Below are 288,358 nucleotides of genomic sequence, written 5' to 3'. Positions count from 1 at the left end.
GGGCCCCTACCTGCCTCCTCGCTGTCCGATCGCCGAATGACTGCTCAGTGCCTGAGATCCAGGCATGAGCAGTCATGCGGCAGAATCGTCGATCACTGGTTTCTTATGAGAAACCAGTGATCAATGATGAAGATCAGTGTGTGCAGTGTTATAGGTCCCTATGGGAGCTATAACACTGCAAAAAAAAGTGAAAAAAAAAAGTGAATGAATATCATTTAACTCCTCCCCTATTAAAAGTTTGAATCACCCCCTTTTCCCATAAAAAAAAAACACAGTGTAAATAAAAATAAAAATAAACATATATGGTATCACCGCGTGCGGAAATGTCCGAATTATAAAAATATATCATTAATTAAACCGCACGGTCAATGGCGTACACGCAAAAAAGTAGTGCATTTTGCTCACTTTTTATATCATTTAAAAATGAAATAAAAAATCAATAAGCCCTATCAATGCTAAAATGGTACCGTTAAAAACTTCAGATCACGGCGCAAAAAATGAGCCCTTATACCGCCCCATACACGGAAAAATAAAAAAGTTATAGGGGTCAGAAGATGACAATTTTAAACGTATTAATTTTCCTGCATGTAGTTATGATTTTTTCCAGAAGTCCGACAAAATCAAACCTATATAAGTAGGGTATCATTTTAATTGTATGGACCTACAGAATAAAGATAAGGTGTCATTTTTACCGAAAAATGTACTACGTAGAAACGGAAGCCCCCAAAATTTACAAAACGGCGGGTTTTTTTTCAATTTTGTCGTCATTGCAAAGTAGAATTGGTGGCGCAAAAAATAAGCCATCATATGGATTTTTAAGTGTAAAATTTAAAGTGTTATGATTTTTTGAAGGCAAGGAGCAAAAAATGAAAATGCAAAAACGGAAAAAACCCCGGTCCTTAAGGGGTTAAACAAGGTTAGGACTGTATGATACATTTAATAATATTGTAAGTTCCGTAATCTTATTTTCTGTCCGCCAACACAAAATACTCTAATAGTGCCCCTCCCGAGACTCGACTCTGGATCCGCCCCTGATCTAAAGTAAAAAAAAAGCGTTCCCAGCAGCTCAGTCAGGCTGATCGGGACCACCGCTGTGAAACCGCGGTGTCCCGGTCAGCTGTACGGACATGGGGAGGGTCCCTACCTGCCTCCTTGTTGTCCAATCGCCGAATGACTGCTCCGTGCCTGAGATCCAGACAGGAGCAGTCGAGTGCCAAAAACACTGATCAATGCTATGCTATGGCATAGCATTGATCAGTGCTGGAAATCAGTGTAATGCATGTTATAGTCCCCTATAGGAACTATAACATTGCAAAAAAAGTGAAAAAAAAGTTAATAAAGATGATTTAACCCCTTCATAAAAATTTGAATACCCCCCCCCTTTTTTTCCATAAAAAAACTGTGCAAATAAAAATAAATATAAACATATGTGGTATGGCCGTGTGTGTAAATGTCCAAACTATAAAAATATATCATTAATTAAACCGCACGGTCAATGGTGTACACGTAAAAAAATTGTGTATTTTTGGTCACTTTTTATACCATACAAAAAATGAATAAAAAGTGATCAAAAAGTCTGATCAAAACAAAATAAAAACTTCAGATCATGGCGCAAAAAATGAGCCCTCATCCTGCCCAATATGTGGAAAAATAAAAAAGTTATAGGGGTCAGAAGAGGAAATTTTTAAACATATTCATTTTCATGCATATACTGTATATGCCGGGGCGTATAAGACGACTGGGCGTATAAGACAACCCCCAACTTTTACAGTTAAAATATAGAATTTTGGATATACTTGCCATATAAGACTACCCCTCCTACCTCAATGTACGGTACCCCCCACATTTGGTAGGCATCATGTTCCCCCACATTAGGTAGGCAGCATGTTCCCCCACATTAGGTAGGAAGTATAGTTCCCCCCACATTAGGTTGCCAGCTCCCCCACATTAGATTGCCAGCTCCCCCACATTAGGTCGGCAGCTCCCCCACATTAGGTCGGCAGCTCCCCCACATTACGTCGGCAGTTTCCCCCACAATAGTAGGCAGCTCCCCCACATTAGGTCGGGAGTTACCCCACATTAGGTCAGCAGTTCCCCCACATTAGGTCGGCAACTCCCCCACATTAGGTCGGCAGCTCCCCCACATTAGGTCGGCAGTTCCCCCACAATAGTAGGCAGCTCCCCCACATTAGGTCGGGAGTTACCCCACATTAGTAGGCAGCTTCCCCACATTAGTAGCAGTTCCCCCAAATTAGTAGGCAGCTCCCCCACATTAGTAGGCAATTCCCCCACATTAGGTCAGCATTTCCCCACATTAGGTCAGCATTTCCCCCACATTTGTAGGCAGCTCCCCCCACATTTGTAGGCAGCTCCCCCCACATTTGTAGGCAGCTCCCCCCACATTAGGTCAGCAGTTCCCCACAATAGTAGGCAGCTCCCTCACAATAGTAGGCAGCTCCCCCCACATTTGTAGGCAGTTCCCCCACATTAGATTGGCAGCTCCCCCCAACAGACATACAGCTTCCAGCCATATACAGTATATGGCTGGAGGCTGTGTGTCTGTACTGCCCCCATAGTGTTCCGATCACCGCTCCTCCGGTCCGGGTCACCATCTACTGCTATGGCCAATGGACCATAGCAGTAGGTGCCGGGACCGGGGAGCTGTGACCGGATCACTTAAGATAGCACGGCCGGTCACTCACCAGGCCCCGGCCGGCGTGTCCTCCTGCGGTCCTCCTGGTACTGCGCTCCTCTGCCTCTATGGTTGTAGGCACGTGACGTCACTAACGTCCCGTGCGTACAACCATAGAGAAGGAGGACCGGACCTCAGGAGGACCGAAGGAGGGTCGCAGGAGGACGCCGGGGAATGGTAAGTGACCGGCGGACATCCTTATGTTCCGAAAAGATTTTTCGGGACACAGGGATGTCCGGCATAGGAATACCTATGATTATGTGCCCAGGCCGGCTCCCGTCTGTGGCTACAGGTGGGGGCCAGCCAGAGCAGGTAAAAACTAATACTGTATACTGAAAACCAGGGTGCCTCCAGCTTTTGTGAAACTACAACTACCAGCATGCCCGGACAGCCTTTGCCATGCTGGGAGTTGTAGTTTCACAACAGCTGGAGGCCCCCTGGTTTTTAGTATACAGTATTAGTTTTTACTTGCTTTTGCTGGCCCCCGCCTGCAGCCACACACTGGAGCCGGCCTGGGCAGATAATCAGAAGTTTTCCTATCCCGGACCTCAATACCCGGCGTATAAGACGACCCCCGACTTTTCAGAAGAAAATTCGGGGTTAAAAAGTCTTCTTATGCGCCGGGATATACGGTAGTTATGATTTTTTCCAGAACTAAGACAAAATCAAAGCTATAAAAGTAGGGTATGATTTTAATCGTATAGATCTACAGAATAAAGAGGTGTAATTTTTACCGAAAATTGCACTGTGTAGAAATATAAGCCCACAAAATGATGTCATTACAAAGAATTGGTGGCACAAAAAAAAAAGCCGTCATATGAGTCTATAGGTGCAAAATTTAAAGCATTATGGTTTTTAGAAGGGGGGGTGAGGAAAAAACGAAAATGCCAAAACGGAAAAATGCTGCGTCCATAAGGGGTTAAAGGATTATTCCCAACTGCCTCTTTACATTGTCTGTCCTGTGGCAGGCTCTGTGCAGCTTCCTTGTTTGGTCGTCCAACAAAGTTCAGAGTTCACATACACCCACTCCAGACAGATACACATGCTTCCCTTCAATCACTTACTAGTTCTTATATTGCTCACACTGCTTACTCTGACTGCTCATGATGAGAGGTCCTGCTCTCACTGTGACTGAAGATGGAAGCTTAGATATATACAGAGACAGCTGTCACTAGTAATGTAAACAGATAAGGTGACCAGCCAGGGCTCTTTCAATTCTAGCTTGCCTGCAGTTTCCTACTTTGTGCAGAGAGAGAGTAATATCATCAGCCCTATCGGCCACTGTTCTAGAGCACAGAGGAGGCCTGTAACCTAGACAATGAGCTGTCAACAAGGAAAGGTTACAAAGCCACATATCTATGGAAGAATGCAAAAAGGTAAGGTTTTTTTTAATTACTTCTATTAAAAAATCTTAATCCTTCCAGTACTTATTAACTGCTGAAAACTACAGAGGAAATTCTTTTCTTTTTGGAACACAGTGCTTTTTGCTGACATCATGACCACAGTGCTCTCTGCTGACATCTCTGTCCATTTTAGGAACTGTCCAGAGCAGCATATGTTTTCTATGGGAATTTTCTCCTACTCTGGACAGCTCTTAAAATAGACAACAGAGAGCACTGTGGTCATGATGTCAGCAGAGAGCTCTGTGTTCCAAAAAGAAAATAATTTCTGTAGTATTCAGCAACTAATAAGTACTGGAAGGATTTAATTTTTTTAATAGAAGTAATATACAAATCTGTTTAACTTTCTGGCACCAGTTGATTAAAAATCAGTTCAAATGTTGAATCCAAATACAAGATGCTGTGCTAAAATAAAACAAATAGCTCTGTATGGACTAGTGAAGGTAAGTGTGCCTGATACCGGAACCCCCCCCCCCCTGAAAAAGGGGGGGGGGACTACTTTAACAGCATTTTAATTCTGGTCTCTGGAGATGTCAAGGTAAGTGGATTGTAACTGCTTATGATTGAGTAGTAGTGAGGCATTCACTAGGTCAATTATGGTGAAACCTTTCAGGGGTTAGATGGCGATTTTATCAGTGTTCTGGAAATGAGATGGCACGTCAGGTGAAATGTCTGTATAGTAGACTTCAAGGAATTGAATAAAAAGGAGCTCAGATTGATTGGAATGGATTTCTAGGCTATGCCTTATACACCATGGCTCAGTATTCAGCTGCTATAGAAGAAATGTATATTTGCACATTTAAATTGCAGATAGTGCTGCAGCTTCATGTTTCAGTTTTGCCAGAATGAATTAAAGTAAGAATATACAGAGAGACATCTTAAATGAAGCTGGAAGTTCTATCCCTATACACATACATACTAATTGGACTGCCTGACAGTTTGCCCATGCTAAGGAAACTCTTCTTAATGAGATTGGTGCCTTTTCTGATAGCCTGCAAAGTAATGCCGGTATTGATGTACTCACATAGATGTGATCTTATTAGTGACGGTAATATGGGAGAATGATCGGGCAGCCCTGACTGAGCTGTATGATTCCCTGGAAGCCAAGAAAATAAGAAAGTCATTAATTTCACTCCCTCCAATGTATTTAAGGGAATTTACCAGTTCATCATACATTATTAGGAAGACATTGGCAATTCAGTTGTGGCTGGTTTGGGCAGTGGTAGAAGCAAATATTATATTATTTACTTGAATTTAATCTTAATCTGCTATCTTTTTCTGTAATAGGTGAGGGCCAAGTTGAGCAGACATTTATCATTTATTCTATGGTTAGGTCATTTTTGTCTTTGTAGTAAAAGCCCTTAGAACTTGATAAACATATGATGGCAGTGTAGAATCTGCCTTAGTCTTCAAAATCTATTTCTCTCTTATCTGGATCTCTTGATCGCCCTGCACATGCAATAAAGTTATGTGTACATTTTATGCAACTCTGATTGAAGTCATGGACAGTTATACACATTGTGCAGCCAGCTCTGCTGTTTTGGGGTTTCTGCCCACCTTTGGCAGCTGCAAACAGGTCAGAGGGGGCCAGGGAGCCCTTTAAGGGGTATCCCGGCCCTAGACATCTTATTCCCTATCCAAAGGATAGGGGATAAGATGTCTAATTACGAAGGGCCCGCCGAATGTCATCTAGTGGTTAAAGGGGTATTCTGCCTCTAGACATCTTATCCCGGAACCCCTGCAATCTCGCCTGCAGCACCCTCTGTGCCTGATGACGGGCGATACAGGGGCCGGAGTATGGTGACGTCACGGCCCACTACCATAGACTTGTATTGAGGGGGTGGAGCGTGACATCACGATCCTCCAGCCCCTGTATTGCCCGTCATCAGGCACAGAGTAAAGTCAGTTCTGTGCAGCAGATGACACAGGGTGCTGCAGGAGAGATCGCAAGGGGTTCCCAGCAGCAGGACCCCCCCTCAGTCACACATCTTATTCCCTATCCTTTGTATAGGGGACTAGATGTCTAGGGGTGGAGTACCCCTTTAACCCCTAGACGACATTCAGCATATGTGTACGCTCTTAGCATCTGGGACTTCATGTATCAGGGCTTAAATGAATGCCCTGGAGCATTAAGTGACTATGAAGTGAGCCTAGGAACTGCACTCCCTTCATAGGCAGTAAGTAGCGCTAATGATAGGGAGCCGGATCGATGCTTCAATGATTCAGCCAGGCTATATCTGTGGAACTCAGATAACACTGTATAATGCTATACAAAAGACATACAGTAAATTGGTATTATTTAAATTGTTTTGACCTACAGAATAAAGAAAACATGTGATTTTTACCATTAAGTGAACTGTGTTAAAACAACCCCCCCAAAAGTTGCAAAATTAAGGTTTTCTTTTCAATCCTCCCCCACAATTTTTTTTTGTTTCACTGTACATTTCATGGTAAATTTAAAGGTGTCCTCACAAAGTACAATTAGTTGCACAAAGAACAAGCCCTTATATAGTAACATATTAACATAGTTCATAAGGTTGAAAAAAGACCAGAGTCCATAAAGTTCAACCTATAACCCTAATGAGTGCCTACTGAGTTGAGTTGATCCAGAGGAAGGCAAAAATCCCTTATACTAGAGGTAAAAATTCCTTCCCGACTCCAAATATGGCAGTCAGAATAAATCCCTGGATCAACGTTCTGTCCCTATAAATCTAGAATACATAACCAGTGATGTTATTACTCTCCAAAAAGGCATCCAGCCCCTTTTTGAACTCTATTACAGAGTTCCCCATGACCACCTCCTCAGGCAGAGAATTCCACAGTCTCACTGCTCTTACAGTAAAGAACCCCCGTCTGTGCTGGTCTAGAAACCTTCTTTCCTCTAGACGTAGAAGATTCCCCCTTGTTATTGATACAGTCCTGGGTATAAATAGATCATGGGAGAGATCACTGTACTGTCCCCTGATATATTTATACATAGTTATAAGGTCTCCCCTAAGCCTTCTTTTTTCTAAACGAAATAACCCTAATTCTGATAATCTTTCTGGATACTGTAATCCCCCCACCATTTCCCGTATTACCCTGGTTGTCTGTCTTTAAACCCTCTCCAGCTCCACTATATCTTTCTTGTACACTGGTGCCCAGTACTGTACACAGTATTCTATGTGTGGTCTGACTAGTTAGTCTGTATGGGTCTATAGAGGGAAAAATAAGGGTTAATGCTTTTAAAAGGCAAGAAAATAAAAACTAAAATAAAGATTGGCATGAGTCCCAAAAGTGTGGCTGCATCTAGGAGACATTTATAGCATATTCATAGCCTAGGGCCTGCCTTGACCTAATACAGTGCATATAGCAAAGCTACTGTGTTCCATGAAACATTGGGTGTCAAACATATTATTTCTTTCTTACAAAGTAGGCTCTCATTCAGCATGTGACGGAACAGGAAAAATTTCTTGTATGAAATTGGGGGGTACAAAGTAGTATCGCATGGTCCTTTAGAATACTTGTGGATTGGGCTTTAAGTGGATGAGAAAAAAGCATTAAGTGTGCAATTAAAGCCTGTACTTGATATGATTTTAGCTGTACAATGTTTGTCAGCAGCCAAAGTTGTTCTATACACCATAATGTAGTATTTATGAGACTCTACCTAACAACAATATAAGTCTGTCTTATAGGACTTTGTGATCTGGGTTACACAAGGGCTGGAGAAAACATAGCAAAAATAATAGCCCATAAAGAACGACACTCAAAAAGAAGCAGTTAAATATTATAATAAATGCATACCTCAATAACAGAAGAGCTATGCACAGAAAGTTGACTTACACTTTATAAGCCATAAAAATACCAGATGTCTTAAATAGGTGAATATAACTCATCATGATAAGACATCCTATGTATACAAATTGACAATCTAGTAGAAAATTGAACATATTTCACCTGTGAATACTCAAGAAGCTGAGCAATTTATAGTTGTATAAGAATAAAAGTCCATATTGTCAATTCGAAGAATATTACCAACAAATCAATAAGTAAATCAGCTTTTGATGACTGATACATAACAATGTTAAGCACTCGTCTTTTATCATTGTGAATACAATGAGCTTCTGTCGTCTACAGTACATCTTCTCATTTTCTCAAACACTGATTGTTGACAATGATAACATAACTAGAATATTCCCATTATGAGTATTCATACAAGTATCTGACAGGAATCTAAAATTGAAAATGAAAAAAAGAAATGTAATTTTGTGCCTCGCACCAACCTAATGCCAACACTTCCATTATTATATTGACAGCAAAGTAAGTAATCAGTGAACTTGAAGTTGATATGTTGGATGCAGAAAAATTGCCAAACAGAAGTATCCGAACAATTTGGTCAAGGGCTAGAATGTAGTGTCTAGGTGACAAGGCAGAATAACTGATAAACTGACCACAGGCTTATGGGAAAGGCTCGTTCATGCATGTACTCAAAAGAAAAAGCGTAGCAGGGTCAGCTCACCACATAGAAAATCCAGTAAAATCACATCGAGGGTGTAATTATTAGGGAGGCACTGTATAAAGCTGAGCCGGATCTCAGGCCAGGCGTTTCATTTAACTTTTACATGTTTTTAATGGATTAAATTAAAGTTTAGAGTTTTAGGGGAGCTGGAAAAATTCAGTTTTTCATTCATGCATGTGGAGCACAAAAGTTAGTCCATAACAACTACTGCAGCAAAAATTATGACTATGACAGAAAGATGTCAGAACACGCAATATATCATAACACGCTGCATATTGGTATATGTAGATGCAGACTGTTCAGAGTGCCTAATATGACCCCTGTTGATCACTAAAAGTGCCTACAATGCAGGGATGGCTCTTCCAATCGGCAAAATAGGCAGCCACCTAGTGTGCCCTCTTGATAGGGCAGCGCTCTGCCTGCTGCAATAAAGTTGCCAATGTCCGATGCACCCATCAAACAACCCCCCCACCCCTGGTACCATAATAATCTGCATTTTTTAGCCTACTGGAGTAGCACAGCGCCACCTCCGATTCAGACAGACGCGATCACTATGGTCAGGTGACATTTTGCGCGACTCCTTTCACCCGTGTTTTGTTACCCCAGTAGTAAGGTCGTTACATGAGGAGGTGGTTTGTTGCAGTGTGACACCCCAGTAGTAAGGTGGGTGTGTCAAAGGGCAGAGCCAATGGGCAAGGTCAAGGGGCTGCAAAATTTGCTTTTGCCTAGGGGGGCAAAATCCTTGCACCAGGCCTGCTACAATGGGCACATTAACATCAAAACTGGACCATGGAACAATGGAAGAAGGTGGCCTGGTCTGATTGTTTACTTGTTTGGGGAAGAGATGGTAGAAAGACCATGCACAATGGGAAGAAAGTGTGTTGGTGGAGGTGTGTCATTGGAGGTAGGCCCAATATCAGCAAAATTATGCACTCTGCCACAGAATTGTTTACAAATGGTTTGAGAAACATGACATAGAATTCAAGGTGTTGACTATTTATCCAATGAAGCATCTGTGAAATGTGCTGAAAAAAAAGTAATGGAGTAAGAGGAAAACATTTTGCTGTTAACTATGAATATGTAGAAAATAAACTCAGCACTTACCACTAGTAGATAGCTTCTATTTTACATTGTGCAAACACTTACCGGCAATGCGGGGATCAGGATGGACAACAGGGGCGGTATCTCTGCTCTTGGATTTGGTGCTGTGCTGCTTTCTGAGTTTCAAATTTTGGCTAATGAGCCTGTACCATACTCCTTAACTGATCAATGCCTTAACCCCTTCACAGCCCATGACATGTATGTACTTCATGGGGCCAGTAAAGTGGGCTTATATAGCCCTTACCAGTCAGGGTGCTTACCTAGTACACTGTGGCTGGTGATCCTCTTTTATTGATAGAGCCTGTTTGTGGCACAGACCTCAATGCAGTACAGATGTGCTGCATGGATCTCTATGAGCAATTGAACCATTGCTTATAATAGTCCTCTAGAGAGACTAATAAAGTGCAAAAAAAAAATTTAAATACTGTTAACCCCTATATAAATTTACTCATTCCATAATAAAAGTTCGAAACACCCCCCTGGTGTTAGTAATGGTAGTGGTGAAATTGGTTGGTCTGATAGGCTCAGGAGCAGGTGACAGCAACCCTGCTGCACCTGTAGGCTTGTTAAAAAAAAGCCTTTCCAGAGGAGGGGTACAGTCAGGTGATGGTGTACCTATCTATTTAAAGTTTCCTGTCATGTGGAAAGGATTTCGTACTGTACTGAAGTACAGTGCCCCCTCTGCAAAAAGTAACTAAGGCATAGCCAGAGTCTGAGTTTAGAAATGATGACTCTATTCAAGCACATGGAGTGGCATCAATAAGCCATGCTAGAAGTATCACTAGTCCATGACTGCCTGCTGTCCGCTGGCTACTGTTAGCACTAATTCACCACTGCCTGCTGTCCACTGGCTACTAGAACTAGTCCATCACTGCCCACTGTTCACTGGCTACTACAACTATCATCAGCCCACTACTGCTTGCTGTCCACTGGTTACTACTAGCACTAGTCTATCATTGCCTGCTGTTTACTGTCTACTACTACTATCCCCAGCCCACTACTGAATGCTATCCACTGGCTACTAAAACTTCCACCAATCCAACACTGCCTGCTTTCTCCTGGCTACTAAAACTGCATCCACCTTCCTTGCTGCTGCTACTAGCGGCCAGGCCTACACAGACACAAACCATGATCTCTAAAAAAGTGAACATTTTTGGGGATTTTACTTTTTTACTATTTCAGGACGTCAATCCTGTTGCAGCTCCCATAAAGGGATTATTTTTGGCAACAACTGGTCCCCAAAAAGGGATAGTTTTTAAATATATTTTGTAAACAATGTCTTTGTAAACAATGTAACAATGTTATTGTACACAATGAAATTGTTACGCCGAGCGCTCCGGGTCCCCGCTCCTCCCCGGAGCGCTCGCTACACTCTCCTCACTGCAGCGCTCCGGTCAGATCCACTGACCCGGGGCGCTGCGATACCGCCTCCAGCGGGGATGCGATTCGCGATGCGGGTAGCGCCCGCTCGCGATGCGCACCCCGGCTCCCATACCTGACTCGCTCTCCGTCGGTCCTGTCCCGGCGCGCGCGGCCCCGCTCCCTAGGGCGCGCCGGGTCTTTGCGATTTAAAGGGCCACTGCGCCGCTGATTGGCACAGTGGTTCCAATTAGTATGTTCACCTGTGCACTTCCCTATATCACCTCACTTCCCCTGCACTCCCTTGCCGGATCTTGTTGCCATCGTGCCAGTGAAAGCGTTTCCTTGTATGTTCCTAGCCTGTGTTCCAGACCTCCTGCCGTTGCCCCTGACTACGATCCTTGCTGCCTGCCCCGACCTTCTGCTACGTCCGACCTTGCTTCTGTCTACTCCCTTGTACCACGCCTATCTTCAGCAGCCAGAGAGGTTGAGCCGTTGCTAGTGGATACGACCTGGTCACTACCGCCGCAGCAAGACCATCCCGCTTTGCGGCGGGCTCTGGTGAAAACCAGTAGTGACTTAGAACCGATCCACTAGCACGGTCCACGCCAATCCCTCTCTGGCACAGAGGATCCACTACCTGCCAGCCGGCATCGTGACAGTAGATCCGGCCATGGATCCCGCTGAAGTTCCTCTGCCAGTTGTCGCTGACCTCACCACGGTGGTCGCCCAGCAGTCGCAACAGATAGCGCAACAAGGCCAACAGCTGTCTCAACTAACCGTTATGCTTCAACAGTTACTACCACAGCTTCAGCAATCATCTCCTCCGCCAGCTCCTGCACCTCCTCCGCAGCGAGTGGCCGCTTCTGGTCTACGACTATCCTTGCCGGATAAATTTGATGGGGACTCTAAGTTTTGCCGTGGCTTTCTTTCCCAATGTTCCCTGCACCTGGAGATGATGTCGGATCAGTTTCCCACTGAAAGGTCTAAGGTGGCTTTCGTAGTCAGCCTTCTGTCTGGAAAAGCCCTGTCATGGGCCACACCGCTCTGGGACCGCAATGACCCCGTCACTGCCTCTGTACACTCCTTCTTCTCGGAAATTCGAAGTGTCTTTGAGGAACCTGCCCGAGCCTCTTCTGCTGAGACTGCCCTGTTGAACCTGGTCCAGGGTAATTCTTCCGTTGGCGAGTATGCCATACAATTCCGTACTCTTGCTTCAGAATTATCCTGGAATAATGAGGCCCTCTGCGCGACCTTTAAAAAAGGCCTATCCAGCAACATTAAAGATGTTCTGGCCGCACGAGAAATCCCTGCTAATCTACATGAACTCATTCACCTAGCCACTCGCATTGACATACGTTTTTCCGAAAGGCGTCAGGAGCTCCGCCAGGATATGGACTCTGTTCGCACGAGGCGTTTCTTCTCCCCGGCTCCTCTCTCCTCTGGTCCCCTGCAATCTGTTCCTGTGCCTCCCGCCGTGGAGGCTATGCAGGTCGACCGGTCTCGCCTGACACCTCAAGAGAGGACACGACGCCGCATGGAGAATCTCTGCCTGTACTGTGCTAGTACCGAACACTTCCTGAAGGATTGTCCTATCCGTCCTCCCCGCCTGGAAAGACGTACGCTGACTCCGCACAAAGGTGAGACAGTCCTTGATGTCTACTCTGCTTCTCCACGTCTTACTGTGCCTGTGCGGATGTCTGCCTCTGCCTTCTCCTTCTCTGCTGTGGCCTTCTTGGACTCCGGATCTGCAGGAAATTTTATTTTGGCCTCTCTCGTCAGCAGGTTCAACATCCCGGTGACCAGTCTCGCCAGACCCCTCTACATCAATTGTGTAAACAATGAAAGATTGGACTGTACCATACGTTTTCGCACGGAGCCCCTTCTAATGTGCATCGGACCTCATCACGAGAGGATTGAACTTTTGGTCCTCCCCAATTGCACTTCTGAAATTCTCCTTGGACTTCCCTGGCTTCAACTTCATTCCCCAACCCTGGATTGGTCCACTGGGGAGATCAAGAGTTGGGGGCCCTCTTGTTCCAAGGACTGCCTAAAACCGGTTCCCAGTAACCCTTGCCGTGACTCTGTGGTTCCTCCTGTAACCGGTCTCCCTAAGGCCTATATGGACTTTGCGGATGTTTTTTGCAAAAAACAAGCTGAGACTCTACCTCCTCACAGGCCTTATGATTGTCCTATCGACCTCCTCCCGGGCACTACTCCACCCCGGGGCAGAATTTATCCTCTGTCCGCCCCAGAGACTCTTGCCATGTCTGAATACGTCCAGGAAAATTTAAAAAAGGGCTTTATCCGTAAATCTTCCTCTCCTGCCGGAGCCGGATTTTTCTTTGTGTCCAAAAAAGATGGCTCTCTACGTCCTTGCATTGACTACCGCGGTCTTAATAAAATCACGGTTAAGAACCGCTACCCCCTACCCCTCATCTCTGAACTCTTTGATCGCCTCCAAGGTGCCCACATCTTTACCAAACTGGACTTAAGAGGTGCTTATAATCTCATCCGCATCAGAGAGGGGGATGAATGGAAAACGGCATTTAACACCAGAGATGGACACTTTGAGTATCTGGTCATGCCCTTTGGCCTGTGCAACGCCCCTGCCGTCTTCCAAGACTTTGTTAATGAAATTTTTCGTGATCTCTTATACTCCTGTGTTGTTGTATATCTGGACGATATCCTGATTTTTTCTGCCAATCTAGAAGAACACCGCCAGCATGTCCGTATGGTTCTTCAGAGACTTCGTGATAATCAACTCTATGCCAAAATAGAGAAATGTCTGTTTGAATGCCAATCTCTTCCTTTCCTAGGATACTTGGTCTCTGGCCAGGGACTACAAATGGATCCAGACAAACTCTCTGCCGTTTTAGATTGGCCACGCCCCTCCGGACTCCGTGCTATCCAACGTTTTTTGGGGTTCGCCAATTATTACAGGCAATTTATTCCACATTTTTCTACCGTTGTGGCTCCTATCGTGGCTTTAACCAAAAAAAATGCCGATCCCAAGTCTTGGCCTCCTCAAGCGGAAGACGCCTTTAAACGGCTCAAGTCTGCCTTTTCTTCGGCTCCTGTGCTCTCCAGACCTGACCCATCTAAACCCTTCCTATTGGAGGTTGATGCCTCCTCAGTGGGAGCTGGAGCTGTCCTTCTACAAAAGAATTCTTCCGGGCATGCTGTTACTTGTGGTTTTTTTTCTAGGACCTTCTCTCCGGCGGAGAGGAACTACTCCATCGGGGATCGAGAGCTTCTAGCCATTAAATTAGCACTTGAGGAATGGAGGCATCTGCTGGAGGGATCAAGATTTCCAGTTATTATTTACACCGACCACAAGAACCTCTCCTACCTCCAGTCTGCCCAACGGCTGAATCCTCGCCAGGCCAGGTGGTCTCTGTTCTTTGCCCGATTTAATTTTGAAATTCACTTTCGGCCTGCCGATAAGAACATTAGGGCCGATGCTCTCTCTCGTTCCTCGGATGCTTCTGAAGTTGAACTCTCTCCGCAACACATCATTCCTCCTGACTGCCTGATTTCCACTTCTCCAGCCTCCATCAGGCAAACTCCTCCAGGAAAGACCTTCGTTTCTCCACGCCAACGCCTCGGAATCCTCAAATGGGGTCACTCCTCCCATCTCGCAGGTCATGCAGGCATCAAGAAATCTGTGCAACTCATCTCTCGCTTCTATTGGTGGCCGACTCTGGAGACGGATGTTGTGGACTTTGTGCGTGCCTGCACTATCTGTGCCCGGGATAAGACTCCTCGCCAGAAGCCCGCTGGTTTTCTTCATCCTCTGCCTGTCCCCGAACAGCCTTGGTCTCTGATTGGTATGGATTTTATTACTGACTTACCCCCATCCCGTGGCAACACTGTTATTTGGGTGGTCGTTGATCGATTCTCCAAAATGGCACATTTCATCCCTCTTCCTGGTCTTCCTTCAGCGCCTCAGTTGGCTAAACAATTTTTTGTACACATTTTTCGTCTTCACGGGTTGCCTACGCAGATCGTCTCGGATAGAGGCGTCCAATTCGTGTCTAAATTCTGGAGGGCTCTCTGTAAACAACTCAAGATTAAATTAAATTTTTCTTCTGCATATCATCCTCAATCCAATGGACAAGTAGAAAGAGTTAACCAGGTCTTGGGTGATTATTTACGACATTTTGTTTCCTCCCGCCAGGATGATTGGGCAGATCTTCTACCATGGGCCGAATTCTCGTATAACTTCAGAGTCTCTGAATCTTCCTCCAAATCCCCATTTTTCGTGGTGTACGGCCGTCACCCTCTTCCCCCCCTCCCTACCCCCTTGCCCTCTGGTCTGCCCGCTGTGGATGAAATTTCTCGTGATCTTTCCATCATATGGAGAGAGACCCAAAATTCTCTCTTACTGGCTTCATCACGCATGAAGAAGTTCGCGGATAAGAAAAGAAGAGCTCCTCCCATTTTTTCCCCTGGAGACAAGGTATGGCTCTCCGCTAAATATGTCCGCTTCCGTGTCCCTAGCTACAAGTTGGGACCACGCTATCTTGGTCCTTTCAAAATTTTGTGCCAGATTAATCCTGTCTCTTACAAACTTCTTCTTCCTCCTTCTCTTCGTATTCCTAATGCCTTTCACGTTTCTCTTCTTAAACCACTTATCATCAACCGTTTCTCTCCCAAATCTGTTCCCCCCACTCCTGTTTCCGGCTCCTCGGACATCTTCTCCGTCAAAGAGATTCTCGCATCAAAAAAGGTCAGAGGGAAAACCTTTTTTTTAGTTGATTGGGAGGGTTGTGGTCCAGAAGAGAGATCCTGGGAACCTGAGGACAATATCCTAGACAAAAGTCTGCTCCTCAGGTTCTCAGGCTCTAAGAAGAGGGGGAGACCCAAGGGGGGGGGTACTGTTACGCCGAGCGCTCCGGGTCCCCGCTCCTCCCCGGAGCGCTCGCTACACTCTCCTCACTGCAGCGCTCCGGTCAGATCCACTGACCCGGGGCGCTGCGATACCGCCTCCAGCCGGGATGCGATTCGCGATGCGGGTAGCGCCCGCTCGCGATGCGCACCCCGGCTCCCATACCTGACTCGCTCTCCGTCGGTCCTGTCCCGGCGCGCGCGGCCCCGCTCCCTAGGGCGCGCGCGCGCCGGGTCTTTGCGATTTAAAGGGCCACTGCGCCGCTGATTGGCGCAGTGGTTCCAATTAGTATGTTCACCTGTGCACTTCCCTATATCACCTCACTTCCCCTGCACTCCCTTGCCGGATCTTGTTGCCATCGTGCCAGTGAAAGCGTTTCCTTGTATGTTCCTAGCCTGTGTTCCAGACCTCCTGCCGTTGCCCCTGACTACGATCCTTGCTGCCTGCCCCGACCTTCTGCTACGTCCGACCTTGCTTCTGTCTACTCCCTTGTACCGCGCCTATCTTCAGCAGCCAGAGAGGTTGAGCCGTTGCTAGTGGATACGACCTGGTCACTACCGCCGCAGCAAGACCATCCCGCTTTGCGGCGGGCTCTGGTGAAAACCAGTAGTGACTTAGAACCGATCCACTAGCACGGTCCACGCCAATCCCTCTCTGGCACAGAGGATCCACTACCTGCCAGCCGGCATCGTGACAGAAATGTTGAAAACTTTTCACTGGCCACTCACAACACCTAGTAAAACTCCCAAAAAGGAAGAATTTTTCATTATTTCATTGTTTACAAAAGATATTTCTTCTTAACTATTTTAGAACAGCAATCATGTTGCAACTCCCATAAGGGTGCATTTTTTAATGTTTGGAAAAATCCTTTGTATCTTCCGATACCTCTGCCAACAACCAGAAATACTTTGTTCCCCTTTTTTTTTACGTTAAAAATCATACAAAATCTGCTAGTGCAGGGTGTTTTTAAATAAGCTGTTAGTTACTGCATGCTGTAGTATGTTTAAATTAACTTTGCCTTAAAACCACTTTAAAGGGGTACTCCGGCCCTAAGAATCTTATCCCCTATCCAAAGGAGGGGGATAAGATGTCGGATCGTGGGGGTCCCGCTGCGGGGAACCCCCGCAATCTCTCATGCAGACACCCACCTGTGGCCGCTGCACAGAGCGCTGTTCGCTCTGTGTCTGAAGGGTCACGACTACGGGGCCATCATGCCCCCTCCCATAGACTTGCATTGAAGTCACAAGGGGGCAGAGTCATGATGTCACAAAACTCCGGCACCGTAGTCATGACTCTTCAGACAGGGAGCGAACATCGCTCTGTGCAGCTGCCACAGATGGGTGTCTACATGAGAGATTGCAGGGTTCCCCACAATAGTCCCCATACAAAGTGACCCTTGCAGTGTAATACAGGGCCTTTGAGCTCTCACGCAGTGTTACACAGTGTTAAACATGGCGACTATAAGAGTGGAATACATTCACATGTAGAGAGAGAGAAAGCAGAGCACCAGCAGCAAACTCCAGACTTCAAGGCACACAGACCAAGATTTACTATAGTAAATCTGCCAGATTTTTGGTGCAATCTTGCCCTAAAAACTTTCTTAAAGTTGACCAATTCTCCATAGCAATCAATCAGAATGCTTCTTTAATTAGTTAAAAAAAAAAAGTCTCTGAAAAATAAAAGAAACAATCTGATTGGTTGCTATGGGCAACTGGTCAATCTGCACAAGGTTTAATAAATCTACTCCTAGAGTGGCAGAAAACCATGGGAATTTAATATTCCGTGTAACACTACACAAGATTTTATGCATGTGATCAGAACTACTTTGATAATTACTGCTATGTATCCCTTTGCTACTATTTACTAGAAAGTTGTCTCAGTTTTTAGTTCTTGCATAAACATATCACACTTCTATTACAATATTTGTGCCCTTGTAAGTGCAGTTTTGCTCCTTTGTTGATCACTGTGACAACCTACATAGGGTTACCTGTAAAAAAAAAAAAAGAGGACTTATCATTTTGGTATATATATGTGTGTAGATGTTTTAAATTATCTTAGATCCATTGCTGCAGAATGTTGAAATGTATTCTAAAAGTCACATAAAAAAGCCCACAGGGAGCATTCATTTTAGTTAACTATCAGACTTAATTAAGGCAGCGTGATATTTGCAGAAAAAAACTGATAACGCAAATTTTTTATGTTGAGCAGAATTGTCAAGTGCTTTTAAAAAAGCTCTGTATATTTGCAAATACAAATGAATGGAATATTAAAACATTTCACCAGCTGGATGAACTCACCATGAGCAATTTAACAAGTAATTCTCTATTAATAATATGTAAAATTGTACCTTTTACAAACAGTGGATATTAGATATAAAAAAAAAAAGCCTGCAGGGCTTTGGGAATATTCCAATACCTTGTCACTGTAGTAAAGGTGCTGTCACACCATTTACAGCAGCCTATTTGCAGGCTGTTATTACTGTACGTCAGCCACTGGAAACACTGCATTAATAGAATACAAGTTGTAATAAGCACAAACTGCAGGGTATAAGTTGTAAATCTGAAAATCTCTACATCCTCTGGGACACCAATGGGCAGGGGGATAACTATGTGCGATGGTACCTAGGCCAAGTTATGGACTTTCTCCCCCCCCCACAACAGACGGACAAATCAACTTCTTGTTCGTGAAATGTTTGGGTCACACTAAGTGACATTGCTACATTCTATAAAAAGAAAACAAGGCAATACATACTAAACATTATCATTTTACATGTAACAAATACAACAACAACAACAAAAATCACTTACTGAGCAAAACACACTATACTAAGCCAAATATTACTAATAAAACCTCTGTGCAATGGACACAATTTACCACTAAACAATCATTGGATATCACCATAGTGAGTTAAACAAAAAAATTATACTAAGACCAATATTACTCCACATAGTGACTATATAGTGGTAAAACATTGTTTACATGTTTTACTTTTAGGAACTCCACTTATGTTATAATGACAAGTTCTCCACATTGACAAGTTACAGGAAATGTGGTCAGTTTTATTTTTGTCACAGTGCACCAAAAAAACAATAAACATAACCCATGCACCAGAAATATAGTAAATACCATGATTTATTACCCCATAAAGGGCAAAGGGATTTTTTTTTGCGCTTACATTTTTTTCTTCCTTGCCTTTTAGGAGTCATAACGTTTTGATGGGAAGTTTTTTACGTTTAGGCTATTGACCATACAGTTTACTTAGCATTATATTGTAATAGGATCACTGGAGAGAAGACAGACCGGCACATCACGTATACTCCCAACAATAAACAGGAATCGCAGGTATATGAAGCAGGACAAAAGAAAATCACGCTGGTGGTGCTTAGCGTATGAAGACTGGCAGGTCTTGAACAGCAATTACAGTAGAAATGAGAGGGCTCTTTATTTATTACTTCAATGTACTACATGTACAAGTAAGGACGGCTGGACAGACCAGGGATGGCTACCGTTTCGTGTGAGTCAACACACTTTGTCAACCAGACGCTCAAGGTAGTATCGTGGGGGGGGGGGGGGATATAACAAAAACATACAGGTGCACTTAATTACAAAGAGCAATCGTGTCTTCACTACAAAACAACCTGTGTTGAACAAAGAAAGTAACAGCAAAGACAAACAGTAGCAATTACAAAAAGGAGCTGAGATCATTTCTGTCATTAAGCCCGGCAGGTCCCAAAGCACCTAGCTTAAGGATCTATCTAGCCTTGCATTGGAGGAGAATAGAATGCCTATCTCCACTGTTGCGAGGTGGATTAACTGAAGCAAGAGCAATCTCCATTGTGAGTTTCTCTGATGTGGGTGATAAGGCGAGGGGCACCCTGGCCCATCAGAACAGAGTAGAAATGTTCTCTGATTCGTGTGCACAGTCTGTGGATTATCTTGCCCACATAGAAAAAGCTGCAGGGGCAGAGAATAGTGTACACTAGATAAGATGTACGGCATGTTATCAATTGATTAACTGTGTGAGAATACCCGCCTAGTTTAACAGTGCAGCTTTTTATATTATTCTTACAGAAAGTGTAGTGCCCACAGGGAAAATTGCCTTTTTGGATTGATTTCTCTAACCAATTGCAATCTCTATTTTGAATGGGGGTGACAGTATTTCTGTTAATGAAATCACTTAGCATCATACTTCTTCTATGTGTAATTATAGGTTTTCTGAGAGCAACTTCACTCACCTGAATTCTGACATCTATGAATTCAAGGGTGTCATCACCAAACACCGAGGTGAAAAGTATATTAACATTATTGAAATTCAGGTGAACAACGAAATCACTGAACAGGGACTGGAACCCATCCCACACTACTAGTACTTCATCGACATAAAAAAAATAAAAAGTTTAATGTATTTAATGTATGGGTTAGTCTGGGAAAACACATAATTTCTCTTAAAATGTGACAAAAATAAGTTGGCATAAGTACAGGAGACCAGCGTTCCCATGGCCGTGCCGGTCTCCTGCCTATACCAAGTGTCACCAAACATAAATCCATTATGGGAGAGGATGAACCTAAGAGAGTCGCAAATAAAAGCAATGCATTGGGGAGATTTATCGGTTTTGCCGAGAAGTTCAGAGATAACCTGTACACCCGCATCCCAGGGGATGCGAGTGTACAGGCTCTCTATGTCAATAGATGCGAGATGAAAATTGTCGCACCAAACAAAATCTTGTAACTGACAAAGCAATTCACTGGTGTCTTCAACGTAAGTGTGCATGGATTTCAGAAGGGGATTAACGAGCCATTCTATATACTGTGACAAAGGTTCAGTTGCAGAGCCGATCTCCGCGACAATTGGACATCCTGGGGGTCGGTTCTGCGACTTATGAACCTTGGGAAGAAAATACCATTTTGGGTTACTAGGATGTTCTAAGAGTAGTTTCTATGCAGTTTTTTTTTATGAGATTACACCTTTTTCTACCTGTGAGCGGAGGAAAGAACGTAGCTGTTTTACTGTATTAAAGGTAGGGTTAACACTTAATGGAGAATATGCGACACGCATATTGAATTTTCTGCCAGTTTCAAAGTTGTAGTAGTCAGTGGTGAGCACCACTGTACTACCACCCTTGTCAGCACAACAGACTTTCAAACCAGGACGGGAAGTTAACCATTTGAGGGCTCTCTGTTTGCTGGATGTAAGATTCTTCTGTACATTAGAGTATAAAAAGCTTTCACATCCTTCACTACCGCTCTCTCAAAGAGGTCCAATGGACTTCCAGGAGTAAAGGGGGGGGGGGGGGATTTGGACATATTACCTCCAACAAAATTACTTGTCTTACCTACAGAATTGTCAGTGGGGGCGGTTCCCAGGCAGCTAAATCTGCCAACATCCTAACACATGTATCTTTCTTAGCAGTAAATGTATCCACTACAGTAAACCCAAATTGGCCGATTTTCAGTGGGTATCTCTCCTTCTTTTTCTGCTGGTGTAATATGCGATGACTTGGAAAAATATTTATGCAAATTTATTTACCTTAGAGACATGAACAAATCTACTTCAAATTGAATGGAATCAAAAAGAGTCTGAAGTTAAGTCCCTTGGACAAAAGTGAGATACAGTCCTCAGTAAGTGGCTCCTCTGGAAGATTAATGACATTGTTTAAGCAGATTGTTCTTTCCATGTCACACAGTTTTGGTTCCCTGACTTTCCTCTCCATTCCTTTCTGTCTCTTTCTCCTTCCCCTCCTCATGCGCTTCCTAAAGGGCGCTGACCAGAGAGACTGGTGTTTTCCAAAGACTGGCGTTCACTGTTGATGTCATCTGAACATCTAGTATTCGAATCGGTAGTCCAGAAATCAGAATAAGGGCGTTTTTGAGGGTTACTACGCCTCTCTGTAAACTTCTTATGTCTTTTTCCAATTTACTTTTGATTCCAGGTGAAGCTAGCCCCGTTTTCGTAGTCGAATTTATCCTGTAGGAATTTGTCGCATTTTACTTCTTTTATTTTTGCTTGGGTCACTGTCATCTTTTTCTCAAATTTTTTAAGGAATTCAGAGAATGCGGTTTCACTGACACAGGTTCTGTACTTATATAACTTGGTGATGATACGTTCATATTCTTTGTTATTCCTGGTGAGCACAATGTCCAATAATGTCTTGGAATGATTGATATGTGCTTTGTCCCAAACATTCATAAATTCATTATCATCAGCAAATTGGGACAGTATTTTGTAGACTCTTAAGTCCCCGGGGCACATGGCAGCTATCCTTGTAAGATTGTAGGGAGTTGATTGTCCAAAAATATCGCACCTCCTTGTCAGCTAGTGTGAAGATGCGTTGCTCTAAAGTCCTTGTGCTGAGGACTGACAGTTCGTCTTTGTCATTACATACGGTAAAAATCACCCAGCCATCCTGACGTTTTGTTTGAAGAATAGGGTCCAATTCACTTTCTGCAGTAGTGGAATCACCTGCGGCAACAGGACTGGTTTCCATATCCATGATCGGGTGGGTCAAGGGAGTGCTCAGGGCTGGATGAAGACAAGGCAGATCAAGTAGATCACTGGAGAGAAGAAAGCACGGGCACATCAGATATACTCCCAACAATAAACAGGAATCACAGGTATGTGAAGCAGGACAATAGAAAATCACGCTAGTCTTGAACCGCAATTACAGTAGAAATGAGAAGGCGGCACTCACCACTCGGGAGGACTCTTTCTTATTACTTCAATGTACTACATGTACAAGCAAGGATGGCTGGACAGACCGGGGGTGATAGCTGGGACAGCTACAGTTTCGTGTGAGTCAACACACTTTGTCAACCAGACGCTCAAGGAAGTAACGTTGGGGAAGGGGATATAACAACAACATAAGGTGCACTTAATTACAAAGAGTAATCGTTCTTTGCTTCAAAATAACCTGTGTTGAACAAAGAAAGTAACAGCACCTTGCAACGGTGGAGATAGACATTCTATTCTCCTCAAATGCGAGGCTAGATGGATCCTTAAGTTAGGTGCTTTGGGACCTGTTGGGCTTAAGGACAGAAACGATCTCAGCTCCTTTTTGTAATTTTTTTGCATTCTGACACTATTTTTGCTACTGTTTGTCTTTGCTGTTACTTTCTTTGCTCAACATAGGTTGTTTTGAAGTGAAGACACAATTGCTCTTTGTAATTAAGTGCACCTGTATGTTGTTGTTATATCCCCTCCCCCATGCTACTACCTTGGGCGTCTGGTTGACAGTTTATTGACTCACACGAAACGGTAGTCGTCCGTTCACGAGTAGTCAGTACTGCCTTCTCATTTCTACTGTGATTTATATTTTAATAGTTTTGACATTTATGGACATGGCGATACCACATATGTTTATAGGTTTTTTTGTTCACAAATTTCCATGCCATAGCACAGCATAGACCAGTGTTATCAGCACTCCATCACTGCAGCCTGTCATGGCTTCCTGCACAGATGGAGTGCCGATCTGACAGATGGAGCCATGTAGGGAGCCTTCCCCCTGTCCTAGAAGCTGATTCCGACATGGTTGTCCCGATCAGCAGGCTGCATTAGTCAGGAAGTAAATTACCATTTAGATGCTGTGATCAAGTGCTGCGTGAGCAAAGAAGAATACAGCAACAGAATCCCAACAAGAAAGGGGTTACATAAAGCAGCTCTTGTCTTAGCAGTAAACTGTAGTTGTTTCTTCTGCTGCTGGTGGCAAAGTAAGTGAGGACAGAGAATTACATTCAAGAGGCATCACTGTGTACATAGCAAAAGCACTATGTACACTAAGTATTTACATAAAGCACAGCTGCCTAGAACTTTTTGGGTAGTCAGAGGGAAGACTTGATTTAACTTTCAGGTACATCATGGACCCACTGAACGCTACTGACAGGTTAAGATGGCATGATCACACTTTCCATGTTCTTGTCTTCACATAGCAGAAGTTAAGCCCCACCCCTATTTTCTCTGTTCCATCTTGATCTCTTTGCTGCTTGGGACAGAGTTTCTCTAACAACAGACTGTGGATAGAAGTTTGCAGGAAAGTGAAACTTCTAGTTGTCAATTTTTTTTTATGGGGTAAGTGATAATTTTTTTCTGGGGTAAGAAATAATTTTTGGTAAAAAAACAAATTATTTACTCAAAAATTAGAAATCACATATAATATTAAATGGAAAAAAGTTTGATATGACTGCGACAATTTAAGTTTTTAAATATCACAGAATGTTGAGCCCAAATACAAAATGCTATTAAAGGGTTAACATTGACTTTAAGTTACTTTTCAAATATTTTTCCATATTTTGATCCTTCCTTATTGTGATCCAGATATTGAATTTTCTACAAAGTCTCCTCTTCTAATGTCTAATGCTAAATGAAGAAATCTTATGACTGATTGATAACACACTGTGAAATAACACTTGATTTTATGGCTTTTAGATTACATGACTTGCAGCCCAGGCCACCGCTTATGGCCCCATTATCTACAGTACCACCTTTCTATAAACAGAAGTGGGACCTATTATTTTTCAACAACCTTTTAAGTTCCAGTCTCAGGAGATGTCATAGTAAGTGGATTGTAACTGTTTATCATTAAGTATTAGTGAGCGCTTTACTAGGTCCATTATGGTGAAACTTTTCAGGGGTGAGATGCCGATTGAATCAGTGCTCTGGAAATGAGATGGCACGTCGGGTAAATTGTCTGTAGACTTAAAAGAGGATTTAATTGGAAACTGAGCTTTGTTTGGTCGGTATTGGTGTAAAGAATAAAAAAATATGCCTTTCAAAATTGTCCTTAGCCTTTAACTTCTAAGTATTGAAACTGAATAAAGGTGCTGGAACTTTCATACGATCAGCTAGAAAGACAGGGAACATTGTGTTTTTCCTGTCAATTGCATGAAAGAAATGTGTGCAGAACACTGGAAGCAATACAGGCATTCATAAAACCTATAAAGGCAAACTGGATGTACCGTAAAAGTATTGATGGCAAAGGAGAATTGATTACTGTAATGGATAGGTCACATGCCTTTATTACAATTATTACTATAGCATCTAGTCCACACACAATCTGACCTGGTTACGCTATGGCTAAATTTACTAAAACTGTCTAATTTTAGTGTAAAATTAGACAAACAGACTTCAAATTCACCAGACAGTTATTCAGGCTGATGGACCAAGCTCAGATGACTGATTACGGGAGAATACTTGGAATCTGTTGAGTCCTACAGACATGTCTTGGGAGAATGAGATCACACTGACTCACAATGGGGGACATTTATCAAAAACTGTCCAGAGGAAGAGTTGCCGAGTTGTCCATAGCAACCAATCAGATCACTTCTTTCATTTTGCACAGGCCTTTTCAAAAATGAAGGAAGTGATCGGATTGGTTGCTATGAGCAACTTTTCCCCTGGACAGATTTTGATAAATCTCCCCCCAATATGTGTATTAGCAGTTCCCCATTTATTGAATATAAGGATGCAGGTTTTATACATCAAGCTATAGAGAGATGATTGTACAACAACCAATCATCATGTCTGTATGTATACTATGGACACAAGTTTCAGAAATTGCACATGATTTATATAAAACAGTATGTATCTTTTTTTTTTTCAATGTACTTCTTTATTAAAGTTTACATAAAGAAAATAACAGTGCAAAAACTGCGACATGTCAGGAAGGCATAGGTAGCAAACAATAAGGTGTCACCCTTTGGGGGCCAGAAATACAAAACATCAGGTATAAATAATCCGGACATGCGTGTAGTCAAGCCCTAGAAACCTGGAAAATAAAACTACAATATAAAATCTTCCAAGGCCACACAGGCGTGTGCTGTCAAACAAAACAGAAAGGGAGCAGAGACACAATGTCTCTCCTCCCGCAGGGGCAGAGGAGACACGCATGGATAGGAAGGGGAGCAATACTAGGCCAAAGGGAGAGGGCTGCAAAGAACAGCACAAGCAAATGGTCTCGGGGACACATCAAACAGGCACCGGGAGCAGACAGGCCAACACGAGGTTGAACAGAGGACTGTCACGATTCGGCTTCCAGGTGGTGGATCCTCTGTGTCAGCGAGGGATTGGCGTGGACCGTGCTAGTGGACCGGTTCTAAGAGGCTACTGGTTTTCACCAGAGCCCGCCGCAAAGCGGGATGGTCTTGCTGCGGCAGTAGCAACCAGGTCGTATCCACTAGCAACGGCTCTACCTCGCTGACTGCTGAGAAGGCGTGGGACAGAAGGACTAGGCAGAGGCAAGGTCAGACGTAGCAGAAGGTCGGGGGCAGGCGGCAAGGTTCGTAGTCAGGATGGGTAGCAGAAGTTCAGGTACACAGGCTTTGGACACACTAAACGCTTTCACTGGCACAAGGCAACAAGATCCGGCAAGGGAGTGCATGGGAGGAGGTCAGATATAGTCAGGGACCAGGTGGAAGCCAATTAAGCTAATTGGGCCAGGCACCAATCATTGGTGCACTGGCCCTTTAAGTCTCAGAGAGCTGGCGCGCGCGCGCCCTAGAGAGCGGAGCCGCGCGCGCCAGCACATGACAGCAGGGGACCGGGACGGGTAAGTGACCTGGGATGCGATTCGCGAGCGGGCGCGTCCCGCTGTGCGAATCGCATCCCCAACGGCCATGACAGTGCAGCGCTCCCGGTCAGCGGGACTGACCGGGGCGCTGCAGGGAGAAAGACGCCGTGAGCGCTCCGGGGAGGAGCGGGGACCCGGAGCGCTAGGCGTAACAAGGACAAAGACAATAGTAGGGAGAAGGAAAAGGAAATAAGGAGAGAGAGAGGGGGAGAGAGAGAGAGAGAGAGAGAGCAAAAGAAAGGCAGGAAAGAGAGGGGGGGAGGGGAGAAGGTCTAAGAGATGGACATAGTATACCTCTCAACGTGGACGGACTCCGGGACATCTAGGGCATGAGCGCAGGATCTTTGGCAGGACTGAGCAATATTAGGCTCAACGGTAGGGTCTAATTACCCGAATTGAGGGTGTCATAATCAGAGGAGGACAGGAACTACGACCAGGGCCTCCAAACACTAAGGAACCTATGCAATTGATTCCGGGAGTCAGCCAAGAGCTCCTCCATACGGTGTAAGTGGGATGCCTCACAAAGCCAGGACAAAAGCGTGGGAGGGTTGATGATTTCCAGAGCCTGGGAATCACCGTTCCAGCGGCCAGTAGAAGAAAATAAAGAAGCCTCTATGAGGATGAAGGAGCAGACGTTTTAGATATGACCTGTACATCGTAACAAGAGAGGCCGCGATCGGGGGGGTGTCCAAGGACATCTTTCTAGCGAGGGTGTGTGTAGGTAGCCACAGTTATGATTTGATATCAGTCCCAAAGGCTTTATTCTCAAAAGTCACCCATTGCTTCACAGTCCTGTGGTGAAAGCTGTCGAGTATCCTAGTGAGAATTGTGGCTAGGTAGTGGGACGTGAAGTCAGGCAAGGCCTTCCCACCCTCCCGTTTGCGCCTTATGAGGACGTGTCTAGCTATGCGGGGATGACGCGGGCCCAGACAAACCCAGTCTGGAGCGCAGAGACCTCCTTGAAGAAGGAGCGTGGCAAGAACCCTGGGATGCCAGAGAAGAGGTAAAACAATCTGGGGAGTACATTCATTTTAAACACATTGACCCTGCCCAGCCACGAGAAGTCTCTGCGCTCCCACCTGGCCAAGTCTGAGCGCAGCGCCTGTAGGAGCGGCGGAAAGTTGAGGCCATAAGTGTCGCCAGGTCTGCGGGGACCTGGATGCCCAGGTATGTAAGTGAGCGGGTCTGCCATTTAAAAGGGTATGACGTTTTCAGGGCCGATAACAGATGAGGGGGTACAGTGATATTCAGGGCCTCACACTTAGAAGGGTTAAGTTTGTAGTTGCTAAAGCTAGAGAAAGTGTGTAGGGTGTCTAGGAGAGAGGGCAAGGACACCAAGGGGGAGGTCAGGAACAAGAGGAGATCGTCGGCGTATGCTGAGCATTTGTAATGGGACGGAGGCAGAGATATCCCATATATGTCTAGATTTTGTCGGATAGCCACCAGTAGATGTTCCATGCAGAGAACATATAAAAGAGGTGACAAGGGACATCCCTGCCTCGTTCCATTGCAAATGGGGAAGGGTTCCGAGAGCCGACCATTTACACATAGTTGCGCAGACGGGTCTGTATATAAGGCCAATATCCTGCTCAGCATCAGTCTACCCAGGCCCAATGGGAGAGCACTGCTTTCATAAAGTCCCAGTCCACCCGATCAAAGGCCTTCTCCGCGTCCAGGGATAAGAGGAGGAGGGGGATCTTACGGCGTTGAGTGTAGAATACGGAGGAAAAGACCCTCAGTGTGTTGTCCCGAGCCTCCCGGCCACGGAAAAAGCCTACTTGATCAGGGTGGACAAGGGAATTCAAGTGTACCGCCAATCTGTTTGCCAGCAGTTTCGCGTATAGTTTAGTGTCAACGTTGATCAGAGAAATTGGCCTGTAACTAGGGCAGAGGAGGGGGTCCTTGCCCTCTTTGGGTATAACTGTGATAAAGGCCATCATAAAGGAGGGTGGGAGTAGGGAACCTGGGGAGATACCGTTAAAAACCGTGAGGAGCGAAGACAGCAACTCCGCCCTAAGCGTCTTATAGAATTTCGAGGTATATCCATCCGGGCCTGGGCTTTTACCCGACGGGAGGGCAGAAATCTCTGATGCCAACTCCTCAGGGGTAAAGGGTGATTCTAGGGCCTGAACAGCATCATGGGAAAGGCATGGGAGCGCCATGGATTCCAAGTATTGCTGGAGGGAGGGAGGAAGGAGGAGATTCAGGTGTGGAGAACGCTGAAGGCTTGGGCAAGTTATAAAGGTCAGTGTAATATTTGTGGAATGCAGCTAGAATGTCAGGTGTGAGGTGGCGCCAGATGTCTTCCGGATAGTCGCTATAAAAGTAGAGGGTCGTTTACATTTAAGAGCGGAAGCTAAAAGGTGGCCCGACTTGTTGCTCCACTCGTAGTAGGTCTTGCCCGTAAGTTGCTTATAGTAATAGTATTGAGTGTTCAATAAGTCTAGGAGTTTGTGACGCACTCGAATCAGTTCTCTTTAAACCTTATCCTGTTGAGTACTTTTGTGTCTGCGTTAGAGACAAAAATTTGGCAGATGCCTCTTTTTTTCAGCCTAGCCCCGTGCTTCATCAGCACACCCCGCATAACACACTTCAGAGCATCCCACTTCATGGGAGAAGGTGTGGGGTCAGAGGCATGATCGCGCTCGAAGTGTGCTATGGAGTCTCTGACATCTTGCAGGCGCAATGCATCCAGGAGTAGAGACTCATTAACCTTCCATGAAGAGTGGGGCTTGGCGAAAGAAGGGATGTTGAAGCAACAGAACACTGGGGCATGGTCAGAGAGCGTCACAAGGCCAATAGAGGCAGAGGAGGCGGTTGGGAGGAGGTGGTGGGGCATGAAAATGTAGCCTATCCTACTGTATGTTTTTCTAGGGTGAAAGTAAAAAGTAAAGTCCTTATCCTGTGGGTGTAGTGAGCGCCATACGTCACTCAGTTGAAGGTGGTGTAATTTCCGTCTCAGGGCCCTCAGCTTGGCATATATATATAGTGGAACATCCCGATGATGTATCGCAGGAGGGGAAGAGAGGAACATTCAGGTCTCCACATATTATAATGGAACCTGTTACAAAGGTCTTTAGGGTGTCTAGAGTGCGGAGCAGGAACAGTATCTGGGATTGGTTAGAGGTGTATATGGAAGCCAGGGTGAAGCATTGTACGGCTATAACACAGTTTATAAAAACGTATCTGGCATTCGGGTCTAAGAGTGTGGAATCAATTAGGACAGGTAACGATCTATGGAAAGCGATGGAGACAACTTTCATCCTGGCTTCGGGGTTGGTGCTATGAAACCACTGCGAATAGTATCGTGGGTACAGTATGTATCTTTATGGTGATAGCCCCTCTGTAGACTGCCTATTCTAAGTTTGTATTGCCAATTTCCAGGTTACAACATTTTTTTTTGGTTGGCTTACTTCAGGCAAAGGTAATTATAGTGCATGACATGGTCTTTTAGGTTACGCCCCTTTCTGCATATACAATACCCCTTTGTCAAGAAAAGTGCATCTCCCTGTTCTTTTTGGTGGACAGAGTATAATAATGTGGCTCGTTTTGGTGCTGTGGAGCCCAAATCAGGCATAGTAAATATTGGCCTATGTCTCCATTCCCAATTCTTCTATGAGTTAGCGTTACCATTGGGACTTGAGGAGTGTTCACAATGGTAACAAAGTTACTATGTGTAAAATACACGATTGAAATTTCACATAATAAATAAAACCTTGAATCCGACATTATTGTAGTGCTTAACTTAACCCTGTAGAATAATCCTCCTCTAATGCAGGACAAGCCAAAGCTATGGCAAGCTTGCCAACATTATTTTGGTCTGGAATATTCTGCACATGCATTATAGAGGAGGCAAACATCTGCTACATTATTTAGCCATGGCAATAAACACCAAGCATTAAAGAGAAACACAATGAAGTCCATATATTTAATATATAATCACATGTGCACAACAATAACCATTGTTTTAATAAAGGACAGCATTGAGATATGTTCATTTCTCATTTACAAGGATCCCCAAATATGTTGATTACATCTTGGTGCAACAAATTATTATGTTAAAGTTATTCAATAAGATTGTAGCTAATAACATGGTACATTAAAAATAGAAACTCTATCAAAAAAGAAAATCTTGCCCAGTGGGGGGCCCATTTGTAATTCTAACAAGTGTGTTTAACTAAGAGCATCAGGCAGTTGACGGGATTTCTGTGGTGTCTCTTTATTTCTTCAATGTTTGAAATGTCAATGAGTCACTGCTGTGAGGTCGCACATTCATAAACCTCTCCAGCTGTTTCAGTCGCCTGTTTTGCTTTCATTCCAGTTATGGAAAGATCAGACATGATGGATCATTTTGGAATGCCAATCCTCCATTGTTCCGGCTGAGCAAGCACATTAATTGTTTGTAGTACTTGTTTCTGAGTGACAGCTATGAATATATTAACTAAAGAAAGAAATCTATAAAGGGTTATATATTCCCGAGAGTACAAAAGAATAAAAGGTTATAATTAGTAAGTACGACAGTTTTCGCTATAAGGTGATATTGTGAAGATCTCATTTTCCAACCCAATAGAAAAGTGTATTATGAAATTCTTGGGTTTGAAGCAGAGTATGTACAGTCTTTTAGAGGGAAGAACCCGACTCTAGTGCACACCGCGCACTAGAAGTGCACTTCCACCGTGCTGCTGTGCCTCTTATTTCTAAAAGCGTTGCTCCTCCTCTCAGGACCCTGTCTGATTTACTATAGCAGTGACGTCCACTTGCATCATCTGCAGGAGGCTCCTCTCCCCTCCAGTTTCAACAGGAGGAAAAGACTGACTGAATAAACCATCTATCCAGTGCCTACCTGATGTTCTATCTGCATATACACTGGCGATTCCAACACAACAACAGGTGTTACAGTGAGTTCCTTGTATCCCCTTTCCTATGGGTTTCCTGGATTAGCTATATTTGAAGACCAGTTAGTAGCCCAAAATGCTTAGATATTTTTTGCTGTGTCACTAAATTACCTTATAGCCCACAGTAGTATACACAACTGAAAAGTGCATTGCTGACATATAGTGGGCAAACAGGGACACTTTTCTACATTTTTAAGGTACTACAGATCACCTGGTCTTTCAAGCTGGATCGAGACTTCAAACTGGCAGCCATTCCGGTAAGCGGGCTGGTCCAGGTCCATATTTGTGATCAGCATACCATCAGCTCATGTTGGACTTTGTGTGGTGCGCTGTATACAAACACATGGATTCTACCTTAACCATAACTTTATGTTGCTCATAACAGACTGAGTACATGATTACATGAGTTGTGTTTTTCAGAACCCTCTACACTGGACTTCAACTGGAAGAGTAAATTTTGTGGTGTTCTATACCTTATAACCAGTTATCCACTGCGTGACATACATTACTCCTCAGTGACATGACCTCTCTAAAGCTTCCCCCTCTATTGATATGGACTCATACTGAAGAGATCATGGCTGACATTTATCATTGTAAGTCTTTTTTTTAGACTTTTTTTACCCTTTATTTTCCATGTGAAGTTTGACTTGCTTGCGCCTTATTTATCAAAAAGGCGCACGCTGTGTGGTGAATTTGGCACTTAGAACTTTATGAAGCCAAACTGGTTGTAGAACTTAAACTCACACCTCCCTGTACCTGGTGTACATTTTGCTTTAACCCCTTAAAGGGGTATTCCAGGCCAAAACTTTTTTATATATATACTGGCTCCTGAAAGTTAAACAGATTTGTAAACTACTTCTATTAAAAAATATTAATCCTTCCAATAGTTATTAGCTTCTGAAGTTGAGTTGTTTTTTTCTGTCCCGGAAGCTGTGCAGTTCCTATGGGGATATTCTCCCATCATGCACAGCTCCCGGGATGTGACATCATCATTGAGCAGTTAGACAGAAAACTTCAGAAGCTAATAACTATTGGAAGGATTAAGATTTTTTAATAGAAGTAATTTACAAATCTGTTTAACTTTCCGGAGCCAGTTGATGTATATGTATGAAAAAGGTTTTGCCTGGAATACTCCTTTAAGGACGCAGACAATTTTATTTTTATGCTTTCGTTTTTTCCTCCTTGCCTTCAAAAAATCATAGCTCTTTTATATATTCATCCACAGACTAGTATGAGGGCTTGTTTTTTGCGCGACCAGTTGTCCGTTGTAATGCCATCACTCACATTACCATAAAATGTATGGCACAATCAAAAAAATACTATTTGTGTGGTGAAATTAAAAAGAAAACTGCAATTTTGCTAATTTTGAAAGGTTTCGTTTTCACGCCATAAAAGTTACGGTACAAATGACATCTGTTCCTTATTCTTTGCGTCAATACGATTAAAATGATACCCATGATAACGTGCTTTTCTATTACTGTTGCGCTTCAAAAAAATCGCAAACTTTTAAACAAAATTGGTGTGTTTAAAATCCCCCTATTTTGAAGACCTATAACTTTTTAATTTTTCCATATTAGCCATGGTATGAGGGCTCATTTTTTGCGCCGTGATCTGTACTTTTTATTGATACCATATTTGCTTATATAAAACTTTTAATACATTTTCTATAAAAAAAAATTGGAATAAAATGTTTTAAAAAAGCAGCTATTTTGGACTTTTTTTTAACGTTCACGCTGTTCACTGTAAGGTATCATTAACATTTTATTTTAATAGTTCAGATATTTACGCATGCGGCGATACCAAATATGTATATAAAAAAAAAATTTAACACTTTTTGGGGGTGAAATGAGGAAAATGGGACAATTTACGTTTTTATTGGGGGAGGTTTTTTTTCACATTGATGCCACAACTGATGACAAGTTGTCATCGGTTGTATGGCATCCGGCGTGCATTCTTCTTCTTATTTTTTTTAACATTTTTTTACTTTTATTTTTACACTTTAATAGTCCCCATACTGTTGTGTCACTTGGGCGTGTCTCTCCCCCCGTATTGGTACTCTTTTCTGTGTTTTACAATGGTCCACTCCTCAGGTGACTCTCTCCCTCCCCAGACTCTTAATGCACACATTATTCTCTTACCCAAGGAAGGCAAGGATAGGAGACAGTGTGGTGATTCGACTATCCCCTCCCGAATTGCAAACTGCGTTAAACCTTTTCTCCCACATATAATTGCACCAGAAAAAATGTGTAAAGGAAGGGTGGTGCAGTTGCCCATAGCAACCAATCAGATTGCTTCTTTCATTTTTAAATGGATGCTGTGGGCAACTGCACCACTTTTCCTCTCCACAAGTTTTGATAGTTTTGATAAATCTCCCCTATGTCCTTTCTAGAGAGGCAAGCATAACACTATCAGATTCATCAATTTAATCCACTATGCCCACCTATATAGGATTCTTCTAAGGCTGGGTTGACATATATCCGGCATCCGGCATAGGTGAATTCAGCCTGTATCTCTACGCAACTGATGCCACAACTGATGACAAGTTGTCATCGGTTGTATGGCATCCGGCGTGCATTGTTTCTGGAAGGTGGACAGGGTAATGCAGCAAGCTGTCCGGTGCCTTTTGATCAATCTTTTTACCCCACTGTTTATAGCAGCTGCTTTCTCTCTTTAGTTGACTACTAGAGATGAGAGAATTTTTGAAAAATTAGATTTGTCCGATTTGCCGAATTTTCAGAAAAAAATTGGTTTGGTCTGAATTTAATTGCGGCAAATCTCTATTAAAAACAACTATTTCTGGACTACAGAGAGCCGCAATAGGGGTGTAGAACATTTTGCCTTGTTGTAACACGCATAGGAAGTCTGGTGTGTTAGTGAAAGAATACTGTTATTCAGTATTACATGCAGATTACAGGCATCACTATTAGAATCACTGACGCAGAGCGTCTCGATGTGGCAGCAGGGTTAGGAGACCATATGGCGTTACAATTGAAGAGATTAAAGGGGTATTCCAGGGAAAAAACTTTTTTTTTATATATCAACTGGCTCCAGAAAGTTAAACAGACTTGTAAATTACTTCTATTAAAAAATCTTAATCCTTTTAGTACTTATGAGCTTCTGAAGTTAAGGTTGTTCTTTTCTGTCTAAGTGCTCTCTGATGACACGTGTCTCGGGAAACGCCCAGTTTAGAAGAGGTTTGCTATGGGGATTTGCTTCTAAACTGGGCGGTTCCCGAGACAGGTGTCATCAGAGAGCACTTAAACAGAAAAGAACGACCTTACCTTCAGATGCTCATAAATACTGAAAGGATTAAGATTTTTTAATAGAAGTAATTTACAAATCTGTTTAACTTTCTGGAGCCAGTTGATATATATATATATATATAAAAAGTTTTTTTTTCCTGGATAACCCCTTTAAAGAGATATGTTTATGTAATTGGTATTTAATTTAATTTGAATTTATTAAAAAAAAAATGTAGTGAATAAAAAAAAAAAAAAATTTCATCCAATTTGATTCGCTCATCTCTATTGAGGGCTCATTGGAGGGCAAGTCTGGTGCCAGCAGCCGTGGTAATTCCAGCTCCAATAGTGTATAATTGCTGCAGTGTAAACTATGGAGAATCTCCTAGTTGTATCTTAAAATCGAGTTGGTGGTCTGCCGCGAGGCCAGTTGTCCACTTGGACAGGAGACATTCAGCTTCTGTGACGTTGGATAAGTGGGTGCATAAACCTAGAAGTGACTGCAATGTAAAAGCTCATACTTCTAACTGTTGCCCTGAAATACGACAGGGCTCCAAAGTGAGGGCTCCAAAGTTCGGCAACATCAGATCCTTCAGATATTGCCGAACTACAACTTCCAGCATGCCTGGATGCACACTAGTTGGGAAACATTGTCCGTTTCCTACCTCAGTGCCTCCAGCTGTTGCAATTGTTGCAAAACTATAACTCCCAGCATGCACTGACAGACTATGCATGCTGGGAGTTGTAGTTTTGCAACAGCTGGAGGCACACTGGTTTGGAAACACTAAGTTTGGTTGCAAAACACTTGAAAGTTTATTACTTAACTTAGTGTTTCCAAACCAGTGTGCCTCCAGCTGTTGCAAAACTATAACTCCCAGCATGCACGGACAGCCAAAGGACATGCTCGGAGTTTGCAACAGCTGGATGTTTGCCCCCTCCCCCCAATGTGAATGTACAGGGTACACTCACATGGGCGGAGGTTTACAGTGAGTGCTGCAAGTTTGAGATGGCGCAAATTTTGCGCTGCAGCTCAAACTCCCAGCGGCAAACTTGCTGTGAACCTCTGCCCATGTGACTGTACCCTAAAAACATTACACTACACTTACACTAACTTAAAATAAAAAGTAAAAAACACTACATATACACATACCCCTACACAGCCCCCCTCCCCCCCAAAAAATGAAAAACGTCTGGTACGCTACTATTTCCAAAATGGAGCCTCCAGCTGTTGCAAAACAACAACTCCCAGTATTGCCGGACAGCCATTGACTGTCCAGGCATGCTGGGAGTTTTGCAACAGCTGGAGGCACCCTGTTTGGGAATCATTGGCATAGAATACCCCTATGCAAATCCCTAATTTAGGTCTCAATGCGCATGGCGCTCTCTCACTTTGGAGCCCTGTTGTATTTCAGGGCAACAGTTTTGGGTCACTCCGTACTCGGGAGAAATTGCCTTACAAATTTTGGGGGGCTTTTTCTTCTTTAACCCCTTATGAAAAGGTGAAGTTGGGGTCTACACCAGCATGTTAGTGTATAAAAATGTAATTTTTTACACTAACATGCTGGTGTTGCCTGATACTTTTCATTTTCACAAGAGGTAAAAGGGAAGAAAGACCCTCAAACTTTGTAATGCAATTTCTCCCGACTACGGAGATACCCCATATGTGGGCGCAAAGTGCTCTGGGGGCGCACAACAAGGCTCAGAAGGGAGAGTGCACCATGTACATTTGAGGTGATTTGCACAGGGGTGGCTGATTGATTGTTACAGCGGTTCTGACATAAACGCAAAACAATAAATATCCATATGTGACCCCATTTTGGAAACTACACCCCTCATGGAATTTAATAAGGGGTGCAGTGAGCATTTACACCCCACTGGTGTATGATAGATTTTTGAAACAGTGGTCTGTGAAAATGAAAAATAAAATTTTTCATTTGCACAGTCCACTGTTTCAAATATCTGTCAAATGCCAGTGGGGTGTAAATGCTCACTGCACCCCTTATTAAATTCCATGAGGGGTGTATTTTCCAAAATGGGGTCACATGTGGGGGGGTCCACTATTCTGGTACCATAGGGGCTTCCTAAATGGGATATGCCCCCCAAAAGCCCTTTCAGAAAAACTCACTCTCCAAAATCCCATTGTCGCTCCTTCCCTTCTGAGCCCTCTACTGCGCCCGCCGAACACTTGACATACACATATGAGGTATTTCCTTACTCGAGAGAAATTGGGTTACAAATTTTAGGGTGATTTCTCTCCTTTTACCCCTTGTAAAAATGCAAAAATTGGGTCTACAAGAACATGCGAGTGTAAAAAATGAAGATTTAGAATTTTCTCCTTCACTTTGCTGCTATTCCTGTGAAACACCTAAAGGGTTAAAACACTGACTGAGTGTCATTTTGAATACTTTGGGGGGGGGGGGGGTGCAGTTTTTATAATGGGGTAATTTATAACGTATTTCTAACATGAAGACCCTTAAAATCCACTTCCAACCTGAACTGATCCCTGAAAAAGTACGATTTTGAAAATCTTGAGAAAAATTGGAAAATTGCTGCGGAACTTTGAAGCCCTCTGGTGTCTTCCAAAAGTAAAAACACGTCATTTTTATGATGCAAACATAAAGTAGACATATTGTATATGTGAATCAATATGTAATTTATTTAGAATATCCATTTTCCTTACAAGCAGAGACTTTCAAAGTTAGAAAAATGCTAAATTTTCTAAATTTTCATGAAATTTTTTGATTTTTTACCAAGAAAGGATGCAAATATCAGTGAAATTTTACCAATAACATAAAGTAGAATATGTCAGGAAAAAACAATCTCGGAATCAGAATGATAAGTTAAAGCATCCCAGAGTTATTAATGTTTAAAGTAACAGTGGTCAGATTTTCAAAAAATGCCCAGGTCCTGAAGGTGAAAATGGGCTGGGTCATGAAGGGGTTAACATAAAAAAAGTATGTAATGTGCCAGCAGCATGAGGAGACCCCATGGCGGCACAATGACACAGCCTGGAGGTGCCACCAGCATGAGGAGACCAAAATGTGGTAGAATAACCAAGCCTGGAGGAGGCAGCAGCAAGAGGAGACATTATGGTGACAGAATGACACAGCCTGGAGGTGGCGGAAGCCTGGCTAGACCAAAGGGCCTCACAATTGAAAAGATTAAAGATATTTTTTTAAATTTTATGTGGCCATGTTAACATCCTCCGGATACTTGATGAAAAACTGCCACACCGCAGAGTAGCTTATTTTCCCCCCAACAGTCTGCACTGACTGACTGCTAATGCCGCTGACTCCAGGGACCCCTGTTCCACTACCTCCCGGGCAGGTAGGCTGCCTACCTCCCGGGCAGGTGGTCTCCCCCAGGCACGTTCGGCTCCAGACTTCCCACTGCTGCCACCATGCTGACTCCAAACTATGCTACCACCTTGCTGGCTCAACTGCTGCCTCACGGACAACCTGCCACCCTCTTCTCCTGATGTCGATAAAGCCCCTTCTGCACCCCAGTCCCAAGTGCGATCGACATCATCATCGAGTTATGTCTGCATGTCACTGATGTCCTCCTCAGGTTCCTCAACAGTGTGTGCTTCAGTAGCCTGAATGCTCCCAACACCAACTACCACGCCATTCTCCTCATCACTTCTTGCCCACCTAGCAAAGGAAACGGTTGATGTCTTCTCCACTTCTTGTCTGGGCAGTAGCTGCTGACTGTCCTCTAGTAGATCGTCCTGACTAAAAAGTGGAGCTGAACCCACAGCATAGGAAACTTCTATGGGGGAGGGAACATCACGGGACAGAGGCAATTGGAGGACAGGGACTGCTCCCAGGGCATGCCAACTGATGGCTGTGTCTGAGGAACCCACTGAATGTTGACTGGGGGTGTCAGATGTCACTTGTGATGAAGTGGATGACTGAGTTAACCAGTCAATGACAGCAGATGGGTTGCTGGTTTAGACTCAACCATTAGCTGTTACCAGGAGCTCAGGCCTCTTACTACGACTCCTGCTGCCACTCGCCCTATCTGTGCTTCTAGGCTGGATTTGGGCTTGAGGTGAATCGCTGCTGTAATACACCCACAATTGCACTCTCTCTCTCTCTCTCAATCTCTCTCCCTTCCCTATCAGTGCTTCTAGGCTGGATTTAGGATTGAGGTGAATCGCTGCTGTAATACACCCACAATTGCACTTTCTAAATCTCTCTCCCTTCCCTATCTGTGCTTCTAGGCTGGATTTGGACTTGAGGAGAATCACTTCTGCAATACACCCACAATTGCACTTTCTCTCTCAATCTCTCTCCCTTCGCTATCAGTACTTCTAGGCTGGATTTGGGCTTGAGGTGAATTGCTGCTTTAAAAATGTTTTCCTGTGCAACACACACTGCTTTCTGTCCCTCTATCTCTGCAATAGAACGCTGATGTGACTGGCCGCAAGAAGGCTGCCGATTATCTAGGGCTGTGACATAACAGGGGTGGCTACCTGCTGATAGGCTGCATGCTACATGTGATTCAGAGTCATCCCGCCTACCTGCCTTGCCGCCTTCCGAGCATTCCTTGGCCCATGTCATCTTAGATGCCCTGGAGCCTGGACCGCACTAAACAAAGTTTAATGAAGCGATTCTTGTGATTGAATCACGGCGATATTCGCATTTGTTGCAAAGGAAATTTTTCCTGAAATTCGTAACAAATTCAAATTCGTCAGATTCAATTCACTCATCCCTATTGATTACCTTTGCCCTTAAATTATATGATTTGACATCAGCTACAGGATTTGACAATATTGCCTTCTATCCCCCACTCTCTTCATCCTTTCCATATACATTTTTATCATAGAAATTCTTAAAAATCCATCAGACCCCTGAAATTTAATTTTTTCTCATAAGACCGTGTTGTTCTCCATTGAATTTTGTTACTTACCACTACTCCTGATATCACCTTCCCACACTTCCTTAACATCTTGGACATTTTTGGTCATTTTCTCATTTTCACCCTTTCATAACGAGGACCATTTTGGCATTAAGGACCGGGACAATTTTCTTAATTTAATGTACATACCTGTTTTCTTTTTTTCATTCATATGGCCACATGAGCGCAATGGAGAGGTTAATGGTGGACATAGAATGACTGTTGATGTCCATGATTAGTGGTAAGTGCTGGCTGCCGACAGCAGTTGTTACTCACTATCTATAATGTGAGCGCAGCTTAAACACTTGATTCATAGACCTCCTGGCCACACCATGTGTGTGTTTGTGTATATATATATATATATATATATATATATATATGACAGTATCAATCACGTATCTTACTCCTTGCTTCTCGAGGAAACATCTTTTTTCTACTTTCCTATAGTCTAAAAAGAAACCAAGATTTCCCTACAGGCTACTGCTGAAGCCTGGCAATGTTGACATTGGCCTCCCAGACCCATCTCTGCATTATTCTACTGTCCTTCTTAGCAGATGGTTACAGATCAATAGACTCCATGACCCACCTTTATTTGCCAAAGTTAAAAAATACCCCCTTGTGGGGCTTGTGGGGAAATGTGGTCCATACACATATTTACCGGTCTCCTTGGATGCACAATGCTTACTTACTTGCCTAGAAATCTGAGCTTAAGTTCTCTCTGGGTGACACAACTGTTTTACGTAGCTCACACTGCTTCTCTGGCTGTATGTTCCCAAAATAACTTATTGATGTGGTTGCATAAACTAAAAGTTTAACAACCAGATCAAAAACAAATACCAAAAAAGTTAGAGGTCACATGATCCCATGGCACCCTCCTTAACTTCTGTTTTCCTAAACCTTTCATTCATCCTGGTCATGCTGACCTGTTTAAATGATCATAGTTACTAGGTTACTCATTCCTCTGTATTGGAGATCAAAGGATCCTTCCACACTGCAAAAATGGATAGGCAAAAGGGATGACCTGTATCGCCTATCGTCCTTCAGCTTCTAGATAATGGGTAGTTTTCTTGCTTCCCATCCCTCCTCTTCACCTTATTTTATACTCCATGCCTGCTGGTATGTCATGCGCTTACTGTTTGTTTGGAATAATAATGCATCTACTGTATATAATTAAGGCATGGCCATGTTTCTACCAGTATTGTTTGTTCTTGTATCCCTTGCACATCATTCCTGCTTATTACTCATTGGGGTGCCCGTGAGACACTAAGTTTTTATTTCCCTTAAAGGGGTACTCCAGTGGAAAGCTTTTTTTTTTTTTTATTAACTGGTGCCAGAAAGTTAAACAGATTTGTAAATTACTTCTATTAAAAAAATCTTACTCCTTCCAGTACTTATTAGCTGCTGAATACTACAGTGGAAATTATTTTCTTTTTTAAACACAGAGCTGTCTGCTGACATCATGAGCACAGTGCTCTCTGTTTACATCTCTCTCCATTTTAGGAACTGTCCAGAGCAGCATATGTTTGCTATGGGGATTATCTCCTACTCTGGACAGTTCCTAAAATGGACAGAGATGTCAGCAGAGAGCACTGTGGTCATGATGTCCGCAGACAGCTCTGTGTTTCAAACGGAAAATAATTTCCACTGTAGTATTCAGCAGCTAATAAGTACAGGAAGGATTAAGATTTTTTAATAGAAGTAATTTACAAATCTGTTTAACTTTCTGGCACCAGTTGATAAAAAAAAAAAAATTTCACTGGAATACCCCTTTAAATGAAGAATGTGCTTGTATTTGTTACGGAGCAGTTGAAACAACTAATAAGTAGTCTGAACTTAGTCTAAGTTTACACTATCTAAGAATTAGACACTTTCAAGGCGTTTGGAGATCTGGGCCAGAAACATAGATCTCTGACAGCTGTAAAGATATGTTATAAAATATTCAGCTTAGAATGTTGGACCTATAACATTGTGTTAAAAGGTGGCAACATTTGTGTTTTTACTGTTTTAATTGTATATCCTCTGTAGGGCTGATTTTAACAATTAAAATGAAGGCATTTTGTGGCATACCCGTCCACTTCTTATACCTGCAGCAGCTTGGCACCTTAGTTAAAGGTAAAATGTTATGTAAGCTGACAGTGTGACAGTTCATTTTTTTATTTAATTACATTTCTTTTTATGTTTTTTTTTTTTGTGATAATTAAAGAATTTACAGATATGCTAATTAGGTATCAACGATACTTTTGCATCTTTATATATATTTATTCTGTGATTGTCTTTGATCAGAAGTCATCTGATTTTCTGTTTGTTTTTCTCTTCTTCTGAAGTCAGTCTAGCTGATGTAAATGTGACGGGAATACCATATGCTGTCTTAAATCCAATACACATATTTAAAGTCACTATTATTTGCTCTCAGGAACATTTTGTTCTTTATTTCATTATATCACATTCTTATTGAATTGCACAATATATTCTAAAGCCAGTGAACATATTTCATATGGATATAGGCTTTGTAACAAATGAATGTATATAAAACTAACATCAATATATAAAATGCTCTTGCAAATAAAATGCATATAAAGCATAATAAAATTATAAAGTACACAATGCATTTGGTTCTGGTACATAATATGAAAAATGGTAAATTATAAAAGGACACAATAACTGTACACTTCTTCATAATACATAAAATCGAAGAATTCTATGCTACTGGATATTCATTAACAAATATTTGCCAGTCAGACAAATAGACAATAGACAAAAGTATAAATTCTCTAGCAAGCTTTTTTTTATTTATATATATATATATATATATATATATATATATATATATATATATATATCATGTCATAAAATATATACTGTAATATGTGCTGCAATTGTATTATTATTATTATTATTTTTTTTTTATGCAAGTGATTTATTAAAATGACCCGTGATAGCTATTTTAAAAATAGATTAACATATTGCAATTTCAACAGAATTTTTGTGGTCCGGTCTGTTTTAATAATACTGGGGGAATATTACATCTGACGTTTCTTATCTTTTTGTGCAGACTGCACCAGATTTGGTGAAAAAGGGGTAAAAGACACATTTTCTAAATAATTTTGCCTTGTTCGCACTATGTACAAAAAAATGTGTGTCCTCATAAAAGGGGCATAGTTTACATTTTTAAACACCTACCGCCAAAAAAAAGAGAACATCTTAAACTAAAACACATCAGAGATAGACTTGCACCAGATGTTTTAACAGACTGAGACACTTTAGAAAATCTCACCCAATCTTGTCTAGTCTTAGCAAAACTAAGTATAATTGTTTAATATGCCCCCCATTGTTTTTACCATATATACCCGAGTATAAGCCGACCCGAATATAAGCCGAGGCCCCTAATTTCACCCCAAAAACCCAGGAAAAGTTATTGACTCGACTATAAGCCTAGGGTGGGAAATAAATCAAATTATCCCCCCTGTCATCATGTCATCATCCAGACCCCCATCATTAACCCCCCCATCATCATCCAGACCCCCGTCATCATCCCCCCCTTCATGATCACCACCTGTCAATCCCTTCAATCTGTGGTCTTCAACCTGCGGACCTCCAGATGTTTCAAAACTACAACTCCCAGCATGCCCGGACAGCTGATGGCTGTCCGGGAATGCTGGGAGTTGTAGTTTTGAAACATCTGGAGGTCCGCCGGTTGAAGACCACTGCCGGGCCTTCGTCATCATCCAGACCCCCCCCCCCTTTAGTTTTTTCTACTCACCTCCCCTCGGTGGGAAGGAAGGGTGAGCTGTCCCAGGCCATCTATGCTGCAGGGACCGTCCGGTGGGGAGGGTTAGTCGTTCCGGGCTGTCCATCTTCACCGGGAGGCCCTCTTCTCCGGGACGGCCCTGGACTAGTGACGTGGTCTTGATGACGACGCACAGGGATGTTTATGCGTAGGGACGTCCCTGTGCATTGTCGTCAAGGCAACTTCACTAGTCCGGGGCCGGCCCGGAGCGGAGAAGAGGGCCTCCCGGTGAAGATGGACAGCCCGGAACGACTAACCCTCCCAACCGGACGGTCCCTGCAGCATAGATGGCCCGGAACAAGCTCACCCTTCCTTCCCACTGAGGGGAGGTGAGTAAAAAACTAAAGGGGGGGTCTGGATTAGGACGAAGGCCCGGAATTGGTCTTCAACCTGCGGACCTCCAGATGTTTCAAAACTACAACTCCCAGCATGTCCGGACAGCCGATGGCTGTCCGGGCATGCTGGGAGTAGTAGTTTTGCAACATCTGGAGGTCCGCAGGTTGAAGACCACTGAGAAGGGATTGACAGGCGGAGAGTTCACTCGAGTATAAGCCAAAAAACTCGGCTTATACTCGAGTATATACGGTAGTTAATATTCTAATTTTCTACAAATATATTTTATGTGGGGAATTCATGTTGCATCACAACATATTCCACAGAGCTCTGAATGAGCAAAATCCTTTCATTTTGTGCAATTTTGGCCTTAAAAAGAAAACATTTATATTAGGCATACTGTTTGCACTAAAGCTGTAAGGCAGTCAATGAAATCTGTCAACAATTGCAAACTAAATTGCTTTTAAAAATACCTTAATAGATGGAGCAAGGACTAGCATTCAGTTCATGTCAAATTACTCTGTGAGGAAAAAAGGAAGACATGCTAGGCTTACAAAAACAAAGAATCAGACCAATCTATGCTTAAATGGGCACTGTCACCAACTTTATTTTTTGATATGTTGTAGTACTTATGTACTACAACATATCTCTAATATACTTTTATTATTTTTTTTTTCATTAAAAAGGTTTAATTTACATTTAAAAACCGGCCACTGAAAAAGGACTGAGTGGCAATCAGTCCTTTTTCAGTTGGGCTGCACTCGCTCCCTGCTTGTCAATCAGACAGGCGGGAGCGAGCGCATTGGCTCCCCGGCCACTGGCTGGGAGGCAACTCCTCCCGCACATCGCCGCCGCCGCCTCTTTGCCGCCGCTGTCCCTGCACGCCCGCTGCCGGACTCTGCAGTAACTGCAAGTGTAATGAGGGAACGGGGTATGCGGGGCGGGGGGGGGGGGGGGTTGGTGTGGTCAGAGTGAACGGGCTAGTACCGTAGCGGGGGGGGGGAACGGGCTAGCAAAAAAAAAAAATAGGATAGTGGGAGCTACCCTTTAAAGGTGTACTCTGCTGGAAAACATTTGTTTTAAAATCAACTGATGCCAGAAAGTTAAACAGATTTGTAAATTACTTCTATTTAAAGATCTTAATCCTTTCAGTACTTATCAGCTGCTGTATTCTCCACAGGAAGTTCTTTTCTTTTTGAATTTCCTTTCTGTCTGACCACAGTGCTCTCTGCTGACACCTCTGTCCATGTCAGGAACTGTCCAAAGCAAGAGATGTTTGCTATGGGGGATTTGCTCCTACTCTGGAAAGTCCCTAAAATGCACAGAGGTGTCAGCAGAGAAAACTGTGGTCAGAAGTAATTTGCAAATCTGTTTAACATTCTGGCATCAGTTACTTTAAAAACAAATGTTTTCCAGCGGAGTACCCCTTTAATATTGGAATGCTTTGTATGCCCTGGATAATATTCTTCTGTTATATACTTCTTCTTCCATTCATGATAATCACATATTAGAAGAAAAAAGCTACTATATTTAGACATTTCAAAGGATAATATGAAATAAATAAATGCGTTCATTTGCAAATTCTAAGTGTGAAAACTCAATTTATTTTCGGACAATCAATTACAGTTAAAATTGCAATTTTATTTTTACCATAAAAATTTTATTTTTATAATTTTATTTTTACCAATTTTAATTTTACCATAACGATCTCCCGTATGGGCCCCAGATCGGCCCCGACTCTGCTCTGCCAGAACGAGTTTTGTACTAAACACGTCAGCTGGTTTAACCACGCCCCCTCCATTCATCTCTACGGTAGAGGCAGAACGCTGAGTCTCCGCCTCTCCAATACAGATGAATGGAGGGGGCGTGTTTTGACCATCTGACATGCCTGGTGCGAAACAAAGATACATTTCTTACCGCTGGTCATCTTCTTTCATTTATTTAATTTATGAATGTATGTATATATTCATTTAATTAATTGTATTTATTTAGTTATTTGTTTATTAATTATCTTCCAAACATCATGGTATTTGTGATAGCTTTGTTAATCAATTCAATAAACATTTTTTTATAAAAGTAATTTTTTTTAAAGTAAGGAATGCTGGAGCCTTCTTTAGTATAGATAATAAAAGATTCTGAATGAGAATTGTGCCTTATTATTTAATTAGATCATAGCAATATTTTCCAAAACATTGTGTCTCAGCTATTGCAAAACTACAACTCCCAGCATGCCAGCACAGTCTTTGGCTGTGCGGGCATGCTGGGAGTTGTAGTGGTGTGCTGTAAGGAAAACCCTGGTTTATGGGAACCTCCCATCTGCTCTTTTTATGATGGTCGTAACTTCTTATTTGGCAGAAAGGATTTATTGATATTGTGATCATTGAGAGAATGTAGCCTTTAGTTAGTATGGGATATCTCCTAGTTGTAAAGCACAATATGAATTCCCTCTATCACAACCTGTGCTGATTCCTCTAATGTTCATGGATCTTTTCTTCTGACAAATGAAAACAAATAGTAGGTATGTCAGGCAAGATAGATTCGCACCAGAACGGATCTTTCCAGGTCAATGAAGTTCAATTGAAACTGAGTTATAATATCAGACCTTGGAGCCCTGATGAAGGGGGCACTGTACTTCAAATTCCAGAGTGGGTAGCAGGTTGGTACATTAAATGTTGATGTCATATCACTAGGATATGCCATCATTTACACAGAATCACTTTAATAAAGACTTTAAGAAAGTCAGTAGTTGATAGTAAAAACCCTCAGACTATAATAAAATGTAATATGCCAAACTGCAAGTTGTTTGGAACAATGTATATATTGTATAAATGGGCATGAGAAGAAGAAAATAAGTCAAAACAAGTGAGATAACTTATAGTAAAAAACATCAATAAAGTGGTCCATCAAGTTACAATATTAATTGGTTCAAGGATGACCATTGTATGTTGAAACCTGGTAATTGGTTCTGAAGCCACCAAAATGTCATCCAAAAATAGGAAAAAGTGAGGATTAAAGAAAAATAAGTAGATAACTAATACAGAATCCTTATATACTGTATTAAAGTAAGAAAGATCTGCTGGGAGCTGTAATCACTGTCTATGTAGCGGACAGGAGCTTCTTCAGGGTCCTGTACAGTACACTCAGTGTCCAAAAAAACAGAGCTGCCCTCACCTTGTGCCCAAAGGAGCAGCTAACCCTGGTACAGGTAAAGAGTAGTACAGAAGATATAGTACAGAACATGTAGTTCCTCCCTGTACTGTGGGGGCCACTACCGGACAGCCAGTCAGTGCATACACTTCAGTAATACATGGGCTTTACCAGTAAAATGACCAATGTAATTGGTCAGTTCTTCCAGCCATTGACATGTTTCACAGATCTGGACTGTCTGTACATTGTATGTTGAGTCTGGTTTCAAGTTACAATGGTCCAGAAAAGACCAATGTATGTTGAAACTATTGTATGTTGAGGCCATTGTAAGTTGAGGGATCACTGTAATAGGTTGTTGTAAACAGAACTTGCAAGGTAGAGGCATTAAATCTGTTCTTCCCTACAGCTTTCAGGTTTATTTCTGAACTTGAAACAATTGAGTGTAATTGAGATACTAATATTAAATCATCGACTTGTCATAATGTATTTCTCTAATAATTTAATAAAAACTAATAAAAAAGAAGTGTATTTTGTGAGTAATATGGGATAAATAGCTAATTGTGGGGGGTCCGACTGATGGGGACAACTGATCCCCCCCCCCCCCCCCCCCCCCCGCGATCTCCGGGAACAGGACTCGGCTCTCAGTAAGGAGTGATATTCATTTCTAAGGCTATGCCTAAAAGAGCCAAGTACAGCACTCTGGCATCACCGATACTCCCATGGAAATTATGGAGCGCATGCTGTCTAGAGTCCCATTCTGGAGATCAAAGGGCGTCCGACTGCTGGTATAATGGATAAGGATAGGGGATAAATTAGTTTTGGCTAGAGTTCTCCTTTAAGCTGAGGATTAGAATTTTCTAAAAAGTGTGCCCTTATACTGTATTTTTCTGTTTACAAATATTATTCAAAAAATAAGTCACAAGGCATGCCATCAATTGCACTGGTAATGCACAAAACAGTACAAAATAGTAGACAAGCAAACACCATGCCTTTACATTCACCTACTGACAATTGATATGTTTAAAGAGTAAAAATAAGGAGTCATTTTCCATGTCTGGACACAAGGCTAAAATTCATGAAACGGACAAACCTCCCTGATGTTTAAAGCCAAACATTTCGCATTTAATAAGATGGCCATGATTTCTTGTCATGCCTATTTCATTACAAGTTAAAAATAGATTTATCGTTTCAGTATCTTTTTAATACTGCCTGATAAACAATTCATGAATAACAGTCTGCCGATGTACAGGGGGAACTAATGAAAATGGAATTTGTGGAGGCATCCGTTGAATTTTTTCGGGAACAACCGTTTAAAGTCGATTCGCTAGAAGTAACTCTTTTCTTGTGGCTGTGAATAGATTTGGAATTTTCGCCATCATTTGGATCGAATACAACAGTCATGCTGGATTCCATCCTGGATACCGTATATAGACTGCTCTGTCTTGTTGGGTGGAACCTGGTGGATTTGAGCTCCAATTCATCATAACTGGATACTTCAATAAATGGACACCATCTAAATGCTCTTTTGAAACCAGCACGAAATCTGTGAATACAGAAATAGGACATAAACAGGAAAGCAACATAAAAAAAGAGTGAACACTTGAATTCTTTAAGATACAGTATGCCGCAGAAAAAAGTGGCTACAATTAGTCTGCTTTAGTCTAGGTTTCAAGGTTTTTTCTGGAGTTTTTTGAAAAGCTGCCACTGCAGTTTTTGAGCCAAAGCCAGAAGTGTATTCAAAATGGGAAATATGAAGGAAGGACTTATGCTTCTCATTTTTGCTGGATCCACTTCTGAACTTGGCTCAAAAACTGCAGTGGCAGTTTTATTAAAAAATAAATAAATAAAACTCCCAAATAGTATAGCCAATCACATGATTCTGTCCCACAAATAATTATGTATTGAATCTGTTGTATGGATCCTTAACCCCTTTTAAGTAATTTTAAGTCATTTTACCCAAAAATCTATGGCGAAACGGGAAAAAAATAATTGTGTGACAAAATGGAAGAAAAAATGCCATTTTGTAACTTTTGGGGCTTCCGTTTCTACACAGTAATTTTTTTGGCAAAAATGACACCTTCACTATATTCTGTAGGTCCATACGATTAAAATGATACCCTACTTATGTAGGTTTGATTTTGTCGTACTTCAGAAAAAAATCATAACTACCGGTACATGCAGGAAAATTTATATGTTCAAAATTGTCAACTTCTGACCCCTATAACTTTTTTATTTTTTCGCGTATGGGGTGGTATGATGGCTCATTTCTTGCGCAGTGAAGTATTTTTGGTACCATTTTTGTATTGATATGACTTATTGATCGCTTTTTATTCATTTTTTTATGATATAAAAAGTGAACAAAAATACGCTATTTTGGACTTTGGATTTTTTTTGTGCGTACGCCATTAACTGTGCAGTTTAATTATTTATATATTTTTATAATTCGGACATTTCCGCACGTGGCACTACCACATATATTTATTTCTACTGTTCTTTTTTTTTTTTTTAAATGGGAAAAAGGAGGTGATCCAAACTTTGATTAGGGAAGGGGTTAAATGATCTTTATTAACTTTTTTTTCCACTTTTTTATTTTGCAATGTTATAGCACCTACAGGGGGCTATAACACTGCCCACACAGATCTTTTACATTGATCAATGGTTTCTCATAGGAAACCATTGATCGATGATTCTGCTGCTTGACTGCTCATGCCTGGATCTCAGGCACTGAGCAGTCATTCGAAAATTGAACACCAGGAGGCAGGTAGGGACCCTCCTCGTGTCCTACAGCTGTTCAGGACACCGCAATTTCACTGCGGCAGTCCCGAACAGCCCTCTGAGATAACCGGCATTAGTTTACTTTCACTTTAGACGCGGTGATCAACTTTGAACACCACGTCTGAAGGGTTAATAGCGCACGGCACCACAATCAGTGCCGCACTATTAGCCACGGTTCCCGATTGTTAGAGATTGGGCCCGACCCGCTATGACCCGCTATGATGCTGTGGCCCCACGTTACAGAACTAGAGCGGACTCAGGGCATACAGGTATGCACTGGGTCATTAAGAGGTTAAAGGGGTACTCTGCCCCTAGAGATATTATCCCCTATACAAAGGATAGGGGATAAGATGTAAGATCACAGGGGGCCGGCTGCTGGGATCCCCTGCGATCTCTGGCACGGCATCGTAACATTCTGCTGGTACAGCAGAAAAAGGATCCTGAGGAGGGTGAGTATAACTTTTTAATTTTATGACAGCAAAAGCTGATTACTAAAAGTTTTGTGGGGCCGAACAACCTCTTTAAAACAAATCTGTCAGCGGGTAATCAGGTGATGTAAGTAAGCTCATGGCTGGATATTGTTAGTCATTCTGATGTATCATGATGTCTTTATCAAGTGGTGTATGTCAAACAATGTAGGTGTATGCAAGAAGGCATGGAGGAGGGTGATAAAGAGGGCATATGCCTGACTTTCCTGGCTAATGCTCCCTGGGATTATCTCTCACCAATGGAGAGAACTATAAAGATAAAAAGAAGGCATGACCAGGTCTATCTATCCATGGGTTTGTTTACACCAGCATTTAACTACTGACTACTGGTCTACTGCAAATGGACCCAAATGTCTACCAAGTTAAAAATGCAACCTCTTCTTTTAAACAAGTACCATTGGACCTAGAAAAACAAACAACATTAATGTCATGTTCTATAAAAAAAATGTATATATCCCTTCCACATATTTTAAGTTAAAACTAGTGTACACTGATACAAATACATGTCACCTATCCATTAGTTTTGATAATTTGAGAACTATAGGAACGGTATACCAGGACAGATCTGGCCTAGAGCTGATGCTTACCGTCAGTTTCCTCTAACAATTTAGTCAGTTTCCTCTAACAACATACTCTCTGTATGTACACGAGTCCTCTTATTTGTAAAGAGCAAGTAAGCTGACAACTGTATAAATTACTTTATTATTTCTTATCTAGGTCACATTATGAATATTGTAATTAAATTATACTCCTACGTATCTCTATAAATACGGTCTAAAATATCATTGTAATCTGAAGACCAACATGGAAAAGATGCAGCTAATTTCCACAGATAAGCCATTGGAATACAAAATTGTTTAGCACGTCACAGCTTGTAACGGACATATATCACATGAGACACATTATTTCAGATCATTGACTCTAAATGTTTCTAACACTAATTATAAGACAAAAATCACAGTCTGGAAATTTGCCAAAGAATTTTCCCTCCCTACGGAGTAGCTTTTGCCGCCTTGTTTAACATTCAGAACAGCTGATTTACTTCTTGAAGGGTAATTGTCATATCAGGATTGTTAATTGATGGATCGGAACAAAAGGTCTTCCTGCATTTTTTTTTCTTACCTTTTATTAAGACAGCAATATATTATGGGGTTATACATTGTTGAGCTCATTGCCAGCCAAAAAATGGCCAAATAGATTTGTTGGATGTATTTCCATCTCTCCACTTTGATATCGAGTGCAGTTACAATAAAAAATATATGATAGGGAAGCCAACAGATTGCAAAGGTCACCACCACCACAATCATCATTTTCACCACCTGAAAAATGAAAGAAGAAAGCTAACATTAGTAATACATTACATGCATTCTATCATAAACTGATGAAAATTTAATTAAGCTTTCGGCAAATACAGTATGTACCCATCATTTATGATATTGGTGTTGTGATAGTCTGGGGGACTTGGGTATGGGGAGTGTAGCTGTGCGATGACTAAAGGGTGCTTGTTAACCCTTGCTATTCGTGACCCCAGGGTGAGGGCTCCTCAGTAATGCTTGTCCTACCGCCACGCTTCCCAAGAGCGATAGGGAGGTAGATAATAATGGAATGTCCACAACTGGAGAGTTTTCTGAAACAGTTGTAACTTTTACTGAAGATTTTATGCAAGCTTCATAACCGGAACAGTTGCTATAAATGCAAGCTTTCTTTGGAGATTAACAATGTTTGGGACTTTAGCAGTTTTAAAGGGGTACTCCGGTGAAAACCATTTTTCTTTTAAATCAACTGGTGGCAGAAAGTTAAACATATTTGTAAATTACTTCTATCAAAAAATCTTAATCCTTCCTGTACTTATTAGCTGCTGAATACTACAGAGGAAATTATTTTCTTTTTGGAATGCTCTCTGATGACATCACGAGCACAGTTCTCTCTGCTGACGTTATTATAATAATAATAACACTTTATTTTTTGTTGTCCTTAGTGGGATTTGAACCCAAGTCCCCAGCACTGCAAGGCAGCAGTGCTAACCACTGAGCCACCATGCTGCCCTTACCATACATCTGCCATACATCTGCCATACATCTGCCATACATCTGCTATGTATGGTTGCTAAAATGAACAGAGATGTCAGCAGAGAGCACTGTGCTCGTGATGTCATCAGTGTTCCAAAAAGAAAGGAATTTCCTCTGTAGCATTCAGCAGCTAATAAGTACTGGAAGGATTAAGATTTTTTAATAGAAGTAATTTACAAATATGTTTAACTTTCTGCCACCAGTTGATTTAAAAGAAAAAAGGTTTTCACCGGAGTACCCCTTTAAGTCTTTAGGGTAATATGTGCTGTTCCACTGGATTTAGGGGATTAGTTGCGGTCCAGAAGTTACGTTAGCTTTAGCGGGGATTAGTTTAGAACTCACGGTTTAGTTCCGCTGAGGCCGGTAGGTTTTCAGGCCTAGCGTTTCTTTGCAAGTTGCGCAGATCCATACTGCTAGTCCGGCATCCACGAAAGCAGCAACCCAAGAGCGCGATAATTGGCTATAGCTCCCTTATATGGTCACGGGCTGGACTAGTGCTAATTAGTCCAATACTTGAGTCAATCACCATTACAAAGGATTGTGGGTAACACGTGACCCAAGGACCTCCAAAGGTCCTCCAACATACCATAGAGGATATTAACATGGTCACATTACCGAAGGTCCCGTGACGCTAAACAAGGTAAGTAGTATAGTAGTAGTATTAAATATACATTATTACCAAATATATACATGTATTAACAGTATAGAATTAGAGATGAGAAGAGGCGACTAGGGGCTGTCCCACCTAGTTACTATGACTTTGGGGACCACCACACTAGGTACGGCATGCAATAAGGTACCGGGACACCACAGTGTATCCTACAAATGCATTTGTATTTGCAATAATGAGAGTTAAAGTTGAGGTGATGATTAAAATATAGTTATATTCCACTTGGCATGGATAATGCAAATAACCAAAACAAAAGAAAAAAAACAAGACAAAACACAATACAAAAAGAAACTATATAGTGCAACATACTTTGCAATTCATATTTGCACAATTTAAACAGGAGCAGTTGTACCCTATGTGCAGAGGCCCTATAGGTAATGCATCACATCATCTTTCCATTATAAAAAAGTACTCTACTTCCTCCTAGTTTGCAAGTAAAAGAGTTGAATAATTATTAACATATCCCAACATTGGTTTGCAGTTCACTCGACAACTTACTGAGGATTTTGGATTTTGGAGAACAAATAAGGTGTTAGTTGACAGTAAACAATGAATTATTTTGGAATTGGGTATTGAAAATCAGATGACCCACATACAGATCTACACAGGGACTACCTGTTGGCTATTTTGTGATTTGTTTTGCCAAATTTAAAAATAATGGCCATAATTTTAAACATAGGAAGAAGAAGGCTCACATGACCTGGACCACGGCCCAGCTCATTCCACCTCAATGTCTGACCTCATAAATGCTCTTCTGGGTGAATTGGCAATAATTCCCATAAAGGAACATCGACATCTTGCAGAAATTTTTTCCAGAAGAGTGGAAGCTGTTTTTTTTAACTTCTTTTTGTTGAAAGTTTTACAGACTTACAAACCAATAAACAAGAAATCAATGTAGAATATGTCACAATCTGACGCTTAATAAAATCCAAATATACTACATGAAAAGAAGAAAATAGCAATATACAGCACATCTGTCAGTAACTGCATAAGTCTCTCACATGACAGTCAGACTGTTCTGAACTACAGCAACTAGATGGGAAGTTTACATCAACAAGGCGAACCGCCAGAAAGAATATGCGTATGCCTGAAAGCATCAACTTGGCCTCAGAGAAGTCGGGTCAGAATGTTAAAAAACATACAAACATGCAAGAAACCAAAAACTATCCCCATCCCCCCTCCCAAATCTTTTTGATGTTCAAGAATCACAAAGTAGAGAAAATCTTCCTACACTGCCTTTTGGACTTTCACTCTGTGTATTGGTATGCCTTTATTAACAGAGTAAGATCTGTCTGATCAAGGTGGGCTGTAGCCAGTGTCGTGAGATGCACTTTTTCACAACTAATAGTGCTACATGAAGAATAGATGATCGTGAGTACCCCCTATTAGGCTCTGTATCTTAAGGAGTCAGATTATTAAATTAATTCCCTTTAGCGAAAGTACCCAAACCTCTTTTATATAGCCCCTAGCAGCCTTCCACACTGTTTAAATATCTGATCATTTCCAGATTCAGTGAAAAATATTGTCTTAAGGAAGGGAACATTTCAGGTAAGACCATAGATAATGTGCCTGGAGCTTCTGTGTAAGAGTCGTCAAAGGCATAAGTGGCTCTGTGGGCTATGTGAATAAACATTTCCCTTTATTGTTCATTTATTATGATTTTATGAACATTCTGCCACCCAGGTAAAATTGTTTGTGAAATAGTTTGAATGTTTGATATATATTTTTCTGTAGCTATCAGGGGCATCTTATCTCTAGGATTTTGTTGGTATTCTTTTCTATATATGGTGCTAACTCGGTTTTTCAATGCTTAAATATATGAATAGGTACATTTTATGTATTTTGCCATTCTAAGAGTGATCCTGCTTTATTTTCGTGCCAGAAAAAATTTGCATCTCTTTGATCCTGTTTGAACTGCTCCTGTAACTCCAACCACAACTCAAACTCGGATTTAGCTGCCACCCATTTTTAAAGCAGTATATGTCCACCATAGAGTATGGCTGGCCTGTCAACATGCTATGACCGGCTTCTTTTTTATAGTGGTGAACTATGCTAGAATATGAACTTGCAAAGCAGCCTTTGCCATGTCTCAGTAGCGATGTGGCTGATGGGCACAGCATCTGTTTGGGATTCAAAATAAAAGCACTTAAAGAGGCCCAAAACATTATTATCCCCTGCTAAGAAAGACAGGAGCTGCCATAAGTAATCTGTTCTCATGGGGTGGGTGTCCATCAGTGAGATGATAACTGGAATGCAGTCTAAGATAACTAAAGCATCAATAGTGACGTCTTGTATCCTGAGCAACAGATCAGGTGACGACAACAGGCAGTCTATGCACAACCATCCATTATGTGCATGCAAGAAATGTGTACAAACATGTTCTGCTGGCTGTAAGCACCACCATGTATCCACTAGACATGTTGATTCAAGAAATTGACTCAGTACCTGGTCTTATGGACGAAGCATGTGAGCCATGGTTCATGGTGAAGTCCCTCAACACACCCCCCCCCCCCCCCCGCCACCCTCTTTTAAGTGAATCCATGAGAATTTGTTGTATTAACCCATAATCAATTATTGGGTAAAATAAAGAATAAAATAGACTTTGTTAATACTTACTATATCGATGTCTGATAGGGTACCTATAGTAAAAATAATTATACTTCCCCAGATTTATGATGAAGGTTTTTGCAGTGTGATTGAGAGAAAATGGTTTAGGAGAATTGACAATTGGGTTTATTTACTGTGTAGTTTTCTTTGTGGGTTTTGATTCCTGACAGGTATTTTCCCAAGGTATTTACTAATGTTCCCCTACATTTTGTACTTTTCCCTACGTTTTGCTTTTTTTTTTTTAACAACTGCTCTGATCTGTTGCGTTTTTTTCTAGCTGAAATCCCCCACATTTTAAGGGAAAACCTTAGTAAATATGTTGGGATTTTTTAAAACTGTCAGGGACACACCCCTTTTTTCAGGACCATGCCCCTTTCTCCTGGGAGCATGCCCCTTTTCTGGTTTTTCTTGTAAAATGGAGGGCTTTGTGTTTTTTGGTTGCAAATTGTGTCGCAAGTTCCGGGTGAAAAACCCGAGAAAAAAGAGTTAGGATCACATTAGTAAATAAACTCCAATATGTTAAACAGATTGTATGGGGCAAGAAGAGGCTTTATTTAAAGTATAGAAAACTAATGAAAAATTGGAGCTCGAAGATTAATAGGGCATAAAAAATGGTGCTATCAAAATATAAATTTATTAAAATAATACTCTCATAATGTACACTTCAGGGCCCTTGTAGGTGCTACACCAATATAGATGAAAAGGAAATATACTATAAAAATAACCTAATTTTTTTTAAACCATACAGCTCCCTAAATTACTACACACATTGATAACAATACAGAGATAACATATAGTATTTATCAAAACCTGCCCAGAGGAAAAGTTGCTGAGCATAGCAACCAATCAGATCACTACTTTCCCTTATGAAAAGGCCTCTGAAAAATGAAAGAAGCGATCTGATTGGTTGCTATGGTTGCAACTTTTCCTCTGCACAGGTTTTGATAAATCTCCCCCTATGTCTCGAAATAATGATAATGATAGATCCATTCCTGTGAATAAAAGATATTATTGTTCCTCCATGAAGAATGTTCACCTTACATAGTGTTATACTTAGATTGAATATATATGTCCAATAATTTTAGGACACCTAACACATAGTACCAACAGCAGAAGAGCAGTTATCATCCACACACTGTTTATAGTTTCTCGATATCCTGTTCCGGTGAAGAAATGATGACAACATATACAAATTGCTTGACCAAAAGGTAAATAGGGATTTACCCCAAAAATGTATTGGAAAAAGACCTGAGAAGGCCCCCCCCCCCCACGATCAGACATCTTATCCCTATCCTATCTAAAGCCGGAATACCCCTTTAGGGTGTGTTTATACGCTAGTAACTAGCAACGGGTTTCCTGCTGCGGGAAACCCGCTGCGAGTTACGCTACCATTCATTTAACAGTCCGCAAATCTGAAACTATTGCGGACTGTCTGTGGACCCATTTAAATCAATGGTGGCGTAACCCGCAGCGGGATTCCTGCAGCGGGCAACCTGCTGCTGGTAATAGAATGTGAACGCACCCTTAATGCGTCTGCCCGTGCAAGTCCAAAGTGTAAGCTGTTATGACTGCACCTAGCTCATACTGATCATAAATAACAAACAGTCAGAATCAGAACAAATTCAGAATCAGAACAAAATAAGTAGAAAAGTCAGGGTTTTAGCTCTCACCAAGTTCTTTTTATTCACAACTAGCTTAATACCCGGTGTTGCCCGGTTTTTCCTTTCTAATCCTTGTTGGGGAGGAAAATAAACAAAGGAGGAAGCTTTTGACTTCATATCCCATCCTCATATATTGTTGTCATATCCCAACCCCATATCCTGTCCTCATATCCCGACCTCCTATCCTGACCTCCTATCTCGTCATCATATCTCGACCTCATATCCTGTCCTAATATCCCGTCCTCATATTCTGACCTCCTATACTGTCCTCCTATCCTGAGCTCCTATCTCAACCTTCTATCTCAACCTCCTATCCTGACCTCCTATCCTCCTATCCCTATTCAGTCCAGCGATCTGCGGCAGATTCCGGGTCAATCGGGTCTCCAGTGACCCGATGACCCGGAATTACTGGCTGATCGGGGCCGGCCCCGAACAGCCAGAGCCAGCAGGGGTGAGGTGGCACTGGTGCCACCTCACGATCGCCCTGATTCGTCGGCCGGATTACCGGCCGACCAATCAGGGCGCCTGCTGCGGGTGTCACTCCCGCAACCCGCTCCGCCCCTCTTCCGGAGGACGTGAGCGGGTGCGGGAAGACGACCCCCAGTGCTGGGGACCCGATCCCCGGCGTCCCTGTTGGGATCGGGGCCCCAGGAGCAGCGGCGGAGACGACGAGGGACTGACCTGTGCGGCTGGATCGTTGGAGGTGAGTGACAGCCTCCTGCTGTTGCTTAGCAACAGCTCCCAGCATGCAACAAGGGCATGCTGGGAGCTGTAGTTATGCAACAGCAGGAGGCAGACCACCACAGCTCCCAGCATGCCCTTATGGGCATGCTGGGATTTGTAGTTTTGCAACAGCTGAAGGCACATTCTTTCTATGTAAAAGTGTACCTTCAGCTGTTGTGTAACTACAACTCCCAGCTTGCACAATCAGCTAAAGTGCATGCTGGGAGTTGTAGTGGTGCATCTGGTGGTTGCATAACTACAACTCCCAGCATGCCCGTTGGCTGTCGGTGACTGCTGAGAGTTGTAGTTTTGCAACAGCTGAAGGCACACTGAGTTAAGTAGTAAACCAGTGTGTCTCCAGCTGTTGCATAACTACAATCCCCAGCATCCCCAGCCAATGTAGTATGCCTCCGGCTGTTGCATAACTACAAGACCCAGCATGCCCTTCCGCTGTCCGTACATGCTGGGGGTTGTAGCTTTTGCAACAGCTGAAGGCACACTGGTTGCAAAACACTGAGTTTGTTACCAAACTCGGTGTTTCACAACCTGTGTGTCTCCAGCTGTTGCAAAACTACAACTCCCAGCATGCACTGATAAACCGTACATGCTTGGAGTTGTAGTTTTGCAACAGCTGGATGTTTCTCCCCCCCCCCCCCCAATGTGAACGTACAGGGTACACTCACATGGGCGGAGGATTACAGTAAGTATCCGGCTGCAAGTTTGAGCTGCGGCAAATTTTCTGTCGCAGCTCAAACTGCCAGCGAGAAACTACTGTGAACCCCCCGCCCATGCGACTGTACCCTAAAAACACTACACTACACTAACACACAATAAAATAAAAAGTAAAAAACACTACATATACACATACCCCTACACAGCCCCCCTCCCCTCCCCAATAAAAATGAAAAACGTCTGGTACGCCACTGTTTCCAGAACGGAGCCTCCAGCTGTTGCAAAACAACTACTCCCAGTATTGCTAGATAGCCACTGACTGTCCAGGCATGCTGGGAGTTTTACAACAGCTGGAGGCCCCCTGTTTGGGAATCACTGGCGTAGAATACCCCTATGTCCACCCCTATGCAATCCCTAATTTAGGCCTCAAATGCGCATGGCGCTCTCACTTTGGAGCCCTGTCGTATTTCAAGGCAACAGTTTAGGGCCACATATGGGGTATCGCCGTACTCGGGAGAAATTGGGCTCCAAATTTTGTGGGGTATTTTCTGCTATTACCCTTTTTAAAAATGTTAAATTTTTGGGAAAACAAGCATTTTAGGTTAAAAAAAAAATTTTTTTTTTACATATACAAAAGTCATGAAACACCTGTGGGGTATAAAGGTTCACTTAACCCCTTGTTACGTTCCCCGAGGGGTCTAGTTTCCAAAATGTTTTTTTTTTTTTTGCTGTCCTGGCACCATAGGGGCTTCCTAAATGCGGCATGCCCCCAGAGCAAAATTTGCTTTCAAAAAGCCAAACGTGACTCCTTCTCTTCTGAGACCTGTAGTGCGCCAGCAGAGCACTTTTCACCCCCATATGGGGTGTTTTCTGAATCGGGAGAAATTGGGCTTCAAATTTTGGGGGGTGTTTTCTGCTATTACCCTTTTTAAAAATGTTAACATTTTGGGAAACCAAGCATATTAGGTAAAAAATAAAAAAAATTTTTTACATATGCAAAAGTCGTGAAACACCTGTAGGGTATTAAGATTCAGATTACCCCTTGTTACTTTCCCCGAGGGGTCTAGTTTCCAAAATGGTATGCCATGTGTTTTTTTTGCTGTTCTGGCACCATAGGGGCTTCCTAAATGCGGCATGCCCCCAGAGCAAAATTTGCTTTCAAAAAGCCAAATGTGACTCCTTCTCTTCTGAGACCTGTAGTGCGCCAGCAGAGCAATTTTCACCCCCATATGGGGTGTTTTCTGAATCGGGAGAAATTGGGTTTCAAATTTTGGGGGGTATTTTCTGCTATTACACTTTTTAAAAATGTAAAATTTTTGGAAAACCAAGCATTTTAGGTACAAAAAATATATATTTTTTTACATATGCAAAAGTCGTGAAACACCTGTGGGGTATTAAGGTTCACTTTACCCCTTGTTACGTTCCCTGAGGAGTCTAGTTTCCAAAATGGTATGCCATGTGTGTTTTTTTGCTGTTCTGGCACCATAGGGGCTTCCTAAAGGTGACATGCCCCCCAAAAACCATTTGACGCTCCTTCCCTTCTGAGCCCTCTACTGCGCCCTCTGAACAATTAACATAGACATATGAGGTATGTGCTTACTCGAGAGAAATTGGGTTTCAATTGCAAGTAAAAATTTTCTCCTTTTTACACTTGCAAAAATTCAAAAATTGGGTCTACAAGAACATGCGAGTGTAAAAAATGAAGATTTAGAATTTTCTCCTTCACTTTGCTGCTATTCCTGTGAAACACCTAAAGGGTTAATACACTTACTGAATGTCATTTTGAATACTTTGTGGGGTGTAGTTTTTATAATGGGGTCTTTTATGGGGCATTTCTAATATGAAGGCCCTTCAAATCCACTTCAAACGTGAACTGGTCCATGAAAAATAGCGAGTTTGAAAAATTGCTGCTGAATTTTGAAGCCCTCTGGTGTCTTCCAAAAGTAAAAACTCATACATTTTATTATGCAAACATAAAGTAGACATATTGTATATGTGAACCCAAAAAAAAAATATTTTGAATATCCATTTTCCTTACAAGCAGAGAGCTTCAAAGTTAGAAAAATGCAAAATTTTCATTTTTTTCATCAAATTTGGTGATTTTTCACCAAAAAAGGATGCAAGTTACCATAACATTTTACCACTAAGTTAAAGTAGAATATGTCACGAAAAAACAATCTCGGAATCAGAATGATAACTAAAAGCATTCCAGAGTTATTAATGTTTAAAGTGACAGTGGTCAGAATTGCAAAAAACTCTCCGGTCCTTATGGTGAAAAAGGGCTCGGTCCTTAAGGGGTTAAACAAATACCCCGACACTCACAAATGGGGGTAGTTAAGGGTTAAATTAACCACCCATATAATTTAAGTGGACATATAAGTAACATGTGACTAAGTATTATGGAAATATCTCCAGCTGTTTGGAAGTTATGCAGTAACATATATTTCCCATTGACTTGTATGGGACTTTAACCTCTTAAGGAACCATGACGTATGCATACGTCATCACACCCTGGGTCTTAAGGACCCATGACGTATGCATACATCGTGGTCTTTTCCTGGTCTCCGCCGCTCACCCGGCGGAGATCGGAAGCGGATCCCTTCAGCAGGGATCCAGGGCAAACGCCGAGGGGGGCAATGTAGGCCCCGCATGTCGGCGATCGCCGCAAATCGCAAGGGAAATAGCCCTTGCGATCTGCTGCGATACCGGGCTGATCGGGTCTCTGGGACCCGACCGCCCGGTAATTTCGCATGATCCCGGCTGTCACAGAAAGCCAGGACCATGCTAAAGCATAGGAGCGAGGTGGCAAGCCTGCCACCTCCTCCGATCCCCTGCGATTCTTCGGTTAGTTAACCGACCAATCGCAGGGGGGGGGGGGGGGCGGTTACTTCCTCCCGCCCTGCCCGGCCCCTGGATGTCCGGAGAGGACGGGAGGAAGACCGGAGGATGCGGCGGGGGACGGGGGAGTGCTGGGGACCGGCCTCGGTACTTACCTCGTCCCTAAAGACCCGGATCCCGGCGAGGAAGATGGCGGCGGCGGCGACAGGTGAGTAGATCTTCAGTCGCGGTCGGGCCCTTTACAGCAATGCACGTCGCCGTAAAGCGACATGCATTGCTGTATTGGGACCCTGTATACTACAACTCCCAGCATGCCCAGACAGCCCTTGGCATCTGGGCATGCTGGGAGTTGTAGTTTTGCAACATCTGGAGGTCCACAGTTTGGGACCACTGTGCCCTTCCAGATGTTGCAAAACTACACATCCTCAGCATGCCCTTACTGTCCAGGCATGCTGGGAGTTGTAGTTCTGTAACATCTGGCCCTTCAGATGTGGCAGAACTACAACTCCCAGCATGCCTGGACAGTTTTGGCATACTGGGAGTTGTAGTTTTGCAACATCTAGAAGGGCACAGATTAGGAACCACTGTATTAGTGGTCTGCAAACTGTAGTCCTCCAGATGTTGCAAACTACAAGCATGCTGGGAGTTGTAGTTCGGCAACATCTGGCTCTAAAGATGTTGCCGAACTACTACTCCCAGCATGCCTGAGAATGTTTGGGAGTTGTGGTTTTGCAACAACAGGAGGCACACTGGTTGGGAAACATTGTCTGTTTCCTAACTCAGTGTTTCCCAACCCGTGTGCCTCCAGCTGTTGCAAAACTATAACTACCAGAATGCACTGAAAGACTGTGCATGCTGGGAGTTGTAGTTTTGCAACAGCTGGAGGTCCCCCTCCCCCTTGTGAATGTACAGGGTATATTCACATGGGCAGGGGGCTTACAGTGAGTATCAGGCTGCAAGTTTGCGATGCAGTAAATTTTGCGCGGCAGCTCAAACTCGCAGCGGGAAAATCGCTGTAACCCCCCCTGCCAGTGTGACTGTACCCTAAAAACACTACACTACACTAAACTAACACAAAATAAAATAAAAAGTAAAAAACACTACATATACACATACCCCTACACAGCCCCCCTCCCCTCCCCAATAAAAATGAAAAACGTCTGGTACGCCACTGTTTTCAAAATGGAGCCTCCAGCTGTTGCAAAACAACAACTTCCAGTATTGCCGGACAGCCATCGACTGTCCAAGCATGCTGGGAGTTTTGCAACAGCTGGAGGCACCCTGTTTGGGAATCACTGGCGTAGAATACCCTTATGTCCACCCCTATGCAAATCCCTAATTCAGGCCTCAAATGCGCATGGCGCTCTCACTTTGGAGCCCTGTCGTATTTCAAGGCAACAGTTTAGGGCCACATATGGGGTATCGCCGTACTCGGGAGAAATTGCCTAACAAATTTTGTGGGGCTTTTTCTCCTTTCACCCCTTATGAAAAGGTGAAGTTGGGGTCTACACCAGCATGTTAGTGTAAAAAAATAATTTTTTTACACTAACATGCTGGTGTTGCCCTATACTTTTCATTTTGACAAAAGGTAAAAGGGAAAAAAGCCCCCCAAAATTTGTAATGCAATTTCTCCCGACTACGGAGATACCCCATATGTGGGCGCACAACAAGGCCCAGAAGGGAGAGTGCACCATGTACATTTGAGGTGATTTGCACAGGGGTGGCTGATTGTTACAGCGGTTTTGACAAACGCAAAAAAAACAAAACCCCACATGTGACCCCATTTCGGAAACTACACCCCTCACGGAATGTAATGTGGGGTGCAGTGAGAATTTACACCCCACTGGTGTCTGACAGATCTTTGGAACAGTGGGCTGCGCAAATTAAAAATTTTGTACAGCCCACTGTTCCAAAGATCTGACAGACACCAGTGGGGGGTAAATGCTCACTGTACCCCTTGTTACGTTCCTCAAGGGGTCTAGTTTCCAGAATGGTATGCCATGTGGGGGTTATTTTGCTGTTCTGGCACCATAGGGGCTTCCTAAATGCGACATGCCCCCCGAGCAAAATTTGCTCTGAAAAAGCCAAATATGACTCCTTCTCTTTTGAGCATTGTAGTTCGCCCGTAGTGCGCTTCAGGTCAACTTATGGGGTATCTCCATACTCAGAAGAGATGGGGTTACAAATTTTGGGGGGTATTTTCTGCTATTAACCCCTTCAAAAATGTGAAATTTGGGGGGGAAACACACATTTTAGTGAATTTTTTATTTTTTTTTAACGTATGCAAAAGTCCTGATACCCCTGTGGGGTATTAAGGCTCACTTTATTCCTTGTTACGTTCCTCAAGGGGTCTTGTTTCCAAAATGGTATGGCATGTGGGTATTTTTTGCTGTCCTGGCACCATATGGGCTTCCTAAATGTGACATGCCCCCCGAGCAAAATTTGCTCTCAAAAAGCCAAATATGACTCCTTCTCTTCTGAGCATTGTAGTTCGCCCGTAGTGCGCTTCAGGTCAACTTATGGGGTACCTCCATACTCAGAAGAGATGGGGTTACAAATTTTGGGGGGTATTTTCTGCTATTAACCCTTGCAAAAATGTGAAATTTGGGGGGAAACACACATTTTATTGAAATGTTTAAAAAAAAAATTTACATATGCAAAAGTCGTGAAACACCTGTGGGGTATTAAGGCTCACTTTATTCCTTGTTACATTCCTCAAGGGGTCTTGTTTCCAAAATGGTATGCCATGTGGGCTTTTTTTCCTGTTCTGGCACCATAGGGGCTTCCTAAATGCAACATGCCCCCCAAAAACCATTTCAGAAAAACATACGCTCCAAAATCCCCTTGTTGCTCCTTCCCTTCTGAGCCCTCTACTGCGCCCGCCGAACACTTTACATAGACATATGAGGTATGTGCTTACTCGAGAGCAATTGGGCTACAAATATAAGTATACATTTTCTCCTTTTACCCCTTGTAAAAATTCAAAAATTGGGTCTACAAGAACATGTGAGTGTAAAAAATGAAGATTGTGAATTTTCTCCTTCACTTTGCTGCTTATCCTGTGAAACACTTAAAGGGTTAAAATGCTGACAGAATGTCATTTTTAATACTTTGGGGGGTGCAGTTTTTATAATGGGGTCATTTGTGGGGTATTTCTAAGATGAAGACCCTTCAAATTCACTTCAAACCTGAACTGGTCCCTGAAAAATTGTGATTTTGGAGATTTTGTGAAAAATTGGAAAATTGCTGCTGAACTTTGAAGCCCTCTGATGTCTTCCAAAAGTAAAAACTCGTCAATTTTATGATGCAAATATAAAGTAGACATATTGTATATATGAATAAAAAAATAATATTTGGAATATCCATTTTAATTACAAGCAGAGAGCTTCAAAGTTAGAAAAATGCAAAATTTTCAAATTTTTCATCAAATTTGGGGATTTTTCACCAAGAAAGGATGCAAGTTACCAAAAAATGTTACCACTCAGTTAAAGTAGAATATGTCACGAAAAAACAATCTCGGAATCAGAATGATAACTAAAAGCATTCCAGAGTTATTCATGTTTAAAGTGACAGTGGTCAGATGTGCAAAAAATGGCCGGGTCCTAAGGTGTAAAATGGCTGGGTCCTTAAGGGGTTAAACATAAACCCCGCCCCTGGCAAATTGAGGTGAGCAAGGGTTAAATCACCTATCCTATGTTTGTTGATGACATATAAGTAACATGTGTGCCAAGTTTCATGTTAATATCTTTAGCCGTTTGGACGTTTTTGTGGAACATACATACATACACACACACATACATTGAGTTTTATATATATAGACTAACTGAATACCCGGCGTTGCCCGGTTCAACAAAGGAGAAAGCTTTTGACTTCATATCCCGTCCTCATATATTGTTGTCATATCCCAACACCATATTCCGTCCTCATACCCCAACCTCCTATCCCGACCTCCTATCCCGACCTCCTATCCCGACCTCCTATCCTGACCTCCTATCCCGTCCTCCTATCCCGTCTTCCTATCCCGTCCTTCTATCCCGACCTCCTATCCCGACCTCCTATCCCGTCCTCCTATCCCGTCCTCCTATCCCGTCCTCCTATCCCGACCTCCTATCCCGTCCTCCTATCCCGTCCTCCTATCCCGTCCTCCTTTCTCGTCCTCATATCCCGACCTCCTATCCCGTCCTCATCCAGTCCTCCTATCCCATCCTTCTATCTCGTCCTCCTATCTTGACCTCCTATCCTGACCATCCCGTCCTCCTATCCCGACTTCCTATCCCGACCTCCTATCCCGTCCTCCTATCCAGTCCTCCTATCCTGTCCTTATATCCCGACCTCCTATCCCATCCTCATCCAGTCCATCCCGTCCTCCCATCCCGTCCTCCAATCCCGTCCTCCTATCCCAACCTCCTATCCCATCCTCCTATGCCGACCTCCTATCCTGTCCTCCTTTCTCGTCCTCCTATCCCGACCTCCTACCCCGACCTCCTATCCCGTCCTCCTATCTGATCCTCCTATCCCGACCTCCTATCCCGACCTCCTATCCCGACCTCCTATCCCATCCTCCTATGCCGACCTCCTATCCTGTCCTCCTTTCTCGTCCTCATATCCCGACTTCCTATCCCGACCTCCTATCCCGTCCTCCTATCCTGTCCTCCTATCTCGTCCTCCTATCTCGTCCTCCTATCTCAACCTCCTATCCCGACCATCCCGTCCTCCTTTCTTGACCTCCTATCTCGACCTCCCATCCCGTCCTCATATCCCAACCTGTAAGATGAGTACCAGGTATTGAAATATCTCCAGCCGTACAGAAGTTGTGTGAGAACATACATTTCCCTTTGATTTGCATGGGACTTTGAACAAAAACCCAGACCCTCACAAATGGGGGTAGTTAAGGGTTAAAATAACTATCCTATATTTTAAGTGGACATATACGTAACATGTGACCAAATATTATCGAAATATCTCCAGCCGTTTGGAAGTTATGGAGTAACATATATTTCCCATTGACTTGTATGGGACTTTAAACATAAACCCCGCCCCTGGCAAATGGGGGTGAGTAAGGGTAAAATCACCTATCCTATGTTTGTTGTTGACAGATAAGTAACATGTGTGCTAAGTTTCATGTTAATATCTTTAGCCGTTTGGAAGTTTTTGTGGAACATACACACATATATATATACACATACCATGTACATACACACACACACACACACACACACGTTGAGTTTTATATATATAGATAATCTAATGAATATCCATCTGAAAAACTCTTTATATTGAGGACAAGATAACACAACATTTACTGCCGCTAGACAAGCATTTCCATTAGCAAATTAACCCCTTAATGACCTCCAATATGCCTTTTTATGCCACTTGGCTTTCACTAAATATAGAGCAGGCTCAGGTGCTGGCTGTATTTTACAGATGACAACTGCCTGCGATGTGCAGAGACCGAACTGACAGGCGTCGCAGCTTTCAAGGATCTGATCAGTAGTGTTGCTCGCGAATATTCGCAATTCGAATATTATTCGCGAATATCGCATATTCGCGAATTCGCGAATTTCGCGAATATAGCGCTATATATTCGTAATTACGAATATTCGTTTTTTTTTTTTTTTTTTTTTTTTTTTTTCTTCTTCACAGTACACATCACAGTGATCACCCCTCTCTGCTTCCAGCTTGTGTGGTGTAAAGAAGGCTGTAATACTACTGTGTGAGACTGGCGTGCGAAAGTTCGCATATGCGAAAATTAGCATATGCTAATTTTCGCATATGCGAATTTCCACAAATGTTAATTTTTCGCATGCGCGTATTTTCGCATACGCGAAAATAAAACGAGGATATAACGAATATGCGAATATTCGCGAATATATGACGAATATTCGTCCATATATTCGCGAATATTCGCGAATTCGAATATGGCCTATGCCGCTCAACACTACTGATCAGCACCACTGCAACACAATCGCAGGGTGCTGATTGGTTACCATGGCCTTCTGAAGGTTTCCGTACCTGCCATGGCAGTCAAATGATTGTTTTTTAAAAGTCCCCAATGGAGAACTAATAATTTGAAATTGAAAAATAAAAATGTTTTTAAATATAAACCCACCATCATTCCCATTTTGAGGGGTGGAAATGTCCGAACAATAAAAACATAGTTATTGATCAGGCACACTAAACGGCAGAAAAAACTAAAAGATACCATACTCAGGAATTACAAATTTTTGTTCAAATCCCACAAAAATGATATTAAAAGGAATCCCATCGACTCCAATATGGTACCAATAAAAGCTAAGGTGACAGCGCAAAAAATTGGCCCTCATACAGCTTTGTAGACAGAAAAATAAAATGTCATAGGAGTTAGAATATGGAGGGGCATTTACTAATCTTTTACTATGTAGTCTGGTTTTTACCCTGTTTTTTTCTACTTCATTTTTGACTATGTGCGACAAATTTACTAAATTGTTGCACGGCGTTAATAAATCTGGCACACATAGGCAAAAGTGGGAAATTTACTTTACGTAGTAGAAAAAATAGTCTGTTCCTTTTTCCTGCTGTCTGAATAGGTTTGGCTGCTAGGTTTCCTTCTGGATCTTTTGTTTTTGAGTTTTTTATAGCTTTTTCACCACATCTAAATAATTCAATAACTAAATTGTAGTCATGGCTCAGAATAGTGGTAAACGGCGTTTAGTGTGTGTGTGTGTGTGTTTATTAAATTTTTTTAACACCGTTTTTTTCTCCCTAAATGTACTTTTTTTTTTTTTTTTTACTTCTTCTACAGATCCGTGTATCCTGTGGACTCCTTCGGATTCGGTGGACTACTTCGACGACCAGCGTTTTTCTTTGCTTTATGTTAATAAAATGGTTAACGAGGGCTTGTGAGGGAGTGTTTTTTTGTAATAATTTTTTTTTTTTAAACCTGTTGTGTTGTTTTTTTTTTTTACTTTACTAGACAGGCTTAGTAGTGGAAGCTGTCTTATAGACGGAGTCCATTACTAAGCCGGGCTTAGCATTAGCCATAAAAACAGCTAGCGCTAACCCCCAATTATTACCCCGGTACCCAACATCACAGGGGTGCCGGGAAGAGCCGATACCAACAGGCCCGGAGCGTCAAAAATGGCGCTCCTGGGCCTAGGCGGTAACAGGATGGCGTTATTTAGGCTGGGGAGGGCCAGTAACAATGGTCCTCGCCCAACCTGGTAACGTCAGGCTGTTACTGTTTGGTTGGTATTTGGCTAAGAATAAAAATAGGGGGTCCCCCCTATTTTCATTCTCGGCCAAATACCAACCAAACAGTAACAGCCTGACGTTACCAGGGTGGGCGAGGACCATTGTTACTGGCCCTCCCCAGCCTAAATAATGCCAGCCTGTTACCGCCTAGGCCCAGGAGCGCCATTTTTGACGCTCCAGGCCTGTTGATACCAGCTCTTCCCGGCACCATGTGGCGTTGGGTACCGGGGTAATAATAGGGGGTTAGTGCTAGCTGTTTATGTGGCTAATGCTAAGCCCAGCTTAGTAATGGACTCCGTCTATAAGACAGCTTCCACTACTAAGCCTGTCTAGTAAAGTAAGGAAAAAACACAACAGGTTTTAAAACATTTTTATTACAAAAAATACTCCCCCACAAGCCCTCGTTAACCATTTTATTGAAATCAAACAAAGAAAAACGCTGGTCATCGAAGTGGTCCACCGAATCCGAAGGAGTCCACAGGATACACGGATCTGAAATGAGAAGAAAAAAAAATGGGTTAGTACATTTATTATCACCTGTTCACACATCTCCCGCCCCACACGACTACAACTGCCAGCATGCCCTTACAGTAAGGACATGCTGGGAGTTGTAGTTGTGTGGTGCAGGAGATGTGTGGGCAAGTGACAAGCTTGTCCCCTGCCCCCAGCTGCAGAACTACAACTCCCAGCATGCCCTTACAGTAAGGTGGGGCGGAGGCCGGGCACAGTGTTTCCCAACCTGGGACTTGCAGTTTTGCAACATCTGGAGGCCAAAGGCTGTCTAGGCATGCTGGGAGTTGTAGTCTTGCAACATCTGGAGGCACCCTGGTTGGGAATTACTGTTTTAGGCCAGTGTTTCCCAACCAGGGTGCCTCCAGATGTTGCAAAACTACAACTCCCAGCATGCCTGGGCAGCCAAAGGCTGTCCAGGCATACTGGGAGTTGTAGTCTTGCAACATCTGGCAGCACCCTGCTTGGGAAGCTTGGGCAACTCACCGGCTTCCGTAGGATCCAGCGCCGCACGACATTGCCGCACGACACTGCCGCCCAACGATCTCCATCACCGATCGTCGCTGGGGCCTCAGAAGGGTAAGTGAACGTCTTCGCCGGTCCCCTTCAGCTGTTTAGTTTTGCAACAGCTGGAGGACTACAGTTTACAGACCACAAACCAGTGGTCTGCAAACTGTGGTCCTCCAGCTGTTGCAAAACTACAACACCCAGCATGCCCTGACAGCCAAAGCTTTTGTCTCTCAGGGCAGGAGCCCGGGCTGACATTACAGTACAGCCGCCCGGGCTCCTCATACTGCCTCCCCGCTATCCTCACTTATGGGGACACTGATATACATCCCCCCCTTGTCTCCTGCCCGCGCCGCTCAGCTCCCGCTGCTACAAGACTACAACTCCCAGCGTGCCCTCACTGTAAGGGCATGCTGGGACTTGTAGTCTTGCAACAGCAGACAGATGGGAGTTGTGTGGCGCTGGCAGGTGAGAGGGGTGGGGATGTAAATCACTGTAGTGTCCCAGTAGCACAGTGAGGGTAGCGGGGAGAAAGTATGTCGGAGCTCGGGCGGCAGTAGCTTTTCCTGCTCCATGTTGGAGCTGGAGTAATTTTAGTAAATTTTTACGACCGTTGCGACAGTTTATTGCGCAACTGCGACTGTCTCAGTTAATAAATACCTGACCACTGCAAGTAAAAATTGAAAACTTGCGTAAATTAAGCGGGAAAAAAAAAATTTGACTCTTGCTAGAGAAAGTCGCACAAAAAATAGGGTAGGCGCAATTGCGACAATTTTGCGCCAAAAATAGTGAGATAAAAATGACTAAACCCCTTAGTAAATGCCCCTCATGGTGATTAAAAGTTTTTTATTTTAATCTTTTTTAACTTTTAATATTTTAAAAGTAGTAGTAAAACAGAAAATATTATCTATCTATATATATATATATATATATATATATATATATATACATATATATATATATATATATATATATATATATATATATAATGTGTATCACTGTAATCATACTAATCTGCAAAAAAAAATATAATATGTCAGTTTTACTTTGTTTTGAAGTAAATTTAATGGTAAAGTGAAGGGTGTCTTTTAAGTACAGCAAAAAACAGCCCTCATCTGACTCTTTATAAAGAAAATAGAACAATTTCGGCTTTAAAGATAAGGAGTTACAAACATTCCTTGCTGGATTCCTTATTGGAATCCGGCACGGAGATTCTGCTGCAGCAAATTCTGCTGTGCACTCAGCAGAATTTCAGCGCCAGATGTTTCCTGCACGGAAATTCCATTTTCCGTGTCCGCACATAGCTGTGCGGTCCTATTGCCGTCATATTATGATGGCGCCCCACACTGTCAATATTGTCCACACAGAGATTCTCCGTGCAGACATTGCGTTGTATGAACATAGCCTTACCAGCAAGGTACAAAACCAAACAGCAGAAGCCTGGCTTAGCAGAGCAGGAAGGGCCTTTTATTTACTGTTGCCAATACCAGCCTACGGCTAAGTTTCTACTTGTTTTTTTTGTGGCCCCAAAAAACGCCAGAAAAAATGCCACAGCATTTTCTTGTGTTTGTTGTTTTTTTCTTGCGTTTTTTCTGGCGTTTTTTTTTGCATTTGAGTGGAAATTTGTTGGGTACCAAAAAAAAGGGTGCAGTAGTGGTGTAAAAACATAATTATTTAACGAAATGTATATTTTTTATAACAAAATGTTAATACATTTTTAATAAAGTGTGTGTGTTTCACTTTTTTTTCTATATTTTTCTATTTTTTTATTTTTTAGGTAGTACTACTACTCCCAGCATGAAACACACTGTTCCATGATGGGAGTAGTAGTACCTGTACTAATAGACATATCGCCCCAGGTGTCAGTTGTGACACCCGATGCGATCATCCATAATATAGCAGAGATGCGGAGCGGCTCTATACAGTGTTCGCATCTCTGCACTATACTCTGGCCAGTGATGTGAATAGAACATCACTCATTCATATTTTCCACCCAGAACTGTGATTGGCCAGATGGTTTCAGCCAATCACAGCTCTCAGCGGGAAATATGAATGAGCGATGTTCTATTCACATCACTGGCCAGCCGAAGTATAGTGCAGAGATGCGAGAGCTGTATAGAGCTGCTCCGCATCCCTGCAATAGATAGGACGATTACAGCGTATGTCAGGAGTGATACCCGCTGTGATCTGTCCTTAATTGCAGGTACTACTACTCCCAACATGGAGCACACTCTGCTAGATTGGGAGCAGTAGTACCTGCAGTTAAGGACAGATCACAGCAGGTGTCACACCGGATACCCGATGTGATCCTCCTGTATAATGTATAGATGTGGCCGGCTGCTCTTCTATGGTCCCCTGCACTGTCGTATATATACACATATTCCTATTTCCCACAGAGAGTGGTGATGGGCTGGAACCATCTGGCCAATCACAGCTCTCTGCGGGATATATGAATAGGTGTATATATACGGTAGTGCAGGGGACCATAGAAGAGCGGCCGGATGCATCTATAAATTATACAGAAGGATCGCAATGAACCCGGTTGATCTGTCAATTAGTACAGGTACTACTACTCCCATCATGGAACAGTGTGTTTCATGCTGGGAGTAGTAGTACTACCTAAAAAATTGTTAAAAATAAAGAAAAAAAGTGAAAAACACACACACTACATTTTTATTATTGTCGGCTAAATTTTTAGGTCCCTGCCAGCCCACATAAATCGAACCCTGTTTAAAAATTTATAAAAATTTTGTTATAAAAAAGATAAATTTCGTTACATACAATTTTTTCCTTCACTACTGTATCTTTTTTATTTTTCTTTTTTAATGGTACCCTAAGAAATTTTATTAAAAAAGGCATCTCCATAACTTTTTTAAATCGCTAAAGTCCAAAAAAAGAATAAAAACTGCCCGCAAAAACACCAAAGTTAAAACCCACATCGTTTTTCTTGGCGTTTTTTCACTCCCATAGACTTCTATGGGAGAAAAATGCCACAATTTTAGGGAAAAAAACACAATTGACTCAACATGCTGCAGCTTTGCAAAACCGCCAAGGAGCTAAAAAAGAGTGAAAAAACGCCAAAAGGATTTAAAAAACACCAAACTGAAAGTTTGTGGAGAAAGAATTTTGCGATTTCTCATTGATTTACAGCTAACATCTGGCCGCAGCGTTTTTTGGCGAAAAAATGGCATGTGGCAGAATTGGCATTTTTCTTGGTGCCCCCCCCCCCCCTCAAAAAAAAAAAAAAAAAACTGAAACCTAGCCTACTACTGCCCAGCACCAGAGTGTAATTTTTTTACATTTGAGGTAATTTTATTAATTCTATCCAATCACAGATAGTTTATTGATATGATGTCTTTACATACTGTATGTTTTATTTAATTTCCAACACAATTGCACTTTTTCTGTTTGTACAAATCACAGACCTGCTGTGAAACACCTTACTGGTTTTTCTGCTTCAATTGTCACTCTAATAGACAAATACTACAAATGAATGATAATGCTTTCTTATCCGTAGGATTAATTTACACATTATGGAACTGTGTATTCTACCTGCAGATTTGAAAGGTAAAATCCTCAGTATAATACTTTAAAAGTAAATGAGATTTAACAACATCTTATCGACATGCCAGGTATATGGGATGTTTAATACTTTTAAAATATATCTTCTTACTTCTCTAAATCACATTTGCCCCCAAGGCATTGCTTGCTAGTACAGTGCACTGCAATTGTAATGTATTGCTGTGTATTGTAATGCCAATCTCTTAATACACCCTGTCAAGGAAAAACAGCCATGCCAGATCTGCTGCATACCGAAAACTGTGTGTTTTTATCATGGTGCAAAGTAGTTTACCAGAGAAATCACTACATTGTGTTATGCCGTGCTGAAATGTCCGGCATTTTTACAACCACAAATGGGAATCTAACCTTATCCTCCTGAAACTGCCCCTTTTTTTCTTAAAAAAAAATAAAATAAATAATAACAATATATCTATATATGATTAAATCTAGATTCACATCTGTTATATTAAAATATACTTTTTTTTTCTATATCTACATCACTAGGTAGGTAGGTATTATTTTTTATGATTGGAAAATTGTACTCTTAAAACAAGATGCAACATGATCCCTATCCTGTAGCCATTCCCTATTTTATTATAAAAAAAAAAAAAAACTTGGTCAATTTGTATCCTGTTTTGTTTCTTGCATCCTTTCATAGGTCAAAATAGTACCATTCAACATGATGCAAAAAAAAAAGTACTGTGAATCTAGCCTAAACATGTTTGCAGACATGTTTGAATGGATCCAGCAAATAGAAAAGCTGATACCTTACTGGATGTCAAAAATATGGTGTGAAAAGTGTCTTATTGTGTTGGAAACAGGGCTCAAGTCCTGTAGGGACTCATGGGAACGGAGTAACTGTACTTTTTCCACACCAGGAATGCAGTTCCCGTTAGCAGGAGTCCTGCAGGACCAGCCCTTAAAGGGGTACTCCCTGGATCGTGTGCCTGTGATGGTGATAATGACAATTTTAGTATATAAAACGCATTGCTGCGCGTTATATTTGGTAAAATCTGATGCTTGGTTCCCTTTAATAATCAAAGAGTAAAATGAATTGCCAAAATTCAAAAACATAATTGGGGGAGATTTATCAAAACTTGTCTAGAGCAACCAATCAGATTGCTTCTTTCATTTTGCAGAGGCCTTGTTAAAAATGAAAGAAGCAAGCTGATTGGTTGCTATGGGAAACTGGACAACTTTTCCTCTGCACAGGTTTTGATAAATCTTCCCCAATATCAATAAGACAAGTGTTCCTAAATGACAAGGATAGGCATCATATAAGGCAGGGCATATACTAAGGTATAAAACATTACTAGTCTACTCTATACGTATAACTTGAATCCTAATGAATGCATCAGAAAAACTAATTTTAGTTAACTATAGCTATTAACTCTTAATTACTCTGGTCAAGTAAGAGTTACAGGCCTGGGCCAATTAGCCGCTGAGGAGGGTTTTTTGCGTTCTCCTCAACCTTCTAGCTGTGTTCTTGATTTTCAGTTGACCCCTTAAAGATGCTGCCTGTTTTTACCTTAATGATCGGACTTCATTTTTAAAAAAATATGGCCTATGTCTCTTTAAGTGGTAATAACTTTGAAATGCTTTCTGAGATTTCTTTTTCATGACATATTGTACTTTATATAAGTCACAGTCTCCCATATTTGGCTGACAGGAGGCTATCAGCTGGCCTCCTCCTTCCATGGCAACCAGCAGGACCCAGCGATCGCATTGCAGTAATGACCACAGCATAATGGGGTTAAGGCTGCCAAGACCAGTGTGATCTTGGTCTTGGCAGCTGTGGCGGGGTCTGGAATGCAGGAGATCAATAGGACATATGCACACGTCCTGTTCCAGCAATGTATCCGGAGATAAGATGTATGCATATATCCAATAGTTGGAAGGGGTCTGTCTGTTCACACCTGTTATTTTGTGTCAGTCATGGCTTTGTAGTTCTTACTTGTCTGTTAAGCGTCTAACCTAGTCCTGTTTGTTAGTTTTCTGCCTGTACTATGGTCGGTCTAATCCTGTCTAGTTTGTATCTGTTATGTGAATCTGTATTCATACATGTTTGTCATTTTCCTCTATGGTTAGGCCCTGATCCATAGCTTGCTGCTTTGCCCCTAGCCTGGAGTCTGGTTTTGTTACTGTATTAAGTCTGTGTAACCTGAACCTGAATCTTGACCCGTATCTTGATCAGCACAGTTCCCTTTTATTGTTTTGACTCATGTCCCCCCTGTACATAAGTTCAGTGGAGGGACTGACGCCAGTTGTAGAACTGCTGCTTAGAGCTGTTATGCAAGTAGGCAGGGAAAGAGGGTTCTGGGTAAGCTCAGTGCACACTATTCCCTGCCTTATGTGACGTGACAGTTTTGTAAATTTGTGCTGATGGCATTAATAAATCTTTCTCTTATATTTTTTCATATGTTTTCCAGTAAAGCAAAGGCATAGTAAAAATAATATTTTCTTTAGTCTTTGAACTAAAAGAAACTTAACTGCAGCATATCACATTTCTGCAATTGAACTCTGCTGTTTGTGTGCTTCTGGTTTACATTTTAGGGTTTATATATTGTAAATATTAGACAATTTCATCCAGAGAGTCAATTTGACATATTTAAAATAAAAAAAATGTAAAAAGTGGAAACTTTATTTTTCTGTAGCTTTTTTAAGTGATGCACAGGCCATCCAATCAGGAGGTGGGAGCACCGGGCCAATCTGCTGTAGCTCCAGTGCTCACAGCTCTCGGCGATGGGACATTTTAACTTGCTCTGTGTGTATTCTTGTGCCTGTTCTTCCCATTACTCAGGTTTCTTGTTCCCTGTTTATCCTTGTTGACTTCCTGTGACATGACCTTGGCCTGTTTTCTGATGTGCATTTTCCTTTGATTTTTTAATATGCTGCTCTCGAGGTTTGTCACATAACTTGTCTTGACTCTGTCTTTGCCTTTGTGATTTGGTACCTTTTCTGCCCTAGTGTTATTGACCTGCTTTGTCCGACTTTTCTAGCTACTCTTATGCCCCTGTACATAGTCCAATCAGTAGGGCAAGCAGTAGGTTGCACTTTTACTGCACCCTGGACTTGACACTAAAAAAACATAAGCAGCTTCTAGATACATTTTGATAAAGTGCACTTAGACATCTGTTACTCACTCCCTTACAGCAACCTCCACAGACCTATGAGATGCTTGTGCATGTAAATGTTACTCTGTGCCTCCTCACTTGTCCTTCTGAATGGTTGAGGTTACTTGATAGCTGGTCCCATGATGTCATTAGAAAATCTATGATTTGCAATGATATTTTGTGCCAAAAATAATACCAGTTATAAGTCAGCATACCTTCAGATGTGTTTACAGTAAAATAATGAAGTAACATTTGCATTTTTCTATTGACAGTGCTTTTATTGCATATTTTATGCATAATCAAGGCCCCGGTGGGGCCATGGTCCTAGGCGGCACTTTTCAGGGATGGCACTTTGTTGCCCGAGATTTTTTTTTTTATTACCACATCATGGTCCAGGGGGGATTGGGAATTAAAATGGCAAAGGGGGATCAGCAATGGAGGGCACTGGAAAAATGCAGAGTCTAACATGTTTGTCCCGTAGATGCTGAAGAGAGGAAGTTTCGGCTGGAAGAAGACGTCATGGCGGTTGGAGAAAAAAAGAAAGAGGATGCCGCTGATCAGAAAAGATGTATTTGTGAGCCCCTAAATGTAATTGTAACCACTTATATGGTATACAAATCTGTATGAAGCTGGTATACAGAACCTGCGTACAGCTGGTATATACCAATATATGGTCCTGTATATAATCACTTATATGGTATATAGATCCTGTATACAGCTGGTATATACCTATATGGTCACTGTATTTGGGTGGGGGAGATAGTTGGGGGATCTTGGTTTGTATATAGTGGATTTTATTTAATAACAGTATAGTGGAATTATCCAGTCACTAGTCGCTTTGTGGTCCAATGGTCATTGTGTGGCGGTATTATGTGTCCCTAATGTTGGTGAATAAATGATAATATTTACCGCATCTTGGTATATCGGTATTATTAATATTGTTGGTCTCTGTATGCCTGATCTGGTCAGGTTACAATAATGTAAGGTAATATGTGTACGCACGTGTGTTTGTGCTTTTTCTGGGGGGGGGGCAGCATTTCATTCTTGGACCCAGGCAGCACATTGTCTTGGGCCGGCCCTGATCCCTTCCCACAAATGGCAGTACAGTTATGTCCAGTGGACGTCCACTCGATCAGCCAGGATCAGAGATAGTCCGTGTTGGGATTTGGCCTTTTCTCAGATTCTACTAAACCAGTTGGTAGAAGTAAGGTAGCTCTACAGTCCCTTCCCTGCCATTTCTTGCTCACTGGGATAGCTACCTATATCTTCCCCTATATCTACTGTCAGAATGGAATGGTGGTCACGTCTGCACACTATTATTCATTGTCTATTAGAGCCACTGGAGAGAGCTGACCATTTTATTCTGTTATCTATTGCGGCTCGCATAGGCAATGACTGGAACTGCAGTACACACATGACCACTGCTCTGTCCTGACAGGAGGCTTGAAACCCTGTTCTCAATATTCCATGGGGTCCAAGCAGTCAGCCTCACCGTTATAAGACAATAAACCCTTATCCTTTGGATAGGGGATAAGTTGTAAAGGTGGGAAAAACATGTTTCTGAATTCTCTGTATTTTTTGCAGAATTTATAATTCCATTAGTACATTTTATATTTTCTAGAGAAAAAATAATCCACAAACTATCACACTATCTGTTCTTAGCCTGGTAAAAGGATTACTTAGATTTAATTACCTTTAGAGCAGCAGGGTGAAAGACAAAAGCAATAAATGTCCTGTCCCTTTCTCTAAAGAATCCTGGCGCGCATGTGATGCACTGCATTTGTTAAATGTTTAACACACTTGTTGCTCCTCACTAGATACTTTCTGTCTATATTGTAGTAATAGTAAGGTTACCTGATTGTTTTTATATTCAAAGCTTAACAGGGAGGAAAAGAAGTAGAACATTAGATAAAATACGTTTTCTTGAATGTTCCTTATTTATTTTTCCCCTTTAAAGTTTTTAAACATCTTTTTAAACATCTTATGCTATGGTTTTTATTTACTCAAAAAGGAGAAGAACATATCCACTTTTATCTCAAAAATATAACTTCAAAAATCTTATCCCTATTCTACATGAATGGAAATAAAAGGAACAGTCAGATATACCGTAGCAGAGATCTGGAGTGGAAAGATTGTTTGGTAAAAAAATAAAAATTAATAATGATCACCAGTATGCTATCTTTCAGTCATTCTTTAAGCTGTGGTCAGCATGGATCACAGCGTCTAAAGAGTTAATGATAGGCAGGGTTGTTGACTGACCACTCACCACCTACAGGTACTCCCTTGGTTATTAAAGGGGTACTCTGCCCCTATAAATCTTACCCCCATTCAAAGGATGTCTAATCGCGGGGGTCCCACTGCTGGGAACCCTCGTGATCTTGACTGCAGTACCCCGCTGTCATCACTGCACAGAGCAAACTCGATCTGTGCGTAATGATGGGTGATACAGGGGCCTGAGCATCGGCCATCACGCCCCCTCCCATAGACTTGCATTAAGGGGGTGGGCCGTGACGCCACGAGGGGGCCGAGCCATGACGTCACGATGCTCTGGCTCCTGCATCTCCAGTCATTACTCACAGAGCGAGTTTGCTCTCTGCAGTGATGACAGCGGGATGCCTTAGACGAAAGCAGCGGGACCCCCGCAATCAGACATCTTATCCCCTATCCAAAGATGTCTAGGGGCGGAGTACCCCTTTAAGTCCTCGAAGTCAAGGCCATACAGGTATGCCCTTTGTCATCTAGGGGTTAAATGGGCACTGGCAGATACAAAAAGTTTTGATATGTTATACATCCTGGCAAAACATTAACCTTTCTAATATATTTCATAAGAAAATTTGATTTCCTTTATATGGAAATCAGCTATATATAAAACTCAATGTATGTGTGTGTGTGTGTGTGTATGTATGTATGTGTGTATGTTCCAGCATCAAGTCCAAACGGCTGAAGATATGAACATGAAACTTGGCACACATGTTACTAATATGTCAACAACAAACATAGGATAGGTCATTTAACCCTTACTCATCCCCATTTGCCAGGGTCTGGGTTTTTGTTTAATGGTAAATATATGTTACTACATAACTTCCAAACGGCTGGAGATATTTCAATAATACTTGGTCACATGTTACTTATATGTCCACTTAAAATATAGGATAGTTAATTTAACCCTTAACTACCCCCATTTGTGAGGGTCAGGGTTTTTGTTTAAAGTCCCATGCAAATCAATGGGAAATGTATGTTCCCACATAACTTCCATACGGCTGGAGATATTTCAACAATACCTGGTACACAAATTACTTATATGTCAAATAAAAAGATATGATAGATAGGATGGGATATGAGGACAGGACATGAGGTTGAGATAGGAGGATGGGATAGGAGGTCAGGTTATAAGGTCAGGATATGATGACGGGATATGAGGTCAGGATATGAGGATGGGATATGAGGACGAGATATGAGGACGGGATATGAGGACAGAATATGAGGACGAAATATGAGGTAGAGATATGAGGACGGGATAGGAGGACAGACTATGATGACGGGCTAGGAGGTCAGGATATGAGGTTGAGATATGAGGACGGCATATGAGGATGGGATATGAGGACAGGATATGAGGACAGGATAGGAGGTCGAGAAATGAGGTCGAGATATGAGGACAGGATAGGAGGTCGGGATATGAGGTCAAAATATGAGGTCGGGATATGAGGTCAAGATATGAAGACGGGATAGGAGGTCCGGATAGGAGGTCGAGATATGAGGATGGGCTATGAGGACAGGATATGAGGATGGGATAAAAGGTCTGGATATGAGGTCGAGATATGAGGAAGGGATATGAGGACGGGATAGCGGGTCGGGATATGAGTACAGAATAAGAGATTGGTATATGAGGACGGGATATGAGTTCGGGATATGAGGTTTAGATATGAGGACGGGATATGGGGTTGGTATATGACAACAATATATGGGGATGGGGTATGAGTCAAAAGCTTCCTCCTTTGTTGATTTTCCTCCCCAACAAGAATTAGGAAAGAAAAACCTGGCAATGCCGTGTACTCAGCTAGTGGCTTATAAAATCATGGCTTTGTCCAAGCTGAAGCACAGGCACAGACATAGTCCAGTAAGTGAGAGTGGGCTGGCATTCTTCTGTGCTCTCTCCTGACTGATTGGACTCCTCTGTGCTCTCTCCTATCTGATAGTACTCCTCTGTGCTCTCTCCTGTCTGATAGGACTCCTCTGTGCACTCTCCTGTCTGATAGGACTCCTCTATGCTCTCTCCTGTCTGATAGGACTCCTCTGTGCTCTCTCCTGTCTGATATTACTCTTCTCTGCTCTTTCCTGTCTGATAGTACTCCTCTGTGCTCTTTCCTGTTTGATAGTCCTCTGTGCTTTCTCATGTCTGATAATACTCCTCTGTGTTCTCTCCTGTCTGATAGTACTCCTCTGTGCTCTCTCCTGTCTGATAGGACTCCTCTGTGCTCTCTCCTGTCTGATAGTACTCCTCTGCGCTCTCTCCTGTCTGATAGTACTCCTCTGTGCTCTCTCCTGTCTGATAGTACTCCTCTGTGCTCTCTCCTGTCTGATAGTACTCCTCTGTGCTCTCTCCTGTCTGAAAGTACTCCTCTGTGCTCTCTCCTGTCTCATAGGACTCCTCTGTGTGCTCTCCTGTCTCATAGGACACCTCTGTGCTCTCTCCTGTCTGATATTACTCTATTCTGCTCTTTCCTGTCTGATAGTACTCCTCTGTGCTCTCTCCTGTCTGATAGTCCTCTGTGTTCTCATCTGTCTGATAATACTCCTCTGTGCTCTCTCCTGTCTGATCGTACTCCTCTCAGCTCTCTCCTGTCTGATAACACTCCTCTGTGCTCTCTCCTGTCTCATAGGACTCCTCTGTACTCTCTCTTGTCTGATAGGACTCCTCTGTGCTCTCTCCTGTGTGATAGTACTCTTCTCTGCTCTTTCCTTTCTGATAGTACTCCTCTGTGCTCTTACCTGTTTTATAGTCCTCTGTGCTCTCTCATGTCTGATAATACTCCTCTGTGTTCTCTCCTTTCTGATAGTACTCCTCTGTGCTCTCTCCTGTCTGATAGAACTCCTCTGTGCTCTCTCCTGTCTGATAGTACTCCTCTGCGCTTTCTCCTGTCTGATAGTACTCCTCTGTGCTCTCTCCTGTCTGATAGTACTCCTCTGTGCTCTCTCCTGTCTGATAGTCCTCTGTGCTCTCATCTGTCTGATAATACTCCTCTGTGCTCTCTCCTGTCTGATCGTACTCCTCTGTGCTCTCTCCTGTCTGATAGCACTCCTCTGTGCTCTCTCCTGTCTCATAGGACTCCTCTGTACTCTCTCTTGTCTGATAGGACTCCTCTGTGCTCTCTCCTGTGTGATAGTACTCTTCTCTGCTCTTTCCTTTCTGATAGTACTCCTCTGTGCTCTCTCTTCTGTCTGAAAGTACTCCTCTGTGCTCTCTCCTGTCTCATAGGACTCCTCTGTGCTCACTCCTGTCTGATAGTACTCCTCTGTGCATTCTCCTGTCTCATAGGACTCCTCTGTGCTCCCTCCTGTCTGAGAGGACTCCTCTGTGCTCTCTCCTGTCTGAGAGGACTCCTTTGTGCTCTTATCTGTCTGATAGGACTCCTCTGTGCTCTCTCCTGTCTGATAGTACTCATATGTGCTTTCTCCTGTCTGATAGTACTCATCTGTGCTCTCTCCTGTCTGAAAGGACTCCTCTGTGCTTTCTCCTGTCTGAAAGGACTCCTCTGTGCTCTCTCCTGTCTGAAAGGACTTCTCTGTGCTTTCTCCTGTCTGATAGGACTCCTCTGTGCTCTCTCCTGTCTCATAGGACTCATCTGTGCTCTCTCTTGTCTGATAGTACTCCTCTGTGTCCTCTCCTGTGTGATAGTACTCCTCTGTGCTCTCTCCTGTCTGAAAGTACTCCTCTGTGCTCTCTCCTGTCTGGTAGTACTCATCTGTGCCCTCTCCTGTCTCAAAGGACTCCTCTGTGCTCTCCTGTCTGATAGTACTCCTCTGTGCGCTCTCCTGTCTCATAGGACTCCTCTGTGCTCTCTTCTGTCTGAGAGGACTCCTCTGTCCTCTCTCCTGTCTGAGAGGACTCCTCTGTGCTCTTCTTTGTCTGATAGGAATCCTCTGTGCTCTCTCGTGTCTGATAGTACTCCTCTGTGCTTTCTCCTGTCTGATAGTACTCCTCTGTGCTCTCTCCTGTCTGAAAGGACTCCTCTGTGCTTTCTCCTGTCTGAAAGGACTCCTCTGTGCTCTCTCCTGTCTGAAAGGACTTCTCTGTGCTCTCTCCTGTCTGAAAGGACTTCTCTGTGCTCTCTCCTGTCTGATAGGACTCCTCTGTGCTCTCTCCTGTCTCATAGGACTCATTTGTTCTCTCTCCTGTCCTATCAGAAAGTGCTAGCCCACCCTCACTTACTTGTTAAACTTTCTGTCCATATAGATCTAGAATCAATAACCTGTAATGTTATTATTCTCCAAAAATGCATCCAGACCCCTTTTAAATTATTTTACAGAGTTCACCATGACCACCTCATCTGGCAGACAATTCCACAGTCTCACTGCTCTTACAGTAAAGAACCCCCGTCTGTGCTGATGTAGAAACCTTCTTTCCTCTAAATGTAGAGGATGCCCCCTTGTTATAGATACAGTCCTGGTTAGAAATAGATCATGGGAAAGATCTCTGTAAGGTCCCTTGATATATTTATACATAGTTATTTGGTCTCCCCTAAGCCTTCTTTTTTCTAAACTAAATAACCCTACTTCTGATAATCTTTCTGGGTACTGTAGTGCTCCCATTCCCCTTATTACCCTGGTTGCCCATCTTTTTTCTTCCCCATGTGCATTACCTCACATTTCTCAGTGTTAAAGCTCATCTGCCGCTTCCCAGCCCAAACCTCCAACCTATTCAGATTCATTTGTAACAGTGCACTGTCCTCTATAGTGTTTACCACTTTACAGAGTTTAGTATCATCTGCAAAGATTGCTACTTTACTATTCAACCCCTCTACAAGGTCATTAATAAATATATTAAATAAAACAGGACCCAAGACTGACCCCTGTGGTACCCCACTAGTAACAGTCACCCAATCAGAATAAGTACCATTAATAACCACAAATGCTTTGGAAAAATCCAGATATACGACATCCAGCGATTGCCCCTGGTCCAGTCTGGAGCTCACCTCCTGATCAGGTTGCTGATATGGAGTCATACATTTATTTTTATCAAGATACTCCGAAATAGCATCCCTTAGAAAACCCTCAAACAATTTACATAAAACGGAGGTTAAACTAACAGGCCTATAATTCCCGGGGTCACCTATTCACCCCTTTTTAAATATTGGCACCACATTTGCCATGCGTCAGTCCTGAGGAACAGCCCCTGTTACTATAGAGTCCCTGCATATTAAAAATAGGGGTCTGTCTATTACATTTCTTAGTTCCTTTTGAACACGGAGGTGAATACCATCTGGACCTGGTGATTTGTCTAGTTTGATTTTTTGTATGCGGCACTGTACTTCTTCCTGGCTTTGACAGCCGACCTGTACCGGGGAGTTTACCTTATCTCGCGGTATTTCACCTGGCATTTCATTTTCCTCGGTGAATACAGTGGAGAAGAATTTGTTTAATATATTTGCTTTTTCGTGATCCCCGTTTATAATTTCCTCATCATCATTTTTTAAAGGGCCAACACTTTCATTTTTAACCTTTTTGCTATTTATATAGCTAAAAATCATTTTGGGGTTAGTTTTAGTCTCTTTGGCAATGAGTCTTTCTGTCTCTATTTTTGTGGCTTCTATCTGTTTTTTACATAATTTAATTTTTCTCTATAGCTTTTTAATGCTTCTTCACTGCCATCCTGTTTTAGTAGTTTAAATGCTTTATTTTTGTCATTTATTGCCTCCTTAACATTTTTATTCATCCATATTGTTTTTCTTTTATTTCTGACTCTTTTATTCCCATAAGGTATATACATCTTACAGTGAGAATTTAAGATATTTTTTAAAGTCTCCCATTTAGTGTCAGTATTCTTGTTTTTGAGGACATTATCCCAATTTATATTGTTACAGGCTTCTCTGAGTTGGTCAAACTTTGCCTTCCTAAAGTTCATTGCTTTTGAGGCCCCTCGAGAGATTCCCTTATTGAAGAACAAGTTATAATGTATTATATTATGATCACTATTTCTAGCTATCTTTCTGCTTGCACATTAGTTACTCTGTCAGGTCTGTTGGTTAAAATTAAGTCTAGTAGGATGCCCCCTCTGGTCGGCCCTACACCATTTGGGACAGATAATTGTCTTTAGCTACAGTCAGAAACCTGTTTCCTTTATGAGATTCACAGGACTCAGTCTCCCAGTTTATATCAGGATATTTAAAGTCCCCCATTATTATCACCTCATTCTGATTTACTGCCTTGTTTATTTGCCTCAATAATTGATCTTCTGCCTCTTCCATTATGTTTGGTGGCTTATAGAAAACCCATATCAGAATTTTTTTATTTTCATCAGCATATATTTCTACCCACAATGACTCCACAATATCGTTTACCTCCCAAATATCCTCCAGCAGTGCAGCCTTCAGACTGGACTTTAAATAAAGACAAACCCCTCCCCCTTTCTGTTTTGTCTGATCCTTCCTGAATAGATTATAACCCTGTATGTTGACCGCCCAGTCACAGCTATTGTCCAACCAAGTCTCGGTTATACCCACTATGTCATAATTTTCTTCAGACATCAACTACTCCAGTTCCTCTGTTTTATTGGACAGTCTTCTGGCATTAGTCAACATGCAATTCAAAGGTGTATGTTTTTTCTTCCTATGAAGCCTATCCCTATTAACTATTCTAAACCCTCCCTCCGCTCCACCCCAGGTACATTAATAAGTCCCCCCTCTCTATTTACACTATCTTCCCCCTCGATGTTGTAGGCTCCCTGCCCTTCAGTCCCTAGTTTAAACACTGCTCCACCATTCTAGCCATCATCTCCCCAAGCACAGCTGCACCCTCCCCATTGAGGTGCAGCCTGTCCCTACGGTAGAGCTGGTAATCGACAGCGAAGTCGGCCCAGTTCTCCATGAACCCAAACCTCTCCTTCCTGCACCAGCTTCTGAGCCACTTGTTTACCTCCCTAATCTTCCGCTGCCTCTCTGGTGTGGCTCGTGGTACAGGTAATATTTCAGAAAATATTACCTTGGAGGTCCTTGCCTTAAGCTTGTGGGCTAAGTCCCTGAAAATTTTTTTAAGGACACTCCACCTGCCTCTTACTTTGTCATTGGTGCCAATATGTACCATGACTGCTGGGTCCTCTCCAGCACCAACCAGTAACCTGTCAACCCGATCCACGATGTGCCGAACCCGAGTGCCAGGAATAGTGTTGAGCGGCATAGGTCATATTCGAATTCACGATATTTTGCGAATATATGGACGAATATTCGCTAAATTCGCATATTCGTAATATTCGCGTTTTATTTTTGCATATGGAAAAAAAATATGAATATTCGTAATTACGAATATATAGTGCTATATTCGCAAATATTCGTGAATTCGCGAATAAAATTCGTATTGCGAATATTCGCGAGCAACACTAGCCAGGAAGACAACACACTGTTTGGCAATCCTGGACTTTGTCCTTGCCTGTGCTTCAGCTTGGACAAAGTCATGATTTTATAAGCCATGGCTTCAGCTTAGACAAAGCCATGATTTTATAAGCCATGATTTCTATAAATAAGGAAATCAAGTTTTCCTATGAAGTATATAGAAAGGTTAATGTTTTGCCAAGATGTACAACATATAAAGTTTTTGCATGACAGTGCCCCTTTAAGTCTTGTGATTGCAGTTATCCTTAAATGTTTGTACACATTGTAAACAGTAATAAGGTAAGATGATTTAGACTTGAAAAGAACTAAACAACGTATCGAACATTTTAAAAGTGTATAAGGCTGAACTACAACCCTAAAGATGTTGAGAAAAGATTGCAACAATGTTGGTAAAATAAGATCCGTGGCAAACATCGAAAGGTATTGAATTGTATGCAGAGGTTACCTAGACTCAGAAGGAGTAACTGAAAGTATACGGAAGAAGAACTGATAACTGTATCTCTTCAGCTGGTGACTCATCATGAGTTATGAATGGAAAGTAAGATTTTAGCTTATACAGATTCCTATTTCGCATTACAGCTAGGAGCAGAAATATAATAATCCATGTACTTTTTTAGCTCCTTGATGGTCTAGAACCAGGATAAAAGATAAAAGGACCTCAGAGAAGTAAGAGGGGCACATGGCATTCTGTCCTCAGAGTAATGCTACGAAAGTAAAACATAAAAAACAGTTTTCACATTATTTTACTTACCCTAAAGGGCATTTTATCCCTTTCTTTTCATAGCCCTGCTTTATCAACTGGACAGTTTGCCACCGGGTGCTGAGAATCCTCTGTCAAAATGGCAGTCATACATAAAAATCTAAAGGAAATTCACTTACTACAAAAGGTAGTTCAAAGCTATGTTCATTTTAAGCTGGGTTCATTTATTTATTCATATTGATTTACAGAGCATAACATCTGCAGCATAAGGTCCACGTATATATATTACATGTGAATATACCCTTAAAAGGATTGCCAAATGCATCTCCTAGGGGGATAACAGCTTTTGGCATTGCAGGCAGATGCTCCTGATCTTTGTCGGTACAGTTGTACGTTGTATACATCAACTCAATACATGTTGGCTGTTTACATGACCTTTCCTGGACAAGAAGAACTGGCTGATACTACATGCTTCCCCCCCCCCCCTTTTTTTTTTTTTTTTAAATGCCAAAAGTGAATCCATGAGGAAGGAAAAGTAAATGTCCTTTATTTATATTTCCCCTTTCCTTTTGAATCCATTTAGTTTTGAAAAAGAAAACATAAAGTGGCACTTTTCCAAGAAAAAACTGCATTGTGTGACTGATGTAGGGACTGCAGCGAACTCTGTACTGGAGACACTTAGCTCATTCTTATGGTGTTTGGAGTATTTCAAGGCAGCGCTTATGGATGTTTTCTGCCATGCTTTGCACCCCTGAGTTTTTTTTCCCCAAAAACAAACAATGGACGTTGCTGTATAGGTAAATGCTTTATGCTGTATTGATCTGATAAGTGCAAGTATGATTTGTAGGGAGATAGGATAGGGGATAGGGGATAGGATAGGGGATAAGTTGTTCACCACTGGGTCACCACTGGGCTACTCATTTAAGAGAGCTGAGTGGTCACCCCCACCGGCAGGATAGTAAATTCATTTGCATATTTATGAGAAGGGCAGGCCGGGCAGTGAATATGGAGAAGGCAGCGGAGCTCAGTGAGCCGGCTCCACGTCTCCATTGCGCATCGGAGCACTACAGCTACTGGCATGTAAACAAGCAGAACTCCAGAAATACTTTACGTAAAATAAGTAACCCCTCATTTAACAGCTATCCACCCATACTATAACCCAGTATATTGTCTTTAGTGTGGGTGAAGTAGCTGTAAGTTTCTCTTTAAGGGTAGGGTCACACATTGCATTTAGGTAGCATACATCACGCTGCGCAAAATCCGATGTGCAGCGGTATACACTGCATATTCTCTTATGACCAGACACACAGGACTAACCTGCAGCAGCCTTGTATGCGAAGTGAGGTTTGGAAGTTGACCCGCACATCTCAGTCACTTCGGCGTGCTAGCCCCACCTCTAAACCTCATTGCACATACAGGGCAGCCACGGGTAGTCCTTTGTGTCTGCTCATAGAAGAATATGCCGCGTATTTTCATGCAGCTGATTTTGCGCAGCATGAAATATGCTGCGTATACACAATATGTACCCCCACCTGATAACATAGTTACTGATGAATATTCAACATGGTTCTATTCCGCTACATTACCTTGTATACTCTTCTAAACTGATCGGTCTAAGCCCTCACCGCAGCACCAGCCTTTAGATGCACTCAGGCACAACCCATCCCTTAAAAGGGTATTCCAATTCCTGAGCATGGATGAGGTATGAGGATGCCTCATACCCATGTGACTACTTTCACCTTGCCTCAGCATAAAAGGCGGGACACTTTTAAAAATCTATTTCTACACTATCAGGGACAAGCAGGAGGACATCCGGGCAAGGTAAGAAACTTGATTTTACCCAATAAATTGTGGTTATCCTGTAAATAGGGTGAAACATGATTACAGGTTCCCTTTATGCTATGCTGATTTGGTTGTGGATTGACTGTGAATTTTCTAAGAATATTGCCTTCCCCTTTGATTTCAATAAGGAAAATTCTCAGCAAATTTCCAACATAAAATCTGCACCACAGCTCAATTTCCGTCAGGAAAAGTTTTAAAGTGTTTAAAAGATTAAAAAGATCCCATCTACACTGCTGGTATTTTAATCCACTGTGGAATTTCTGCATAGTAAATCTGTAGCAGATCTGTCTAATACGAATTTCACAAATACTAAAAAAAATGTCCCATAGGGATACTGAAAAACTAAATACCTCATAAACTAATATATATATACATATATATATATATATATATATATATATATATATATATATATATTCATAATAAACCACAAACAAACACATAACAAGGTAATTTGTCATTACATTATTTTATGCAACAGGAAAGGTACAATGAAAAACCATCTTAAAGGAGTAATCCACCCCTAGACATCTTATCCCCTATCCAAAAGATAGGGGATAAGATGTCTGATCGCGGGGGTACCGCCGCTGGGGACCCCCGCAATATAGCATGCGACACCCATCTGTTTCTGGTCCGGAAGCACTGGAGGGTCTGGGTCCCGACCTCGGGAACGGAAGTTCGTGATGTCACGACTCTGCCCCCGTGTGACATCACGCCCCGTCCCCTCAATGCAAGTCTATGGGAGGGGGCGTGACGGCCGTAATGCCCCCTCCCATAGACTTGCATTGTGGGGACGGGGCGTAACATCACACATTTCCGTTCCCATGGTTGGGACCCAGACCCTCCAGCGCTTCTGGACCAGAAACAGGTGGGTGCCGCATGCTATATTGCGGGAGTCTCCTGCGGCGGGACCCCTGCGATCAGACATCTTGGATAGGGGATAAGATGTCTAGGGGTGGAGTATCCCTTTAAACACATCAATATTAATCCTAAACCTATATAAAAGGTTGGTATTTATTAGCTATGGAGTCAGTTTATAGTAGGTGTTATGTTTTGTATTCTATGCTTTACTTGCAACAAGTTAATGGACTTTCCAAAGTAAATGTAATAAATATATACAGAATATTAGGCACTAAATGAAAACATGGTGTGTAATGACTCAGGAGACATTCTGGGAGGTTTACAGTGATAGGCAGGATATGGTCCATAAAGCTGGAACTTATTATGAATAAATCAATCTGTTGGTGAAGGGAAATGAGGTTGTGGCTGTTAGATTAGGCAGAGCATCACAATAAGTGGTTGGAGGATAACTGTGTGGAGACGAGTGAGTTATTCTGGAGCAGGCGATTACTATATCTATTAAGAATTGCCTTTCTTCTCATTTGAAAAACGCAGTAGCTAATTTAAAAGTTACTTTTTTGTGGAATATTATGAGAATGAAAAGTCTAGTGTTCAGAAATGTCCCCCCAAGGAATACTGTAGTGATGAGGATTGTAAAAGAAATTAAGCAGACTTTATATTTGCCTATTTTCTTTCAAATCCACAGTAGTAATAAGGGGCAACAATTTAATTCAATTTAAAGGGGTTATCCAGGATTAAAAAATATTGCTTCTATCTCACAAAAAGGGCATCAAACCTGTTTGGCACATCTCAGCTCCATTTATTTCTTAAGAACTGAGCTGTGATACCACACACAACCTCTAGGACAAGTGTGACACTGTTTTTGGAAGAAAGCATCTATTCTTTTTCTAATTCTGAATAACCCCTTTAAATCACCAAAAAAGTAGGTTATACCAAAAGCTGTAAGGACAGTTTACAAAATTATACCTCAAAGCAGTCCAGGAATGTATAAGAGATACAGTGGGGAAAAAAAGTATTTAGTCAGACACCAATTGTGCAAGTTCTCCTCCTGTAAGATGAGAGGCCTGTAATTTTCATCATAGGTACACTTCAACTATGAGAGACAGAATTGGGGGAAAGAATACAGGAAATCACATTGTAGGATTTCTAATGAATTAATTGGTAAATTCCTCTGTAAAATAAGTATTTGGTCACCTACAAACAAGCAAGATTTCTGGCTCTCACAGACCTGTAACTTCTTTAAGAGTCTCCTCTGTCCTCCACTCGTTACCAGTATTAATGGCACCTATTTGAACTTATCAGTATAAAAGACACCTGTCCATAACCTCAAACAGTCACACTCCAAAATCCACTATGGCCAAGACCAAAGAGCTGTCAAAGAACACCAGAAACAAAATTGTAGACCTTCACCAGGCTGGGAAGACTGAATCTGCAATAGGCAAGCAGCTTAGTATGAAGAAATTAACAGTGGGAGCAATTATTAGAAAATGGAAGACATACAAGACCACTGATAATCTCCCTCGATCTGGGACTCCACGCAAGATCTCACCATGTGGTGTCAAAATGATCACAAGAACAGTGAGCAAAAATCCCAGAACCACACAGGGGGACCTAGTGAGCTGGGACCAAAGTAACACACTACGCTGCCAAGGACTCAAATCATGCAGCGCCAGACATGTCCCCCCATGTCCTGGCCTGTCTGAAGTTTGCTAGTGAGCATTTGGATGATCCAGAAGAGGATTGGGGGAATGTCATTTGGTCAGATGAAACCAAAGTAGAACTTTTTGGTAAAAACTAAACTCGTGGTGTTTGGAGGAGAAAGAATGCTAAGTTGCATCCAAAGAACACCATACCTACTGTGAAGCATGGGGGTGGAAACATCATGCTTTTGGGCTGTTTTTCTGCCAAGGGACCAGGATGGCTGATCCGTGTAAAGAAAAGAATGAATGGGGCCATGTATCGTGAGATTTTGAGTGGAAACCTCCTTCCATCAGCAAGGGCATTGAAGATGAAACATGGCTGGGTCTTTCAGCATGACAATGATCCCAAACACACCGCCCGGGCAACAAAGCAGTGGCTTCGTGAGAAGCATTTCAAGGTCCTGGAGTGGCCTAGCCAGTCTTCAGATCTCAACCCCATAGAAAACCTTTGGAGGGAGTTGAAAGTCTGTGTTGCCCAGCGACAGCCCCAAATCATCACTGCTATAGAGGAGATCTGCATGGAGCAATGGGCCAAAATACCAGCAACACTGTGTGAAAACCTTGTGAAGACTTACAGAAAATGTTTGACTCTGTCATTGCCAACAAAGGGTATATAACAGAGTATTGAGATGAACTTTTCTTATTGACCAAATAATTATTTTCCACCATAATTTTTTAAGTGGGAGAACTTGCACAATTGTTGCCTGACTAAATACCTTGTCACATGGTCGTGACAACACACAATCAAATCAACATACGGAAACTCCAAAACGGATTCACAATTACATAGTATCAAAATGGGTGCGACACAACAATAAAAAGTAACAATATGTAACGTTCCTTACTAGTAATATATCACACTTGAGATCATATTGGTATCTATCTATTGTCCTCTAATCGTCAAAATGTCTCACTAAAACTCTCTGTGTACAGTAAGTATCCGCAAAAAAAAAAAAACGCACTCAAGTGTGAATACCTGCTGGATTCCTGATAATTAATAAGTCATAATCAGATCTAACTGCTGATTTAGTCCATGCTGGTATCTTGTATTCACAACAAAAATCCAGAAGTCACACTGCTGTTCTTCTCTTCTGTAGTTCCGTACTGCTTTCTCCCAACTCCCGACTACTGAATGCACAGCATGCAAGTACAGTCTATAATGTCATAAGCTGCGATCTAATTGCAGTAATGCTTTTAGGAGTCCCTCACCTCATGGTACCTCATTGTCCCTGATGAAGCCATTCCACCTTACATGTACCTTCTCTGACTAAGTGCCCTGCTACCACTTGGAGTGCCTTCCCTCACACCACTCTAGTCCCTAATGGTTACTCAGTGGCTCTCTAGCCATGACAGTTCTTTTGTAGTCACCGAATGCCTCTCTAGCTATGACTGTACCTTTTATAGTACTGTAAGTGCCTCTCTAGAGCTAACATTGTCTGTCTAACTGTCACATGCCTATTAAGCCACAACAGTGCCTCTTTTGCCCTGAAAGTGCTCTTGTAGCTCTGACAGTGCCTTTCTACCTGCCCAATGCCTCTATAACTGTGACAGTGCCTCTCCAGCCACCACATGCCTCTCTAGGTGCAACAGTGCCTCTCTAGCCCTCACAGTGTCCATCTAGCCATGACAGTCCTTTTACAGACCTGACTAGGCTTCTCTTTATTTAGTTCAGAATCCCTTAACATTTTTGTTTTTACAAAGATTTTATAAGTACTATATAGTTTAAACATTTGCATACAATTTACAAAATATAAACACCAAAGTGATGTTATTTTTTTGTCATGCCCCATGACAAGCTTAAAGGGGTTCTCCGCCCCAAAGACATCTTATCCCCTATCGAAAGGATAGGGGATAAGATGTCAGATCGCCGCAGTCCCACTGCTGGGGACCCCGGGATCTCCGCTGCGGCCCCGCACCATCATTACTGCTCAGAGCGAGTTCGCTCTGTGCATAATGACGGGCGATACAGGGGACGGAGCAGCGTGACGTCATGGCTCCGCCCCGGTGACATCATGACCCGCCCCTTAATGCAAGTCTATGGCAGGGGTGTGACGACCGCAACGCCCCCTCCCATAGACTCATATTGAGGAGGCGGGCCGTGACGTCACGAGGGGCGGAGCAGTGACATAACGATGCTCCGGCCCCTGTATTGCCCGTCATTACATGCAGAGTGAACTCGCTCTGTGCAGTAATGACAGCGGGGTGCCGCAGCGGCGATCCCGGGGGTCGCCAGCAGCGGGACAGCGGAGATCTGACATCTTATCCCCTATGCTTTGGATAGGGGATAAGATATCTAGGGGCGGAGTACCCCTTTAAGGACTTTGAAGACAGGGAATCTGTTAACATTTTAAATCCCACCCCTGACATGGTCCTTATTAGTGCTCGAGATGTTGGGGTGGTCTTTTCAGAAATGTATTACAATATGACTTAATGGGGTACTCCAGGAAAAAACTTTTTTTTATGTATCAACTGGCTCCAGAGAGTTGAACAGATTTGCAAATTATGGAGCAGAATACGTCAGCTCACCCAATCCTTTCGCATGGCAAAGAAACCTCCAACAGTGATATAAAACAGAAGAAGCCAGCTATAAAAGTAACTTCACCTTTATTTTCATCCAGATTAAACATCAACATGAATTCGTCTCAGACACAATGGCAATAACATAAAACTAAGGAAACTTCCAGCATGACGCGTTTCAGGTCATGTGACCTTTCATCAGATGCATGATGGGTAGTGGAGAGATGGAGAGATATATAGAGCTAAATGGAACAGGTGTGAATACCACTGGTGAGGGTTTAACCCCATAAGTTCCAGATTCCAAACATTTCGCCACTGCAATCCATGAAACCAAACATGATATATGATTTTTCGAACAAAGTCGAATCATACAAAATCCACTTGCAAAAATTCCATTATACATAAAAAATGATAAAGAAAAAACATCTAATAATGTAGAATAACATCAGACCTTATATTGAGACCATATGGCTGGAATGTATGTAATGATTAGATGCAGAATACTTCTCTATTGTGCAAAATTTTTATACGGTCACCACCCCTTTCTGGTTGCTGAACTACTCGATACCAAAAAATTGGAAATCAGACACATTACCTGAATATACAGTTCTAAAATGTTTTGACATATTCGAAGCATTGGTGTAAGACGTACTGTTAACCCCTCTCAGGTGTTCTTGAATCCTTTTTTTCAAAGCTCTTTTTGTGCTGCCAATATAGGAAATGTTGCAAATTCTGCAGCAGATCCTATATACTACATATGTGGACTCGCAATTGATGAACTGTTGAAAAGCAACAGGTTTGAGATCATTCATAGCTATTGAAGAAATGTTAACCGCATGTTCACACACAACACATCTAGTTTGCCTGCACTTATAAAATCCTTTCAGATTTAACCAAGATGAGCAAGTATTAGATTTGTGTGAAGAAGGAAGTGCACTAGGAAATAAATTTGCTAGATTTGGAGCTCGTCTACTGGAAAAATTTACACCATGTTGTAAATATTTGTTTAAAGTAGGATCCTGCTGTATTCATGATAAGGTTTTTGATAGAATTGAATTCCACACTATATGTGGTAACAAATGTGGGCTTGAAGGAGGGTATTTCAGAAAAAAGTTTTTTTTGATGTTTTGATTTAGCTTTAAGAAGATCATTCCTAGATTTCAACTGGACCTTGCATTTAGCTCTGTTAAGAGTCCAGGGCTAATGGCCCCTATCACGCAATCGATGACAAACCGTGCTAGACTCGATATGATATAACACTTCAGATGAACAATTTCTTCGAGCCCGTGTCAACTCACCCACAGAGACGGCTAAAACCATATGTTTGGGGTGGCATGATTCAGCTCGGAGAATAGTGTTGCCTGCAGTAGGCTTTCTAAAAGGTGCTGGTGTGAACATGTCCCTCACTAGCCTGCAGCAAAATATCCCAAAAAGGTGTAGTGGATTTATGCCAGCAATGTGTAAAAAAAAACTAATTGTGAGGATTGTTATTGACATATTCAACAAAAAAAGACGCTTCATGCTCAGAGGCCGACCATATAATAATAACGTCATCCACAAACCTCCCATATCAAATGATATTGGAGGAAAAGGGATTGAGGTCATTGAAAATATATTGCAGTTTCCACCAGTGGACAAAAATATTTGCCACTGATGGGGATGACTTGGCCCCATAGAGGCCCCCATACTCTGAACATAAAATTGTTCTTGAATGCTAAAAAAAATTGTATGACAAGATGTAAGACAATGCATCCAGAATAAAGATTTGTAAATTACTTCTATTAAAAAATCTTAATCTTTTCAGTACTTATGAGCTGCTGAAGTTGAGTTGTTCTTTTATATCTAAGTGCTCTCTGATGACACCTGTCTCGGAAACTGTCCAGAGTAGAAGTAAATCCCCATAGCAAACTTCTCAGACTCTGTGCAGTTCCCGAGACAAGCAGAGGTGTCAGCAGAGAGCACTGTTGTCAGACAGAAAAGAACAACTAAACTTCAACAGTTGATAATTATTGGAAGGATTAAGATTTTTTTAATAGAAGTAATTTACAAATCTGTTTAACTTTCTGGAGCCAGTTAATAAACTGAAAAAGTTTGTTTTCCTGGAATACCCCTTTAATTACAATATAGGGGCACAGTGGAACCTAATTACAGAATGAGAGCACAAGGAAGACTAAATACAGAATGGGGGCAGAAAAAAGCCAAATTACATTATGGTAGCTGTAATACATGGCATATGTATGGCACAAGGGTTTAATTTTGACCCTGATAGCTGTATCACATAGGTGCTCCTGAAACAGATCCGATAATTTATTTTATTTGCAGGTAGAATATATTAAAAAATGGATAATTTATCACTGAAAAATATTTTTTTTAAAACATTAATCTTTGCATCCAAGAAAAGCTGAAGTCGATCTGTTGGTTTGCACCACTCTACAGCGCTTCTCCTGATAGAAATAGCTACACAAAACAAATAGGTTCCATTTATTGCTATTTCCCTTTGAACAAATTGATATGTACATAGCAAGAGGGGAATTTCTCCAATCAAAATAAAAACACCATCAAATGCGATTTTCTTTATTGTATTTGAAGTGTTTGTCAGCCTTCATCTACATCTTGAGTGGTGTCTTACTTCTTCTCAGCCTAAGACATGATCAAAGCAAATGTTACACTATGTGTGTTTGTAGTACTTACAAAATAGATATTCAGTCTGCTCAGCACAGACTGCTTACATGTTAAAAGGGATTATCCACCATAAGGGGATTTTAGTATGTACCTACCAGACAGTAATGGACATGCTTAGGAAGGATCTGCACTTGTCTGGGGGCTAAATGGCTATGTTGTGAGATTACCATAACACTGTGGCTAGCTTTTTGTGAACTGGTATTTCCTTTTTGAGTTTTATTTTTTGCCAACGAATCCCATAATTCCATTTTCCTCCCTCCCACACATCAGCCACCCCACCCATAGAAACATGAATGAGCTGCATCCATTCAAAGACCTGTGGTTTTCAATCAGGGTGCCTACAGCTGTTGCATTAGTTGCAGATTGATCTCTCTCCCACCAAGCGATCCCTCCACCCATTGAAGCAGACAGGCTCCTTGTCATCAGCTGACTAGTGAGTCAGGTCTCGGCCGCATTGCAACCTGGGAAAAATCTGAGGCAACAGTCATTTTGTATGCTGTTTAAAATAATTATTGGGGTGAAAATCACAGAAGAATTGTGAGAAAACCGTCACATACAGGCACAGACAAATATTATGAACTACACTAACTTTACAGCCTTTGTAGCGTAGTCAAATAAAAACATTAAAAAATCCAGGAATACCTCTTTAAGCAGACTTGATCATATATAGTAGAAGAATAAATAACTGTGTGAGTTCATACATCTGTGAGTTTATACACAGGTTTATACATCTTACAGTGAGAATTTAAGATATTTTTAAAAGTCTCCCATTTAGTGTCAGCATTCTTGTTTTTGAGGACATTATCCCAATTTATATTGTTAAAGGTGTACTCCAGCGCTAAGACATCTTATCCCCTATCCAAAGGATAGGGATAGCATGCCTGATCGCGGGGATCCCGCCGCTGGTGACCCCCGTGATCTTGCACTGAGCACCCTGTTATAATCAGTCCCCGGAGCATGTTCGCTCCGGGTTTGATTACTGGCTATCACGGGGGCCGGAGCATTGTGACGTCACGGCCCCGCCCATGTGACGTCTTGCTCTGCCCCCTCAATGCAAGTCTATGGGAGGGGGCTTTTTTTACTTTTATTTTTACACTTTACACTTCATTCGATTGCTAATACTGTTCAGTGCTATGCATAGGACATAACACTGAACAGTGTTATTTGTCAACTTCTGCTCTGATCTGTTCGATCGCAGACCAGAGCAGAAGACGTGGAAGGCAGCGGAGGCAGGTGAGGGAACCTCCATCTGCCGTTCTGGATGATCAGATCGCCGCGGCAGCGCTGTGGGCGATCTGACCATCCATTTTAGTGACCGCGATGCTGCAGATGCCGTGATTTGTATTGATCACGGCATCTGAGGGGTTAATGGTGGACATCCGCACGATCGCAGATGTCCGCCATTACCGGCGGGTCCCTGGCTGCTATCAGCAGCCGGGACCTGCCGCGCATGACTCGAACATCGCTCCGATGCTCGCGGTTATGCATAGGACGTAAATGTACGTCCTGGTTTGTTAAGTACCAGCTCACCAGAATGTACATTTATGTCCGGCGTCGTTAAGGGGTTAAACTCCCTGAATTTAAAGTCCCTTAATTTGTATACTTCACACTCTTGTATACAAACACACTATCACTAGCACAGACAATCACTTAGTATACTTTCTTTTATAGCTACCAGACTCCACCTCTCTCTTCCACTGCTTAGAAGTGAATGCTAAGGACTAGCTGGCTGCAACAGCTGCAATTTCTTAGCTGCTAATTAATTAATTACTCCTCCCACTCTCCACCTATATTCCTCCCAGACAGAGAAAGAGAAAAAAATACAAAACAAAACAAAGGCTATGTTCATACATACCTCATATGTCTATGTAAAGTGTTCGGCGGGCGCAGTAGAGAGCTCAGAAGCGAAGGAGCGACAAGGGGATTTTGGAGAGTACATTTTTCTGAAATGGTTTTTGGGGGGCATGTTGCATTTAGGAAGCCCCTATGGTGCCAGAACAGCAAAAAAAAAAAAACACATGGCATACCATTTTGGAAACTAGACCCCTTGAGGAACGTAACAAGGAATTAAGTGAGCCTTAATACCCCACAGGTGTTTCACGACTTTTGCATATGTAAAAAAAAATTTTTTTTCACTAAAATGTATGTTTCCCCCCAAATTTCACATTTTTGCAAGGGTTAATAGCAGAAAATACCCCCCAAAATTTGTAACCCCATCTTTTCTGAGTATGGAGGTACCCCACAAGTTGACCTGAAGTGCACTATTGGCGAACTACAATGCTCAGGAGAGAAGGAGTCATATTTGGCTTTTTGAGAGCAAATTTTGCTCGGGGGGAATGTCGGCCCCTGGGTCCCTCTCATGGGGGGTGCGTGGCCTCGCCTGGCGGCGTCACCGCCGCCATACAGGGGACTCATCATCACTACTAGATGATGAGGAGGATGAGAAAGAACACAAAAATGTAGGATCTTCCTCATCCTCACTGGAAGATTTGGAGTCGGAGGCTAAAAAAGCGTAAGCCTCCACTGCCGAAAATGCCCGGCGGGCCATCGCCTTTTTTCTATGGTGGTGGTGGTGGGGGGCAGTGGCGGGGGTGTGTGCGTGGGGAAGTATGTAGTGTGTGGTGCTTGTAAAAAGTGTACAACAGTAATAGAAAACATAGAAAAGCTGCGGCCCCCCCAACAAAGGGGTGGGGCACGCAGCTCCCTGAACCCCTAATAGGAGCCGGGGTAAGGGATCATACCCTAATAGGACCCTGGGGAACCTATTAGGGGGTCGGGGGGGATCTTTTTTTATTAAAAGAAAAAAAAAAAGCTGCGGCCAAAAATAAATAAATAAATGGATGGCGCACACAGCTCCCTGAACCCCTAATAGGACCCGGGGTCAGGGATCAGACCCAAATAGGACCCTTGGGGACCTATTAGGGGTTGGGGGGGACTTTTTTTTTAACTTTTTTTTTAATTTACTTTATTAACTCCTACCTGTCCCTGCAATCCGCTGTCCCTATTCTAAGGCTGGTGAGGGGGCTCCGGAGCTCCTAGGGGGGATCCACGGTCTTCTCCTCACTGCTGCACCCGGTTACTGAACACAGAGAGCGGGTGCAGCAGCGGGAAGGGACCGTTAACCCCTCCTCTGCCGCACTGCTATTGGCTGGACGATCGCCAGCTAATAGTAGCGTTGCTGGGGAGGTGACAGTATTGTCACCTCTCCCCAGCAACGGCAGGTGATTGGCGGTGTATCATACACCGCCGATCACCATCTAGTTCCGGGTCATTGGGTCATCACTGACCCGAATGACCGGAATCGCCGCAGATCGACCGAGAGATCGCCGACATGTGGGGGTCCCGGGACCCCCCTCGGCGTTTGCCTCGGACGCCTACTGAACGATTTCAGCATGGCGCGCGGCAGGATGCGAAATACGCCAGGACATATGAGTACGTGCCTGGTCCTTAAGACCAAGGGAGCAGGGACGTACTCATACATGCCTGGTCCTTAAGGGGTTAAACAAAACCAGAGAAAAATCATAATGGAAAGATTTCAACCCTTTTCTGTGTTAGTTCCACTCCTGGTTTTGGTTAAAAATACTGAGCAAAATTTTTAGCATAGACAGAAATATTATGTTTGACTGTAGTCCTCAAAAAAACATCCAGAAATGTTTTTTTTTTTTTTGCATCATATTGTTTTGGGTTACACACTCTTTTCTTCACCAGAGAAACAACATAATGAGTGTGTACAACTATCTTATGATCTGATATGTTTTTTTTTCCAAGTTCAATCTTTATTGATTTCAACAAAAAATTGCATAAACAAACAAAAGAAAAATCGCAATAAAATGAGTCGAGCAGAAATCCAGAATATGACAAAGACAAGCTGTCTAAACAATGTCACAATGGAAAGGTCTAATTAAGCCAGACAGTGTCGCCACCGCTGACTAGAGAAAACCCCCACCCTGTTAGAATCTTACTATAGTGTCACTAGGATGCCGATTAATAAAAACATTATAGCCCCTCCTGCTGACGTTTCGCCAGTGTACCCTGGCTTTTTCAAAGAAGTGAGGACAGGTATACCATGCATCAGTCGTCCTTTTATATGGTAGGAAATTAACTACTGTGCGCATCATTTCCTGTGCGCTCTCACGGTTCGGTTCCACATCATAACTTTGCGTCACTATCAACCAATCATATTGAATGTTTACATACGCCTACTATTGTTTAGCCAATACAACTTCAGACTTGCCTGTGATGTCATCGGATACCGCTCCACTGGCCCTATCAGCGCCCGCTACGTAATCCTTCACGACTTTCATCGTACCGAACCGCAGCCGATCATGTGCCTGATCAGCTGACGGTCAGTCATACCCGCTATTACGGCCGCTGTTGGTCTCGCGCATGCACATTATTGATCCCGCAGCGCTTGTTAGTACTGCGCATGTGATAGGACTTAGTCTATACCGCAGCTTGGTTGTATACTGCGCATGTCTAAGGGAACAATATGATATACTAATAAATCCTGATAATCAGAATACAACAAGGTAGGTCTAAAGAACAGACTATTGGCACTTTTTGATGACAATTAGGCGTCTGTTTATTATATTGTAATATAAAGATGTTAATAAGGTAAGTATTAAAGCTCAATCATTGGTTCTTAAGAATAGTCTATTAAATATAGACATTATATAAAAAATGTGTGATAAATCCATATGGGTATGGATCGATGCCCATTGAAAATAGTGCAATTGGTGCACCCATGCATTTGAATAATATAACAGATCCAATTAATTATGAACCCAGTGGGAACTTATATAGTGCATTTTAAAATAAAGATTAGTGAATACAAGTTTAAATAATAGTGACCCATTATACCAAACAAACCAAAATCATATGTGTTAATACTCATGCTTAATAAACCAATGACTGGCCCAGATCACTTCTAAGACCATATGTTTATAACTGTACCAATATTAATGTTTTATAGACCGAAACAAAGGGAAAAATCCCTATAGATCACATTACTAGTATATGTCTTCTTCCAACAAAAGATGTGGATGTCTTCATAGTCTAATTGACAGCCAGCACATTCATACTGGTGTACTGACTCTTTCATTTCAGACTTAAAACAAAAAGTGAAACCGGTCACCACCTTGACAGTATATAATCCAAAATCAAGGAGTACCTAAAAAAAGGGGTTATACCCCTACCTATACATGTTGCATGGTAAACTCTAAAATCACTATGGAAACTTAGTAATCAATTAACCATCTAAGAATGCGGAATAAGAGAAACCTTCATTGAGGCCACTCGGACTTAGAGACTTCAGCCGGTAAATCCACCGTGCCTCCTCTCTTAATAGGACCTGATCAATATTCCCCTTCCTTTCGTTTAGGACCATTTTCTTTAGACCCCAAAATTTTATTGCAAATTTTTGTGTAGAATGTATTGATCTCATATGTACTGACAGCGGTGTCTCTGTCTCTGTCCTTATTGTGCTCACGTGCTTACTAATTCTCTTTCGGAATTCCTGTGTAGTTTTACCCACGTAGAGCTTCATACACGGACACTGTGCAATATAAATGATGTTCTTCGTACTACAGTTTATGAACTCTTTGATCTTATATGTCTTATGGTCCACTGGATTGTCGAAGCTTTTCTTCTTACACAAAAATTTGCAATTGGTACAGTGCCCACATGCATAACTGCCTGTTGGTGAGTTCGGTAACCAAGTTGATGATTCTGATGGTTTAGCCATACCTTTCTGATGGCTGTGGACCAAAATGTCCTTCAGATTAGGGCCCCTACGGTATGTGATGCTTGGATGGGGACTTAGCCTATCTCTTAGATCCGTATCTGATAGTAAAATGTGCCAATGAGATTCCAAAATCCTATGGATCTTTTGAGAATAGGCATCATATGTCCCTATGCATCTAATGATGTTGTCATCCTGTCTGTTCCGAGAGTCCTTCAACAATGTGGTTCTATCGGCCACTTTGGCTCTGTTAAAAGCCTTCCTCATATACTGGGAAGGATAGCCACGTTTTTTAAATTTGTTAAACAGCTTATTACTCTCCTGTATAAATTGATTCTCCTCAGAACAGTTCCGTTTGGCCCTTAGATATTGTCCTATGGGGATACTGCGTCTTAAGGACGCAGGATGCCAACTCTCCCATTGTAACAGGTTATTCGTAGCTGTCGGTTTCCTAAATAGCTTAGTCTGGACTCGATTATTCGGATCTATGTAGATGGTGATGTCCAAAAAATTGATGGACCTACCACCTACTTCAGAGGTAAAGTTCATTCCAATGTCATTGCAATTTAATTTAGATACAAACTCTGTAAATAAACACAGGGGCCCCTCCCAAAAAATCAAAATATCGTCAATGTACCTCCCCCAAAAGGAAATGTGCTGTGTATAGAAATTAAACTCTTCACCAAAAACAAATGTGCTCTCCCACCACCCTAAAAACAAGTTTGCATACGTGGGTGCACAAGAAGACCCCATGGCGGTGCCCTTCACCTGATGGTAGAATGCACCGCCAAAGAGGAAGAAATTATGGGTTAATACAAACGATAAAAGATCAAGAACAAACTTATTGTGTTTGGCAAAGTGTCTACTCTTAGTGTCAAGAAAAGTGCTAATTGCTTTCAAACCGAATTCGTGCTGTATATTACTATAAAGGCCTTCCACATCTAAACTCATAAGTGATGTGCTCTCTGTGACTGTCAGATCATTAATCTTAGAAACTGTGTCCTTAGTGTCTCTTAAATAAGAAGAAAGGGAAGGTACAAACGGAAATAAAATCTTATCCAAATATTGGCTGGCACCCTGTGTCAGATTGTTGTTCCCTGACACAATGGGACGACCCTTGAGTGGGGTCGTCCCCTTGTGCATCTTCGGGAGCGCATAGAATGTTGAAATAGTTGGTTTTGCATTATAAATAAACTTCCTCTCATTTTCAGTAATAACTCCCTCTACTTGTGCCAATTCCAGCAGAGAATTTAACTCTTTCAGAAAAGACCAGATCTCAAAGGACCTGCGAGGAAGTATCCTTATAACCAAAAGAAACCGACAGTCAAGAAGGACAATATACCAGCTAATCCAACATGTGGTACATCTGGGAATTATGGCTCATCCTATGGCTTATCTCAACAGATAGGCATAATGCCACCACAAAGATATCAACCGGCACCCGTGAGTGCAGGTCAACCTCTTATAACTCAAAATACATTTCCAGTACGCCCTGCTGGTATGGCAATGTTATCACAGCCTTATTCCAATCAAAGTATGATGAATGCCCCCCCCTTGCAACCCCATTTTTTAGGGTTGAGTCAGGCCAGCATGAGCAACCAGCCTATGGTGACAGGGGGTCTAGGCAACCAACCAACAGGCCCATAATGATCTCTACTGGCAATATTCCACAAGTGACATCTATGGAAAGAGTAAATATGCAGACAACAAGTGACGTTCAGGAGGAGGATAGAATGCAAATCTTCAACTTGTCATCGTACACTTTAAGTGCAGCGGAAGAATCCCTCCTGCGGAGAGGTCTATCCTTTACCCCTGTACCCAAATTCAGTGAGTTTGACTGGATAAAGGATATAAACTTATTTGCCCGTAAGTTGGCCTTGCACAAATGGCATACTCAACTAAATAGTAACGATAGGGCTTCTTACCGAAGAGATAGAGAAGCCATTGATGTCTTGGAATCTTTGGTTGATGAAAATGAAGGGTTAGACACACAGCTTGCAATACCACTTACAGATCTGAAACCAAGATCTAAAATGACACCATCGTTCGCACAGTACTCTCAAATAGATACTTTGTTAAAGTAGTTACTGATGATATTCAGAAAATTCGCCCTAAAGGTTCAAAGATACATAGTAATCTTACAATAGCAGAGAAACATGCGCTGGACAGATTACGTGATAATGATACCATAACGATAAAGGCCTCTGACAAAGGAGGCAACATTGTTGTTATGGATACAGACCAGTACAGCCAAATGGTCCACCGTATTCTAAATGATAAGGAAACTTATCGAGTACTGATTAAGGACCCTACTGATCCTTTTCTGAAAGAGTTAAATTCTCTGCTGGAATTGGCACAAGTAGAGGGAGTTATTACTGAAAATGAGAGGAAGTTTATTTATAATGCAAAACCAACTATTTCAACATTCTATGCGCTCCCGAAGATGCACAAGGGGACGACCCCACTCAAGGGTCGTCCCATTGTGTCAGGGAACAACAATCTGACACAGGGTGCCAGCCAATATTTGGATAAGATTTTATTTCCGTTTGTACCTTCCCTTTCTTCTTATTTAAGAGACACTAAGGACACAGTTTCTAAGATTAATGATCTGACAGTCACAGAGAGCACATCACTTATGAGTTTAGATGTGGAAGGCCTTTATAGTAATATACAGCACGAATTCGGTTTGAAAGCAATTAGCACTTTTCTTGACACTAAGAGTAGACACTTTGCCAAACACAATAAGTTTGTTCTTGATCTTTTATCGTTTGTATTAACCCATAATTTCTTCCTCTTTGGCGGTGCATTCTACCATCAGGTGAAGGGCACCGCCATGGGGTCTTCTTGTGCACCCACGTATGCAAACTTGTTTTTAGGGTGGTGGGAGAGCACATTTGTTTTTGGTGAAGAGTTTAATTTCTATACACAGCACATTTCCTTTTGGGGGAGGTACATTGACGATATTTTGATTTTTTGGGAGGGGCCCCTGTGTTTATTTACAGAGTTTGTATCTAAATTAAATTGCAATGACATTGGAATGAACTTTACCTCTGAAGTAGGTGGTAGGTCCATCAATTTTTTGGACATCACCATCTACATAGATCCGAATAATCGAGTCCAGACTAAGCTATTTAGGAAACCGACAGCTACGAATAACCTGTTACAATGGGAGAGTTGGCATCCTGCGTCCTTAAGACGCAGTATCCCCATAGGACAATATCTAAGGGCCAAACGGAACTGTTCTGAGGAGAATCAATTTATACAGGAGAGTAATAAGCTGTTTAACAAATTTAAAAAACGTGGCTATCCTTCCCAGTATATGAGGAAGGCTTTTAACAGAGCCAAAGTGGCCGATAGAACCACATTGTTGAAGGACTCTCGGAACAGACAGGATGACAACATCATTAGATGCATAGGGACATATGATGCCTATTCTCAAAAGATCCATAGGATTTTGGAATCTCATTGGCACATTTTACTATCAGATACGGATCTAAGAGATAGGCTAAGTCCCCATCCAAGCATCACATACCGTAGGGGCCCTAATCTGAAGGACATTTTGGTCCACAGCCATCAGAAAGGTATGGCTAAACCATCAGAATCATCAACTTGGTTACCGAACTCACCAACAGGCAGTTATGCATGTGGGCACTGTACCAATTGCAAATTTATGTGTAAGAAGAAAAGCTTCGACAATCCAGTGGACCATAAGACATATAAGATCAATGATTCATAAACTGTAATACGAAGAACATCATTTATATTGCACAGTGTCCGTGTATGAAGCTCTACGTGGGTAAAACTACACAGGAATTCCGAAAGAGAATTAGTAAGCACGTGAGCACAATAAGGACAGAGACAGAGACACCGCTGTCAGTACATATGAGATCAATACATTCTACACAAAAATTTGCAATAAAATTTTGGGGTCTAAAGAAAATGGTCCTAAACGAAAGGAAGGGGAATATTGATCAGGTCCTATTAAGAGAGGAGGCACGGTGGATTTACCGGCTGAAGTCTCTAAGTCCGAGTGGCCTCAATGAAGGTTTCTCTTATTCCGCATTCTTAGATGGTTAATTGATTACTAAGTTTCCATAGTGATTTTAGAGTTTACCATGCAACATGTATAGGTAGGGGTATAACCCCTTTTTTTAGGTACTCCTTGATTTTGGATTATATACTGTCAAGGTGGTGACCGGTTTCACTTTTTGTTTTAAGTCTGAAATGAAAGAGTCAGTACACCAGTATGAATGTGCTGGCTGTCAATTAGACTATGAAGACATCCACATCTTTTGTTGGAAGAAGACATATACTAGTAATGTGATCTATAGGGATTTTTCCCTTTGTTTCGGTCTATAAAACATTAATATTGGTACAGTTATAAACATATGGTCTTAGAAGTGATCTGGGCCAGTCATTGGTTTATTAAGCATGAGTATTAACACATATGATTTTGGTTTGTTTGGTATAATGGGTCACTATTATTTAAACTTGTATTCACTAATCTTTATTTTAAAATGCACTATATAAGTTCCCACTGGGTTCATAATTAATTGGATCTGTTATATTATTCAAATGCATGGGTGCACCAATTGCACTATTTTCAATGGGCATCGATCCATACCCATATGGATTTATCACACATTTTTTATATAATGTCTATATTTAATAGACTATTCTTAAGAACCAATGATTGAGCTTTAATACTTACCTTATTAACATCTTTATATTACAATATAATAAACAGACGCCTAATTGTCATCAAAAAGTGCCAATAGTCTGTTCTTTAGACCTACCTTGTTGTATTCTGATTATCAGGATTTATTAGTATATCATATTGTTCCCTTAGACATGCGCAGTATACAACCAAGCTACGGTATAGACTAAGTCCTATCACATGCGCAGTACTAACAAGCGCTGCGGGATCAATAATGCGCATGCGCGAGACCAACAGCGGCCGTAATAGCGGGTATGACTGACCGTCAGCTGATCAGGCACATGATCGGCTGCGGTTCGGTACGATGAAAGTCGTGAAGGATTACGTAGCGGGCGCTGATAGGGCCAGTGGAGCGGTATCCGATGACATCACAGGCAAGTCTGAAGTTGTATTGGCTAAACAATAGTAGGCGTATGTAAACATTCAATATGATTGGTTGATAGTGACGCAAAGTTATGATGTGGAACCGAACCGTGAGAGCGCACAGGAAATGATGCGCACAGTAGTTAATTTCCTACCATATAAAAGGACGACTGATGCATGGTATACCTGTCCTCACTTCTTTGAAAAAGCCAGGGTACACTGGCGAAACGTCAGCAGGAGGGGCTATAATGTTTTTATTAATCGGCATCCTAGTGACACTATAGTAAGATTCTAACAGGGTGGGGGTTTTCTCTAGTCAGCGGTGGCGACACTGTCTGGCTTAATTAGACCTTTCCATTGTGACACTGATCACAAGACATCTGGGCAATTTTGACCTATGTTGTAGTCACACGGTGGATGACCGGACTTTTTAACATTTTTTCACTATGGTACCAAAAGCACAATTTATAATTTAGTGGTTGTAATAAAAGTTAAGTTTTATTAATTTAGTTAAGTAGTCTCTAGTTTAGGGCAGTCCTTGGGGACGTGTCCCTAAAATTGTAATTTTCATTGTTTTGTCCTGAGACACTTAGGAGTATTTGCTTGGTTTGAAGCTGTCTAAACAATACACTACTTAGTAAAGTACTTATGACAACGTTGCGGGATCATGACCACGTTCTAACTGGAAATATGGGGGATGGTGATCTGGGAACGTATCTTGACATAGGAACCATAACTGTCCTGGTAACGCGACATGGCGAACATTGGAGAATGCATAGCCAACAGCATATGGTCTTTAACCTAATCACATCCAAATATTGTGGAATAGAGACATCTGCTCAGCTCAACATGGAAAAATGGAACTGAAGCACTAGTAGGGTATGTAGGGGGGGGGATAGGCACGAAAAAGTAGGGGGGTGTCCCCGTCGAAAGAAGAAAAAGGAAAGCAGACAGGGATAGAAAGAGGAGAGTAAGAGAATGAGGGACACGGGAACACAAGTAGGATCAGTGAGACAATAAGACCTCGCAGGTCGGGTCGGCGTCCTCCCCCCACGGCAGCTGTGCAGGCAATTCTGTCTGATATGTTTTATGTTGTTGCTTATGTATCTTTGATTGTGTATAAGCTACAATAGGTTGCATTGCCTGTCATGAATCAATTTTTTGTTTACTTATAAATTTTTATCAATAAAAACGATTTGATCATATTTGAAAATTTCCAATGGAACTGTCGCCAATGTCAAACTTGTAGAAGTTCCATGTGCGGCAATGAAGGTCAACAACGCATGTATTGTGAGCAGACTGCGCATAATAAGAAACCTTGTTCCCTGATCTGTTTGGAATTCAGAATTAGAGTCTGCATACAAAGACAGATACATCCCTAGACAAGTTAGTTGAGGACCAATGATATGCCTAGAATATTCAAGGGTTTTTGATGGTTAAGGGAAGAAGACCATTTTTTCAGAGACTATATATTTCTAGAGAATGTGGTCTGATAAAATACATGAACAAGGTACATCTGTTTTGATCATTTAGCCCAAGTACACAAGTGGGAAAATAAGCCATATTAGGAACAACCAAGGTATTCCCAGTTCTTCAGCTCTAAATAATATACGGTAGGTAGGAACTTCCTCAAATAGCACAACAAAAATTCAATAAAAAAACGTAGCATGATTTCAATGGCTGGCATTACATTTGTACATTTACTGTCAAAGTAAATGAAAGTGAATGATGCATTTAGGATTAACTTGCAGAAAGGCGGGGGTTCTTCCTCCCCAAAATCAATGATGTCAGTGTGAGAATTGTATGAGATTTATAGTTGCAGAAAAGTCATTAAAGTGTTCTATTAGGTAGTCGTAGTCAGTTAATTCTGGGACCGAAATCCCCACGATAACATTTTCTGACATGTCATTGTGGCAAATGAGAAATTCCCCTTTAATGAAAGAAAATGTATAGGGAATAATAGTGGCAATGTCACATTTTTGTTAAAAGAAACTGTAATAACCTAATTGTGCTGAGAACTCAGCTATTTTATATTGCTGTGTCTTTTTTATGTCAGCCACTATGCAATGATTAATCGTGTCTGTTTTTTTTCCATATCTATCTAATACTATAAACAGAGGAATAACGGGGTAGGGGGAGGGGACACTTATGAGGCCTGAGTGGACTGCCAACCTGGGAAAGGTATGTCATATGTTTAAAACTGCAGAGGTGCATTCTAGAGATGAGCGAACTTACAGTAAATTCGATTCGTCACGAACTTCTCGGCAGTTGATGACTTTTCCTGCATAAATTAGTTCAGCTTTCAGGTGCTCTGGTGGGCTGGAAAAGGTGGATACAGTCCTAGGAGACTCTTTCCTAGGAATGTATCCATCTTTTCCAGCCCACGGGAGCACCTGAAGGCTGAACTAATTTACGCAGAATAAGTCATCAACTGCCGAGCCGAGAAGTTCGTGACAAATCGAATTTACTGTAAGTTCGCTCATCTCTAGTGCATTCCGCTTGGTCCTTCCTACACAGGCTCTGCAGACAATATAAGTAATTACAGTACATTTACATTCAGAGACTACAGAAGAAATCTCTGATTGGAGTAATTTACCTTTCCTTTTCTACTCTATCCAGGACCATCATGCTGTTCCCTTAATACTGTGTCTGCTACCCCAGGTCCCCTCATATCTAAAAATATCCCCACAAAATAGTGTCAAACACTAAGTACTCCAGATGATATTGTTCCCCACACAGTATCAGTACCCTTTTTTCGTGTCTACACACAGTTATAGAGCCCCTTCAGTGCCCTCCTCACAGTAATTGTGCTACCTTAGTGCCTATACACAAAGTTAGTGCTACTTAGTGCTTTTTGTGGTGTCCCGTTGTGGAACACACCTGCTTATCTGCTCTGTCAGGTGGATGCCACTCTACCGTGCCAGCTCCCACCCACAGCTCAGGTTTACATGTTGTGTGTTTTATAATGTCATTCAATATATTGCCACATCTCTAATGTCTTTGTATTTTTAATTGTCATGTAAAGTGTTAACTGTGTCTGTGGGAGGATGCATAGGGGATAGGGGATAAGATGTCTAAGCACCGGAGTACCCCTGAACTGAAAAGTAGTTTTAAGGGGGCTGTTTTTACTATGTAAACTCCTTACACTTAGTAAGTCCTACCATGTAGGTGGGCTTGCTACCAATGCTCCCTCTGCCTCCTGCTAACTATGGGTATAAAGTTTTTTTGTTTTAAATATAATGTGACCCCCATGAGGTCATAAAATGTTTTCTACACTATTATTTATCCCTACTTTGTCTGTCATATGATATGGAAAAATAACCTCTCCATACACATTCTATGACTTCTGTGGATCAATCTAAGAACTTAATTCTAAACCTGGTACTTGTCAACCAAGTAGTTTGTTATGTAATCCTCAGAACTAAGATAGTAAGTAGCACATCTTCTTACTGTTCTGTATACGCATTGCTTAGTGACCTAGAGATCGAAAGTGCAAGGATGAACCAGCCTTTATTTACAGATACGAACTGTACTGCAACCAGTTTAGAAAAAGTTTTGTTGGACCCCATTTCAAGTTGCATTTGGAAGGTTTGTTCTAAAGAAACGGAAATGTAAATAATCAATTTTTTTAAACTGTAATAATTTTAACATTAAAATTACTGCAGTTTTTTGTACAATGTGTGCACTGATGGTCTCTTATCCATTGATTTTAATAGAACACATGAGTCAAAAACATAATGCATTTTTTATAACTATTTCACTGCAGCATTTTAGCTTTCATTTTACATTGTGTGAACATAGCCTTAATGACAAATGTGAATTACCTTGCTAAGTGATTTTCACTTAGCCTATTGGACATGAAGTAAATGTTGACAATTCTGGTAAGACAAATTGAAGCTTGGTTCTATCTAGGGATTAGGCTTTGAAAAAGATTTTTCTAGTTTTATTTGAGTTGTGCTCATCCTAAACTTAAAGGGGTACTCCGGTGAAAACCTTTTTTCTTTTAAATCAACTGGTGGCAGAAAGTTAAACATATTTGTAAATTACTTCTATTAAGAAATCTTAATCCTTCCTGTAATTATTAGCTGCGGAAGAAATTATTTTTGGAATGCTTTCTGATGACATCATGAGCACAGTTCTCTCTGCTGACATTATTATAATAATAATAATAACGCTTTATTTATTGTTGTCCTTAGTGGGATTTGAACCCAAGTCCTGCTGACATCACTGTCCATTTTAGCAAACTGCAAGGCAGCAATGCTAACTACTGAGCCACCATGCTGCCCTTAGCATACATCTGCTATGCATGGTTGCTAAAATGGACAGTGATGTCAGCAGAGAGCACTGTCTTGGTTTAATGGGAATGTCAGCTGCTGAATCCATTTGTTTTTAATATCTAAAATTCCATAAAAGGTCTGTGCAAACTGGTTTTTAGTTATATATTTACCACATCATTGACATGCTGCAGATTTGCTGTCTCAATTTAAAGGTGGAGAATACAGAACACAACACAGTAGCAGCAAAGTGGATGATATTTTAGCACATCTCATGCATTGGCTGTAGAAAATTTCCATGTGAAAGTCAACCTGCAGCACAGGTATAAAGTATTTACAGGATGTAACTTCTTTAAAGGGGTACTTCAGCATTTCAACACTGTGACCTCCTGAACGGTGCTCCGGCTCTCCTAATACACGGAGCGGGGTCGACGCGGCATCCTTTGTATATGTACCCTAAGGCTACTATCGCACACAACTGTTATTCTTTTTCTTTTAAACTGCCGAAAACAGAATTGGATTTGAAATATACGGGAAATGTAAAGGAAGAGACCTGTTGGATCTATTTCTGGCTTTGGCTCAAAAACGGAATGAAAAACTGCTACAAATTTTAATTTTAATTTTGCACACCTATTTTGGAGTTTTTTTTTTTTTTTTTTAGAATACAGCCAAATACAATATTTAAAAAACATACATCCCCCCCCTACCCCCCCAAAAAAAAAACTATGGTGTATTTCCTATTAAAATCAATAGAACATGGTTTGTTGTTGTACTGATGTATGTACATGTGAATGTGAGTCCATTAAACATTTTTTGTGACCCTAAAAATAGCTGTACGGTTTTATAGAAAGTTTTATGTACTGACTGTTTTAGTAGATTCACAATTTAGTACTAGTTTCATTAATCAGTAAAATAAATACAGCAAGTTAGTTTTACGGCAGTTCTAAAGCAAAAAGAAAGGCAATATCTATCAATATTTTCTATGCAACTGCATTTACAGTTACCTGCTGTTTTTGTTACAAGGGACCCCTTCGGATCCTAGGAATTTGGATTGCAGTCCTGCAACATCGATAAAACAGTACAGGTGCTGTGTGGAGCGGTGAAAGCATTAACACAGTAGGTAGTCATGTATGCTTCACTGCGTTATGTTTCGTAGGATTGCATCAGAATTATTGGCTACTGTCCTATGTTGTGCAGCTGTGTGTTCTAAGCTCACCTTCCAGACTATTTCTTGTTGCTGTTTATTTTTATTTTTTTATTAAACCTTAAAAAAAAATGTTATTGATAAATTAAATCAAAGAACACTTCATGATGTAAAGGCTCACTTCGAAAGAAAAGCTGAAATGTACCCCGCTGTACCGGCAAAGTGGGTCCATTGCCCACACAGCCTTCTTTCTTACATGTTGCCCTGCACTTTGCATCCTGCGCTTCACTTGTCCTTTTTTTATCTTCATTAGAGCAGGACAATGCCAAGCCTCCATATTTTCCCCCATCTGTGCTGTCCTCCACCCAGAAGCGAACACTGGTACAGCTCATATATTTTTCTCTCTTTGCATTTTAACCAAGGGGGCATCATTGTGACAAAAAAGAAAACTGAATGTAGGGCAGCTGTGGTAACTATTGCAATACTTATGTAGGAAACTACTGCTTTGGGGCTTCTGTCTACTAGGTCCAGAAAAGCTCTAGTGACGTTACTATCCATATACTGTATACACATTTTCTATATATGGACACTTAAGTCACTGCAGTTTCCCTTGGGAGGTACAGTTTTTATTGTTGTGTTCCCTCAAAATGACTCAACACACAGTCACTAATGTCTAAACCTTGGCAGCAAAAATGAGTACACATGGAAATGCCCAAATTGGGCCCAATTAAAACATTTTCACTCTCTGATGTCATGTGAGTTGTTAGTGTTACAAGATCTCAGGTGTGAATGGGGAGGAGGTCTCTTAAGTTTGGTGTAATTGCTCTCACACTCTCTATTGCTAGTCACTGGAATTTCATCATGGCATCTAACTCTCTTAGGGTCTGAAAAACAGAATTGTTTGTTCAACATAAAGATGGCCCAGGCTATAAGGAGATTGCCAAGACCCAAGTGTTGTCACTAAAATAAAAACAAAAATTTGCCTGACAGAGGCTTATTTTGGATGCAATAGAGTAGCATTCATTAGCCTTATGGTCTTATTGTAAAAAGATACAGTATTTTTCTTTTTTACTGGATACTTATATATGGAATGTAAACCTGTGGACACATTTAGCATATATGTTGGTAGCTTTTCTGATATTCATGCTAATATTACACCTCTTAATGTTGTGGTTTCTCTGCAAGTACATATGAAGCACAAACAAATAGCAGTGAAATGCACATGGTTACCATGGTTCTGGTGCGTCATTTATGAATGGCCTTACACACTGAGCCTAAATTCCTGGAAAGCATTATTAGCATATTTCTGAATGAAAATTAAAATACTAATTATCTCTTAATGAGGCAAAAAAAAACTAAAACATTTAATTGTCTGTAACAAACACATTAGTACTTTATTGCTATCGTCTCTAGATTTCTGTTAGATAAAGATTTTTTTTCACGTTTAATATATATATTTAAATTAAACTATATCACATACATAGTGGTCACCATGCAGCGCTTCACCTTTTTGGCTTGGGTCTCATTAGAATGAGATGGCTGTGAAATGCCAAGTGGGCTTATACAATTTAATCAGAATGTGTTCTAACAACCTAGCCTCATGTTAGGGTAACTACCTATTTCTTCTCAGTCTGCTGGCTGGGATTACATGAAAAGATTATCTTTGTGATCTGTTGGCGTTGGTGCTGTGTGGCTGCCATTGTTGCTGTAGCACTGTACCTGTTTAGTGGCATGGCCCAGCATTGAGGGGCTGAGTCTGGCAGCAGTGTTGTTGCTTCAATGATGGCTCACTCCCCTGTGGGCAATGGTATTCACTTGAAGGAGGTTGCGATTAAGTGGCAAAAGAGCTTATACAATTTTTATCAAAATGTGTACTTACAATCACTATTACAATCTGATTCAATTTGTAAATTTTGCCGAGAAGCAGTACATCAATAGTGTTGAATTCAGAGGCCAACAAATGGTAAGGAGAACTTGTCAGCATGTGCTTGCCACCCAAACAGCCCCCACTACCTTACATTGTGGGTAAATAGTTTTGCCATCATGCTCTTAAATAGAGAATTATGTCACAATATGTAGAAATAGACCTTGTAAATGCACTTGCTCTGTATGCAAGTTAAGCTTTTCCAGTCTCAGTGGTGTAGACGTTCAAGGTCCTGCACCACTGCTTGCTATCTCCAGTGATCAGGGACCTCACTTGAGCTGTGGTGGATGGAATAATATTGAAGCCAGCATGACCACAACTTAGAGAGCTTACTCCTCCATGACCAGAAAAAGGTCCATTAGTATATGGTGTCAGCGCTGTTAAAAGATGAATTCCTACAGAATGTGGCATCACTTTTACATTTTAAGGCATGATGGGAAAACCATTAACCTTCATCATAAGGTACTGATTCTTTAAAGCCATGGTTAGAGATGAGCGTATTGAATCTGACAAATCCAAATTTGTTACGAATTCCAGGAAAAATTTGCTTTGCAACAAATCTGAATATCGCCGCGATTCGATTGCACGAATCACTTCATTAAACTCAATTTAGTGCGGTCCAGGCTCCAGGGCATCTAAAATGGCAGATCCACATGTGAGGACATGGGGCAAGGAACTCTGGGAAGGCGGCAAGGCGGTTAGGTGGGATGACCCTGAATTACACGCAGCATGCAGCCTATAAGCAGCCAGTCACCCCTGTGATGTCACAGCCCTATATAATCCGTAGCCATCTTGCGGCTAGGCATTACAGCGTTTTATTTCAGAGAGCTTTTCATTATAGGGAGAGATAGAGCATTGTGTGCGTTGCCCAGAAAAACAGCTTGACAGCAGAGATTCACCACAAGCCCAAATCACTGCAGAAAAGCACTGACAGGGAAGGGAGAGAGAAAGTACACTATTTAGTGTAATACACAGTGACTCCACTGCTGCAGTGGTGTACAGCAACTCTAAAGCTTTTAGGGGCCAGTTAGGCTGAGCACTAAAAGCCATTGTCACCTGCTATTAGTGCATAATAATACTGTACTGAGCTTCAACTACACAGCGATTCTGTACTGCTGCAGTTGGTTGTACAACAATTGTAAAGCTAACAGGGACCAGTTAGGGTGAGCATGAAAAGCCATAGTCCCCTGATTACAGTGCCTAATACACTGTAAAACTAAGTTTGGCCTAGTTACTGTGAAACGCTAATACAGTTTTAAGCGGAGCGTATTGTCCACCTCTCATAAGTGTAACCTGTGCGTACATAGGTGGTGTAAGTTTTTTTTTTTTTACCTATAAAACTAATTTGGGCCTAGTTACTGTGAAAGGCCAGCAAAAGCTACACACTTGTTTTAGTAGCCTAATACTGTTTCTTAAGCGGAGCATATTGTCTACCTCTCACGAGTGTAAACTGTACATACACCTACGGGGTGTACGTTTTTTTTTTCCTGAAAAACGAATTTTGGCCTAGTTATTGTGAAAGGCCAGCCAAAGCTACCCACTTTTTTCTGCAGCCTTATACAGTTAGTAGTGGAGTGCATAGTTTAAACTGTACGTACACCTACGTGGTATCCTTTATATATTTTCCTGTAAAACTAATTTGGGCCTAGTTACTGTGAAAGGCAAGCCAAAGGTACACACTTGTTTCCTGTAGTCTAATATAGTTTTAAGCGTAGTGGACCACATTGTCGTCCTCTCATAAGTGTAAAATACAAGCACTCAGCTGGTGTATAGACATGTAAGGCAGAGAAGTGCCAGAGAAGTTGCCACCTCCAGGCTGGGTCATTCTGCCACATTATGGTCTCCTCATGCTGTTGGCACATACAGTAGTAGTTAAAAGTAATTGCTTTGGGCACCTGGGACATTAAATTTGTGAATCTAATCAAAATCTTCAATTAAAATTTTAAAAAATCTCTTCAATCTTTTCAATTGTGAGGCCCTATGGTTGTCGTCATATATTACCTATGGAATTACCACAAGAATCCAATGAAACAGGTTGGAGTGATAACAATGAACCATGCAGACGCAAAATGTGCTTGAAGAATTGCTTAGCCAGTAGTGGCTCAGAGGGCAGCCCAGGTAATGGTATGAAGTGCGCCATCTTGGAAAAACGGTCCACTACCACCCAAATTACAGTCATGCCAAGGGAAGGAGGAAGGTCGGTCACGAAATCCATGGTGATGTGGGACCATGGGGTCTCAGGAACAGGAAGTGGTAAGAGCAATCCAGCTGGTTTCTGGCGAGGCGACTTGTCCCGTGTGCAGACCGCACAAGCTTGGACGTAGTCTGAGACATCCCTCTCCACGGAAGGCCACCAATATCTTTGGGTGATTAGCTGGAGTGTCTTCAGGACTCCTGGGTGACCTGCAAACAAGGAAGCGTGACTCCACTTGAGGATTTGAAGGCGCTGACGAGGAGGCACATAGGACTTTCAGGAGGAAGAGAGGGCAGGTCCACAGGAGCAACGGCAATCAGGCGCTCGGGCGGAATAATATGCTGTTGAGTAGTCTCGTCACCCATCACATCTGAAGAGCGGGAGAGGGCATCTGCCATGATGTTCTTGCTTGCCGGACGGAAACGGATCACAAAACTGAAGCGAGCAAAGAACAGCCTCTGTACGGACTGAAAATAGGCAAGATTTTTGTGGTCCGTGTAAATGGACACCGGATGGATGGATCCCTCGAGAAGATGTCTCCACTCCTCAAGAGACAATTTGATGACCAGAAACTCCCTGTCACCAATCGAGTGGTTTCTCTCGGTTGGGGTGAAGGTCTTGGAGAAAAAGCCGCAAGTTAGGGTCCTGCCTCTAGGTGACTTCTGGGTGAGAACGGCTCCGGCACCCACGGAGGAGGCATCCACTTCCAGAGAAAAAGGCTTAGTGGGGTTCGGTCTGGAAAGTACAGGTGCGGCGGCAAAAGCAGCTTTCAAGGACTGGAAGGCTTCTTCTGCTTGAGGAGGCCACAATTTGGGATTAGCACCTTTCTTGGTCAAGGCCACTATGGGAGAGACTAGGGTGGAGAAATGAGGGATGAATTGTCTATAATAGTTGGCGAAACTCAAAAACCTTTGGATGGCACGAAGTCCAGAGGGGCGTGGCCAGTCCAGAACTGCGGAGAGCTTTGTCGGGTCCATCTGTAAACCTTGGGCGGAAATTATGTACCCCAGAAAGGGCAGACTGGGCCGCTCGAACAGGCACTTCTCGTTTTTTGCGTAAAGTCGGTTTCTTCTAAGGCTTACATGTTCCCGGTGTTGCTCAAGGTTTGAGGAGAAAATGAGAATGTCATCAAGGTAAAAGACCACCCAGGTGTAAAGCAGATCTCTGAAAATGTCATTGACAAATTCTTGAAACACGGCAGGCGCGTTGCAGAGGCCGCAGGGCATCACCAGGTATTCAAAATGGCCATCCCGTGTGTTAAATGCGGTCTTCCACTCGTCACCCTCTCTAATTCGGATCAAGTTTTAAGCTCCAAGGAGATCCAGCTTGGTAAAGATTCTGGCCCCACGCAGACGGTCAAAGAGCTCAGAGATCAAGGGGAGAGGGTAACGGTTCTTAACTGTGATCTTGTTAAGTCCTCTGTAATCTATGCATGGGCGGAGGGAGCCGTCCTTTTTAGTAACAAAGAAAAAACGGCTTCAGCTGGAGAAGAGGACTTCCTTATGAAACCCCTCTGCAGGTTTTCTTGGATGTACTCCGACATGGCAAGAGTCTCTGGTTGAGAGAGTGGATAGATACGACCCCGAGGAGGAGTAGTCCCTGGCATCAGATCGATCGGACAATCATAGGGTCTATGAGGTGGAAGAACTTCAGCTTGCTTCTTACAAAAGACGTCGGCAAAACTGTGGTAGGGTTCTGGAAGGCCTGTGGCGGAAAAGCAACAGGGTCTTGCTTGACGGGTACAGTCTTGAGGCAGCGGCCGAAGCAAGAGGACCCCCAACTCTGGATTTCTCCGGTGGTCCAATCCAGGACGGGACAATGGTGCTGAAGCCAGGGCAAACCAAGGATGAGTTCCGAGGAGCAAAAGGGTAGGACAATGAACTCCAAACTTTCAGTATGCAGAAAGCCAATGTCCATCTGTAGAGGTGGAGTGCGGTACTGGACAGTAGTAGTAAGTCTCCCTCCATTGACTGTAGAGATGAAGAAAGGCTTGGACAAACGGACCACAGGAATTTGATGCTTGTCTATCAAGGAGGCATGGATGAAATTGCCGGCAGATCCAGAATCCAAGAAGGCTGTGACAGTGAAGGAAGACTTGACAGGCACGGAAAGCTGCACAGATGCCGTCAGGCATGGAGAGGAAGAATCCACACCTAGCAACGACTCTCCTACGTTAACTAGGTGCGTGCGTTTCCCAGAACGGGGAGGACAAAGAGGACAGTCTCTGAGGAAATGCTCGGTACTAGTGCAGTACATACGCAAATTTTCAAGTCTGCGACGACTCCGTTCTTGTGAGGTCAGGCGAGACCGGTCCACTTGCATGGCTTCCACGGCGGGAGGCCCAGAGAAGAGGTGCAGTGGACGCTGAAAAACCGCGAGTATAGCGTCCTGTACGAGCCTTCTCTCTTTCTTGAAGCAGTTCCTCTCTGAGAAACGCTTGTCAATCCTTGTGGCCAGGAGAATGAGGTCACCAAGGTTAGCAGGTATCTTACGTGCAGCTAGAACGTCCTTAATCTCACTGCTTAGTCCCTTCTTGAATGTAGCACATAGGGCTTCATTGTTCCAATTCAGGCGAGAGTACGGAATTGGATGGCGTAATCACCCACAGAAGCGCCTCCTTGTGTCAAATTTAGCAAAGCTGTCTCTGCAGAGGATACCCGGGTGGGTTCCTCGAATACACTCCGAAACTCCCGACAGAAGTGCTGGACGGAGGTTGTGGCAGGATCAGAGCAGACCCATAATAGTGTAGCCCAGGCCAGGGCCTTCCCTGTCAGCAGACAGAGTATGAATGCCACCTTAGCACGCTCAGAAGGAAATACCCTGTGAGAACACAGGGTAAGGAAACCACGGCACTGTTTCGGATCTCCAGCATACTTCTCAGGCAGGGACAGGAGTACTCTAGAAACAGTTGCTCTCAGAGGAGCAGGAACAGGCGGTGGAGTAGGCTGCTGCTGGGTAGAGATGATCTGCTGCAACATGGCGGACATGTGCTGGAGCTGGCGGGCCTGCATGGCAACGACCATAGGCAGATCCTTAGGATCAGGTACCTCAGCGGAATCCATGGCCGGATCTTACTGTCACGTTCGGTCAGATGGCAGGAGTTGGATCCACTGGACCAGAGGAGAGATGGCGTGGGCCGTACCAGGGGAACGGAGTCTAAGAGATTACTGGTTTTCACCAGAGCCCGCCGCAAACGGGATGGTCTTGCTGTGGCTGTAATCCCCAGGTCTTTCCACCCAGTAGCGACTCAACTCCTCTGGTTGCTGAGATAGACTCGGTACAGGAGGGATAGGCAGAAGAGTAGTCAGACGTAGCAATGGTCAGGGCAGGCAGCACAGGTTCTAAGGCGGTAGTCATGGGCAACGGGTCGGCAACAGGCAGGGTAACTGTTACGCCTAGCGCTCCGGGTCCCCGCTCCTCCCCGGAGCGCTCACGGTGTCTCTCTCCCTGCAGCGCCCCGGTCAGTCCCGCTGACCGGGAGCGCTGCACTGTCTTGGCCGTTGGGGATGCGATTCGCACAGCGGGACGCGCCCGCTCGCGAATCGCATCCCAGGTCACTTACCCGTCCCGGTCCCCTGCTGTCATGTGCTGGCGCGCGGCTCCGCTCTCTAGGGCGCGCGCGCCAGCTCTCTGAGACTTAAAGGGCCAGTGCACCAATGATTGGTGCCTGGCCCAATTAGCTTAATTGGCTCCCACCTGCTCCCAGACTATATCTGATCACTGCCCCTGCACTCCCCTGCCGGATCTTGTTGCCTTGTGCCAGTGAAAGCGTTTAGTGTGTCCAAAGCCTGTGTTACCTGAACTTCTGCTATCCATCCTGACTACGAACCTTGCCGCCTGCCCCCGACCTTCTGCTACGTCTGACCTTGCCTCTGCCTAGTCCTTCTGTCCCACGCCTTCTCAGCAGTCAGCGAGGTTGAGCCGTTGCTAGTGGATACGACCTGGTTGCTACTGCCGCAGCAAGACCATCCCGCTTTGCGGCGGGCTCTGGTGAAAACCAGTAGCCTCTTAGAACCGGTCCACTAGCATGGTCCACGCCAATCCCTCGCTGACACAGAGGATCCACTACCTGTGAGCCGAATCGTGACAGTAACACTGGAACAACACAAAGATCCGGCAGGAGGCTGTGGGAGGAGAAGGTATTTATAGGCAGTTCACAGGTGAATGCCTAATTAAGTCCAACTAGCACTTCCTCTCACAAACCTTAACCCTTAATAACCACTTTGGGCCAGGCACCAATCACTGGTGCACTGGTCCTTTAAATCTAAGAGTCCCGGCGCGTGCGCGCCCTAGAGAGCAGGGACGCATATGCCGAGATGCCGGAGCACTGCCTGGGGACACACGCTGTGAGCGCTCCGAGGCCAGCAGGGGGCCCGGACGCTCAGCGTAACATCAGCTTTGGAAAGGGGGCAGTGCATGCTGTAAATTCTGCATGGTGCCCAAACTTTAGCAGACAACATTTTTTTGTTTTCTGTTACTTTGAAAGTGTAAATGATGGAAATAAAATCTAACTTTTGTTGACATATTATAAGAATGTCTAATCTGTAATTTGATGCCTTTTGGAGATTTTTCCATCTTTCCTTGGCTTCTCTATGCACATTAATACAAATTTTTCCCTGGGGTGCCCAAACTTTTGATCCCCACTGTAAAATAAAAAAAAATAAATGTTTTCACTAAAGTTCAGTTTTTTTCCCAAGTTTACAATTTTTACAAAGGGTAATGGGAGAAAATGCCCCCCAAAATTTGTAACTCCATTTCTTCTGAGTATGGAAATACCCCATGTTACGACATAAAATGCTCTGTGGGCGAATTACAATGCTCAGAAGAGAAGGAGTCATATTTGGCTTTTGGAAAGCAAATTTTGCTGAAATGGCTTTTGGGGGGCATGTCACATTTAGGAAGCCCCTATGGTGCCAGAACAGCAAAACAAACAAACAAAAACAAAAAACACATGGCCTACTATTTTGGAAAGTACACCCCTCAAGGAACGTAACAAGGGGTACAGTGAGCCTTAACACCACACAGGTGTTTGACAACTTTTTGTTAAAGTCGGATTTGTAAATGAAAAAAAAATCACAAAAATGCTGGTTTTTCCCCAAATTTTACATTTTTAAAAGGGGTAATAGGAGAAAATGACCCCCCAAAATTTGTAACCCCATTACTTCTGAGTATGGAAATACCCCATGTGTTGACATCAAGTGCTTCGCTGGCGCACTACAATGCTCAGAAGAGGAGAGCCATTCAGCTTTTGGAGAGAGAATTTGTTTGGAATGGAAGTCAGGGGCCATGAGCATTTACAAAGCCCCCTGTGGTGCCAGAACAGTGGACAGCCCCCCCACATGTGACCCCATTTTGGAAACTATACCCCTCACAGAATTTAATAAGGGGTGAATTGAGCATTTACACCCCACTGGCGTTTGACAGATCTTTGGAACAGTGGGCTGTGCAAATGAAAAATTACATTTTTCATTTTCACGAACAACTGTTCCAAAAATCTGTCAGACACCTGTGGGGCGTGAATGTTCACTGCACCCCTTATTACGTTACATGAGGGGTGTAGTTTTCAAAATGTTCTGGCACTATGGCGGCTTTGTAAACACACGTGGCCTTCAATTCCGGACAAATTTTCTCTCCAGAAGCCCAATGGCGCTCCTTCTCTTCTGAGAATTGTAGTGTATCCGCAGAGCACTTTACATTCACATATGGGGTATGTTCTTACTGGGTTACAAATTTTAGGGGGCTTTTTCCTTTTTTCCCTTGTGAAAATGAAAAATTTGGGGTAACACCAGCATTTTAGTGACATTTTTTTTTTCATTTTCCCATCCAACTTTACTCCGCCTCTAAACATCTTATCCCCTATCCAAAGGATATGGTATAAGATGTCAGATCGCGGGGGACCCGTCACTGGGGACCCCCTGGATCTCGGCTGCAGCACCCACCTGTTGCGGCTTCCGGCAGCGCTGGAGGCTCTCATCCTAACGCCTCCCAACCACAGTGACGCGAGATCGTGACGTTGTGACTCTGCCCCGTGTGACGTCATGCCCCACCCCTCAATGCAAGTCTATGGGAGGGGGTGTGATGGCTGTCACTTCCCCTCCCATAGGCTTGCATTGAGGGGGCGGAGCGTGATGTCACCATGGGGGCGGAGCCGTGATGTCACAATGCTCCGTCCCCGTGATCGACAGCAATCAGACCCGGAGCGAAAACGCTCTGGGGACTGATTCTAATGGGGTGCGGCGTGCAAGATCACGTGGGTTCCCAGCGGCGGGACCCCCGCAATCAGGCATCTTATCCCCTATCCCCTAAGCGCCGGAGTACCCCCTTTAACGAAAATTCGTCAAACATCTGTGGGGTATTTAAGGCTCACTATACCCCTTGTTACGTTCCATGAGGGGTTGGGGTGTAGTTTCCAAAATGGAGTCACACTTGGGGATTTCTTTTTTTGCTTTTATGTCAGAACTGCTGAAAAATCAGCCACCCCTGTGCAAATCTCCAATGTAGGCCTCAAATGTACATAGTGCGCTCTCACTCCTGAGCCTTGTTGTGCGCCCGCAGAGCATTTTACACCCACATATGGGGTATTTCCGTACTCAGAAGAAATTGTGTTACAAATTTTGGGGGTCTTTTCTTCCTTTTACCTCTTTTGAAAATAAAAAGTATGGGGCAACACCAGCATGTTAGTGTAAAATGTTTAATTTTTTTACACTAACAGGCTGGTGTAGACCCCAACTTTTTATTTTCTTAAGGGGTAAAAGGAGAAAAAGCCCCCCAAAATTGGTAACACAATTTCTCCTGAGTACGGAGATACCCAATATGTGGCCCTAAACTGTTTGCTTGAAATACGACAGGGCTCCGAAGTGAGAGACCGCCATGATCATTTGAGGACTAAATTAGGGATTGCATAGGGGTGGACATAGGGGTATTCTACACCATGGATTCCCAAACAGGGTGCCTCCAGCTGTTGCTAAACTCCCAGAATGCCTGGACAGTCAGTGGCTGTCCGGAAATGCTGGGAGTTGTTGTTTTGCAACAGCTGGAGGCTCCGTTTTGGAAACACTGCCGTGCGAGATGTTTTCATTTTATTGGGGAGGGATAGTGTAAGGGGTGTATATGTAGTGTTTTACCCTTTATTTTGTGTTAGTGTATTGTTGTGTGTGTAAATTCACCGGCGATTTGCAGCGATTGCCGACATGGGGGGGCCTCGGGACCCCCCTGGGCATTGCCACGGGATGCCTGCTGATAGATATCAGCAGTCATCCTGGTCCGGTCCCCGCCCGGCGGGTAACAAAATTCCGACAGGCATACAGGTACGCCCTTGGTCCTTAAGTACCAGGGCATCAGGGCATACATGTACGCCCGTAGTCCTTAAGTGGTTAAAAAATCTCTTTAATATTTTCAATTGTGATGCCATGTGGTCTCCGGACCCTGCTGCCACATCCAGATGCTCTGTGGCAGTGATTCTAATAGTGATGCCTGTAATCTGCATGTCATACTGAATAACAGTATTATTACACTAACACAGCACCCTCCTTATGCGTGTTACAGCACCCCTATTGAGGCTCTCTGTAGCCCAGAAATAACCATTTTAAAATAGCGATTCACCTCGAATAAATTTGGATCAAACTGAATTTTTTTCTGAAAATTCGGCGAATCGGCCGAATCGAATTTTCCAAAAAGATAGTAAAACTATTTTTTGAAAATATCATTCAGCAATTTCATACTCCCTGGTAGATTCAAATAGTGTCCCTACGAAGGCAAACATAAATAAATGAATAATTGATTAGTTAAATAAATACATTAAATCAATAAATATGTATATAATATGTTTACCCTTAACAGTTAGTGAGTGCGCCTTTAACTAAAGTGAGACCTGGTACTTGCTTGCAATCCATTTGGCGCTGTGTCAGTCATCATGCAGCATCAGTAATGACATTTAATCCCAGGAGTAAATCCATAATCAGTATGAAGCTTTCATTAGAGTTACTACATTGGATATTCTGACAGCTGACAGCAAGGTAGGGATCCCACAATTGAAAAAAGTGTATGGAGTCAGGACCTATGTTATTCATTTATTGACAAGTTCACTTCTTTATCTTATGCTATCCTAAAAATAATGTGGTCTCCAGAGGTGATTGAAGAGAAAGGGCTAGGTTCATTACAGACACAATGTGCAGTACAGCTGTCATGCCGTCATTCTGCCATTATGTTCTTCACGTCAGTAGAATAGACAACAGGCAACAGTTGAATACCAGCTTTCTGAAACATTGTAATAAAGACAATCAGGGGACTAATGTGTTTCTTTATTGTCTTAATGGGTTGGGTATAGCCAGGCTTAACCAATAGGCGCCAAGTATTATTGCTGCAGAAGGGAATTTGTGGCCCTCCAACCACCATAATCCCCCTAGGTTAAGGCAGTATCGCTTCGAGGTAAAATAAGTAGGTAAAAAAAGTAGGTATTTTGGAGGAATATATAGACATTTAGCCACAGGCTGGACAGTTTCTTTCTATCAAGCCATGAAACTACAGTCAAAATACAAGAACCTACTACAATGATTTATTTTGCGTTTTAAAAGTAAAGGAAAAGCTGTGCCTTAGGGATAAAATCTGATGCTTCATTTAATATAGTCTGCAGCCTTTTTATATACCAAGCACAGCATTACATTTCTCCTCTATACTATGTATAATAATTGACATAATTTATCAGTAATGCTAAAAAAGCTTGAAAATGAAAGGCCAAATAAAACAGGGAAGAATAAAAACACACATTACCTTTCTCTTTGCCCTTAGTTGTTCATGATACTTGTCAGATGTATCCCCAGGTATTTCTCCTCCCCACAGCGTAATTCCAACAATTGTGTATGTTATACCCATGACAAGTAATGGGAAGCAATAAACAAACAGAACCACAATGATTTGATACCTAAAATGTAAAAAAAAAGAAAAAATTATTAAAACATTTTTTTTTTACTTATTTTAACCCCTTAAGGACTCAGCCCATTTTGGCCTTAAGGACTCAGACAATTTAATTTTTACGTTTTCATTTTTTCCTCCTCGCCTTCTTAAAATCATAACTCTTTTATATTTTCATCCACAGACTAGTATGAGGGCTTGTTTTTTGCGCGACCAGTTGTCCTTTGTAATGACATCACTCATTATATCATAAAATGTATGGCGCAACCAAAAAACACTATTTTTGTGGGGAAATTAAAACGAAAAACGCAATTTTGCTAATTTTGGAAGGTTTTGTTTTCACGCCGTACAATTTATGGTAAAAATGACGTGTGTTCTTTATTCTGAGGGTCAATACGATTAAAATGATACCCATTATTATATACTTTTATATTATTGTTGCGCTTAAAAAAAATCACAAACTTTTTAACCAAATTAGTACGTTTATAATCCCTTTATTTTGATGACCTCTAACTTTTTTATTTTTCCGTATAAGTGGCGGTATGGGGGCTCATTTTTTGCGCCATGATCTGTATTTTTTTTGATACCACATTTGCATATAAAAAACTTTTAATACATTTTTTATAATTTTTTTTTTTTAATAAAATGTATTAAAAAAGTAGGAATTTTGGACTTTTTAAAATTTTTTTCGTTCACGCCGTTCACCGTACGGGATCATTAACATTTTATTTTAATAGTTCGGACATTTACGCACGCGGTGATTCCAAATATGTCTATAAAAAATGTTTTTTACGCTTTTTGGGGGTAAAATCGGAAAAAACGGACGTTTTACTTTTTTATTGGGGGAGGGGATTTTTCACTTTTTTTTTACTTTTACTTTTACATTTTTTTACATTTTTTTTTACACTTGAATAGTCCCCATAGGGGACTATTCATAGCAATACCATGATTGCTAATACTGATCTGTTCTATGTATAGGACATAGAACAGATCAGTATTATCGGTCATCTCCTGCTCTGGTCTGCTCGATCACAGACCAGAGCAGGAGACGCCGGGAGCCGCACGGAGGAAGGAGAGGGGACCTCCGTGCGGCGTTATGAATGATCGGATCCCCGCAGCAGCGCTGCGGGCGATCCGATCGTTCATTTAAATGGCGAACTGCCGCAGATGCCGGGATCTGTATTGATCCCGGCACCTGAGGGGTTAATGGCGGACGCCCGCGAGATCGCGGGCGTCGGCCATTGCCGGCAGGTCCCTGGCTGCGATCAGCAGCCGGGATCAGCCGCGCATGACACGGACATCGCTCCGATGCCCGCGGTTATGCTTAGGACGTAAATGTACGTCCTGGTGCGTTAAGTACCACCTCACCAGGACGTATATTTACGTCCTGCGTCCTTAAGAGGTTAAAGGGGTACTCTAGTGGAAAACTTTTTTTTTTTTTTAATCAAATGGTGCCAGGAAGTTAAACAGATTTGTAAATTACTTCTATTAGAAAATCTTAATCCTTCCATTACTTATCAGCTGCTGTATGCGCCACAGGAAGTTCTTTTCTGTCTGACCACAGTGCTCTCTGCTGACACCACTGTCAAGAGCAGGAGCAAATCCCCATAGCAAACATATCCTGCTCTGACATGGACAGAGGTGTCAGCAAAAAGCACTGTGGTTAGACAGAAAATAAATTTTAAAAGAAAAGAACTTCCTGTGGAGCTTATAGCAGCTGAAGTACTGGAAGGGTTAAGATTTTCTAATGGAAGTAATCCCTTTTTTTTTTTTTTTTGCAATGTTGTGAACGGCAACGTATGCCACAGCATGGCTATACAGTCATATAAGCTGGAAGTATAATTTATCAGTTTGTGCATATGTAATCATTCTATGACTAAGCGCTGTATTGCGTGAACCGTGTCAGAAGTTTCCTGTGTCTATGTCTTATGGAATATGATGTGAATTTTCAATAAAGGGAAGTTTTATCAGATCACCTTGAGTTGGACAGCAGTTTCCTTTGGTTGGATATGTTCATGGAAGCCGGGGCCGTGCTGGCGGGTCCATGGCACTGGTGTGTCTGAGAGGCGGGAGTGTAGCTGCATATCCTGGACACTTTTGCAACTTTCTGCCACCAGTTGATTTAAAAAAATATATTTTTCATCGGAGTACCCCCTTTTTTTTGCAATGTGGCGAAATGCAAGGTATGCCACAGCATGGCTATACAGTGATATAAGCTGGAAGTATACAGTAGATCAGAGATAAACATCAGGGTATAATCCCAATGTATACCTCAAACATATAGAGTAAAGACTGCTTGAGGCTACAGTCACACTATGGAATCTCTGCCTGGCGACAATAAAGACAAATATTCCGTCTGCACCACTAAAATCCTTTAATGCTGGAACCCTTCAGACATGCACCATCACCATTGATGACAATGCAGTCCACATGTAATTCTGCTATAAAAAAATTTCAGAAATGGGATTCTCTTATACTGAAATTCTACATTTTTGACATTCTGAAAACCATCCATCAGAGTTTTTTTTTTTTGGGCACCACTGTGGGGTGCATATAATGTACTTCGTCCCTCTTTTATTAATTGCTAGCTGAGTACCCGGCATTGCCCGTTTTTTCCTTCCTAATCCTTGTAGGGGAGGAAAATAAACAAAGGAGGAAGCTTTTGACTTCATATCCAGTCCTCATATATTGTTGTCATATCCCAACCCCATATCCTGTCCCCATATTCCGTCCTCATATCTCGACCTCATATCCCGACCTCATATGCTGTCCTCATATCCCGTCTTCATATCCCGACCTCATATCCCAACCTCATATGCCAACCTCATATGCCAATCTCATATGCTGACCTCATATCCCGACCTCATATGCTGTCCTCATATCCCATCCTCATATCCCGTCCTCATATCCCGACCTCATATCCCAACCTCATATCCCATCCTCATATCCCGTCCTCATATGGCGACCTCCTTTCCAGACCTCATATGCTGTCCTTATATACTGTCCTTATGTCCTATCCTCATATCCTGTCCTCATATTGTAAGCTGAAAATAGAAGGGGACGTGGCTTTGTGGGACTGGGTGTGATTTGCAAGCCAGACCGATGCACAAAAAGGGTTGAGAATAAAAGGGGTGGGCGTGTCTTTGTGAGATGGGGTGTGGATTGTAAGCCGAACTGACACATTCACCGGGAGATGCAGAGCAGGAGCTTGTAGAGTAAGGTACTGGAAGTCCCATATACTTGCATGGGACTTGAAACAAAACCCATCTTTTATATAAGGGTGTAGGTAAGGGTTAATTAAACTATCATACATTTTTATTTGACAAATAAGTAATATGTGTACCAGGTATTATTGAAATATCTCCAGCCGTACAAAAGTTATGTCGGAACATACATTTCCTGTAGATTTGCATGGAACTTTAAACAAAAACCCCGACCCTCACAAATGGGAGTAGTTAAGGGTTAAATTAACTATCCTATATTTTAAGTGGACATATAAGTAACATGTGACCAAGTATTATCGAAATATCTCAAGCCGTTTGGAAGTTATGCAGTAACATATATTTCCCATAGACTTGTATGGGACTTTAAGCAAAAACCCCGCCCCTGACATATGGGGGTGAGTAAAGGTTAAATTGCCTATCCTATTTTCGTTGTTTACATATTAGTAATGTGTGTGCCAAGTTTCATGTTAATATCTTTAGCTGTTGTTACCTCGTACTCTTGTTGCACTATCATGCAGCCTGCATCTGTTCTACTGTAATTGTATATTATCCCCTATGTTATGTATATAAGAATGTTGTATCTTTAAGAAAGGTTAACATGTGATCACCAGTTGTCATGGGGGTTGTCATGTTATTGTTACCCAGGAGGTATCAGTGACCAGGTGACTTAAGGGTGACCAATGGGACCTCACCAGAGTCTCCCCCATAAAAATCCTGGGAGTAGTCTCTTCTCTCTCTTAGTTCCTGAGTCTTTGCTGAGGTGCAGTTGAGCCTAAGAGTGTGTCTGGAGTCATAGGAGGACTCAAGTCAAGTCTGCAGCCACAAGCTACAAGTCTACATGTAAGCTAAAGTCACAGCTTAGTCTGTCTCCAGTCAAGTCAGTCACTGTCATGGCCTGCACTAAATTGTCCAAAACCACTGCAAGTCCCAGCAAGCCCTTAAGGTTGCTGAAGTCACTGGTCACCTCCGTGGGCCCGGCTACACTGTATAGACTGTACCATCTGTCACTCAGTAAAGCTACCGTTGTCCGTAACTTGGAATCAGAGTAATTATTGCCCCTGTGCCTTGCCCAGGATCCAGTGGTATATCTTCGGGTGGTATAAACCCCATCCTTGCATCATGAATACAAGGGGTTGATGCCATCTGCCCCTAAGGTATTTCCATTTGCCCTTTTGGCATCCTCCGAATAGGATACTGGTGTGCGTCTTATGCGACATGTCCTCCCCCAGTCTGAACTGTGTCCAGTATTGTCAGAAAATCACATGCCGATTCAAATAAAATTTGTGCTATAAAGTGTAAGGGACCCTGTCAGTGGAAAGAGTTTTACCTGAGGAGCTTGTGAAATAGAGGGGGAGGTGAAGAAAGGACTGTTATTTGCCATTGTGAACTGCAGAGAGTCGGCACCTGGATGGTTAACTTGGTCTGGTGTTTCCTGCACGCAGCTCCGCCCCGTCAGTCCCCAGCAGTGACGCCTCTTCAGTACAGTGAGGAGGAACCAAAGAGCCGACCTGTGTTACACAGGGGAAGATTTTGCCGACTGGACCAAAACCGGAAGTTCCCTGGGCGCAGCCATATTGAAAGCTCTGGCTGCTGCGCTCGTCTCTGCTGTTATCTGTCAAGCACCCGCTGCAGCGTAGACTCTGCAAACACCAATGATTGTCAGCATTAAGTCTCCGGTGCCAGCAGCTGTCAGAATTAACCTGTTAGTGCCCGCAAGTATGATCGCAAGACTATTCCCAACCGGGTGCCTGCAAAATAGAGGGGGAGCATCTATTACAGTACCCTCATTAGTCAAGTCAAAGCCACTGCAGCACTTCAACAAGCATCTTAAAGGGGAATGCACCTTATTTCTCTTAAAGTGATAGCGCACTCAAAAATCGACAGGATGTCAGAACCCAGCTCTCCAGATCAACCAGGCAGCCGCTCCCCTTCATCTCCAGCAGTGAGGTTATCACCTGCCCCAACAGTCGGGACCTTGCCTGCCCTGCCTGCAGTCCACATCAACAGTCCTGGTGTTCCAGCATTTGCACCGGTATTCATGGGGAACCCAGTCCTCCCTACCTACAATGGAGACCCCTTCACCTTGAGGGATTTCAAAGAGAGGATCCAGAGTTTGTTTGTCTTTTTCTCTTTCCCTCCTAACCAAGAGGTGCAATTGCCCACAGGACAACTACAGGGACCAGCATTAGAGGAAGTCCGCACCTGGCCAGCCTCTGAAAAGGTAACTGTAGAGCAGATCCTTGAAGGACTGTACCAGGTATTTGAGCCACATTCTCCAACAGAGGCACATCTCCGGCTCTATGAAAGGCGACAAAATCCAGGTGAAACCTTGAGAACATATGCCGTAGCCCTACAGAATGCCCTAGAGACTGTCCAAAAATTAGAGGGTATAACTCCCAAGCAGGGCAGCAAAGTGTTCATGGACAGATTTATTGATGGGGCTCATAATAAGTGGGACAAAGCCCAGCTGCGAATGTTAGCAGTCCAAAACCCCAACATGTCATTCCCCACTTTCAAAAGACTGGCTATCTGAATGATTGAGTCCGGGACTCAGTTAGAGGAAGTTTGTACATCCATTAAACCCATTAAAGAGCCACTAGGGGCAGTAGCCAGACCTCCACCACCGTCACCAGCCCCCCCCCCCCCCAGTGTCCTCTACTTTGCCAGCCACCGCAGGCTCAGATTTACAGAGTGTTAGGCAGGACAAACTGACTAAGGCTAAAACAACTGACTAAGGCTGTGAAGGAGCTTGCCACCCGGGCTGCTCCACCTGAACGTGAACCGCTCCTGCCTAGAAAACCTGCCCCTTCTCCTTCTTCCTCCAAATTTTAATCCTCCGCCCAATAGACCCTTTTGCACTTACTTTAATAAGTCAGGACATTGGGAAATGCTGATATTTAAACGAATTTCCCCTGAGGTCGAGGACCGGCCCTCAGGAAAACAGTCATCAGGTCTAATCCCCGAATGACCTAAGTCAGGACTCTCACTTTATGTCCCCTCCTGCCCCTATGTAAAAATTGTTGTAGAAGGTGTACCGTTGGAGATGTTGATAGATACAGGGTCACAAGTGTCTACTATACCTAAAAGTGTTTTCTATCAGCATTGGGATTCTAGTTTATTGTGTGAGCCTGATGATGTTCACTTCCGAGTAGTTGTGGGTAATGGGCAACCAGTCCCCAGATATGGATACTGGGAGCCAACTATTCAGTTGGGAAAGCATGTACTTACCGGGCAGGGAGTGATTGTAACTAATGTAACAGATAAGGGGTCTGCCGAGTTTATATTGGGGATGAACACTATGATAAATTGCTTTTGCTGAAATATTAAATGCCTTGCATGCCTTTCTCCCCATCTGTCCCCTTCAGGCCAGCGGGCTGCACAGCCCCACTTGAAAGTTCTACAGTCGAAGCAGAAGTTTGCTAACAAGCAAGGTGAAATCTGCAGAGTACGAGTTCAAGACAAGTTCAAGTTCAAGTCCCAGTGCGGTTAGTAAACCTGTCTGATTCTGCTACTGTCTTGCCCAAATACACTTCTGTAGCCCAGCTGTACCTCCTAGAGTCAAATGACATTGTGACAGAACGTCTGGTTGCTCAACAGCATGCAGCTCAAGTGGCCAAAGGATCTAGTGTGAGCCCTCCAGAGCCCTGGTGGGCGCAACTCTAGGTTGGAGACGACACTACCCCAAGGGACCAGGTCAATAGAATCATCAATGTTGCCAAGAGGTACCATGAGGCTTTCAGCAAGGACCCCACAGACTTTGGCCATACTTCAATGATCCAGCACCGAATCCTCACAGGTGATAGCCTACCTATCAATGAAAGACACCGTCCAGTTGCGCAGGCATGTTATGGGCTGTCAAGAAGATGCTGGCCAACATGAAAGAGGCAGACATGATTCAAGAAAGTTAGAGCCCCTGGGCAGCGCCACTTGTGCTGGTCAAGAAGAAAGACATAACCATCAGCTTCTGTTTTGATTACAGAAAATATAATAATGCCACACATAGAGACACTTATCCTTTGCTAAGGTTCGACGAGTCACTCACAGCCTTCAGGTCGGCTGCTTACTTCTCCACCCTGGACTTAACCAGCGGATATTGGCAAGTGCCCATGGCCATGGAGGATTTGGAGAAGGCCACCTTTGTGACACCCATGGCACTGTTTGAATTTAAAAGTATGCCATTTGGGCTGTGCAATACCCCTGCTACGTTCTGATGGAAAGGTGCCTGGGCCATCTGAATTTTCAAAGTGTCCTATTGTACCTGGACGATGTCATTGTGTATTCCAAGTCCTACCAGGAACACCTCAGTCATTTTTCAGATGTCTTCCAAGTCTTAATCAAGCATGGATTAAAGATTAAACCGTCCAATTGTCACCTGCTCAAGCCTCAGGTCCATTCCTTGGGTCATGTTGTCAGTGCAGAAGGGGTCCAACCCAATCCTGAAAAGGGGGAAGCTGTCAAGAACTGGCCTACCCCACGCACAGTGAAAAATTTCAGGAGCTTCCTGGGATTTGCCGGCTACTACCGCTGCATCATTCCCCACTTTGCCCAGATTGCAGAACCCCTCACAGCTCTCTTAAGGGGTATTGCAAAGGAGAACTACATTGGAAGACCTATTGAATGGGCCGAAGAGCATGAGACAGCGTTCCAAGCTCTTAAATATCTGCTGACGGAGCCACGCATCTTGACTACAGTCAGCCATTCTGTTGTAGTCTGGATACGCCAGCTCTGGGAACTGTCCTGTCCCAAGTCCAGGAAGGACAAGAGTGAGTAATTGCATATGCCAGTTGCAATCTACGAGAAGCAGAGCAAAACAATGGCAATCACAGCTCCTTCAAGTTGGAACTTCTCGCCCTGGTGTGGGCCGTGACCGAAAAATTCAAAGACTATTATGCTGCCACGCCATTTACTGTCTACACTGACAATAACCCGTTGGCCCACCGGAACACTGCCAAGTTAGGTGCCATTGAACAGCAAACGGCTTCAAGCCTAGCCAATTACAGTTTCACCATCAAGTATAGAAGCAGCAAGTCAAATGTCAATGCCGATGTACTCTCTCGGATGACCCCAGGCGAAGAACCACCTGTCGGAGACATGTGGGAAGACGTGGAGATGCCCCAATTTTATCAGCGGTTTGTGAACCAGAATATTGTGACCGCCCTCATGGATGCTGAACCCAGGTCCATAAAGGTTAAGGATGACCTATACACCTGGAAGACTCTTCAAGAAGAAAGTCGAGTCATGGGGGATCTGTTGGACTACCATCTGGCGAAAAAGGGGCCAACCCGTCTACACCGGGCCCAGTGTAACTACGAGTTGAAACGTCTGTAACCACAGAGGAAACAACTGTTTGTGCACAAAGGACTGCTGTACCGAAATTCTTTGGATCCAGTCTCTGGTGATCAACTTCATCAGATTCCGGTTCCCTGAAGAGACGAGGCGATGGTCCTCAATGCATACCATGACCAGTTGGGACACTTTGGAGTCCATAAGACCAAAGCTATAGTCAGGCAAAGATTCTATTGGATCGGAATGCGGAGTGACATTGAGAAATGGTGCAGTGAATGTGCAGTCTATACTGTCACCAAGAATGTGCGCAAGGACGCAAGAGCACCCCTCCATTCCATCCAGAGTGAAAGGCCCAACCAGTTAGTCGTGCTAGACCATGTCAAATTGTCTCCTACCAGGTCCGGGTATACTTATGCTCTCACCATGGTGGATTATTATTCTAAATGGGTTGTTGTTGTACCCCTCAAAGATCTCACAGCCAAGACAGTGGCCCAGATGTTCTACTCCAATTTGGTGCAAACCCTTGGATGTCCGTAGTCTGTCCTAACCTACCAAGTAACGGCCTTCGAGGCCCAACTCTTCCAAGAGTTATGTCAGTTCCATGCCTGTAAGAAACTCCGGACTACCACTTACCATCCCCAGGGAAAGGGCTCTGTGAGCACATCAATCAAGTCTTTATTCACATGTTGCAAGCAGCCTCTATGTCAAGACACGAAGAGTGCCCCCGACTGCTGCCCGAATTACTGGAGATATATAACAACACAGTTGATTGCTTACAGGATATACCCCTTTCTACTTGATGATGGGGGACATGGGCAATTGCCTAAAGACCAGACATTTGGGCTCCAGGTCTCGTTCAACAACTCTCCGCAAGCCTCCCTAGAATGGGTCTCTGACCACGAGAGAAGGATCCAAGCCAAAGAAATTGTCAGAGAAAAGATGGACGAGGCTCAACAGAGACAACAAGAGGACTATAACCGTCATGCCTCTGCCAAACCACTTCAATTGGGCGATAAAGTCTGGCTACGAAAGTTTCCGAGGACCAACAAGTTAGATTCTATCTGGGAGACAGAACCATACAGGGTTCCATACCCTATCCTGAGTCTGATGTCTATAAAGTTCAAAAACCTGGGTATGAGACACAAGTCATTCACCGGAATCGAATCAAGTTATGTCTCAAAGAAGATCTACCAATGCTCCCAGTCCGCCTCCTACAGCTGTCAGGCCTGCGAAAGAGTATGTCCTGGGCGAGGGAATGCACCCATCTATGGATTTCCCCATGTTTTCTCCAAATCAGCCTGCGATCTTCTGAGTCTCACCAACCCTGGGGCTGGTTCAACCCACATTAGTCTCCACACCAGTCCCAGTCTTGTCACTGTTGGCTCCAGCCTATACACAAGTCACCAGAGTGCAATCTCTGTCACCAGCCTCTCCAGCACAGCTGTCAGCAACTCTGAGTCCAGCCAGTCCTGAACTAATACCAGCTCCTGATTTCACTGGGGGAGAGCCAGTTGCAGCTCCAGAAGTCCCAAGAGCTCCAGAAATCTCAAGAGTTCCAGATTTTCCAGAGGAGGAGTTGCCCAGATCCCAAAGGTCGATGCAAGGACAACTACCAGCTAGGTATAAGGAATAATGGTAGTGCTATGTACAAAGTTGTCAGTATAACACATATTCAGTAACACTAATTCAGTCAGCTTACATAATGTATTAAATAAGCTAGTCAAATGCCTAGTTAGGACTGTATCTAACTTGTACATTTCCAGTCCATAATTCACCTGTCTAACATTTTTCCTGTCCATGTGTTCAGGGTACTTTCCTGGCCAGAGGGTTCCCCATTAAATATACATAAAGCACATAGAGCGACAGAGTGGCTGTATATAACACTGTTATGTTATATAAAAACATGTATAGAGTTCTGGGGAGAAGTGGTTAGTGCGAGGGGCCCCAGTAGTTAAGGCATTATTTATGTAGTTATAAGGGTAATGAATCCCACATGTTTATGTCCCATTATTGAAAGGACATTGTATGGACATTTAAAAAAAATAATGCTACATGGACTCGTCTCAGTTCTTTTTATTCAGAACTGTGAAGAACATTCAACAATAATGCCCCAGGAACTGTCAGTCTAGGCCCCAGTGGCCACTTCCAATCATCCTCCCTCCAGGACTGGGCACCGAGGACGGCTGTGTTTAAGAGGGGGAGTTTGTGGTGGCCCAGTATGGGAGTTGTTGCCCCATACCCTTGCTGGCCTGTCAGGCAGCATCCCTGCAGTGTCCTCTGGGCCCCCTGCATTTTTGTTCTACTGTAATTACACATTATCCCCTATGTTATGTATATAAGCATGTTGAATCATTAAGAAAGGTTGAAGGGAACTCCGGTGGAAACAAGTAGAAAACAAATGTTTTCAAATTAACTGGTGCCTGAAAGTTAAACAGATTTATAAATTACTTCTATTAATAATCTTAATCCTTCCAGTACTTATTAGCTGCTGTATAAAACAGAGAAATTTGTGAATTTCTTTTCTGTCTGACAACAGTGCTCTTTGCTGACACCTCTGTCCATGTCAGGGACTGTCCAGATTAGAATCATGTCCCCATAGAAAACCTCTCCTGCTCTGGACAGTCCCTGACACAGACAGAGGTGGCAGCAGAAAGCACTGTTGTCAGGCTGGAAAGAACTTCACAAATGTCTTGTAGCTGATAAGTATTGGAAGGGTTAAGATTTTTAAACAGAAGGGATTTACAAATTGGTTTAACTTTCTTGCAACAGTTGATTTAAAAAAAAAAATTCCGGAGCTCTGCAGCCACAAGTTACAAGTCTTCAAGTAAGCTAAAGTCACAGCTTAGTCTGTCTCCAGTCAAGTCAGTCACTGTCATCTATTGTCAAGTGAACGGGGCCTCCACTAAATTGTCCAAAACCACTGCAAGTCCCAGCAAGCCTTTAAGGTCTCTGAAGTCACTGGTCACCTCCGTGGGCCTGGCTACACTGTATAGAGTGTACCATCTGTCACTCAGTAAAGCTACCATTGTCCGTAACTTGGCATCAGAGTCGTTATTGCCCCCCCCCGTGCCCAGCCCAGGATCCAGCGGAATACCTTTGAGTGGTATTAAGGATAAACCATGAACGGGCATCACGAATACATGGGGTTAATACCATCTGCCCCTAGGGTAATTCCATCTGCCCTGCATCACACCCCATACTACACTATAATAGCTGAAGTTCTCACACAGCCCACATTGCTCATGCTTTGGCTTCCCTTTAGGGTTGAAGTTCTCATGCAACTCAAGTCTTTCAGCATTGACTACTCTCTGGCTTGATGCCTCACACAGTCCAAACTGTCCACAGGACTTTTCTGTCCACTAACTCACTTTTGAGCTCTTTACACTCTGACCATGATACTGTGATACTGTGATGTCCCACTACGGGATATGCTCCTACAGTCCTGTCAGGTTGAGTCCCTGTACGTCCTCAGGGCTCACCTGCAGTGTTCCCCCATAATGTGTATAAGTTGTATATTTAGTGTAAAGGATCTTTGATATGGTCACATGGTTGTTGGTCCCATAATAATGGTTGTCAAATGGTTAAGTCATGTGTTTTGTTACCCAGAGAGCACTAGGTGACCAGATGACCCGCAGCTAGCCTATGGGCTCCTTGCTCAGCCCCCCTTTATAAGAGGGGGAGGTACTACAATCACTCTCTTGTGTTTCACTTTCAGCTGAGGTCAAGTCCAGTCCAGACGTCTCAGAGCCAGTGTCCAGCACATCTGGAGGCCTCAAGCCTAATTTGCAGCCACAAGTCAGTAAGTCAAGTCATCTTTGTCTGCTGTCACTATCTTTAGTCAAGTCAAGTCAGTTATAGTCAGCGTGGCTGTGCTAGAGTCTGTCAAGTCACTGCAAGTCCCAGCAAGCTGCAAGGTCCCTCGTGTTACTGGTCACCTCTCTGGGAATCTTACTGCCCTTTAACCCCTTAAGGACCCGGGGGTTTTCCGTTTTTGCATTTTTGTTTTTTCCTCCTTACCTTTAAAAAATCATAACTCTTTCAATCTTTCACCAAAAAATTCATATGATGGCTTATTTTTTGCGCCACCAATTTTACTTTGTAATGACATCAGTCATTGTACCCAAAAATCTACGGCAAAACGGAAAACAAAATCAATGTGAGCCAAAATTGGAAAAAAAACGCCATTTTGTAACTTTTGGGCTTCCGTTTCTGCACAGTACATTTTTCGGTAAAAATGACAACTTCTTTTTATTCTGTAGGTCCATACGGTTAAAATGATACCCTACTTATATAGGTTGGATATTGTGGTACTTCTGGAAAAATCAAAACTACATGTAGGAAAATGTAAACGTTTAAAATTGTCATCTTCTGACCCCTATAACTTTTTTATTTTTCCGCGTATGGGCGGCATTAGCGCTCATTTTTTGTGCCGTGATCTGAAGTTTTTAGCGGTACCATTTTTGCATTGATATGACTTATTGATTTCTTTTCATTCATTTTTTCATGATATAAAAAGTGACCAAAAATGCACTATTTTGGACTTTGGAATTTTTTTGCGCGCACGCCATTGACCGTGCGGTTTAATTAATGATATATTTTTATAATTCGGACATTTCCGCACGCGGCGATACCACATATGTTTATTTTTATTTTTATTTACACTGGTTTTTTTTTTATGGGAAAAGGGGGGTGATTCAAACTTTTAATAGGGGAGGGGTTAAATGATCTTTATTCACTTTCATTTTAGACGCGGCGTTCAACTTTGAACGGTGCGTCTAAAGGGTTAATAGCACGCGGCAGCGCGATCATTGTTAGAGGCCGGGCCCGACCCGCTATGATGCGGGGCCACGCCGTGGCCCCGCGTTATAGATTGGGAGCGGACTCAGGGCGTACAGGTACGCCCTGAGTCCTTAACAGGTTAAAGACTGTTATACCTGTTCAACTTCAGCAAAGCTAGCGTTAACCTTAACCTGGCTTTGGACTATTATTTACCCCTACCTAAACTAGGACTAACGGGATTACCTTCGGGTGGTTACATCGGCAAACCACACCCAGGCATCACGAACACGAAGGAGTTAATACCATCTGCCCCTACACCTCACATCGCACCCCGTGGCTCACAAAAATGCACTCTATCGCTCTTTCACTTCTGAAACTCTAGGTTCTGGTAACAACTTTCAAAGACCCACAGCGCAGTCTCTACTTCCGCAAATCATTACACAGTTCAGCTTCTTCTTTCCTATCAACCAAATCCTTTGAGGCAAGCTTAGGCCTTCTCTTTCTTAAATTCAAAAAACAAGTCTCTAAGGTGATTCATGCAGTTTTACTGTGCACACTCTATCTAGCACTCCTATGACTCCTTCTACCAGCATCGTAGTATCTAAAGCAAGGGAAAAAGAAAGAGCAGAGCTTCCTCTAAGGGCAGTAGTTTGTGAAGGTATATGGCAGACAGCAGAGGTCGCATCTAACAGATGTGTGCTTACCTTTCTGCCAGACACAACCACCATACAGTGCTTGTATATATGCAATTGCAGAGCTGCCTCCCGGGGATCAGTCTCAAAGTCTCTCGGCTGATTTTGGACGTCAAGTGGAAGGTAGGGAAAAAATTCCGGGTTCTCTGGCGCGTGCCGCAAGAAAGGAAGGTATCCGGTATTAGGATAAATATTCTTTATTTTGCCGGTACAGACGCGTTTCCAGGCTTCCGCCTCTTTCTCAATAAACAATGGCTTATGCGTTACAAACAAAGGTGGGAGAAATTTAAAACAGTAAAAACCCGCGAACGGGTTAGGTGCGGGACCGCCCCATGGTGACGTAACAATCGCACCTGTCAAGGTAAAGTCTTTTGGATGGGAAGGGCTATGTTTCATAGTCTGTTTCCATACGCGAATCATATCTTCCAATGATGTCAGTTTAAAACGAATCATATTTTTACTATAAAATTGAAACTAAAAACTTAGCAAAATAAAACGAGAGAATATGTTACTGTGAGTCAGTGTATATTTGCGTTCATATTGTATGCTATCCGGGCTCTAATATGTGTGTAATGTTCTGGATAGTAGGACAGGATCTCGGCACTCAGATGATGCGCATTGGAGACTATGACAACTCCTACGGGCATATATATCTGAATGGGTGAAATAGATGTAAAAGGTTAGAGTTCAAGTTTTCTCAGTGGTTCCATACATGTTTGTTTTAGAACTAATGTATGTATAGGATGCTAGAGTTAAGGGTGCTGTGTTACCAAATTTGTATGGCAAACATTGTGGCAGATGTTTGTAAACATATCCATCGGATAGGTATATAGTAGTGTGCATACCAGTCAGTGCTACGGGGTACGTACAGCGTTGCGGGTGGTAGAACAGAATTGCACCGCTCAGGTGGTTCGTAGGGGGGACTATGACAACCCCTATGGGTATGTTTATCTGAACAGATTGAATAAGTGATGGGAGTTGTAATTCAGACTGAGAGCTGGTGTTGTATATTGTTGTTCTTAGTCCGATATTTCTTCGGAGTAAATAGAATTATTATAGATACAAGCCTAAATGCAGCACTCTAATTTTGAATAATAGAGTCCGTGAGTATATACTTCTTGGGAATGTTACATGTGAATCCTTACAGGTATATCTTTTAATTTATTTTAGATGATAAGTATTCCTATTCTAAATGGACACAGAGATAGTCCATTGGGTGAACGCGGTTAGAACTTCTTTTACAGTTATTCTGAATGATGAGTGTAGACTTGCTCGATGGATTCATTAAGACCCGAAGGGTACAGCATGTCCATCTTATAAATCCAATAGGATTCTCGCTTACATAGTCATCCAAAGCGATCCTCTACATCTTCCGAGATCTGTTCCAATGTTGTTACCGTAAAATCCTTAAAATTACTATTATGGACCTCCTTTGTGTGTCTTGATACGCTGTGTTTCTGATATTGGTGGGTAACATTGTACCTGTGTCCATTGAATCTGGTCCTCAGTTGTTGGGACGTGCGACCGATGTACTGTAGGTGACATGTGCATTCTATTAAGTAGATGGAACTGCAGTCCATACAGGTTTTTATCTGAAAGAACCCAGAATTTTTTTCCTACCTTCCACTTGTCTACCAGCATCGTGACAGAGTGTTCCATTGCCATAATGATCACACCTATGTTAGCACTGGGTTTTTTATGGCCCTCACAAATGCTGACAGCCAATTGAGTATCATTACTGTGACTGTGCACTACAACTTGGATCATAAGGTGGACATACAGTTCAGGAGCACAATACAACATGGTATATGCACATTACAGTACAGTGTACATAAATGATTCATGTGGTGCATAACATCAACAAATATTTCCTTAAATTGATATACCACAGTCTTTTACATAAAGAGGAAAGATAATAGGGGTATGTATCAATAATGGTGTTGCAATGTGTGATTTTATGTGTTTTTCTTTTTGCGTCAATTGTAGCATAGTTGCACCAAAATTATAATTGTCGCATGCAAGTTTGAAATTTTGGCACAAATGCAGTGATACAAAAGGCGCAGACTCCTGCCCCAGAATTCCAGGCAAAAATTTGTGGCTGTGTGGCAGCATCTGAAAAGTGTTAAATCTGACCATTGAATTTTGCTGGGTTCACAAAGGTAAATCTTACACATATAGGTCCTTTTTGTATGTTTAAAAACCTATATAAAAAATCACAGACATGTGACGTTCCTAAAACATATTTAAAAAAACAACAACATTATTGTATAAAACATTTTATTTAAAATAAAAAAAAAAATGTTTTTGGTGTAACTGTTACATTAATATTTTTTGAGGAAACACAGAATATTTTAATGTAAACAAACATTTGTAACACACTTTGGTTGGTCAGTGTTTGAATGTTATACCTTCTATTGTTGTACCTACTTTCTCTGTCATTTTTTTCTTGGTGTAAGTTTGTACCTTAACGAACAGGATTGCGCCCAAATTTGCGCCAAAACAAAAAGTCGCAATTGACAAATTCCAAACCAAGGCATGATTTCAACTGAAATCACAACTTACACTGTCAAATCAGTGATAGTGTTCTAAACCATTTTGCGCAACTGTTTGTCGCAAAAAGTAACATATAAAGAAAATAGCAACAAAACACAGTCAAAAAAACTGTGTAAAAACCTTCATTTGTGGTCGTGGCTCGAAGAGCCGTGAATGAATGACCTGAGGAGGAAATACAATTAGAATGACTTACCGACCTAACCTAGAATCCTCTGGAACCAGGAACATAAGAAGTAAGGAAACAGCGGTTGAGGTGTGCCCAAAGTACCGCGACCGTGGGTACGCCTATAGAGGGCATACCCTGATATGAGATCATGGATTTATGATAATGTGTGTCTCGGAAGAAGGAGAAAAAGGGAGGGTAGGGTGGATGTCGTCAACGATACACACACCCCTACCTGTGGGAGAGGTGTGGTTTTATACCCCACGCCACTCCCACAAATGCAGCCAATTAGGCTTTCAACTTGTGGTCGTGGCTCGAAGAGCCATGAATGAATGACCTGAGGAGGAAATACAATTAGAATGACTTACCGACCTAACCTAGAATCCTCTGGAACCAGGAACATAAGAAGTAAAGAAACAGCGGTTGAGGTGTGCCCAAAGTACCGCGACCGTGGGTACGCCTATAAAGGGCAGAGTCAGAAATAGGGTGCAACTTAATTTTATTTGGGTTTACAGAGCCAATATCTTAAACACATTTGCCATTTCCATTGAAGGGTCCGGCACATAGCGGTCAAAGCAAGCAGAATTCCAACGCCCCAGCTTCTTGATCACATGAGCTGGAACGTTGTGTCTGAAAGCAGCCGAGGCCGCGCCAATTCTGAATGAGTGACCTGTGATGCCTGGGGGGTCTCTACCCAACATGGTGATGAGCGACAGGACGTGTTGGATGAACTGTGACGATGATAAAGCCTGGCCACCAACCGCTAGAAGAGGACTGTCCGCTGCTCGTCCCGACAACATGGACAGTAGGACCAATAGGGCAGCTACCGGGCACCAATGATGAGACGTGGGAAAATAGTGGACAGACGCTCCCCACCTGCAGGTTTTGGTGGCCAGGAGGGTGAGGGTGAAGCCTGGGCCACTGGGTGACAACTGGCCCAGGGTCAGGCCTGATAATCTGTGCCCGAGACGCGTGAACTCACCGGGCCTGAGGAAGCCATAGAAAGCAAGGTGAATTGCTGCTGGGTGCTAAGGAATCTCTGATTAAAATGTTAGCCACTGATGAGTAGGTGGCTAGGCCGTCAGTTTCTGGAGCGGGGGGACCGTGGCTCCAGTTCGATCTGCTCCTGGTAGGACCTGAAAGAACAGCCTCAGGTTAGCGCGAGACAATGCGTCAGCTGCAACATTTAGTCTACCCTCAATATGTTCGACGGAGAAGTGGAAGTTGTGCTCGAGTGCTAGTAACACGAACTTCCTGACGAAGCGCATGATGTGAGGAGACTTGGAGCGTGCTTTGTTTAGAATATCGACTGTGGCCGTGTTGTCGCATATGAAACGAACAGTCGTGTAACTCCAAGAATGCCCCCACACTGCAGCGGCCGCTACTATAGGATAGATTTCAAACAGCGCTGAGGTTTCTTTGAAACCAGGGATGTTACCGATCTCTGGAGGCCAAGGACCTGCCAGCCACCGGTTGTCATGTATGGCTGCGAACCTGAGTGCTGAGGCATCGGACAGCACTGTGGGGGACAGTTCTGAGGCTGCAGGAGTAAAGAAAGAAACCCTGTTCCACTTATCTAGAAACTGGTCCCACATGAGTAGATCTGCCATGGCTTCATTGTCGATGTGAACAGTCTGCCTCTGGCCGGAGACCGGAGGGAGAATTAATGCTCTCCCCTGAGGTATGATCCTCATGGTGAAAGCCATCATTCCCAGGAGGCTTTGTAGCTCGACTCTGGACACCGTGCGACACCTGGAGAGGCTGTGGAGTCGCTCCCGGAATCTGACTAGTTTGTCCTGAGGTAGTCTAGCCTGCATGTTCGCGGTATCCAGGATGATACCCAAGAAGACAAGCTGGGTGGTAGGGCCCTCTGTTTTATGTGGTGCGACAGGGACCCCGATCTCTTTGAACAATGCCAGCAGTGAGGAAAGGTTGCTAGGATTATGTTTGGGGTGTTCAAGCAGCAAGAAATCGTCCAAGTAATGAATCGTGTGTTGGCAGTTGGTGACGTTTTGGAGTGCCCAGTGTAGGGCTGTGGCCAACTGATCGAAGAGCCACGGGCTGCTCTTCACGCCAAAAGTGAGTTTGGTGGCGAAATAGTACTTATTTAGCCATTTAACGCCATGCCACTGCCAGAGGTCTGGCCTAATAGGGAGTAATTTAAAAGCATCAGTTATGTCCGCCTTTGACAACCAGGTGTTCCTCCCTAACTGCAGAATGATTTGTATGGCCTGGTCAATGGAAGAATACTTCATTGAGAATTCATCTGATGGTATTACAGCATTAATGCTGGGTATGACGGACGAATAAGGCGCAGAGAGATCATAGATTAACCTATTTTTATTAGAGAACTTCCCTTTAGCGAGCCCCAGCGGGCTGACTCTCCAAGTGCAGAAAGGGGGCGTATCAAAAGGACCGATCATGAAGCCTTTTTCCAGCTGTGACTTGATCAGACTGGACACCGCTTCTGTATCAGCGAGGGCTGATGCCGAATTGTGGCACTCATAGGTACACTGGGGTAGGGCGACCAAACCAAAGCCGTCACAGAACCCAGCCATCAACCAACTGACCCAGATGGGATCAGGGTGACTGGCGAGGACCCCGGCCAGGACCTGCACCTGGACCACGCCTAGTCACGCCTGAGAGCCCCTCTGGGAGCAGATTGAGCTGGGGTGAGCTCTGTAACAGGTGAAGCATATGTGCAGGAGTCTACAGTTACTGTTTTGACAGGAGGATAGATTAAAATAGTTGCAAATCGGGGATTTGCCCAGAAACCTCATCGGCCTGCCTAGCCTGTCTAGCGCAGCTGTGTTTCTCTGAGGTGCAGAGGCGTGGGGGCTGGGGCCCCTGCTGGAGCTGGGCTCCCCTGGGTCGCTGCTCCGTGGACACCAGTTGGCTGAGTGGGAGGTGAGCCCGCACACACCGCAGGAAGGAGCTTTCATGCCTGCGAAGTGATCGCAATAGAGCTCCGTGTCTACGACCCCCCAATTGGTCATATAGTTGAATTCGGCATAAGCTGCCGCTGCCTTAGCGGAGAAGGCCTTATGGTACTCGCAAAACGTGGTTCCCCCGTATTTATGAGCCATCTGGATTGTCCTGTGGAGATACAGATCTCACTCGACCCTGCGGCTAGGGCTGACCGAGCAGATGACATCCCTAAAAAGACCATAAGCAAGTACGAATTCGGTCACATTCAACGACCTGTTGAGCCCGGCGTCCTTGCTTTTGAATGTTACAGCCAGCTCACCACAGGCGACAGTCTTGGTGTCCTTGATGTCCGTCGTGGCGATGAGGAGGGAGGCAAGTTTGACATCCTTGCCCGCTAGGATCTCTTTCTTAATGGGCGCTGGTATAAAGTGCACCGGGGTGATGTTGGGTAGGGGTTGTGGCATACCTGTAGTCGTAGCCTGTGAGGTAGAAGCCGTGCGAGCTACCGTGGTTGGAGCAGGCTCGCCACTCTTAGAGGTGTCCATAAGGTCCAGTCTGGCCTGGAAGCCAGCGACTGACGCTAGGACGTCTGCCATCATAGTATGGAGCTGGGACAGCGAGGCGCTAGAAACCTGGTCCTGAACAGCTTCCTGACTGCCCCTGGGGGCTTGGTCGGCATTGAGCAGGTTAAACAGTTCGGCCTTCCTGGCAGAGGCTGGGAAGGGGATGCCCCTACTCCTTAACTCCTCCATTAACCTGGGGATGGTCCACACCCGGTATGACGGCATGCTGCCTCGGTCCGAAGCCCTGGCGGGGGTCTCTGGGACGGAGAGGGTATCCTCAATATCCGAGCGATGGGACATGCCTCTGGCCGAAACCTGTGTGGATGGAGAGTAATAATTGTAGAGACTATGTGTACGCCTTTTGCGCTGAAGAAGAGTCAGAAACGGCACACGCAGAGGACCCCGCTGAAGACGTGTCAGACAAAAGTTGATCCTCCGCCTAGTTTAACATCATGTTGCGCTGAATGAGTCAGGTACAACATGTGCGCCATGCCCCGACTGAAGCAGGGTCAGACCGGGAGCCGAGTGGCGAGTGTGTGAGGACGCACGTGGCTGTGACGGCGTGTCAGTAGCAGCGTCATGAGTAACATCGGGGTGTATACACGTGGATGTCTGAACGGAACATGAGTTATGGGTTTGCATGTGTGTATTGTTTTTTTTTTCGTACCTCGAGCTGAAAGCTGAGAGGAAAAACGTTTGAAGGGAACCTAATCACCGACAACCAACTAGACAATCTGGAGGGGGGAAAAAAAAAACACGAAATAACATTTTGAAGCATAGCAGACAGTGAGGTCTCCAGTGGCGACCTTGGAAATGGCAGATATGAACGGTACGGTGTAAGTGTATATCTCTCTCAATACCTAGAGCTGACAGCTGAAAGGAAAGCCACTTGTGGGGCTTTGGTAACCATGGCAACTGAGCAACAACCTGGGGGGTGCCTGATACGTAGACCTGCCGCTACGGAGACCATGGGGACCAAAGTGCCCCACGTGGGCATAGTGCCCTGTGCCCACAGAAACCACTGGCCTTGCGCAGGTGGCCCATGTGAGATGTGTGCTTTTGAAATTTTTTCTTTTTTCATGAAGAACACATGCGTTTCCTCCTTTTTTTTTTTCAACAAGAACATGCATTTCTTTTTTTTATTTTCAAGAGACAGCTTACTTTTTTTTTTTCTTTCTGGCCTAGGCCTGGCGGCAAAGGGCCTGCCGCCTCCAGGCCTTCAGACCGGACTGCTCCCCGACTCCCCCTCTCACACACAGTGTGTAGCAGCGGGTGGGGTGGGGGGGGGGTGGTTGGGTCGGCGGGGAGGTCAGGGGAAGAAACAGCCTGCGGCGGTGCCGGCGGCGCATGCCCCGCCCACCGGGACCTCGGAGCCCCGCCCCTCCCGTCACCTCGCCATGTCCATGACATGGAGGATGCAGGGACCGGCGTCTGTACCCGGCTGGCCTCCCCACGGCGAGTGACGCAAGGCGGCGCCGGGGGATTGACGCCATCTGCCGGGGCCACAAAGCCCCGCCCCCTCAGCCCCGCCGCCGAACGGAACCGGCGAGCGGCGTGAGGGAAACGGAGTGTAGGGCGGCCCTGGCGGGGAGAGCAGTACCCTGCCCCATGAACAAAATATGGACGGGGAGCAGTGGGGGTGAGGAAAAGCCAGCACATGGAGGCCGGGAACCGGCACTTACCTAGCACAACCTCGCAGAAGACGGGGGATAGGACTGACACAAAACCACCAACTTCTCTCCGGGGACGTGAGACCTAACACGGCAGACTACAAGAGTACTACCGTCAACGATACACACGCCCCTACCTGTGGGAGAGGTGTGGTTTTATACCCCACGCCACTCCCACAAATGCAGCCAATTGGGCTTTCAACACATACCCCTCCATGTGCACAAATGTTACCTATTCTAAGTTCTAGGTTTTTTTTTGTGTTTTGGTACATTTACAAGCTCTGAGTAAAAATAAGTTGCAGTTCCATTTAATAAAAAGATAAATTACATTTTTATTTGCGAATCATATTCACTGTTGTTAAATATTGGTTTAATTAAATGAATGAAAAGAAAATGAGAAAGAATACGTACGTTAATTTTTTCCCAAACCCCGGCCAGACAAGCAAACATAGTGTCCTTTTCGGTGTTACTCTTATTTCGGAATAAAGGCACTGAGGGAAAGCCAGCACAAATGCAAACACCCAGATACTTCCGATGACCACTTTTGTAGAAGTAGCAGAAAGACGTGGCTTCAATGGATTGATAATAGCCATATATCTGTAATACAAGCATATGAAACTATAATTGTTCCAATCATAATTGTTAAGTATTATGTTTATGCTTCTCATTTACAAACACTTAAATGGGCACTCTCATTAAAACACATTTTTGCTATTGCACTCCTTATGGTAAATAAAAAATATTTCTAATGTACTTTGTTTTTTTTATTAAGTTTTCTATGTTTTATTTGTGTTTAAAAAAACTGCCACCAGATCTCTCCCTACTTTTCCAGACTACATTTCTCCCCATCTCTTGCACAGACTTTGTACTGCCGCTGGCCTGGAAGAGGTCCAAAATCAGGAAATGCAGTCTGGAGTACTGAGGAGGGTATGTGCAGCCTTAGCCAATCATAGCTCATCTCACACTGAACTGCTCTGGGCTGTGTGTAGCAGAGTGAGGGAGGAAGTTTTCCTTGTATGGCTTCAGATGATGCAGATAGGGGATAAGTTTTAGATCATGGGGGGTCCGAGTGCTGCCCCCCCCCCCCACCCGCAATCCCCGGTTTAAAGCCCTGGTTCTCCTTCACAGCAGCAGGCCACGCCCCCTCCATACAGCTCTACTGGAGAATCTTCGGCTCTCCAATAGAGCTATATAGAACTCCATTCAAAGTGAATGGGACTTGTTAAGATCCATTGCTGTCCAGTGTCACACCCTCTGCCCAGCCCCGTTATCAGTGTATGCAACAGACCTTCCAAATGGAGCTTCCCAATGCTTATGTGAACATAGCCTAATACGACAGAGAGGATTACCTTACACTCTACTGTCAACCAACAGTGTTTCAGGGAGGTGTGGCGGCTCAGATGGAGTACCACACCATCTTGTTTTATAATGTAAGAAGCCTTAATTTCCTTTGTACTAGTGGCACAATCAGTGCCATTAAAAAGCATATGAGCCGCATGTAGTCAACACACTACTGGTAGATAGGAGCTGAGGGCTTTTTTCATTATACTAACCTAATGACATATTTGTAAGGCTGTTTATCCTGTACTGTAGTTACTCTTTTGAACTCTTTTATTGAGCTCACCATAGCCACTTACTGGCGGAGAGTTCCTTAGTTTCACTGCTACTACAGTACAGAATCCCAGTGCTGGTGTCACAAAAAATGCCCCCTACTTATAGATACATCCATCCATTTCATGCATTACTCTGGTTGCCTGTCTTTGAACTCTCTTCAGCTCAACTATATATTTCTTGTACACAGGTGCCCAGTACTGTACACAGTATTCCATGTCTGACTGGTGACTTGTATAGTGGTAGGACTACTTCCTCTTCGTGTGCATCAGTTCTGAATTTAATTTGCCACATGCTTGTAGTTGCCCTGGAAGCAGCTGCCTGGCACTAGTTATCACAGTAAAATGTACTGTCAACTAAAACTACTTTTCCATGTCAGTTGTCCACAGTGCTTTCCCATTATGCATAATTTTAGCCTGCATTTTCCCTCCCCATGTGCATCACGTAACATTTATCCATGTTAAACCTCATCTGCCACCTTTCAGCCCAAACCTCCAACCTATTCAGATTAATTTGTAACAGTGCCATGTCCTCTGTTGTGTTAACAACTTTACAGAGCTTGGTATCATCTGCAAATATTGAAAATTTACAATACAATCCCTTGACAAGGTCATTAATAAATAGAATAAAGAGAATAGGGCCCAGAACCTGTGGTACTCCACTAGAAACAGTCACCCACTCAAAGTATGCACCAATAATAAATACCTTCTGTTTCCTATCAATGAACCAGTTGCTTACCCACTTACACACATTAGGAGCCCTCCTAAGCCTAGGGGCCATTCTAAGTAAAATTTCTTTGCATGCCCCCGACTATCATTTCTATAGTTATTAAATCATTTGCACTTACTGATAAATAAAAGCCATGAGTGACATGTATTTGGGATATGCCAATGATGATTCCTTTGGGGATTTATTTTTATATTCATATAAAACATATAAAGTGTAATTTGAAGTATTTACCTGATGTTGAGATTGAAAGGAAGTCGAAGTTTAACTTAAAATTGGACAGAATATTTAAAAAGGCATTTATTTTTGTCACACTCACATTCATCAAGATAATAACTGGTTAAATTAACGATTCAAAAAGGAAGTTCTATGTACAGTATATTCAATCGTCTTTCTAGTTTATACTGAATAATTTGTTTTTCTCCTGATAGACATTTCCAATACAATTCCTTGTCATAGAACTCAGCCTGTAACATACAAAAAAGGTGAAAGGTGGCAGAAGTATACAGGATGACTAATCCCATCCGAGGTTTACGATAATCATAGGAGACTCGATTACGCCAGAGCTGTGGCCTCTGTTAGTCTGCAAGTGACACTGAAGCTGAAAGATCTAAATAATATGACTCTAGACAGCGGGCAAACATGCTTCTTTCCCTGGAGAATAGATCACACTTTTGAGTCTTGATAATCTCAACAAAATACAGATGAACACCATATAGATGCATCCATCGTGGTCTATTGTTGGATATATTCTCAAAATGTTTTTACATTTATTGTTGTTTTCATGTTGTTGTTTTTCTACAGTGTCAATATATAAAAGATTCACCCATCTGTCTAAAGAAAGAAACTGTCTGGGTTTCCCATAGCATCCAATGCATAACAGACAGCTTAACTTTCATTTTATGGTTAATACAATTTTATATAGTTTTAAACTTAAACAGAATTTGCCAAAAAAAAAAGAAGAAAAATAAGAGACATGCCCTTGGAACATACAACTACTGTTCTAAGTCCAAGGCACACCATAAAGAAATGTCTTACATACTTGGCAAAGTAAAGAAAATGAACAGCATACACAAAGGAGCCAAGAAAGGGCACAGAAAAAGCTGGAGGATGTCTGTACCCCCTGGAAACTACTGTATCTTAAAGGGGTACTTCGGTGGAAAACAATTTTTTTTAAATCAACTGGTGGCAGAAAGTTAAACAGATTTGTAAATTATTTATATATAAAAAAATGTAATCCTTCCAGTACTTATCAGTTGTTGTATGGTCCACAGGAAGTTCATTTCTTTTTAAATGTATTTTCTGTCTGACCACAGTGCTCTTTGCCGACACCTCTGTTCATGTCCACAAGAGGATAGGTTTGCTATGGGGATTTGCTCCTGCTCCGGACAGTTCCTGACATGGACAGAGATGTCAGCAGAGAGCACCAAGCACCCAATTTTACTAATGGTGCGTTCACACGGCCGTTAGCCCCCGTTCCATTTAAAAATCCGTTTTTAATCCGTTTTTTTTTTTTTTTTAATGAAAAAATCAGCCACCTACAGACTCCTGCAGCCAGGACTAGTACTACTCCCATCATGGAACAGACTTGTTTACATGGTGGGAGTAGTAGTTCCTGGCTGTAGGAGTCTGTGGGCAGCTGGGGAGGCTACATTAGTGCTTGTACTACTACCCCCATCATGGAACAGACTCTGTTCCATGATGGGGGTAGTAGTACAGGGGCTGAGGGATTGATCGCACTGGGTCTCACTTCTGAGTCCCGATCCGATCAGAAGTTATTAAGCAGGGAAGCAGGCAGCATGGTCCGCAACCCTTCGATCCCCGATGTATTTTACTGTCTTTTTTAAATTCCCCGCGGGGAGCTCTGAATGGCCCGTAATATGGAGCCAATCAGGGCTCCCTGCAGGGATTTTTAAAATGGACAATGTATATTAAAAGCGCTGTGGGGGGCAAGATATATTGCGCTATATATCTAGCCCCCCAGCGCATTTATAAAGATATAACCCCCGCCAACGCAAAAATATATACCCCCACAGTGTATATATATATATATATATATATATATATGTGTGACCCCCGCCAGCGCATTTATAATGTAACCCCTGCCTGCACCTTTATAATTATATATATTATATAATAATAATATGCCCCTGCAGCATAATATGCACCTGTATGAATAGTATTCCATCAGCAGCTTCGCACCGGCAGTGGCTGGTGCAATGCTCTGCCTGTAAAATACTATTCATACATCGCGCTGCAGTAATGACATGTGCGCCAGCGGGGGGAGGGTCACATAAATGCGCTGGCGGGGGGTATATATTGATAATTGCGCTGACAGGGGGCATATAATTATAAAGGCGCAGGAGGGGGTTACACTATAAATGTGCTTGCGGGGGTCACGCATATATATATATACTACGGGGGTATATATTTTTGCGCTGGCGGGGGTTATATCTTTATAAATGCGCTGGGGGAGGGGGGCTAGATATATAGCGCTATAAATCTTGCCCCCCACACCACTTTTAATATACATTGTCCATTTTAAAAATCCCTGCAGGGAGCCCTGATTGGCTCCTTGGTATGGGCCATTCAGAGCTCCCCACAGGGAATTTAAAAATGAAAGTAAAATACAGTACATCGTGATTGCAGGGTTGAGGAGCATGCCGCCCGCTTCCGTGCTTAATAACTTCTGATCGGATCCGGTCTCAGAAGTGAGACCTTGTGCGATCAATCCCTCAGCCCCTGTACTACTACCCCCATCATGGAACAGAGTCTGATCCACGATGAGGGTTCAGCTCAACTATATATTTCTTGTACACAGGTGCCCAGTACTGTACACAGTATTCCATGTCTGACTGGTGACTTGTATAGTGGTAGGACTACTTCCTCTTCGTGTGCATCAGTTCTGAATTTAATTTGCCACATGCTTGTAGTTGCCCTGGAAGCAGCTGCCTGGCACTAGTTATCACAGTAAAATGTACTGTCAACTAAAACTACTTTTCCATGTCAGTTGTCCACAGTGCTTTCCCATTATGCATAATTTTAGCCTGCATTTATAGTACAAACACTAATGTAGCCCCCCCCAGCCACCGGCAGACTCCTGCAGCTGGGTAACAGACTTGTTTCCATCATGAGAGTAGTAGTAGCCCCACAACACTGTAGGGGTCTGCTGATGTCACCTCTTCTGAGCATGCTCAGATGTAATTATGGATATTTTAAACCCGGGTGCAAACGGATGACATTAAAGGTTCATCCGTTTGCCATAGACTTCAATGTTAAAATTATGATGTCTGTGTTTTCTTCCATTTTTTTCACGGAAGAAAAAATACTGCATGTGCCGATTTTTTCTTCCGTGAAAAAATGGAAATGAGTGCAAACGGATGCACACGGATGTAAACGGATTGTAAAAAAATTCCATTGACATGAATTGGATTTTTTTTACACCGTTTTTAATCCGTTTACAATCTGCAAAAACTGAGCTGAAACAGGGATAAAAAAACGGGGGCAAACGGCCGTGTGAGCAGTGCATGTGATAAATATAGTTCTAGTACACATTTGTTTGAAATCTCATGTCAGAACACCACCTTAGATGATTCCTTCAACTGCGACTTTTAAGACTTTTTAACCCGTGCGAATTCTGTGCAACTTTCTTAAAATGCTGTCTACAGCCAGTTTACAATTTTTTTTTCATGACAAATTTACACCAAAAAGCAGTGTAAAAAAAGAACTTGATAAATGTCCCCCTGTGAGTGTGATTTCATTGTAGGCAAAATTGAGGATAATTCCAAGGAGATTCCCCAATGGAGCAAATGCAGAAAAATTGATTCCACATGGAATATTCGATGATTGATCCATGCCTTGTGGCAGATCCATATGCAGTATGAGCCACTAGTGTTGCTCGCGAATATTCGCAATTCAAATATTATTCGCGAATATCGCATATTTGCAAATTCGCGAATTTCGCGAATATAGCGCTATATATTCGTAATTACGAATATTCGTTTTTTTTTCTTTCTTCACAGTACACATCACAGTGATCACCCCTCTCTGCTACCAGCTTGTGTGGTGTAAAGAAGGCTGTAATACTACTGTGTGAGACTGGCGTGTGAAAATTCGCATATGCGAAAATTAGCATATGCTACATTTCGCATATGCGAATTTTCACATATGTTAATTTTCGCATACGCGAAGTTTCGCATATGCGAAAATAAAACGAGGATATAACGAATATGCGAATATTCGCGAATATATGACGAATATTCGTCCATATATTCGCGAATATTCGCGAATTCGAATATGGCCTATGCCGCTCAACACTATGAGCCACCACTACATCTCTCATCAATGATTCATATGAGCAAAATGCATCACACAGGAGCCACTGACTACAAGTCATAAGCACTGTTACCTCCAGGTCTACAAAATACTGCTACTACTACTACTAATATTCATAATAATAATATTAATAATCACTTTATTATTGCAATATTAAAAGAAGGAGAATGCGGTGCACTGCTGACTATTTCAAGGGAACATATAGTCATTCACTAGGACTTAGTGGGTCGGCAGGTAAATGCAAAGCTGATATTGATGGTGCGTAACAGTCCAGCATAACAAGAATGGAATCATAAAAAGACGTAGAAATTACTTTGCACTCACCAGAGTCTTGCAGCTTCATGTTGCAAAACATCACAATCTGGATGCAAGTAAAGACAGACGGGACAGGGCAGTGGTGTGCGGGGGAAGTCCTTAGGGCGACGGATCATGTCGCTGACCTGAGCTTCATCAGGTCCCTGATGTCCCGCCTCGGCCGGTGATAGGCTGAAGCACCGTGTGACGTCCTAGGCTAAAGTTAGTAGGAAGCAGACAGCCCGGCCTACCGATCAGCTGCAGCGGAACGTAAGTGAAAGTTTTTTTTTTTTTTTTTTTGCAGCCTGGGTCGGATGGAATAGGAATAGTCCGTACCGGACATCTCCTTTAAGGATTTAAAAAATTTTGGTTTTTGCATTTTCGTTCCTCCTCATCTTTTAACCCCTTAAGGACCAGGCCATTTTACACCTTAGGACCAGAGCGTTTTTTGAACATCTGACCACTGTCACTTTAACATTAATAACTCTGGAATGCTTTTAGTTATCATTCTAATTCCGAGATAGTTTTTTCGTGACATATTCTACTTTAACATAGTGGTAAAATTTTGTGGTAACTTGCATCCTTTCTTGGTGAAAAATCCCAAAATTTTATGAAAAATTGGAAAATTTTGCATTTTTCTAAGTTTGAAGCTCTCTGCTTGTAAGGAAAATGGATATTCCCCAAATTTTTTTTTTCACATTTCCAGTATGTCTACTTCATGTTTGAATCATAAAATTGATGTGTTTTTACTTTTGGAAGACATCAGAGGGCTTCAAAGTTCAGCAGCAATTTTCCAATTTTTCACAAAATTTTCAAACTCACTATTTTTCAGGGACCAGTTCAGGTTTGAAGTGGATTTGAAGGGTCTTTATATTAGAAATACCCCACAAATGACCCCATTATAAAAACTGCACCCCCCAAAGTATTCAAAATGACATTCAGTCAGCATTTAAACCCCTTAGGTGTTTCACAAGGAATAGCAGCAAAGTGAAGGAGAAAATTCACAATCTTCATTTTTTACACTCGCATGTTCTTGTAAACCCAATTTTTTAATTTTTACAAGGGGTAAAAGGAGAAAATGTATACATATGTTTGTAGCCCAATTTCTCTCGAGTAAGGACATACCTCATATGTCTATGTAAATTGTTCGGCGGGCGCAGTAGAGGGCTCAGAAGCGAAGGAGCGACAAGGGGATTTTGGAGAGTACGATTTTCAGAAATGGTTTTTGTGGGGCATGTTGCATTTAGGAAGCCCCTATGGTGCCAGAACAGCAAAAAAAAAAAAAAAACATGGCATACCATTTTGGAAACTAGACCCCTTGAGGAACGTAACAAGGAATTAAGTGAGCCTTAATACCCCTCAGGTGTTTCACGACTTTTGCATATGTAAAAAAAAATTTTTTTTTTCACTAAAATGTGTGTGCCCCCCAAATTTTAAATTTTTTCAAAGGTTAATAGCAGAAAATACCCCCCAAAATTTGTAAAGGTTGATCTGAAGTGCACTACGGGCAAACTAAAATGCTCAGAAGAGGAGGAGTGCCATTGAGCTTTTGGAAAGAGAATTCATTTGAAATGGTAGTCAGGGGCCATGTGCATTTACAAAGCCCCCCGCGGTGCCAGAACAGTGGACCCCCCCACATGTGACCCTATTTTGGAAACTACACCCCTCACATAATTTAATAAGGGGTGCAGTGAGCATTTACACCCCACTGGCGTTTGACAGATCTTTGGAACAGTGGGCTGTGCAAATGGAAAATTAAATTTTTCATTTTCACGGATCATTGTTCCAAAAATCTGTCAGACACCTGTGGGGCGTAAATGCTCACTGTACCCCTTATTACATTACATGAGGGGTGTAGTTTCCAAAATGGGGTCACATGTCCATTGTTCTGGCACTATAGTGGCTTTGTAAACACAAGTGGCCTTCAATTCTGGACAAATTTTCTCTTCAAAATCCCAATGGCGCTCCTTCTCTTCTGAGCATTGTAGTGTGCCAGCAGAGCACTTTACATCCACATATGGGGTATGTTCTTACTCAATAGAAATATGTTTACAAATTTTGGGGGGCTTTTTTCCTATTTTCCCTTGTGAAAATGAAAAATTTAGGGTAAGTTTTAGTGAAATTTTTTTTTCGTCTCATTTTCCCATCCAACTTTAATGAAAATTTGTCAAACACCTGTGAGGAGTTAAGGCTCACTATACCCCTTGTTACATTCTGTGAGGGGTGTAGTTTCCACAATGGGGTCACATGTGGGTATTTTTTTTTTTTTGCGTTTATGTCAAAACCGCTGTAAAATCAGCCACCCCTGTGCAAATCACCTATTTAGACCTCAAATGTACATAGTGCACTCTCACTCCTGAGCTTTGTTGTGCGTCCATAGAACATTTTACGCCCACATCTGGGGTATTTCCGTACTCAGGAGAAATTGCGTTACAAATTTGGAGGTCTTTTTTTGCTTTTACCGCTTGTGAAAATAAAAAGTATGGGGCAACACCAGCATGTTAGTGTAAAAAAAAAAAAATATATATATATATATATACCAACAGGCTGGTATAGACCCCAACTTTTCCTTTTCATAACGGGGTAAAAGGATAAAAGCCCCCCAAGTTTGTAGTCTAATTTCTCCCGAGTACAGAGATACCCCATATGTGGCCCTAAACTGTTTCCTTGAAATATGACAGGGCTCTGAAGTGAGAGAGCGCCATGTTCATTTGAGGACTTCATAGGGATTGCATAGGGGTGGACATAGGGGGATTTTACGCCATTTCCAAACAGGGTGCATCCAGCTGTTGCTAAACTCCCAGCATGCCTGGACAGTCAGTGGCTGTCCGGAAATGCTGGGAGTTGTTGTTTTTCAACAGCTGGAGGCACCGTTTTGGAAATACTGCCGTACGGTACGTTTTTCATTTTTATTGGGGGGGACAGTGTAAGGGGTGTATGTGTAGGGTTTTACTCTTTATTATGTGTTAGTGTAGTGTAGTGTAGTGTCTTTAGGGTACATTAACATTGGCGGGCGTTTACAGTGAGTTTACCGCTAGGATTTTGTGCTGCGGCGACAAATTTGCCGCAGCCCAAACTTGAAGCAGAAAACTAACTGTAACACTGCCTGTGTGAATGTACCCTGTGTGAATGAACCTCCAGCTGTTTCAAAACTACAACTCCCAGCATGTACTGACAGACTGTGGGAGTTGTGGGTGTTGTACTTTTGCTACAGCTGGAGGCACACTGTGTGAATGAACCTCCATCTGTTTCAAAACTACAACTCCCAGCATTTACTGACAGACTGTGGGAGTTGTGGGAGTTGTACTTTCGCAACAGCTGGAGGCACACTGGTTGGAAAACCTTTAGTTACCTAACTCAGTATTTTCCAACCAGTGTGCCTCCAGCTGCTGCATAACTTCAACTCCCAGCATGTACTGATCACCGAAAGGCATGCTGGGAGATGTAGTTATGCAACAGCTGGAGGTACGCAACTACAACTCCCAGCATGCAGAGACAGCTGTTTGCTGTTTAGGCATGCTGGGATTTGCAGTTTTGCAACATCTGGAGAGCTATAGTTTAGAGACCACTGGAGTGGTCTCCAAACTGTGGACCTCCAGATGTTGCAAAACTACAAATCCCAGCATGCCCGGACAGCAAACTGCTGTGTGGGCATGCTATCAGTTGTAGTTTTGCAAGATCTGGAGGTGCACAGTATAGAGATCACTGTGCAGTGGTCTCAAACTGTAGACCTCCAGCTGTTGCAAAACTGCAAATCCCAGCATGCCTTAAAAGCTCTCTGGGCATGCTGGGAGTTGTAGTTTTGCAACATCTGGAGGGTTACAGTTTAGAGACCATTATAGTGGTCTCAGATTGTAGCCCTCCAGATGTTGCTAAGTAACTCACCGGCTTCCGTAGGATCCAGGGAGCTGCGTCGCCGTCCTCTTCTTCTGCCGATCATCGCCTGCTGCTGTCGCCGATGGGTGAGTGGACTTCCGCGCCCAGTGCCTGTTGGTTTCTCCATCCTGCACCGCCTATTGTGGGTGGGCAGAACGGGGAAACCAAAAGTAAAGCCCCCCGCCCCCGATCTGCTATTGGTGGTCGCGTCTAGACCACCAATAGCAGGGATAGGAGGGGTGGCACCCCTGCCACCTCACTCCTATCTCTACAGGGGGATCCTGGGTGTCATGGACAACCGCAATCCCCCTTCTATTACGGGTCACCGCGATTTGCGCCGATCGCCGACATGGGGGGGTCTGATGACCCCCCCCTCGGCATTTGCACGGCATGCCTGCTCAAGGATTTCAGCAGGAATGCCGTTCCGATCTCTGCCCGGCGGGCGGCAGAGTCCGGAGAAACACCAGGACTTCCGGGGACAGGGTGCCAGGACGTCCCTGGATGTCCTTGGTCCTTAAAGGGGTATTCCGCCCCTAGACATCTTATCCCCTATCCATAGGACACGGGATAAGATGTCAGATCGCCTCGGTCCCGCTGCTGGGGACCCCCGGGATCCCCGCTGCGGCACCCCGCTGCGGCACCCCGTGGTACCACATATGATTATTTTAATTACATTATTTTATTTTAGGGGGTGATACAAACTTTTTTTTTTGCCCCCTTAAGGTGCTATACCATGCAATCTTTTGATTGCATATACTGCTCAATGATATGCCATGATAGCATAGCACTGATCAGTGTTATCGGCTCTCTCCTGCTCCCGTCTGCTCCGCTGAGCTGTCGGAATAGTTTCACTGTTACTTTAGATGCTGCAATAAACTTTGATTGCAGCATCTAAAGGGTTAATGCCAGGCATCGGCCCAATTGGCAGTGCCCAGCATTAGCTGTGGGTCCTGGCTGCCTGTAGCAACCGGGACCCACGGGGTTTAACCTGTTCTCCGCTCGTGAGAACGGTTTAAACCCCGTTAGTACAGGTACGCCCTGAGTCCTTAAAGGGGTACTCCGGTGGAAAACTTTTTTTTTTTTTAATCATCTGGTGCCAGAAAGTTAAACATATTTGGAAATTATTTCTATTAAAAAAAATCTTAATCCTTCCAGTACTTATTAGCTGCTGAATACTACAGAGGAAATTATTTTCTTTTTGGAAAACAGAGCTCTCTACTGACATCATGACCACAGTGCACTCTGCTGACACCTCTGTCCATTTTAGGAACTGTCCAGAGCAGCATATGTTTGCTATGGGAAATTTCTACTACTCTGGACAGTTCTTAAAATGGACAGAGATGTCAGCAGAGAGCACTTTGGTCATGATGTCAGCAGAGAGCACTGTGTTCCAAAAAGAAAATAATTTCTAATGAAAGCAATTGCAAAACCTATTGGTTTTACATGCTTTACAACATATCAAATGTTTTTGTATCTGATAGTACCCATTTAAATAATATCAGATCACTGTTGATGAAAACTAAATAAACTAAATTACTATTCTATTCCAATTAAAATAATATACATAAACTTATTTGGATGCTATTTTCCTGCAAGCAGTTTGCCAAAATACCATACCACTTAGGATCAGGATACATTTCTGCAATACAAACGCTGGATTACACAGTAATTGATATACTGTATTTACTGTTTACTTTATATGAAATATTTTGCTATGAAATATAATTAAAAAAATTGCCTAAATAGCAAATGGCTGGCAAGCCATGCACCTCCTATAATTGTGTGTATCTGGTCCTTAGTCATGGTATGACTAAGGACCTGTAACGGTCCAAAACGCGTCGGCTCCTGCCTGATGCAAGTTTGTATTCGCTGATCTTACAAAAAAATACCTGTCGGTTTACCGCACTTGGCGCTGGACATTCCTTTGTTATACCGGGGATATGAGGTCGGAATATGAGGACAGGATATGAAGTAGGGATATAAGGTTGTGATATGAGGTGGGGATATGAGGACGGGATAAGAGGTCAAGATATGAGGTCAATATATGTGGACGGGATATGAGGATGGGAAATGAGGACGGGATATGAGGATAAGTGCCTCATTATTGCTTTTCCTCTCCCACAAGGCTTAAATAGGAAGACCAAGCAATGCCATGTACTCTTCTGGTTATATATATATATATATATATATATATATATATATATATATATATATGTACTGCTGCCATATATGTCAGATATTAAAGCTAATTATACAAGATGAATAGGAGACATTACAGAATGATAGTGTGTTCATTGTTTCTGTCTTCCTACTAGAACTTAACTTCCTTTCCATCTTCTTAGGAGCACAGGAAGATTCCAATGAAGATCTTGTCATTTCTGTCACCTTCCGCTATAATTAAGCTATAAATATAAATTATAAGAAGCGATTAAGTGATATCCAATTAAAAATAGCAGCCATTGTGTACTGTACTGAGTGCTGTAGAAGAGATGTAGCACCTGTCAGACGCTCAGGAGGATTAAAAGACTGAATGCTCTATGAAAGTCTGCCATAGAATTCCTCTAAATCTTTTACAAGTTTATCAAGTTTGTTATGAACAATCTAATTGATATTGTGGTGACAGTGCAACTATGTTCACACTTGCCCCTATGTTCCCCCCAAAAAACAAAGTTGATGTCTTAGGGTCCAATAAGTGTAAATCCATGTTCAAAGAGATTCAGCTGTAGCAAAGTCCCATTGAATTTAAAGGGGTACTCCGATGAAAACCTTTTTTCTTTTAAATCAACTGGTGGCAGAAAGTTAAACATATTTTCTATTAACAAATCTTAATCCTTCCTGTACTTATTAGCTGCTGAATACTACAGAGGAAATTATTTTCTTTTTGGAATGCTCTCTGATGACATCACAAGCACAGTTCTCACTGCTGACGTTATTATAATAATAATAATAACACTTTATTTATTGTTGTCCGTAGTGGGATTTGAACCCAAGTCCCCAGCACTGTAAGGCAGCAGTGCTAACCACTGAGTCATCATGCTGCCCTTAGCATACATTTGCTATGCATGGTTGCTAAAATGGACAGAGATGTCAGCAGAGAGCACTGTGCTCGTGATGTCATCAGTGTTCCAAAAAGAAAGGAATTTCCTCTGTTGCATTCAGCAGCTAATAAGTACTGGAAGGATTAAGATTTTTTAATAGAAGTAATTTACAAATATGTTTAACTTTCTGCCACCAGTTGATTTAAAAGAAAAAAGGTTTTCACCGGAGTACCCCTTTAATAAGAGTCCTTAAAGCCCTTAAGGAGTTAAGGGTTATTTAGTATCACACTAAATAAGCTTAGCTACACTACTCTACAGGAAGTATTAGGCTAGGTTTCCACTTGTTTTTTTTTTAACACTTAAAAACACCAGCAAAAATGCCAGAAAAACTGCCACAGCTTTTTCCTGCATTTTGGCAGTTTTTCTGGCATTTTTCCTGGTGTGTGGAAACAGCCAAATTTGTATCCTGTGGCATTTTTTTCACTGCCTTCTGAGTACCACTGTATGGGTTCGATGCTGAGCGCCAGGTCCACAGAGTGTATGGAGGTGAGGAGTGATGTACAGCATCACTTCTCCTCTCTCTAGGCCCTATAGCAGGGATACTCAACTGGTGGACCGCAGTCCAAATCCAGACAACAGCCGCCAGTCAACTGGACCCCCGCGGCTCTCCCTCAAACATTTGTATAGGTGTCTTAATACAAATGAATAGCCACGGCTGGAGCGAGGGAACACTGTTCTCCTTGCCCGGCGCTTTGTGATGCAGGCGGCGCGATCAGCATCTGTTCTGGCCAGGCCTGACTAGAAGAGTCCAGAGCAGCGGAGCAGCTCAGGACCTGGGACGGGGAGCCTACGCTGTCAGGTGAGGAGTCATACTCTCACCTGTGACTCTGCAGTTGTTACAGGACTAAAACTCTGTGCATGATGGGAGTTGTAGTTTGCAGCAGCTTGAGTCACAGTGACACAGTTTATGTGGTGGCACAGTGACTTCATTTATTCTGGGGGGCACGGTGGCATCATTTATTTTCGGGGGCATGGTGGCATCATTTATTCTGGGGGAGCACAGTGGCATCATTTATTCTGGGGCACGGTGGCATAATTTATTCTGGGGGGGACAGTGGCATCATTTATTCTGGGGTGCACTGTGGCATTCTTTATTCTGGGGGGCATGGTGGCATCATTTATTGTTCTATGGTACAATTAGTCGGTACATGACACAATGTTTGTTAAAATTATATTTGGGGGCATATTGTGTGGCAGTAATATAACAGGGATATATTGTGCGGCAGTACTATACCAGGGATATAGTGTGTGGCAGTAATATACCAGGGATATAGTGTGTGGTAGTACTATACCAGGGATATAGCGTGTGGCAGTACTGTACCAGGGATATAGCATGTGGCAGTACTAAACCAGGGATACAGAGTGTGGCAGTACTATACAAGTGGCACACCAAGTAGCAGAAATATAACAGGGCCACAGCGTGTCGCAGTAATATACCTGGAGCACAGCGTATGGCTTTCATATATAAGGGGCATAGCATGTGGCAGCAATATACCAGGGGCATAGCGTGTGGCAGTAATGTATTCAGGGGCACAGCGTGCTTCAGTAATATATTCAGGGGTATAGTATGTGCAGCATTATATTCAGAGGGTACAGCATGTGGCAGTATTATATTCAGGGGTACAGCATGCTGCAGTAATATATTCAGGGGTACAGTATGTGGCAGTATTATATTCAGGGGTACAGCGTGCTTCAGTATTATATTCAGGGGTATAGTTTGTGGCACAGGGGCGGACAAACCATATGTGCAGCAGGTTCAACTGCACAAGGGCCCAGCAAGTAAGGGGGCCCACCGCCAGTGGCATAGCTATAGACAGTGGCGTAGCTATAGAGGTCGCAATTGCGACCCAGCCTCATGGTCTGGGGGGCCCGCGCAAGTACGCACGCACGTCTGCTCCAAGCCCCTGACACGTCTCTGCCTCTGACCCTATGATAACCAGGCCGAGGCAGGTGCAGCCGCCCGCCCGACGTCACTGCAGTGATCTCCAGGAAGGTGAGGAGATACGGGACAGGCTGCCGGAGGGGGGTGCTGGGGGTGATAAATTCATGAGGGGTTTTTAGATTGATTGATGAGCAGTCCGAGGATGGGGGGGAATTGATTAGGAGACTAAGGACAGGGTGCAGGTGGGGGGTAGGGGGTGATTGATGAGGAGATAGAGGGCGGGGGGGTCTGATTGATTGATGGGGAGACGGAGGATGGTGTGTGTGGTGTTGATTTATGAGGAGACTATGGATGGGGTGCAGGTGGGGGGGGGGGAGGGGTTGATTGATGAGGAGACCGAGGATGGGGGGTGGGGGGGGGGATATTGATGAGGAGACTTAAAGGGTAGCTTCCACCATCACTTTTTTTTTCTGTCCCTGCCTATTACCCATCTATCCCTAACCCCCTCCCTGCCTTAAATTTTTTTTTTACATATTAAAAATGCCTTTTTGTCTGCCTGGTAGTGTGCACACTACCAGGCAGACTTCCCCAGCAGGCACCACGTCACTGATGCCTGCTGGGGCCGAAACTTCCGCCCGTAGTTCACCTATACAGGGTGCCTCCAGCTGTTTCCCCACTGCAACTCCCAGCTTGCCCTGACATCTATTGGCTGTCAGGGCATGCTGGGAGTTGTAGTGGGGAAACAACTGGAGGCATACTGTATAGGTGAACATCGGAGCACATACCGCTCCCCGCCGCGCAGCCCGCAAACCCCCGGCCCCGTCGCGCCGCTCAACTCACTCCCCCTCCACCTTAGTTCACCTAGAGTACCCCCTCCCTGCCGCGCAGACCGCAACCCCCCCCCCCCCCGGCCCCGCCGCTCCGCTCAACCCACTCCCCCTCAGTTCACCTATTCAGTGTCCCTCCAGGCTTCCCCACTACAACTCCCAGGGCATGCTGGGAGTTGTAGTGGGGAAACTGGAGGCATACTGTATAGGTGAACAGTATACATAATACTTGAACATATACATAATACATGTATACATGTATACATAATACAGTGAACATAATACTTTACCTTGTCCCCGAGCCTGCGCGCGTCCTCTTCCTTCAAAGCGCTCGCTCCCGCCTGTCTGATTGACAGGCGGGAGCGAGCACAGCAGTGATTGAATTTCGACTCGTTGCCGGGCTTCAACGAGTCGGAATTCATTAGTGACGTCACTGCTGAATGCATTCGGACACTAGGAGGGCGACCCCTAGTGGCCGAATTTAAAAGTGATTTAAAACTGTTTTTAATCACTTTTTTTTAATTAAACTATATTAGAGATATGTTGTAGTACTTAAGTACTACAACATATCAATTTTTTGTTTTCATGACAGTGCCCATTTAAGGATGGGGTGCAGGTGGGGGGGGAGGGATTGATTGATGAGACAGAGGGCGGGGGGGCCTAATTGATTGATGGGGAAACCGAGGATGGGGTGTGTGTGTGTCTGGGGGGATGTGATGAATTGATGAGACCGTAGATGGGGGGGCCTGGTGGGGGATTGGGGTGCAGGGGGATTGATTGAGGATGGGGTGCTGGGGAGTTGGACTGGGTGGTGGTGTATGAGGTGATGAGGAGACTGAGAATGGGGTGCAGGGGGGATTGAATAATGAGGAGACTGAGGGTGGGGTACGGGGGGGTTTAACTGGGTGGCGGCATATGAGGTGTCTGAGGATGGGGCACAGGGGGGGCTGGGTGGTGATGTTTGAGGTGATAAGGAGGAGACTGAGGATGGGGTGTCAGGGGGGTCGAGGGTGGCGGTGTATGAGGTAATTACTTGGGTAAAGACGTAGGGGTCTTGGGGGGTGACAGAAGCCTGGAGGAGGATAGATGGGTCTGGAGGAGAACAGTGGAGGGGTGGGATTTAGCTGGACTATGGAGAAACACTGTGTGACAGTATTATTATTATGGGAACAGTATGTGGCAGGGTTATATTCTGAGGATACAGTTTGTGGAAGTATTTTACTCAGGGGTTACAGTGTGTAGCAGTATTATATTCAGGGGGTACACTGGTTGGCAGTTTTATATTCAGGGGGTACAGTGTGTGGCAATAATATATTTAGAGGGTACAGTGTGTGGCAGTATTATGTTCAGGGGGTACAGTGTGTATCAATAATATATTTAGAGATTACAGTGGGTGGTAGTATTATATTCAGGGGGTACAGTGTGTAGCAATAATATATTCAGGGGGAACAGTGGTTGGCAATATTATATTAAGGGGGTACAGTTTCTGGCAGTATTATATTCAGGGGGTACAGTGGTTGGCAGTATTATATTCAGGGGACACAGTATTTGGCAGGATACTAATGACTATTGTCTTCATGCAGAGAATGAGGATCGGCTGACAAGCAGAGGAATCAATGATGTCCGTCCGTCAGACTCTGCAGAGAAGATGGAGCTGGAAAAGACCTGTTGCCCAGACAAGATGAGAAAGAGAAGACAACAGAGAAGATGTCACTCAGGTTACTGATATCACTGTGTGTTCTGTCTGACCCAATCTGTGGCTCTCCATAATGCCTGAGGATCTCCAGACAGGATGGGAGTTGTAGCTTTATAACAGCTGGAAAACCACTTGAACCAAGGTGATTGGTGGGGGTCTAAGCAGTCGGACCCCCACCATAAAAATGGGCTACTTATTTTAAAATGCCGAGCCTATTTTTGGCCCTAGTCCGGCCCTGCCTGTAAGTCATTATTATATTTGTGCGGTTGCGGCCGGGAAAAGGGTTCTTCAGGGATTGGGGAAGCGGGTCGACGAGGGGTAGGGGGTCCAGGACAATTTTTTTGCATGGGGGCCCTGTGATTTCTAGCTACGCCCCTGGCTATAGAGGTATCTGTACGCTAGGCCCGGGCCTTGAGAGGGAGCCCCCCCCCCGTTAGTGTAACTCGCTTTAAGAGCAGCGGGGCTGGTGGGAGTAGACGTGCCCCGCACAGGCAGGAAGTCAGCTCCAAGCCCTCTGACCTGTCCCTGCATCAGGCCATGCTTCATCCCCGATAACTTCATGAGGAACAACTGCCTCAGCTCCTCTTCATCCTTGACATCATGTGGCCCCTGTCTCGGATTACACTGCATCCCCGGTGAGTTGAGGGCCGTGGGCTGTGTGAACAGTAGGTAACTTTATAAAGATGAGCGGGTTAGGGCTTTGCAAGTTTGCAGTGTTTCTCAACAAAAGTGCCTGCATGTTGCAAGACTACAGCTCCCAGCATGCCAGGACAGCCTTTGGCTGTCCAGGCATGCTGGGAGTTGTAGTTTTGCAACAGCTGGAGACACACTGGTTGGTAAACACTGTGATATATAGATAGATAGGTAGACTGGGCATAGATCAGTGTTTCCCTACCATGGTGCCTCCAGCTGTTGCAAAACTACAGTCCAGACATGCTGGAAGTTGTAGTTTCGCAACAGCTGGAGACACCCTGGTTGTAAAACACTGATCTATGTCCTATCTATCTATCTATCCCATATCTATCTATCTATCTATCTATCCCATATCTATATATCTATCCCATATCCATCGATCTATCTATCTATCTCATATCTATCTATCTATCTATCTCATATCTATCTATCTTATATCTATCCATCTATGTCATATCTATCTATGTCATATCTATCTATCCCATATCTATCTCATATCTATCTATCTCTCTATCTATCTCTCATATTTATCTATCTATCTATCTATCTAAATTATAGGAGCAGGGGGTTAATGGAAGCAGGGGGGGATTGTAATGAAAGCAGGGGGGGTTAATGGAAATGTGTGTGTGTGTGTGTGTGTGTGTGTAATGGAAGCGCAGTGGAGAGAATGGAAAGAGGGGCAGGATGGGGTGCATGGAACGAGCAGGGGGGGTTAATGGAAGCAGGGGGGTTAAGGGAAGTGGGGGTGTATGTGTAATGGAAGCATGGGGAAGGGGTTAATGGAAGCAGGGGGAGGGGTTACTGGAAGCAGGGGGGTTAATGGAAGCGTGGGAGGGGGGTTAATGGAAGCAGGGGGGGGTTAATGGAAGCAGGGAGGGTAATGTAATGAGGGGCAGAATGGTGTGAATGAAAGAAGCAGTGGGGAAAATGGAAGCGCAGGGGGGGGGAGGAAGGAAGGGCAGGATGGGGTGAATGGAAGCAGCAGGAGGGGTTAATGGGTGCAGGGGGGTAGTGGAAGCATGGGGGTGAATGGAAGGAGGGGCAGGATGGGGAGAATGGAAGGAGCAGGGGGTAATGGAAGTAATGGAAGTGGGGGGTGAATGGAAGCAGGGGCAGGAGGGTGAATGGAAGAAAGAGCAGGGGGGTCAATAGAAGCAGTGAGGGGGGAATGGAAGCATGAGGGGGGTAATAGAAGTGGTGGGTGAATGGAAGGAGGGGCAGGATGAGGAGAATGCAAGGAGCAGGGTGTTAATGGAAGCAGGGGGGGAAAAGAGAGCGGGGGGGGGGGGGAGTTTAATAGCAGTGGGGGGTTCCTGAACAATAGACATATGGGGGGGGGGGGCAGGCACATTCTTTGCACAGGGGCCCTCTGCTGTCTGTGTCCGCCCCTGATGTGGCAGTATTATATTCAGGGGGTGCAGCGTGTGGCAGTAATATATTCAGGGGTACAGCATGTGGCAGTATTATATTCAGGGGTACAGCATGTGGCAGTATTATATTCAGGGGTACAGAGTGCAGCAGTAATATATTCGGAGGCACAGCATGCTGCAGTAATCTATTCAGGGGCACAGCATGGCGCAGTAATATATTCGGGGCACAGCATGCTCCAGCAATATATTCAGGGGCACAGCGTGCTTTAGTAACATATTCAAGGATCTAGTATGTGGCAGTATTATATTCAGGGGGTATAGCATGTGGCAGTAATTTTCAGGGGTACAGCATGTGGCAGTATTATAGTTAGGGGTACAGTGTGCTGCAGTAATATATTCAGGGGCACAGCATGCTGCAGTAATATATTTATGGGTACAGTGTGTGGCAGTATTATATTCAGGGGTACAGTGTGTGGCAATATTATATTCGGGGGCACAGCATGTGGAAGTATTATATTCAGGGGTACAGCGTGTGGCAGTATTATATTCAGGGGTGCAGTGTGCGGCAGTATTATATTCAGGGGTACAGTATGTGGCAGTATTATATTCAGGGGTACAGTGTGCGGCAGTATTATATTCAGGAGTATAGTATGTGGCAGTAACATATTCATTGGTACAGCGTGTGGCAGTATTATATTCAGAGGTACAGTGAGTACCAGTATTATATTCAGGGGTACAGTGTGTGCCAGTATTATATTCAGGGGTACAGCGTGTGGCAGTATTATATTTAGGGGTACAGTGTGTGGCACTATTATATTCAGGGGTACAGCGTGTGGCAGTATTTTATTCAGGGGTATAGTCTCTGGCAGTATTCAGAAAATACAGGAAACAGTACATTTACATCCTCCAGACTTCAGTCATTTTACCTTTTTCCTTCATGGCACTAGGTGTGAATCAGGCCTCAGTGCTTTGCTTGGACCTTTAGGGGGCGGAATTACAGATGGGAGGCAGAGTGGTAAGTATGAGGCTCTGTTCACATTGTATGTTTTGTATAATGTGAACAGACCCTTCTGCCAGTGTCTTCCCAGGCAGGGAGACTCCAGCTGTTGCTAAACTACAACTCCCAGCATGCCCAGACAGCCAAAGGCTGTCTGGGCATCTTGGGAGTTGTAGTTTTGCAACAACTGGAGGCTCTCTGTTTGGGAAGACATGGCACTATGGTCCCTCTCTCCAGCGGACAGCACCAAAAATGTCCTAACCCATTTGTTGTGTTTCTATTTTCTTCTCATTTTAGATCCGTGCATACAGTGGATTGTGGCGGATTCGGTGGAGTATGGCGATGAACTAGACTTTTTTTTCTTTTAATAAAATGGCTAACAAGGGCTGTGGGGGAGTTTTTTTTTTTAAATATAATAATTTTTCCAATATGTCGTGTTTTTTTTTCAAATAACATTTTCAGGTTTAGTAATGGAAACCATCTTATTGACGGAATCCATTACTAAGTCGTGGCTTAGCGTTCGCCCCAAAAACAGCTAGCGCTAACCCCTAATTATTACCCTGGTACCCACCGCCACAGTGGTGACGGAAAGAGCAGGTACCAACAGGCCAGGAGCATCAAAAATGGCGCTCCTGAGCCTAGGATGTAACAGGCTGAGGTTATTTAGGCTGGGGAGGGCCAGTAACAATAGTCCTTGCCCACCCTGGTAACGTCAGGCTGTTGCTGCTCAGTTGGTATCTGGCTGAGAATAAAAATACGGGAAATTCTATGCATTTTTTTTATTTATAAAGAAAAACAAAAACAAAAAAAACGTATAGGGTTCCTCCTATTTTTATACCCCTGTGGCGGTGGGTACCAGGGTAATAATTGGGGGTTAGCTCTAGCTGTTTTGGGGGCTAATGCTAAGCCCCGGCTTAGTAATGGATTCCGTCAATAAGACCGGCTTCCACTACTTAGCCTGAAAATTTAATTAAAAAAAAAAAAAAAAAACACGACACATTGGAAAAATTATTTTATTTTAAAAAACACTCCCCCACAGCCCTCATTAGCCATTTTATTAAAAGAAAAAAAATCTAGTTCATCTGCTGTAGTCCACCGAATCCGCCACATTCCTCTGCATACACGGATCTGAAACGAGAAGAAAAAAGAAACATAAAAAATGGGTTAGGACATTTTTGGCACTGTCCGCTGGGGAGAGCGCCCATAGTGCAATGTCTTCCCAAACAGGGAGCCTCCAATTGTTGCAAAACTACAGTCTTGCTGTCTGGGCATGCTGGGAGTTGTAGTTTAGCAACAGCTGGAGTCTCCCTGTCTGGGAGGTTACTGGCAGAAGCGTCTGTTCACATTATACAAAACGTACGATGTGAACAGAGCCTCAGACTTACCAGCCTGGCTCCCGTCTGTAGCTCCACCCCTAATGATGTCATCACTAGGGGCGGAGTACATGGACCTAGCGGGACTGGAGGGAGGTAAGGGCACTTCTTCATCTTCTGTATACACTATATACAGCTATCTATCGATAGTTGTATATAGTGCATACTGCCTAAAGGGTTAACCTACAATGTCCAGCAGTGTAAGTTAACTCTTTCCTTGCTGGGCTGGTGCATAGCGCACAGCTCAGCAAGGGGTTGTGAGCCAGTAATGTGTATACTGTATACACATTGAAGGCTCACTGTAAGTTCTTGCTGGGCAGTAGATATACACGTATATCTACTGTTCAGTATAGCTGTTCTCCCGACTCTGTAGCCGTGAGCACAGCTGAGTCCCGAAATTCACATCAGGATGATCCCAAGAGGTGTCAGGAGTGACACTTGTTGTGATCTGTCCCTTAATGCAGGTACTACTGCTCCCAACATGCTCTCCCAACACACTCTGCTCCATGCTGGGAGCTGTAGTATCTGTACTAATGGACGTCGCGAGTGTGCTCCATGTTGGGACTAGCAATACCTGCAGTTAAGGTCAGATCACACCCGCTGCGATCCTCTGGTATAAGTTATAGAAGCGCACTTGTCTGGTCCCCTGCCCGGTGTGAGGGGAAAATCTGCACCCCGTGCAGACTTGCGTCAGCTCCTCCCCTAAGCTCTCCAAAGATTTCCGAAGCTAGAGCCTTCGGCGGACGCAGGTTTGCACGGGGGAAAGAAGACAGAGCAGGGGGAGAGAGGACGTACACGTCTCCCTCATCTCCTCCCTGAGCTCTGCCTGTGTTCACTGAACGGAAGGATGACAAAGTACATGAGCTGGGGATGTATAAACTTAATTGCTGGGAATTTAAGTTGGGGATGATGTCTATGTGTGAAGGGGGACATATTGCACGACTGGGGATAATCTCTATATGTGAAGGGGGGAGGCATATTTCACGGACTGTGAATGATTCCTTAAAGTGTGCTGTGTATAACGCTGCATGGGCTGATTCATATTAGTGTGCTGTGTATAATGCTGCATGGGCTGAGTTATATCAGTGTGCTGTGTATAACACTGCATGGGCTGAGTTATATTAGTGTGCTGTGTATAACTCAGGTTTCCTCGGGCTGCAAGGGGAAGGACGAACTGCACAGGCTGATTTATGTTTTTTCTAGGGTGTTTATTAGCCCCATATGGAGGACACAGAAATGCATGGGGTTTGTACAGGACATGAACATCACTTTATGGACCCTGTGCATTTCTATGTCCTGTACAATGAACGCTCATACAAGGAAGCAGAAATGCACAGGGTTTATACAGGGAAGCATAAATGCATGGGGCTCATACAGGGAAGCAGACATGCACGGGGCTTATACAGGAAAGCAGAGATGCATGGGGCTCATACAGGGAAGCAAAGATGCACGGGGCTCATACAGGGAAGCAGAAATGCATGGGGTCCATACAGGGAAGCAGAAATGCACAGAGTCAATACAGGGAAGCAGAAATGAATGGGGTTCATACAGGGAAGCAGAAATGAACAGGGCTCCTACAGGGAAGCAGAAATGCATGGGGCTCATACAGGGAAACAGAAATGCACGGGGTCCATATAGGGAAGTAGAAATGCAATTGGGTCCATATAGGGACGCAGAAATGCACTGGATCCATATAGGGAAGCAGAGATGCATGGGGTTCATACAGGGAAGCAGAAATGCACAGGGTTCATGGAGGGAAGCAGAAATGCACGGGGTTCATGCAGGGAAGCAGAAATGCACGGGGCTCATACAGGGAAGCAGAAATGCACAGGGTCCATACAGGGAAGCAGAAATGCACAGGGTCCATACAGGGAAGCAGAAATGCACATGTCCATACAGGGAAGTATAAATGCACAGAATCAATACAGGGAAGAAGAAATGAACGGGGTCCATACAGGGAAGTATAAATGCACAGAGTCAATACAGGGAAGAAGAAATGAACGGGGCTCATACAGGGAAGCAGAAATGCACGGGGTTCATACTGGGAAGCAGAAATGAACAGGGTTCATACAGGGAAGCAGAAATGCACGGGGTTCATACAGGGAAGCAGAGATGCACAGGGCTCATACAGGGAAGCAGAAATGCACAGGGCTCATACAGGGAAGCAGAAATGCACAGGTTCCATATAGGGAAGTAGAAATGCATTGGGTCCATACAGGGAAGCAGAAATGCACAGGAACCATATAGGGAAGCAGAGATACACAGGGTTCATTCAGGGAAGCAGAAATGCACGGGGCTCATACAGGGAAGGAGAAATGCACGGGGTTCATACAGAGAAGCAGAAATGCATGGGGTTCATACAGGGAAGCAGAAATGCACGGGGCTCATATAGAAAAGCAGAAATGCATTGGGTCCATACAGGGAAGCAGAAATGCACGGGAACCATATAGGGAAGCAGAAATGCACGGGGTTCATACAGGGAAGCAGAAATGCACGGGAACCATACAGGGAAGGAGAAATGCACTGGGTTCATACAGGGAAGCAGAAATGCACATGTCCATACAGGGAAGTATAAATGCACAGAATCAATACAGGGAAGAAGAAATAAACGGGGTCCATACAGGGAAGTATAAATGCACAGAGTCAATACAGGGAAGAAGAAATGAACGGGGTCCATACAGGGAAGTATAAATGCACAGAGTCAATACAGGGAAGAAGAAATGAACGGGGCTCATACAGGGAAGCAGAAATGCACGGGGTTCATACTGGGAAGCAGAAATGAACAGGGTTCATACAGGGAAGCAGAAATGCACGGGGTTCATACAGGGAAGCAGAGATGCACAGGGCTCATACAGGGAAGCAGAAATGCACAGGGCTCATACAGGGAAGCAGAAATGCACAGGTTCCATATAGGGAAGTAGAAATGCATTGGGTCCATACAGGGAAGCAGAAATGCACAGGAATCATATAGGGAAGCAGAGATACACAGGGTTCATTCAGGGAAGCAGAAATGCACGGGGCTCATACAGGGAAGGAGAAATGCACGGGGTTCATACAGAGAAGCAGAAATGCATGGGGTTCATACAGGGAAGCAGAAATGCACGGGGCTCATATAGGGAATAGTGTTGAGCGGCATAGGCCATATTCGAATTTGCGAATATTCGCGAATATATGGACGAATATTCGTCATATTCGCGAATATTCACATATTCGTAATATTCTCGTTTTATTTTCGCATATGCGAATATTCGCGTGTGCGAAAATTAACATATGCGAAAATTCGCATATGCAAAAATTAGCATACACGAAAATTCGCATATGCGAAAAGTAGCATTCAAATTTTCGCATATGCGAAAATTCGCACACCGGTCTCACACAGTAGTATTAGAGCCTTCTTACACCACATAAGCTGGAAGCAGAGAGGGATGATCACTGTGATGTGTACTGTGAAAAAAAAATAAAAAATAAAAACGAATATTCGTAATTTCGAATATATAGCGCTATATTCGCGAATATTCGCGAATTCGCGAATGTGCGATATTCGCGAATAAAATTCGAATTGCGAATATTTGCGAGCAACACTAATAGGGAAGCAGAAATGCATTGGGTCCATACAGGGAAGCAGAAATGCACGGGAACCATATAGGGAAGCAGAAATGCACGGGGTTCATACAGGGAAGCAGAAATGCACGGGAACCATACAGGGAAGGAGAAATGCACGGGGTTCATACAGGAAAGGAGAAATGCACGGATTTCATACAGGGAAGCAGAAATGCAAGGGGTCCATACAGGGAAGCAGAAATGCAGGGTTTTTACAGTGGGCTTCATTGCACAGCAGCTTCGAGATAAAATTATGTCAGGAAGGAATGTACAGGAGCACAAACATATAGTAGAAATAACACTGTAGCATGTGAATCTTCATCCAAGAGAATTCGAGAAGGAGGGGAAAAAAATGTTGGCGGCAGCCACCAATTGAAATCTACACTTGCAGAGTTCTGCGAGTGGAGTTTTAGATTAAATCATTAATCTGTCTAGGACAAAGGGCATACCTTTATGCCCTTCAATGTCTCCTTTCACCACCAGTAACCGGGCAGTGAACGGAATGGGATGCCTGCTAAAATCGCTCAGCAGACATCCTCTGCCAATGCCTGGGGGTGTCCTGGGACCCCTCTATGTTGGCGATCGCCGCAAATCGCAAGTCAGTTCAGACCGGAGATTGGCAGCTATTCCGGGTCATACAGGCCTCCAGTGACCCGGTAAATAAGGGTGATAGGGGCTGTCCAAGACAGCTCCGATCACCCTGAAGGGATAGGAGTGAGGTGGCAGGGGTGCCACCCCTCCTATCCCTGCTATTAGTCGTGGGGTTAACGTTCGGTTCCCCAGCTCTGCCCACCCACGGTAGTCCGGACAGAGCGGGGAAACTGTGATGTGAGCGGCAAATTTATAAGTAAAAGCATCCCAGAGTTATTAATTTGCATAAATTGATAGAGCTGATGTGTCTTTTGTTTTGTTATTTCTCTTCTTAGCACAGTGCTGTATACAAGCAAAGTTTTTGCCTATGCAAACGTACCCTTAGGTGTTATTGCTATTTTTGAAACCAAAACCAGAAGTATTACCTATGTGATATCCCAGTACGGGATATGCTCCCACAGTCCTATCAGGTTGAGTCCCTGTACGTCCTCAGGGCTCTCCTGCAATGTTCCCCCATAATGTGAATAGGTTGTATATTTAATGTAAAGAACCTTTGATATGGTCACATTATTGTTGGTCGCCTGATTATGGTTGTCACATGTTTCAGTCATATGTTTTGTTACTCAGAGAGCACCAGGTGACCAGATGACCTGCAGCTAGCCTATGGGCTCCTTGCTCAGCCCCCCTTAATAAGAGGGGGAGGTACTACAATCACTCTCTTAGATCCTGAGGTCAAGTCCAGTCCAGATGTCTCAGAGCCAGTGTCCAGCACATCTGGATGCCTCAAGCCTGAATTGCAGCCACAAGTCAGTAAGTCAAGTCATCTTTGTCTGCTGTCACTAACTACATTCAAGTCAAATCAGTTATAGTCAGTGTGGCTGCGCTAAAGTCTGTCAAGTCACTGCAAGTCCCAGCAAGCTGTGATGTCCCCTGTGTTACTGGTCACCTTTCTGGGATCCTGGCCGAGCTGTAAAGACTGTGCCATCTGTCTGCCTCAGTAAAAGCTACCGTTAACCTTAAAGGGGTACTCCGCCCCTAGACATCTTATCCCCTATCCAAAGGATAGGGGATAAGATGTCAGATCGCCAGGGTCCCGCTGCTGGGGACCCCGAGGATCGCTGCTGCAGCACCCCGCTATCATTACTGTGCAGAGCGAGATCGCTCTGTGCGTAATGACGGGCGATACAGGGGACGGAGCATCGTTACGCCCGCCCCCGTCAATACAAGTCTATGGGAGGGGGCGTGGCGGTCGTCACGCCCCCTGCCATAGACTTGCATTTAGGGGACGGGCCGTGACGTCATGAGGGGCGGAGCCATGATGTCACGCTGCTCCGGCCCCTGTATAGCCCGTTATTACGCACAGAGCGAACTCGCTCTGTGCAGTAATGATGGCGGGGTGCCGCAGTGGCGATGCCCGGGGTCCCCAGCAATGGGACCGCGGCGATCTAACATCTTATCCCCTATCCTTTGGATAGGGGATAAGATGCCAGGGGCGGAGTACTCTTTTAACCTGGCCTTGGACTATTATTTGCCCTACCTAACCTAGGACTAGCGGTGCTACCTTCGTGTGGCCCTGGCATCACGAACACTAAGGTGTTAACACTAACTACCCCTGGGCAACAATATCTGTCCCTACACCTCACATTGCACCCCCGACACCACACCTGTATGAAGAAAACACTCTGAAGTCAACATATTATTATACACACATGAAAAACAAGAATATGGTGTGGAAATTGTAAACAGAAATGATCATATCCTGATTAAATATCCTGAATCTATCTACCTGCCATAAATAGGTATGTAGGTAGATAGATGGATTCAGAATAATAAATCTAAAAACTTTTCAGTGAAAGAACCTTTCAATACATCAGTGTTTTAATTTCGAATCAATAGAACATTATCTTCCTCTTTATAGATCCCATTTCACATCTTGAATGAATCATTTTGAAATGTGGTAGTTTCAAATCTACAAATAAATCATTTATTTTTGCTTAAAAAATAGAAAGTTTAGATGTATAGATCAGCCGGTCACAACTAACATCTGCTTGAAAAGACTACAGAAAAGTGTCTAAGATGAAAAAGAATGTCAACATATTTTCCAGAATCTAAAAAGATTTCTAAGGTATCTATTCCATGGAGTTCCCCATCCGTAAAGAGACTTCATCCCGCTGTTTTTTTTATCTAGTTTCCCTTTAATTGGAGTGCTAAGGGACTACATCACATACAGGGAGCTTTCCAAACCAAGAAGCTTCTATTCATTACAGAAAACTGACAGGCATGTCATAGAAGGCAAGTGTACTTCTGTATCAACACTGATACTTTAAGTTATTCCCTGAGCTTAAATACTGCAAACCCTCTACTGCACCCATTTCGAACAACACACGGATGACAGGAAATGCCTGGAGAATTCATTTCTTTCCTTTGATATGGTAATTTAAGAGCACATGGCTAAAGCTAGACCAATCTTGAAGATGCTAATCCTAGTTAGAAGGCATTTCTGGTAGCAACAATTTAGCTTTTATGTTTATTTGCAAATTTATAGAAAGATATTTTCATACTTTGACATATTCTTTTAAAGAGTACCTGTCATCAAACCATATTTTCTATTCCTAACACAGATTATATTCCCTAACTACTCCTAACACCCCTCCTGCCGTTAATAAATATTTTCAGAGCTTTAAAAAGCTGTGTATTATACCTTTCCCCTTACTCACATTGTGTGAGCTCCCGGCAGGAGAAAGTGGGCGTTTCCAAGCAGGCTCGCCTTCCTGAGTTTGTCTCCTGCCAGGCCGGGAGGAGACCGACCGCTGGGACCCCCCGTGATCTCCTGAAGGGCTCTCCCCTGCAGGAGGCTTCTCCATGTATCTCTATGGGAGAGGCAGAGATGCAGCGTTTGTGCAACCCAGCCTCTATTATAGAGCTGAATGGAGGAGGCATGTCTGTCAACCTCAGTCGATGAGGTTGATGACACGAGCATTAGCCGCACAGACCCGCTGCAGTGCCGGTCCCCGTACGGGAGATTTTGGGGGGTCCCAGAGGTCAGACTCCCCCGCAATCAGACACTTACCCCCTATCCTGCGGTGTCTATGGTTGCAATACTCCTTTAAGGTTATTCTCTCATATGCATAGGGCAATCAGCTGAACATTTCTCCCATATAAGGGGTCTTTTGGTGTTGTGTCAACGTCCCTGTCATTTTGGGGCTGTATGTGCCCAAGGGTTTATGTGAAAATAGCCATTCTGCTTCGTAATGTGCCATTACTTGTCACAATAATACTGGGTAACCATTTCAGTGTCCAAAGCTGGACTGTGACTGTTGTGAGCTTCCTGTGAGAGCAGCTGTATTTGGGAGCACTCTTGTTACTGTATGTGGGCACTGTTGCTAGCACTCAGTGGTCATGTGACTGCTATTATTTAGGCTTGGATTTGGGCTACATCTACATATAGACAGAAAAAAGCAACATGTTTACAATTGTACATTTATTGATTTGCAGTTTTTTACTTCGAGTTACTGTCACCAAATAATCCACATCTTACTAATACCTTACACTCAAAAAATGTAGTAAAAAAGTATACCTCCTCCGATCTCCAGAGACTACTTGTTTATCAAACAGATGGAAACTTTTTTTCTATTCCATAATGCACATGAAAAATTGTGAATCTGTCTTAATAATGATGTGGCTTCTTACAATAAATCCTAAAGTATTTACCGTAATAAAATGCACAGGGGTACAGCAAATCCATAGAAGGTTTATTGCATCATTCCAGTTTATACAGAGCAACGTTTCTGTGACCTCTCGTCACCATTCTCAAGCTCAACAAAGTGACCCTCAATGCAAGTTTAAATACATTCAGTTAATTACATAATTGAACATAATTAGTGTATAGTGTAATTCACATGAATATTATCCATACTCTTATGATACATTATCATTTATGTGATAAATACATTGGTGATCCAGGTGATAACTGAAGTGTCTTCAAGTAAGTGATTCCTCCCAGTGACTGTGATGTGGTGGGCGGATGTTTGAAAATTACAGTACTTAGATATTTACATATAATATAAGATATAAAGCACTTACCCAACAGAGCAAACAGAGCGGCATATAACATGCTTTAGTTAAGGTGGCATGTTAATGAGTGCACAACTGCAGACTACCACCAATCAGAAACGAGCTGGCATGCTCGCGCTCAGCCAGTCAGAATGCGTATGATGTGATGTCGACTGCAGGACATGCACACTAGCATACACGCGCGTGTCCTGCGCCATCTTTGTAAAGGTACAGAATCCCACACAGCATAGAAAAAAGAATCTATATGAGAATTACACTGCCGGTGGTCCCGTGTCCTGTTTGCGTGGGGTTCACAGCAGATAGAGCTGGCATGGCCCATTAACCATATAGCTGGTACGTGGGCTGCGGGTAAACACACGCAGACAACAAATGAATGAACATAAGTCACTGCGTGTGTGAGATATAGAGCAGACTGGCATCCATCGAATGACAGGTGCCATTGCCCTGACTCGACCCTTTACCCCTAGCTGCGTTGGGGTACTCTGCATCCCCCAGGACAATTTAGACACACCTGACAAATGGCCATAATATAGTGATACATATTGGTGGTAATTCTAATATGAAAAAAGCAAATGTTGGGTATATAATATGCCAGTTGCTCTGTTGGTGGCTGTACATAGTTGGTTTCAGGAAGTCTGAAATACAGAAAAGAGAAAAAAGAAAAGCATTAGTAGGGTCAAAATCTCATCATACAGAAGGAATGTTCATCAGAATATGGGGCTTCATCAGAAAAGCTACCTCCTACTCATTTTGGATGTGGTCTTAAATTCTGCATTCAGGCCCTGGGGCCTCATGAAGTTCAGTCTGAAAGTCCACATGAGCTCACACTTTTTTAACAATCTCACCTGATCACCCCCTCTTGAGGTCACGCTCACTTGAGGTCACGCTCCTGATGATTAGCCTCCAGAAAATGTTTCGAGACTGGAAGATCCAGTCTCTTTTTACAGGTTGTATAGCGATTTTGGTTGAGATGAGTCTTGAGGTCAAGACTCTTCTCACCAACATACAACAGTTGGCAGGGACACCAAAGGAGGTACACGACAAAATCTGAATTGCAATTTAAATAAAATGTAATTTCATATTCACGTTTGGCTTGGGGATGAATAAATTTAGTACCTTTTTGCAAATAATTGCAGTTCACGCAATTCTGGCAAAGGAAGCAACCCTTGTTTTCAACCGTGACATATTTCTGCTGTAGTTTTGTTTGCTCTGAAACATGCGTCTTCACAATCTTGTCTTTAAGGTTAGAAGTCCTACGGAATGACATTAACCCCTTAAGGACCAGGCGTTTTTTGTTTTTTGCACTTTTGTTTTTTTCTCCTTACCTTTAAAAAAATCATAACTCTTTCACTTTTGCACCTTAAAATCTGTATTATGGTGTATTTTTTGTGCCACCAATTCTACTTTGTAATGACATTAGTCATTGCACCCAAAAATCTACGGCAAAACGAAAAAAAAATCATTGTGCGACAAAATTGAAAAAAAAAAGCCATTTTGTAAATTTTGGGGGCTTCCGTTTCTATATAGTACATTTTTCGTTACAAATGACACCTTTTCTTTATTCTCTAGGTCTATATGGTTAAAATAATACCCTACTTGTATAGGTTTGATTTTGTATTACTACTGAAAAGAATCATAAATAAATGCAGGAAAATTTATACGTTTAAAATTGTCATTTTCTGAGCCCTATAACTTTTTTATTTTTCCATGTTCAGGGGGATATGAGGACTCATTTTTTGCGCCGTGATCTGATGTTTTTGTCGGTACAATTTTTGCATTGATCGGAGTTTTTGATCGCTTTTTATTCTTCTTTTCATGATATAAAAAGTGACCAAAAATACGCTATTTTGGACTTTTGGATTTTTTTTGCGCGTACGCCATTGAAGGCGCGGTTTAAAAAGCAGTATATTTTTATAATTCAGACATTTCCGCACGCAGCGATACCACATATGTTTATTTTTATTTTTATTTACACAGTTTTTTTTTATTCTTGGAAATGCCAGGTAATTCAACTTTTATTAGGGGAAGGGATCATTGAAAGGCTTAATGATTTTTTTACACTTTTCTTATGCCATATTATAGCCCCCAGGGAGGGCTATAACATTGCATGTACTGATCTTTACCACTGATTGATGCATCTACATAGGAATGCATCAATCAGTGTTTTCGGCGATTGAATGCTCAAGCCTGGATCTCAGGCTTGAAGCATTCATTTAGCGATCGGACTGCAGGAAGGAAGGTAAGAGACCTTCCTCCTGAAGTACAGCTGTTCGGGATGCCGCGATTATACCGCGGTGATCCTGAACAGCTCCCTGAGCTAACCGGCACACTTTACTTTAACTTTTAGCCGCAAGGCTCATCTTTGAGCGCGGCTAAAGGGTTAATAGGGCGCAGCACCGCGATCAGTGCCGCGTGCTATTAGCGGCAGGTCCCGGCTTCACTATGACGCCGGGCCCGCCGTGATATGATGCGAGGTTACCGTGTAACCCCCGCATTATATCACGGGAGCAGGACTAGAGGTGTAAGTTTATGCCCTTGGTCCTTAACAGGTTAAGGGTGGTTCCTTGAATTCCTTTACTTGGGAACGGCCTTCCTGGATCAAGTGCATATGTTTGTGTATAATGGAAGAGATCTGCTGTGAACAATCGCTATATGTTGAAATAAATGGAACTCTACTGCAGCTCACACGAGTTGCAGAGAGGTCCATAGGTACTGTATCGTTATAGTTGGAACTACGTTTCTGTCTTCTCAAATTGATGATGCGTGTTTTGTGTTTATCAATTTGTTTTTTCTGGTAACATCTCTCTAGGAAGTCTCTGGTCATTTTGGACAGAGCCCTGTCCAGTTTTGTATCATCATCTGTAATATGCTCCACCTGGAGCATTTGGCTGTAGGGGAGTGCCCTCACCACTGCTCTAGGGTGCCCACTATCGAATGTCAGTAAGGAGTTGCTGTCTGTGGGTCTATGATATAAATCAGTGGTCAATCTGTCCTCAGTGTTACCTATAGTCACATCAAGGAAGTTGACTGATGTCATTGAATGGGTCAAGGTAAATTTTATGTCAAGATGGATGTTACTGAGGAACTCATGGAAGAGCATAAGCTCGTCCGCAGTTCCCGTCCACAGTAAAAAGATGTCATCAATGTATCGCAACCACTTCAGCACGTGGCTGAAGTGGTGCAATACATAGATATACTCTTCCTCTAGGTGTGCCACATAAATATTGGCGTACGTGGCGACATATTGCTGCCCATGGCAGTACCTCTCTGCATGTAGTAGGCATAGTTGATCATGAAATAATTACATTCTAGTGCTGTTTTAACCTTTTAAAGACGCAGGGTTTTTCCGTTTTTGCATTTTCATTTTTTCCTCATCACCTTCTAAAAATCTTAACGCTTTCAATTTTGCACATAAAATTCCATATTGTGGCTTATTTTTTGCGCCACCAATTCTAATTTGCAGTGACATTAGTCATATTACCCAAATATTCACGGCGAAACGGAAAAAAATTCATTGTGCGGCAAAATTGAAGAAAAAATTTCATATTGTAAATTTTGGGGGCTTCCGTTTCTACGCAGTGCATTTTTCATTAAAAATAGCACATCATCTTTATTCTGTAGGTCCATACGGTTAAAATGATACCCTACTTATATAGGTTGGATATTGTCGTACTTCGGAAAAAAATCATAACTACATGCAGGAAAATGTATCTGTTAAAAATTCTCATATTCTAACCCCTATAACTTTTGAAATTTTCCGCCTACGGGCCGGTATGAGGACTCTTTTTTTGCGCCATGTTCTGAAGTTTTTATTGGTATCATCTTTGTATTGACCAGACTTTTTTTTATCACTTTTTATAAATTTTTTCATGATATAAAAAGTGACCAAAAATACGCTATTTTGGACTTTGGAATTTTTTTTGCGTGTACGCCATTGACCGTGCGATTTAATTAACAATATATTTTTATAGTTTGGACATTTATGCACGCCATACCACATATGTTCATTTTTATTTACACAGTTTTTTTTATGGAAAAAGGGGGGTGATTCAAACTTTTATTAGGGAAGGGTTAAATGACCTTTGTTAACTTTTTTTTTCACTTTTTTTTGCAGTGCTATAGCTCCCATAGGGACCTATAACACTGCACACACTGATCTCTTATGCTGATCCCTGCAAAGCCATAGCTTTGCATGGATCAGCGAGATAGGGGCTCGATTGCTCAAGCCTGCAGCTCAGGCTTGGATCAATCAAACCCCGATCGAACACCATGGAGACAGGTAAGGGGACCTATGCTTGCGTCCTAGCTGATTGGGACATCGCGATTTTATCGCGATGTCCCAATCAGCCAGACTGAACTGCCGGGAAGCGTTTACTTTCACTTTCAGATGCGGCGGTCAACTTTGATCGCCGCGTCTGAAGGGTTAACAGCTTGCAGCACAACGATCGATGCCGCACGTTGTTAGCCCAGGGTCCCGGCTATGACTAGCAGCCGGAACCGACCTGGTGTGACCCCGTTTTAAACACCTGGACTGGGCGTAGAGTGTACAGGTACACCCTTAAGAGGTTAAGCAGTGAGACAATAAAATCAATCTTATGTGGAGGAAAATCAGACAAGATTAAAGTGTTTTCCATGGCGTGTATCCCTCCATCATGGTTGATGGAGGTATATAAGCTCGCTATATCAAGTGTAGCAAGGATGGTCTGGCTGGTGACAATCACATTTTGAATCTTAGTTAGAAAATCTGTAGTATCACTTATGAAAGATTGGGTGTTTGTAGCATAGGAGCAAAGTAATTTATCTAGGAAAATGCAAATGTGGGATGTGACTGACTCACATCCGGAGACGATGGGTCCTCCTGGAGGTTTTTCACGGTCTTTGTGTATTTTTTGGCAATGGGTAAAGCATTGGTGTCAGAGGAAAATCCACGTTCAGGTATTTTCTCAAACTGTCATCAATCAGACCATCCTCATAGCCACTCTCAACTACTTGTGTAATACGGGAGATAATCTCTTTTTTTGGATCCCTAGGGAGCAGTTGGTATACTTCAACATCACTTAGCTGTCTCTCTGCCTCCTGTATGTAATGGAGCTTGTCCATGACCACTATTGATCTGCCTTTGTCTGCTGGCTTGATCACCAGGCGGTGGTCATGGACAAGCTCCTTAATGGCACTAAGTTCATCCTGTTTCATATTGGGGTGTTTCAAATGTTTTTCTTGACCATATTTTGAGGTCTTGCTTAACTCATTCCTCAAACGTTCTAATGGCATGTGAATCCAAAGGAGGTTAGAATTCACTAGGAAGATGTAAATCAAATTCCCTCAGTGTGGTGCAGAAAACATGCGTGCACGCTAGTCCGTATGTCCTCAGTGCAAGTGTATTTAAACTTGCACTGAGGGTCACTTAGTTGAGCTTGAGAATGGCGACGAGAGGTCGCAGAAACCAGGAATGATGCAATAAACCTTCTTTTTTTGCACCTATTTTTTGTGTGCTGCTGTTACCTGAATTTATCTAAGTTGGGATCCCCTCACCAAGGCTCCTACACAGCGTGTACATCTAACTATATCCACATTCTTGGTTGTGTTCTCTCCTTGGAATTTTGTATCAACGGTCATGGAGCGTGCACCCACCTCCTCCGCCAGTATGGATGGATTAACAACTACTACTTTATCGACAAGAAATGTGAGTACACCCTCAAATACCAGTGTAAACAGAAAGTGATGTCAGCAGAATGTTGGGGAGTACGGAAGGAGAAGCTACCTTTCTATATGTTCCTTCTATAATTGACCTGCAAAGAGACTGAAAACAAGAAACTACTAACATTGCAATTGCATTATACTACTTTGAGGGAATACTATAAGGCTGCACACATTCCAAGGGGTATGAGAGTACAACCGAGAGATGGTGCTAATTCAATGGATGCGGTAGAAACTGCTTTGAGAGGTTAACTAACCAATATTACCTTGAGCTTCTATAATTACAGTTGGAATTTCTACAGAGAGATTTAGAGACCACAAAGGGAAAAGTTTTGGACTTGGGACATCCCTCAAACAAAGTCTATCCAGTAAGGAATATGCTTCCCTTCTTGAGAAACAACAAAATTTCCTATGTAAAATTAAGTGAGGTCTCGAAGAGACTAAAAGGCATAAGTGGTTTAGGGACACCCAGGACTACACTATGTCTAGAGTTTATTTATGGACTAATACACCATTTTCTTTCAGACGCACCAAGAAGTTTACAGACTTTTCTAATGATCAGAAAATGTCTCCCAACCAGACATCAGAGTCTTTTGCGCATAATGGTACACAGGAACCTTTTTTAGGGGCACAAGGACTGTCCTCAGATGACACAGGCGGGGGGGCCGAAAGCATCAATGGGGGCGTAAAGACAAGAAATCAGACCTCCAAGGGTCACAACAACAACCGCGCCAAGAAAAAGAGAACATGAATACACACTGTGGTAAATATCTCATCTGTTAATTTAACCAAATCTCATTTGCTTGTTTTCTCTAAAGTTCTCAGTTTCTGTCCCAGTACTTAATGAATTGGTTCGTGCTTGAGCTAGATGTAACACAGTTTATTCGCAAATTAAAACTGAAATTATGGTTTTCTTCACAACCTATTAAGGATACAGCCGTCAGTGGCATCGTGGGGATGTGGAATCTGTGGACACCTCCATGATGACATTGAGGGAATTTGATTTACATCTTCCTAGTTAACTTCAACCTCCTTTGGATTCACATGCCATTAGCACGTTTGAGGAGTGCGTTAAGCACAACCTCAAAAAATTGAGGAGTCAAGAAAAAGTTTGAAACACCCCAATATGAAATAGGATGAACTTAGTGCCATTAAGGAGCTTGTCCACGACCACCGCGTGGGGATCAAGCCAGCAGACAAAGACGGATTAATAGTAGTCATGGACAAGCTCCATTACATACAGGAGGCAGAGAGACAGCTAAGTGATGTCAAAGTATACCCACTGCTCCCTAGGTATCCAAAAAAAGAGATTATCTCCCTTATTACACAAGTAGTTGAGAGTAGCTATGATGAGGGTCTGATTGATGACAGTTTGAGAAAATACCTGACCGTGGATTTTCCTGTGACACCAATGCTTTACATATTGAGAAAAATCCCCAAAACCGTGAAAAACCTCCAGAGAGACCCATCGTCACATCCCACATTTCCATTTTCCTAGATAAATGACTTTGCTCCTACACTACAAACACCCAAACTTACATAAGGGATACTACAGATTTTCTAACTAAGATTCTAAATGTGACTGTCACCAGTCAGACCATCCTAGCTACATTTGATGTAGCGAGCTTGTATACCTGCATTAACCATGATGGAGGGATACACACCGTGGAAAACGCTTTAATCTTGTCTGATTTTCCTCCACATAAGATAGATTTTATTGTCTCACTGCTAAAAATATTACTCAAATGCAATTATTTCATGTTCAACGATGCCTACTACATGCAAAATAGAGGTACTGCCATGGGCAGCAATGTGGTGCCCACGTACACAAACATTTATGTGGCACACCTAGAGAAAGTATATCTATGTATCGCACCACTTCAGCCACATGCTGAAGTGGTTGCAATACACTGATGACATCTTTTTACTGTGGACGGGAACTGTGGAACTGTGCTTATGCTCTTCCATGAGTTCCTCAATAACATTCATCTTGACATAAAATCTACCTTGACCCATTCAATGACATCAGTCAACTTCCTTGATATGACGGTAGGTAAGATTGAGGACAGATTGACTACTGATTTATATCATAAACCCACAGACAGCAATACCTTACTGAGATTCGATAGTGGACACCCTAGAGCAATGGTGAGTGCACTCCTCTACAGCCAAATGCTCAGGGCTGAGCGTATTACTGATGACAGTACAAAACTGGACAGGGCTCTGTCCAAAATGACCAGAGACTTCCTAGAGAGACGTTACCCAAAAAAAATAATTGATGAAAACAAAGCATGCATCATCAATTTGAAAAGACAGAAACATAGTTCAAACTATACCGATATAGTAACTATGGAACACTCTGCAACTCGGATGAGCTGCAGAAGAGTTAAATTTTTTTCAACATATAGTGATTGTTCACACCAGATCTCTTCCATTATACGCAAACATTGGCACTTGATACGGAAGGCCATTCCCAAGTAAAGGAATTCAAGGAACCACCCTTAATGTCATTCCGTAGGGCTTCTAACCTTAAAGACAAGATTGTGAAGACGGATGTTTCAGAGCGACCAAAACTACAGCAGAAATATCTTGCGGTTAAAAGCAAGGGTTGCTTCCTTTGCCGTAACTGCGTGAACTGCAATTATATGCAAAAAGGTACTAAATTTATTCATCCCCAAACCAAACGTGAATATGAAATTATGTTGGTAAGACTAGTCTCAACCTTAAGACTCATCTCAACCAACATCGCTATACGATCCGGAAAAAGAGACTGGTCTCAAAACATTTTTCGGAGGCTAAATCATCAGGAACGTGACCTCAAGTTCATCATCCTAGATCATATCCCACCTCCCAAAAGAGGTGGTGACCGGGTGACATTGTTAAAGAAGTGGGAGCTCATGTGGACTTTCAGACTGAACTTCATGAGGCCCCAGGGCCTGAATGCAGAATTTAAGACCACATCCAAAATGAGTAGGAGGTAGCTTTTCTGATGTAGCCCCATATTCTGATGAACATTCCTTCTGTATGATGAGATTTTGACCCTACTAATGCTTTTCTTTTTTCTCTTTTCTGTATTTCAGACTTCCTGAAACCAACTATGTACAGCCACCAACAGAGCAACTGGCATATTATATACCCAACATTTGCTTTTTTCATATTAGAATTACCACCAATATGTATCACTATATTATGGCCATTTGTCAGGTGTGTCTAAATTGTCCTGGGGGATGCAGAGTACCCCAACGCAGCTAGGGGCAAAGGGTCGAGTCAGGGCAGCGGCACCTGTCATTCGACGGATGCCAGTCTGCTCTATATCTCACATACCCAGCGACTTATGTTCATTCATTTGTTGTCTGCTTGTGTTTACATGCAGGCCACGTACTAGCTATATGGTTAATGGGTCATGCCAGCTCTATCTGCTGTGAACCCCACGCAAACAGGACACGGGACCACCGGCAGTGTAATTCTCATATAGATTCTTTATTCTCCGCTGTATGGGATTCTGTACCTTTACAAAGATGGCGTAGAACAAGCGCGTGAACGTACATGATAATGTATCATGAGAGTATGGATAATAGTCATGTGAATTACACTGTACACTAATTATGTTCAATTATGTAATTAACTGAATGTATTCAAACTTGCACTGAGGGTCACTTTGTTGAGCTTGAGAATGGCGACAAGAGGTCACAGAAATGTTGCTCTGTATACACTGGAATGATGCAATAAACCTTTTTTTTTGTGTGCTGCTGCTATCTGGATTCATCTACGTTGAGATCCCCTCACCAAGGCTCCTACACAGAGTGCACCATCTAACTATATCTGCATTCTTGGTTGTGCGGTTCTCATGGGAATTTTATATATATAACTGAGGAGGGAAGCAGCACTCAGGAAAAAAAGTGGTGAGGTTGGTGCACGCAGACACAGTCCTTGGTCAGGGGTCCAGATGTAGATAACAAATTAGAATAAATCCGTAGCACACAAGTCCATTCAAAGTGAAAAAATGAAAAAAAAAAATCCATAACCAGGTGAATGTTACAGCGACATTTCAACCAGCCCTCCTGGTCTTTCTCAAGCCGAGGCTTGAGAAAGACCAGGAGAGCTGGTTGAATTGTCGCTGTAACATTCACCTGGTTATGGAATACATTTTTACATATCTCTTTGAATGAACTTATGTGCTGCGGATTTATTCTAATTTGTTATATATATATATATATATATATATATATATATATATATATATATATATAGTTTTATGTTTATAACATAGCTTAACGCCGTAGCTCCAGCCCCATAGAATTTAGATTTATAACAATCATTACCACAGGCTGAGATGTATTCCTAACACGTATGCACAACTTGTACTGAGTCAGAAGCATAGCATTTATTTGGGGATATTGGATTGAATTTCACCTTGGTTAAATGTAATAGCACAACTATCTGATCAGGATATACTGCAATTCATGAAAGGGCAAAATGCAAAAAAATATATATATATTTACTAGTGATGTAGGCATATCTAAAAGCATTGAAATATGATCTTTCTATTTGCCTGGGTCAGTAGGAAATGTAGCTTCACAATGTATTTTTATTCTTAAAGGGGTACTCCGGTGAAAACCTTTTTTCTTTTAAATCAACTGGTGGCAGAAAGTTAAACATATTTCTAAATTACTTCTATTAAAAAATCTTAATCCTTCCAGTACTTATTAGCTGTTGAATGCTACAGAGGAAATTCCTTTCTTTTTGGAACACTGATAACATCATGAGCACAGTGCTCTCTGCTGACATCTCTGTCCATTTTAGCTCAGTGGTTAGCACTGCTGCCTTGCGGTGGGAACTTGGGTTCAAATCCCACTAAGGACAACAATAAATAAAGCATTATTATTATAATAACGTCAGCAGAGAGAACTGTGTTTGTGATGACATCAGAGAGCATTCCAAAAAGAAAAGAATTTCCTCTGTAGTATTCAGAAGCTAATAAGAAAACGAAGGATTAAGATTTTTTAATAGAAGTAATTTGCAAATATGTTTAACTTTCTGCCACCAGTTGATTTAAAAGAAAAAAGGATTTCACTGGAGTACCCCTTTAAGATAAGTTGAAGAAAGTCTGCTACCCACCCACAGGATAGTTTAAAAGTTATAGAATATTGTTGCAGAAAAAGACTACCTGGTCAATCTAGTCTGCCCTTATAGTATTTACTTTTTGTGATTCCCCACTAGGGGATATGCTCTTACATTCCTGTCTGATTCAGTCCCTGTACGTCCTTAGGGCTCACCTGCAGTGTTCCCCCATAATGTGTATAAGTTATATATTAAGGGTAAAGGACCTTTGAAATGGTCACATGATTGTTAGTCCCATGATAAGGGTGGTCACATGTTCCAGTCATATGTTTTGTTACCCAGAGAGCACCAGGTGACCAGGTGACCCACAGCTTGCCTATGGGCACCTCGCTCAGCCCCCTTTTAAGAGGGGGAGGTACTACAATCTCTCGCTAGTGTTTCACTTTCTGCTGAGGTCATTTCCAGTCCAGATGTCTCAGAGCTAGTGTCCAGTACTAGTGATGAGTGGCATTGCCCATATTCGAATTTGCGATATTTTGCGAATATATAGACAAATATTTGTCCTATATTCGCGAATTTCGCATATTTGTTATATTAGCATATTTGTATATGCGAATATTCGCATATTTGCGTATTTGAGGAAGAAAACAGTGAGGGGGTGGGCAACTATACTATTGGTTGTTAGGGATGTTGTTGATAACCTCTGACAAGTGTATTTGCACCATTCTAATTGGCCCACAAGTGAAAAGAAGGAATATGCGAATATTCACATATGCGAATATGCACATATGCGAATATGCACATATGCGAATATGTGCAAATGTGCATATGCGGAAAAAAGGGAACATTCGCAATTTTGAATATATAGCAAATATATTCGCAATATTCGCAAATTCGCAAATTTGCGATATTCGCGATATAAATTCGAAATGCAGCCCTCTTCTCCCACTCTTCACACACTGATTGCAACAGTGCAGGAGAAATGCTAGCACAGGCTTCCAGTATCCGTAGTTTCAGGTGCTGCACATCTCGTATCTTCACAGCATAGACAATTGCCTTCAGATTACCCCAAAGATAAAAGTCTAAGGGGGTCAGATCGGGAGACCTTGGGAGCCATTCAACTGGCCCACAAAGACCAATCCACTTTCCAGGAAACTGTTCATCTAGGAATGCTCGGACCTGACACCCATAATGTGGTGGTCCACCATTTTGCTGGAAAAACTCAGGGAACGTGCCAGCTTCAGTGCATAAAGAGGGAAACACCTAATCATGTAGCAATTTTGCATATCCAGTGGCCTACATGATGATGTGTTTCCCTCTTTATGCACTGAAGCTGGCACATTGTGGCACATTGTGGCAAGATTGTGCACCACCACATTGTGGGTGTCAGGTCCAAGCATTCCTAGATGAACAGTTTCCTGGAATGTGGATTGGTCATTGTGGGCCAGTTGAATGGCCCCCAAGGTCTCCCGATCTGACCCCCTTAGACTTTTATCTTTGGGGTCATTTGAAGGCAATTGTCAATGCTGTAAAGATACAAGATGTGCAGCACCTGAAACTATGGATACTGGAAGCCTGTGCTAGCATTTCTTCTGCAGTGTTGCTATCAGTGTGAAGAGTGGGAGAAGAGGGTTGCATTGACAATCCAACCCAAAGGGTTAACTAATTCTCTATAATTCAAATGTGCTCTAATAAAACTTAACTTTTATTGGGTTCAAATAATAGGTGAGGAAACTGTTTAAAATCACAACCCCATTGTGTGTCTACTTCCAGACATTGATCTCTGTCCATATGAAACCTGCTGTGCACAGCAGGTGCATATATAATGTTTATTTTGGTATATACCACTAGGCTTGCTGATTAAAATATAGTACTGTCACACCCCGACATGTTTCGCCACTAGATGTGGCTTTATCAAGGAGACTACTGACAGCATCTGGAAGTAGACACACAATGGGGTTGTGATTTTAAACAGTTTCCTCACCTATTATTTGAACCCATTAAAAGTTAAGTTTTATTAGAGCACATTTGAATTATAGAGAATTAGTTAACCCTTTGGGTTAAATTGTTGTTTCTGTTGAGTATATCTCTACAAATGTGCTACAGGCCGTTCTTTGTAGTAGTTGGCATTGACAATCCGACACAATGGGTAGCACATTGAACACATTTTATAAGTGGTCAGAAATAAATAACTAAAGAAATAACTCATAAAAGAATAAAGTTACATTAAAACCATACACATAATTGATTTTCTTGTGAAATTCCCAATAAGTTCGATGTGTCACATGACCCTCTTCCTATTGAAAAAACAAAAGTTGGATTCAAAATGGCCGATTTCAAAATGGCCACCATGGTCACCACCCATCTTGAAAAGTTTCCCCCCTCACATATACTAATGTGCCACAAACAGGAAGTTAATATCACCAACCATTCCCATTTTATTAAGGTGTATCCATATAAATGGCCCACCCTGTACAACAAGTAACCTCACATTGTGTCCCCTAATTCTTGTGTTTAGCTTCTTATATAAACAACTCACCCTTAAAGGTTTTCATCTTATCCCCCTTACTCTTTTTTTCTTCCAGGCAATATATATTTTAAGCATCTTTTGATCAGTTTTAAGCTTATGACCATTGTTTGGTGCCTGTCTTTAGTCCTGTTCTATTTTATCAATATCTTTTTATTGTAGCACCAGCAGATGGCACTCATCGTCACTGAACCGTTTTCTCTGCTTTATGTCTCTACTGATGGCCCCGAGTCTCCTCCTCTGAACTCATTACTGCTGCCTCTACCATGCCCACAAGCACTGACTGTAACTTAATAAGTCAGTATGCGCTTCTTCAAGTTTCCCTCTACAATCCCTGTTAGCCACCACATATATAAGGTTGCTCCACTCATCTAATCCTGTTGGCTTAGCATTTGTGTACTATTACTGCTAGCAAAGGTGTCTGAATTCTGTCTGAACCCGTGTTCCTAACCTGTGTCTGTTTTGCTGACGTTGTCTAATCCCTCGGTACTTTGCTGATTCTCCAGTGGATGATCTGGACTATTGACCATGCCTGTGCTCTCATCAAGCCTGCACCATCTGGCTGCTTCTCAGATTCTCAGCTCTGCTGTGCTACAGACTCTGCTCTGCTATTACACCATTTTAGCTCTGGTACTCTGTACTCTGCTTTGCTGCACTACTGCCCACTACAGCATCAGCTCACCCCACTTGCCTGTATCCCTGGTGCTAGGGGCCTGCCTGGGCAGCTGCCTCCTTGCAGTAGCGACCTGGTGTCTCTCTTGTAGCAGAAGTTCAGTTTCCGCATCCTGAAGCAGGATTAAGGGTAAAAACAAGAGGTATGCTTAGGCTAAGTTTCCACCTGTATTTTTTATTTTTTTTGGGGGGGGGGGGGGGGGGGGGGGGCGGGGTATGGTTTCCCCCAAAAATGCCAAAACTGCCCTCATGGCGTTTTTTCATTGAAAAAACATTGCAACCAGATGTTAGCTGTAAATCAATGAAAAGACGCTAAATTCTTTTTCCACTTTGCGTTTTTCAGTTTGGCGTTTTTTAATTCCTTTTGGCGTTTTTTCCACAGTTTTTTGGCGTTTTTCAGCTCCTTGGCAGTTTTGCAAAGTCACAGCATGTTGAGCCTATTGCATTTTTTTCCATGAAATCTTGGCGTTTTTCTCCCATAGAAGTCTATGGGAGTTAAAAAAAACGCCAAGAAAACGCCATGTGGGTTTTAAATTTGGCGTTTTTGCAGGCAGTTTTTATTCTTTTTTGGACTTTAGCGATCCAAAAAAGTGATGGAGATACATTTTTTAATAAAATTTCTTAGGGTACCATTAAAAAAAAATAATAATAAAAAAAGATACAGTAGTGATGGAAAAATTGTATTTAACGAAATTTATGTTTTTTATAACAAAATTTTTATTAATTTTTAAACGGATCAATTTATGTGTGCAGGCGGGGAACTAAAAATGTAGCTAACAATAATGAAAATGTAGTGTGTGTGTTATTCACTTTTTTTCTTTATTATAAAATGTTTTAGGTAGTACTACTACTCCCAGCATGGAACACACTGTTCCATGATGGGAGTAGTAGTACCTGTACTAATTGACAGATTGCCTCAGGTTCCATTGCGATCCTTCTGTATAATTTATAGTAATTTATGTGATCCTCCTGTATAATATATAGATGCGGGCGGCCGCTCTTCTATGGTCCCCTGCACTGCCGTATATATACACCTATTTATATTTCCCGCAGAGAGCTGTGATTGGCCAGATGGTTCCAGCAAATCACAAGACTGTGGGAAATATGAATAGGTGTATATATACGTCAGTGCAGGGGACCATAGAAGAGCGGCCGACCGCATCTATATATTATACAGGAGGATCACAGCGAGTGTCAGGAGTGACATCCGCTTTGATCTTTCCTTAACTGCAGGTACTACAGCTCCCAGTATGGAGAACACTCTGCTCCATGCTGGGAGCTGTAGTACCTGCATTAAAAGACAGATCACAGCGGGTGTCAGAAGTTGCACCTCTTACGATCTGTTTCTTAATGCAGGTACTACAGCTCTCAGCATGGAGTAGAGGGTGCTCCCTGTTGGTAGTAGTAGTATTACCTGCAGTTAAGGTCTATCTATTGCAGAGATGCGGAGCTGCTTTCTTCTGCGCTCTATATCTCTGCACTATATTGCGGCCGGCCACTCACTAATTCATATTTCCCTCTGAGAGCAGGGATTGGCTGCAACCATCCGGCCAATCCCCAATCTGGGCGTAAAATATGATGAGTGATGTGAATTTCCGTCCAGAGTATAGTGCAGAGATGCGAGTGCTGTATAGAGCCGCTCCACATCTTTGCTATATGGTGATATGTCTATTAGGACAGGTACTACTACTCCCATCATGGAACAAAAAAAATGTAAAAAATAGAGGAAAAAAAAGTTAAACACACACACTTTATTAAAAATTTATAAAAATGTTGTTGTAAAGAAAAAATTTGTAAAATACATCTTTTTCCCATCCCTTCTGCATTCTTTTAATTTTTTTTGGTACCCCCAAAAATTAAAAAAACGCCAAAGTGGGCAAAAAAGCAATTTCTACTCAAATGCAAAAACGCCTGAAAAAACTTCCGAAAAAACGTCAGACACAGGAAATTGCACTGGCGTTTTTTTCTGGCTTTTTTTTTCAATGAAAAAAAAAAGTGGAAACTCAGATTCCACTCCCAAGTTTGGCCCAAATTCAACCTGGTAGGTGGCACAGTGGGTCCACACCCATTGGAGTTTTACATTTATAAGTTAGGCCTCTAAATCTAACACAGTATATGAAATGTGGTCTCACAATAGCTTTATACAGCAGGATCACAATATCCATCTTCCTCCTGGTTGTACCTGTAGCTATGCATCTGAGCACCTTGCTTTTGCTTTTATCTACTTCCTGGCTGCACTGTTGACTCTTTTTGAGGCTGTCAGAAATTACTACACCTGAATTTTAGTCTTCTGTCTTTACTAATACAGAACCAGCAATCGGATATTCAGATAAAGAATTCCTTTTCCCCAAGAGCATTATTATGGAAACATTGAACTGCTTTTACCATTTTGCCAGAAGAGCCCAATCATTACTGACACTTCCAGGAATATTAAACATATACTTGACAAGCAGGCAAACCTTACCTACCAAATCTTCTCCTATGTCACCTAAAACATATTAAAAAGAATAGGCCCCAGAACAGATGCTTGTGGTGGATCACTTGTAACCCAGTCTATGCTTAGAACAAACACCATAAACAATAACCCTCTGGTATTTATCATTCAGGCAACTGCAAACCCACAGGACCATCCAGGAATTATAACAATTTAGCTATGACCTCTTTATGTGAACCAAATAAAGCTATACACCATCACATTGAAGGTTTTGCTATATGTGTTTCCAGACATTTGGCTACAATTTAGTTTGTTTTGAAGCAGCATTACAAAATCACAGCAATAATGTAACGGTGTAATTACAACTTAAAGGGATTATCCACCATAAGGTGATTTTAGTATGTACCTGGCAGACAGTAATGGACATGCTTAGGATGGATCTGCGCTTGTCTTGGGGCTAAATGGCTATGTTGTGAGTTTTTTTAAGTACAAATTCCATAATTCTATTTTCCTCCCTCCCACACATCAGCCACCCCACCCATTGAAACATAAATGAGCTGCATCCATTCAAAAGACATGGGGTTTTCAATCAGGGTGCCTACAGCTGTTGCATTAGTTGCAGATTGATCTCTCTCCCACCAAGCGATCCCTCCACCCATTGAAGCAGACAGGCTCCCTCTCATCAGCTGACTAGTGAGTCAGGTCTCGGCTGCATTGCAACCTGGGAAAAATAGGAGACAACAGTAATTTTGTATGCTGGTAAAAATAAATATTGAAGTGAAAATCACAAAAGAATTGTGAGAAAACCATCACACACAGGTACAGACACTATATTATGGACTACACTAACTTTACAGCCCCTGTAGCATGGTCAAATAAAACAAAAAAAAAATCCTGGAATACCCCTTTAAGAAGATCACAGTAAAAACTGCAATGTTACCTTAGTATAAAACACACCATGGGGGGGATTCATCAATCTATATAGAGTCATTTTAGGTGTATTTTCTTGCACAAAATCTTGCGCAAGGTTATTTCCTGCGTTCTTTTTGTGCGTCTTTTTTGGTGGAACTTTTTCTAAAGATGTCACCCTTCAGGTGTACCGTAGAGCTGTTTTTCTGGTAGACATGAATTTATTAACTGTGTCTCTTTTTTTTGCGCAAAAAAAGGATGCAAGTGTCATTTTCTTGCGCAAATATACACCAGCTCCGAGCTGGTACAAGTCTGCCTTAAGCTGAGATGGGCTGGATTCTATTACTGCACATGATTCACAGAGACCCGTGCGCAAGTTTAGTAAATTTTGCGCAGGTAAATGACAAATACACGCAGCAGAAAGGGGTAAAAAAAAAGCTCTACCATACACTGATGTTGATGAATCCCGCCCCATGTGTACAATGCCTAAAAGAGAACTTCCACTAGTTATAGAATTTCATCGGACAGTCAGGACAAGGCCAATCGGGCCAATCAGGACAATTAGAGAATTTCATTGGTCAGTCAGGAAAAGGACAATCTGACCAATCAGGACAAGGAGCAGTGATAAGCACTATTAGCAATCTTTGTCTTGCTGTACCAGACTTATAATGGAGCAGCTGAGGGCCAGGGAGTAAAGTGCTAATACACGCTTATCCAGGCTCATTTTACTGGTTGGTAAAGGTCTCAGCAATGAGACCTCGACCAACCTAAACTTTTTAAATTCTCTGTGACATGCCAAAAGATTTTTTTAAATGACAGGTACACTTTAAAATGTTTCCTTTTTTCCTTTGAATATGCCTCTTTCTATGGTCAGTAGTGTAATAACTATACTGACTGTCAATAAACTCTTGGACTAAACAACCATTGTAAACTGAATTATGTTACAAAGGCAGCATCTAACTCAAGTATGTAAAGGAGAAGCAACATATTTACAAGCAACATATTTATTTTTTAAGGTACAACATGTTATTCTATTCATATAAAATGAAAATGCCTGAATCATGCCTGCTTTTTTTAAGCTATTTAGTATAAGCTATACTAAAATATTTTAGATTATGTGATTTTTTGTCATATTCATGCTTTGCCTTAGGCCTTTATTCTTCTAGTCTTGCCTTTGGCACAAACATGTTAGATTATTATTTTTTTGCATTGCCGGTTTTAATAGCATGGGGGCTCACTGGTTAGCCAGAAACCGATATCTTGCAAGTCTGTCCAATGGCAACATCCGCAGAGGATTTGTACTGTTTGCTTATATTTGTGTGAATTCCTTACAACTTCCTCTAATACGCCAGGAACATACTGATCGGCTAATTTGGAATTTTGATTGTGAGGCCTAATGGAGAAAGGGACAGATGTAAGTAATGACAATCTTTGTACAGAGCTGCAGAATTTGTTGGCATACAAATACATTATTATCCTCTTAATGTCATTGGGGATACATATTCTAAACCACTGTGTTTTTATGTCTGGACTAGAATAAGCGTATTCAGCTTTCCTGTACAAGGATCATGGATGCTTGTCAGTATGAAAGCCAGGCTCCTTCTGTAACCGCTAAGAGCAGAGAAACCTCTGCTCCTGGTAGTTTAACTCTTCACATCCTGCAGTCAAATCATGACACCTGCATTTACTTATCACCTGTGCACCGCTTACCCCCACAAATATAACAAGTTTTCCAAAAAAATATGAACCTTAACTTAGCATTGTCTGGCAAAAAGTAAAGAAGTTATGGATCGTGTAATGTGGCAACACAAATTATTATTATTATTTTTTTTATGTTTTTATTGTAGATATGTAGTGAAAAACTTTATACATTTGATATCTCTATAATAGTTCTGACTCACAGAATAAAGCTATAATGTTATTATTACTGTATGGTGAACAATGTAAATTTAAAAGGCAAAAGAGAATAATAATAATAATACTAATAAAAAAAATTATATTTCCACAGCAAAATAAGTTATAAAAATTTTAACCCCAAAAGGTTGGCATTAACAAGTACAACTTGGCCTGCAAAAAAACCAAAAAAACAAAGAGGTATGAAAGGGGTACTTCCGTGGAAAACTTTTTTTTTAAATCAACTGGTGCAAGAAAGTTAAACAGATTTGTACATCATTTCTATAAAAAAATCTTAATCCTTCCAGTACTTTTTAGGAGCTGTATACTAAAGAGAAATCCAAAAAAGAAATGCATTTCCTCTGATGTCATGACCACAGTGCTCTCTGCTGACCTCTGCTGTCCATTTTAGGAACTATACAGAGCTGGAGAAAATCCCCATAGCAAACATATGCTGCTCTGGACAGTTCCTTAAATGGGCAGCAGAGGTCAGCAGAGAGCATTGTGGTCATGACATCAGAGAAAATGCATTTCTTTTTTGGATTTCTCTTTAGTATACAGCCCCTAAAAGTACTGTAAGGATTAAGATTTTTTAATAGAAGTGATTTACAAATCTGTTTAACTTTCTGGCACCAGTTGATTTAAAAAAAAAAAAGGTTTCCACGGGAGTACCCCTTTAAAGCTTAAAAGGCATGTTGTGGTAAGTGGTTTAGGGGTTTACAGGTACTACAGCTCCCATCATCATCATGGAACGGTCTGTTCCATGCTGGGAGTAGTAGTACTACCTAAAAAATTAAAAACATAGAGAAAAAAAGTGAAACACACATACACACACTTTATTAAACACAATATTAAAATACATTACTAATAAAAAAAATCAAAAATGTATTATAAAAAATATATTATTTTTACATTTAAATGGCCCCTTTCTACATTTTTATGTCTCTGTTTTATGTCGGCTACATTTTTAGGTCTCTGCCCCGCTCACATAAATTTATCCCTCTTTAAAAAATTTACATTAAGGGCTCATTCACACGGCCACCTGCCTCAGTTAATAAATGCCCATTCTGCAATCCGTTTGATAATTTTTTGGGGATTTATTTTTACAATTCGTTATCACCCGTTGCCTTCCATTTTTTTTGACGGAAGAACAGACGGTGCATGCAGTATTTTTTCTTCCGTCAAAAATAACGGAATAGAAACAGATACATTTATCAATGAAGTCTATGGCAAACAGATGAACCTTTAATGTCTTCCATTTACCCCCGGTTTATAATATCCGTTTCTGAACTGTTATTACTTCTGAGCATGCTCAGAAGAGGTGACATCAGCACACTCCTGCAGTGCTAGGGGACTACTGCTACTCCCATCATGGAACAAACTTATTTTCCATGATGGGAGTAGTAGTTCCCTGGCTGCGGTGGTCTGCCGGCGGCTGGGGAGGCTACATTAGTGTTTGTACTACTACCCCCATCATGGAACAGAGTCTGTTCCATGTTGTGGGTAGTAGTACAGGGGATAAGGAATTGATCACACCAGGTCTCACTTGACCCGATGCAATCAGCAGTTAAAAAGCAGGAGGGCGAGCAGCATGCTCTGCTGCGATGTATATACTACTGTGTAAACTTTCATTTTTAAATCCCCCCTCCGGGGATCCCTGAATGGACAGCAGGAGGAGCCATTCAGAGCTCCCGGCGGGGTTTTTAAACTACTACTTTGTCCCCAAATGTATGCCCCCATGCATGTTTATAAGAATTCATTGGCCCCAGTGTGTTTATAAGAATTCATTGGCCCCAGTGTGTTTATAAGAATTCATTGGCCCCATTGTGCTTATAATAATTCATTGGCCCCTGTGTGCTTATAATAATGCATTGGCCCCAGTGTGCTTATTCGCCCTCCCGCTGCCTGTTCCTCTTATTGGAGCAGGGCAGCAGTCGAGAACCGGTGGCAGTGAAAGAAAGAATGAAGCAGAAATTGTTGGCTTCATTCATTCATTCGCCATCACCGTCGCCTGACATGTCCCCGCTGCTGCCCTGCTCCTAGCGCAATCAGCGCACCGCCCAGACATGTCTATTCTCTGCTGCTCATTTCTGTACCCGACAGTGATGAGCAGCAGAGAATAGACATGTCCCGGCGGTGCGCTGATTGAGCTTGGAGCAGGGCAGCAGCGGAGACATGTCGGTTGGCAGCGGTGGATAATGAATGAAGCCTACATGCGGGACATGTCCCGCTGCTGCCCTGCTCCAAGAAGATGAGGAGCAGGCAGCGGGAGGGGAAATAAGGACACTGGGGCCAATGAATTATTATAAGCACACTGGGGCCAATGAATTATTATAAACACACTGGGGCCAATTAATTATTATAAACATACATGTGGGCATAAATTTGGGGGACAAAGTAGTTGTTTAAAAACATTTTTTTTTAGTCTTTCAATGTTCGGGAGCCAGCAGGGACCAGAAAATTCAGCGCTCAATATTAAAGTGAGTGCATTTCATAATTATTTTTTCTAGTTTTCATTCTAAATCATAATTTTTTTATTTTTACTTTGCTTTTCTTAGCCCCATTTAATATTGAGCACTGAATGTTCTGGTCAATGCCCAATGCCCCTGTTTTTAAACATGGATCAATTTATATGGGCGGGCAGGGACCTAAAAATGTAGCCAACAATAATAAAAATGTAGAAAGAAGCCATTTAAATGTAAAAATAATATATTTTTTATAATTCATATTTTATTAGTAATGTATTTTAATATTGTGGTTAATAAATTGTTTCACTTTTTAAATTTTTTAGGTAGTACTACTACTCAACTGAAGGACAGTATATAAGCTGCAAGCACAATGAAACCTGGTGCAAGACTGTGCCTACACCTCCCAAGCAGTACACAGGTGGGCTGTGAGAGAAAGAGAAAAGGCCAAAGGAGTGATATGGTCATGAAACTGAGTGAAGCCTGTGCAGCTACCATGTTGAACAGTGTACGCTGGAATGGAAGATGGATGCAGGGAATAGAAACCCTATCAGTCTGGGAGATTTTTTTTTTTTTTTTTACACCAAAGTAGCTCACCATAATTGCATCTGGTGCCTCTTGAAATATCAACTAGAACTCACGTAGAAAGAAATTCTTGCTTAAAGGAGTAGTCTACTGAAAAGTATCTTCAGTTTGTTGTACCTGGGCTGCAAAAAAAAAAAAAGGTAAGCAAACTTTAACTCACCTTCCTCCATTCCCCATAGCACCGCTACAGCCGATTGGCCCTCCAGTCTGGTCTTCTTCCTTCTTCCATGTACACAGATCACCACACTGCATTCAGCCTATCACCGGCTGCAGTGCTGTCCTGCCTTCCAGTGCACACAGAAGAAGGAATAAGATCAGACCGGAGGGCCGAACAGCTGTAGCGGCGCTATGGGGGAACGGAGGAAGGGGAGTTAAAGATTGTTTTCTTTTTCTTTTTTGCAGCCCAGGCACAACAGACTGAAAATACTTTTCAGTGGACTACTCCTTTAATCTTATGTTTATATAGAAAAATTGCTTCATTATTCACAGAAGAATCCAAAATATGATCACCTGAGTGCACAATTGAGAGTCCAAACTGTGAAGGCTTGAGTATGCTTTTAGTTTCACTCCATTAGGAGCCTTTTGTCTTTTAGCCACCTCACAGTCAGTTCATGAGCAGTGATGACGTTGCAAGGGCCTCTGCCCCCATTGTCACTTTCTATATAAACATAAGAGTAACCTGTTGGGGACGTAGGGCATACCTGTAAGCCCTGGTCCCGTTACCAGGGTTTGAAGTGTTCTCACAAGCTGAGCATGCTTCATACACAGTGGGTCAGCAGCCAGGACCCAGGGTTAATGCCAGGCATCACCGATCAGGCCGATACCCAGCATTTACCCTTTAGACGCCATGATCAAAGTTGATTGCAGTGTTTGTAATGTAAAAAAAAAAAAAGATTCGGGCAGCTCAGTTGAGCTAATCGGGACCGTTGCGGTGAAATCGCGATGTTCCGATCAGCTGAGAGGACGGCGGGAGGGTCCTTACATGCCTCCTCGCCATCAGATTGGTGCTTGATGCTCCCAGCCAGCCACTGAACAGTTTATGCAATTAAATGATTGCATGCTATAGCCCCCTATCGAGACAAAAAAAAGTAAAAAGTGTAGAAAAATGTAAATTAATGTGAATAAGCCCCTAAAAGTTTGAATCACTCCCATTTCCTATTTTTTTTTTTTTACATAAAATAATGTAATAACCCCGAAAACCTCAGCCCGACTGTTGCATTACCTGTTATTAGCAGCTAGGACTGTGATCCCTAGATTGTGGAGATCAGCGACACCCCCTTCGGTATCATCCTGGCTATGTGAAGTGTCCCATATACACAGAATGGAGGAGCTAATAGCGGACTCTAGGAATCAATCTGATAAATTTCTATCAATATGGGGACCCTGGATAAACTTTATGTCCTCTAGTGCCTTTGAAACCCTTTACCTAAATGTATAGTCAGCACTGTCTGCTTTTCTCGCCCGGCCTCCCCCCCCCCCCCGACTATGCTGCCATGCTCAGAATGCCCGGTGAATCCAGAGCCCATTCCGCATCATGAGGTATTTATGTCTTCGTTATACAGACCTTATCCTTGTTACCCTTTATTTCCCTCTCCTATTCTCTCTGCTTCCCCTCTTTCCGTCCGGTTCACCTACATACTTATCGGTTTATTCATATGGGTGTCAGTTAGTTGGGATATGCCGCTATTACCCTGGCGGATGTATACAGATGCCACTCTCATTGGCTCTCCTATTTTCCCTACCTACTAAATCCAGGAGCCACGGTCTTAAGATGTTTCGCTGCATTAACCCCAGACACTTGCCTTCAACCATTTCTGTGTGGGTAATGAGATGTCACCTACGGGTGTCATTTGCTGACTCACACAGGTAAGATCAGCCTGTCTTGCACAGCGGACATATACTCTGTTTGACATAGTGTTATGGTTCTCTACACCCTGTTTGTATTGTACCAAGTTATCCTATCGAGTATTGTTATGTAATTCTCTACTTGAAAACTCAAATCAACATATACTTTGGAAAAAAAAATTATGTAATAAAAAATAAAAATAATTATGTGATACTGTCACGAGTGTAAATGCCTGAACTATCAAAATAAAAGGTTGGTTAAACCGCACGGTCGATGGCATACACAAAAAAAACATAGCACTGTCCAAAATTAGGCATTTTTGGTCACTTCATATACCACAAAAAATTTATAAAAGCGATCAGTCCCATCAAAAAAAAAATGGAAAAATGGTACCAATAAAAACTACAGACAGCAGCACAAAAAATTAGCCCTCATATAGCCCCATATACGGAAAAATAAAAAAGTTATAGGGGTCAGAAGATGATAATTTTAAACATACTAATTTTGGTGCATGTAGTTATGTTAGGGTATCTCTGTAACCGTATGGACCTAAAGAATAAAGAGAACGTGTCATTTAGAGATGAGTGAATTTTTAGAAAATTTCGGTTTGACCGATTCAACAAATTTTCCGAAAAAATTTGGTTCGGTCTGAATTTCTTTGTGTCGAATCCATATTAAAAATGGCCTACAGAGTGCCTCAACATGGGTGTAGAACACTTTGCCTTGCTGTAACACGTGTGTACGGGGTTAGTGAAATAATACTGTTATTCAGTATGACATGCAGATTAGAGACGTCGCAGAGTGGAACAATGACAGAGCCTGGAGGTGGCATCAGTATGAGGAGACTATATAGTGGCTAAATGACACAGCGTGGAGGTAGCGGCAAAATGAGGAGACCATATAATGCCTGAATGACACAGTGTGGAGGTGGCGGCAGCATGAGGAGACCATATAGTGGCTGAAGTACACAGTGTGGAGGTGGCAACAGCCTGAAGAGACCATAGGGCCTCACAATTGAAAAGATTAAGGATATTTTCTAACATTTAAAGTGGAGATTTCAAATGGATGAACCTAAAAAGTTTAATTTATTGGGCCAGCGGCATGAGGAGACCACATGGTGGTACAGTGACACAGCCTGTAGTTGGCGGCAGCATGAGGAGACCACATGGGGGTACAGTGACACAGCCTGTAGTTGGCGGCAGCATGAGGAGACCATATAGTGGTTGAATGACACAGCCTGGAGTTGGCGGCAGCAAGAGCAGACTATATAGTTGCTGAATGATACAGCCTTGAGTTGGCGTCAGCATGAGGAGACCATATAGTGTCTGAATGACAGCCTGGAGTTGGCGGCAGCATGAGGAGACCATATAGTGGCTGAATCACACAGCCTGGAGGTGGCGGAAGCATGAGTAGATCATATAATAGCAGAATGAGACAGCCTAGAGGTGGCAGCAGCATGAGGAGAACATATGGTGGCAGAATGAGATAGCTTGTAGGTGGCATCAGCAGCATCAGGAGTCCTGAAAGTGAACCGGTGACAGTGGCAGTGGGTGGCAATACCAGTACTCGGTGACGAAGGTGGGTGAAAAAAGGAGAACTTGGCATCAGATGTGTGGCATCAGGTGCGTGGCAGGATCAGAATAGTAGCTGAGGCAGGTAGGCAGAAGAAAATGGTCTCTTTTGTAACAGTGTTAGTGTGCACAAGTAAGTATTGAGGATATGCATTTCGTAAAACGTAACTTTTAATAATATTCTTAGGATAAAATATATGTACCCAAGTTTTTTTTAAATCAAAAAAAATTAAAGGTGCGCAAAAACACTATGTACCACCTACACCAACAAGTATTGATGTGATACAAAGACCTCTAAAAGGTGGAAGGGAACAACGTATGGTTCATTGTTACCAGTGGGTAAAAACTTCCCCTGTAACGCCCTATTCTCGCATTATTAATTCCCTTCTTGGAAAGTGTTACTCTCCCTAAAAAGGGCAGCCCCACACAGGAACTTCTCCCACCTGCAAACACTGCCATTTCCCTGGGTTTTTAGGTGGAAATAGGGATTGGTTCCTGTGTTGGGCCTTTTAAGACTTTCCTCAAAAAGGTGGAAGGGAAAAACGTATTGTCCATAGTAGCAGGTGGGGGTAAAAATAATCCCATGTAAGGCCCTTCTCTCGTCCTATTAATTCCCTTCTTGGCAAGTGTTAGTGGCCCTAAAAATTGCGGCCCCACACAGGAAACTCTCCCTATTTCCACCTAAAAACCCTGTGAAATAGAATTGTTTGTAGGTGGAAATAGGGAGAGGTTCCTGTGTGAGCCCACCCATTTAGGGCTAGTAACACTTGCCAAGAAGGGAATTAATGCGAGAGTAGGGCCTTACAGAGGAATTTTTACCCCCACCAGTTACAATGGACCATACATTGTTCGCTTGCATCACATCAATACTTGGTGGTGTAGGTGGCACATGGTGTTTTTTGCACACCTTTCCTTTTGTTTGATTTAAAAAAAAATTTAGGTACATATATTTTATCCTAAGAAAAGTTACGTTTTAGCTAATAATGCATATCCTCAATGCTTACTTCAGACATAGGTGGGTGGAAATCCTGGCTGATCCATGCCTGATTCATCTACACAAAGGTCAATCTTCTCCACATTTTTTGTGGACAGACGAGTTCTCCTTGGGGTTACTGTGGCCCCCGCCACACTAAACACCCGCTCTGATGGCACACTACTGGCCAGGCAGGACAGCTTTTCCAGGGCAAACTCTGCTAGTTGCGACCACAAATCAAGTTTGGCTTCCCAGAAGTCCAGCAGATCTTCAAGGTGTGTTGGCATGGTCATGTCAAGGTATGCCACCACCTGATGGTTCAGGTACTGTTCCATGTCTACCTGCTGCTGGTGAGTTGCTTCACTATGCGGGTAAAGAAAGATACTCATCAGCGACTGCAGATTCAGGCTGCTGCTGATGGAGCTGGTACTGCTCCCGCCACCCCACCCTTCCCCAGCAGCCATGGCAGTGAAAGGTGAGCGTAGGTCGCCCCCGAGTCAGACCTGCGAGAGGATGGATACAGGCATCGGCCAACTCACTACATAGGATGTCTCTGTGGTAAGCTTGTGGGGATGTAGGGTAAGTAGGGTGTAGCTGTGCAGTGATGAAAGGGTGTTGGATTAACCCTTAACTGTTGTGACGCCTGGGTGCGGGTTCTTCCTCTCTCTCTATATATATATATATATAAATCCTACCGCCACCCGTCCCAGGAACGATAGGGAGGAATAAGGATTGTCCACATCCAGAGGTTTAGTAAACTGGAAATAACTTTACTGCAACTTTTCTGCAGGTTAACAGGAGTAACAGTCTTTACAGAGGACAAGACTTTAGGTTCCTCACTGTTGGTTGGGACCTTGTATGGAAATATAAGCTCTGAGGCTTGCTTTAGGCTGTTCCACTGAATTTAGGGTTTGGTTTAGGTTCAGTAGTCACGTAGATTTAGGATTGAGTTTAGTTGAACTCATGGTTTTGTATTCGGCTGAAGTTAGCAGGCTTCAGGCCTAGATTTGTCTTGCAGGTATACACGGAAGTCCTCTCTCTCTGATAGTCCGGAACCCAAGAGAGTGATGATTGGATAACAGCGCCCTTATATGGCAAGGGGGCAGGCTCAAAGCTTATTGGTTCCACCAACTGTCAGTCCTTTCACAAAGCATTGTGGTATATCATGAGACCCACTCACGTGACCTGGAAGGTCCTTAAGTTTAACCTAACAGTAGGCTTAGTAGTCATGTGACCTAAGGTCCTGGAAGTACTATACCTATATATAAATTATATACAATTATATATATCAAACATATGAAATGAAAGAATGAAGAGGCGACAAGGGGTTATTCCACTAGGAGGCTCCTACCCGTACGCAGAAACTCTGACTTTGGGGACTTAGCACACAAGGTAGGGTACAAGGTACGGTACCGGGACACCACATCTCTGTAGTAGGTCAGTTTGTCCTCCCTCTCAGTGGTGCATACAAAATGCCAACATCTATGTGTATGTTCCCATACCATGCAAAATTATAACATCAAAGAAAAACCATTAAAAAAGGTATTCTGGGACACAAATTTCAATCTTTATTGTTTAGCAAAAAAGACATACATTTAAAAACATTTAAAAAAGGCACAAAATACCAAGATGGTCCTACAAATACACAACCGAAGGTCCTAGGACAAGGGGTTAATGCCCAAAAATACCTGTATATCCAGATAGCTAAAAGAGCCTACTTGTAATAATAAAAGTGTCCCAACTAGTGGCTGCACCCAGTAAGGTAACAGCCCTTATACATTTATACACATAGCAAGAGGTTGTTAACTTCACCTTCTAAGGACACACCAGGACCTCCGTCACCCAACGTTTCGCAATTAAATGCTTCTTCAGTGGGTGTAAAAAAAGCTCCCTTCGGGTGAGGTGGTGGAGACTGGGTTATGCAGCAGGCTGGACCACCATATCTGAGCGACGGTTCTCCCAGACCGCTTTATGGTGACATAGGCCGCTTTATGGTGCATATTTTGATGCAGGGCCGTGGTGCCAAGATTGGGACCCTGGCCACGCTTCACCTTCTGCTGACACATCTTGCATGGCTAACCTCCTCTGGATGCTTGATGAAAAACTGCCACACCGCCGAGTAGCTTATTTTCCCACCAACAGTGTTTCACTGATTGACTGCTACTGCTGCCGGCTCCAGGAACCCCTGTTCCACTACCTCCCGGGAAGGTAGGCTGCTGCGAAGTAGGTGGTCTACCCTGGGCACGTTTGGCTCCATACTTTCCACTTCTGCTACTATGCTGACTGCCAACCATGCTACCACCTTGCTGGCTCAGCTACTGCCTCACGGGCAACCTGCAACCCTCTTCTCCTGATGATGATGAAGCCTCTTCTGCACCCGGCTCCCAAGTGTGATCAGTATCATCATCCTCGAGTTGTGTCTGCATGTCACTGATGTCCTCCTCAGTTTCTTAAACAGTGTCTGCTTCAGGAGCCTGCACACTCGCAACACCACTTCCCACACCATTCTCCTCATCACTACTTGCCTAGCAGGCAAAGTAACGGATGTCTCCTCCACTTCTTGGCTGGGCATTAACTGCTGACTGTCCTCTAGTAGATCCTCCTTACTAAATAGTGGAGCTGAACCCACAGCATAATACTAATATATAATACTTCTGTGGAGGAGGGAACAACATAGGGCAGAGGCAATGGGAGGACAGGGACTGCTCCCAGGCTATGCCAACTAAGGGTTGTGTCTGAGGAACCTACCGACTGTTGCCTGGGGATGTCAGAATTTCACTTGAGATGAAGTGGATGACCGTGTTTACTAGGAATGAGCGACTCGATTCTAACGAATGCGAATTCATTAAGAATTTCAGGCAAAATTTGATTTGCAACGAATGCGAATATCGCTGTGATTCGATCGCGCGAATCCCTTCATTAAACTCCCTTTAGTGCAGTCCAGGCTCCAGGCCATCTTAAATGGGGGATACACATGTGAGGACATGGGCAAGGAATCCTGTGAAGGGAACAAGGGTAGGCAGAATGACTCCGAATCACATGCAGCATGCAGCCTATCAGCAGCCAACCACCCCTGTGATGTCACAGCCATATATAATCAGATGCCTTCTTGTGGCCAGTCACTTCAGTCTTATATTGCAGAGAGAGAGAGAGAGAGAGAGAGAGAGAGAGAGAGACAGACAGCAGGTGGTGTTGCGAGCATTAAGGCTTCTGAAGCAAACACTGTTGAAAAACCTGAGGAGGACATCAGTGACGTTCAGAAACTTGATGATAATGAAGCCGATCGCACATGGGAGCTGGGTGGAGGTTGCCCGTGAAGCAGTAGCTGAGCCAGAAAGTTGGTAGCATGATATGCAGTCAGCAAGGTGGCAGAAGTGGAAAGAATGGAGCCAAACATGCTCTGTGTAGACCACCTGCTTCGTGGCAGCCTACCTTCCCGGGAGGTAGTGGAACAGGGGTTCCTGGAGTCGGCGGCAGTAGCAGTCAATCACTGTTGGTGGGAAAATCAGCTACTAGGTGGTGTAGCAGTTTTTCATCAAGCATCCAGAGGATGTTAACCTGGCTACATGAAAGATGTGTCGGCAGAAGGTGAAGCATGGCCAGGGTCCCAATGTTGGCACAATGGCCCTGCATCAACATATGCAGTGTCACCATAAAGCGGCCTGGGAGAACATTTGGCTCTGATGTGGTGGTCCAGCCTGCTGCATCATACAGTGGCACGCCGCTCCCTGTTTCAGCCTGCCAAAGCTTCACCACCTCAGCCGAAGGGAGCTGTGTGTCATACCCATCTTATGTCTCTCCAGATGCTCCTGCTCCTCCTACTTTGAGTCAGTCATTCCGCCAGCAATCCATCAGTGAAGCCATGTTCAAGAGTATGCGTCCATTCATCTAACGGCACAGTAGCTGAATGTGCTCCTGTCCAAGTTTCTGGTACCCTTTTCAAGTGGTGGACTCTGCACCTTTCAGAGAACTGATGGCTTGTGCTGAGCCGAGGTGTAGAGTCCCAAGCCGTCATTTCTTTGCTAAGAAGTGACAAGTTGATTAAAATGATTCTTACTGCCGATCAATATATATTAATACTTATATATTTTTATGCCATTTCTAATGCTGAAAAAATATATTTGTTACCTACTCTTAACCCCTAATGACCACAGACATAAATGTACATCCTGGTTTGGCGGTACTTTGCGCACCAGGACATACATTTACATCCTGTGTATGACCGCAAGCATCGGAGATATCAGCAGCCGGGGACCCACCCGCAATGACCGATATCCACCACCGCCTCTAACCCCTCAGATGTTTCAGTGCGTTTGGTATTTATTTATATATCAGCTTAATGCTAGGAGTATTTAACAAGGTATATATAAGAGTATACAAATTATTTCTTTGTATACTCTTATATATACCTTGTTGACTACTCCTAGCATTAAGCTGATAAATATATAATACCAAACACACTGAAACATTGTTTTAAATTTTTTCACTCTATGTGATTTTATTGTATGTGTAAACGCCCTTTGCTCTGACGTCACACAGGTAGTTAGATATAAATACCAGAACGGAAGAACAAAGGCGTGGTCTGATGAAGCACCCAGTGGCGGCGTGAAATAGCTGTTACCTGTGTTTAGTGCGCTCAGTCCACACATGTCCTGTCTGCTGCTGAAATAAAAAAGCTAACTTTTTAACACGAAATCCGGTGGTGAGTGCCTCCTACATCTATTTTACATATATTTCTTTATGTCAACACTCAGCATTATACAGCAGCAGTCACGCACATTTTAAGGCCTCATCCGCAACCATCCTTGACAGTTGGTGTCAGAAGTGGGATTCTGTTCCCTGGACCACACTCGAGGGAAGAGCCAAGTCTGGTGGGCCGACATCTCTAGCCGTCCAGGGCAACCCAGAGCTGTTCCAACTTGGGCCTGATCAACTCCACGGAACACGGTAAGTCTGCTGATTTCTTTATAAATCTGTAGCTTATTTGTGTTTATTGGGCAGCTCTACAAGCCTAGGGGATGGTTTTTGTCGACCCTCTAGAACTAGCCCAAGTAACCGGGGATCTCCCCGCTGTGTGGTCTCAATTTCTGAGAGTTCTGAGAATTTGGATCGTTATGACTGACTGCAGCTGTTAAATCTAAGTTAGAAGGCAGAGCGCAAGGAGAAGGAGTCATATTTTTTTTGCAGCCTCGTGTAAACAATCGCCCTTCTCTGTCTTACTGTGAAAGCTTATCAGTATCACAAGGCAAAGCATACTGTCACGATGCCGGCTGGCAGGTAGTGGATCCTCTGTGCCAGAGAGGGATGACGAGGACCGCGCTAGTGGACCGGTTCTAAGCCACTACAGGTTTTCACCAGAGCCCGCCGCAAAGCGGGATGGTCTTGCTGCGGCGGTAGTGACCAGGTCGTATCCACTAGCAACGGCTCACCTCTCTGGCTGCTGAAGATGCTGAAGATAGGCGCGGTACAAGGGAGTAGGCAGAAGCAAGGTCGGACGTAGCAGAAGGTCGGGGGCAGGCGGCAAGGATCGTAGTCAGGGGCAACGGCAGGAGGTCAGGAACACGGACTAGGAACAGACAAGGGAACGCTTTCACTAGGCACAAGTGCAACAAGATCCGGCAAGGGAGTGCAGGGGAAGTGAGGTGATATAGGGAAGTGCACAGGTGGGAACCAATTAGCTAATTGGGAAGATTGGGCCAGGCACCATCATTGGTGCACTGGCCCTTTAAATCGCAGAGACCCGGCGCGCGCGCGCCCTAGGGAGCGGGGCCGCGCGCGCCGGGACAGGACCGACGGAGAGCGAGTCAGGTACGGGGACCGGGGTGCGCATCGCGAGCGGGCGCCACCCGCATCGCGAATCGCATCCCGGCTGGAGGCGGAACCGCAGCGCACCCGGTCAGTGGATCTGACCGGGGCGCTGCAGCAACAAGGATGAGGCGAGCGCTCCGGGGAGGAACGGGGACCCGGAGCGCTCGGCGTAACAGTACCCCCCCCCTTGGGTCTCCCCCTCTTCTTGGGGCCAAAGAACCGGAGGAAAAAAAACTCAATTTTTCCGTGATGAGGTCCGATGCAAATTAGGAGGGGTTCTGTGTGGAAACGTACGAGACAGTCCAATCTTTTATTGTAAAAACAATTGATGTAGAGGGGTCTGGCGAGACTGGTCACTGGGATGTTGAACCTGTTGACGAGAGAGGCCAAAAAAAATTTTCCTGCAGATCCGGAATCCAAGAAGAGCATGGTAGAGAAGGAGAAGGTAGAGGCAGATATCCGCACAGGCACAGTAAGACGTGGAGAAGCAGAGTAGACATCAAGAACTGTGTCACCTTTGTGCGGAGTCAGCGTACGTCTTTCCAGGCGGGGAGGACGGATAGGACAATCCTTCAGGAAGTGTTCGGTACCGGCATAGTACAGGCAAAGATTCTCCATGCGGCGTCGTGTCCTCTCTTGAGGTGTCAAGCAAGACCGGTCAACTTGCATAGCCTCCGCGGCGGGAAGCACAGGAACAGATTGCAGAGGACCAGAGGAGAGAGGAGCCGGAGAGAAAAAACGCTTCGTGCGAACAAAGTCCATATCCAGGCGGAGCTCCAGACGCCATCCGGAAGAACGCATGTCAATGCGAGTGGCAAGATGAATGAGTTCATGTAGGTCAGCAGGAGTCTCTCGTGCGGCCAGAACATCTTTAATGTTGCTGGATAGGCCTTTTTTAAAGGTCGCGCAGAGAATCTCACTATTCCAGGACAACTCGTAAGCAAGAGCACGGAACTGAATGGCGTACTCGCCAACGGAAGAAACACCCTGGGCCAGGTTCAGCAGGGCAATCTCGGCTGAAGAAGCTCGGGCAGGTTCCTCAAAGACACTTCGAATTTCCGAGAAGAAGGAGTGTACAGAGGCAGTGACGGGGTCATTGCGGTCCCAGAGCGGTGCGGCCCATGACAGGGCTTTTCCAGACAGAAGGCAGAACACGAAAGCCACCTTAGACCTTTCAGTAGGAAACTGGTCCGACATCATCTCCAAGTGCTGGGAACATTGCGAAAGAAAGCCACGGCAATACTTAGAGTCCCCATTAAATTTGTCCGGCAAGGACAGGCGGAGGCTAGGAGTGGCCACTCGCTGCGGAGGAGGTGCAGGAGCTGGCGGAGGAGAAGATTGCTGGAGAAGTTGCGACTGAAGTTGGTGCGAAATGGTGGACATTTCCGACAGCTGACGGGTTAGAAGGGCGATCTGTCGGGCTTGCTGGGCGGCCACCGTGGTGAGGTCAGCGACAACTGGCAGAGGAACTTCAGCGGGATCCATGGCCGGATCTACTGTCACGATGCCGGCTGGCAGGTAGTGGATCCTCTGTGCCAGAGAGGGATGACGAGGACCGCGCTAGTGGACCGGTTCTAAGCCACTACAGGTTTTCACCAGAGCCCGCCGCAAAGCGGGATGGTCTTGCTGCGGCGGTAGTGACCAGGTCGTATCCACTAGCAACGGCTCACCTCTCTGGCTGCTGAAGATGCTGAAGATAGGCGCGGTACAAGGGAGTAGGCAGAAGCAAGGTCGGACGTAGCAGAAGGTCGGGGGCAGGCGGCAAGGATCGTAGTCAGGGGCAACGGCAGGAGGTCAGGAACACGGACTAGGAACAGACAAGGGAACGCTTTCACTAGGCACAAGTGCAACAAGATCCGGCAAGGGAGTGCAGGGGAAGTGAGGTGATATAGGGAAGTGCACAGGTGGGAACCAATTAGCTAATTGGGAAGATTGGGCCAGGCACCATCATTGGTGCACTGGCCCTTTAAATCGCAGAGACCCGGCGCGCGCGCGCCCTAGGGAGCGGGGCCGCGCGCGCCGGGACAGGACCGACGGAGAGCGAGTCAGGTACGGGGACCGGGGTGCGCATCGCGAGCGGGCGCCACCCGCATCGCGAATCGCATCCCGGCTGGAGGCGGAACCGCAGCGCACCCGGTCAGTGGATCTGACCGGGGCGCTGCAGCAACAAGGATGAGGCGAGCGCTCCGGGGAGGAACGGGGACCCGGAGCGCTCGGCGTAACACATACTAGTGAAATGCACTGTTTAATAAGATTTCTTTGGATTTTTGAGCTTTAGGAAATCTAACAGACATTCTAGATTCGGAGAATATCTTATTTGGATCTTTATTTTTTTTTACATTATTACATCTACTCAGTGGATACGGTCAAGGGAATTAAAAATGCTGTAGAATTTTTTTTTCTCTGGTAAATAGTGATGAGCATCTGGTATATTCTGCAATTATATACTACTGATATATGCTTTTGTATTATATCAGTCAAGTAAACTTTTGTACTGCTGGTAAACTTTGGATTGAGAGAGAGTGTGTTGTACCAGTCAAGTATACATACCAGATGGCAACTTTTGTACTGCTGAGGTGATATCCAAGTTGTGGGATAGTGATACATTTTGATAAATTTTGTGTATCGTACTGCTGGAAGATCCAGTCCAGTATATTTTTATTGTGTCCTTGGTTAATTTTTTGTGTACTGCTGATAACTATGTTTTTATTTTTGTGTATCAGTCCAGTATCCTTTTGTACCAGAAGATTAGTATCAGGAGATAAACTTTGGTTGTCACTATACGCACCCTTTTTGTTTTGGTGCTAAACACCAATTTGTGTACGGCCAATCAGATATTCATCTGCCCAACATGATGCCTGAGTGGCAGCTTAAGTCCGCAATAGACTGCATTCTTGATTTAGCTGGAAAGAAGGAAATTTCTACTCTGGCCATTCCACCCATCAGTTCTGGTCTCTTCGGATTTCTTCCTGATATATGTGGCAATGTAATAGTGTCCAGTATTAAAAATCACAAGCCAGTACCAACATTGCAAGAAATCAGGCTTATCTCTAAAACATGCAAAACAGTACAAGCTCTGGTGAGTGCTGTCAACTTGTTCAATCAAGTGCCAATACCACTTACCTATAGTGGTGGAAATAAAGGGTCTGAAAAACCTTTTCAGAGACTCTTTATAAAAATGTTCCCTTTACCCTGGTGCAAGAAAATAATCTCTTAACCCATATTCCTGACCCAGAAAAACAGCCAATGCCTTTCAACAGAAGAATCAAGCAAATCCAACAAACCTACTCATCAGTATGGAAGGATTTATATAATCTAGTCTCTATCAGAACTGGAGATGCCTTCTGGCCTATCATTTCTGCCAGCCTTGATAGCTCTGCTATTGTGGACGAGGAGACATACTCTTCTGGAATGGAATTCTTCCGACAACTACAAGCCTGGGCCAGAGACAGAGTAGCTTCAAGCTCCACCAATTTCTCTAATGCCTCTCAGGAACCTACAGACCCAGCTTAAAAGTTTTTCTCCAGACTACTTAATCTGTTCTAGGATCAAGGTTATGACTTGGGATGCAAATTCCATAAGACTCTCTTCATTAGGACCTTTGTTACTGGCCTCCAAGAAAAGGCTTACGGACACTAGGCCTGAATATGTAGAACTCGAATCAAAACAGCTCTTACTCATTGTCAAAGCTATTGAAAAGCAAATTGAAGCTGCACCTTCTAAGAGACGCTCGGATGCGGCAGTCTGTCAAGATGCACCAATGATGCTTCATGCTACAGAGCAATACCCGGTTCAGAATTATGTCCCTCAGTTCCAAACCCTTCCTGCTCAGTACCGTTTTCCGAATTATGCCCCTCGAAGACCACCTGTCAGAAACATTGTCTGCTACAGATGTAGTAAACTCGGACATTTCGAGCGAAACTGCAGAACCAGACTTCCTCCTTCCAAATATCGAATGGATTCAGCCACTGCAAGGCCATTTATGTCACAAAGCTGTTATAATATGGAACAATAACAATCTAAACCTCTCCCTGGACACCCAAACCACTCCAGGATGAATTAACAATGGACACCCGACAACAATGACCCCACAGAATCCAGCTAATCATGTCTCATCTAGAAATGATCAAGAATCTGGATCTGAGAATAATTCTCGCTCCTCCTACTATTCAGACTTCCAGCAACTACCTTATCGTCCTCTATAGGACAATGGCAAGCCTGTGCCCACACTGATCTCTCAAGTATACTTATCCCGACTTTACTAAATCAGGACCAACCTATTTTGTAAATCTTACAGTCAGTGGAAAAACTCTTCCTTTTTTAGTGGACACAGAGGCAGCCAGATCTGTAATACGCTCTAAAGATCTACTGTGCACTTCCCTTATTTCTTCTGATCACCTTTCTTGTGTGGGCATAGATGGCACACCTGTTGGTAAAAACCTCACCCACCCTATACCTATTGGAGCACTGCAAGACATCCTTTCCCGACTGCTTATATCAGATACTTGTCCACTCAATCTGTTAGGTGCTGATTTACTCCTAAAACTCAAAGCCACAATAAAATATGAGGCTGATGGGATGCATCTTGAATTATCCCAACCACTCACACCTGAAGAACTTTGTGTTCTGCAGGCCTCTCCACTGATGGTCATGAACATCTCAACAAAGACTATACCCGATATCTTTCTGCAACAAATTCCTGACCCTGTCTGGTCCAAAGGCCCAGATGATATTGGACTCTTGCCTGTTCCACCTGTTAAGGTTTTTTTGAAACCTGGTGGCAAGATTCCGAAAGTACCCCAATAGCCTCTAAGAGCCAATCAAGAAGCTTCTCTATCTGAACAAATTACGACTCTTCTCAAGAATGCAGCATTAATCAAATGTCTTTCACCAGCAAACAGCCCTTTGTTTCCAGTAAAGAAGAAGAGCCCAAAAGGACAACCTGAGAAGTTCTGCATGGTACATGATCTTCGTGTCTTTAATACTGCCACAATTCTAGATACTCCCATTGTTCCCAACCCACATACTCTACTTAGTTCTATACCCCCAGATGCCAAGTTCTTTACTGTTATGGACTTAGCCAATGCTTTCTTCAGTGTTCCATTGCATCCAGACTGCCAATATCTTTTACTCATCAAGGTGGGCAGTACACCTGGACCCGCTTGCCAAAAGGAGCTCAGAACTTCCCCAATCACTTTTCTCAAGCCTTATCCACTTGTCTGGATCAATGGGTACGCACCCATCATAATGTGACTTTACTTCAATACGTGGATGACCTTCTACTCTGTGCCACATTGCAAGATGAGTGTGCCACCACTTCAGTTGATCTACTATCTTTCCTTGCTTCATCTACTGCAAGTTGTCCCTTTAAAAAGTTCAATGGGCACTACAAAAATCAGTCTTTCTAGGACATTGTATCTCTCAAGGGGTTAAACACCTGACAGAAGACAGGAAGCAAGCCATACAAGAGATACCTGTACCTACAACTGTCAAGCAACTACAGGCCTTTCTTGGTATGATCCCTTACTGCCGACAATGGATTCTGGATGCCTCAGCACTGATGCAAACTCTGTATGATGCCATTCCAACTATAGCTCAGAAGCAACCACTTTCATGGGAGGCCAAACAGTGTTTGAACCGCCTAAAAGAACGTATCATGTCTGCTCCAGCACTTGGCATCCCAAAATATGAACTACTGTTTTATCTTCTTTTATCTTCTTCTCTCTGAAACAAAGGGCCATGCCTCTGGAGTCCTTGCACAAAAACATGGAGACAAATTGAAACCTTTGGGATACTACTCATGCAGACTAGATGCTGTTGCATGAACTGAACCCACCTGCCTTCGAGCTGTGATAGCACCAAAAGACCTTTTGGAAAAGACCTCGGACATCATTCTTGGACATTCTAATGTTATCCTCGCTCCACATGGTCTGAAAGCTATTTTAACTCAATGCCAAAGAAATCCACTTTCTCTGCAAAGACAATTGAGGCTTCAATGCTCTCTCTTACTCCTGATAATGTCACTCTTCAAAGATGCAAAATCCTGAATCCAGCTATTATCCTGCTCCCTCTCTCAGGGGGGTTTGAGGAAGAAAAAGAAACAGAACAAAATGATGAGGACCTTGGTGACCCTGAGCACAATTGTTTAGAGGTTATGGAAATGGAGACATCACATTTACCAACGGTTCAAGTAACACCATTGGACAATGCAACCTTTACTCTTTACACATACGGGTCCAGATATTCTGATGAAAGTGGCAACTTCCACAGGGGATACTCAGTAGTTAGCCCGTTCACATTTCTGCGGGCAAGACCACTCCCTCCCCATGTTTCGGCACAAGAGGCGGTACTTATTGCCTTAGATGAAGCCTGCCACATTTCGGAAGGACAAACCACCAACATCAACACGGACTCCGCCTATGGGCATGGAGTGGTACTGGACTTCAGATTGAAATGGGCCTTAAGGGAGTACTTGACTGCAAATGGAACCCCTATAAAGTACTTTGAAGCTGTCAGGACCCTGATTGAAGCCTTAAAATTGCCTAAACAAGTGGCGATCTTCAAAGTCAAAGCGCATGGAAGACTGGACTCTGAGGAAGCCAGAGGCAATTTCTTGGCAGACCAAGAAGCTAAAGAAGCTGCAATACAAGGATATATGTGGTGACAAGAAAACGGAACAAAGAATCAGAAGAAACAGAAGAGACAAATGAAAACTCTGGACCCAAGACACTGAAACAAGCCTTGGACAAGAAAAAGAGTATGTGGGAGAAAAAAGGAGCTGAATCGGACGGCCTATGGAGAAAAGTAAACAAGGAGTCTCTTTGTATCAGAGATATAGCTGTCTTCAGGGTCTCCATCTTGAACCTTTTGTAAGAAATAAACTTGTTTAGAATTTTTAGATTTGTAATTGTTCTGAAGGTACTGTTTGGCTTTGGCACCAAAAAGAGATGGGATAGTGACCCAGACCTTGTTCCAAGATGGGGACCGGAATGACAGCTTCTAGAGACAAAAGATCCTTTATTCCGTACGTTTAAGGTGTCTGATCCGAGATTTATAAATCAAAATCTTGGAGGAGGAAGGCTGATAAACACTATTCTGTATACCTGAGATAGGGAATTTATAATTAAGGGATTTTTTGGAATATGAGACCACTGGTGACTGAATAGAGACAGCTACCTACACACACACACACACACACACACACACAAGACTGTCATTGTTTTCTGTTTCTAGAATTGGGATTGAGTATAAAGTCTCTGCTTTTTCCTCATTTTGGATAGCTCCAGGGACCTCCTCTACCTTGTCCTTTATACTCTTTGTTCCTATTAAAGGAACAACATTTTTTTTATTTTGTTTAGATTTTTTCTGAATAGGAAATCTTTTTTCCTGTCAGCCACCTGTCCCAGAATTTTTTCAAGGACTGAGCCAAACACAAGATTACCCTGAAAAAGGATGGCACAAAGTTTAACCTTAGAGATAGAGTCACCTTGCCAGTTTTTAACCTATAGGGCCCTTCTAGCAGAGTTAGATAAGGTGGTGGCTTTTGCTGCAAATCTAACTGATTCAGCTGATGTATCCACCAAGAAGGCTGTGGCTAGTTTCAACATTGGGATGGAAGCTAAAATACTTTCCCTAGATGTTTTGTTGAGAAAATGGTTCTCTAACTCCTCTTACCAAATGAATAGAGACCAGGCTACAGTAGTAGCCGCAATATTGGGGTTGATTAGAGCCGATGAGGCTTCCCAGGATCTTTTTAGACCATCCATTTTGCGGTCTAAGGTGTCTTTCAGCTGAGCCGCATCCTCAAATGAAAGCAAAGTACTTTTGACAACTTTAGAAAGTTGCACATCCATTTTTGGAGGCTCACTCCACAAATTTTCATAATTGGGGTAAAATATGAAACGGTTGCGAAATTCTTTAGGATTCTGCAAGCGCCTCTCAAGAGCCTGCCACTCATCTGTAATAAGCATTTTAAATCTATCAGGAACAGAAAACTTTAGTTTTTTGAGGTTTCAGACCAGCAAACATTCTGTCCTGAATGGACGTAGGTTCTGGAGTATCTATTATATTCATAGCACTTCTTACAGAGGTAAGTAAAATATCTGTATCTTCAGAAGAAAAATGTTTTTTATCATACCTCTTGGGACAAGTGTCTTGAATTTCACCCTCTTCTTCAGAGTAAATAAGACTGGAATTTAAATCTTCATTAGAATCAGAGTCTGAGTCCAAAACAATAGCAGTTTTTTTGCCTTATTGGTGGAGGAGGTTCAGCCACAAGTGTATCAGAAGTAATGGGAGCTGAAGAACTAGGCAGTGCAGTAGCTATGGCAGACTGTACTTGTTGATTTATAAGTAAACAAAGCTCATCCATTAAGGACGGAGATTCTTGGAATTTTTTTTTGTCTGTGCAGGCTTTATAAAGGGGTTTAGGATGGGTATCCGGTAGTATAACTGAACAAATTCCAAATTTTTTGGACAGATTTAGATTCCTTAGAGGATTCTCTTTCTTTTGATTTCTTCGGGGCCTCCTTGTCTCCCTAAGTGGGAAAAGGAATACCCATAAGAATCAAAGCTATATGCTACTTCAGAGAGTAGAATATAGGAAAAAAGCAGCATAGTGCAAGCAATATGTTGCTAATCCCAAAGAAACCACTGCTATACAAGACACCAAGTGATACATAGGTAAGAAGCAGTATAAAGTAATTTAATTCGCTAAGGGCTAGCTACTTACAGTTCATGCCGAGCGCTCCAGACGAGTAGAGAGAGAGGGGCAGCAGATGCATCCATGGTTCAGAGGGATGCATGATGGAACAGAGGAGCAATTTCTACCCCTCCATTCAAATTTGGTGCCCCTCCATGCTTCCCCAACATTTTGGTGGGCGCCACCATCTTGGGGGAGGGACTTCGGGCCCCCAGCCAATGCCAGAGCATGCTCACATTCGTGTGCACATGTGACGTCACACACGCGCGCCCCGGCAGCATGGAGCCCGGAACAGCCAGGGAGCTTCAGGGAGATCCGAGACTGGCCTATACAGGACTCCTGCCACATAAACCCGGACAAGTGCTGCAACAGGAGGAAAGAACCGGGAGGCAACAACCCTAAAGAGCCACGACTCGGTGCAGCACAGGGGGAGGGAGATGCATCATGACCGAAACCCCCGCTGCCTTGCAACCTGGTCTGGAGCAGAGACCAGCCCACCAGAGGTAAGAACCTCACCTCTCTGTGTATGCTCCGAGGAACAGAAAACACTGAGGGGTGGATGGAGAGGGGCCTATTTAACCTCTATGTGTTTCCTGTTCCTATTAGAGTTACAGAGGACAATCTCATGGTGGTGCTGTCATCATGATGAAATAAAAAAACTAATAATATAGATAGTTGGTCCCAGGCTAGAAACAGAAATGGAAAACTACTAGGGAACCACATATACCAGACATGATAAAAATACTAACAGGGTCGAATATAAACAGACAAACTGATTAGGAACATAGGATACTGTTCACACTGGGACACATAGCAAACAAACTGGACACCCCACTTCACAAAAGGAGTAGCCATTAATAATAAAGCCAAATAGACTACTGGACAGCGGGCACACTCCACAGTGTGGTCAGGATGCTGACCCAGTAGGAAACAGAAATAGAAAACACAGAACTTCATAAAAATGGATACAAGAATAGCAAACTCTACAATGTAGAGGAAAAATGGTCAGGATACTAGACAGGATATTTCTCAAGATACAAGACTAGAACTGGATGAGTCCTAGTTGACTCCAGGACACCAAACAGGAATTATAAAATACAGACATACAATATTGCACAAATAAACATAGTGGCATTAAACTAAATAACAAGCCCTGAATGCAGGAGAAATCTGGCTTAAAATAGACACACCCGAGTTCTCATTCGTTCACAGCATTAACCATTCCCTATCCAGGGAGAATAGAAAACTGCTCTGAACATCCTTGTGTGTGAATACACACCTAAACAGAAAAATACAAAAACAAATAAACGGACATTACAACCAGCAGTGTGTACTTTTGGCTGGCCTTTCACAGTATCTAGGCCCTTTAGACTTTAACAGGAACGAATAGTACACCATTTAGATGTATGTATGTGGTATGCACTTATGAGGGGAGGACAATGCGCTCCACTATGCTTAAAACAGTATTTGTCTACAACACCAGCAGGTGTGTACTTTTGGCTGGCCTTTCACAGTATCTAGGCCCTTAAGACTTTAACAGGAACAAATTGGTACACCACTTAGATGTATGCACAGATTACACTTAATGGAAGACAATACGCTTTTAGTGCTCTGCTCACCCTAACTGTCTGGCTACTATAAGATTTTCAGTTGTTGTAAACACCAGTGCTGCAGCACACAGTCACTGTGTACTACACCCAAAATTGCACTTTCCATCAATCTCGCTCCCTTCCCTATCAGTGCTTCTAGGCTGCATTTTGGCTTGAGGTAAAACACTGCTGTAAAAAAGCTTTTCTGTGCAACACAGTGCTCTCTGTCCCTCTGGGCAATAGAATGCTGATGTGACTGGGAAGTGAATTGCTGCTGTAGAAATGCTTTTCTGTGCAACACAAACTGCTCTCTGTCCCTCTCTCTCTCTCTGCAATAGAACCCGGATGTGACTGGGAGGTGAATCACTGCAGTAAAAATGTTTTTCTGTGCAACACACACTGCTGTCTGTCCCTCTCTCTCTGTAATAGAAAGCCGATGTGACTGGCCGCAAGATGGCTGCCGATTATATAGGTCTGTGACACCACAGGGGTGGCTGGCTGCTGATAGGGTGCATGCTGCATGTGATTCAGGGTCATCCTGCCAACCCGCCTTCCCGCCTTGCCTTCCTGTCTTCCCAGGATTCCTTGCTCCATGTCCTCACATGTGGATCCGCCATTTTAGATGCCCAGCCCCTGGAGCCTGGATTGCACTAAATGGAGTTTAATGAAGCAATTCACGTGATCGAATCGTGGAAATATTTGCATTAGTTAAGAATCAAATTTTTCCTGAAATTCGTAACGAATTTGGATTCGTCAGATTAGATTCACTCATCCCTAGTGTCATTCTTACTAAAAAAAAAGTGTACTGCGTAGAAACAGATGCCCCCAAAAGTTACAAAATTTAGTTCTTGTTCTTTTCCATAAGTTTTCTTTTTGTTTTGCTGCAGATTATGTTATAAAATAAGTGATGTCATTACAAGTGGTCCTTAAGGCCAAAATGGTCCTTAAGGGGTTAAACAAGAATTTATTTCTACCCATGCTTCTTGTTGATGTTGGATTGGTGGGGAAGAGCCCCCATATACATATAAACAAGTGTAGAGGAAAATTTACAATTTTTTCCATAGATTCCTAATTGGAATCCAAAAATCCCTATGTTCCCATATATTAATGTTATCAGTGTTCCCACAAGCTTTATTAGAAAAGTGCTCAAATATAACAAAATAATTATAAATGAAGAATTTTACACTCTCTTTAAAAATACACTCAGCTCGGGCCTGTTATATAGGTTTTGTAAAACCTAAGGTTTTGGGGAGTGATACTCCTCTCTTATTATTGTTTTTAAGGAAGCATGCCTGCAGTTACATGCTCTTCCATTTACTGGCGTCTGCTTGTGCGATTAAAAAAGTGCCTGCTCTGCCCCCTCATTTACCAAAATTTACCAGTCTTTAATCTTACTTGTTAATGCCTCTTGAAATATGCCAGCTAATGCTTCCACTGCCATAGTTGGATAGCCTGCAGTGTACAGATTTGCACTGCATCACTCCTTTCGTAGCTAGTGACTACGATCTGGTCATTTTCTCAGGAGATCCGATTTTTGACTCTGACTGAAAGTCGTGGTCCCATAGCTGACTACTATTGGGTCCGCAGCCCCCTAATAGTTAATGGCTCTGTATCTGTTCGTACCTATCCATGCACAGATGCGATTTCGGCGATTTGAGCTTCTGAAATCGTATCTGTGCATCGGAAGGTCAGATCGTGGTTTGAATGCAGCCTTACAAGCAACTGCAACACCCCTACTGTTTTGTTCTGAGAATGTGGCCATTAAGTATGAAAGACGCCAACAAGCTGCGTACCTCTGCAAGAGACTGCAGCAATTATAATTATGTACCACTTAAAGTGACAGTAATTGCCAAGTTGTGTGTCTATGTCAGAAAATAAAGGTTTTGTATTTACATAGTGTCTGCAGTATTCTGGCTGCATGCGACCTTTCTTGTTTTGTCTTTCACAATGTCTTCAACTCTCCAGCCGTACTGTGTCCTTATCTACTACTGTTAACTGATGACTTCTATACATGCTAACTGATTTTTGGACTGACTCCAACAGACTGAAAGTCTTTGAATCTTGAGTCACTAAGCTTAGAATATCATAAAACACAAATAAAATTTTCCAAACATAATTTTTTCAGAAAAATGAATGTTAACCCCAACATGTTTTGTAACAGGGTTTTATTTTGAGGTGTACTATTTTTATGTCTCAAATCAGCTAAAATGTGAGTTATATGTAAGGACAATAAAGCCGAACAAGTTTCTGACAAGTGGTATACTGTGTTTAATTCTGTGTTTCTATTTAGTGTTGAAGCTTTTAATTGGAGAGGACGCTGCAGAAGGTTTTACTGTGCCTAGTTTTCTTTGTGCTAATGTTTATTATGTTTGTTGCAGTTACTGCATGTCCTGGCAAAATGGCAACAGGACAGTTTAGAAGCAAATCCCCATAGCAAACCTCTTCTAAACTGGATGTTTCCCGAGACAGGTGTCATCAGAGAGCACTTAGACAGAAAAGAACAACCTTAACTTCAGAAGATCATAAGTACTGAAAGGATTAAGATTTTTTAATAGAAGTAATTTACAAATCTGTTTAACTTTCTGGAGCCAGTTGATATGTATAAAAAAGTTTTTGCCTGGAATACTCTTTTAACCCCTTAAGGACCCAGGACGTACTAGAACGTCATGGCACCCTGGGCTTTAAGGACCCAGGACGTACTAGTACGTCCTGGTGTTTCTCCGGTCTCTGCCGCGCCCCGGGCAGAGATCGGAAGCGGATGCCTGCTGAAATGCTTCAGCAGGCATCCAGAGCAAACGCCGAGGGGGGCCATGTAAGCCCCCCATGTCGGCGATCGCCGCAAATCGCAAGGGAAATCGGGACCTGACCGCCCGGTAATTTCGCATGATCCCGGCTGTCACAGACAGCCAGGACCATGCTAAAGCATAGGAGCGAGGTGGCAAGCCTGCCACCTCCTCCGATCCCCTGCGATCCGTCGGTTAGTTAACCGACCAATAGCAGGGGGGGGGGCGGTTACTTCCTCCCGTCCTGCCCGGCCCCTGGAAGTCCGGAGAGGACGGGAGGAAGACCGGAGGACACGGTGGGGGACGGTGGAGTGCTGGGGCCCGGCACCGGTACTTACCTCGTCCCTGAAGACCCGGATCCCGGCGGCAGAGACGGCACGGCGGCGACAGGTGAGTTCATCTTCAGCCGCGGTCGGGCCCTTTACAGCAATGAATGTCGCCGTAAAGCGACATGCATTGCTGTAATGGGACCCTGTAAACTACAACTCCCAGCATGCCCAGACAGCCCTTGGCTTCTGGGCATGCTGGGAGTTGCAGTTTTGCAACATCTGGAGACCACTGTGCCCTTCCAGATGTTGCAAAACTACACATCCTCAGCATGCCCTTACTCTCCAGGCATGCTGGGAGTTGTAGTTCTGTAACATCTGGCCCTTCAGATGTTGCAGAACTACAACTCCCAGCATGCCTGGACAGTTTTGGCATACTGGGAGTTGTAGTTTTGCAACATCTGGAGGGCTGCGGCTGGGACACCACTACACAGTGGTCCCCAAACTGTTCTCCTCCAGCTGTTGCGTAACCACTACTCCCAATATGCCCTTCGGCTGCCTGGGCATGCTGGGAGTTGTGGTTTTGCAACAACTGGAGGCACACTGGTTGGGAAACGTTGTCTGTTTCCTAACTCAGTGTTTCCCAACCCGTGTGCCTCCAGCTTTTGCAAAACTATAACTGCCAGCATGCACTGATAGGGGAGTTGTAGTTTTGCAACAGCTGGAGGTCCCCCCCCCCCTGTGAATGTACAGGATACATTCACATGGGCAGGGGGCTTACAGTGAGTATCAGGCTGCAAGTTTGCGATGCAGCAATTTTGCGCGGCACCTCAAACCCGCAGCGGGAAACTCGCTGTAATCCCCTGCCCGCGTGACTGTACCCTAAAAACACTACACTACACTAACACAAAATAAAATAAAAAGTAAAAACCACTACATATACACATACCCCTACACAGCCCCCCTCCCCAATAAAAATGAAAAACGTCTGGTACGCCACTGTTTCCAAAATGGAGCCTCCAGCTGTTGCAAAACAACAACTCCCAGTATTGCTGGACAGCCGTTGACTGTCAAAGCATGATGGGAGTTTTGCAACAGCTGGAGGCACCCTGTTTGGGAATCGCTGGCGTAGAATACCCCTATGTCCACCCCTATGCAAATCCCTAATTCAGGCCTCAAATGCGCATGGCGCTCTCACTTCGGAGCCCTGTCATATTTCAAGGCAACAGTTTAGGGCCACATATGGGGTATCGCCGTACTCGGGAGAAATTGCCTAACAAATTTTGGGGGGTATTTTCTCCTTTCACCCCTTATGAAAAGGGGAAGTTGGGGTCTACACCAGCATGTTGGTGTAAAAAAAAAATTTTTACACTAACATGCTGGTGTTGCCCTATACTTTTCATTTTGACAAGAGGTAAAAGGGAAAAAAAGCCCTCCAAAATTTGTAATGCAGTTTCTCCTGACTACGGAAACACCCCATATGTGGGCGTAAAGTGCTCTGGGGGCGCACAACAAGGCCCAGAAGGGAGAGAGCACCATGCACATTTGAAGTGATTTGCACAGGGGTGGCTGATTGTTACAGCGGTTTTGACAAACGCAAAAAAAACAAAACCCCATTTCGGAAACTACACCCCTCACGGAATGTAATGAGGGGTGCAGTGAGAATTTACACCCCACTGGTGTCTGACAAATCTTTGGAACAATGGGCTGTGCAAAAAAAAAATTTTGTACAGCCCACTGTTCCAAAGATCTGACAGACACCAGTGGGGGGTAAATGCTCACTGTACCCCTTGTTACGTTCCTCAAGGGGTCTAGTTTCCAAAATCGTATGCCATGTGGGGGTTATTTTTCCGTCCTGGCACCATAGGGGCTTCCTAAATGCGACATGCCCAGAGCAAAATTTTCTCTCAAAAAGCCAAATATGACTCCTTCTCTTCTGAGCATTGTAGTTCGCCCGTAGTGCACTTCAGGTCAACTTATGGGGTACCTTCATACTCAGAAGAGATGGGGTTACAAATTTTGGGGGTATTTTCTGCTATTAACCCTTGCAAAAATGTGAAATTTGGGGGGAAACACATTTTAGTGAAATTTTTTTATTTTTTTTACATATGCAAAAGTCGTGAAACACCTGTGGGGTATTAAGGCTCACTTAATTCCTTGTTACGTTCCTCAAGGGGTCTAGTTTTCAAAATGGTATGGCATGTGTTTTTTTTTTTGCTGTTCTGGCACCATAGGGGCTTCCTAAATGCAACATGCCCCCCAAAAACCATTTTTGAAAAACGTACTCTCCAAAATCCCCTTGTCGCTCCTTCACTTCTGAGCCCTCTACTGCGCCCGCCGAACACTTTACATAGACATATGAGGTATGTGCTTACTCCAGAGAAATTAGGCTACAAACACAATTATACATTTTCTCCTTTTACCCCTTGTAAAAATAAAAAAATTGGGTCTACAAGAAAAAACGAGTGTAAAAAATTAAAATTGTGAATTTTCTCCTTCACTTTGCTGCTATTCCTGTGAAACACCTAAAGGGTTAAAACGCTGACTGAATGTCATTTTTAATACTTTGGGGGGGGGTGCAGTTTTTATAATGCGGTCATTTGTGGGGTATTTCTAAGATGAAGACCCTTCAAATCCACTTCAAACCTGAACTGGTCCCTGAAAAATAGTGAGTTTGAAAATTTTGTGAAAAATTGGAAAATTGCTGCTGAACTTTGAAGCCCTCTGATGTCTTCCAAAAGTAAAAACATGTACATTTTATGATGCAAACATAAAGTAGACATATTGTATATGTGAATAAAATAAAATTAATATTTGGAATATCCATTTCCTTACAAGCAGAAAGCTTCAAAGTTAGAAAAATGCTAAATTTTCTAATTGTTCATCAAATTTTGGGATTTTTCACCAAGAAAGGATGCAAGTTACCACAAAATTTTACCACTATGTTAAAGTAGAATATGTCACGAAAAAACAATCTCGGAATCAGAATGATAACTAAAAGCATTCCAGAGTTATTAATGTTTAAAGTGACAGTGGTCAGATGTGCAAAAAATGGCCGGGTCCTAAGGTGTAAAATGGCTGGGTCTTTAAGGAGTTAAAGACCCAGCATGAGAAGCCCTAAACTAGATTGTGATTTGTGTGATATGACATCTGACCATTTTGCCTACATAGAACTGTGTCCTATACAGCAGTGGTCCCCAACCCAGTCCTCGAGGCCTACCAACATTCTGTTTTTTTTTTTTTTTTTTTTTGCTTGATTGAAATCAAACAGGGAAAAATTAAAATCCTGGACTGTGGGTGGTCCTTGAGGACTGATTTGGGGACCTAGGGTATACAGGATTGTGATGAGAGCACAGTGAAAAGTCTTCTGAAAGACAGGGGTTAGGGTCACAGAACCATCTATTGCAGAGCATCTACTGTTAAAGGGGAACTCCTGTGAAAATTATTATTTTTTTTAAATCAATTGGTGCCACAAAGTTAAACAGATTTGTAAATTACTTCTATTTTAACCCCTTAAGGACCAGGGGTTTTTGCACTTTCATTTTTTCATCATAACTCTTTCAATTTTGAACCTAAAAATCAATATGATTGCTTATTTTTTGCGCCACTAATTCTACTTTGTGATGACATTAGTCATTTTATCCAAAAATCTACGACAAAATGGAAAGAAAAATAATTGTGCGACAAAATTGAAGAAAAAACACCATTTTGTAAATTTTGTGGGCTTCCGTTTCTACAAGATACATTTTTCGGTAAAAATGACACCTTATCTTTATTCTGTAGGTCTTTATTCTGTACGGTTAAAATGACACCCTACTCATATAGGTTTGATTTTGTCGTACTTCTGGAAAAAATCATAACTACATGCAGGAAAATGTATACGTTTAAAATTGTCATCTTCTGACCCCTTTAACTTTTTTATTTTTTGTATACGGGGCGGTATGAGGACTCATTTTTTGCGCCGTGATCTGAAGTTATTAGCGGTTTGTATTGATCAGACTTTTTGATTGCTTTTTATTCATTTTTTCCTGATATAAAAAGTGACCAAAAATATTCTATTTTGGACTTTGGAATTTTTTGCACCTACACCATTGTCCGTGCAGTTTAATTAACAATATATTTTTATAATTCCGACATTTTGGCATGCGGCGATACCACATATGTTTATATTTATTTTTATTTACACAGTTTTTTTTATGGGAAAAGGGGGGCGATTCAAATTTTTATTAGGAAAGGGGTTAAGTGATCTTTATTAACTTTTTTTTCCACATTTTTTTTGCAATGTTATAGCTCCCATAGGGGGCTATAACACTGCACACACTGATCTTTTACATTGATCAATGGTTTTTCTTTTGAAACCATTGATCAATGATTCTGCCGCTTGATTGCTCATGCCTGGATATCCGGCACTGAGCAGTCATTTGGAGTTCGGACCCTCTTTGTGTCCTACAGCTGTTCGGGACACCGCAATTCCCGAACAGCCCGCTGAGCTGGCCGGGGGAAGTTTAGTTTCACTTTAGACGTGACAATCAACTTTGAACGCCGCTTCTAAAGGGTTAATAGCGCGCAGCACCACAATCAGTGCCGCGGGCTATTAGCCAAGGGTCCCGGCCATTGTTAGAGGCCGTGGCCCTGCGTTATAGAAAGGGAAAGGACCCAGGATGTAACAGATTGGTCCATAACAGATTAAAAAATCTTAATCCTTTCAGTACTTATCAGCTGCTTTATTTTACAGAGTAAGTTGTATAGTTCTTTTCTGTCTGACCACAGTGCTCTCTGCTGACACCTTTGTCCATGTCAGGAACTGTCCAGAGCAGGATAGGTTTGCTATGGGGATTTGTTCCTGCTATTGCTCCTGACATGGACAGAGGTGTCAGCAGAGAGCATTGTGGTCAGACTGAAAAGAACTATACAACTTCCTCTGTAGCACACAGCTGATGAGTACTGGAAGGATTAACATTTTTAAATAGAAGTAATTTACAAATCTGTTTAGCTTTCTGGCACTAGCTAACTTAATTTTTTTTTTTACCAGATTACCCCTTTAAGTTTGTAGAATAAATGGGTCACTCATTCCCCACTGAAAATGGCCAGAATTACAGGTAGGTCAGAAGACTCGTGGAATAGGAAAGTGCTTTCAGAGTCATTGGGGGCTTCAGTTACCTCCATGTGAATAGTGCTGGTACACTGTAGTACTTTGAGCCTGCAGTCTTCAGTCTAGTGACTGTGTAATGAGACACCTACAGCCTTCCTGGTTTAAAGGAACTGTTACTGTGTTGAGCAGAATAGAGGCATTGCCACTACAGTACTGTCAGTCTGCTATCATTTTTTAAGAATTTTGCCCCTGTGTCTATGTTGAATTAACAGCTAAGTGAAAGTTCCCCTACAGAGAACCACCAAGAATTGTACACCCGTATATGTGGTAATGCAGCTGCCGAGCCTAAAATACTGGTACTGAGTGACTCCTACTTATCTGTCAAGTTATCGTTGTGCCTCATCCTACACTGAAAGGTTGTAGGGATGTACCATTGTACCTTCACCTGGCCACCTTACAAACCTTCATGTGGTTACAATGCAGTTTTTGCTATTATTTCTTTTACTGAACGTGTAATTATTTAAATTGTCTTTGTGTGGACAGAAAAAACATGTACAACCTCTTCTACTGCACAACTGACATCTGGCCAGCCAATTAAGGAAAACCATAAGAATATAATATTGATAACTTTCATATAAAATACTTTATGTAACTTACACTTCACATCAGGCACTAAGCTCTAGGGCAAAGCCTGTTTAAAAAAAAAACCTGCATGAAGACTCTATACTGTGAGACTGAACCTTCAATGTGCCATTTATTAAAATAGAAGATTTTATTGGTATCCATTGATGTTGAACTTCCCAGTTCTAGACTTATTTATCCCAGGATCCAATGCCTGTGAGGAGCAACTAGAGACAAGTAACTTATGACACAGTACTGCCTAAAGTGGAGTTTACAAGTTCCAGACACCATGCCACACTTGTGGAAAAACTGCTTAAAGTATAGCTGTGCCTTGCCTTCTTCGATTTATCCATATATCTGGCTTTCTTTCTGCAGTATACCATCATAGACACCCCAAATACCATCAGGACAGAGAGCATATAGGGTGTGCCCTGAAAGGAGCCATAACTACCAGCATCTACCATGCATTCCCCTTGTCACTGACAGGCCATAGAGCATGAAACTACCCTGTGGAAGCCCTCGTAGTTTATTAGTTTGTCCCCATATTAGGTAGGCAGGAACATAGTAGATAGTCCACCACATTAGCTAGGCAGCAGAAGTTCCCCGCATTAGCTAGACAGCAGAAGTCCCCCACATTAGCTAGGCAGCAGTTCCCCACATTAGCTAAGCAGCAGTAGTCCCCCACATTAGGTAGGCAGCAGAAGTCCCCCACATTAGGTAGGCAGCAGTCTCCCCCTACATTAGGTAGGCAGCACAGTTCCCCCACATTAGGTAGGCAACATAGTTCCCCCACATTAGGTAGGCAGCAGTTTCCCCATATTAGGCAGGCAGCCTAAGCCCCCTACATTAGGTAGGCAGCATAAGTACCCCACATTAGGTAGGCAGCACAGTTCCCCCACATTAGGTAGGCAACATAGTTCCCCCACATTAGGAAGGCAGCATAGCTCCCCCACATTAGGAAGGCAGTGGCCGCCACAGACATACATGTTCAAGCCATATACAGTATATAGCTGGAGGCTGTATGTCTATGTACTGCTCACTCCAATACTCAGACCACTGCTCCTCTGGTCCGTGGTCAGGATCTAGTCCTATGGCCTATGGCGGCAGCAGCCCCGCTGTCCCCCCCCCCCCCCCCCCTTGGATCTTCTACTGGTCCAATATGACTTAAAATTCAAATGTTGAGACCTGTAGTGCTATGAAGGGTGCTCAGCTCACAACAGACCTGACCCAGGGTCCACAGCAAACAATAGCTTAGTAGAGAAGAAGTGTCAGTCCAAAAAGCCAGTCAAGTTGTTTTTTTATTCACCTATCCAGTTCAAGATAGAGAAAGTTATTATTCCACAATGGGATCTTTCTCAAGATCTGGATTTTTGGAAGTTTGGCTTTTTTTGGCTACTACACTATATATGTGTGTTTCTACTTTGCAATTTAAAGGCCCTGATGTAGAAAGGAGTATTCCTCTAAAATGCGTTGTCCTGAATAAAACTATCGCTTATTTTATCGCTATTGCCAGTACGTGATTATACAACCTGCCTGTGAGCACTACACTGCTAAATTGGAGATTTTCTTTCCCTTGATGACGGAAAATATGGACAGGAGATGAACAAATATGGACAGGAGATGAACATTATGCAGAATCTTTCTTTTTACTTAACTCCATCAGCAAAATAGTTAAAAATAATACAAAGAGAAACTTTACTAGGTGCATCCTAGTATGCTATACATAGCATGTCACCAATCAGGATATAGTCCATTTTATATGGTATCTTGCATCCTGAAGCTCCACCTCCGAGAGATCAGCATAACAAAAACTGTGCCCGCATATCCCATCCATCCCACAGTTTTTTTTCCCCCTGTTGTTACGTCTGTACTCCTTTTGGGCACAGTTAACAGTTCTCAATATACAGAATATTCCCATAAAATGACAAGTCAAGGTTCATACAAGCAGCCGGTGCCTGTGGTCAACAGTCTTTACTCTCTGATATCTCAAGGGGAAACCTCTGACACTGTGTCTTTACCTCTGAGCTCAGGAAAGGTACTTCTGCTAATGCAGAGCTATTTGAGACATCTGCCTCCCTTGGGCTCATTTCCCAGGACAACTACAGTGTCTTCTGTTATAACCTTCATGTGGTTACAATGCAGTTTTTGCTTTTATTTCTTGTACTGAACTTGTAATTATCTAACTTGTAATCATTTGTGTTGACAGAAAAAACCTCTGCAACCTCTTCTACTGTACAACTGACATCTGGCCAGCCAATAAAGAAAAACCTTAATAATATAATTTTGATAAGGTTCATTCAAAATATTTAATGTAACTTACACTTCACCAAGTTCCAGGGGAAAGCATGTCACCACAGTTTTTAAAAAACAAAACTCCATGCAGCCTCTATACTGTGAGACTGACCCCTTGATTTTCCATTCATTAAAATAGAAGATTTTATTGGTATCCATTGGTGTTTGACGTCCCAGTTCTAGGCTATTTTATGCCTGTGGAGAGCAGCTTTCTACATAAAATAAGGTAGAAATGTCACCACCATGCAGACATTCATACAGAGATGTGTCAGTCACATAACAGAGAGCATAAATTAACCACATAGCAGCCAGACACAGTAGTTATAGAATACAACTCCACATGTTTGTTTCCTTTGTGGTCCTGCATTACTTCTATTCTGTGAACAAAAATACTGTATTATTGTCAGGGACTTTCTAGCAGCTACTCAACTTAATGTAAATATTTATATCTACAAACCGAGATCAGCATTGGAGAATTCTGTTAGGCAGAAACCATCTTGATCTTTTCTATTAGGACAGATGTAATCGAGGAAAGCACCAGAAATCCAGAACTGGCTGAACCATACCGTGGCCAGAATTCCTATTTTGAAAAGATTTAAAGCAAAAGGACCTAGTTTAATTTTTCCAATGGGCTCTTTCTATTCCTCTAAAAATGCATTGTCCTGAATAAAACTATCGCTTATTTTAACGCTACTGCCAGTACGTGATTATACAACCTGCCTATGAACACTACACTGCTAAATAGGAGATGTTCCTTCCCTTGATGATGAAAAATATTGATTTTTTTAAGGACAGGAGATGAACATTATGCAGAATCTTTCTTTTTACTTAACTCAAGCAGCAAAATAGTTAACAATACAAACAAAAACTTTACTAGGTGCAGCCTAGTATGCTATACTTCGTATGTAACCAATCAGGATATAGTCCATTGTATATAGTATCTTGAAGCTCAGCCTCTTTCTTTGGAATTCAGCAGGAAAAAATGATAACCGGAACATGGAAAAACATCAACTTGGAAGAGGACGATATAGGTCATCAAACAGGAATCCGAACTAAGGACATAGGATGTAACTGTAGGTCTGAACAGAAATCTTTTTCCAACAGGAACTAGAAAGCTGGAATGAGAAATATAATATAATAATATAATATAATGCTCGCCTCCTGTCCTTAATAAAATCCATATTTTCCGTCATCAAGGAGGCTTAAATTATGCAAGTTTAAAAATTGATAATTAACAATTATATAAATATAAAACATACAATATTATTAGAAAAGAGACAGAGAAACATGAGGTTTAGGTCTAAAATAAAAGGCCCTGAAAGTAGATTCAGAAGACCAGTTGGCTACTTTCAAGAGATCTGAAAGGGAACCTACAGACTGAACAAGTTTGATTGAAACAGCTCCCCTGGTAGAATGAGCACCAAAGACTGAAGTATCAATGCAAGTGAGAGACAAAGGCTCTCTAATCCAGCTCGCTAAAGTGGAAGAGGAAACAGGTAAGTGGGGCTTACAATAGGAAATGAGTAATTGAGAAGAAGGTTGACGAAGAGGATCAGTTTTGAGTTCATAGACTTTTAGACAACGTACTACACATAATTTATCATTATGTGGAAAAGATGGATAAAAGATCTGATGTAAACATTCCAAGTTGATTGATATTTAGGTAAGGGTGTTCTCTTGAAGCGAATACCTTTAAAGAGTTTACCTTTCAAGGGTGTTTTCCAACAGGAATTGAAGCAAGAGGAGCATGGTAAAGGGATATCGCTGAACGTTATAAATTCAAAGTGTGATATGCTTTCCCAGCGTCGAAAGATGCTGAAAGGAAATTTAAGATATAAGGGAGTGGTGCATGTACAGGATCCAGATTCCATTGAGAGCACCAATCAGCCCAAAGTTTCCAAGCTTATCGATAAGCAGTTCTAGTACCTGGGGCCCAGGCCTCTGATAAGTTGCCTCTAGTAGTTTAAGAAAATTCTGAGTCGAGGTTAGATGACCCGAAATCAACCAAGCCACCAGGGGAATCTGATTGGACAAGATCAGAGGATGAGGATTGCCGGATGGGTCAGAGAGAAGAGAAGGATGATGAGGGATACATCTTGGAATATCTATGATCATTTCCAGGATCTGTGGAAACCAGGATTGAGCTCGCCACAATGGAGTGATTTGTACAATAGTCGCCTCTTAAATTGTGACTTGTAAAAAAAAACCTGAGGATGAGTTTGAATGGAGGAAATGCATAAAGGATGTGGGTTGGCCATATTTGAGACGAAGTGTCTACACCAGAAGCCTCCGGATCCGGATGTCAGCTGAAGAAAAGATGGAGTTGACGATTGAGACGAGAGACAAAGAGATCTAGATAAAGCGGACCCCAAAGAAGGCTGATTGGTTGAAAAATCAAGGGATCCAAGTTCCAATTGCTGAAATCGGTTATGTAATGAGATTCCAGTCAGCAACTTGGTTGGAGAAACCCGGAAGATATTCCACTTTCAAGATTATGACCCTAATTTACTATTGCAAACCCGACATGTTTTGTCAGGATGTGCGCCAGATTCTGTCGCATTGCACCAGAAATTCTGTCTGCGCCAGATTTTGCGCCAGAATTTGCGCCAGAATTGAAAAAACCCCGACCAACTCTCCATTTTGCTAAGAAAACCCGAAAAAGGGGCGTGGCCGCCGGGTGTGTTTCCAACATTTTCACAAAAACCCTACATATTTACTAAGGTTTCCACATAAAATGTGGTGGACTTTAGCAGAGGAAAACCAGACAGATCAGAGCATGTGTAAAAAAAAGTGTAGGGACGGTGGGAAATGTAGTGAAACCTTAGTAAATACAGTGGAAAATAAATTGTAGGGAATTAAAACCCACAAAGAAACTCTTGGTAAATAAGAGCCTATGTCTTTGTTCAGACAAAAGTGCCAAAGTTCTTTGAGGATATCGGCTAGAGGTTGCAATGTTTTCCCTCCTAAGCGATTGATATATTGGACTGATTATATATTGTCCATGCAAAGAAGTATGCAACAATGTGACATGTCCTTGGCAAAACTCAAAACCACAAAAAATTCTAAGCAATTGATGTGTAAATGAGTCTCTGAAGGAGACCATTTACCTCCTGTGGATTGAGGACCACATCGAGTGCCCCATCTGGGGAAACGTGTCTGACTCCAAGATAAGATCTGGTTTGGTGTTGAAAATCATCTTGCCATTCCATTCTTGGATATTCCGAAGCCACCAGAGAAGTTCTTCTCTGGCATCCGAAGAAAGAAGAATTTTGTCTGAATACCCTAACCCTTCTCTTAGGTGTTTTATTTTAAGACATTGAAGGGCCCTGTAGTGTAAGGGTGCTGGGAATATTGCCTGAATTGAGGCTGAAAGAAAGCCCACAATCCGAGCAATAGAGTGAAGAGATTCACGATTTTTGTTTAGTAGAGAGCGAATCTCTCGTCAAATAACCTTCAGTTTCTTAGATGGCAGACTTAATATTGCTGATTGGGTATTGACGAGAAATCCCAAAAATTATATTTCTTGAGAAGTATTTAGAATGTGCTTTTTGTGATTGACCAAAAATCCAAGATGGATTAGAAGGGAAAGAGTCCATTCCATGTGAAGTAGAGCGAGAGATACTGAATGAGCCATAATGAGGATGTCGTCTGGATATACTGTGTAATGAGACGGACATCTCAAGAGCGAAGTGCGGCTACCACTGGCTTCAGTAATTTTGTGAAGCACCAGGGGGTTGAAGAAAGGCCGAAAGGAAGGCAAGTGAATTGACATTTTTGATTGTTCCAAATGAACTGGAGAAATTTTTGGAAACAATGGTGAATTGGAATTGTAAAGTAAGCACCTTTGAGATCGATTTTTATCAACCAATCTCCTTAAAGAAGATGATCCCTCAAAAGATGGATACCTTCCATCTTGAAATGTTAGTAGGGAACGTAATTGTTCAGGAGTCTCAGATTGATTACAGGTCTGAAGCCTCCTTCCTTCTTTTTCACCAGGAATAAGTTTCTTAGAAATCTTAGGGAATGAGACAGGACAGGAATTATGGCATTTTTTAAATGAAGATCTTTGATCTCTTAATCTATGAGATTTTAAAGGGGTTATCCAGGAAAAAACTTATTTTTATTTATCAACTGGCTCCAGAAAGTTAAAGAGTACCTGTCATCATCTAAACTTTCCCTGATCCCCCTTCCCATCTGTCCCCTTCTCTAACTATGCCTATCCCTGTGTTTATTGAGGTTTAAAATGCTGTGGAAATACCTTTTTTTATCCCTCTTCATTAGCTCAGGAGCACTGTCTTTCTGAGGGGTGGAAGGAGGCGGGTCCCGGCAGGCATGATGTCACATGAAGCTTGGCTGGGACTCTGCTTCTTCCAGTCTTCCTGTATGCTGCTCTCCCTCTGCAGCAGTGTTTCCCAACCAGGGCACCTCCAGCTGTTGCAAAACTACAACTCCCAGCATGCCCAGACAGCCAACAGCTGTCCAGACATGCTTGGAGTTGTAGTTTTGCAACAGTTGGAGGCACCCTGGTTGGGAAACACTGCTCTGCAGTATGCATACAGACTAAGTACAGGTGAGGGATGGCATCCTCTGACTCTCTCTCTCTCTCTCTCTCCTGTGTCTCTCTGCACTAAAAAGTCAATGCTGAGAATCAGGGGCTGAGGGAGCAATTACAGAGGCAGCAATTAAGATGAATGTCAAGGGGGGGGCACAGAGCAGGGAGTGCAGTGAGATAATACAATGTATAAGATAACGTGTGGTGAGGGGCAGGGAGAACGCAGAGCAGGGGGGAGGGGGAGGTGACTGGCTGTTATATGAGAGGCATGTGCAGGCTTGTAGCTCACAGTACTGAACTTCCGGTGGAAGGACTAGAGCCCTTCAGCATTAGTCCTAAAAGCTGTACACTTACTATTAAAAGCATAGGATGCTGCTTGCAGACCAGGCATAGAAGAGTGACCCCTAGTGGCCAAAAGTATAACATGAAAAAACTGGTATAAATATTAATATTTTTTAATGAAGATATATTACAATATCTCTTCATTAATGATTATGAACAACATATTAAAAGTTTTTGTTGATGACAGGTACTCTTTAAACAGATTTGTAAATTTCTTCTATTAAAAAATCTTAATCTTTTCAGTACTTATGAGCTGCTGAAGTTGAGTTGTTCTTTTCTGTCCAAGTGCTCTCTGATTACACCTGTCTCGGGAACTGTCCAGAGTAGAAGCAAATCCCCATAACAAACCTCTTCTACTCTGTGCAGTTCCCGATACAAGCAGAGATGTCAGCCGAGAGCACTGTTGCCAGACAGAAAAGAACAACTCAACTTCAGCAGCTGACAATTATTGGAAGAATTAAGATTTTTTAATAGAAGTAATTTACAAATCTGTTTAACTTTCTGGATCCAGTTGATATATATATATATATATAAAAAAGTTTTTTCTGGAATACCCCTTTAATCTTCCATGGAGAAATTAATGGGATGAGGAAGAGTTGATTGGAAGGGAAGACTGACAAATTATATTTGGTAGCCTAAAACAGTATTGTGAATCCAATGGTCAAAAGAAATCATGCTCCAATATTGTAAAAAAATGCATGAGTCTTCTGCCCACAGGAAGAAGGGAAGAAGATAGTATTCATTGACTTACCGGGTGTTTCTCTTGAGCGGAATGCCCCTCCTTGGCCTCTGGTACTCCAAGGTCGGCAACGATAGGGGGAAAAAATGGGCTGATTGAGCTGGAGGTACTGGGTAGACATTTCTGTCAGGTTGGTATGGCTGTCTGAGGTGGGGTCTGGAATGGGAGGGTCGGCTGGGAAAATGGCCCCGACTTCTCCCAGCCTTGCCAAAAATGTTGTTAAAAAATACTTTTTTCAGTAAAGCCTGCGCTTTGTCCAGGGACAACAAAAGTCCCACATACTTGTTACCTTCTTTAATGATCTGTTCAATTAGCAGAAGACCCTCAGGTGGAGTCGAATTTTCAGAATTTGCCAAATGTGATAATTGGTGGGTCAAATTTCATCAGGACAGTTCTCTTTCTCTCCACACATAAGGCTGTGTTTGAGTTGTCAAAAAGGCATATGGCTCTTTGAGCCCACCCCCTGAGTACAGGGAGGTTTATAGGCTTCCCAGTAGATATGGCCTCTTCAGTGAGGTCCAGAACTTTTGTTGAAGGGCCCAACATGTCCAATAATTTATCTTGGCATGCCCGAAAGGAATGGTCCAGGCCTTTTTTTTGGGTTCTTACCCATTTTGAGTAGAAATCTGATAAGGATGGGAGCCAGTTCAGGTGTTATGGCTGCGTTTTTGGGTAGTGAGGAGCAAGGACATTCAGCCCTGAGCTTGTTTCTGGCTGCTTTGTCAAGACTTTTTTTGCAGCCAAAATGAGATATATTACGCAACCTCGGGGTTATGGACCCAATTGTCTGATCAGGGAGGGCAAATTTGAGATGGGTCAAAAATTGGCATGCCGACAGAGTCTAAAATAGTTGGATCATTAGAATCAGAAGGGATATCCTCATAATCAAAATCAACATCATCCTTCAGATAGTAGTAGGGGTAATCGCTGTCTGAAACCACTGGAGGTTCGACAGAGGAATCATCAGAATTATCAGACACTATGACATGTTTGGACTTTTGAGTGATTTTCCGAACCTGACCTGTGTCATCTTCCTCTCGGGCAGAGGGTCTATTGTGCGTTGGTATAGCACGGTCATCATAACTGCATACAGTAGGCAGTATATCATGGGTGTTTTGACACATTCTTTTAGTCATTTTGTCTATATTTTTTGAATGGGTGTCTCTTTAGGGATGATTTATAAGGTTTTTTCACCCCTTGATATACATGAGTAATAGATTAATCTGCTGACCAAAAATTGTCAGTAGGTGTGATAGGGCAGGGATGACTAGATTTTTGAGCAGTGTTTTGAGACATTGCTTGAGCCACGGATTGAGGTATGGTGTCCTGCATAGAGGCCATAGAGTGGGATAATGAATGGTCCACTATAGATTGAAGATAGATAGATAGATCTACGACTAAGCACCTGAGTGTGCGAAACGCGTCAGATTGTGTCCTGCCTTAAGCGTGTGAATAAAGCCATTGACAAGTTTTACCTGCATCTTCCCGAGTGCCGGATGTTTTTCTTGTGTGACTTCTACTAAGCCGGGAGTGGTACCGGTGTCCGTAGCACGAGACAGTGCAGCAAACGCGAGAGTGGTGAGCAGCCTTACTTTATCTGCATATATATATATATATATATATATATAAATAGATATATATATATATATATATATATATATATTAAATAGGAAAAAATTATTAATAAAATAATATTAAAAATATTAAAGTATAAAAAAATATTAAAATGTATATGGTAAGAACAGACTAGGGAAATAATGAGAAAATAATTAGAGATGAGCGAACTTACAGTAATTTGATTCGTCAAGAACTTCTTGGCTCGGCAGTTGCTGACTTTAGCCTGCATAAATTAGTTCAGCTTTCAGGTGCTCTGGTGGGCTGAGAGAGACTCTCTCCTAGGACTGTATCCACCTTTTCCAGCCCATCGGAGCACCTGAAAGCTGAACTAATTTATGCAGGCTAAAGTCAGCAACTGCCGAGCCAAGAAGTTTGTGACGAATCGAATCACTGTAAGTTCGCTCATCTCTAAAAATAATTAAATAAATAAATATATATTTTATGAAAATAATTCAGAAAATAATAATAATTATTAAAGAAAAAGTAAATAAATAAATAATAATGAAAAATGTATTAAATAATGAAAATAAAAGTATTGAATATCAATTTAAATGAATATAAGAACAATGAAACAAGAGAACAATAACTCATCTGTTGCTATCTGCTGGAGCAGCAAAGAAAGAGGCGGAGATTCAGGACGCAAGATACTATATACAATGGACTATATTCTGATTAATTACATACTATGTGTAACATACTAGGCTGCACCTAGTAACATGTTTCTTTGTATTGTTAACTATTTTGCTGCTTGAGCTAAGTAAAAAGAAAAATTCTGCATACCGTATTTTTCTCCCTACAGGACTCACCGGCATATAAGACGCACCCAATTTTAAAGGTGCAAAATCTAGAAAAAAAAGATTCTGAACCCAACAGTGATCTTCAACCTGCAGACCTGAAGAAGTTGTAAAACTACAACTCCCAGCATGCCCGGACAGCCGTTGGCTGTCCGGGCATGCTGGGAGTTGTAGTTTTGCAACATCTGGAGGTCCTCAGGTTGAAGACCACTGGTATAGGAGGTAATACTCACTTGTCCCCGCCGCTCCAGACCCGTCACCGCTCGTCACCGCTGCCCTAGATGTCGCTCCATCACTGTTGCCGCGTCCCCGTGGTGTCCCCGACGCTCCGGACGTTATCTTCCCCGGGATCCACGCTCTCCGTCACCGTCATCACCTCGCCGTCATCACGTCGCTACGCACACCGCTCCTATTGGATGACGGGCCGGCGTGCGCGACAATGTGATGACGTCGAAGGAGAGCGCCGGCCATGCAGGGGATCCTGACACGGAGCAGACACCGAGGAGGCAGGTAAGGTCCCTCCCGGTGTCCTGTAAGCTGTTCGGGACGCCGCGATTTCACCGCGGCGGTCCCGAACAGCCGGACTGAGCAGGTTAGTGTCACTGTGCTTCAGACGTGGCGGTCAGCTTTGATCGCCACATCTGAAGGGTTAATACAGGGCATCACTGCGATCGGCCGTTGATGGCCGCAGCCGTTGATGGCCGCAGGGACCTCCGCAATAGGTGTGTATTCGCCGTATAAGATGCACCAACTTTCCCCCCCCCCCCCCCCCCGTTTTGAGGAAGAAAAAGTGCGTCTTATACGGTGAAAAATACGGTAATGTTTGCCTCTGTCTTGTAATAAAATTTAATTTTGTGAAGTTTGTCTGAAGTTCCCAATATTGCCTTCTGCAGTAGAGAAGAAAGGAGTGACGCTTTTTCACTATCATGCTATTTAAAGGGGTTATCCGGTGACAGAAACAACCTGTGTAAGGTGTCAAGATGTAAAAATAAGCAACTTACTAATATAGTGTTATTATCCAAAGTTAACAAATCACCCATTTCAGCCGTGGTTTCTTCTTGTAAGCTGTGATGTTATGTCACAGCCTGAGCAGCTCCATCCCTCCGCCCCCTCCTTTTTCCAATGGTGGGAGCCCTGTTCTCAGCTATAATTATAGACACACAATACTGTGACTGAGAAAGGGCTGACACTAGGGGAAGGAAAGGAGGTGGGGCCGAGCTGCTACTCAGGCTGTGACTTGACAGGAAGAAAGCAGAACTGCAATGGGTGAAATGAGTGATCAATTTAGATAACAACACTTTATTAGTAAGTTGCTTTATTTTACGTTTTGGCATCATATACAGGTTGTTTTGCCAGACAACCCCTTTAAAGATGAAATAACCCATATAGATATGGCTGGAGCTATATGCAACAATAATAATTATTATTTGTGACGGTTCTCTGAGTTATTTTATCAGGGCAAATGCCATATTTGTTGAATATTTTAAGGATGTATCAAGTACCACATGAAAAATAAACAGATGGCGTGCTTTGCAACGCAGTAGATTGTGTTTGCCCACCTTTTTTTTTTTTTAGTTCATTCATAAAACAAACGTGAACTGTAATACCACTTCATCTGTTTAGCTCACAGTTTAATCTGCACTTGTTATATCTAAAATTGCATCTCAACATCAACTGTCTGGAAAGTGTTTGACAGGGACAAAGTGGATTATCGGCGAGCATGCGCTTATATGCTTGCAGCTGCTAGTGGGATGCACATGTTGTACGCTAATGCATGGTAAGGTAAGCCACTGCTACAGGTTACTAAAAGACAGTAAAAGATATAGAAGACCTCTATATATTTCTACATGAATTCCTATCTCAATAGGAACTTATAAATGCTATTTATTTTGTAAACAAATGCATAGTATATAATAAATATTGGGATCCATGTATCATTCTGGCTTCAACAGAAAATTATTTTCCATAGGTTAGAAACACATTATTTAAGTCAGCCCTATTTAGCTAGGTCAGTGTTTCCCAACCAGGGTGCCTCCAGCTGTTGCAAAACTACAACTCTCAGTATATATATATATTTATAATATTTTAGGCTGACATTGTAGACACCTGTTTGATGACATTGCAATTAAATCTAATTAGTCATGTGACCACATTGATGACAAATATTGGTATTTGGTAAAAATGCTAACATATGTTAAATAATGGTAAATCTTCATATAATTTTTTTTACATACTTGCTTTAGTTTACAATAGTAAAGTTATATATATATATATATATATATAGAGAGAGAGAGAGAGAGAGAGAGAGAGAGAGAGAGAGAGAGAGAGAGAGAGAGATAATATATCTAAATCCTAATATATATCTATATCTATATATATATATATATATATATATATTTTTTTTTTTTTTTTATTAATAATAACATTTTTATGTATTTTACCATTCATGCACAATACCATCTATAATACTCCTATTGTACAGTATCTAAATGTTATAAATAGGTATGACAAATCCAACAACATCTGTCAAAAATGAACTGAGGTTTGAACTGTTGATGTCAACAATATCAATGACAATTTTGCCCCATAAAAATGACACAGAGTTTCAAGTGGACCTGTGTTGGCTAACTCACCTATCCACAGCAATAGCAGACATGGAGTAGATGCTGGCAAAGATAGCTGTTATTGGGAAGAAGTTGTGGAATCTACAGTATGCCTCCCCAAAGTACCATTCATTGTGAAGAGCATATATGAAATTCACCAAGGTATTAAAAGCAGCCATAGATGCATCAGAGAAAGCCAGACTGACCAAAAAATAGTTTGTGACTGTCCTCATTCTTTTGTGAGCCAGTATGATCCACATGACAATGATATTCCCGAAAACAGCCACGGCCACCATTGATCCATAAGCCAATGACCATAGGGCGATACGCCAGGGAGGTTGCACAAATCTGTGAGGAACCAGAGAAGTGACATTAGTAGAAGTCACATTGGTAGAAGTCACATTAGCAGGAGTCCCATTCCTCTGCCACAGCAAGCCTTCTCCAAGGGAACCAAAGATCCCCATTCCATCCTCAGCTGTCACATTTATTGGAGAGGAGGTCATTGTTGTCCCTTCTACAAATAAAAAGTCTTCAAACAGTTCAGATGATCAGTCTAAGAATGACAAGGTCAAGACAATGTCCATCATCAAGTCAACTCAGAAATGTCTTCCATAGTTCCATTACTGAGCACCAGGAAGGTAAGTCAGCTGCATGTAGAGGATCTGAACTTCTTCCTAAGTTCCTCTGAGCTGGCAGAGAACAAGTGAAGGCATAGACAGCCTGTACTAGGCTTTTATAGAATGAGTTCCTCCAATGTCTAGGAAAAATCCTGTGACATCACAGCAAGGAGGGGGATGAGGGAAAGCCCACAGGGTGCACGTCTACCCTCCCTCTATGCAGACAGGTAGCCTCAGCAATGCTTACACAGAGGAGACATTGATGACTGGTGTCAGGATACTGGTGTCACCATGCCTGGAGCCTGCTTTTATGATGCTGTTTATTTACTGTGTCTCTATAGAGAGAACGTGAGCTCCATGGTGCTGAAATGTCTGCTATAGTGATGCTGCACAGTAAAAAGCACATTTTATAGCTGGAAACCTATTTCTATACTTGTTGGGAAGAAACAGCACTTCTTGTCCATCTATCATTTCATCAAGCAGGGTCCATGGAGTATTCCTTGTCAATGAATCTTGATACTACTGTATCTGTATATTCTATGTATACTGAGCTCTTGTGACTGCTGCTTGGATTGAGAAGAGATATGGTACGCTGCTCAGTGCTTAGTGTCTGATCCAAAGCACAGGGAGAACACTTAACCCTTGTATATCCTGAGATTCTTCTAAGAAGTATAGGCTAAGAGAAAGAAAATGATAAGTATTCCTAATCTGAAAGCAAGTGAATATGATGGGGTGTACACAGTCACAATGTTATAGCATTATCTACACCTAAGTCTTCTCAGCCTATTTGTTACTATCTATCCTGAGATTCTATTCTGAACATATCATCATCTGATATGTACCCTGACAAATGATCAGCTACAGATGGAGCAGAGATCAGTTTATCAATGGAGCAGAGGGAAGACGTATAGGATGTAACCTCTGGTGGAAAAATAAGTATTGCTCATTTCTCTCTCTCTCTCTCTCACTCTCTCCCTATCTAGCTATCTATTATCTATCATCTATCTATCCATCTATTTATCTATCTATCTAATATATTTCTAGTTATCTATTATCTATTTATCTATATAACTTTATATGTTATCTAACTCTAATCTATCTATCTATCTATCTATCTATCTATCTAATATCTATTATCTATCTATCTATCTATCCATCTATCTATTTATCTCTATATCTATTTATCTATCTAATATATTTCTATCTATTTATCTTTATATCTGTTATCTAACTCTTATCTATCTATCTATCTATCTATCTATCTAATATCTATCTATCATCTATCTATCTATCTATCTATCTAAACAAGGACAAGTTGGCCAGCACACACTGGTACCAAACTACTGCATGGAACCGGCATACAGGTGCACGCTGCTAGACTAAATATACATAGACAGAATACAGCAGCACACTGCTAGCACAAAGATACAGATAAAACATGAAATGCTATATTGCTACAATGCAAAAAATGAAAAAAAAATGAGGTACTTTGCTCACCATTCGGCCTAATAGTTTGGGCCATCCCACCACCGTGGGATGGTCCAAACTATTTGGCCAAATGGTGAGCAAAATACCTCCATTTTTTCATTTTTTTTGCATTGTAGCAATATAGCATTTCATGTTTTATCTGTATCTTTGTGCTAGCAGTGTGCTGCTGTATTCTCCTGTCTATATCTATCTATCTATCTATCTAACATCTGTTTATCTATCATATAGATAAATATATCTATTCATCTATCTAATAATCTAACCTGTAATGAGGAAAAATTGCATATTGCTCATCACTCCTGCTATGTCCTCCGCCATTTAGAATGTTGGTGGCAGAACCAACGCCGGTACAGAAAGCAACAGCAGCCAGATGCATTGTGGTAGATGTAGCGGCCTCATCTGCAAGCCAAAGTTTGTCCTGTCTTCCAGGGGTTGTGTGGTTTCAGAGGATAGTAGGTCTCTTGTGGACTGACTTGTTTAAGGAGGAGGAAGCAGATTTTAATGATACGATGTTGACCATGTGTCAGTGGATGCTTTATTGTCCACAGTTACATGGTGCTGTGGAGATGTCCATCATAGACAGTCTGTTTTATCATCTCAGTCTTCACTTCTCTAGTGCTAACAAGAAGGATAGCATTGACCACAAGAAGGAGTTGTGTAAGGACATTTAACTTTTGGAGTGTGTTGCAGAAGAGGTTGAACATAACACTAGTGGGACTGGTGGTGGTTGCTATGATGGAAATACTGTAAGGCATCATGGTGGATATGCTGAGGGGGAGCAAGGAGCTTATGATCAGACATCAAACGTTCATGCAGTGAGGAGTGATGGGGACGAGTGGGACAGTTTACAAGGTAGTGTTGGACAGGATATGGGAACCGGGTGAGGAGAGTTGACATGTCTAGAGCAGGAGAATAGTGTTAGTGACACAGCTTCATCTGTAGGCTCAAGAAAAACTTTTCAGCAGAGGGGCACAGTAAGGTGCTGGTGTACCTGGTATTTTGCCATGTGGAACCTCTTTTCTATCTTACCAGATGCAGAAAGTGTGGCACTGTACCATCTCTGCAAACAGAAAGAAAGCTATAGCCAGTGTACGAGTATAGGAACTATGTCTCCAGTAGGCACATGGTGCAACATCACAAGGCCACATTGGAAAGTCGAGATGCCCCACAATGTGAGGAAAACATTGTCCCTTCTGCTGCAGATCCCTCCTATCTATCTAACAGTCAGGTCTCGCCCACAGGCAGTACATTTTCTGTCATGTCCTCATCACTGTCATTTCCTCTTTCTCTATCCTGTCAGTTATCTATTGGGGAATCTATGTCCTACAAACAACAGTATATGCCCAGTCACCTTGTTGTAGTGCCATGTTGGTGGTTAAAATGCTGCCATACCATCTTGTTGACTCCACAGCATTTAAGCAACTTATGGTTTGTGCCCAGCCCAAGTGGCGCATACCTATTCAATATTATTTTTCTAAAAAAGCCAACCCAGCCTTGCACACTCATGTGGCGGAGAGGGTGGACAACTCAATGCAGTTGTTGGTGTGCAGCACAGTGCATAACATGGTAGATACTTTTAGTAGTAACCATGGCTATAGCCAATACATGTCTTTTATGTCCCGCTGGATTAACATCCTGCCATCTGAGGCTTCACCGCAACGACACCAGAAAATAATAGTGAAACCGCCATGGTTGCGCCAATCCAGTTAAACTTCTCAAACCTGCCACCAATCTTCCTCTTCCTTCTCTTCTAGGTCCTCCTCCATGGACATCTTACTTACCTTCCTTCTCCTCCCCCTCATTTCATTGGTTCAAAGTCAAATTGCTGCCATGTTGCATTTTTCTAAGCCTGGGCAAGAAAAGCCACACAATGGAGGAATGAATGCCCTGTTTGCAACAGTAAGTTTCACACTGGCTCTCTGGTTGTGATCTCCCTTTAGGAAATGTGGTTGCCGCTAACAGCACAAACATAGTGCTGCTTCTAGGTGACATGACACACTCTCCCTGTATGGCACATGTGCTAAATCTTGTTGTCAAAAATGGTGTCAGTGTCAGGGATGAGCTGGCTATGAGCAGGAAAGTTTACCTTTGGTTTAACTGTTCTTATGCTTTTTAATGTGCCCTCCTTGACCTACAGTGCCAAATTGGTCTTCCTCAGTACTACTTCATTTACAATGTTCTAACGTGGTGAAACACCACATTAAACATGTTGGCTTGCTTGTTCTAGCCATGCAAAGTGGTGACAGACTTCCTAATGCAGGAGACAGACAATATTTGGAGCCAGTGTGGTTTAGGCATTGGCAGCTGATCAGAGACACCTGTTGAGTGCTTAAGCCTTTCAAAGAGGCAACAAAATTTGTCAGCAGGGACAACAGTGGAATTAATGATGTTAAGCCACTGATATTCTTTCTTGAGCAAACGCTCAAGGTAATGATTGGGGAAGGAGAAATTGAGGAAGGTCACATCTGGCTGGCAATAGTATGGATGTTCTTCTTGAGGAGGAGAAAGTGAGACCTGTGGGGGATGATTTGGAGATGGAATATGCTGAAGGGATAGGGGACAAGGACAATAATGATGACGACGATGAGTACTATGATGACCAACCTTGGCTGTATGGGACAGATCAAAAAGTCTGATAAAAACAAAGATGTTACAAAAATGAGCCCTCAAACATCCATGGGGAAAAATAAAAAAGTTATAGGGGTCAGAAGAGGACATTTCTATATGTATTTTTAAGAAGTAAGACAAAATCAAACCTATATAAAGTAGGGTATCATTTTAATTGTATGGACCTACAGAACAAAGATCAGGTACGTAGAAGCGGGAGCCCCCAAAAGTTACAAAATGGCATTTTTTTTTTGTTTACTTTTGTAGCACAATTATTTTTTTGGGGGTTTCGCGGTAAATCTTTGGGTAAAATGACTGATGTCATTACAAAGTAGAATTGGTGGTGCAAAAAAAAAAAAGCCATCAAATGGGTCTGTAGGTGCAAAATTGAAAGGGTTATGATTTTTAAAAGGTGAGGAGAAAAAAATAAAAGTGCAAAAACAGAAAAACCCTGAGTCCTTCAGGGGTTAATTGCACCATTTTGGGTGAATTTACAGCCTTTTTTTTAAATAACTTTAGATAAAATGTAAATATTTTTCTGCTTAAATACAGTAATATTTGGATATATTCAGAATACCAAAACATTATTGTCAGTTAAGAATCAGTCTTTTTTTTTTTGGCCTTAACACTAGTCGTACAGCATCATTTTTTGTTTGTTTTATTTCAGCACAGCTGCATCTGTGTGTTTAATTACTATAGCATAGCCATGTGATCATCAGTCATACCCATAGAAAAAAACATGGCTTAAAGGGGTACTCCGCGCCTAGACATCTGATCCCCCTATCCAAAGGATTGGAGATAAGATGTCAGATCATAGTTACATAGTTACATAGTTAGTATGGTCGAAAAAAGACATATGTCCATCAAGTTCAACCAGGGAATTAAGGGGTAGGGGTGTGCGCGATATTGGGGAAGGGATGGGATTTTATATTTCTTCATAAGCATTAATGTTATTTTGTTCCAGGAATGTATATAATCCTGTTTAAAAGCTGTTAATTTTTCCTGCTGTGACCAGTTCCTGAGGTAGACCGTTCCATAAGTTCACAGTTCTCATGGTAAAGAAGGCGTGTCGTCCCTTGAGACTAAACTTTTTCTTCTCCAGACGGAGGGAGTGCCCCCTCGTCCTTTGGGGGGGTTTAACCTGGAACAGTTTTTCTCCATATTTTTTGTATGGGCCATTAATATACTTATATACGTTTATCATATCCCCCCCTTAAACGTCTCTTCTCAAGACTAAACAACTGTAACTCCTTTAATCGCTCCTCATAGCTAAGATGTTCCATGCCCCATATTAGTTTAGTCGCGCGTCTCTGCACCCTTTCCAGCTCCACAGTGTCCCTTTTATGTACAGGCGACCAAAACTGAACAGCATATTTCAGATGAGGCCATACCAATGCTTTATAAAGGGGGAGTATTATGTCCCTGTCCCTTGAGTCCATACCTCTTTTGATACATGACAATATCCTGCTGGCTTTGGAAGCAGCATCCTGACATTGCATTCTATTCTGTAGTCTGTGATCTACAAGTACACCCAGATCCTTCTCTACCAGTGACTCTGCCAGTTTAATCCCCCCTAAGACATACGACGCATGCAGGTTATTAGTACCCAGATGCATAACTTTACATTTATCCACATTGAACCTCATTTGCCAAGTGGATGCCCAGACACTTAGTCTATCCAAGTCATCTTGTAACTTATGCACATCCTCTATAGACTGTACCGTGCTACAAAGCTTGGTGTCATCTGCAAAGATAGAAACAGAGCTGTTAATACCATCCTCTATATCATTGATAAATAAATTAAACAACAGCGGGCCCAGTACTGAACCTTGGGGTACACCACTAATTACCGGGGACCAATCAGAGTACGAATCATTGACCACCACTCTCTGGGTACGATCCATGAGCCAGTGTTCAATCCAGTTACAAACTAAAATTTCCAAACCCAAAGACCTTAACTTACCTGTCAGACGTCTATGAGGGACAGTATCAAATGCTTTAGCAAAATCCAGAAACACTATATCCACAGCCATTCCTCGGTCAAGGCTTCTACTCACCTCTACATAAAAGCAAATTAGATTGGTTTGACAACTTCTATCCTTAGTAAACCCATGCTGGCTATCACTTATAATACTATTATCCCTTATGTATTCCTGTATGTAATCCCTTATAAGTCCTTCAAACAATTTACCTACAATGCACGTTAAACTTACCGGTCTATAGTTTCCTGGGGAAGACCTAGAGCCCTTTTTGAAGATTGGCACCACATTCGCCTTGCGCCAGTCCTTTGGCACAATACCAGACACCAGAGAATCTCTAAATATCATGAACAGGGGTACAGATATTACTGAACTTACCTCTCTAAGAACTCTTGGGTGCAATCCATCTGGCCCTGGAGATTTGCTTACATTTATATTACTTAACTTACATTGTGCCATCTCTACATTAAGCCAGTTAAGCCAGTTCAGTAGATTACATGATGTGTTACCATCACCGGAGTCCCATTGCTGGGGACCCCCGGGATCTCCGCTGTAGCACCCCGCTATCATTACTGCACAGAGCGAGTTCACTCTGTGTGTAATGACGGGCGATACAGGGGACAGAGCAGCGTGATGTCATGTTTCCGCCCATCACCACGCCCCCTCCCATAGACATGTATTGAGGGGGCAGGCCGTGATGTCACGAGGGGCAGAGCCATGACCTAAAGATGCTCCAGCCCCTGTAATGCCTCTCATAACACGCAGAGCGAACTCGCTCTGTGCAGTAATGATAGCGGGGTGCCACAGCAGAGATCCCAGCAGCAGGACTCCGGCAATCTGACATTTTATCCCCTATCCTTTGGATAGGGGATAAGATGTCTAGGGGCGGAGTACCCCTTTAAAGCATTTCCGATCACGCTCCAGGATAAATCCTGATAACTTCCAGAGCCCTCCCAGCTCCATCCATATGCTATCTTTGTGGGATCAGGATATATAGTAGTCATACCCTTAGGCTGTGTTTACAAATATGTGTCATTTCTGTTTTTGCTGTGATTTCCCCAACATTGTGGCAAAAATAATGATATTTTATCACAATTGTCCAAATCATGGTAACATTTTTTTATTTTTACCACGATTCTGAAAATCAGAAAAAAGATAGTCAATATGCTGTAAAAAAAATTGCCTTAAGGTTTAAAATCTTCATAAAACACATCAATTGTGATTACAGGTAAAATAACTTTTGCCTCACGGCAGTATTTCTTAAAAAGAAAATGCACTTTGAGAAATAAAATGCATCAAAACTGCACATAATATCAACTGATCTCAACCCACTTATGAGTCTAATGAGTTCACCTAGATGCAATCCAGCACCAGCAGCATAATTAGATCAACAGGTGCAGTGATCAAACGCCACACCCTTAGCCCTTCATGGAGTCATGGAAAATGTAGACAGCATTAAAATATCAATTCAGTGTGAAATTGCAAACCAGCATGGAGCCAAACTCATGCCTGCTACATCAGCTGAACAGGTAACCACAAGGCATACACAAAAACCTCTACATTATTCTCTAATAATAGTATGTGCTGCACTGTGTAAGCCAACAATATCACTATGTGATATCTAAACCACTATCTCCATTCCCAGCTCTTGCAGATGGAAGTAAGTTGTTTATTACAGACAGTATCTGATGCTGATTGTTACGCCTAGCGCTCCGGGTCCCCGCTCCTCCCCGGAGCGCTCACGGCGTCTTTCTCCCTGCAGCGCCCCGGTCAGTCCCGCTGACCGGGAGCGCTGCACTGTCTTGGCCGTTGGGGATGCGATTTGCACAGCGGGACGCGCCCGCTCGCGAATCGCATCCCAGGTCACTTACCCGTCCCGGTCCCCTGCTGTCATGTGCTGGCGCGCGCGGCTCCGCTCTCTAGGGCGCGCGCGCGCCAGCTCTCTGAGACTTAAAGGGCCAGTGCACCAATGATTGGTGCCTGGCCCAATTAGCTTAATTGGCTTCCACCTGCTCCCTGCCTTTATCTGACCTCCTCCCATGCACTCCCTTGCCGGATCTTGTTGCCTTGTGCCAGTGAAAGCGTTTAGTGTGTCCAAAGCCTGTGTACCTGAACTTCTGCTACCCATCCTGACTACGAACCTTGCCGCCTGCCCCCGACCTTCTGCTACGTCTGACCTTGCCTCTGCCTAGTCCTTCTGTCCCACGCCTTCTCAGCAGTCAGCGAGGTAGAGCCGTTGCTAGTGGATACGACCTGGTTGCTACTGCCGCAGCAAGACCATCCCGCTTTGCGGCGGGCTCTGGTGAAAACCAGTAGCCTCTTAGAACCGGTCCACTAGCACGGTCCACGCCAATCCCTCGCTGACACAGAGGATCCACTACCTGGAAGCCGAATCGTGACAGTAGATCCGGCCATGGATCCCGCTGAGGTGCCGCTGCCAAGTCTCGCTGATCTTCCCACGGTGGTCGCTCAGCAATCGCAGCAGATTGCCCAACAAGGACAGCAGCTGTCGCAGTTGACCGCCATGTTACAGCAACTTCTGCCTCTGCTACAGCAGCAACCATCTCCTCCGCCAGCTCCTGCACCTCCTCCGCAGCGAGTGGCCGCTCCTAACCTCCGCTTGTCCCTGCCGGACAAATTTGATGGGGACTCTAAACTCTGCCGTGGATTTTTGTCTCAGTGTTCCCTGCATATGGAGATGTTGTCGGACTTGTTTCCTTCAGAACGGTCTAAGGTGGCGTTCGTAGTAAGCCTTCTTTCAGGAAAGGCCTTGTCTTGGGCCACACCGCTCTGGGACCGCAATGATCCTGCCACAGCCACAGTCCAGGCCTTCTTCGCTGAACTCCGGAGTGTCTTCGAGGAGCCAGCCCGAGCTTCTTCTGCCGAGACTGCCCTGTTGAACCTGGTCCAGGGTAATTCTTCCGTTGGCGAGTACGCCATACAATTCCGTACTTTTGCTTCTGAACTATCCTGGAATAATGAGGCTCTCTGCGCGACCTTTAAAAAAGGCCTATCCAGTCGCATCAAGAATGTGCTGGCCGCACGAGAGATTCCTGCCAATCTGCAAGAACTCATCCATCTAGCTACCCGCATTGACATGCGTTTTTCTGAGCGACACCAAGAGCTCCGCCAGGAAAAAGACTTAGATCTCTGGGCACCTCTCCCACAGTATCCGTTGCAATCTACGCCTGGGCCTCCCGCCGAGGAGGCCATGCAAGTGGATAAGTCTCGCCTGACCCAGGAAGAGAGGAATCGCCGTAGGGAAGAAAATCTCTGTCTTTACTGTGCCAGTACCGAGCATTTCTTGGTGGATTGCCCTATCCGTCCTCCACGCCTGGGAAACGCACGCACGCACCCAGCTCACGTGGGTGTGGCGTCTCTTGGTTCCAAGTCTGCTCCTCCACGTCTCACGGTACCCGTGCGGTTTTCTTCTTCAGCCAACTCCTCCCTCTCAGCCGTGGCCTGCTTGGACTCCGGTGCCTCTGGAAATTTTATTTTGGAGTCCTTTGTTAATAAATTCAGCATCCCGGTGACCCGTCTCGTCAAACCGCTCTACATTTCCGCGGTCAACGGAGCCAGATTGGACTGCACCGTGCGTTACCGCACAGAACCCCTCCTGATGTCTATCGGACCCCACCACGAAAGGATTGAGTTCTTCATTCTCCCCAACTGTACCTCTGAGGTCCTCCTCGGTCTGCCTTGGCTCCGGCTTCATTCCCCCACCATTGATTGGACCACCGGGGAGATCAGGAACTGGGACTCTGCCTGCCACAGGAAGTGCCTCTCCCCCCCTCCCAGTCCCGTCAGGCAAGCCTCTGTGCCTCCCCATGGCCCCCGTCCTGGTGTCACACTGCCCCGTGCCAGGCCTCGCCCTCTGCCCTCCCTCCCCATTCCCACTCCTGCTGTACTGCCTGCCGTTGAGGAAACCCTCCATTCTTTCCCGGTGTCCTCATCCCAGGGGAGGCAGTTACCGGACAAAGAGAAGGGGAGACCTAAGGGGGGGGGTACTGTTACGCCTAGCGCTCCGGGTCCCCGCTCCTCCCCGGAGCGCTCACGGCGTCTTTCTCCCTGCAGCGCCCCGGTCAGTCCCGCTGACCGGGAGCGCTGCACTGTCTTGGCCGTTGGGGATGCGATTTGCACAGCGGGACGCGCCCGCTCGCGAATCGCATCCCAGGTCACTTACCCGTCCCGGTCCCCTGCTGTCATGTGCTGGCGCGCGCGGCTCCGCTCTCTAGGGCGCGCGCGCGCCAGCTCTCTGAGACTTAAAGGGCCAGTGCACCAATGATTGGTGCCTGGCCCAATTAGCTTAATTGGCTTCCACCTGCTCCCTGCCTTTATCTGACCTCCTCCCATGCACTCCCTTGCCGGATCTTGTTGCCTTGTGCCAGTGAAAGCGTTTAGTGTGTCCAAAGCCTGTGTACCTGAACTTCTGCTACCCATCCTGACTACGAACCTTGCCGCCTGCCCCCGACCTTCTGCTACGTCTGACCTTGCCTCTGCCTAGTCCTTCTGTCCCACGCCTTCTCAGCAGTCAGCGAGGTAGAGCCGTTGCTAGTGGATACGACCTGGTTGCTACTGCCGCAGCAAGACCATCCCGCTTTGCGGCGGGCTCTGGTGAAAACCAGTAGCCTCTTAGAACCGGTCCACTAGCACGGTCCACGCCAATCCCTCGCTGACACAGAGGATCCACTACCTGGAAGCCGAATCGTGACACTGATTCTGCAAGAACAGTCCTTTTTCTTCCTGCCATCCACTGGATGTAACTGTACACTTATTTATAGGAAAGCACATTAAAATGGATATATGTTTACTTCTATGTTTTGGAAGCAATTAAAAGAAAGATAATTAGGTTAAGCTTTGGACTAGCCCTCTGAAAACCAGTGAATGTACGGCGCTGCAGCTAGTAACTTTGCACAGTGCTGCACATTTATGGTGCGGCTATGAAATTAGTACAGGAATTGTGCTTACTACATCGCAGGTGAGCTCCGGTTGCTATCAGCAACTGGGGCTCACCGATTATAGTGAACATCAGCGATCTAGTTGATGTCCACCATTAACCCTATAGATGCCGTGATCAATGATATCTATAGTGAAAACTGAGGATTTGGTGGGCTTATGACACCAACGCTGTGCAATCACAGGGGATCCGATAGGCTCAAATGGCCAACGGAGGTCTCCTCACCTCCCTCTGGCGTTTAAGATGACTGTGCTTCTTGTGCAGCCTGGAGAGCCAGGCTGTACAAGAAGATCACTGATAGTACTGAACAGTAAATAACAATCTAATGAGTGCTATTAATAGTTCCTTTGGAGGCTTAAAAAGTGAAAAATATATTAAAAAATGTTTTTAAAAATACATATAAGCTTTCTATCCCACACGGTGAACAGCATTCCAATAAAATAAAAATAGTACCAATAAAAACTACAGATCAGAGTTCAAAAAATGAGCTCTAAAACAGCCCTGTATATTGAAAAATTAGAAGGTTATAGGGCATTTCAAACATACTTATTCTGTAAAAAAAAATTTAAGGGTATTTAAAGGGGTACTCCGGGGGAAAACCTTTTTTTTTTTTAATCAACTGGTGCCAGAAAGTTAAACAGATTTGTAAATTACTTCTATTCAAAAATCTTAATCCTTCCAGTACTTATTAGCTGCTGAATACTACAGAGGAAATGATTTTCTTTTTGGAACACAGAGCTCTCTGCTGACATCATGACCACATTGCTCTCTGCTGACACCTCTGTCCATTTTAAGAACTGTCTATAATTGCTTATTTTTGGTTGCATCACATCCCATAAAAAATGTAATAAAAAGTAATTAAATATTGCATAAATATGCAAAAGTGGTGCTGATCCAAACAACAGATCTAGCATAAAAAATGTGCATGCACAGTGTACTCAGACACTGCGGTTGCTCCGTTATGTCTGTGAGTATACTGCGAGTGTACGATGCGACTTGCAGGTTCCCGTGAGTGGGGGGGGGGGGAGATAAAGCTGGAGGCACACTATGGGGTCGGGTCACCGGCGAATCCGGAGGGTTTGTTTACATATATAAATTTATTTAGTTTTTTACAATTTTTTTTTTATAGAGGACTATAACCTGCAACTTTAGATTGCTAACGTATAAGGGACTATAACCTGCAACTTTAGATTGCTAATACTGTCTAATGCTGTGTATTATTGTTCCATGTTATCTGCACTCTGCTGCTCTAGCCTGCCAAAGCAGGCTGGAGCAGCAGAGATGAGATCAGATAGCATAGAGGCAGGTAGAAACCCTCTGACTGTCATGTAAGCTGTTGGGGACCCAGCAATTACCTCGCAGTGATCCTGATTAGCTTACACAACCAACTGCCCATAGACCGTACCGTACTTTAGCTCCTACGATCAACTTTGATTGCGGGATCTAAAGGGTTAATAGCCTAGCAGCGGTGATCAAAGCTGCAGGCTTTATGCTTTGGCCACTAGCTGACGATACCAGCTGGGAGCTGCATGGTACGGAGTGTGATGGCATCACAATCCAGCTACGATCACCCCTTTCTATAATGTACCCCTACGACCTATAGCGGGAAGGACTTAACGTGTTCCAGCACTTCTTACCTCCATACATTTTATGTGTGGTTTTGTGCAGCAAATGCCAATAAAATGTTGCACATTACAGTATGCTGGACTTAGTAAATTCTGGCCAGCTGCTGCATGCGCGGAAAATAAATATGTGCCATGTTGCACCAAAATGCCACAGATGCCCCCGTTATCTTTAAAACAAAAATGTAGATAATTTAGTAGAGTTGTAAACCATTATATAGAGTATAAAATTATATGAATTTTACACTAAAAATGTACCAAGTTATTCCAGGTGAAGAACTGATATGCAAATTAATATTCTCTGCAATAACTGAATTTACGCTAATTTAAATACATTTATGCAGGCTGCAGTGATTTCAGATAGCACAAATGTATGCTTTATTTACACAGATACTGATTTCTGACATTAACATATTGAGTATCCAAGTTTAATATTCTCAGGCACGTGTCAATGGAAACCTGAAGCATAAGGATGCCTATAATTAGAGATGAGCGAACTTTACAAAAGTTTGGTTTTGCCGGTTTGCCGAACTCTGGCAAGTTCTGGTTCTGAGCAAACTAATTCTCTTTGTATCTATACTTTACCAAAGCCCAAAAACGTGTATAAAACACTGTCTGAAAGCCCTGTATAGCACTGTTGGGTCACCTAGAAATGTATCTATGGACCTCTAAGCTGTTTTTAGTAAAAGTACGGTAATTTTAAAGTTAAGACAACATGTACGGCTATGGGTAAATGAATGGTACCCAGTTATAACTAACAGACTGAATAAAAAACACACTGCACTAGATTTTTTATGCCTTTTATAATTAATGTCCACTAATTATCCCTATTTGCATACAAATGCCTGAAGGCTTTTATATGTACACAGAGGCATTAAAAGATTCAAGAGCTTTTTTCAAATGGTCCTAAAAGTATCCCTTTTTGGGAGTAGCAACAGATTTTTGGGGAGCTTTATCAAAACTGATGCTGAGGAAAAGTTGACTAGTTGCCCATAGCAACCAATCAAATTGTTTCTTTAATTTTGCCTTTTAAAAAATGAAAGAAGCGATCTGATTGGTTGCTATGGTCAACTTTTCCTCGGCATAGGTTTTAAAAAAGATTCCTACTTGTGCCTGAAGCACGTGAGGAAGCAACGGCTTTTTACAAACTGTGAAAATGAATTCCCATTTTGGAGAGTAGCAACAGGATTGGCCTCCTGTAAAATGCCCAATAGTGATACAAAACCCTCTGAGCATTGATTTTTATACAGTGTGAAGAAAAAAAAACTGCCGTACTAAACTTCCAAATAAAGCAGATTTTTTCACATACAGAACAGATGTAAAACACTCTCTGCGGAGCTGCTTTACTACAATTATCATATATGATTTGTTCACTACTTAGTGTCCCTCACAGAGATCTTCACCTAACACCTGCTATCTCTAAAATGGCTGCGAAAGCTTTGTGCATAGTTTTTTTTTTTACCTAACCCCTTTACTGCCTTCTGATTGACTGGGAGAGCTGATTGAAAGACATTATAAGATTTCTGGTGGCCATGTGATAATTTCTCCTTTCCCTTCTGCCAATGTGGCTGATGTTATTTTAGTAGGTTCTGCCAAACCGAACCGCTCGAAGTTTGAATTCTAGCCAAGCCGAACTTTTAGAAAAGTTCTGACTGAACTCGGATTCTACAGTTTTGGTTCACTTATCTTTATTTATAATGACTACAATTTGCAAGTTTATCTTTGCTTTACTTGAGAGAACATTAGTCTGCTTGTGGCTGTGGAAGGTGGTTGGAAAGCGAAAAACTGTTTTACAGTTTTGAGTAACTCCCATTGACTTTAATAGCAGTTGTGTAAAGTTAATGGGAGTTACACAAACTGCGTGAACTACTGCCTTGGCTGTTCACATCTTGTAAACCACCTCAAGGCAAGCAGGCTGGAGGGGGTCAGGGAACCTAAGATGTGTGATGGGAAAATTCCTTTTAAAAAGCTGTGTTTCCCAAACAGGGAGCTGTTCAGCTGTTGCTATACTAACAATTAGGCTGCTCTATAGATATACATATAACATTTTGATTATTTAAATATATATATATATATATATATATATATATATAAAAGTCTATAGGAAGCAGCACATCAAGTTAAATGGGACAGGTGCAAGCCAATTGAACCTCGGTGCTCCGGTTCCACTGAATAGGTGTGAATAGATGAAGGCAGCACACCACAGTAGTAAAGTCCCAAAAAAACGTGAATTTATTCCATGATGTGGATTACAACGTTTCGGCGATCTCTCACTGCCATTTTCAAGTCTGACTTGAAAATGGCAGTGAGAGATCGCCGAAACGTTGTAATCCACATCATGGAATAAATTCACGTTTTTTTGGACTTTACTACTGTGGTGTGCTGCCTTCATCCTTTACATATATATATATATATATATATATATATATATATATATATATGTGTGTGTGTGTAAAAATACACCCCCACCCCCCATTGAAAAAAATTGTTTTGCCATACATTTTATTGTGAAATGAAAGATATCATTATAAAGTATAATTCATCTTGCAGAAAAATCTCTTAGTCTGGGTTCACACGACATTTTGTTAACTACGGTTCCCGTATACGGCTGGGAGGAGGGGGGACAGGGCTTAATCGCGGCGCCCGCACTCAGCCGTATTCGGGAACCGTATTTAATGCATGTCTATGAGCTGACCGGAGTGAACCGCAGCCTCCGGTCGGCTTCGTTTTCGTCCGTATGCGGTTTCCCAACCGCAGGTAAAAACGCGGTCAACCACATTTTTGCCTGCGGTCGGGAAACCGCATACGGTCGAAAACTAAGCCGACCGGAGGCTGCGGTTCACTACGGCCGGCTCATAGACATACATTAAATACGGTTCCCGAACACGGCTGAGTGCGGGCACCACAATTAAGCCCCGCCCCCCTCCTTCCAGCCATATACGGGAACCGTAGTTAACAAAACGTGGTGTGAACCCAGCCTTATAAGGCCCTGTAGAGGGAAAAACAAAAGGGTTAAGGCTCTTATTTAACATTTATCCAGTGTTTGTTATTACTCTTCTTACAAATATTGATTTTCTCCCATTTTAAACAAAATGTAAAAAAAATTACATTATGTCCTGTTTAGTGTGCCAACGCCAGTGTCTGCTGGCCACTGTTGTTAAAGTGACCACAGCCCTTTTTAAACCACTGATCAATGGCTGTCAGTACTTTTGACGAGTGATACCTGTCACGATTCGGCTTCCAGGTAGTGGATCCTCTGTGTCAGCGAGGGATTGGCGTGGACCGTGCTAGTGGACCGGTTCTAAGAGGCTACTGGTATTCACCAGAGCCCGCCGCAAAGCGGGATGGTCTTGCTGCGGCAGTAGCAACCAGGTCGTATCCACTAGCAACGGCTCTACCTCGCTGACTGCTGAGAAGGCGTGGGACAGAAGGACTAGGCAGAGGCAAGGTCAGACGTAGCAGAAGGTCGGGGGCAGGCGGCAAGGTTCGTAGTCAGGATGGGTAGCAGAAGTTCAGGTACACAGGCTTTGGACACACTAAACGCTTTCACTGGCACAAGGCAACAAGATCCGGCAAAGGAGTGCATGGGAGGAGGTCAGATAAAGGCAGGGAGCAGGTGGAAGCCAATTAAGCTAATTGGGCCAGGCACCAATCATTGGTGCACTGGCCCTTTAAGTCTCAGAGAGCTGGCGCGCGCGCGCCCTAGAGAGCGGAGCCGCGCGCCAGCACATGACAGCAGGGGACCGGGACGGGTAAGTGACCTGGGATGCGATTCGCGAGCGGGCGCGTCCCGCTGTGCGAATCGCATCCCCAACGGCCAAGACAGTGCAGCGCTCCCGGTCAGCGGGACTGACCGGGGCGCTGCAGGGAGAAAGACGCCGTGAGCGCTCCGGGGAGGAGCGGGGACCCGGAGCGCTAGGCGTAACAATACCCATGACGTTGTGTCCTGGGGAGCTATGAATGAGGGTGTCAGAGGGTGTTGGAACTGAAGACTGTGAGCTTGGAACCTGGTATACACCCAGGAGCGGGCAGCTGACACTGGGAAGGTAACAAAAGCTTCAGTTCTCCATAACTCCTCCGGTTCGGGGATCTACTGCTATGGCCCAGCCTTAGCATTAGTTCCTGACTCAAGATAGTAGATACAGTGGAGCAGGGAAGCAGATACAGTATGGGCGGGCCACCCTGGGGGAAGTATGGGGGCCTCCTATCAATAGTAGTACTAATATGGGGGCATAAAGAGGAGAGGGGGTCTACAACTATATGGCGGCACAGAGGGCCTATAACTGTTCTAGATGGCCTACAACTTCCCCCTTATATTGTTATTGAACCCATATATAGTACACTACAGTGTCACAACAACGGAAGCTATGGGGGTAACACGGGATGATATATTGATATATTATCACCCTATCTATATTTTTTACTTTTTATTCTTCACTTTATGCTAATTTATCATATTGTTATACTGATGTGATGGTATAAGTCCGTTATAACTGTAGTGATTAAAAAAAATGAATGCATCTATAACTTTATATGTAATTACTTATCCTTCTGTGTAATGTGAGATGTAAAAGATATATTCTAAAATGCATTGTGCACTTTAAATAGGTCATAGTGAATTATGCAGTAGGTTAATGACTGTAATTCTTTCAGTTCCACTATCTTCCTAGGTGCGCATGCACTGTTTGCCATGTTCGTGAATGTATACACCCCGGGCGTCTGTTGGTTCAGTGCGCATGTCCAGAAGCTTAGTCTTGGGGCCTGCGCGATGGACCTGTGACGCGGCGGTGTGTGCCACATGATGTGCGGCGGGGGCACGGCGCATGTGGCGGCGTCCAGAAACTGACGATCGACACACATGGAATTGTAGGTTGCCGGGCAGATATAAAAAGGGAGCACCAGAGGGGTAAAATCCCTTGATAAAATTTGTGGTAACGAAATGTATGTCGGGGCTTGCAGGATCCGGGTCTCCAATGATGGGTAAGCTATGTTTTATGCTACAGATCACCCTTTACATAAATTGGGGATGGTGTAATAGATTATGTGGTAGTGACTGGTGTTTGTGATTACCATCCAGCACCAATATCAGCAGAGTGCACTTTAGGATATTGCCTTGGTGAGGCATATAAGATATCAAGCTGTTCCCATCAGATACCTGTAACAGTGTTATTTAATGATTTTGTGACACCTGATTTCGGCATTTATAAGTGGTCTGTGTTATAACCAGTCTATTTTATAACTATTTCATTTTTAAATTGATATAAATAAAATAAAAATTGAAATGGCAATGCTCTTTATTTCTTTGGTGTGGATATTGCTATGGGGAGCTAAATTGCAAGTGCAAGTTAGACCCTAGACCAGTGTTTCCCAAACGCGGTCCTCAAGTACCCCCAACAGGTCATGTTTTCTGTATTTCCTTAGTCTTTCACAGGTGATGCAATTATGGTCAGTGAATCAGGCATCACCACAGTTATATCACCTGTTAAAGACTAAGGAAATCCTGAAAACATGACCTGTTGGGGGTGCTTGAGGACCACATTCGGGAAACACTGTCCTAGACCCATAGATCACAATGAGATACTATAAGAGATTTCATTGGATGGTTTTAACTGAAATTTTGTTGCTTATTGAAGGGGTATTCCAGGAATTTTTTTTATTTGACTATGCTACAGGGGCTGTAAAGTTAGTGTAGTTCATAATATAGTCAACCGGGAAGAAGAGGACGGCACACAGCAGGTGGCGGTGAAACGATAATCCTTTATTCGGAGCAAAGTGTCACAACGTGCAGGTTAAAAGCCCGTCAGCCAGCAGGAGGTTATAGCCATTTCACGCCTGTAAGGCGTTTCTTCAGAGTGGTCTGAAGAAACGCCTTACAGGCTTGAAATGGCTATAACCTCCTGCTGGCTGACGGGCTTTTAACCTGCACGTTGTGACACTTTGCTCCGAATAAAGGATTATCGTTTCACCGCCACCTGCTGTGTGCCGTCCTCTTCTTCCCGGTTGTCTGATCTGCATTACTGCTTGTTCCTGGGACTGAGCACCGTACCGGCGGATCTACGCTGCATACAGGTCCGTACCTCCGCTTCTTACCACATCTCCTCTATTGTGAACATTGCCGTTGTGAGGGAGTGCATAGACACCTGTGCCGATCGCTTTTCCTATAGTGTTGAACAGTCCATAATATAGTGTTTGTACCTGTGTGTGATGGTTTTCTCCAAATTCTCATGTGATTTTCACCCCAATATTTATTTTTAACAGCATACAAAATTACTTTTGTCTCAGATTTTTCCCAGGTTGCAATGCGGCCGAGACCTGACTCACTAGTCAGCTGATGACAGGGAGCCTGTCTGCTTCAATGGGTGGAGCGACCACTTGGTGGGAGAGAGATCAATCTGCAACTAATGCAACAGCTGTAGGCACCCTGATTGAAAACCACAGGTCTTTTGAATGGATGCAGCTCATTTATGTTTCAATGGCTGGGGTGGCTGATGTGTAGGAAGGAGGAAAATGGAATTGTGGGATTTGTAGTCAAAAAAAGAAACGTCAAACAGGAAATACCAGTTCACAAAAAGCTAGCCACAATGTTATTGTAATCTCACAACATAGCCATTTAGCCCCAAGACAAGCGCAGATCCTTCCTAAGCATGTCCCTTACTGTCTGGAAGGTATGTACTAAAATGACCTTATGGTGGATAACCCCTTTAATCTTTATTCTGTGGATTCCACAGCTGTCAATTCAGGGTCAAAAATGGAATTCAGAGCCTGTGAACAGTCTTGGCTAATTCAAATTGATGAGGTGTTTAAAGAGGGACCTTTGATTTTTGATACAAGCGGTTATAATGCTCAGGAGCAGATACACAGACTAAAAGAGTTATTCCATAAACACACAAAAATTTGGTGGAATAAACTCTTCCTGGAAAACTAACTAAAGAAGGGTTTAATTCCAAGAGGTTTGAGAGTAAAAGTGTTCCCGTCCTTCCCAGTGTAGGATATAATTTTCAGAACAAGAGAGAAGGAGTATGCTAATGCATGCTCAAAGGGATTTATGGAACTGTTGCTACAACCAATGTAGCACCGCTGAGCGATACTGAAAAAGAGGTGGAGCAAATTCAAAATGAAATCAAGAACAACCTTTCAAAAGAAGACCTAAAAAAAGTAAATGGTGATTTAGAAACACAATATACGAAATGGGAGAAAGAAATAAGTACTACTAAGGCACGAAAATATAAAAGAAACAATTCAGATTTTCAACAAAATCGAGTATATAGGTAGCAGCAACCAAGAGAAAGGATTCAACCTGCAGTACGGTCACGGTCATCTTCTGTCTCTTCAAGATCACCAGTGGATAAGTTTCAAGAAGTGAGAGACATGAGACCAAAAGAGAGAAATGGTGTTCAGCCTCCCTTCCAGAATAAATGGGAGCAAAGAAAGGAAAAACGCAAAATCTCACCACTAGAGATGAGCAAATTTAAAAAAAATTGGCTTGCCCAATTCACCGAATTTTCTGAAAAAATTTGGTCAGGTCCGAATTTATTCATGGTAAATCTGTATTAAAGATGGCTCTTTCTTTCCTAGGGAGAGCCTCAATAGGGATGTAGAACACTTTGACTAGCTGTAACACGCATAGGGTGTGTGCTGGGTTAGTGAAATAATAGTGTTATTCAGTATGACATGCAGATTAGAACCGTCACTATTAGAATCACTTTCGCAGAGTGGAACAATGACAGAGCCTGGAGGTAGCATCAGTATAAGGAGACCATATAGTGGCTGAATGGCACAGCATGGAGGTGGCAGCAGCATGAGGAGACCATATAGTGGCTGAATGACACAGCCTGGAGGTGGCAACAACCTGACGAGACCATAGGGCATCACAATGGAATATTAAAGATATTTTTTAACAATGAATAGATGAACCTAAAAAGTTTAATTTAATGTGCCAGCAGCATGAGGAGACCACATGGCAGCACAGTGACAAAGCCAGGAGGTGGCGGAAGCATGAGGAGACCATATAGTGGCTGAATGACACAGCCTGTAGTTGGCAGCAGCATGAGGAGACCATAAAGTGGCTTAATGACACAGCCTGGAGTTGGCGGCAGCATGAGGAGACCATATAGTGGCTGAATGACACAGCCTGAAGGTGGCAGGAGCATGAGGAGACCATGTAGTTGGCAGCAGCATGAGGAGAACATGTGGCATTATGAGACAGCCTGGAGGTGGCATCAGCAGCATCAGGAGTCCTGAAAGTGACCCGGTGACACAGTGGGGCAGCGGGTGGCAATACCAGTACCCATTGACGAAGGTGGGTCAAAAAAATAGGAGAACTTGGCATCAGCTGTGTGGCGTCAGGCGGATGGCAGGATCAGAATTGTAGCTGAGGTAGGCAGAAGAAAACGGTCTCTTTTGTAAAAGTGTTAGTGTGCACAAGTATTGAAGATATGCACTACATAAAACTTAACTTTTAATAATATGCTTAGGATAAAATATATGCACCCAAAAATTTTTTTGAAATTAAACAAAAGGAAAGGTGTGCAAAAAACACCATGGGCCACCTTCACTACCAAGTATTGATGTGATGCAAAGACCTCTAAAAAGGTGGAAGGGAACAACGTGGGGGTAAAAACTTCCCCTGTAAGGCCCTACTCTAGTATTATTAATTCCCTTCTTGACAAGTGTTTCTCGCCCTTAACCCCTTAACCCCTTAAGGACCGGAGGTTTTTCCGTTTTTGCATTTTCGTTTTTTGCTCCTTGCCTTTAAAAAATCATAACTCTTTCAAATTTACACCTAAAAATCCATATGATGGCTTATTTTTTGCGCCACCAATTCTACTTTGTAATGACGTCAGTCATTTTGCCCAAAAATCTATGGTGAAGCGGGAAAAAAAATCATTGTGCGACAAAATTGAAAAAAAAATGCTGTTTTGTAACTTTTGGGGGCTTCCGTTTCTACGTAGTACATTTTTCGGTAAAAATGACACCTGATATGTATTCTGTAGGTCCATACGATTAAAATGATACCCTACTTATATAGGTTTGATTTTGTCGGACTTCTGGAAAAAATCATAACTACATGCAGGAAAATTAATACGTTTAAAATTGTCATCTTCTGACCCCTATAACTTTTTTATTTTTCCGTGTATGGGGCGGTATGAGGGCTCATTTTTTGCGCCGTGATCTGAAGTTTTTAACGGTACCATTTTTGCATTGATAGGACTTATTGATCACTTTTTATTCATTTTTAAATGATATAAAAAGTGACCAAAAATGCACTATTTTGGACTTTGGAATTTTTTTGCGCGCACGCCATTGACCGAGCGGTTTAATTAATGATATATTTTTATAATTCGGACATTTCCGCACGCGGTGATACCACATATGTTTATTTTTATTTTTATTTACACTGTGTTTTTTTTTTTATTGGAAAAGGGGGGTGATTCAAACTTTTAATAGGGGAGGAGTTAAATGATGTTTATTCACTTTTTTTTTTTCACTTTTTTTTTGCAGTGTTATAGGTCCCATAGGGACCTATAACACTGCACACACTGATCTTCTATGTTGATCACTGGTTTCTCATAAGAAACCAGTGATCAACGATTCTGCCGGATGACTGCTCATGCCTGGATCTCAGGCACTGAGCAGTCATTCGGCGATCGGACAGCGAGGAGGCAGGTAGGGGCCCTCCCGCTGTCCTGTCAGCTGTTCGGGATGCCGCGATTTCACCGCGGCTATCCCGAACAGCCCACTGAGCTAGCCGGGATGCTTTCGGTTTCACTTTAGACGCGGCGTTCAACTTTGAACGCCGCGTCTAAAGGGTTAATAGCGCGCGGCACAGCGATCAATGCCGCGCGCTATTAGCCACGGGTCCCGGCCGTTGTTAGAGGCCGGGCCCGACCCGCTATGACGCGGGGCCACGCCGTGGCCCCGCGTTATAGATCGGGAGTGGACACATGACGTTCCAGTACGTCATGTGTCCTTAAGGGGTTAAGGACCGGGGATTTTTCCGTTTTTGCATTTTTGTTTTTTGCTCCTTGCCTTTAAAAAATCATAACTCTTTAAATTTTGCACCTAAAAATCCATATGATGGCTTATTTTTTGCGCCACCAATTCTACTTTGTAATGACGTCAGTCATTTTGCCCAAAAATCTACGTTGAAACGGGAAAAAAAATCATTGTGCGACAAAATTGGAAAAAAAACGCCGTTTTGTGAATTTTGGGGGCTTCCATTTCTACGTAGTACATTTTTCGGTAAAAATGACACCTTATCTTTGTTCTGTAGGTCAAAACGATTAAAATGATACCCTACTTATATAGGTTTGATTTTGTCGTATTTCTGGAAAAAATCATAACTACATGCAGGAAAATTAATACGTTTAAAATTGTCATCTTCTGACCCCTATAACTTTTTTACTTTTCCATGTATGGGGCGGTATGAGGGCTCATTTTTTGCTCTGTGGACTTTGGAATTTTTTTGCGCGCACGCCATTGACCGAGCGGTTTAATTAATGATATATTTTTATAATTCGGAGATTTCCGCATGCGGTGATACCATATATGTTTATTTTTATTTACACTGTGTTTTTTTTTCTATGGGAAAAGGGGGGTGATTCAAACTTTTAATAGGGGAGGGGTTAAATGATATTCATTCACTTTTTTTTCACTTTTTTTTCGCAGTGTTATAGCTCCCATAGGGACCTATAACACTGCACACACTGATCTTTATCATTGATCACTGGTTTCTCATAGGAGATCGGCGCCGCGCGCTATTAGCGGCGGGTCCCGGCTTCACTATGATGCCGGGCCCGCCGTGATATGATGCGGGGTTACCGTGTAACCCCGCGTTATATCACGGGAGCAGGACCAAGGACGTACCGGGTTAAAAGGGCTGCCCCACACAGGAACCTCTCCCTATTTCCACTTACAAACACTGTCATTTCACAAGGTATTTAGGTGGAAATAGAGAAAGTTTCCTGTGTGGGGCCGCCCTTTTTAGGGTGAGTAACACTTGCCAAGAAGGGAATTAATAGGGTGAGATTAGGGCCTTACAGGGGAAGTTTTTTCCCCCACTGGTTACAATGGACCATACGTTGTTCCCTTCCACCTTTTAGAGGTCATTGCCTCACATAAATACTTGGTGGTGTAGGTGGCACATGGATTTTTTTGAACACCTTTCCTTTTGTTTGATTTAAAAAAAATGTTGGGTACATATATTTTATCCTAAGAAAAGTTAAGCTTTAGCTAATAATGCATATCCTCGATACTTGTGGTCTGATGCGGAGGAATGTCTATAACTGGGGAGCAGCACCTTTAAATAAGTTTAGCACTATCCATATTTGTGAAGTGTTGGTGTGGCACCATGGTCTATCTACTCTGATGCATCAGGCATTGTTTGGTGGAAATTCTGGCTGATCCATGCCTGATTTATATTCACAAAGGTCAGTCTCTCCACATTTTTCACGGGCAGACGAGTTCTTCTTGGGGTTACTATGGCCCCCGCCGCACTAAACACCCGCTCTGATGGCACACCATTGGCCGGGCAGGACAGCTTTTCCAGGGCAAATTATGCTAGTTGCGGCCACAAATCAAGTTTGGCTGCCCAGAAGTCCAGCGGATCTTCAAGGTGTGTTGGCATGGGCATGTCAAGGTATGCCACCACCTGCTGGTTCAGTTTCTGATCCAGGTCTACCTGCTACTGATGAGTTGCTTCACTATGCGGGTGAAGAAAGCTACTCATCAGCGAATGTAGACTCAGGCTGCTGCTGATGGAGCTGGTACTGCTCCTGCCACCCCACCCCTCCCCAACAGCCATGGCAGTGGAAAGTGAGCGCAGAGGGCCCCCCGAGTCAGATCTGTGAGAAGATGGACGATGGCGCAGATAGGCATCGGCCAACTGACTAAGTAGGATGTCTCTGTAGAAGGTCAGTTTGTCCTCCCTCTCAGTGGGTGTGAAAAAGTCCCCCATTTTGGCTTCCTCAAAGGGCCTGAGTAAACAGCAGGTGTCACGTATAAGCTGCCACTGGTTGACATTGAAGTTACACAGGGGTGTCCCCCTATCTGCTTGGATCATCAAGAAATCAGTGTTGGCTTTTCGTATAATTTGTCCAACATATGGAGGGTGGAATTCCAACATGAGGAATGTCGCAAATCAGACTCTGTTGGGGATACCTGATACTGCAGCTCAAGGAGGGTGTGCTTTGTGGTGAACGAGTGGCTGAAGTGCATGCAAAGTTTCCTTCCCATTGTTAGGATGTCTTGCAGATGGGGGAACACTTCAGGAACCACTTGACAACCAGATTGAACACGTGTGGTGCATGTCTCAAGCTTCCTTGTCACAGCGCAGATAAGATGTTCTTTCCATTGTCGGTCACATGGTTCCCATTTCCAGTTTTCGTGGAGTAAGCCATGATTTGATTTCTTTATGAATGACTTTTAGAAGTTCCTCCCCTGTGTGACTCCGTTCACAAAGGCAAACCATGTGAAGAATAGCGTGACACTGCCGTGCCCTGGCCATTTGCCGATTCCCTTGAGAAAGTCAGCGTAGCTGTCAAAACGTCGGGGGGCTAATTGAGATTTAATTTTTAACATCAGACTTATGTCCTAATGCACTATAAAACAAAGCACATCCAGAGCAATTGCATTATTGTAAAAACAGAGTACTGCAGTACCATCTAGGATGTGCTTACCGAACTAGGTAGACAGTCTGGAATTTTAAAGCACAAGTGTTTAATAAGTTTAGTTTAACAATTTTAACTTGGATTATCAATAAATGTTATATCTTTTAGGGGGGTTTCCAGTTTAGGGCTTACCCCTTGGGGGTGACATCTAAAGGTTGTTGTTAGTGAAATTGCCCTGGAATCCCTGGGAATCTTTTTGGTAGTACTGCCGTGCCCTGCACACATGGTATTCTGGAGGGGCACGGAGACTTGTCTGGGCAGTGGAGACTGAGGACATGTTGGAGGATGAGGAGGCGGAGTCGCACACTGTCACAGGACCAACGGCCTGAGAGCGCGGAGGCGGAAGCGTCAGTACCTGTCCAAGTTGCTGTTCTGGCTGTGCAGGAACCACATTCACCTAGTGGGCCTTAAAGGACATGTATTGTCCCTGACCGTAGTTACAGCTCCACACTTTGGTACACACCGACAAGCTCAAGGACTGGCCCACCTTCTGTACCACAAAATTGTGCAGGGCTTGTACTGACTTCTTCACAAAGAAATGACGGCTTGGGACTCTCCACCTCGGCTTGGCACAAGCCATCAGGTGCAGAGTCCACCACTTGAAAAGGGAGGGACTGCAGCACCAGCAACTTGGACAGGAGCACTGCGCTGTTGGATGAGTGAGCACATATTGTGGTCTCTTGGATATGGCTTCTCCAATGGATTGCTGGCGGAATGACTGACTCAAAGTAGGAGGAGCAGGAGCATCTGGAGCGACAGAAGATGGGTATGACACATAGCTCCCTTCAGCTGAGGTGGTGGAGCCTTGGCTGGCTGAAATGGAGCAGCGTGCCACTAGTTGATGCAGCAGGCTGGGCCACCACATCAGAGCCACGGTTCTCCCAGGTCGCTTTATGGTGACACTGCATATGTTGATGAAGGGCCATGATGCCAACATTGGGACTCTCTGTGCTTCACCTTCTGCTGACACATCTTGCATGTGGACAGGTAAACATCCTTCGGATGCTTGATAAAAAAACTGTCACACCACCGAGTAGCTGATTTTCCCACCAACAGTCCGCACTGATTGACTGCTACTGCCGCCGACTCCAGAAACCCCTGTTCAACTATGTCCCGGAAAGGTAGGCTGCTGCAAAGCAGGTGGTCTTCCCCAGGCACATTTGGCTCCAGACTTTCCACTTTTGCCACCATGCTGACTGCCAACCATGCTACCACCTTGCTGGTTCAGCTGCTGCTTCACGGGCAACCTGCAACCCTCTTCTCTTGATGATGATGAAGCTCCTTCTGCACCCGGCTCCCAAGTGCGATCGGCTTCATCATCATCGTGTTGTGTCTGCACCTCGCTAATGTCCTCTTCAGGTTCCTCAACAGTGTCTGCTTCAGGAGCCTGAACGTTCGCAACACCACCTCGCACACCACTCTCCTCATGACTACTCTCCTCCACTTCTTGGCTGGGCAGCAGCTGCTGACCGTCCTCTAGTAGATTGTCCTCACAAAATAGTGGAGCTGAACCCATAGCATAAGATACTTCTGTGTGGGAGGGAACTGCATAGGACAGGGACTGTTTCACGGCCACGTCAACTGAGGGTTGTGTCTGAGGAACCCACCGACTGTTGACTGGGGGTGTCAGATGTGACTTGTGAGGAAGTAGATGACCATGTTAACCAATCGATGACAGCAGATGGTTAACACGGTTACTGTCTAGACACGACCGCTAGCTGATACCGGCAGCTCAGGCCTCTCGCTGCGACTCCTGCTTCCACTAGCCCCTAGTCTGCTGCGACCTCTGCCTGATGAATTTAGGCTTCTGCCACTCCTCTCTGCATGTCCTGGCACTTCTCTGCCTGACATACTTGAGGGGAGTACAATACGCTCGACTACACTTAAGCCCTTGGGGACGGAGCCCATTATGACCCTAAGGATGGGAGCATTTTCGGGAGCAAATCGGACCACTGTCACTTTAAGCATTAATAACTCTGTGATGCTTTTACTTATAAATTTGATTCCGAGATTATTTTTTCATGACATATTCTACTTTATGGTAGTGGTAAATTTTTGGCGATACTTGCATCATTTCTTGGTGAAAAATCCAAAAATTTGATGAAAAATTTGAAAATATTGCATTTTTCTAACTTTGAAGCTCTCTGCTTGTAAGGAAAATAGACATTCCAAATAAATTATATATTGATTCACACATACAATTTGTCTACTTTTTGTTTGCATCATAAAGTTGACATGTTTTTACTTTTGGAAGACATCAGAGGGCTTCAAAGTTCAGCAGCAATTTTCAAATTTTTCACAAAATTTTCAAAATCGGAATTTTTCAGGGACCAGTTTCGTTTTGAAGTGGATTTGAAGGGCCTTCAAATTAGAAATACCCCACAAATGACCCCATTATAAAAACTGCACCCCTCAAAGTATCCAAAATGACATTCAGTAAGGTTGTTAACCCTTTAGGTGTTTCACAGGAATAGCAGCAAGGTGAAGGAGAAAATTCAAAATCGTCATTTTTTACACTCGCATGTTCATGTAGACCCAGTTTTTTGATTTTTACAAGTGGTAATAGGAGAAAAAGCCCCCCAAAAATTTGTAACCCAATTTCTCTCGATTAAGGAAATACCTCATATGTGTATGTCAAGTGTTCGGCGGGCACAGTAGAGGACTCAGAAGGGAAGGAGCAACAATGGGATTTTGGAGAGTGAATTTTGCAGAAATTATTTTTGGGGGACATGTCACCTTTAGGAAGCCCTTATGGTGCCAGAACAGCAGAAAAAAACCCACATGGCATACATTTTGGAAACTATACCCCTCAAGGCACGTAACAAGGGGTCCAGTGAGCCTTAACATCTCACAGGTGTTTGACGACTTTTCGTTAAAATCGGATGTGTAAATGAAAAAAAAATGTTTTCACTAAAGTGCATTTTCCCCCCAAATTTACCATTCTTACAAAAGGTAATGGGAGAAAATGCCCCCCAAAATTTGTAACTCCATCTCTTCTGAGTATGGAAATACCCCATGTTAGGACGTAAAATGCTCTGCTGGCACACTACAATGCTCAGAAGAGAAGGAGCGCCATTGGGCTTTTGGAAAGCGAATTCGTTTGGAATGGTAGTCAGGGGCCATGTGCATTTACAAAGCCCCCCGTGGTGCCAGAAAAGTGGACCCCCCACATGAAACCATTTTGGAAACTACACCCCTCACAGAATTTAATAAGGGGTGCAGTGAGTATTTACACCCCACTGGCGTTTGACAGATCTTTGGAACAGTGGGCTGTGCAAATGAAAAATAAAATTTTTCATTTTCACGGACCACTGTTCCAAAAATCTGTCAGACACCTGTGGGGCATAAATGCTCACCGCACCCCTTAATACATTACATGAGGGGTGTAGTTTCCAAAATGGGGTCACATGTGGGGGGGTCCATTGTTCTGGCACTATGGGGGATTTGTAAACACACGTGGCCTTCAATTCCGGACAAATTTTCTCTTCAAAATCCCAATGGCGCTCCTTCTCTTCTAAACATTGTAGTGCGCCAGCAGAGCACTTTACATCCACATATGGAGCATTTTCTTACTCAAAGGGAATGGGGTTACAAATTTTGGGGGGCTTTTTTCCTATTTTCCCTTGTGAAAATAAAAAATTTAGGGTAACACCAGCATTTTAGTGAAAACTTTTTTTTTTTTTCATTTTCCCATCCAAATTTTATGAAAATTCGTCAAACACCTGTGGGGTGTTAAGGCTCACTATACCCCTAGTTACATTCCGTGAGGGGTGTAGTTTCCAAAATGGGGTCACACGTGGGTTTTTATGTTTTTGCCTTTATGTCAGAACCGCTGTAAAATCACCCACCCCTGTGCAAATCACCAATTTAGGCCTCAAATGTACATAGTGCACTCTCACTCCTGAGCCTTGTTGTGTGCCCACAGAGCATTTTATGCCCACATATGGGGTATTTCCGTACTCAGGAAAAATTGCGTTACAAATTTTGGGGGTCTTTTTTTCCTTTTACTGCTTGTGAAAATTAAAAGTATATATAAAAGTAAAAAAAGTATATATTTTTTTACACTAACAGCCCCCAACTTTTCCTTTTCATAAGGGGTAAAAGGAGAAAAATCCCTCCAAAATTTGTAGTGCAATTTCTCTCGAGTACGGAAATAACCCATATGTGGCCCTAAACTGTTTCCTTGAAATACGACAGGGCTCTAAAGTGAGAGAGCGCCATGCGCATTTGAGGACTAAATTAGGGATTGCATAGGGGTGGACATAGGGGATTCTACGCCAGTGATTCCCAAATAGGGTGCCTCCAGGTGTTGCTAAATTCCCAGCATGCCTGGACAGTCAGTGGCTGTCCAGAAATGCTGGGAGTTGTTGTTTTGCAACAGCTGGAGGCTCCGTTTTGAAAACACTGTCGCACAGTACATTTTTTTTCATTTTTATTAGGGGGACAGTGTAAGGGGGTGTATATGTAGTGTTTTACCCTTTATTATGTGTTAGTGTATTGTAATGTAGTGTTTTTAGGGTACATTCGCACTGGCGTGTTACGGTGAGTTTCCCGCTAGGAGTTTTGGCTGCGGCGAAAAATTTACCGCAGCCCAAACTTGAAGCAGGAAACTTACTGTAAACCTGCCCGTGTGAATGAACCCTGTACGTTCACTTGGGGGGGGGGGGGGGGGGGGGCAAACCTCCAGCTGTTTCAAAACTACAACTCCCAGCATGTACTGACAGACCGTGCATGCTGGAAGTTGTACTTTTGCAACAGCTGGAGCCACACTGGTTGGAAAACCTTCAACTAGGTTCTGTTACCTAACTCAGTATTTTCCAACCAGTGTGCCTCCAGCTGTTGCAAAACTACAACTCCCAGCATGTACTGATCGCCGAAGGGCATGCTAGGAGATGTGGTTATGCAATAGCTGGAGGTACGCAACTACAACTCCCAGCATGCCGAGACAGCTGTTTGGGCATGCTGGGATTTGCAGTTTTGCAACATCTGGAGGGATACAGTTTATAGACCACTGCCCAGTGATCTCCAAACTGTGACCCTCCAGATGTTGCAAAACTACAGGTTACACTTAATAGAAGACAATATGTTTTTAGTGCTCTGCTCACCCTAACTGTCTGGCTACTATTAGCTTTTCTGTTGTTGTACACACCAGTGCTGCAGCACAAAGTCGCTGTGTACTACATCCAAAATTGCACTTTCTCTCTCAATCTCACTCCCTTCCCTATCCGTGCTTCTAGGCTGGATTTGGGCTTGAGGTGAATCCCTGCTGTGTAAAAGCTTTTCTGTGCAACACACTGCTCTCTGTCCCTCTCTGCAATAGAACATTGATATGACTGGGAGGTGAATCGCTGCTTTAAAAAGGCTTTTCTATACAATACACACTGATCTTTGTCCCTCTCTCTCTCTGTAATAGAACCGGGATGTGACTGGCCGCAAGATGGCAGCCGATTGTATACAGCTGTGACATCACAGGGGTGGCTGGCTGCTGATAGGCTGCATGCTGCATGTGATTCAGGGTAATCCCGCCAACCCTTGTTCAAGCCTTCCCAGGATTCCTTGCCCCGTGTCCTCACATGTGGATCCGCCATTTTAGATGCCCGGCCCCTGGAGCCTGGACCGCACTAAATGGAGTTTAATGAAGCTATTTATGTGATGGAATTGCGGCGATATTCACATTAGTTGAGAATTACATTTTTCCTGAAATTCTCAACGAATTCGGATTTGTCAGATTCGATTCGCTCATCCCTACTCACCACCATCCAAGGAAAAGAAAAAACAGGGAGGAAATAATGAGGTAATCAAATTGTTTTTACACACACTCACTCACAGACACTCAACAAGAAGTGCTGTGTAGAGGTTTAACCCCTTAAGGACGCAGGACGTACTCAAACGGCCCCTTTTCTGAGTCCTTAAGGACTCAGGACGTTTCAGTACGTCCTGTCAAATCCCGGCCCCCCGCCGCTAGCTGGAGGGGAGCCGGTGCCCGATGCCTGCTGAAATCGTTCAGCAGGCATCGGGGCATATCGCCCAGGGGGGTCATTATGCCCCCCCATGTCGGCGATGGCCGCAGATCGCTGGACAATTCAGTCCAGCGATCTGCGGCAGATTCCGGGTCAATCGGGTCTCCAGTGACCCGGTGACCCGGAATTACAGGCTGTTCGGGGCCGTCTCCGATGGCCCCGAACAGCCAGAGCCTGCAGGGGTGAGGTGGCACTGGTGCCACCTCACGATCGCCCTGATTCGTCGGCCGGATTACCGGCCGACCAATCAGGGCGCCTGCTGCGGGTGTCACTCCCGCAACCCGCTCCGTCCCTCTTCCGGAGGACGTGAGCGGGTGCGGGACGTGCACCCCAGGTGCTGGGGCCCCCGATCCCCGGCGTCAATGTTGGGATCGGGGCCCCAGGAGCGACGGCTGGGGCGGCGACGACGAGGGAATGACCTCATGCGGCTGGATCGTTGGAGGTGAATGACAGCCTCCTGCTGTTGCTTAGCAACAGCTCCCAGCATGCAAAAAGGGCATGCTGGGAGCTGTAGTTATGCAACAGCAGGAGGCAGACCACCACAACTCCCAGCATGCTCTTATGGGCATGCTGGGACTTGTAGTTTTGCAACAGCTGGAGGCACATTCTTTCTATGGAAAAGTGTACCTTCAGCTGTTGTGTAACTACAACTCCCAGCTTGCACCAACAGCTAAAGTGCATGCTGGGAGTTGTAGTAGTGCATTTGCTGGTTGCATAACTACAACTCCCAGCATGCCCGTTGGCTGTCGGTGACTGCTGGGAGTTGTAGTTTTGCAACAGCTGAAGGCACACTGAGTTATGTAGCAAACCAGTGTGTCTCCAGCTGTTGCATAACTACAGTCCCCAGCATCCCCAGCCAAAGTAGTATGCCTCCAGCTGTTGCATAACTACAAGACCCAGCATGCCCTTCCGCTGTCCGTACATGCTGGGGGTTGTAGCTTTTGCAACAGCTGAAGGCACACTGGTTGCAAAACACTGAGTTTGCACTGATAGACCTTACATGCTGGGAGTTGTAGTTTTGCAACAGCTGGATGTTCCCCCCCAATGTGAACGTACAGGGTACACTCACATGGGCGGAGGATTACAGCAAATATCCGGCTGCACGTTTGAGCTGTGGCAAATTTTCTGCCGCAGCTCAAACTGCCAGCGAGAAACTACTGTGAACCCCCCGCCCGTGCGACTGTACCCTAAAAACACTACACTAACACACAATAAAAGGTAAAAAACACTACGTATACACATACCCCTATACAACCCCCCTCCCCAATAAAAATGAAAAACGTCTGGTACGCCAATGTTTCCAAAACGGAGCCTCCAGCGGTTGCAAAACTACAACTCCCAGCAAGCACTGATAGACCGTACATGCTGGGAGTTGTAGTTTTGCAACAGCTGGATGCCCCCCCCCCCAGGGTACAGGGTACACTCACATGGGCGGAGGATTACAGTAAGTATCCGGCTGCAAGTTTGAGTTGCGGCTCAAACTGCCAGCGTGAAACTACTGTGAACCCCCGCCCGTGTGACTGTACCCTAAAAACACTACACTACACTAACACACAATAAAATAAAAAGTAAATATCACTACATATACACATACCCCTACACAGCCCCCCTCCCCAATAAAAATGAAAAACGTCTGGTACGCCACTGTTTCCAAAACGGAGCCTCCAGCTGTTGCAAAACAACTACTCCCAGTATTGCCAGAAAGCCACTGACTGTCCAGGCATGCTGGGAGTTTTACAACAGCTGGAGGCACCCTGTTTGGGAATCACTGGCATAGAATACCTCTATATCCACCCCTATGCAAGTCCCTAATTTATGCCTCAAATGCGCATGGCGCTCTCACTTTGGAGCCCTGTCGTATTTCAAGGCAACAGTTTAGGGCCACATATGGGGTATCGCCGTACTCGGGAGAAATTGTGTTACAAATTTTGGGGGGTATTTTCTGCTTTTACCCTTTTTAAAAATGTAAAATTTTTTGGAAAAGAGGCATTTTAGGTAAAATTTTTTTTATTTTTTTTACATATGCAAAAGTCGTGAAACACCTGTGGGGTATTAAGGTTCACTTAACCCCTTGTTACGTTCCCCGAGGGGTCTAGTTTCCAAAATGATATGCCATGCATTTTTTTTTTGCTGTCCTGGCACCATAGGGGCTTCCTAAATGCGGCATGCCCCCAGAGCAAAATTTCCTTCAAAAAAGCCAAATGTGACTCCTTCTCTTCTGAGACCTGTAGTGCGCCAGCAGAGCACTTTTCACCCCCATATAGGGTGTTTTCTGAATCAGGAGAAATTGGGCTTCAAATTTTGAGGAGTATTTTCTGCTATTACCCTTTTTAAAAATGTAAAACTTTTGGGAAACCAAGCATTTTAGGGAATTTTTTTTTTTTTTTTTTTTACGTATGCAAAAGTCGTGAATCACCTGTGGGGTATTAAGGTTTACTTTACCCCTTGTTATGTTCCCCGAGGGGTCTAGTTTCCAAAATGGTATGCCATGTGTTTTTTTTTGCTGTTCTGGCACCATAGGGGCTTTCTAAATGTGACATGCCCCCCAAAAACCATTTGTCGCTCCTTCCCTTCTGAGCCCTCTACTGCGCCCGCCGAACAATTAACATAGACATATGAGGTATGTGCTTACTCGAGAGAAATTGGGTTTCAAATACAAGTAAAAATTTTCTCCTTTTTACCCCTTGCAAAAATTCAAAAATTGGGTCTACAAAAACATGCGAGTGTAAAAAATGAAGATTGTGAATTTTCTCCTTCACTTTGCTGCTATTCCTGTGAAACACCTAAAGGGTTAAAATGCTGACTGAATGTCATTTTGAATACTTTGGGGGGTGCAGTTTTTATAATGGGGTCTTTTATGGGGTATTTCTAATATGAAGACCCTTCAAATCCACTTCAAAACTGAACTGGTCCCTGAAAAAAAGCGAGTTTCAAAATGTTGTGAAAAATTGGAAAATTGCTGCTGAACTTTGAAGCCCTCTGGTGTCTTCAAAAAGTAAAAACACATCAATTTTATGATGCAAACATAAAGTAGACATATTGTATATGTGAATAAAAAAAATTATTTTGAATATCCATTTTCCTTACAAGCAGAGAGCTTCAAAGTTAGAAAAATGCAAAATTTTCAAATTTTTCATCAAATTTTGGGATTTTTCACCAAGAAAGGATGCAAGTTACCACAAAATTTTACCACTATGTTAAAGTAGAATATGTCACGAAAAAACAATCTCGGAATCAGATTGATAACTAAAAGCATTCCAGAGTTATTAATGTTTAAAGTGACAGTGGTCAGAATTGCAAAAAATGGCTGAGTCCTTAAGGTGAAAAAGGGCTCAGTCCTTAAGGGGTTAAATTTTGTGCCAACTAATACATTTGATAACTACACAGCCTTAAGATCTAAACCTGTTATTCACAGAAGCTGTTACTAAAGAGGCTACACAATAGGAGAGAGATGGACAACTTACTAGTCAGGCGTAAATTCAAGCAATCCAAGATTTGGAAGATGTGTTGGAGGAGTAAAAACCGGAAGAAGTAAGACACCACAAAGTACACTGCCTAAATTTTAAATGTTTTCTCCATTGTCATTATGCGCATCGATTGATATATTCACTAGAATGGTGAGTGAAGAGCTAAAAGATATCTTATCTAGAATATATAATGACAGTCTCACCAAAGATCAGAGAAATGCAGTGAAAGAACTACAACAGTATGAGGATGTTGTATACAAGCCAGCAGACAAGGGGGGAATGTAGTTATATGGCCAATTGAAAAATATGAAAAATACATTTTTTGCCAGTTTTGGGATAAAGAAACTTACCAAAAGTTGTCGTTCAACCCTTTGGGTGGTTTTGCAGGCCAACATCGATACCTGATACACCCCATAGTTTCAGGTATCGATGGTCTATGTGACCCCATGTGTAAATTTATTGATTTTTATCTCCAACCTTTGGTAGCGTGTTTACCTTGTTAAATATACTATGAGCGTCCTGGCGAGGGTCGATTACATTTTTAGGGAGCCAGACATGTATATGGTGACGTGGAGTCACTGTATACATGCATCTGTCACAGTGATGGTCTTAGTGCAATTGACCTCTTTCTCAGATCTAGCACTTGGGATGCCGCAGGAAATACACTGTGTATTCCTCGTTAACTATACACACAGGGCTTTCTGGTGGCAGCCCTATGCGTGTAGTGAGTTTTAGAGGCGGGACAATGAGCCGGCATGACTGTGACGCGCGGCTCCACCTCCCAAAACTCACTGCATACATAGGGCTGCCGCCGGAAAGCCCTGTGTGGCTGAGTATACGCCAGGTGGGAACTCACCCTTAATGTTTCACTTTATGTGCATATATTGGTTCCCTTTCTTTTCAAAATCACAGAACACCATTATATAAATGAGTTAATTATTTACCATGCAATAATTTAGCTTGCACCCATGCAATTAGGATATTTAATGGGATGGGTATAACTGAACTATTGTTACCCATACATAGTTGTAGGCCTATATATAACCCCCATATATATACCCTGTTCCAAATGGTTATGCAAATTATATTTTTATTATTTATCTAAATTATTGATGTAAATAACAGTCAGCATAATTCTCATATTATCAACTATTAAGAGTACAAATACAATTTTATTGAACAAACCTCCTAATGATAACAGTATTTTTTTTTAAACATAAAAAAAAACTTACAATGCACTGTTCCAAATAATTACGCACAGTAAGTTTCAAAACACTTTATAGGTTGTAAAGAACTGAAAATGTCATTTGTTGTGTTTGCAACATATTTATTGAAGTCTAAAGCTATTTCAATCAAACTTTTAACAACATTTTACATTTTTAAATATTTTAACAGGTCACGTTACATTTTAACATTGGACCCCTTATTTGATAGCAGCTTCACAAGTCTTGCATCCATTGAACTTGTGAGTTTTTAGTAAGTTTCTGCTTGAATTTGCTTGCAAGATGTCAGAATAGCCTCTCAAAGCTGCTGTTTAGATGTAAACTGCCTTCCACCCCCATAGATCTTTTGCTTGAGGATGCTCCAAAGGTTCTCAATAGAATTGAGGTCAAGGGAAGATTGAGGCCACACTATGATTTTCTCTCCTTTTAACCTCATAGCAGCCATTGATGCAGAGGTATTCTTTGCAGCATGAGATGGTGCATTGTCATGCATGAAGATGATTTTATTACGGAAATCACAGTTCTTCCTTCTGTACCAGGGAAGAAAGTGTTCAGTCAGAAACTCCACATACTTTGCAGAGGTCATCTTTACAACTTTGGGGGACCCTAAAGGGGCCGACCAGCTGTCTTCCCATGATTCCGGCCCAAAACATTACTCCATCACCGCTGAGCCCTTTTTTGCAATTCTGACCCCTGTCACTTTATGCATTAATAACTCTGGGATACTTTTACCGATTATTCTGATTCCAAGATAGTTTTTTGTGACATATTCTACTTTAACACAGTGGTACATTTTCGTCATTATTTGCATCCTTTCTTGGTGAAAAATCCCAAAATTTCATGAACATTTTTAAAATGTAGAATTTTTCTAACTTTGAAACTCTCTGCTTGTAAGGAAAATGCATTTAGGAAGCCCCTATGGTGCCCAAACAGCAAAAAAAAAAACAAAAAAAAAACACATGGCATACTATTTTGGAAACTACACCCCTCAAGGAACGTAAAAAGGGGTATAGTGAGCCTTAACACCCCACAGGTGCTTGTCAAATTTCAAAGTTGGACAGTGAAAATGAAATTATTTATTTTTCACTAAAATGCTGGTGTTACCCCCAAATTTTTCATTTTCTCAAGGGGTAATTAGAGAAAAAGCTTCCTGCTTGTAAGGAAAATGGATATTCCAAATAAATTATATATTGATTGACATATACAATATGTCTACTTTATATTTGCAACATATAGTTTACATGTTTTTACTTTTGGAAGACATCAGAGGGCTTTAAAGTTTAGCAGCAATTTTCCAATTTTTCACAAAATTTTCAAAATCGGAATTTTTCAGGGACTAGTTCAGTTTTGAAGGGGATTTGAGGGGTCTTAATATTAGAAATAAGACTACATTATAAAAACTGCACCCCCCACCCATGTATTCAAAATGACATTCAGAAAATGTGTTAACCCTTTAGGTGTTTCACAGGAATAGCAGCAAGGTGAAGGAGAAAATTCAAAATCTTCGTTTTTTACACTCGCATGTTCTTGTAGACCCAGTTTTTGAAATTGTACAAGGGGTAAAAGGAGAAAAGCCCCCCCAAAATTTGTAACCCATATATGTGGATGTCAAGAGCTCTGTGGGTGTACTACAAGGCTCAGAAGGGAAGGAGCGACAATGGGATTTTGGAGAGTGAGTTTTTCTGAAATGGCTTTTGGGGGGCATGTCACATTTAGGAAGCCCCTATGGTGCCAGAACAGCAAAAAGAAAAAGAAAAAAAAACACAACATGGCATACTATTTTGGAAACTACACCCCTCAAGGAACATAACAAGGGGTCCGCTGAGCCTTAACACCCCACAGGTGTTTGACGACTTTTCGTTAAAGTCGGATGTGTAAATGATTTTTTTTTTCACTTAGATGCTGGTTCTCCCCCTAGTTTTCCATTTCTACAAGGGGTTATAGGAGAAAATGCCCCCAAAATTTGTAACACCATCTCTTCTGAGGATGGAAATACCCCAGGTGTGGACGTCAAGTGCACTGCGGGCGCACTACAATGCTCAGAAGAGAAGTCGTCACATTTGGCTTTTGGAAAGCAAATTTTGCTGAAATGGTTTTTGGGGGGCATGTCGCATTTAGGAAGCCCCTATGGTGCCAGAACAGCAGAAAAAAAAATGGCATACTATTTTGGAAACTACACCCCTCAAGGTACGTAACAAGGGGTATAGTTAGCCTTAACACCCCACAGGTGCTTGACAAATTTCAAAGTTGGACGGTAAAAAATGAAAATATTTTTTTTGCTGGTGTTACCCCAAATTTTTCATTTTCTCAAGCGGTAATTGGAGAAAAAGACTCCCAAAATTTGTAGCCCCCATTTCTTCTGAGTATGGAAATACCCCATATGTGCATGTAAAGTGCTCTGCGGGCGAACTACAATGCTCAGAAGAGAAGGAGCGCCATTGAGCAGGAAAATTTTGAATTGTACCGATATGCAGGCATTGGCAGGAAACAACGTTATCATATTCCAAAATTTATGGGTATGTGATGGCCTCCATGTACTGATGATTGTCATTTTAATCCAAATAATCACACATTTGCTATGTATTTTAAGTCATTGAAACATGTGCCCATATTGACGGCTTATCCATCACCATTGTATTTAATTTACTAACCAAATCTGTGGTTTTGATACCTATATATAGTGGTATTTAAATATTTTTGTTATTAATTATTTTATTTATATTTACCATTATTTATTGTTATTAATAATGTTTATATACTATAGATTCGTATTCATTTGAAACTATTCTATGTTATTTATATTCCTACTTTTAGGTGAAATTATAATTCTGATTAATTAGTAGTAAATTATTTATATTTAAATTTATTGATAATTCTTATAATTTATTTGCATGATTTTGGATCACTCGGTGGCAATGGGCACATGTATATCCTTACACTTGTTTATTACATCATGGGCAGGTAAACATCATATCTATTCTCTTATTTAAACCTTGGGGGGTATCTAGTTCCTAAAAGAAACATCCAGTAAGTCTCTTGTTTGAACATCCTATTCCTAAAGTCCCCTCCCCTCAGACCCAGGGATATTTTCTCAATCCCTGAGACTCGAAGGGTGGTTGTATTTCCCTCATGTGTTTCTCTAAAATGACGCGATAGCATGGAAATGCCTGGTAAATTACTCTTGATGTCAGACACATGCTTTCTGAATCTTACTTTTAGTGGGTTACCCAAGCACCCCACATATTGAATTTTACATAAAGTGCAAGTCGCTACGTACACTATATTTTTGGTGTTACAATTTATGTAGCTACATATGTTATATGTTTTTCCTGTACTGCACGAAGTTATATTATCCGTGTTAGCCATAAATTCACAAGTGATACATTTATTGTGCCCGCATTTCCAATTGCCTTTCGGGCTGAGCCAGTTTTCACCACTTGTTACTCTATCCCCACTTCTAAAAAGACTTGGGGATACTTTAGACCCTATGGAGGGGCCCCTCCTGGATACCACTGAAATACCCTCTGCTACAATATTTTTTAGCATTGGATCTGTCTCTAGTACGGGAATATACCTGTTAATAATTATTTTAATCTTATTGAACTGGACACTATAAGATGTAATAAAATATGGTTTATTAGATTTATTGGACTTGAATTTTCTGGTCTTCCCTCCTGCATTGAATGACCCACTGTCAACATGCCGTCTCCTTAAATAAGCTACCAATTCTTTACGGTCTATTTCATTAATCTTCTTCTGTGCCTGACTCAAAACTCCATCACTGTAACCCCTATTTCTCAGTCTGTCACATAAATCTGCTGCTGCTATGTTGAACTCATCTGACTTGGATCAGTTCCTTTTTAGTCTACACAATTCCCCAAATGGTATATTGCTCAGTACATGCCTTGGATGGCAGGAAGAGGCACGCAGAATAGAATTAGTGGCAGTTTCCTTCCTATATGGTTAGATCTCTATAGTATTCTCTCCACCCACCAAAGGGAGATCTAAAAAGTACATTCTTTTTTGTCATAATTGGATGTAAATCCTAAATTGAGATAATTTACTCCTATGTACAGGACAAAGTTCCTAAATTCGTTTTCAGTATTTTTCCAAATTATTAGAATATCATCTATAAACCGCCCTATCCAATAAATGGAGCTTATGTACGGGTTGGTGTCACTGAAGTTGAACTGCAACTCCCAATGGAACATAAATATGTTTGCAAAAGATGCGGAGTATTTCGCCCCCATGGAGGCTCCCCTGGTCTGAAGGTAGTAATCGCCATCGAACATGAAATAATTGTGTTTAAGCAAAAATTCTGTTGCGATGACGATGAATTCCCTCAGACCAGGGAAGTATGTGCTGTACCTATCCAGATGTATGGATAAAGCCTCCAGGCCTTTGGACCAGGGGATAGATGGATATAATCCTATAACATCACAGGTTGCCCTGTTTCAATGACTTAAAATACATAGCAAATGTGTGATTATTTGGATTAAAATGACAATCATCAGTACATGGAGGCCATCACATCCCCATAAATTTTGGAATATGATAACGTTGTTTCCTGCCAACGCCTGCATATCGGTACAATTCAAAATTGTCCTCCTTTTTTCTGCTCATGTTTCAAATTTGTATAGTATATATAAATTTGTATGACCAATTCACACAGGGATTTCATGCACTGCGGTTTTTCCTCCCTTCCCAAAAATATATATATTTTTAGAATTTTTTTTTAAATGGGATATGACTGTTATACATTTTGGTAATGGTATAGTCATGTCTTAATTTGTATTGGGGGACATGACCGCGCTGTCTTAAGGATTTATAAGTGCAACGCAGTGCATGACATTTCCCTAATGTGTACGGACTGGTGGATAATGATTATTTAAGGAAGTCCTAGTTCCAGGGTTTATGTTCTAAATATGTATATCACATATGAATTTGTGTGTCCAATTCACACAGGGAATTCATGCACTGCAGTTTTTCTTCCCTTTCCAAAAATATTTTTTGAATTTTTCTAGTTGGGATATAACTGTTATACATTTTGGTAATGATATGGTTGTGTCCTAATTTGTATTGGGGCACACAACTGCGCCGTTTTAAGGATTTATAATTTTAACGCAGTGCATGACATTTCCCTAATTAGTATGGACTGGTGGATAATGATCATTTAAGGAAGTCCTAGCTCCAGGTTTTATGTATGATGGTAATTGCTACGTGGTTAGTCATGTGACTAGCACTATGTGTATTCTAAGTTAGTCTATGTGATTGTTGGTCAGTCTATGATTAAGCACATACATGTGCGAAACGCGTCAGATGTCCTGCCTTGTACTGCGATATCTTCAATAAAGTAACACAAGCTTTTATCTGCAACCATCCTGGTGCCGGGCCTCGTCTTTGTTCTGATCTAATAGTAGGCTGGAGGCGGTACCAGCCGGTCTACGGCACAGGTGGTGAGAAGGGCGTGCATGTGGTGAGCGGCTCACACCTTGTTACAGATATATATATATATATATATATATATATATATAAATATATATATTATATATATATATATATATATATATATATAGACCAATAAAGAGCAGCACATCCAATGCAAAAAAATCCAGGGGTGCAAGCCAAATGGATCTCGGTGCTCCGATCCCAGTTTAAATATAATTGATAGTAGGCAGCACACCAATTTTAGTGAAATCAAGTGTTCTTTATTCCATATAGGAGAGACAACGTTTCAGCGATCTTACATCGCCATTTTCAAGTGAGATCGCTGAAACGTTGTGAGATCGCTGAAACGTTGTCTCTCCTATATGGAATAAAGAACACTTGATTTCACTAAAGTTGGTGTGCTGCCTACTATCAATTATATATATATATATATATATATATATATATATATATATATATATATACATATACATACATACACACACACACACACACACAAGATGATGGCACAGCACTCTCCCATAGTGAAAAAAAATCTAAAATTTATCGGCTCACATCACAGCTGTTGATTTTATTTACTATGGGAGAGTGCTGCGCCATCATCTTGTGTATATATTAAATGGACTTTGATCGAGTCTGGGACCGCACTAGGAGAGTGCTAAGTAGTGCTGTGAGTGTTTGTGGTTTTCTCCATGTATATATATATATATATATATATATACCTACATATATAAATATATGTGTACTGTGTGTGTATATATATATATATATATATATATATATATATATATTTATTTAATATGAATTGAGAAGCAGTGGCACTCCAGTCAGATGAAAAATGTGTTGTCTTTATTCACTCCTCAGTAAGCTAAATTTCCGCAACCTCACGCTGCCATTATGAAGCACAAAATGGTGTGAGAGGAGGGTATTTAAGGTCACGCAGGGCCAAGCCACGCATTAGCATAATTGGTACAAGTAAACAAGCAGTGCTATACATAAAACATGGGTGATCATGAAATAAATCAGCAGTGGAATAATGTCACAGACTAGTGTACAGCATTAGTTGACATAATGCATATTCGCGATACATGTGGTGAACAGTGGTCATATTACAAAAGTGGGTGGGAGGACGCAGTCACTCACCTGGCAGTTGACCCCTGGATATGCAATGAGAGAACGCTGAAAGCCAGTGTACTTCTGGTAAGCGTGGTTTCTGCCGGAAGTGTTGTAGGTAAACAATGTCACGTGAGAGGTCATGTGGTAAATATCATAGAGACCAAAAGTGCTGTTCCCTGCGCATTCTCATGCCTTCCTTCAGGGATGGTTAGCGCCATCTTGCTTGAGCAAGATGGCGCTAATATATAGCACAAAATCTATATATATATATATATATATATATATATATATATATATATATATGGGCCTACAACTAAATATGGATACAGTATGGAGGTCTACAACAGTTATAGGCCCCAATACTGCCCCAGATATCGTTTGAAGCCCCATAGCATTTCTGTTATCCAAATCTCCCGTTGTTGTCTCAAGGAAATATGGTTATCCTGATTATACAGGTCTGGTCAGTTCATCACTGCTTTGTGTGAAGTAATGACCCAAAGTAAACAGGTATTCATAGCAACCAATTATATTCTTGCTATCATCTTCCTAAAAGTTTAAAAATAAAATCAGCAATCTTCTTATTTTTATTTGTTTGCTTTGCTAGTTTTAACATATTAAGTTTATTGGATATTAAGATTAGCAGGAGATACTTCCTTTGAATATAAAGGCTGCCGTCTTGTCATATATTACATAAGGCCAAGCAGTTGTAAGAATTAATAGACAATAAGCATTACAGCTTTTGAGAAATGTCTATGGTCCAATAAACACTGCTGCAATTAAGAAGAAATGAGAGCTTAATAGCCACTTATATACCGATAGTTCAGTTTAATAGAAAACCTACTTTGCTTTTCTGTCAGAAAAATTCATTAACCTGTGCATAATAAAAATAGTGCGAACACAATTCTGAACTGTAGAAAATGAAATTATCTCATTAATAAAGCCGGCTGATCAAAAGATTTAACCTTTAAATGCCATATCTTACAATATATTCCCTATTAAGCTATGTCTGTGGCATGACCAGACTAAAGATTGGTTGGCATTACAATTGTTCATCCAGTTGAATTGTCCTGTTTTTCGTCTTTAAAACATTTTTTTTTTTACTTTCCATCAATGTTTACTCTGTAAAAGTATGCTTTTTTATTTTGCTTAATTTTTTTATAGGTGTTAGGCTAAATTCTCACCACAATTTATGCCTCTGCAGTACCAATTTGTCTGGTAAATGTCAAAACTATATGTCGATGTGTCAGTGCTCGGAAAGGCATGGGCAACATTAATTGCAATGTCCCAAGTGTTGTCAATTACTGTTACGTTGGGGTCGTTTTTCCAACGTAACTGAGTTTTGTCTCAGACTGAAAAGTGCTTTAACCCCTTTCCACAAATTGACGTAAATGTACGTACATTTTTCTGGTGACTTGCCACAAATAGATGTACATTTACATCCATTCACGAACACGGTGGCGGGGGTGTGTGGGAGGTGATCGGCAGTGGGAGCCAGAGATCGTGTTTTGCCGGGCATCCACTGTAACTGTCAGAAGCGGAGCTGGGGTAAGGGATGACAGGGGGAGAAAGCTCCCTCTGTTCTCCATGGGAACTCTCCAATGCGGTTGTGTGGTCCCCATGGTATTAATGGCAACCAGAGATCTATAAGGCACAACCAAAAAATACTATTTGTGTGGGAACGTTAAAAAGAAAACAACTTCCAGTTCCGGCACGGGTGATTCCAGCTCCCCCCGACACGTACCTGCTGTATACCAGCACTGTACCGCCTGTCAGGCGCCCCGACAGCTCTCCCGTGCCTCCGCTAGAATTCTTCTATGGATCGCTTCCTCCATCGCGGCGGCCAGACCGCTGCACAGCCAGCTGACGACACAGCAGCGGGGCTGAGCGGCGCATCCAAAATGGCGCCCGCAACATCTTCTCAGGCAGCTCCTGCAGCTCAGTGCCGGCCTGTCTCCCCTGAACCCTCGGCTGCAATGGAGGTGAGTCAGCCTGCAAATGCCATTAAGGACACTGCCATGTCCTCTCAGGGCAATGATAAGCCCACAGCCTTACCAGACTCATTCCCTCCTGCTACCTCAGGGACTTCACTGCATGTGGACTACCAGCTATTAGCAGAGGCAGTGGCTCAACGTATCACCCCAAATGTAAAACACATAGTGGAGGAGGTGCTGAAGGCCACTTTACAGAACCTGCACTTGGAATTGAATGCTCATTCCAACCGCTTGACTGAGGGGGAAAACAGGGTATCTGCTCTGTAGGATAACAGCACAGCCAAAACACAGCGCCTAAGTAACACTGAATCTAAATTAGCCAGAGTACGGGAGAAGCTTGAAGACCTGGAAAACAGGTTCAGGAGAAACAATCTCCGCATTGTCGGAATTAGGGAAACAGTTGCCTCCCTGACTTGCAACGCTTT

At 43.0% G+C, this 288,358-nt stretch overlaps 1 protein-coding gene across 1 annotated transcript; it reads right to left on the bottom strand.

The window, feature by feature from the left end:
- Window positions 1-47,404: 47,404 nt before the first annotated feature.
- Window positions 47,405-243,425, bottom strand: TACR3 (tachykinin receptor 3). Its single transcript, XM_056566298.1, has 5 exons — window positions 242,761-243,425; window positions 147,667-147,852; window positions 125,257-125,407; window positions 51,186-51,382; window positions 47,405-48,343 (listed from the first exon to the last, which is right to left on the bottom strand). Exons 1-5 carry the CDS (start codon window positions 243,231-243,233, stop codon window positions 48,022-48,024), a joined length of 1,329 nt encoding a protein of 442 aa, XP_056422273.1. The 5' UTR covers window positions 243,234-243,425; the 3' UTR covers window positions 47,405-48,021.
- Between the last annotated feature and the right edge of the window lie 44,933 nt (window positions 243,426-288,358).

Source organism: Hyla sarda, chromosome 1 (genome assembly GCF_029499605.1).
Source record: "Hyla sarda isolate aHylSar1 chromosome 1, aHylSar1.hap1, whole genome shotgun sequence".
Lineage (NCBI taxonomy): Eukaryota > Metazoa > Chordata > Amphibia > Anura > Hylidae > Hyla > Hyla sarda.
This window is presented reverse-complemented; position numbering and strand designations above follow the sequence as displayed.

Bases quoted from the DNA above. Each gene is read 5' to 3' on its own strand.
- TACR3 (XM_056566298.1), bottom strand. From the start codon at position 243,233: ATGACCTCCTCTCCAATAAATGTGACAGCTGAGGATGGAATGGGGATC. The intron at 147,853-242,760 runs GTGAGTTAGCCA...CTTGTATTACAG, and splicing joins TCTGCTATTGCTGTGGATAG to ATATATGGCTATTATCAATC. The intron at 125,408-147,666 runs GTACGTATTCTT...TTTACATTTTAG, and splicing joins GGGTTTGGGAAAAAATTAAC to GTATCAAATCATTGTGGTTC.